Genomic DNA, 288,358 nt, shown 5'->3' with positions numbered 1-288,358 from the left:
CGACACTATGATAAAGTTATCTTTTAAAAAAAAAAAAAAAAAAAAAAACCTCTGCAATTGGGATTTGTCCTAGACCTGTCAATTTGAAATTAAAAACCATCAAAAATAATTTCTGTTTCTTGTAAGATTTATGTTGCAGTTAAAGTACAAGCAGCATCAAAATTTGAAAATAAAGTTAATCTTCTGCATCGGTTTGTATGACTCAAAATGACTCCTGAGGCAAGACACATGGGGGAACATGCCCCTTTACAAGATTTTAAAAAGTTTATAAAGACAAAGTTGTAGTCTGTCATGACTTAATAAGCCTCTCAATATATTTACTTAAGCATGCTCCTCTGGTACATATTACATTGATTTTCAAACCATATACAGACTATTTTATAAGAAAATAGACATTGTTCTTAAGGGGGGCATCTTACCCCAGGTCACCTATAGCGGAAATTAACTACCAACACCGTCTGTCAGAAGTGAAGTAAGAAGTGGAAGAAGAAGTGCATATAACAGCAATAGCCTATAATTATTTGCGTTAAATACAATTACTAGCTTTAGTACAGTACATATTCTTAGTTAATTTCCACCACAGCATAATGACCCCAGGGGTCCTTGAGAGAGCCCCAGGGTGTCACCAAAAAAAAATTAGGAATAGTTTATTTTCATGATTAAATTCACCATAGAGGTGAGTCCAGGGTGAGTTAAGGTAAAAAAGACAAAAAAAGTAACTAACCCCCCCCAGTTATCTCCTCAGTTATAAACAATAGCACTGCAACTAACAATTATTTTCATTATCCATTAATCTGCCCCTTATTGTCTTGATTAATCAATTAATCACTTGTTTAACACTCACTTAATCCAGCTCAGTTCTCTTGACTTGCTCTCCTCGTTTCCTTCCTCCTCTGAGGCCTCAGTAGAGCCCCGCTGTGTTTAACTAAAGCGCTGCTGCTCTCTGGTGGGCACCCTCGATACTGCGCCACCTGGGCGCACCAGGAGAGGTGAAGCTGCAGATGTGGGGATTGGGGTTATCCAGATGTTTCACTAAATTATTCAGAGCATTGGCGTCCATACCTTCCTTTAATCTACCCATGTTCACCGGTTTATAAGGAGCAAACTGACAGCTGCAGTCAGGGATCAAGCAGCTTTTATAAATCTTATACTGTCGTGCGGTTTTATGAATGATTGCCAAAGGGGTTATAGTGGGGTAGAAAAAAAAGGATTATATGACATTTTCTTCAACTATAAAGATTTCCGATACTATAAAATGTATTAATGATACATCTCCACACAGTTACAGATCATCAATCAATAATATAAAATCTAACTATGTATACTACAATCCTCTGGTAGCCTCGGTGTGTCCTGGAGAAAACACTGCTGTAACAGTGCGCGCACATTGTGTTCTGGCAGTTAATGCACGGGGCGCAGAAAAATCTTTTCACACTTGCAGGAAACGCATGCGCACACAGGGTACCAACTGGTTTGTGTCAAGCCGAGGCAGACGGATGTGATCGAGCCAAAAAATCACCTGTATTCTGGCATTCATGGTGACACAGTGAGTAAACGTTTATATTTGTCTTTGGGAATCATTATAAACCCTCGTGTTGACGCATCTTCGGCTGAAAAAAAAATGAGGCGGATAAATATCAGGCTCCAGTACAGCTGGAGCATCTTTATGTGGATATTCCAGCAAGCAGAAACAGTATTCATCTTCTATTCGTGCATATTGTAATCTGCACTAAAATGATAATGAAACACGTGTGAATATATGCTGCTTTGTGCCTTGAAAGAGAAATCACCAGACTGTGAATTATCAGCTTTTCTCATCAAATAATGTCATTATGTTTCTATAAATGGCTGCTTGCTTCGGGGTGATTGCTTGTCTTGGATCGACCATCATGCATGTGTGTGTGTGTGTGTGTGTGTGTGTGTGTGTGTGCGCGCGCGCGCGCGCGCGTGTGTGTGTTCCCGAGGGTGAGACTGATGGATGCGATTGCTGCGGTCCAAGAGTAACGCCTTGTCGCTATCATTACTGCTCATCCCTCACAGACGGAGGGAAAGAGACGGGAGAAGAGAGGAGGGCGGCTGTTGCTCCCCACTATTTGGTTTTGTTGCATCCAGCATGATCTAACAAACCGGTAGGACATTTAAAGCAGTTTGCATTGAGATGATTGCACCTGAACGCAACACAATCCTAGTTTCGTGATGGGGAAAATGTCAATTATTGAGGTTGCATTGCACAGAAGTTGACCCCATGCACGCCTCATGGTCGTGAAGTGCTCGCGCATTCCGCAAGACACGTTTTCCTCTATGCTGTTTCATTTGCAGATGTCATGTACAGGATCCAGGAGCATCTTTAATCTCTTGTGATGTCTTGGATCTTGTGATGATGCGTGTGTGCGTGATGCTCCAGTTTAATGCGGGGATTACATTCCAGCTAAAATATATATATATATATCAGCTCTCACTGTGGTCTCCATGTCTTCTCCTCCTCATGCAGTCCATGGGCTCAGAGCGGGAGGAGATGCGTAAGAGACAGATGCAGGTTCATCAGGAAGCAGCTGCCAGTGTCCTCCAAGCGCGCCACAGAATGGGAAACACCCCCACCAACGCCTCAAACGCCTGCTGCTTCTGCTGGTGCTGCTGCTGTAGCTGCTCCTGGTAATCACACTCCACTGCGTCCCACACAGCAGGGCTGGAGGTGGGAGATGTGGTGCAAGGCATGAGGAGGGGAATAAGGGCCCATTTGATGTATTCTGTCTTCTTAATATCTAATTTTCTCCACACACAGATTTACTGAGAGATAGCTAGACTATGATAAAATGATTATCCATCCATTATCTATACCTGCCTTTCTTCATTTGCTGTCATTACTAAACTCAATCAGTGCCGCAGAGTTCAAAACTTATTTATAGAGATCAAATACAAATGGCTCCTCTTCTGGTTTACATTATATTTTACGCAGTTGCTGTACTAGAAAGAGAGCGTAAAATAGAATCACAAAAGAAATTTAAAGCTGGAGTAGGGAGAGATCTGGGAAAGGCAAAAAAGAAAAAGAGAAGCATTTGAAATACACCCTCTTCATGCAGCTCTCCCCTCTCTGTCTTAAGCCCCGCCCACCAGACAGCTCCTATATGCACGGGCTTAATACAATAATCCAGCATTTCCCATACTTGCTGCATTTAATCTTCATTGTAGAGTTGCATGCAGCTCATTCATTCAGGCCTCCTTGCCCCTCGCTCTTCATCAGACCATAAATGAGACAAGAATTAGCTCGCTAGCCACCCAACCATCCCTCCACTTTGCTCCCCACTGCTGTGGACTGGAGGAGAGCAGGCAGCAGCTTGGTTAATGGCTGTAGCAGCTCGAATTCAGCCGGCACAAACCCCCGAGCACAGGGTGTCGCAGTGGGCAGGTGGCCAGCAGCAGTGTCAGGTCCAACCTGTGTACAGGCAGCAACAGAAAGTTTGCTAAACCAGCAGGAAGTCAGGCTGTTCGATCCCATTGAGCTGGGGTTTGCACTGGCTTGATTCAGGTTGTTGCAGCCACCGACTAGGGGTCTGTTTCTGGAGCTGCTGCCTGCTCTCCTCCCAGTGAGGTGGTCTGTAGTGGTGGGGAGTGATACGCATAGGACATGCTGTGGTTTGCTAACATTAGCTACATAAACCTGAACTTGAGGCCATAGCTGTGGGCGTTTAGCTCCTGTTAGCAGAGGGTTAAACTGTTAGTTTGTACAGTGTAGGCAGTTGCTGGCAATTCTGGAATAGCAACTTTATTTGCAGGATTCTCCGCCACTGAGTCTGGCATTCACCAAAGGGACATGCACTGGCATCTGCCTTTGTAGAACAGCCAATAGGAACGCCTTCTCTCTGCAATGATTGGCCAAAAGTCTCCCATCACAGCCCAGATTTTCTAAAGTCTGAAAACAGACCCAAGAGGAGGTGCAGAAGTCTAGTAGTCTCTTGGATTACAAAATGCTCAAGGGTTATTATGAGATTTTTGCCCAATTAAGCCAAAATTAAACTGCTTACCTCAGCTTTATGATCAGAGAAGAGCTGACACAATCCAGCCCAGTCACCAGAATAAAATGTTGGCGTTGTACGTTTCTGCAGACCATGGATACGTTACATTTTCAGGTTCATACGTGTCATTTGAACATTTCAAAAGTGAGGTAGCTCAGTTAACATGTATATGAGCTGAGTTTCTCATCAGGACCAGGGGGCAGTTGATGGCATGAGACCTAGACGAGACAGTAGTAGACCACTGGTGTTTTTCACAGCAGACATTTTGACATGTTATAGGAGGAAATAGGTGTATTTAATAACATTAATGGTGGCTGTATTCCATTTAGGGGAAGACCTGGTATTGTACATGATGGTTCACTGGAGTAGCTTACTAGCACACATAATGGAGCTGAGCCATCGTTAATCATTATCAGTTTCATCTGTGCTTTTCCCACAACGACAAGTCAAAATGTCTGCTGTGTAGAAGGCCCATGGTTTGAGACCAACAACAGAACTGGGTATTTTTAACGACATGTTGGGACATTTCCAGCCGTGTTTGTTGTGACCAAACCTGGTATTTAGAGGCAAAGCGTGATCTTTTCCTGACCATAACCAAATTGAAATATAGATTTTCAACATATCCGCTACATATAAAACTAATGTAACTTAATCTTGGTTTGCAGGAATGTACAGTGTCCACGTTTTTTTGTCGGCTGGGTCGAAATATCAGATGCTTAATCAAATAGTCAGTGAAAAGGAAATTAATCAGCAGCAATTTGATAACTGATTAATCGTTGAGCACTTTTTTTTAAGGTAGTCACCGTTACAAAATTTCATGAGAATAATTGCTAATTTTCTCTGTTTTGCATTATTGTAAATTAAATATCTTTGTGGGTTTTGGACTGTTGCTCAAACAAAACAAGACATTTACTGACATTTCAAGAAAATTAATATAATGAATGAACGAATATAATCCCTATTTGCAGCCCCAGGCCATGTTTTTTACTCTGTTCTAGACCGTCACTAACAGTCAAGTCAGTGTTTCATCAGTATACATTTTTCTATTTATAAAGGAAACAGACAACTTTTGATAGAAGTCTATAAAAACACATTATACATATTAATGTCAGCTGTGATTGGGTGTCATAAATACAAGCATATAAAATAAAAATGCATTCAATTTAACTGGTCATTACAAAGAAAATAAGCGGTTGCACAAATTTGTATTTTCACACATCTGTTTCCTGTCACAGCTGCCACACTGCTTTGCTTTTAAACTCTTTTTTTGTTTGTTTGTTTGTTTTTTTAACCATCGGGTTGTTTTTGCTATTTGCTATGCATATATAATATTCATACACACTACACTGTTACAGTTGACCATTTTCTCTTCTGCATTAGATTTCAAAGTGCATGTTTCTGGCTTCACCTGCTTCAAAAGTTAAGCTGTCACTTTATTTATTTTTACATTGTCATTCATTGTTATCCAAGTTTGATTTTCTGCAAGCATACTGTAGCTCGTCAACAAGTTTGTGAATGTGATGCAGCAGATTTTGAGTCAATTAAAGGGTGCAGAGCTCGTAATGTATCTGAAAATTGAAAATTACAGGAGTTCTTGGCAGAAATTTGGTTTTCAGACACAGATTTTCAACCACATTTAAAGGCCTGTGGAAAATCACACATTATATACTTGTGACATACTAAACATAATGCAGCGCAGCAGCAAACTGCATCGTTTCACAGTATGAGAACGTCCCGCTGGGCCTCATTTACTAGTAGCAGATCAATAGCGGACAACTTCCTTTTGCCTCCGTCCTCCCACTCATTCAACAACACCATAGCCCACACCATCGTACAAGAAAAACAGGAACACAGTGGTCCTGTGACCCACGCTGGCTCTCATTGGATGGAGGCCTCGGGGGTTTTAATCTGTTTTGAAATCATCAAGCGTTAAGTTGTGCCTCCTCTGAGGACAGCCAACCTGTTGTGTGCAGAGCACGTCCGCGTTAGTTCACTCCGCTGGGGATGAGTAACACGTTTTGTCCTTACATCTATATCAATTTCATCTGATTGTTGCACGGCTACAACGGCCACATTCCCAGATGGAGCGGCTGAACCTCACCTGGGCCAATTAGTCTACAGCCATCAGGTGTTGGGAGCATTTTAATTACACGCAGGTGATACCCAAGGGATGATGTGGACAGTTGACACACTTTACCATTTACGCAAACGTTCCTAGTAGATCATTACTGACTCTTCAGAAGGTGTTCTGTGATTTCAAATGTGAAACAGCCAACATACAGTTCCTACAGAAAATCAATGAAATGTTATGTAACAAGAGGTATATAGTGTTATACCTCTGGTCTGGGGCTGTTTTTTATGCTATGATATTTACTTCCTATAGTTTATTTGCTTTCTTGCTTTTCCTGGTTGTTGTTTTTGTATGGCTTAAACAACTTAGATATGACGTTTTAATTACTGAGCTTCACTGGTGGGTGTTTTTTGTTACCTTTAAACTGAGCAAGGCCATTTCCCCCTGTTTCCAGTCTTTATGCTAAGCTAATTCTGCTGCCTGTACCTTCATTAAAGAAATTCTTCACCCCCAAAATATAATTTGTATATGAATTCGTCACCCTGTGTTATGTTGAATTTGTAAAGAAAACTTTGCGGCTTTCATGGCATGCCTCCACAGTGAATGAAATGGAATAAATTCTTAATGAACTGCAGTAAAAGGGGGCCGCGTTGTATATCATAACATTTGTTTACTAAATCTTCCACAGTGGAATAGAAACTGTGTCACGTCCTGCTCACTGATGCTCCACCCCATGCCTAAACCAAACAGAGTACTTCCAACTCATGGGAACGCTTCTGACATGTACAGTCTCCTGGTGTGTGCTACACGTGCGAAAGGGGCAATATCCAGACCTGAAATGTCCAGACAGCATCTGGAATTCATATGAGAAAACAGCTCATGTCTCATTTATCCTGCTCAGCACTTCTCAAACACATGCAGTTTCACTTAAACCTTACTCTTTAAAACACTTCTGCGGTAACAGTCTCACGCAGGGACAAATAGCGTGCCTAATTCAATTCAGTTCAATTCAATCGGAATGCTCAAGCAGAATTCAAACACACACACACTTGCCCAGGCGCCGTACTCAGGTGTGATAAATAGTAAGGTTTTGGCAAAAATACATGTGTTCAGGAAGCAGTGAGCATAGGGCTGGATAAATGAGACTTGGATTATACTGCACGAGCTGTGTGAGAGTTTGTATACGGATGTTTTGATATAGTTTTGCTGTTGTTAAACGTCACCCCCTATGACTTCAATTCATCAAGAATTTTTCTCTGTTCACTGTGGAGGCATGTGAGAAAAAACAAATTCAGTGTAACAAGGTGTAATTGATATACAAATAGTCATTTTGTGGGCGAAGTATTCCTTCAACAGATATGAGAGTGGTCATCTCATCCAACCCTTGGCAATAGTGAAACTATTCCTTCATGGGAAATCTTACTGTTACATTTTGCCTTTGTATTTTAGACAATATTTTGCATCAAACGTCGCAGCAACAGTTTGAGTCTCCTGTTTTCTATCTGATAATCAGCGCCTGTCCAAAGTGAGATCCATTAAAAATTATTTTTGGAGTTTGGTGTTGAACAACTTTACTGGCCTGCACAGAGTCCCGACCTCAGCCCCATTCAGCATCTTTTGGATGAACTGAAAGGTAGACTCTGTGCCCAACATCACACAGGTTTCAGGTGTCGAAACCTTGAGTGGAGGCTGTCACATAGTAGGAGTTAATGTTCAGGTGTCCACACACTTTTGGCCATGTAGTGTATTTTATAGCAGGTACTGTTGTTTGGCAGGTTTCACACTGTAACCAACCACATTATTTTTAGCAAGGAAGGCTGACATTAAAGGACACCAGAGTTATTTTAAATGCTCGGCTGCAGCATCCTGCCACAAATCAAAGCTGGATGACGAGCTATTTATGATCAAAGCAGTCTCATTGTGTGTGCTCTGTTTTTTATTCTCAGTTTGACTGTCAGGAGCGAGGACGAGACAATACAGAGGTCCACTTTTGAGCGCAGAACAGAGGGAACCGCTAATTGTGAAGAAAGGTAAACACTGCTCCCCTTCCATGTGCCATTATGGACAGAATTAAATAACAGTGAACCAATGCACCCACTTTTGTTTCATCTTTAAGCCCGAAGCCTACTCTGGATGACGCTCGCTCCTGGTCGGTGTCGTTTGAAAAGGTGATGAAGAGTGCAGCAGGTCGCGGCTGCTTCAGGCAGTTCCTGAGGACAGAGTTCAGCGAGGAGAACATGATGTTCTGGCTCGCCTGCGAGGAGCTGAAAAAGGAGACCAACAAGACTGTGGTGGAGGAGAAGGTCCGCCAAATATACGAGGACTTCATCTCAATCCTTTCCCCTAAAGAGGTGAGCCACTGAGGCATGATATTTGTTACAAAGGATGTACAATGTCACAGCTACAACGATTATACTGCAGCAATTATGAGAAGAATAATGGGTAAGTTGATTGACAGAAATTAATTGAATAATCTAATTATAATTAATTAGTCATTTACATTTTCTGGTTTCAGATTCTTAAATGTGAGGACTTGCTGCTTTTCTCTGTTGTAGATCACTGTACATGGAATTTCTTTGGGTTTAGATTGGTGGTTGGACAAAATAAGCAAATTTTACAACATCTCCTCAAGCTTTAATAAATTGTGATGGCCATTTTCATGTTTTATTTAACATTTTACCGACTTGATCGAAATGATCATTTAAGGCTGCTACTAATGATTATTTTCATTTTTCTCAATTGATTCCTCATTTTGTCTCAAAAAATGTCAGCAAATGTCTTGTTTTGTCTGACCAACAGTTGGAATCCCCAAAATGTTTAATTTACAATCATGAAACATGGAGAAAATTAACAAATATTCTCATTAAAATTTTCAGCCTAAAAAAAGTGGATAACAATTAATCAACTACGAAATTGCTGCTGATTAACTTCCTGAATATCAATACATTAATTGGCTAATTTTTCACCCCAATCGGCAGAATAGATGTGTGCATTGTTACGTTTCTGCAAACTACAGATATGTTACATTTTTTTTCATTTCATATGTTAAATTTGAACATTTCAAATGTAGTGCTTATATTTAAACTTTACATTTCAATTTTATGTTGTCACAACGCACGCGTTAACGTGTGATAATGTTTAAGCAAAAAAAAGAGAAATAAAAACCATCACAAATTAATCTGTATTATATTTTCTCGATTTATCTGTGTGTGTCAATTTCAGAAATACGCAAAAGTTTCTGTTACAATTTCCCAGAACATAAGACAACATCTTCAAATTGCTTGTAAATTGTACTGACCAAAAGTCCAAAATCAGAAAACCTCCATTCAGAGCAGGGGTGTCAAACAATCTGCCCGTCAAAGGGTCCAACGTGAATGACTTTGCTAAATGTGAAAAATACATTTAAATCATTAATTCCATTTTTTTTTTTTAATAAACTGCACTGCTGTCCCTATTTGTCTCCCGGGGGTCATGCTGGAGCTGGTCCATTTAAGTTCCTATTTCTGCACAGAGGTGAATGGTAAGCCACTTGGCCTGGTGTGTTCACAGCACCTTTTAGTGCCCAAGGAATATTCAGCGCCACTATCAGAGTCTTCATGGCAAAAAGTACAAAGTTTTGCCAGGACAACTGAGAACAGAGAAGATAAGTTAATTGCAGTCTGTTTTTAGTCGTAGCCGAGAGATTAGCATTGCAGCTGTGAAAGCTAGTTACCTTATTGCTAACGATATAGCATCGAAGCCATATTTTGAGGGTGAGTTTGTGAAGACACGTATGCTGGAAAACTGAGACACATTTTTCTAACAAATCCTCAAGACCAGCAGGAGACATTTTTGCTTGAAAAATCCCTTAATTTATTATCAAAGAAGTTGCCTTTTTTTTGTTTTGACCTCGTACATACAAGCACATCAATTTTTGTTGGCTTTGATGTTAATATGAGTGGTTTTTCTAATAATACAATTATCCTATCATGTTTAAAAACTGCTTTTGCAACACTAACTGGTATCGTATGCATCGCCTCAGAGGCCAGTGAAGCCAAATTCGGTGTCCTCACTAATGTTACAGCCAAGACTCAGGTAGATTTCATTTGAGGCTCTGGAGAGGACAGTTCCTCCACCCTGTCTGTAAGAGTCAGGGAGTTGTTGCTATCCATGCTTGTTAAAAGTGACTGGTGCAATACAGGTGTCTGCCTTCTCTCCAATATAATGGAACTAGATGGCTGAGTACCATCTAGTTCCATTATTTTGGAGAGAAGGCAGACACCTCTATGACCAATAACTCCAACACTTGGCAACTCACACCAGAACAATCTAGCTTGATAAATTGTACAACAGGTATTAGGAAAAATATGTATTTTTGATTTGGGGGTGAACTGTCCCTTTAATTTTCTGTCAATCAACTGACCACTTTCATTCTGTATGTTGTGTTCACATCTGTCAGAGCTTCAATCCTTTACCTGCTCATCTTCTCTAGGTCAGTCTGGACTCACGTGTTCGAGAGGTGATAAACCGCAACATGCTGGAGCCGACCTCACACACATTCGACGACGCCCAGCAGCAGATCTACACACTGATGCAGAGAGACTCGTACCCCCGCTTCATAAACTCATCTGCGTACACAGATCTGCTGAAGAGCCTGGAGGAGCCTCCCCCCGAGCCATAGACTCTCCACTGCCACACACTTAGCTTTTCAAAATGGCGCATGCGTCCCACCCGAAGAAGTTTTGTGTTCCTGTTGGAGTTCCTGCTATTTAGAGAAAGAGAGACAGGAAAAATGAACACTACTTAAAAAAACGGTCTTTATCCAGCTGTTAACTGCTGTTTATTTACTCATGATTAGCTTACCAAAACACTTGGAGCAAACAAGAACAAATGCTAGGTCCGGCATCAGTTAACTTGTTCGAAAACATATCTATATTTTTATATACTCCCTAGCGCTTGACATTGCACTTTTCTACCTTAATGAGAGAACGCATGTATCTGTGAGCACTGCATTTGTATTTAGGTATATTGTGAGCCTTAATGCATATCCAGTTCTTGTAGAAACTAGTAGGTTTTATTTAACAGTAACTTAAGAAGAAGGAAAGTGCCTTGGAGTAAGATCTTCTACACTAGCATCTTTGATCTAAAACGAATGGTGCGACAATGACTTCATATGTTGGTGCTTTCAGCTCTTCTCAAAGACAAAGGTTTTTACAACTCACTGAGCTGATACCCACAAATAGATCTTTTTGTCTGTGTGTTTCAATACTGTGATACTAGTCATATTATATTTAATTTAAAGAAAACAGGAGGGGAAAAAACTGAACACATGACCATGACCACTGATATATTTGTGTATTTAAAAAGGAGTTTGTGTGAAATAGCTATTTAAATTCTCACAAATTAAATAAAGCACAATCGTATGTTGTTTTTGCTTGTGTGTCGTCAACATATAGTACTAAACACAGCTGCTTTCAAATACTTTTAATATCATTTTTGCATATGTGCTTTGTGGAAATGCTTTATATGAACATTTGTGGACCTTACAAAATACTTGAGAGATTAAGGCTGCAAAAAGTAATCACTTCCATTAGAATTAAAGCTGGGGTAGGCAGAAAACAAAATGGCAGAATTTGAAATACACCCTCCTCCTGCAGCTTTCCCCTCTGTCCTAAGCCCCTCCCACCAGACAACCACATTCACATGCAGGCGCTTCATCCAGTATTGAAATGTTTCCTTAACAATGATTTAACCTTATTTCACTATACAGTTGCCTGCGACACATACGCTCAGCCTATCACCACATGAGACAAGAATTGGTGAGCCATCCAGCAGTCCCTCCGCCTCACTCCCCGCCGCTGTGGACTGCTTTGCTCGGAGGAAAGCAGGCAGCAGCTCAGGAAAAAGACCTTCAGTTTGTGGCTGTAGCAGCTCGAATTCAGCCAGCGCAAACCCCCTCAGCACCACGTCTCACAGTGCCAGGTCCAACCTGTGTCACGGCAGCCACAGAAAGTTAACAGATCCAACAGCGACTCCAGAGCCAAGGTTTGCGCTGGCTGAAACTGGGTTGCTGCAGCCGCTGACCGGGGGTCCGTCTCTGGAGCTGCTTCTGACAAGGTGGTCTGTAGTGGCAAGGAGTGAAGCGGAGAACACACTGTGATTTGAGGCTCTAGCTAACATTAGCTACATACACATGAATTTGAAGCCACAGCCATGAACCTTCGGCTGCCGGTAACAGACGGCTAAATTATTAGTACCATTTTCTCTCCATCTCTAAAATACTTCGCTGATACTGACATGTTTTATTGTGTTTGCTGTCAGACTCTTTTTTTGGTAAGTCCACCTTCCTTTTTTAGGTTGCTTTGCAAAGTAGGCAGTTGTTGCCAATGCTGGAATTGCAACTTTCTCTGCAGGATTCTCTGCCATTGAATCAGGGTTTTACCAAAGAAATGTGCACACGCATCTGCATAAAACAGCCAATAAGAATGCCCTCTCTCTGAAATGACATGTTTTCTCTCAGTCCATTTGAATTACAATATGTTCAACTATTATGAAATGTTCAACCAGTGATGCCAAAATTAAACTGCCGACCCCAGCTTTAACTGTCAATGAGTTTTCCAATTCACTGTTTAATCTATGACGTCAAAAAAACTGAAAAATGTCCATCAGGTGTTACGTAAGTCTGCTTGATGTCTTTAAGTTGGTTGCTTTGTCCGACAACACGTCCAAAACCGGAAAATATATTTACAATCATTCAAACGAGAAAAATCAGCAAACACCCAAAGAAGCTAGAAGCGACAAATGCTCATTTTTGCTAGATAAATGCCTTGAATTAAATGAATTTATAGTCTAATAAATGTTTTAGCACTACTACACATCCATTAATAAAAAAGAGCATTTAACAACAGGCCATTTATTGTGAGATATTAAACCGTAAAGTATAGCCCTAGTTATTCCAATACATACGTTTCCTGCAGGAAATGGCTTGTCTCGATGGCAAATAGCTTTACAATCAAGCAACTAATGTTACTCTAACACTGAGGGTTGTGTGTGAGGTCAGGGTACAGCATTGTTTCTTGTTATGCCTCTCCTGGGTTAATACGGAGCCCCAGTCCTGTCTGGCTCTATGAGCAGCAGCGTGGTTTTATTGTCAAGTAAGTCAGTGTTTCCTGGAGTCCACGAAGTCTCACTGGAGCCCAAAGGACTTTGATGTTGCTGTGCGGCTCCTCCTGAGTTCACTCATCGCTGATGGGAGGAAGCTGCTTCTCTATGAATCGTTTGACATCCACCATTTCCTGCACAGATACAGAATAAAACTGGATATGTAACACAGAACGTAACAAGAGCTCCAGAGTGGAATGTGACTTTTCCCACACTGACCTCGGGACAGGCGCTGTGAGGTAGACCCCGATACGACTTGAAGGTGATGTTGGCTGGATTGATGAGGCTTTTCATCTTTTCTGCTGTCTGGCTGCCAAATATAAAGGGGACCAGGGGGTCGGCATCCCCGTGGCATTGTAGGACATGCATGTCCTTGTTAGCACTGTTGGCAGACGCCTGAGAATAGAAGAGATTAGGATTATTCTTATTAACTAATTATGACGGATTAAGATTTAGCTATGGGATATCCCTTTACTGTGAGTCATACTGTAATTCAATTAAAGGAATAGTTCACGATAAAATGGACATTGGGGCTTTTTACCTGTATAAGTATATGTGGCGCTATATTAAATTTCAAGTATCAAACAAGATGATGGATTTGAACTTGAACAATCCTGCCTCCTGGCTCGTTTACTGGCCAGGAGTTTTGTTGTCGCTCACCGATGCCTTTCATTTTCAGTGCAATGCATGAGCAGAATTCAAACGCACACGCATGCCCAGGTGAGCTACTTCATGTGTAAGACTGTTTACATGCAAATATTTTAAGTAGTAAGGTTTTAGCGAAAAATGTGCAGTTGTGTGTTTGGGAAGTACTGATCATATGAGTGGGTAAATGAGACTTGCACGAGTTATGTGAGAGTTCGTAATCGGATGTTTTGATGTAGTTTTGCTGTTGTTAAATGTGGACCCCTTTCACTCCAGTTCATCAAAAATTTTCTCCATTTTTGGATTCTATGATCACCGGAGGCGTGCAAAAAAAAAAAAAAGTTTTCTTAAAAAATGCGACGTAAAACAGGGTGAGTAAATAATATATAAATAATCATTTTGGGGGTTAGCGCACGTTTTAGCTAGGGCTGCACCCTGAAAGGCGGAGATTTGTATCATCAGCTGGACACCCCTCAGTCAATTAAGATTGCTTTAAGTGGAGCAGTTGCCTTTTTTTTGCCAATCAGTGTACTTTTGGGGATGTTTTGGTCCCCAGATTTTGCTGCAGAGTGAGCGCTATCCACTTTCATGCTGCTGTTTGGTACAGGCAGCTGTCCGGAGGAGAAGAGACTTTGCATTGTAAGGCTCTGAGATAACGTTATGATCTGCCTTATGCTTAGAAGAGATGAATTTACAGCTCACAGCAACTTAATATGATACAGTCTCTGACTTTTGTTTGACAACTAGTTTCAGCAAAAAATGTTGTAGATTTCCAATCTGTTAGCACAGTTAGCTTTTTTTTACTATATTATTTGAGAGTCACTGCCACACTGAATGTCCCCACTGAGCCCTGTCCAAACTTATAAGCTCTTTATGTAAAACAAGGAACAATTAGTCAAATTGACTATAGATTCGTATTGAACAGCTAAATCTGATTTGACTGACATGACTCAGAGTCGAGTACGGGCCTAGTTTTAGCAGCCCATGGCAGCTTTTTCATAATGGTTTTCGATGGGAGTGAAGCGGTTTGCTCGCTGCTTTTGCATTGCTGCGCGCCTTGTATTTTTACACTCTATGTGCCTTGCGTTTTTGCTTGGGCGCCCTGAAAGCTTCCGGTTGAAAAAACTTCAATTTACAGTGGAAAAAGCGCCTGACGTTTTATTCCATTGTCCAGTCAAATAAACTGAGAGGCGGGTTTTCCATGGTTACAATAACAACAAGGAATACCTTTACATGGTTTGTGTTGAACTAACATTAGCTTGTTCAACATCGTCCTAGGCAAGTTGCATGAAATATCTGAACCAAGTGTAGCCTCAGCTGCTTTCTAACATGTTACCAACTGTAATTACAGCTGAAGATTGACAGCAGATTGTCAAATTATCCCCACCTCATCCTAAAATAAGCCTTAAACTGACCATCATCCAGACGAAGCTCCTGGACCAGCTGGTGGTACTCCCTGTGATTTCTCCTCTTTCTGAGGGTCTTACGTACCCACACAGATCTCCGTTTCCTTGTGACCAATGCACTTTTTGGGAACAGTCTCTCACCCTCAATCAGAGCCAGAGCAAGTCCGCCTGTCCATTATTTATGCAAACCTCAAGGTACAGATCTGTGGGTTTACTTCTCAGCTACACAGGGCATAAGATAAGGACAGGTGATTCAGTGGTTGCCTAGCAACAATATTAAAAAAGCCGCAGCAAGGCACCACAACCGGCGGAGAAGTTGGAAAAATGTTTTGAAGGTTTCTGGAGAGGGACATGAGGTATCCAAATATTACAAATTGTTATTGTCCTCTGGGGAAAATTAAACTGTGGCAGCTTTGAAAAGTATTTGGGAGAGAGATCTGGGTGTATTATTTGTGGGGGATAAATGGGGTCAAATTTGTGGCAATTCTCGTACTACCTCAAGAGATTTGAAGATGTGACTGATAAAGTCTGAAATTCTACATTGCTACTATTGGACCCAGAGTAGGTTACATAAATTTGGTTTAAAGGATTCTGTGGTTTGTAGGAAATGTAGGTGTGAGGGCACACTGATACACGCACTGTGGTCATGCCCCAACATTGCATATTTGCATTAGGTCTAAAACTTTAAGATGTGGGAGACAGTGTGGTTCTGCCGGTGCTCCCTTGAGGTACAAAGAAATGGATCCAGAGACAGCAATAATGATAGGACAGCAGAATTTTCTTCGGAACTGGAAAGCACCTGGAACATATGCTTTTCAGGATTGGGTAACTGAAATGGGACACGTTGCTGTGTATGTAAATGTCAAAGGAACTGTAACAGGGCAGAAAAGTATTGGCTTATGTGGGAAAGGTATATTGCTTTCATAAGAGCACAGGAGTAAGCATCTGAGGCACAAGCACTGTCAGGTGGACTGTATGTCCTCTGTTCTTAAAAGTCCTCATTGAGAATTTATCTGTTTGTTATGTTTTTTAATGTCTTCATTTCTGATGGATGTTTACCCCCTTTGTTCTGGATGTTACACCAGGTGGGTAGGGAGGATGGGGTAGGAATTAAGTTGCATTTGTGCACTGAATTGCTGCTCTCTGATTGTTTTGCATGGTGAAAATTAAAAATTGCAAGTCAAAAAAAAAAAAAAAGACAAAGCAAGATGCAAATTAGCTCCGTCTGATCGGGGACTTAAGCCTCTGTTTAAGTATGTACTGAATTACTTCAAAATGGTGCAAGTCCTGTTTGTTCTACCTGAGGGAAGGAGTTGCGGAGAGGGAGCCAGCAGCTCAGAGCAACCACTCCAGCTAGCTTCTGCTGAGTTGTCAAAGCCGTGTAGAGAGACAATGCTCCACCCTGGAGAAAAAAACACAATGTTGGAAAACAAAATCCAAGTCAAGTATTTCTTGTGCCTGATATTAACAGAGACAGAAAGCATAAAAGAATCAGCATCATGACAGCAAAGAATGAGTTGACTGCAGGTTCCTGCAGAGCTGGACCTGCACACTGACAGCTGATTTATTGAATCACAAATCTCTCAAGTTCTAATATTGGTATTGACCTTGTGATCTATATTGAAAGGATTAGTTCGGGGGGGGGGGGGGGCAGACTATTTCTTGGCCAAGCACAGTAACTTCCTAGATCCTCTGCTGGTTGCCTGGCAACTGCACAGAGCCAAAAAACAGTCCTGCACATAACACACTGTAAAATGCAGAATTGTTGTTTTGACACTTTGCTTTTTGTACAACCGAGATATAACGTGTTAATATGTGAGCTTTAGAGGCGCTGGTGGGTGGATACTGTCACATTTGGGCAAAGCCAGGCTAACTGTTCCTCCTGTTTCCAGCTAAGCCAAACAGCTGTCGGCTATTGCATCATATTTAAAAGGCAAATATGAGAGCGGTATTAAAGCCTCTGCCAAAAAGCAAATAAATGTATTTCCCAAAGTCGAACTTTTTTCTTTTAGTCTAACACACAATTACTTACACCAAATCTTGTAATTATACTCATTAAATTGTGTTTCATTAGTGTGCTTTACCTAAAATAACTTGAGAGTTAATAAAGACTGAAATAATTGTTATTTTGCTCCAAGTGAAAGTAGTTCCTCTTTCCCTCAACCGTCTGCAATACAACAACTACTGGTTTTTGTGCTTACAATGAACTGAAAGAAAGGTCAAAATACTTTTGTAACACAAGCTACTATAATATTATTCCTCACACACCTATTTTTTATAGGTATTAGCTTCTGTAATCCCTTCAAAGTTCAATTGCTCCAGAGTTCTTGACCTCAGATTTCAATGGTAAATCTACGTTTTGGAGCATTTAATTAACCATGCAAGAAATGTTTTTCAAATGTATGCATTTGATACTCTGTCCCTTGAGAAGAGGACTTATGTGTGTGTGTGTGTGTATCTTTTGGATTTGGTTATTCAAAAACATTAAGCACATAAGCAGTGAATCACAGTAAAAACAGAGTTATGTAACACTTCATCTGCACAGAGTGCATGCCACACTTACCTGTGAAAATCCACCCAGGAGAATTCTGTGTGAAGGTATCCCGTTCTTCACTTCTTGGTCTATCAAGGCTTTAACTGTTGAGAAATTAAAAACAACACCTCAACACATGTACAAGCTCTTTCTGCAACTCAGACAAAAATAGCAGCACATTCCTGATATGAGTTGAAATGAAATTTCGGGATGTACTGTTCTCTGATGCTCTTTTAATGCCGCTCTCATCTTCATTCGCATCTGGGCTCAACCCATAGATATCAAACCTATATGAGAGACACATGTAAGGCTCACTGAGTATGTAACAACTGCTCTGTCTTTTCAAATATGTTCAAAATCACTTTGACACTTACCAAGATGGCATGGACATCCTCATGTTCAAAGACACAGGCATGGTAGGACTGTAATCAGTGGGGAAAAGTAGCATCACAAAGTGAAAGCTGCTGTTTACTTTTTTAATTTTTTTTTTTTTTTTTTTAATTTTATATACTTTATTAATCCCCAAGGGGAAATTCAATTTTTCACTCTGTTGTCAATTACACACAGGTCCGAACACACACATGCACAAACTGGACCTATACATGCACTAAGTGGAGAGATGTCAGAGTGGGCTGCCCATGACAGGCGCTCTGAGCGGTTGGGGGGTTCGGTGCCTTGCTCAGGGGCACCTCGGCAGTGCCCAGGAGGTGAACTGGCACCTCTCCAGCTACCAGTCCACGCTCCATATTTTTGGTCCGGACGGGGACTTGAACAGGCGACCCTCCGGTTCCCAACCCAAGTCCCTATGGACTGAGCTACTGCCGCCCCAACATATTCTTTTACACCCTTTAATGATAATTATAGAGGAAGACATAGTATATAAAGCCTTTAAAGTAGCTGTTCTCAACTTTTACAGCACTTGCAGACGTCCTGTGTAATGTTACAGCTGCTATGAATACTTACGCGTGTGGACAGATGTATTTCACATGTGGTATCCTGATGCCTGCGAAAGCTTCAGCCCAGCCATGTCTGTCAAATTAGACAAAATGAAACTAGTTTAAATACTGTTTGTGCTTTTTAGAAACAGGCAATAAGAATTTTGCACCAAAAGAGGACAGAAAGCTGTCTCCACCTACCCCGTATCTCCAAGGCCATGCAGAAATATCACCTGTAAAGACCAGACACACATGACTGCAGAGGCAGGCACAAGCTAATACATGTCGACATTTGGCAGCAGTTTTGTTGTTAGCTGGGTAATTACTGGAGCCCACATTTGCTTTTGGGTTAACTTTACCTAGCTAAACGTTAACTAGTGTCGCCTGGTTAACTCACCGCTGCAGTGGCTTTCCGGGCAGCAGGCACAATGGCAGGTAAAGGCGCTGACATGTTATTGCCGCACATACAGCGCTGAGGCAGCTGATGTGTAGGGACAAGTTAGCTACTGTTAGCTAATAACGATATCCCCAACTGTCAATCTGTCTCGATGTTAGTCCGACTCCAGCTGCCAAAAACCAAACTGTTTGAGGGCGAATGTCGACCGAAAATGGAGGTCGAGGTGCCGCCGCCTCGTCTTACCGCTGGCAGTCGTGAATTTCTTTTAAAAGTTGGATTTTGTTGACAATAATACACCGCCAGATCACACTACTCGCCACCTGCACTGACACACTATGTAATCCCGCCCCCTCCACTTCGTGATTGGCTAACAACAGAGGCGCTCACAGATGCAAAGCACTGATTGGTTCGATGACATGTCAATAAACGCTGCTTTAATAACGGTTAAGTCAAACTAAATTACAACAAAGCACACTTCACACCCCAGAAAAAATATATAAAATATTATAATATTACATAAAATACAAGCATTAGATTACAAAAGAAATAGATATATGCATTAGACGTGAAGCATATTGTGTCGTGACCTTTAACACGGGTTTTTAGAGCCAAAAACGGTTTTCATTTGTTCTGTTTACCGATTAATCTTTAAAAAAAGAAGTTATTTTCTACATTTGTTATACAAATGTGTAATGAGAATCATCAGAAAGTCACATCTCAACAGTGTATGTACTACATTTTGGCTGTCCCGCTTTTATTTTGAAACGTCGACGAGCTAAGAAGGAGTACTTCCGCTCACCTCGGTCATGTGACCTCCATGTCCTTGGTTTGGCTAACTTTGACATGTGAGCAGCAGAAACATGTCTTTCCCCAAAAAACCTGGTGGTAAAGCGCTAGATGTGTTAAAGACTCTGCCGCGGTTGACTCTAGCAAACTTGCGGCCTGAACCAGGAGCCAGAAAGCCGGTACGTTTTATTTGCGCAATTCTATTAAAGCTATCTTTTGCAGCTCAGTAAAGCTAGCAAAGCCTGTTAGCCTGCTCTGTTAGCCAAATGCTAGCCCTCTCTTGATCAGTGTTCGCTAGCAAGCAGAAACTCTTGCTCACCTGTCTTTATTTGCAGGAGGTACGTCGGGGCAGAGGACAGCACGGTGGCAACAGAAGCGGCCGAGGACACAAAGGACAGCGACAGAGAAGCAACCGGCCTCGGCTGGGGTTTGAAGGGGGTCAGACTCCGTTTTATCTGATCATCCCAAAATATGGCTACAATGAAGGGCACAGGTAAAAGCTTGTCACACTGTACTCCACCTTTGAAACTAACCAGGGAGCATTGGGCGAGTAAAATATTGTCTCTGCTATGACACTAATAGATCATACATGCAGGTTGTCAATAACATGCTAGCAGTAAATACTATTTATTATTTCATCCTCTTACATTAAATAGTATTCATCTCACAAGCATCCACAACTAGATGGATTTCTTAATATTGACCTACTACTTCAGTGAGTTTCAGTCTTTATATTTGGGTATTTTGTGACTGTACCTGGTGTTAAAACTAAATTTAAATCGTCAAGTCCAACACATGATGATGCACTTTTGTTGCTTTAGCAGTAGGAAGAAAGACATTTTTCACCCAAAGACCCCTAATTGTTCCCTTTCCAAAAAGAAGTGAAAATGCATTTGCATTTGCTGTTTTGTTTTTGCTAAGCTGAGCACCAGACTCTAGTGATCACACATGACTTAAACAATTTAACAACATTTGCGCGCTCCTCCTCAGTCGCCGTCCTCAGTACCAGCCTCTGTCACTGAAACGACTGCAGTACCTCATTGATCTGGGACGAGTCGACCCAGCCCAACCCATAGACCTGACCCAGCTGGTCAATGCCAGGGGAGTGATGATTCAGCCTTTGAAGAGGGACTATGGAGTCCAGCTTGTTGATGAGGTAATTGCTTGTTGATCACTGACTTTTTCACACCTTGCTTAAGAGAGATGGAAAGTTGTTCTCTCATCTGCAACGGTTAAAAAACACTTAACAGCAGCTACCTTGTATAATTAAGTCATAGAAATGCATTTAGTGTCAGTGTGAGAGAGAAGATTAGAAAACATGTCTCTGTAATTTTGGTCAAAGTAAATAAATATTTTTTGCGTAAAATCAAATTTTCTGTGGGCTTAACGTGTTACTACAAATCTGAGGGGAACAACTGATTTCGGGTGGGTGGGTGCAGAAGATGGATGGATGGATGGATGGATGGACGGATGGACGGACTAGTCATTTCCTCGTGTTCGTGTTTTTTATGTTACAGGCTTGAGAAATGATCAGCTCAATTCAATATAACTTTTTTTATCCTGAAGGTAATTCTTATACTAGAGAACGCTTCAATTTACAGTAACCACAATTTAATGTTCACTAACAGAGCAACCAGTGGGTTCCCCGGGTCAGGTTAACTCACTGGGTCCAGTTTTCAGTAGATTATTAAATATCTGCCAAAATATACAAATATTCAAGATAATGAGTGTTTTCAAGGAGCACATGCAAAACCAGTGCCTAATAGAGCAACAGTAGGAGTGAGAGAAGTACAGAAGTTACTAAAAATGAACTGAAATGCTATAAAAAGCAGACTACGCCTGATAATCAATGTTACATTGAATATGCTATAACAATAAGTAGTACTGCACATGACTGAGTAAAGGATATTGCACTGCATTGACAAGTGTTTATGATATTGAAAAGTAATATTGCACACAAAGTTGAAAAGTAGTAATGTACATCATATAAAGGAATAGTGCACCTAATGTAGGTGAATATTGCTGTCTAAAAACACGTACCACTACTACACTACACTGCTGTACCAAGTGTAGCTGCAGTAAAAAAAAAGTTAGAGCAAAATACATGGTGGTGGCACCACATGGTGGGTTTTTTTTCCCCCGTTAAAGGGTTTTTTTGGGGGAGTTTTTCCTTATCCGCTGTGAGGGTCCTAAGGACAGAGGGATGTCGTATGCTGTAAAGCCCTGTGAGGCAAACTGTGATTTGTGATATTGGGCTTTATAAATAAAATTGATTGATTGATTGACTATATTTAACAACATACTGCATTTTCTTAATAACATTGTAACTGTAATGATTTAGGTTAAATAATTTATATGTAACCACAAGGAAAAGACTGGATGCTGACAGCAAATTATAGACGTAGGGGGAGATAGGGCAACTATAATTTCAGTGTAGACACTTGGTTTTGTTTTCATTGCTCACTGGGTCATTTTATTATTATTTGGACATTCAAACAGTGCAATATAAGGTGTTCAAGGGTCCTAGTTTTTTAATTGTTAAATAATGAAGCCAGGGTTGCATTAGGAAAGTAAGAAAAAAATCTCCTTTCCTACCCACTATATAATATTTTTGTTGAGATGCTCTGTTAAAGAAAAACAAAAAATAGACATATAACAGAATGAGAATATAAGAAGCAATAAAAAATATATGCATTTGAAAAATACACATTCAAAGCAAGACTTGATTATAAGCCTAATAGAACTACTGCACAACTAAACAGCTTTTATTTTGACTTGATGGTGCTTTGGAGTTGTTCTGGCTGAAGGTTGTGGATGTGGAATATGACAAAATAGCTGATTTCCCAGAGAATTGCCATGTGGTGAGTTGCTTTAAATGTTGCTGCTGCAAGAAACTGTGGGACGGCATGACCTCCTTTCCTTTTGTCAAATATGGTCCAATGTATCCTATGCTTAAGAAGATAATAAAGGAAGCAGTGAAGCTACTTGTCTTAGTGTTGGAGAATTCAAACAGATACACTCACTTAGGAACCATCCTAAAAGACTATTTGACCACAGCCTAGGTATTTAGGATGCAGACTCTGAGGATCTTGGATCATCTTGTGCCAGTAGGTGGCACTACATAACAATGTTGTCATTCTGTCACAGATCAAGATGTTTGTGACCCCTGTTTTTTCCCACCCTGCTCTGCCTGAAGTCTCACCTTTCATGTGTTCTGTCTGTCTCAGGGTGCTGACATTTTTGCTGCAAAAATCAACATTGAGGTTCAGAGAGCTTCTGAAGGAGCTATAGCTGCTATTGAGAGGAACGGAGGGGTCATCACTACCGGTTTCTATGATCCTATAAGTCTTGGTAACTAATGAACGATCAGTCTTATGCACTCACCCATTATATATCTTGTGTATTTTAGATAATAAAACTAAAAAAAAAATCTCTTTGGTGCAGGGATTCTCATTAAGCCCGTCCCGTTCTTCTTACGTGGGCAGCCCATACCAAAGCGCATGTTACCAGGGGAGGACATGGTCCCATATTACACAGATGCCGAAAACCGGGGTTACTTGGCAGACCCGGAGAAGATCCGGCAGGCCCGGCTAGCCCTGGCTCAGAAGTATGGATATACTTTGCCAGACATTTCAAAGGATGAACTGTATCACATGCTCTCCATGAGGAAGGATGTTCGACAGATCTTTTTTGGCCTGGCTCCAGGCTGGGTCGTTAACATGCCGGAGAAGAAGATCCTGAAGCCCACTGACGAGAAACTAATGAAATATTATAGCTCATAGGCGTGAGGAGAAAAATGTTAAGTGTGTATATCTCAAAGGAAAAATGTAACATTTTTTTGGATGTTGTAAAAAAAAAAAAGTCTTGAACATGTTTCCATTTTATATTAAAAATGTGGAAAACTGAATGAAGCATTGTCATTAAACTTTATCTCATGTCATTTTTGGCATTGCACACAGAATATTTATGACTCGATTCATGAGTATGTCTTTGCGTTTGAGTGGCTGACGTCCAAGAGCCTCGTGTCCAAGCACAACCAGCCCGTGCGGCATGATGGAAGGAACGTGAACTGTAACAGGTGAGGGGGAAATAAGGAAAATAAGATAACTCAAAGAATGAAAACAGGAAACAGATGCCTGGTGATGTGTGTTACTTGTGAAATGGGTTGCCTAGGCCCTAGAAGGGGAGTTTTAAATTAGTCATAGGCAGCTGTATCCTGGTGTGGACGTTCAAAAGATCCTTCTCCATCCTCTTGGAATACAATCACAGGCAAACATACATACAACTTTGCCCCGTTATGCTTTAGAGACATAAAAACGCCACAGAGAAATGTTTACACTTCTGATATAAAAGGAAATCACTTTGATTTAATCTTGACCTTGTGTTTGTCACTTAGGGATGTCTCACACTTTCACTGAGTTCACATGTTTACAGTCATTTCTAAATGAAAGTTGTACTACAGAGTCTCATTAAGATTTTGAGATATTACAATCAACACTTTATGGCAATTTACACCCTGCCTGCACCAGACTTTACCCCTATTGGTTTTGGCTTTATAATGACTCCCTTGTGTTTGAACTCTCCATTACGCTCATGTTTATTTTTTGAAGTCGAAATGGCACACTCGCTATAAATAACTTGGTATTTTACGCAGATATTGTCTTAAGGGACGCTGCCATAGAATTTCTGCTGGTATAAAAACACTTTATCAAAGGAAGCATATGTTTGTGAGTGTGTGTGCAAGACTACAAGCATTGTGTTTCTGTACAAAGTCCCCTCTGCTATGTTAGCTACTCGCAGGCAGTTACGCAAGAATAAAAATAAAAGTGACAAGAATATGATGCAACGAACTGGGTTAAATATAATGTATTTCAGTAAGTATTTTCTTGCTTTTAATTTTTAAAAAAAAAGGCAATTTCAAGGTGAATTTCTGTCACTGTTTGTACATTTTATAATCTGTGACTATGAGAGACAAAGGTTACACTTTGATGACTTTGCTTGTGGTTCCCTGAGTGTTTTCCTGAATCTCAAGTATCCAATAAACTACACAAGTAGTGGATACATACACAGCCGGCCCTGCCAGGAAAACCAGCCCAAATCCTTACAGCATAATACTTTAAATAAATCACGCCACAGGAAAGAAACAGCACAATCATTGTTTATGGCAGAACTGCAGCGCTTATCTTCAAAGCAGCAGATCCTTTTGAATTTGTATCAGGTCTCAGACGAGCAAAAGAGAGAGAAAGAGTGAGCGCAGACAGCAGCTCTGCGAGTGTGTGGCTACAGAAAGTTTGCATAAAGAAATCTTTCCCCATCACTTACACGGACACAGTCACTTTGGCTAAAACGATTCGTTAGTCTGTTTCAGTGCAGACATTTTATCTGTGGCTTCTGCTCCATATAATCTAATGTCTGAGTCTAACCAGTTCACACTATTTAATTAAACATCCAAGCATTGCTGCTGGAGCTGAGCAGGCCAGGTTGTTTTGGTTATCTGCTGCCTTGAATGAGCCGTTTAAGACAGACACATATCATGGTGTCTCACAGGTCTCAGTCTAGTTCCAGTTAATAATTAGGGCTAATTACCGCTGGCCTCCTTTCTTCAGTCTGCTGAGGAGAGACGTGTGGCTCTGGTGTTGGATCGAGGTCAGACCTATACATGCTGTATATACTGTGGGGGGACTTTGTGTCTAAAATCATGCATGTAATAAAAGGGGCTAACATCCAAAGCTCAGCTGTCTGCACAATAAAGAACTGGAAGACTCACTGAATTCCTCAGATAAGACTCTTATCAGGAGAATACAATTCCTAATTTACAAAGAATAGTGCTGTTTTTTCTTTGCTTCATTAGTCAGTCTGCATGATAGACAGATGAAATACAATTAGAGAGCAGTGTGACGGCAATTCAAGAGCCAGACTGGTTGTTTTTTCTTGAATTAAATAAAATTCAGACCTGTATATTGTGAGTAAGTGCACATTGTTAGTTATTTATTGGGTTTTAGAATGATTGGGACTGAGACTTATTATTATTTTCATTGTCAAATTAGTCTGTCAGTTACTTTTAAGATTATTTATTCTAAAAAATGTAAGAAAATAGTAAAAAGAAATCCCATTAAAGGTTAAAACAGCCATAAATTGGATGTCTTTGCAAAAATCCTTAAATATACTAATAAATAAAAGTAATTAAAATGACTATATTTTAAGTAATATTCTTAATTCTAACTTGTTTTTAAATTTATCATGATTTTTCAAATATTTACTGACTTTTTATTCACCTTTCTTTTTAATTTAATTATTTGAATTTGATTTTTCAAATATTTACTTACTTTTTATTCACCCTCCTTTTTAATTTAATTATTTGAATTCATCATTTTTTACTACAGTCAAGTTCTCCGTTATGTCATGTTGAAAGATACAAAAAAAAAATTCAAAGTGCAAAAAGTGATGTTGGAAAATTGCTTGCTTTGTCCAACTAACAGTCCAAAATCCAAATACAGGAGTTCACAATAATCTTAAACAGAGAAAAGCAGTAAATCTTCACATTGTGAGACACCATAAATGTTGATCATTGGTAAGTCAGCTCATCCTTTCAGCCCTGAAATTATGTCATATGAATAAAAATATTTTGGCTTTGCACCCTACACATTGCAGCACCTGGGTTTGAGTCTGTGTTTGAAGTCTGGCTGAGCCGGGCCTCTTATCTCTGCTCAGAGGTGGGGGCATCATTGTGTTCTGCTAATGAGGCTACATTAAGCCTGTCTACACCAGGGGGGCATGTAATCCTCTCAGCTGGCCTGACGTGGGGCCGGGCAGGGCGCTGTTTACACGGGGAGTGTGGAGGCTAGCACTCAGGACCTCAGTCTACTGTTGAATCTGCTCAGAGATGTGATTAAGAGGTGGAGGTGGGAGCAGGGGGAGGCACACACCACTGCATAGAATGGTGTCTGAGTCTTGACACAGTGTATCTTGGTGCTGGCCTGCTGTGTCCATACAATACAACACAATGCAATACAGTCCCTCGCTGCGAAGATCACGGTCATTATATCCCCTTCACACCTTCAGGCTATGAAACAATGCGGCTCTTTATGAATGAGCCACTGTAAGGAAAGTCGGTGGGATGGCACTGAGGTGGAATACAGTGCTTCATTATCAGAGCTCTCCTGCTTCACTCTCCCGTAGTCTGTGTCTTCTTTGGATGGACGTCTGCGGGTCAGCAAATCCTCAAATATCCATTTTGAGAGAGGAGAAGAGTCTGTTGTGGCATCTTCACTGACAAAAAGCTCCAGTCCACATCTTGAAAATGTAGACTCACCTCACAGCAAATCCCTAAGTGCTCCAATCCAAAATCCAGCCGATATTCAACCCCAAACATCATCCAAGAGTTCCCAAGAATCCACAAAGGCCTTTGTAAATCCTCCTCGTGCAGGTCTTTAGCTCTACCTGTGCCAGCTGGGCCATCACTGACCCACAGTGAAGACGGAGAGGAGTGTCCCATATATGAGTTCTGTCCAATACAATGGTACATTGTGATCAGAACAATCCCTATTCAGAAAGCACTGTGCTCATTCTGCTTGTTGGCTGTGAGACAATGCAGTGATACCCTACTGTCACCTTATAGATTAGGATTCATCAGCAGGGCCTGAATAAAGGACAAATCACAGGGTTAAAAAAAATACTAGCAAAATAATGTCAGAGGGTGAAGTCAGGTAAAATAGGACAAATAAGGTTTTACATCTTGGGCTCTTTAAATATTAGCAGCTAATCGTCAAACATGTTTTGCTGCTACAAATGTGCTTTACCTGAAACAAACGCTTTGATTGATCTGAGATAACTGCAGGCAGATTAAAGAGTCAAAATCTCAAAATTTGCAAAATAAGTCATGAGTTTGATTTTCTGTTTTTGGTAATAAAATGATAAGTGTGTATCAATAAAAATGGTTTCAGGACTTTGCATTTTATTAACTGTTTGACTTGTAATCAAAATATTTTTGACAATATACCTTACTTTTCACAGGAAAGGGTTTTGAGTGAGTACTTAATGCACTAATACGCTAAAACGGGACATTTTTCTGAAATGAAACCAGCATGTTTTGAGCAGATTATGAAACAACTGGCCCCTGGGCACTGTGATACAAAGGGCCCCACCACCACATAAGAGCAGGACACACAGACATCGTAGTGGTTTTGCATCCTTTTGGGGCTTCCTGTCTCTTTGCTGTTGTTTTGCTGATGTTTTTACTCATTTTGTGTCTTTTTGATGCAACTGCGTGCCTATTTTAGTTGTTTTGGGGCTTCATATGGCTGTTTTTTGTATTTTTGTGGTCATTTGAGTCTCTTTGAAATGATCTTGTGTCTCTCTGAAGTCATTTCCTGTCTCCTTGTGGTCAATTTATGTTTCTTTTTGTAGTCATGTTGTGGTTGTTTTGCCTATATTTGTAGTTGTTATGCATCTTTTTGTGGGTCTCGTGGTTGTTTTGTGTCTCACTGAGGTAATTGTGTGTATTTTTGTTGTTGTTTTGTCTCTCTCCCCGCCTGGTCTGTACGTGTTAATTTGACATTATGCAGGTGAAGGCAAGGGGCTCCCTGACAATTTGGGCCCCTGGGCCTGTGCCTGATTGACCCATTCAGTAATCCATCCATGATTTTGATGCCACCAGGTGCCATAAAATCATGCCTTATGCTATTGGGTGTCACCATTTGTAGTATTTTTGTCACTTTAAAATATTAAAGGTGATGCAGTGAGTCCATGTCAGCCACAGTAGTCCAGAATTAGCCATCGGTGTTGCACGCAGGCAAGCACACACACACATGTCCACTGTAGGTGATATAGAACCAAGGAAAGAGACAGCAAATGAACAGGGAAGCATGGCAGAAAGGTTGAGTGAACTTTTATGATGACATAATGACTGATCTGATGAAAAAACAAACAACTTTGACTGTCCCATTTCACCTGAACGTGTCATTGGAGTGAGGTAAGGGTTCTTGGTATGTTTCAAGTTTCTAAATATTTTACTTAGCAACATATTTTCTTGATAGAAATATAGCAGAGAAGTATTACAAGTTCTAACAGTAAAAGTTAAGGTAATCTGCAGAGTGTTTTCTTAGTAATCTATCAAAAAAGTGTCCCAAAATATCTGAGCTCACCCTATAAAGGTGCTGGTAATAAATTAATAAAAAAAAGTTAATATTCAGACATTAAACACACATATGATCTCCCACGCGCTGTCTAATATTTAGCCCCGACTCAATTCACAGAAGAAGCTCAGCCGAAACTAACGTTATTGTATTCACGCTGCGTCGTTCAAGCTAATTGATTAAATCCATTAGTGCTGTTCAAAGTGTGTTGGAGCGTGCGTCCCGTTTAACACCGCCGGATGTGGATTCAACCTCTTAATTCTGACAACCCGTGAAGAAACCCCCCCCTCACTCACCCCCTCCTTCACTCCACCAAATACTAACAAACTATACACATTTAAATGAGTAATTCTGTTTAAAATACATCTTAAAGAGACTTTCCTCCCCTCAAAGCCACATGCCACTTCATCAGATTGGACTGATACGGAATGGTTTAAGTTGAGGAGCACAGTCACCTTTATCACTTATTGAATTTACCAATGTCACAGTATTGATCATTGATCTTCTGATGAACATATCAGGCTCCATTACGCCTGATTTACCGCTCCTGCAGGGTTGACACAAAGTCCAAAATGCTCCTTATTAGTCGTGATATAAAAGTGTGCACGTGTTACAAAGCCTTAAAAGTGCAGACTCTGATGTTTAGATTCTCCTTGTGTATTAAGCCTTCCTGCTCCACACTATAATACACAGTATTTACAATGTAAAGAGGCCTGCGTAAGTGACTCGTCTGCCGGGACAAAGCAGGTGCAGGATCCACTGTGGGTCCGTGTATTGCAGGTTTAACGTCGCCGCTGTCACTGTAATGGCGTCTATTGTCTGTGTAATGTTAGTGTCAAAGACAGATATTCATTGAAACCTGTAATGGCATCCTATTATATTCAAGTGGGATCACACGCCTTTAGAGTTTCTGGAGAAGTCATTAATGGTGGATACACAAAATTATCATTGTTTATTTGAGCTCTTTTGAATGACTAAAAGTCTTATAATATTATTTTCAGTGCATTTTCAGTAATGAAGTTATTGTACTTGGACTTTTGTAGTGATTTAGTTTATCTGTGTGTCTTATGTCCTATTAATAAAGTGATATAGTGCTCAGAAATGAGTTTCCATGGCATTTTTTTCTAACTTTCCGACAACAAAAACAAAAATAATTCTCCAACAAATGTGTCTATACACTCAATAGTGACTGATATCCTATTTTACCTTTATTTCTGGTAATAATAACAGTTTAGTTTATGTGTTTTTTACCTTTAAATATAATTTTGAGGCTGTATTATTTTTAAATAACGCAAAAAATTGTAATTAAAAAAAAAACCTGTCCAAATAAATAGGAATATAAATAAAAGGCTGAAAGAGAAAAGCTATATTTTCTGTGAGTCTGTTTTGTTATATTTTTCTCGTCTTTTAATTTAATCTGATAAATGTAAGTAACTAAAAACAGCTATTTCTGTGGTTTTGATGTCCTAAATGTGAGCTCATCACGCCCCTTTGTGCACACCTATCGGTTTTTGCGTCGGGCAAATATTTGCAGTAATAAACACGCCTTGATCATGTTTGTTTCAGTCCTGTAAAATGTACTTTGATAGAGACAGTGGATGGCCGATAAGAGCTGAGAGCCACAATGTAATTAGTAACCAGCCGAGCCTCCTGGACACTTTGATGTTCACCCATCAATACCTGCTGCCTACCTGCACTATTGATTAGATTCCGTTTCTCTCCGATAGGCAGAGGTGGCATTTGATTTCCCTAATATGGAGTAAATAAGTGAATCAAGGAAAGATCTTGTACTTTTTTCTCAAATTAGACAGGAACAATAAATACGCCCATTTATGAACAATCAACAGGCCTATTGGTGAGGATTAAATATGATCAGTAAATGTGGCAACTTTTGCACAAGTATACTTTTGATTTATCACTTCATATGTCACCATAAAGACACATTTTGTGACACTGGGTTCAACACTCTCTGGTGTAAAGCCTTTAAATCTGGGCATCTTTTGTTATATAAAAGCCAGATTAAGTTTTATTTCAGACTCACGTGTCTTTTCCACCTGAAGTTTCGTGAGATCGTTGATTTGTGGCGTCAGATGGACCTATCACCGACCCGAGAAAACACCTGGAATTCACACCTTAAATCCACTCCTCCCGCCCTCCCATTGGTGGAGCACCCACATATATCCGTCACTGTGCATCACCAGGAGGATGACAGCGGCCTGCAGCAGAGTCCCAAACACCGCCACACTGTGCGTAAACATGTATTTCAGCCACGACCCCGCTCCTTACCAGCTTTGCGCAAACAGAGAGCCCATGTTCGAGAGCGAGGACTCGGGCTCCGTGGACGGGGAGCAGATGACCGGGGAGCGCTCCCCGAGTTCACGGCCCTCCAGCCCGCTGTCCATGAACTCGGACTCCAGCTGCACCAGCCCCGAGGCCAAGTCTGCGTCCACGCAGCAGAGGGTGAGGAGGCCCCTGAACGCCTTCATCATCTGGACCAAAGAGGAGCGCAGGCGGCTGGCACAGCTGAACCCAGACCTGGAGAACACGGATCTGAGCAAGATACTCGGTAAGAGACTGATCAACAGCTTGTGTTATTAGTAAGTTGCTGTAGTTTGGAGATGCTCAAGTTTGCCAAAAAATGCTTCATATTTGTAGTTCTTGGCCTATAGAACATGTCTCATATGGGGGAAACAATGCACTATGATGTTGCTTTAATGTCAGTTTGCTAAACGAATGAGCATGGGTGGATTATGAGATAATGGGCCCCTGGGCACAGATATGCAAAAGGCCCCACCACCTCTCCTACACAGGAGCAAGACACACACTTTGTGGTGGTTCTGCCTCTTTTTTCTTGTTGTGTTGCATCCATTTGTGGTCTTATGCATGTTTTTGTGTCTCCTTGTGGTCACTAAGAGTCTCTTTCTGGTCAGTATATGTTAATTTGAATGACCTTTTCCATGTGAAGGCCAGGGTGACCTCTGACACTTTAGGCCCCATGGTCTGGACCAGTTCATTAATCCTTCCAGTGTGCAGATCATTAACCCTTCTGTGTTCCTGCAGGTAAAACATGGAAGGCCATGTCCCTGGTTGAGAAGCGTCCGTACATGCAGGAAGCAGAGCGTCTGAGAGTCCAGCACACCATCGACTATCCCAACTACAAGTACCGGCCCCGCAGGAGGAGGCAGCTGAAGAAGAGCTCAAAACCCCAGGGTGCAGAGGTTTCTCACCCAGGCTTCCCCGTGCCGTACAACCTCACCTACCTGCTCCAGAACCAGCAGCAAACCTACCCGAGCACGCCTGCTTTCCCAAACTCCCCGGCCAACTTCACCCCTCTGCGCAGCAGCTACTCAAACACTTCAGTTTTTCCAGACACAGCAGCAGCAGATGATTTTTCAAATAAGCCTGTGGTGTACCCAAACCCTCCTGCATACCCCGCAGAGCCTCAGGTGTATTTTGGCAGTCAGCACGGGCACATGCAGTACGGTTTCTCCAGCGCTGCAGGTCCTCATGTGGATCAGGGGGAGTCCAGCAGGGTTCAGGGGGGCCTGCTGTGCCCCGCAGGGCCCTCCCTGGAGTTTTACCTGGAGCAGGTTCAGCTGGACATGCTGTACGATCTGGACCGCAGCGAGTTTGAACAGTACCTGGGTCCAAGCTCTCACAGGCCGGAGTCAGTGGATCCCAGCAGCTACCATCAGCAGAGCAGCCACAGAGAGGGACGCTCAGTGTCATGAAACTGCTAAAAAAAAACTGTGTATTTATTTAAATTATGTTAGTGAGTCATTTGATGTGCTGAATGTGTATATTGTGCATTTTGTTTCTTGACAAGTTGTGTTCTTTTGTGACTGCTGTATTATAATAAATAATTAATTCAACTTTCAATGTTCATGTTTTTATTAACAAAATAAATGAGCAAAAATGCAAGATTTAAAATAACATTATTTTTCATAAACTGGGTGTTCAAAGGCCACTCTATGCATTGTAAAAATAAATAGCCAAAACTTTTTGGTTTCCACCAATGACATCAAACTGTGCATTGAATCTTTTCACTTTTCTATGAATCCCAAGGCTGTTGAATGATTAATACATGTTTTTTGTTTCAAAATTTGCAACACATTCTTACTATTAACCAACCTCATTCCGTAGTCATTAAATACTGGCGCTTGGGCAGTGACTTCCAGCATCAGACACCAAAGAAAAGCCTTTCACGTTGGCATGATGCTCGGCCAGTCGCTGTGTCAGGGGGGAAAACAGCTGGACGACAGCATAAGATAAGAGAGTGAAAAGACCAGGTTGGGTGGGTGGGAGTGTTGGCGGATGGGTCAAACAACCACTGACTTTCAGCCGGGAGGCCAGTGTTCACTTCCTGTTTGAATGTAAAGCCAAACCGTGTTCTTTTTTAAGAAACCTAAACCATATGCGTGTGTTTGCTAAACTGAACCCCTTGCCTTAGTCATTGAAGGTAAAAAATGTCAATAGTAGGGTTATTTTGAAAGAGACTGTATGCAAACTTTACACATCCTGTCAAAATGGAAGTGTATTTTGAAAACACACAGTGCATGTAACAGGCCGATGTTGACATGGTGTCCCAGATCATTAACAAAAACACACCCAGGGTACCTTGCACGTCACACGTCAGTGTGGAAAGTCCATGACTAAGCGTCAATATGTGACGAGGTCGGAGTGAGAATGTGTTGTCCCAACTTGTCAAATACTTGTCAGCAGCCCTCAGTGTCAGATACCAACACAAAGTTATGCTCCAGCAAACTAGGGTAGCATAAAAACTATGTAAGTCCATGTAGGGTGGGTGGAAGAAGAGGGGGATGAGTCGGACAAACTCCGGACTTTGACCCAAGAGATCACTTTTTTGTGTCCTGTGTGAAACCAAAAATCAATCAAGCTATTTACTTGATGTGATTTTACATTTTGTGAGTAACAACCCTACAGATTTTGAGCCAAACCATAATATTTTGTGAATCTAATCACATACTTTTGTTACCTAAACCGAGGGGAGTAAACCTAAAAATTGAGTTTTTGGGTGCAGTTCTCCTTTAAGAAAAGCTAATGATTCTAAATATCTATTAGATTAAACAATGTTGGAGCTATACCACCCGCCCTTTGGCAGAAGCCAAACTGTTGACACGCTGTTTTATCTCCATCCTCATGTCTTTCTCGGCCCAGAGAGGGAAGCAGGGTGGGCGCCAGGGGCATAAACTTCCCAACTTCCTGTTTCATTTTAAAACATTTCACAAAGGCTCTAAAAATATGCCCCAAAAATCGACATATCTCCAAACCTATTGGGCTTTGGCTGCCAAATGTTTACTCATTTAGGAGAATGTTTACTTCCCTGCCCTGTCTTTTCTGTGTCAGAGCCTCGAGGCTGAACTCAAAATCAAGGCACTCCAACATGTTGCATTTTATACTTCCTTTGGACATTTACAATAAATCATGAGACTCTTCCAATCAGTTCAAATGTATGCAAGTGAAAAAATTTACGCATCTCTTTTTATTGACAAGAGCAATGACTAAAACTCAATTCTATATGATAAACATTTAAAAACGATTAATAAATGTGAAATAAAAAAAGATCCCGCACATTATCCGTTAGTTGTACTTTAAGAAAATGTGTGGGCTTTTTTTGTGTTTTCCTTAGGATAAGATCAACAAATAGGAGATAAATGTATAAAGTAAAAATAAGAAAATAAACATTTTAAAGTCTGGTAATACACAGGGCAGTTTTTGTAAAACTAGATCAGACCTGCTTAATCATTTTGGGTGATTACTACTCTTTATTCCACAAATAATTGCTGACTTCAAACACCAGAAAACCAAGTATTTCCTATAGACTTCAATCTGAACACACTCTGTGATCAGAAGTTGCACCATATCCAGTCAACAGTATGAAGTATGTTATTGTGCTTAAATACGTCTTTTTATATGAACAGTCATTGTTAATATAACAAGCATCACCCTGCATTTGCTTCAGTAATGACTGTATTTCCATTGACAACAATTACATATTATCCCAAATTTATACTGATATATTAATTTCAACAAATATACAATTAAATATAATTTGTATTGACAACAGTTTATAATCAGGAACTCTGTATTCCCAACCTGGTCTCACTACGAAGTCTTCAAAAGCTGGAGCTTGGGCAGTGACTTGAGGTGTCAGACACTGACAATAAAAGCTGTCCTTTAACGCTGGCATGATGTACGGCCAGTTGCCATTATAGTTTAATGGTGCTTGGCGGCTTCAGGGGAAACATGGCGGGACAAGAACGAAAGTTAAGGCGCCGAAAATCTGAGTATGGGCGTGAGGGAGGGGTGGTGGATGGGTCCAGCAAACATGGACTTTCACCCGGGAGAGCAGTGTTTGTGTCCCGTATGATTGTAAACCCAAACCCTGTTTTATTTTTCCTAAACCGAAGTGCATTAGTTGTTGGAGGGGAAGAAAACGTCAATTCGCTATTGTGTTTATTTTATTTTTTTATTTGTTTGAAAAAGACTGTAAACGGGCAACTTCCTGTGAAAACGGAAGTGTATTTTGAAAGAAGACAATGCATGTAACAGGCAGAACTTGACACAGCGTCCACAACCAACACACCCAGGGTACCTTGCACGTCGTATTTGGACGTAGAAAGTCCATGACCAAACGTCGATACGTGACAAGGTTGCAGTGAGAATGTGTTGCAACTCCATTGAGATATTCAGCTTTTGTAAAATATTGTTAATAATACATTTACCATTGATGGACATGTTTACTGATTGGTTGGACGTGTTTTTAAAGCCATCAGAATATTTTTGGCAGCATGCATTTACATCATTATATTCAGTAAAGCCTTTGAAATCAGAGCTCCACCATGCAAAGAACGATTTTTCTGCTGGTCAACACTTGGAAGGAAGCTACCTGACAACAGCAGTGCACCCTGGGGATTTTTTTTTTGTACTAGAGGCTCTGTCGGGTTAAATTAAGTACAACTCATTTTTCAACAACATGTCCCAACTTTAAATGTGCTCCACCAAACAGTGGAGAAGACAGCCTGCAGCTGTGTTTGGAAATCTGATGTGGAGGTGTCGGGAGGAAATGGACGAGCACAGTGGCTGAGCGAAGGATGACCTTTCTGGAGGAGAGAGCAGAGGAGCTGATTAGGAAAGTGAGGACCTGATGCAATCCAACGCCACCTGAATAAGCGGAAGAAATCTGACGTCAGTTCAATTCCCATGGCATTAATACAAAACAGGCTGCAATGTGAAGTGAACAAATGTGCTGAAGTGCAACAATAATAACACGAAATACACATGATGACATTAAAACATCACTAGTTTATGTGCAGGCAGTCTTTGTTTTCCCTCTTTTAAGTAAGTTGAACTCAAAGCCGTTAGTTCATCTTGTTGTTTTTCTCAAATGTCGGCCCCTCAGCAACAATTAATGAGCAGTTGCAGGAACTTCCTGAAGGAAAAACAACGGGATGATATCAGGGTTTCAGGTGAAAATATCATCAACAATAAACAGAGATGGAAATGGCAGCTGGACAAATCAGATATCTTTGTCAAATATTTACAACATTGTGTTTTAACAGGCTTCTGGTTTATGAAATCATATAAAACTACTGAAAGTGAAGGTGGAGGAGCTTAAACTGGAATATAAATGGGCAAAAAAGGAAGGGGAGAAAACTTGTATGATTTAAGTAGGTAATGTTAAAACCTTAAAATACAAGATTTCCTCTTTGAACAGTGTTTTATTTAGCAGTACTAGTGGGTACATTTTCTGAAGATGTCATCTGTTATTAACAAACAAACCCAACTATTCTCAGGTCAAGTGCAATAAAAAATAAACTATTCTTAGATTAAATGGGTTTCTTGTGTGCATTTTTGGATCATCCACCATTTATATCATCTCCATCCTGAGTTATTTATGGACATGTATATCAGAAATCTGCTGGAGAGCTCACAGAGGCATGTCTGAACTTATCTCCAGTGAGGAATGTGAGGAATCCCAACATGTCAAACATGCTGTAATTCAGATTCCTCAGCCATAAAATACCATCCTCGTTACAGATTAAATATGTAAATATGTCAACTCTGTATGTCCAATATCAACCAGCACAAATAGTTAGAGTTTATATTAAACCTAAAAATAGGTTGGAGATCACCTACCTGTAACATTTTTGAGATTTTGTGAGCCATAATTAGGTTTGTCTTGTCTTACCTCCTGCGTGAAGGTCATCAATAGTTTCCTTTGGGTAAATTTGGGGCTGCCGTCTGCAGATAATGTTCATCCGAGTATTATCCTGCAGGGACGTCGGAGGAAACTCAAACAGGAAGAGCCCTGAAGTGAGATACTCAACAGTTTCTGCAATATATAATGAAGTAAAGAGAATTGTGTGCAACTGGAAAATGTAATTCCATAAACCAAACCTCAAGGCGTTCACATGAGCTCATAAGAACAGGAGTTTCTGGTGTCTGTGTGATCACTTCATTATGTCAGTCTGCTCCACCTCTAATCAAGCACTAATTGGGCCTGTCTGATTACTATAACCTCATCAGGAGAGCCATGCATTGGAGTTTCAGCAGCTTTTCACCGGCATGTTTCACAGGTTTGTGTCTTGTGTTACTTCAGAGAAGGACCAGACATGTGTATACTGTATCTCATGGACACCTTTAAAGGGTCAGTTAACTCAAATATGTTTACTGTAGCTATCAAACTTAATGTTCTCTTTCCTTGTGTATCCACAGAGGTAGTTTTGGTTTTCTTTGCCCAGATTTTGAGATATCTGTCTCTTAAATTTCTGCTTTAACCCCGATGAAACTGCAAGGAACTGAATGAAAAATCACTTCAAAATTTTGGTTTACATCTATTTCTCCTCTATCGGAACTACTTTCTCAAGAAGAAATAGTCCATGCGGGTACTGCTCACCTTGAAAGTCGATAATCCAGAGGAACCAGGATGTTGTTTTTGCACGTTGATGACAATTACTGTAAAATGTGTTTTATAATATGAAGAAAATTTGATTAACCTTCACTGTATTCAGCAGAAATCCAAGTGATGGATATCATATAACCCTATAAAACTATAAACTACCAAAAGTAAGTGCCAGAAAGTGTTTGGATCCTTTATTTAACTACCACAAACACCACACTGTAAAAAAAATATTCCATTGCAAGTAATTACAACTGGTGTTTTAATTGGTCGAAGAACAAACTTGTTGCAAAATGTATACCATTTTCTGCTTAAATGTAGTACAGTAACGAAGCACCTGCAAGAAGTACCTGAAAAGGTGCAGTAATGGAGTATTAGTTACATCCACCATGAACATCTCCATTGTATTATAATGGTGGGAGAAATATTTCAAAGCCTGTCCAAATAAAACCAAAATCATTTGCATGGCTGGGTGTTAATTTGGGTGAACTAGTCCTTTAATAAATATCATTTTGCACTCATATAATTAAAGCACCAAATAAGGCTGAGGTCTCCTTCTGGTGTGCAGAAAGTCATAAAGAGCAACTCCTCTGTGGTTATTATGACCTCAGCCAGTGTTTCCAGCCAAGAGACAGACAGTCGGTGACCGCCAGACAGACAGATGATTACTGTAACAGGGTCCGACAGACACGCTGAGGAGAATAGAGCAGCTGGGTGTGTCCCTGCGACCTGCTGGGCAGATACAATACTCTATCAGCAAAGACACTAACGCCTGTCAACAAACATTCAGGGGATCATTAACACAAACACAATCCTCAAACTGGCCGGAAGTGTTTGTTTGTGTCTGGGCTGCGTTTTTTTAATATTTATCTTTAAATATATTGTGATGTGTATATATTTACTGTACAGTTTTGACAAAAATAAACACTGAGGTATTTAAACCTGAATTCATTAGAATGAAATGTGGTGTGTTGTTCAGAGTCATTCCTACCAGATTATTTCGTGTGGAAATAACATCACACCTTCTTCCTCAGTGTCCTCTGGTACTTTATGACTCAGTCTGCGAGTATGTCCATGAGTGTATCTGCAGTGTGTGTGTGTGTGTGTGTGCATGTGTGATATGAGTAAGCATAATTGTTTTCGGATACTGATTAAATGATCATTCCAGATACAGAGCTGAGACGCACCTATCAGAGCTTTTCCAACTCTATTTTGATATTCTGTTGAAGTGCATTTCCTTGTTATTTGACCACTACCCCCTTTTCACTGGAATAAAACAGCAGAACTGTAACCAGGAATTAAACATTCGTATTTCCTCATTTACATTTTTTTACATGTCAGCTGACAGTTTGCTTGATGCTACGCCTGTGAAGCTTTCTGATCTCACACAGCATACAGTTTATAATGATAACAGAAGCAGATTATTGATTCAAAACACACTGAAACAATGGGTTCTTTTTAGAGAGGTAGTCAGAGGCAGCTTCTCATTTCTATCCAGTGACCTTTGACCTCACAGGCTGAAATAAAAGCTCTCGCAAGCAGATTTTATCGTTGCTAGCTTATAAAGCTAACGTTAGCCCATGAGCTGGATGAAAATGCTGTTTCCATCTGACTTTTAATGTTTTCAGCTGATTCATATTAAAATGAGAAAAATATTAAACTTATAATAAAATAAATAAGTCAGCTGACCCCGCTTAGCTTTGTTGTTACGCTAACTCTTCTCATACTGTACTAACGTTAGCTTACAGTTTACATTAACAACAGAGGCAGATTTAGGCTAGGCTACAACTCAAAATTCAAAATACATTGATACAATGGGTCCTTCAGACACAGGAAGACAAAACCTGCCTCCTATTTCTATCCAGTGAACTTTGACCTTACAGGTTGAAATAAAGATTGTCGCAAGCAGATTTTGTTATTGCTAGCTAGCTATTAAAGCAAATATTAGCCCATGAGCTGGATGAAAATGCTGTTTCCCGTCTGACTTTTTAATGTCTTTAGTTGATTTTTCATAATGAGAAAGATATTAGACATATATTGCATTTGCCGGCTAAAAATGAAAACTGTTGCAAGCAGATTTTATTAGCACTAGCTAGCTAATAAAGCTAACATTAGCTCCAAGCTAACATTAGCAATGCTGCTGTCATCTGATTTTTAATGTTTTCACCTGATTCATATTGAAATGAGAAAAAAATATTATAATCATATCGGAATGAATATGTCAGCTGAAGCTGCTTAGCTATTGTGGTTACACTTTCTGTTATCGCACAGCTAGCCCACATTTTCCAATAACAACAAGGGCCAATTGAATTACTCAAAATTTTTACTACTGTAATGAAGACCATCAATCTATAGCTAATTAAGCTAACCTTAGCCCCATGAGCTTGATGACAAATAGGCTTTTTCCTCTGACTTTTTATTATATTTTCAGCTGACTTATAGTAAAATGAGTGTGGAAATACATAACAGAATTGGTTTTTGTATTATAGTGTAGAGCTTTCATACTTTGACAAGAAAGAGGTTAGATTTATGACATTGTTCATATTTTCAAATTGTAGGCTATGTTACGTTTTAAAATTACCATAAGGTGTTATCATGACGACTAAACTATGATTTTGTCAGATAACAATAGGCCTATCTTGTGTAGTATTGGCTGGGCTATCTGAAATTATAACTTCCCCAAATCTAATAAAGAGCATGATCGACAGAGCCACTAACACTGACATGAATTCTCATAGTAGCCTAGCTATAATAATATAATTGTGCATTTATATAATTGTAAATTTATACAACAACATAATGACTTGTATGCAGCTGTTTGAAATTTACATGTAATGTGAGCATGTGCATGTTAACTTCACATAATTATCATACAGTGACAGCACCAGTGGCTCTGTGTTGAAGTTACAGTCGATCCATCACCTCAGCCTTGTCAGTGGACACCTGTTAGTTTGTGTTGACGTGGCGTCTTTAACACCTCTGCTGATTGACTTAACAAGGTAAAATCCTAACAGCTCACCAGGCCCCTCAGCAGGTAGCACACTGTGTGCATACAGCAAGCTGGTAGCACCTGAGAGCAGCACATTGTGTGCTAAGCTGCTACTGTAAAATCACTTTGGTTATAATGCTCTGATATGGTGGGAAAAAGCTTGAATTTAACATCTTGTCTTCACAGTCTGATGGCCTCCACGAGGTCTCGAGATTTATCTGAGGGGTCATGACATGGTTGGCATGTTGGGAAAGCAGATAAGAACATATTTTTCTCAGACTTACCTCTAATTTTTGCTTTTCTCTTGTGAATAACCAGAAAAATACACCATGTCAGACCTTTAAAGGCATTCAAATAAAACAAGGGAAATAAATCTGTCTTAGGTTGAACTGATCACAACCAGTAGACATATGAAAGTGGTGACGGCTGGTCACAAGCTTCCTCTAAATGTGTCACACGGTAAAAAGGATGAGAAACAGTGGAGTGATATTAAAGCTCATGTCAGAAATAAAGTTAAAATAACATCACAAAACCAGGCTTAGGTGTTTGAGATAAAGTAAAGCCAGGGGGCAAATTAGGTCTGTTTCAAGAGCAAAACTGACTAATTCACTCCAAGTCTATGCAGGTCTCTGACTTTACTCGTGGGTTAAAGATTTCTCTGCAGATATTAGGATAAGCAGGAAAAAGCTGATTCAACACCCAGAAGCTGCTGAGATCAAGATAAATCTGAGTCAAAATACATACAAGATAACATGTCAGAAAAGTGGTCTTGATTTGAGGCCCTGGCAGGTAATGCAGAGTAAACAGTATTTGGTTTGATTGGCAGGTTATTGTTGAGTCTGTGTGGGTGTTGAGGAAGGTGGGACCTTCTCTCAGGACGTAGCCTCACTTCCCTCGCTCAGAGGCTCTCAGGAGGAGAGCAGTGTGCCTTTTAACTTTTTTATACTTGTGCTGTGTTTGTTAAGGCCACATTCCCTGAGCCTGGCTGCAACTTGTGTTATTCTTCCTGTGCTGTTTGCCCCACTCGCAGCTGGAGGGACAGGAAAACCGATCTGGAAAACTACTTCATGTATGTCATCGGTGATTACAGGACGGCAGCGCCCGCCTGTGCCTCATATTGGCAGCCTCATGCCCCGGCTCGCAGGGCAGGGGCAGGCCTGAATAATGCAGTCCCATGAGGACGACGCTGCGCACCCCTCCTCACTCAAGGCCTCACTTCTGCTTCCATGCAAGTAACTTTATGCAGCCTTGTCAGCACTCTTCCTGTGGAGAAACTGAGGAGGAAGCTCCACCAGGCAGCCTGAGGTGGCCCGAAACCTCCACAACTTTCAATTTCTTTCTTTGCAGTAAAAACAAATGACTGCTGCACATAAACCATCAACAAGTGGTGGACGAATGACCCATTGTAAAAACATTCCATTACAAGCAAACAAATCTTGAATCTAGGTCTTGACAGTTTTTCCAACTCCGGCAATTATGGGATAATAATAATTGCTAACATAGCAGTAGCACAAGTGGAAAATAGTTTTAAATCAGTGAACTGAGTCAGTAATGTCGGTTATCTAGCTAAAGCTTGCTAACATAAGCTGCCAGTCACACTAAACCATGTAAAGGCACAGACAAACCAAACTGACATCAAATAACTAGTGACAATGAAGGTCTACTGTTGCATCGCCTCACAATGTCTGTGTTTCACTCAAAAAGTTGCACTTGAACACACCGCAAAGACTACAGTCAGCGGCCAACTAGCATGTATGTTCTGCGCCTGCGTGAGAGGAAATAACTCTCCATACCAGCAGGCAGAGGTAGTCTGTATTCGTCATTCAAAAAAGGAAACAGGAAGAATGACAGGATGGATTCAAGACGCTAATTATCCAGTTAGCACCTTCATAACACGACCCAATGTTAAAAGAACAAAGGATATTTACCATGTCGCAACGAACATGACCACAAACTATTACAAACCATTTCTGCTAAAGAACTCACTGGCTGAAAAATAAAATCTTATCTTATATAACAAGTTTGTTTCGATCTCGCGCCCTCTTGACTTAAGCTGCTAGTTTACTTTCAACACTTCCATTTCTCTTCTTGTGCACTAAGCTGAACTGCCAATTAGAGTGATTTCTCTCACTGACGGGCTCCACTGGCTTTGACGTTGATTCAACACACTGTAAAAGCCAGAAAGCAGGCAAAAGGGCTGACTATGGTGCCAGTTGTGTGGGACACAATACAAATACTAGGGTGACAGACACTCTCCGACTACTGTAAGACTGACCACTGGCCGATAGCTTGGTGTCGGCTTGGTGTGTCAGGGTCCTAAATCTGTGTGTCTTTCATTTCTTATGAACTCAACTTTTCATTTGAAAGAGAAATAATGCTTTATTTCTTAGTGCAAAAATTACATTTCAAAGTCTCAATTTAAGTTAAAGTATACACAGGGCGTCGTTGGCTTAGTGGTAGAGCAGGCGCCCCATGTACAAAGCTGTTGCCACAGCGGCCCGGGCTCGACTCCAGCCCGTGGCCCCTTGCTGCATGTCACTCCCTCTCTCTCTCTCTTTCCCCCCTTAACGCTTGTCTGTCCTATCCATTAAAGGCTAAAAATGCCCCAAAAAATATCTTTAAAAAAAAAAGTAAAAGTAAACATGTATTATCACCAAAATGTACGGAGGTATCCAAAGTTATAGTCCTTTTAATAAAATTGCTTCATTTATTACTTGTGAAATCATCCGTAAACACCATTTTAATGTTGTAGCTGGTCATATTATGTTTTTCACTTTAAGAAATCAGTCTTAGTGATTATCATTAATTCAATTCCTAGTAGTTGTTAATTTTTAAAATAATAGGTAAAAAATCTACCATTCACGTCAGATTGTTTCAATATTTTTCCTTTAAATATCTGTTTATGAGAATGTTAAAAGAAAATAGAATAAGAGGTGCTGTAAAATCATAGGAAAAATGACACCTTATCCTAGAAAATTCACGAGACCCATTGACCTCTATTAAAACAGGTTGAAATTATGTCACTTTTTTCATTTGTTTTAAGAAAAGAAGACTCTCTAGATCCAATAATAGTGATTTCTTTTTGTTTTGTAGTGTTGTATTCAGTATCAGAAAATTGAAATATAGTAAAATACAAGTACCTTGAAAAAGTACTTGAGTAAATGCACTCAGTTACTTTCCACCTCTGACGTCAAAATGAATACACGATCGGGATTGTTTAATAACACGTCAGTCCTCAGATTTAATTTCTGGGATGCGACACATTAACATATTCTCTCAGATGCCCTTTTCGTTTCATTGCTTCCTCCTTCCTCTGCTGCCACTTTCCCAGGCAGAGGACCTGGAGGAGCAATCTAGTGGGATCAAGAATGACAAGGCAGTCCAGCCTCCTATTGTATGTGAGCGTTTACTCAGCATGGAGGAGCAAGGACAGTGAGGCTACAAGAATACAATAGGCTCATATTTATTTACTGCTTAGTGGCAGCCAGGGAGACCCCCCTCTCCTTCAATAGCTGATAGCAGCTTTACAGTAATAGACCTCTAATAAAGACCTCAGAGGGCAAGTAGAGGCCAGACTCTCTGGCTCTGTCCCGGGTCCACTTCAAACACAACCAATGAAATGTTAAATCTGATACGAAGACATGAGTTTTCCCCCGTTTTATCATGATAATGAATTAGGCTCAAACAACACAGTCATCACATCAGATCATTTCTGCAACGTCTTCTGTTTGTACAGTAGCTCTCACCTGGTGTGATTCAATACAGTGAGAATGTTGAAAGTGCATTCAAATTATTCTTGTACATCATCATACCAGGTGAAGATGTTGTTGTCTACAAAGTGTGAACTATGCTCCACTATGTTGTATTGGGGCATTTCATTCCACATCACACAGCTTGGTGAGGCCAATTTGTGTTTATGTCTTGGAAAATGCCAAGTAGGGTTGAGCCGAATACTTGGATGAAACAAGTATCCAAGTACAAATACAGAAAATTTAGTCAAACAGATGAAGACACGGATACAGATAATGGTGAACTCGCTCATCCCTCCTGCCAAGCACAATATGCACTCCGTTCCAAATACTTTTTCTTTTTGCTTTTAGTAGGTAGTGCAGCTGCCTTTACAGATACGTACTGTCATGCACATAATTTGGACATACTACTTGTCATAACACTGTGCCTTAAACTCTGACCACCTTGTTCGTATATCCATCACAGCCTATAGTGCAAAATTTCAAGTAAAAAAAAAAAGAGAAAAAGAGGTTTACGCTATTACATGAAAATAAAATGTGTGTATACTCTAGGCAGGAGTGCAGCTTTATTCTTGCACCTAAAAGTGCTTTGTCTTATGTGTATTTTATGTCCATGTTGTCATTTTCTGCCATCAAAGTCCACGTTTTTCTGCAGAAGCCCAAACATGAAAAAGGTTCCTGTTCTTCTGATCACAGACATGATCTTTCCTGAAAGGGAACTCAATGGAGTTTACAATTAAAATGTTAGAATTAAGTTATACCAAGCTGATACTGAGACAGAGCATGTGTGCAGATTTATCCAATGCATACTGTGTCATTAGGAGCTGTGGGAATGAGCAGTAAAGCTTCCAGGTTTGTGTGTGATACCGTTGACTTCCAATGGAGGGCTCCCTCTGTTGTACTGATTCATAATCCATCTGTAAAACACAGTAAAGCAGAACTTGTGGATAAACATTTATTTTGTAATGTCAGACAGGCTGCAAATCCCTTAAATATCCACATGCAGTATGAAGAATGCTGCATATATACTCTCACTATTTTAGACTGAAGGTTAAACCTCACAGTTTCCAGCTGATCTGTTGTTTTCAGTAAAACAGCCTGACACAGGCTTGACCATCATTTACACTTGTTTCCCTCCATGTTTTAATCTGACTGAAAAATGCCTGGAAAACGACCAAACCAGTGCCGACTATCTGACCTACATGACCGAGTCCCAAGCCTCAAAAAATTAATTTTCCGAGAGGCATTATGGCAGCGTGATTTATTGGTTGCCTTGATGCCTTGTGGGTGTAATTGTGAGAGCAGGGCTGAAGTTGAGTGGCTTTGATGCCCCCGTCCGTCCCCTCCTCCAATCCCTGAGTTTCAGAGATTAACTCAGACACTGGATTAAAATCTCAAAATAGAGAAATCCTTTTTAGATGAACAGATTGATTAAAAAGGGGAAAAGATGAGTGTGTGGTGGAACTGAGCTGCTGATATTATCACCTGGGAGCTCTGCAACGGCCAAAGTCCACTTGGTGCTCAGTCAAAACTCAGAATGTGTGTTCACCTTTGATGAATTCAAACTTCAACCAAATAGTTTCAATCAATTTAAAGTTTGTTCATTGTGTTATGACAGTCTGATTTCTCTTTTCTCTGTATTTTGCATTAACTTTGTCCCTCAAGAAATCTGGTAGGAAGAATGAATGAACGGTGTACGAGAAATATTTTTTACATGCTTGCGTTTGCATCCTGTGGCCTTGTTAAGGTTTTTGTTTTAGTATTTGCACAATACATTTGTCAGCTATCATAATTTTCGGAAATATACTCATTCCCTTTCTTGCCGAGAGTTAGATGAGACAATCTTACTGTCATATAGCCCATAGATATGGAGCAACAGCTAGCTGTTAGCTGGTTATCTTAGCTTAGCATAAAGACTGGAAACAGGGGGAAACAGCTAGCCAGGCAGGTTTGCTACCCAAAGATAACATGATCCACCAACCCAGACTGTTCACATGCACTGTTTGTACGTATACTTACGAAAAGTAATGCGCCACAACATGTGATCATGAGCCAGTAATTCATGTGTGACCCATGCAATCAGGAAGGCTGCAATCACGTGACCAATGTACTGATGAGAGTAAAGAAGTAAGTAGTCCATGTAAGGAGGCAAGTTGGTGGTCACAAAACTTTCCAAAACAGGACTTTCCCCTCAGACACCATTGGTTAAAACCACGTGAAACCATGTGAACTTTCAGTTATTTTAAGATATGTTGTCACCATGTTTCTTTTCCTAAACCAAACCATGTAACTTTACTCGCCTAACTCTAACGTACATCACTTTATGTTGTGTATGTAACGTCATCTGTGGAGTGCTAATCCACTGAATATCATACAAACCGCTGTATGTGCGTTTTCTGGAGATATCATATGAACCATTGTACAAGGTTAAATTGACCAGCCAGCAGCTCTAAAGCTCAGCTAGCTGTTTTCCCTGTTTCCGGCATGGATGTATAAAGCGATGTGGACACAGCATTGGAGGCGGGGTCCTGTTCAAGAACATTGCTCAGTGGTGCATGAAGTCAAAAAAGTTTGACTTTCAAGGTTTGAAATGACCATATCATGGAGCCTGTAAAGCAAGCATGCTCCACTGGTTGAGCGGCTACCTTTTAGTGGAATGAAATGGGGATAAAATGATTTAATCACGCTGCTCATCTAGACTTTAAAAATGTTATAGGACCACATGGATCAAATCCCGATAGTCCAACGAGTCATTTTGCAGAGGGTTGTGACGCTCAAAAAAATTTATCCACTGATTCATAGACGTCTCTTTCACAATGTAAGTCTGGGAAAAAGTCTGTTTGGGCGCAAATGGCATCATGTGACAGACCCAGAAGATTTAGTTGGTTTGGCCACTATGTCACAGTGGCTCCAAAGCCTGGTTCTGCTCCTGGGGGCCTGATTTACCGTCTTTATGCTAAGCTAACTGGCTGCTACATTGTTGCCAACTTGGCAACTTTCTCGCTAGATTTAGCAACCTTTTGACCCTCTTAGCAACTTTATTTCTAAAAAGCTCCAGTCCCCATGTCGAAGTATCCTTGAGCAAGATACTGAACCCCAAATTGCTCCTGATGACTGTTCCATCAGTGTGTGAGTGTGTTAAAAACTGAGTAGCAGGTGGCACCCTGTAGGGTAGCCTCAACCACCAGTGTATGAATGTCTGTATGAATGGGTGAATGTGACTCGTAGCGTAAAAAGCGTTTTGAGTGATCGGAAGACTAGAAAGGCGCTATACAATTGTAGGTCCAAAGCAACTAGTGACAAATTAAGCGATTTCAAGAGCAAAAAGAGATCAATATATTAGATTGTAATTCGCTTCCATGCATGCTGTTCAATTATCGGCTCCTCCGCCATCATCCCAAGGTCTCTCCACCTCTCTCCTCTTACGCTGTGTGGTAGATGTGGGACAGGCCGGAAGAGAAGAGACGCCACTTGCCATGGTAGTTCAGTTGTGCAAGAAAGTGGTGCCAATAGCTCTTATTCCATTCAAATGTTGTCTTGAAGATTACTCTATGGAATCTAATTCAGCAAAGTTTTAATGCTTCCATTATGTGCAATGATGTCACCAACATGCAAAAGCATATATGAAGTAATCCTGTGATTTTAAGTGGCTTTTGGAGCTGGTGCTAGCTCCTTTCATTGAAGAGGGTTGGTAACACTGAGCTGCTGACTATTTACCATTAGTCTTCTCATCAAGTAACTGCAAGAGAGAACACACATGCTTTTTTTTCTCCCTCTTCTGATGAAAGTCTGATTCTCTCTTCCCTGTATTGTCATGATTTTTGCCCTTGAACAAAAGCAGTGCATTTTGCAAACCTGTTTTGGGTTCATGCATCCACATACTTACATTTTTCTCTTTACTATTTGCATGTGGTATTTACACGCACACACACAAAAGAAATGTGCAAGTGATAAGAGAGGACAGGAGGGCTTAATCACAGTCCCTCCCTTGATTTCAACAATTCATACAAAGACACCAAAATCATTACTGAAAGTGAAACAAGAAACAGACACAGGACAAAAAGGCAATATGTGGTGCAAACGTGCACAAAACTACACGGCTGCTGGTGCACAACTCAGAATCAGAAACCCTTTGAGCTCCACTTGTTTTTACTCTTTCATTTTGTGCAGATTTTAGTGAAGGCAGCAGATCAGCACTTTCGTCTTGGTGTACTACTCAGTCTGGTGTTAACAGACAAAAGCCTGATGCTTGGTATCGTCATCATTGTGTGGCCTGTTTGATTGCGGGAAGCAGGTGTATGTTCGTGTGGCCTTTCAGACCAAATTTAGTCATCCACTCACTTCCCCCTGGACCCCAGGTTCCCTCTGCGTTTCCCAGCAGAGCTCGGCCCCCCCTCCCCCCCCCCCCCCCCCCCCCTCCCTCCCTCCCTCCCGCCTGCATGCATGCATGCATACATAAAGCACCGTGCAGAGAGCACACACCTCAAACACCACATACAGCTGCACGTATTGAGGATTTTCTGCATTTCCGTCTATCGTGTTTGATTTCTTAAAGATTTCTTGTTTTTGCTGCTCCACTCTCTTTCACCCTCATCCTCCGTCTCCACAGCTCCCCTCTCTCCTTCCAGACCTAAGCTCTCTTCCTTCCTGCCCTCTCACAGCTTCCTGCTCCGGCTCTTATCACTCCAGAAAACGTGACACGGTCTCAGCCCAGTCAAACCAACACTAACCTCTGAAGCCCCCTTTTCCTTGGCCATCACTGCCTTAAATGGAAGTATTGTGGCCCCGCTGGGGTTTAGGTGCCTGTAGGGGGGTGAAGGGATATCACAGAGGCCATGTCACCCACCTGGGCCAAATCTGTTAATGGGCTTATTTATTATAAACAATATAGCCTCTACTTCACAGCCTACAGAGGAACAATAAATCTGAAGTGGCCAGGCGTGTTTTTATTTATGTATTTATTTATCTGAGAGGAAGCCGTGGGCACATTGGGACTTTATCAACTCATTCTCCTCCGAGGGGTTTTCCTCTGAGCTGAGGAAATAGTCTGCTTTGATTTACTCTGTAAATCTGTGCCTTATAACACAGCAAGGTGAGGAGGAGCTCGCACGAGGCTGAGGCTGTGGAGCATGGTTTGTGGTAAAAATGTGCAGAATCATGCTCGAGCTGACAGAATCTTGATTTCTTTTATTGAATATCCTTAAAGAATAAAATAATTCTTGGGTTTGGATTTCAGTATAAAGTAAAATCATACAAACACTAATTTAAAATCTTCCTCAGTTTGGTGTATTTTCTCAGTATGTCATCTCAGATTTAATGAAATGCATGTTTGCTAACATTATATGCATGGCTTGCAGGTTGTATATTTATTGTTGTTTTATGACACCGCTGCCAGATACGGGTCTGCTAAGGCATGATAGAGCCCATGTTATTGTAAGGCCACAAGGCCATCTGATAAGGCCCCATGCTCCACAGCCTGCAGCGATAACACATGTTTTGGATGGTTTTGAGCCAAAAAGCCGAACCTGCCGCTGCACAGAATGCAACAATTACTGCAAAGTTCAAAGTCCGCACCACGGGCAGTGATCAGAAAATCTGGATGCCATTTTTCAGCTGCGGATAGCGTCCTCTTGGGTCCCCATTGTTCCACACACTGCAGCATGTCAGTGTAGGTAGTAGCAGGCTTTTGTCTGGATGCAGTATGTGATGATATCAGGAGGGACTTTCCCCCCTGAGTTTCCTGACATGAGCGGTTCCCATGTTATCATATAGGAATAATCACAGGAGGGATGCTGATCAGCTGACACTGGTTGCTAAAATGTGATTGGATAGATTCTTTTTATAAATCTGTTTTGATGTAATTATGTCAATCATGCCTTTCATTCATTAAAGTATGAGTAATTACATATTCCTCACCTTCTTTAATAGAATAGTTAGACGTTTTGGGAAATGCATGATTTTGCTTTCCTGCTGAGATGACCAGATCAATATCATTCTCATTTCTCGGAGCTATAGGCTCGCACGGACCTTAGCTTAGTTTAGTAAGACTGGAAACAGCTGGTCTGACTCTGCTTAAAAGTAAAAAAAAATTCACCTATCAACATTTCATACGCTTAAGGGTACAATCACACACAAGCAAATGAACGAGTGACCATCACCTGTTGAGAAGATATTCGTGCTGAATGTGGGCAGTGCTTAATGTAACAGACCAGGAAAGCTAGCTTGCTAGCTAATATTAGCTAGTTTGCCAATAAATACATAAACACACAAATATTATGTCATTGGTCCATTTTCCATTTTCTTACATTCAATGCCTGTCTCCTGACTTACTGCCAGCTAGGAAGCATCTCTTATGTTTATATTTTCCATAGCCAATATCATACAGTACTGACTGGTTAAATACGGCAACATTCAATGTTTCCTTCACACAAACGTCTTTGCCATTGGATGAGGCTGCGATTTCAACAATCAAAGTTCACCAAAGTTGAATTCCAAGCAATGCAAAGATGCAAATTTGCTTTGCCACCGCAGGCAAATTTTTTACTCGCCTCCGTGCTAGTAATAAATGGAAGAGAACGAGAGGCCAATATTCACTCATGTGCGACTGTAGCCTAAAGCAACTGCAAGGAACTTGCATTTTGTGTTGATTCTGGTGGCTCCTGTGGACAAAAGCGGTCATTGTTCCAAGCCACTAATGTAAATTCATATATTGATGTAAACCACGGCTAGCGTACCACTCACTGTGAAACTTTGCTTGAGAAAATGTGGACATAGGCTCTTCCAGTGTGTGTGCTGTAAATCAGGGAAGCTTGCCAAGGGTGCCAAATGTGCTAGGTCCGGCATTGTATATTGAAATAGCTAATCTTCTCACTGATGGTCTTATTTACTTATGTAGGTCATATAGAGGTATCAGTATGGAGACTGTTTCATAACCAGTTAAAAACTCCATGTAGTTGCTTTTAAAATAATCGCGTTACATGTAGTTTGTTAAATAAATTTATAGGGCGTGGGGTTAATTTCAACATTAGGAGGGACTCATTTGACAGGCTGTTTTCATGCACTGTTCGTACGTACACATAGGGGAATTTTTTTTATATAACCCACATAATCATGAGCCAGTAATTCGTGTATAGCCCATGTAACCATTGACCAATGCACTGAGGGGAGTAAAGAAGGAGATAGTATTAAGACCAAAAGTCCACGTTAAGAGGCAGGTCGGGGTGGTGGATGGGTCAAACAACACAGGACTTTCCCCCAGAACTGTGTGACACCAGGTGAACTCATTTTAAAGTATGTTGTTATCATGTTTCTTTTCCTGAATCTAATCTACAAACTCTACTTGCCTAAACCAAACGTAACTTTATGTTGAGTACTTGACTTTACATTCCCTTTGTAATGTGATCATTGGAGCGGTCATTTGTTCGATATCACATGAACCATTGTATGTGCATATTTGTAATTTATCACACACAACCATTGCATGAGGATATGTTGCATATGAAATGGAGGATTTGGGGGTTATAACCCACACAATTTTGAGCATTAATTTCTTGCATTCTGATGAATTTTGCACCAATGTGTGCCTTTTCTGCATCAGTTTATGCTTGAAATGTCTTTATTTTCATCAAAATAATAGTCTTCTACTACTTCAATGTTTACATTGAGGGGAACATGTTCAAAATATTGAGGGGGGCTAGTCCTCTGCACCTATGGATGGTAGGTATATTTCTTAACTTTGATAGAGCCAGGCTAGTTTGATTCCCCCTGCCTCCAGTCTTAATGCTAAGCTAAACTAACTGACTACTGGCCTCAGCTCAATACTTGAACTGTTTCTTCATTTCAAGTTTTTTCTGCTAAGCTACGCTAACCACCCGCTGACAGTAGATTCATATTTAAGTGGTATCAATCTTCTCAGCGAACTCTTTGCAAGAAAGCAACCTCTTACTGAGAAGCATATGTACTAAAGTGTATTCCTTTAAACTGAAGCTACAGGGCTGGGTTTGGTGCAGCACAACCTCAGGAGAGGAGTGAGTATATTGATGATCCATTGTGTGTAAATGAACTGAGGAGATAATCTCCATCAGGTGAACTCAGACACTGAGAAGTTTAGTCAAACACAGGGACTCCTTGAAGTGAAAGATAGGCCAGATATGTAAGATAGTGTATTGATAAAGTGCTCTCACGGCGTACCATTCACTGTGACATGACAAACACCCATGTTTCATCTTAACAATGTGTTTTTGTGACATGTTAATATCAGCCATCACTTTGCTCTCAAATAGGAAATGTGAAAAAAAAAGGTGAAAGCTAAATTTTCACACCTGAGGTTGGTTTTGATTCCACCCCACAGTGTCGCAAACTTGACACCAATTCATCCGCCTTGTGATTTGGTAAATTTGACAGGACATTAATTTGAGCGAGAAGAAACTTTTTGACAGAAAATATGTGTGAATCTGATTAAAAGTGGTTCTTCCTATCAGTGCTGCTTGTTTCTATACAGCGTTAGTGTAAAGGGAACAACTTAGGGAGGAAGCCCTCACACACACAGTGCATTTCCTCCGTAAAACCACAGCTGTGTGAAAACAACACATTCCTCGGCCATTTCTCTCACATTAGTACAATAAAGGACAACAGGGTCTGCAGAGCACTGTAGTCTGTGAGTCGATTTAAGACTCATGTTTGCACTTTTAAAATATGTGCAGTTAAGTTTGCAATCATAGTAAGATTACATAAAAGTGTTGCAGCATCAATAGGTAGTGCCAGAGTCGATGTGGGAAAACAGTTTTAAGGAGCTATAACCGCAGTCTATTAAAGGAGAAGTTGCTGCATCTATGAGGAAGTTCCAGTGATGAGTTTTGGAGTATTTGTTCTGTAATCCCCAGAATGACAGCACATTATTCCACTGTGAGAAAAAAACTATTAAAAAGTCCCATATTATCTGTGTCTTATGATATTGTTTCCACCACAGCTCGGGATAGGTTGGAGCTGTGAGCGTCTCTCTTATCTTCTGTCTCTGCAGCTCCCTTGCTCACCTCTATTGATCCAGATTCTTGCTAGGTGCAATGCCACTGATCACACACGCTGTTATTGATCGACATTGGTCACCCTGAGCCTACATGGTGTCCTGTTAGCACCCTCGGGGGCGTCTGCGTTTTTCTTCTACACTTTAGCGCCTCAACCAGGCAAAGGCCAAACATGAAAGGATTCAGAGTGTTTGAGCGACTGAGGAATCAATTCACACCCTGATTGTCATATACAAAGGCTTCACTGTCTTTTCCCTCATTTCCAAAAAATTATAGTCTGCTGAGTTTGATCAGTAATTAACTTATCAATTTTCATTATGTAGGCATCAAATGCTGATTTTAAAGGTCCAGTGTGTGCGTTTTAGGGGGATATATTGGCAGAAATGGACTATAACATAATAAGTATGTTTTCTTTAGTGTATATTCAACTGAACATAAGATCATTGTGTTTTCAATACCTTAGATTGAGCCATTTATATCTACATAGGGAGCGGGCACTCGTCTATGGAGATTGCTCATAGATGTAAGATAATAACTAGATACTGGACGCCAATACGGCACCTATTCATTCCAATGGAGTTGCTCACCTGGTGTATACGCCAAAAAAAAACTTCTAGCTTTCGGATTTACTTTCATGCTGTGCAACCCATTGAATAAATGTCCAGTAGTTCGTCTCCCACTGGCTCCACCCGGAAGTTCTAGATTGGCTCATTGACTTTACATTGTGATGATGTCATGTATTTTTAAATCGCTTTTCTTGGCTCAAGGAAATTTTTACAAATATAAAACCTCCATGCTTCAAAACTTGACAATATAAAGATTTATAATTGACCTTGAGGTGTCCTGTCAACAGTTTTACAGACGTCTCTTTTATAATGGTCAATGGTGGTCGTCCTGGGCCACAGTGGATTTTTTTTGCTGCAATACTGCAAGTGGCCACTGGAGAAAATTGGAAGCAAGGCTAAGTGGCTTTCCTAATTCAGTGATTTCAGTCGATTCAAATCATTGGGTCCATTTGTTTTGGAGAGGAAGAGACCTCTGTGGTTAATTCAGTAAAAGAAAAAAAAACCTGAACCATGAACACTGAAGGAATTCTAACAAGGAGATTTTTTTCAGCTGGTTGCAATCGGCAATCCTCATCGCCAGATGCCACTAAACCCCCCTAGATCTTTCACACTGTACCTTTAAAGTCTAAATATTGTTCTTATTTCCATGTTCTCTGGAATGAAGGTGCAATCTCTTCAATGTGCATCATCACGCTTCTGCAAAACAGATTAGATGAATTGAGGGACTTCTTTGGGTGGAGGGGTCAAAGGCAGGTCAGGTGCTGGGGAGTAGTATTTATGTGGTTGGTGGCTGTCAGGAAAACAATAATGCCGCTTGGACGTAATCTATCATTTGTTTTCTCACCAATACTTATGAAGCAATTCCTTATTTTGCCATACAAAGCAAGTGCAGGGATTGTGTAAGAGCTGGAAATGAGAAAAAAGACTTTGGTGTTTATCTGTTTGGCTGGACAAAAGTATTGTTGGCACACAATGTATTGTCAATTTCATCCCTTTGATGGTGAAAAAATAGATAAGAGAGATAGGTGCTTTACTATATAGCTTCAGTTCATTTTCAAGTGTTTTCTAATGTTTCGTGTGCATGTTTTGTTCCTTAAAAAAAAAAGTTATTTCAGGCTCATACTCATGTGTCAAGGGCAAAAAGAAAAGAAAGACCCAAAATAGACAAGTCTTATCAGTTTGGGAATGGTCATAGCACCAGTAGGAACAATGGCGTGGCGAGATGGGAGCTGAGCTTGACCCTAATAATGCGACTGGTCCTGTCAAGGAACCCGGAGAACAGGAAGCCCACCGTACCTCTGTCTTCATGGATAAAGTCATAAAAATGATAAACACTGGTCTCGATTAGCCTCCGTCAGGACAATGTGCCGGTCAGCGGCAGGGAGGACTCGGGTCGGGCCAGTAAAAGTGAGGAGATGAAAGAGTCAGCTCTCCCGTGTGGCTGACCTCCCTGTTCGCCCCACTGAGGAAACCTGGGTTTTCCCTTTCCCCGCTTACTAATGGTGATTCATCAGTCAATCAAGACGTTCTATTAATAGACTTTGTTCTCCCTGTGGTGTTGGAATAAAGAAGTGGGAGCAGAATTACAAATGAGTGAAAGTCACCAGGAGAGTAAAGGGGCCGGCTTAGTGTAAGTTTACAGTGTTTATTACAACTTGGATCTTATTTTGAAAGGTTTGCATATTGTTTCTGTTGAATTCAATAACAAGGTACACAACAGATTAATAATGGGAGGACACTGCTGCTACAAAGTCTGATGGGACAAGGAAAACAAAATCCCCAGGTTAACTTAAAGCTGAAATAGGCAATTTTACTTTGGCACCATTGGGCAAAAATCCTATGATGAACTCTGAGCATATTGTAGTTCAAGTGGACTGAGAGAAGACTTCTGCACCTCCTCTTGGCTCTGTTTTCAGACAGCGACAGGAGACTTTAAACAATCACAGGTCATTTAAGAGAGGGGGTGTTCCTATTGGCTGTTCTACAAATGCAGATGTGGGTGCACATCTTCGGTTAAAGCTTTATTCAAAGGCAGAGAGTCCTGCAAAGAAAGATACTATTCCAACATGGGCAACAACTGCCATCACTGCAAAGCAAACCAAATATTAATTTTCGCGATTCGTGTCAGAGATGGAGAGAAATCCTTACTAACAGTTTGCCCTCTGCTAATCAGGCTAAAAAGGCTCATGGCTGTGGCTAATTCAAGTTAATGTACTTGTAGCTAGCTAGAACCTCATTCCCCACTGCTATGGATGCCCTCGCCAGGAGGAGAGCGGGCCAGCCCAAATCCCAGCTTCCTGCTGTATCAGCAAACTTTCTGTTGCTGCTGTTACACAGGTTAGACCTGGCACTGCCGCTGGTCACCAGCCCACCGGTGGTTTACTGTATGAAACACATGAATGTGCCTGTGCTCATCTGATGGGAGGGGCTTATGGCAGAGAGGGAGGGGCTGCAGGAGAAGGATGTATTTTAAAATTCTGTTGTTTACTTCTGCCTTGTCTAAAACACTATGAACACTAATATAAAAGAGAAAATAAAAGTGTATAGTGATATTATTATAACTTTCCATTTTGAATTTCCATCACTGATTACAGACTGACTCACTGATTGACCTTTGACTTACTCTACATCATATATGTTTAATATATATAAAAATAAAGTGATATTGATATAAAGCTAATAGTTGTCACAGAGTCAATATTTGACATTATGGGAAATACATTTTCTTGATGTTTGATACCACTCTCATGCTTGTGATCTATGAGGATACAGCCTTTAGACAATTAGCTTAGCTTATAAAGACTGGAAACAAGGGGAAACAGCTAGCCTGGCTTTCCTTTAACACAACTGCCAGAATAAATGTTGGCATTGTACATTTTTGCACATGTTAAAGTTTCGTTAGTTTTAGTCAGAAAAATCACTGGGTTATTCATAGGGGGGAAAAATCATATTTTGGCTTGAAATGGCCGGAAATGATTCGAACTTGCAATGAAAAAGTATCTGTTTTTTATTTTGGTCTCAAACACTGGTCTGCTGCTGTTTGCTGCTACTTTAAAAAATTTCACAAGTGTGTATATTCATTTTCTCCAAGATGGTGCATTTGGAAAGGCCTCTTCCCACATTTAATGCCACTAATTTAAAGATATCCTTGACATTATGATTTTGTGCTGCTGTGTCCTCTCAGTCGTCCTGAGTGAAACTACAGCCCTATGGATGTTCTCAGGAAAGAGACTTTGATTATTTTACTTGTTGCTTCCGTTTTATTGTTGGCTGACCCCTGGCAGCGCACAAACCCTGAGGTCACCACAACTTGCCGTGAAAATGTTTCCAAACATCCTCATGTTAGCATGACTAAAGGCATATTTAAGATTTGTCTTGGAACCGAGGCTTGAGTTTAGTCAAACAGACAGAGAATGAGGGCAAGACGAGGAGATAAGACGGATGTGCTCATCTCCAAACTGAGCGCCAGAGACAAACAAGAAATAGTTTTATCATCAGAGCATCTTTATGAGGCGGGGGCCGGATGGTGCTGCAGAGGGGTACAGGGTGAAGATATCAAAATGTATTCTTTGCTCAACGTGGAATGAGCTGGCCAATAAACACGCCAGGGCAGAGTAGATTCCCACCTGATTCCCAGCAGATTCCCGACAGATTAACGCCTCCAGAACAATGAGACGAGAGTGGAGACGGCTTCCTCTGTGTCCCTGCTCGTCTGAGGCAGACAACATCCCAGCAGTGCGACCCTTTCTGCAGGGTTCGGGTGTGTGCTCTCGGGCAAGGACACTTTCCCAGCAATCTCCTGAGGGAGGGGGAAGCCTGGACCACCATAAAAACATCTGTGTGAAACATGTATGTGTGCATGTGAGTGAAAGCCAAAGCTGTCGGCAGCGTGATCAGTTTCTGTCTTGTTTCTTGCTAGAATTTCAAGTCCCCAATTTCTGTGACCAAAGACGGGCCCAGGGAAAAAACGTGATCAAACACAGACTTTCACATCCTTTTTGTGAGCATAATTTAACCACCTTAACCTGTAAATGATCTCTCATATCTGCAATCCCCTGCATGGGATGATTTTCAACTTACTACAGATCAACCACCAACAAAAAGCCAAGCCTTTAAAGAAAGGCCGTAAACTTTTCCATGACATATATTCCCATTACGGGTCCTCTGTGGAGTTTGATAGACAGCTGACAGCAGAACAGAAACTCATTTTAAATTCCAGAGTGACAATATCAGTGTTGAAGCTGTGGGGAAAAAAAGGTGTGATTTCTATTCACAGAATCGATCTCAGACGAGATGTTTCACTCCTCCTTTCTCTCCTGCACACCTGTCATGTTGCTCCCCTCTTTAACCTCCTCATTATTCTCTCCTCATGACGCTGCCGCTTCCCCCATCGTGAAACACCTCCTGCTCTCCAGAGCAGGTGTTGGAGGAAGTCAGTCTAATCAGATAATCTAAACAATCACTGTCTCACCACTGATAATCACAAAGGTCTACACACTGACACTTTAGCTTCATTTTCCAACAATACACACGACAGAAGAACTCTAAAAACAGCTGTTTTCAGGAAAACCTCTGATAAACTCACTGAACACTACCAGCCCAGCACCAAATGGTGGAGACCAAAAATAGAGCTAAAGAGAGTGAATATTGGACTGAAACACAACTTATTTTAATGAGTATGTAAAAAAGCAATATGTTGGCCACATCACCCTTATAAGGTGATAATTTGTCAATGTTGTGGTTGCAGCTTGTTGTGCAGCTCCTAGGTGGCCATAAAGTCAGGTTTAAAGGGTAACTTTGGTATTTTAAAAACCTGGACTCTATTTTCCCAAGTTTTTGTGTCTAAGTGACTTATGGGAACAACAATGTTTGAAACTGGTCCAATATTGAATGAGAAAGCTGCAGCAAGCAGCAGCAAAACAGGCTGCAGTGTAACCCTGTGGGGCATTTGTGCACCCTGAATGTGTGTCCACTAAAGTGTTTGTTTTTGCCACTGACAGGCTCAGATTTATACTATAAGTGTCTGACAAAAGTATGGAAAGGATCCCTACAGAGACAAACATTTTTATTAAAGAGTAAGATCCTTTTTGTGTGACCAGAAACACCTCCAAAATCACCATCACCAAATCCACCAGACACCATTTAAATAAACAGTCATTTTAGCATGTGTAGAGCCAGCATATTTTCACATCTAACTGGGTGAAATAAGAGTTTATTACAACCAAACCAGAGACAGTGATTATTGAAACAGTAAGAAGATGAACTAATGTGGCATTTTTTAGTTTTATTTTCTTTCTGTTGGGTTTGAATGAAGTGTGATTTACAATGATAAAATTGTTGTTTATTTAAATGGAGTCTGGTGGGTTTGGTGGTAGTGCTTTTGGGGCTGTTTCTGGTTAGACAAGAAGAATCTTACTCTTCAACCAAAAGGTCTATCTCAATAGGGATTCTTTCCATAATTTTGTAAGAGACTTGGAATGATTGGAACCTGTCAGTGGCAAAAACAAGCACTTTCAAGGGGGCATAAATTGACGGTGCATTGAAGGAAGCATGAAAAATGGTTAATGAATTAATTGTTTAGTGTATAAAATGTCATCAATTTATGAAAAATGCTCACAAATTGGCTTTGGGCTCTGGGAAATATTAATTTTGACATCTTCAAGTTGCTTGTTTTGTCCGACCAACAGTCACAAAAAAGAAACATAGAAGACAAAGGGCAAATCTTCTAATAATTGACACTGGTACAAGCAAATATTTGGCATTTTTTCATGAATTGCTTGATGAACTGATGATCAAAATGATTTCAAATTAATCATCTGTTGATTGCGAATTAAAAATGTTTGAGGTGTAAGCTTTTAAGAATAGAATACCCAAACATTAGCAGAGTATTGTTTTAACTCAGAGCACTTTTCCCCTCTGTGGCAGCTTAGGCCTTCACAGCTCAAGTGGCTCAGGGGATCAGTGCAGAGTGCTAACATATATATACCTTCCGTCCCTGTGATTTAAACTAACACCACTGCCTCGCAGCTCGGCACAAAGGAGCCAGCAAACACATTGTGCAATTCCCAAGAAAGCCACCCGCAGACATTTATACAGCGAGACTGGCGACCAGCAGCTCAACTGCGTTTCAGAACTCACTTGGAAGGCGGACAGTTTGTGCTGCTACGCCAAGGACAGGAAGTGCTTGCAGAGGGACAGGAAGTGCTCACCGCTGCAGTAGCCGAGGCTGGAACTGAGATAATGCCATTGTGTAAGCAAGCCAAGTGACCTCTCCCTGAGCGCAGAGTCCAGAGGCTGGCGTCGAGAGCCCTGGCCCCCACCCAGCCCCAGACTCCCCAGGCACGGGGTGGGGGACTTGGTAGAGGGACAGGGGGAGGAATGGAGGGAGGAGGTGGAGGGGGGGTGTGAGGCGTGTCACACACCACCACCACCACCACCACCTCCCCTCCAATCCTTGGGCTGACTCTGAACCTCACCTTGTAGAGGAAATGTGGCTACGACTCCAGACTTTATGACTTCTCCCATCAAAAGCCAGGATTTTTCACTCCCACACAGCGAGGGAGAGAGAGGTGGCCGGGGCACACTCATACCCACGCCCATGTCGACACACGCATACACACACACACACAGTCTCTCTTTCTCCGCTCTCTTCGGATCATAGGGGGGAAACCTTATCAGGTCATCAGCGGTAAAATAGACGATGACAGTATTATAGTCCAGATCCTGTCCCATGCAGTGCTTGGCTGGACCTTCCATCCAAAACACCCTCCCACCAAGCCCTAGAGGGTCACCCGGCGTGCTCTGGAGTCCCCGCTGGTGTCTGCACAGGGGGCACGAAAAGGTTGCATAAGCATCTCTCATATTTCTGTCAGCCGCTTTTGCCGTGTCACAGCGGCCGTAAACCCACAACAAGATGGGAACAGTCCAAGAGAGGACGGAGATGACAGAGTAAGGTCTGTCGGCTCTGATAAGACCCAGCATCAGCCTGTCTGGGTTCGACAGTGGCTTCATTCTGCGCTACATAAACACCCAAAGTCTGGATATTTGAGGTGCAACAGGTTTCTTTAACCTTTCACCCCCTCTGTATCACCGTCCTGGTCCGGCACAGCTGCTTCAAAAACAAGGAAACACATTCTCACACATTTCTGTAGCGTGCACGTGTGTCAGAGAGTTAATGGAGTTTATATTTGACTACCGGCTGATGTCATCTACACATATTTCATTTAGTATGAATGCTGAAAGGAAGCAGTCCAAAAGTTTCACCTCAAATTCAGAGTGAAACTGCATGTTGTTGAGTCTCAGGGAGGGCGAATATATTCTTTGTATGCTGAAATGTAGGCATAGATTTCAGGGGGGATGCAGGGGATACACCCCCTCAATATTAAGAACATGCTGCCCCCCCCACTCATAAAAACATGAAAATAGACTTTTATTTTGACAAGATTAAAGACATTTGCACCATAGCTGATGTAGAAGATGCACAAATTGGTGCATAAAAGTCACCAGAACATAGGAAAATAAGCGTTTGATGTTCAAGGTTTTCTGGTGGAGGACCCCCAGCCCCCCCTTTCATGCGTCCCTCTCAATGCAGAAATAAAACCTACGCCCCTGCTTAGAACTTTTTAAACTCAAAGGTTTTAAAACAATAAAGTGAATGAGCATCTAATGAGGGAAAAATAATTTGATTGAAACACAATAGTTCTGATATTTTAGATTAAAAGCACCTTAAAGCTTTGTTGAAAGAGGAACAATAGATGACTTCACATAAATAATAAAATACTTTCTGGTTCTTACACATGTGCTGTTTTATTTTTAGTCATCGCAGACTTGGCACTGCTCCCACTGTACCCCTGTATGATGTAATCCTGGTAAAAAAAAATTTGGGCTTTTTCCCCAGACATTATGTGTGTTCTCCTCATAAATGTGATACCATATAATGTGTTTTACGCCCTCAGCTTAATCAGTCAGCTGTTTGTTTTGCTCATTAACATCCCAGACCGATGTCTAGTCGGGTAAAGACAGCACATCTACAATTGTTTTGACATTTGAGCGTCACAGCCGGAGACAAAAGCGCACCAGTATCACAACATTTTACAGTTTTTGTTTTTCCAGAGGCCTCCTCACCTCACAGGTAATGTCATGGGTGTTTATTTAAGCTTTCTCCGCTCTTATTGATTTCACTTTAAATCCTCAATTAACGCCCTTTTGTCCAGCGCGTCTCATTAGGCTGCAATCAAAGACAGTCGAGATGACCGTGCGTAAAAGTTGCGAATGAGTGAGCCATTAACTCCACGCGTAAACCTGATATTCAAGATTTTAACACAGTTAACCCCCCAATACACAGACTGACCATCAAGTGTATTGATGTCTGAGCATCAATGTCAGTCTGAATTAAAACTGGAGCAAATAAACGTCATTGTGGATTTAAGAGTTCATTAGTTTCACCCTTTTTTTCGCGCGTAAAGTAGATAAAATTACGCACATTGCCAGTTTTTACAATGCTGCACTAATGCATGGATTTATATCTCAGTGTGTAATCTCGCTATAAATTAAATGTGCACATGAGCATTTATTTTTATCATGTACAGCTTGCATCTACTCGAAATGTCACAGCGTCTCTCCTTAAGAGGGTCTCAGCTCTTCAAACAAGGGTCGGAGGCGGGCTACTCCAACTTTTTTACACCTTTGTAGTAGTGGGCACTCCCACCACTTGGTGATTGGCTGCCTGTGAGTTTATAGCGCACCAGCCTTCACATCCAGAGCTGAGTAGTCGGTACAGTTCAGTCCATGCGACTCCTGGAAGTGGCTTATGGATGTGACAAATAATTTTCCAACTTAAAAGCAAGAAACATTTCTAAGTTCTTTAGATCTGTCTGTTGGTTCTCGGCTGTGGTGTGTTGCTGCCCGGTGGCTCTCCAAAACCTCCCAGCTGGACAGAGATGAGTAGTCCCGATGCGGGTTACGCCAGCGACGATCAGACCCAGGCAAGGTGTACGATGTCAGTCATGATGCCTGGAATGGGACACTGCCAGTGGGCCGACCCCCTCAGTCCTCTCGGGGACACCAAAGTGAAGAACGAGCCGTGCGCCTCCAACTCCGGCAGCAGCCAGAATCGTGGGAAGACGGAACCGCGGATCCGACGGCCCATGAACGCGTTTATGGTGTGGGCGAAGGATGAGCGCAAGAGACTGGCGCAGCAAAACCCGGACCTGCACAACGCGGAGCTGAGCAAAATGTTGGGTAAGTAATTTCATACTTTATTTTAAACAAATCATGTTGGTCCCCTATTTTCCAGATTATTATTCCTGTGATTTTAATTTTAGGTGCTTGTTAATTTTATAGGCTACTTTAGTTTCATGTTTTATGTCAAATAGATTTTTTAAAATATTTTTTATTTTATATTTTATTCTCTAACAACAATTAATAGTTATTTCTCAGTCAGTGCAGGTGATGTTACCCTGTTATTGAAAGTTACTGTGTCTCAGTTAAGCTTCACATGTAACCTCAAAAACCTGTCCCTGCCCCCTAAAATGGCAACAAGCTATTTTTGTGTGCATCACCCGGCTGCATACAGTATCTGCTGACATATCATTGATGTGCACTCTCCTCTTGACCTGCAGGGAAATCATGGAAAGCCCTTCCTGTCACAGAAAAGCAGCCTTTTGTGGAGGAGGCCGAGCGGCTCCGGGTTCAGCACATGCAGGATCACCCAAACTACAAGTACCGGCCCCGGCGGCGGAAGCAGGTGAAGAGGATTAAGAGGCTGGACTCTGGCTTTCTAGTCCATGGCGTGTCCGATCACCAGGGTCCGTCGATGCCTGGCGATGGCAGAGTGTGTGTGGAGAGTCTGGGCCTGGGCTACCACGAGCACGGCTTCCAGCTTCCTCCACAGCCGCTCAGCCACTACAGAGATGCTCAGGCTCTTGGGGGCCCCTCTTATGAGGCCTACAGCCTCCCTACGCCTGACACGTCTCCCCTGGACGCTGTAGAGTCAGACTCCATGTTCTTCCCTCCACATTCACAGGAGGACTGCCACATGATGCCTGCATACGCTTACCACTCCCAGGCCTCAGAGTACCAGCCCCAGGACCCCCTCTCCAACCACCACAGCAACCCCATCCTGCACCGACTCCCTGCCTCAGCTCCAGAGCAGCCCCCTCAGCCTGCAACCCTTCCCCCTTCCTACATGGGATGCCCCAACCCTTTGGCCATGTATTACACCCAGCACTGCAGTCCCAGCCACCCCAAACGGCATCCCGGTGGGGCAGGACAGCTCTCCCCTCCGCCTGACTCCCACCCTCACTCAGCAGACAGCGTGGAGCAGATGCACCACTCTGAGCTGCTGGCCGAGGTTGACCGCAGCGAGTTTGAGCAGTATTTGAGCTCTTCGTCGGCGCGTGCAGACATGACAGGCTTGCCATACGGGCCACACGAGGCTGGCATGCAAGGACCTGAAAGCCTCATATCATCGGTGCTGTCAGACGCCAGCACAGCTGTGTATTACTGTAGCTACAACAACTCCTAACCTCCTGCCTGGCCTGTTAACCCTGCTGCAAGGACACATGATCTGACCTCAAATCTCTGTAGCTAAATTTGAACAAAAATGTCTTTTATTTTTTTAAATTTTATTCTTCACTACCAGCCTACACTGCTAGGCTCATGAGATTTTAAAATGGAGCTTTGGAGAAGACTGTTGTACTGTATCTGTCTGAGAAAAAGCCATAGAATATTTCAAACACTGGTTTTAACTTTTTTTTTCTTCCTTTGTTGCAGGGATATGAATTCATTTTGTGATAATAAATATTGTACAGTCACTATTTTAAAGTTTATGTATATACTGAAGGTGTTTTTTTTATACTTTTTGCACTTTTGAGAAATAAATTTTGCAAATATGCTCATATTGTCTTGTTTCTATTATTTCACTTTCTTTTAAATTTCAGAAAACGCTGAATGAATTCTTCTACATTTATTTACTTAAGGGTATTTTTTACTTCTTAAATCAAAAGCTTTATCACATAAAAAGCAGACCTGACTGATTGGTTAGTGAATTTACTAGGAAAAAATGTAAGAACAGATCCACTTTTTAGATGTTTTCCACAACATTGCCGTTTACATAGTGTTGGCTCTGTATTACATGGCACGATCTCTGTTGGTTTTTCCCCACTCCCACAAATGGGCTCCCAGCAGCACCAGTCGCTCACCTGGAAGCAGGGCAGCGGAGGGCTGCGACCCAGCTTCCTGGCCCGGGCAGAGTGGAGGTAATCTCAGTGTCTGCGTTACACATGGCGCCTTGTTTTCGCAGCATGGAAGCGCAGTTTATGCTCCGGACATCCTGTCTGTGAATGATTTAGTCTCTTCTGATTAATGGAAGGGGCCATTAAAATTCACAGTGGTCCACTACACCTCTTTTAAACAATGGTGACACTCTATTTTTTGTGTTTTTACAGCTGAACATGAGGTATAATTCAATAACCACCCTCCAGCTAATAACATAGCAATGACATCAGGTTTTATTTCTGAAAGGGTATGATATATTTATCTGCTTACTCTAGGCTGTTGCCTCATGTCACATTTATCAGGTAAAAGTCTTTAAGAGATCAGGTCAAACCTTGAGGATGATTTGCAGTATTTATAGCTGAGAAAGAGTCCCGTTTTATAAATAAAGATTTTCCCTATTCTAAAAGGAAGAGGTTCTTCTCTGCGGGGTCAATCACCATGACCTCACGATCCATTTTTAGCACTTCAGAGGAAACATGTTCCAGAGGTGTATATATTCATGCGCTTTGTTCATGCTGAATGTTTTGAAATATTCTCTTATGTAGGAGTAGTGGTTGGGCCACAAGGTAAATATCTGTTTCTTCCCACGGTCGTAATAATGATCCAGGCTTTTGTTAAAATCAAATAAGTTTTTGGTCTTATTCACGTCTAAACAGTTCTTTTAACATCAACATGTTGTTTTCACTCCAAACTGTTGATCTGATAGGTGTTATGTCTTCTTACTTCCCTCACACACAAACTGACTTATTTCCCTTCAGGCCGTGCAGAGCAATCCACTGTAATTGGTGTGAATGTGTTTAAATTCAGTCTGCAGCTGAGTGGCAGGTTTATCCTCTCTGTTGTTACAGCTAATGGGTGCATAACAACAGGCTCAGGCCACGATCCCTGAGGCTTCAGCAGAGTGGGTGGTGGTCACCTGCGCAGACTTAGGGAGAGGCAGACCCCCCATGTCAGCCATGATATTATCTCCTCAGACTAACTGATCAGGGCTAATTGACGAGGAAGAGCTCACTATTTTATCTTAAGACACAGGAAGGTGTTGGGTAACAATATATAGTGTTTCCACCCCAACTCCAAAAATGAATGGGGACCTATTATGCTTTTCCGTGTTACAATGGAGAATGTTCATTTTAAATATCGCCAAAGTTTCAAAAACATGAGGTAAACAAAGGTAGAAGTAGACCCTGGGAGCAAAAACCTCAGGTTTCTACATTCTAAATAATCTGGGTGCGCTCTGTAAATCCAACCAATACATTAAAATAAGAGGCCCGCTGTTCAAAGAAACAGAGCGTTCTGTTTCTACATGAATTAACAAACAGTTAAGTTAATCACACATTTACTCCGCTTGGCTTCTCCCCAGACGGAGTGCCCAACATGCTCTGTTGCTCCGAGAATGTGGTGCTCTGAATAACCGAATGGTACATTTCAACAGTGCTCTGAATTTATGACCGTTCCAGATTGTGCCAGAATGCGCTCCGGCACTCAAAGTAAGAATTTCTGAACAAACCCTCTGTTTCCAACATCTCTGGTATTTTTCCTACTATGACATAATAGTGTGCAGGATTTCAGATGAAGCTACATGCTAACATCAGGGAACCATGTAAATTCCGTTGCCTACTTATTCATTTGTCCCTGCTTTTGAATCTTATTCCTGCTGGAATGACTGGCTGTTCTCCGTTGCAAGTACGCTGCTAACGAACATGTAGCTACATGCTAACGTCAGGGAAACAATGTTTTGGTTGGCGATGTTGTTAATTTCTCCACGATTTTGGATCATAATCCAGCTGGAACATGTCTAGTTATGTTTGGATGCTTTTATTGGTGATTTTTCATGGTAAAAGTACCGCTATTCTCCGATATAGTCACGGTTACATCGAGAGACGTCGAGATACAGGCAAGCTGATAAACACTGACCACTCAGAGCAGTATAAAATAAAGTTTTCTTTGAACATAAACATGTTCTTGAAGAAAGTCAAAATACAAGTATGAACCTGAAAATGAGCATAATCAGTCCTCTTTAATATGAGACTTTGACTGGTTTTGTCTTTGTTCTGTTAAATAAGGGTACGTTTGATTTGTCATATACACAAACAATAGTGAAATGTAGTAAGGTTACTCCTAAGACCAGTGTCACAAATAAGATTTATAAAAAAGAATCATGATACTTTCATATGACATATACAGTACAATATATATTTTGCATCTAACAGTTTAGTCATATATATATTTTGTTTGCAATGTGTTTACCAAATGTTTTATATACGAATTTCATATAAATACAAATCAAACAGGCACAGACACCTTGCACATCTATAACACATTATTAGTATAAGGAGCACAAACACAAATGCATGCAAATATTGTAGGTTTATAGGCCTGTATAAAATATACAGTATATATTCCCGACAATACAATTAAGATTTTTTTAAACATAAGTCCACGCTGATATTTGTAGTGTTTACATTTGCGTTACGTGAGCAGTAGCACCAAGACGTTTCCAGGTAAGAGCAAGAAATCCAGTCAGAGCAGCTCAAAGCTCAGGAAATGTGGGCTTTCATGGTGTTCCCATCGCTGCTGTAGTGTGTGTGTGTGTGTGTGTGTGTGTGTGTGTGTGTGTGTGTGTGTGTGTGTGTGTCCCGGGGCCTAGCTGCCAGCGGTCTGCAGAGAGCCACTCAGAGATTACAGCAGGACGGCCGGCTACATTAACACAGCAGCACTTAATCATGGCACTGCCCTAATCTCATCTCAGGTAGCTGCCTTTCACAAACACAGCTTCATTTACCCACAAAGCAAGCAGCAATTTATTTCATTCAGCCTCCAATAAACCATCAATATCAGCTTTATTTGACCAGCTCGGATGCAAACACAGTGATGTTCGGTTAGAGGGTTAATAAGTCATTATACAGTTAGCGTGGTTGAATGTGCTGTACATCCTGAGCAAACACTGACTGTAAAGACAATTTACCACCTCGTCATGAGCTGAATCCAGGTGCAAGCAATTATGCTTAATTGGTTTCTCTGTCTCTTAAATTACCACCATTCAGAAACAAGGAGAGCAAATAAACAGCCAGTTTCAAGCAATGATTTTTAATTGTGCGTGCAGTGGATATGTGGGTTCTGTAAAAATAGACAAATAGACTGATAACAAGACTCGTGTTGTAACAATTAGCCTACTTAATTAAGCCTTTAATCAAATGAAAGGAAATCAATTTACAGTCATGCTGATAACCTTTTAATAAGACTCCCTTTTTAAGAGTATTACCGTTATTAACAGTTAATATAAGCTGCTATGTGTCATTAGTAGGAGCAAATTTTGGGCCGCCAGGCTGTAAAAACTTCCTTTGACTGCTTGGAACACTGCTGGAAAAGGACTGCGGAGGATCTGGACTACTTATTAACAACTTAATAAATATCTGTTAAGCACTGACCAACATTAAATGCTACATTATTTCCAAAAAAACAAAATCAATTAGCCAAAGGGCTTTTCCGCAACCCCAAATCTGCTTCCAATGATGGCTTATAACTCAACCTCGATAATTAAACTATTCATAAATCATTAATAAATCCATTAGTTACAACTTCTAAATCTTTTATAAATGGTGCCTTATTAGAAAGTGGTGGCCGATTAATCCTAAATCTTATTTTATCAAGGAAAAACATTCCCATCAGCTTCTTATATGTGAGGATATACTGCTTTTTTTGTTTCGTATTATTGTAAATTAAAAATCTTTTCGGTTTGGACAGCTGGCTGAACAAAACAATGAATCTGAAGACATCTCATCAGGTTCTGGGAATGTATGAAGTACATGTTTAACAATTTTCTGGTATTTTACTGGCTAAATTATTAATTCATCAATTGTTAAAAGGTTCATCGATTGTAAAAAATAAGGTTAGCTGCAGCTCAAACCCCAAATTGCGAGCACTTTCAGCAAATAAGGCACAAGTCTGATTATTCATGCATTCTTTGTGTTAATGTCAACAAAGCCTCGTCTCAAGTTACTATGACAACAAAGCACATGTGCGCATAACACAAAATCTGCATCTGTGTTTGAAATGTGTTTGTTTTAATCACAAATGGCCCCAACACATAAATTAAAAAATGCTCTCTGCAAACTGGTGGAGGTGAAGATTCCTTTGTCCAGTTTCAGAGACAGACACAGAGAGGCTGTGAGGGCCCAAACTGATTAAGTCATTGATAGTAGATTGCAAATACAGCATGTGAGACAGCTGCAGGAGAGGGTGTGTCCCTTGTCTAAAGCAGGGCTGGTTGCTCATAATCCCAGGCATATGCTGTCCCTCTCTGGCCTGATCGCTTTTATGGTCTCTGCCAGTCACACCACCGTCCAGTTGTGCTCCCACTATATATAGTGGATCCAGTCAATCTCCACTCAACGCTGTGACTCAATAGTTTATTTCTCTTCTGATTCCAGCTCCACTTTTGTCACACGTTCGGTTATAAATAGTTGTCTCGTGAGATGAAAGATTGAACAGGTACCCCCACTTTTTGTGCCAACATGTCAGCTGCTGTGTCAAAATTCACAGGGATTATTCACAAATGGTTTTTTGGAGTGTTTTTATTGCACGGCTGCAACGGTTCGTTCACATAAGGTGCAACACAGGTTAACAGCTTTGCATCAGTCCTTATTTTTAAATTCTGACAATGAATTGAGGCTTGAATTTCTTTTAAATTGTGGTCAATATCAGCATGGTCGTAAGTTATTTTATCTACTGTGTGCGTGCACATACAAGTGCCCAGCCTACATGGACATGAAACCGTACACTGCAAACAAAGAACTTTGTTTTCTCTCCCAGGATTTACAAATAAAATTTACCCTGCCACTAGAAAAGGTTCCTTTTCTGAAGCACAACTCAGATTTTCATCATCTAACCAGAAGAACTTATCAGAAATCCGGGACATTTTACTGAAAGATCTACCTCAAAATCCTTATAAAATTAGCAATTAGGTGAAAAGCAAAACACATAAAGCATTTTTTTGTCTTTTGAGAAACCATTAAACCTATATTTACTTATATTTTATTTTTCGGTAGCTAAAGAAATGCACATAAACGTGACAGGTAACGTATAGAAACCATTGGTTAGACATCTTTCTGCTTCATAGTCTTGAATTTAGATACCAAACATCGACAGACTTTCAGTATAATTAGTATGTCTTATGAAATACAAGGAAAGTTGTGTAAAACTGTGCATTAGACATTAATAGTTCTGTCTTGAATGTAATGTTAAGTTATAAAAATCACTAATGAGTTCATTCATTCATTTTAATATTTCACACAATAGGCCCAAGTGTGTGATATACAGTCAAACATTTAGTATAACGTTGCTTTTTAAGGGGAAATATAAAGATGATAAATAGGAACAATACAGGACTTAATTCAACAAATAACAGACTTTGTGGTGAATAAAAGTGTAAAATACATGGAGATATAACAAACAGGTGTGATACAAATGAGAGCAATAAAACAAAGAGAAGCTAGGACTGATTATAAAATGGTCGTCTGGTGCCAGAGAACATTTTTCAAGCTGGCTGGCACATTTGTTTCACAGTCAGGAATTGACTCAGGGAGCTGAATCAACTCCAGGCCTCTCCTGATCAGCTCAGCGCTCTCCGTTCTTTTGTTTGAATCCCCTTGTGGCATTCAGGACAATTTTTAGCTCGTGTCTAGGCGGGTAGTGAGTATAAGATGACTACATCAGCAGTCAGTTTCCTCTCCACTGTGTTTTTCTTTGGGAGGCTAAAAGGTGTAGGCAGAGTACAGCCACACATTGCTGTCTTTACATCTCGTGTCCTCCCGGTACAGGACTCCCTCTTGGCTGTGGACCTTCCCTTCTGAGGAAACATGAAAGAAAAGTGAGCAACACTGTTTAGTACCAAGGACACGGTGTGCTGTGACTAACTAAACATCATTGATGACTAATTTAAGTTTATTACCAAGGAAAGAGGAAAGTAACATTAGTCTCTAAAATGTGAATTAAAAGCACAGGTGTATCCTATAATTACAGATAATGTATTTTCTGTGCATATGTAGAAAGGTGGCGAAATACCTCAACTCATTAAAAATATATAGAGAAATCCCAATTTGATTACAAAAATATATCCAGTTAGCTAATAGACAATGGTATAACATTTGTAGCAGCTATATTTTATGGGTAAACAGCTGAAATAGGTAAAAGTATATCAGACATGCATTTGGAAAAAGCTTAGGAACTGATAAATAGTTCAAAGTAGCTAACAGGTAAACTGTTTTACCATTAGCCAATGTTTGAAGCTTGCTTAAAGTAATTGGTAGGTTATGAAATACTTAAATGTAGCTAATGGGTAAACTGTTGAAACTGTTAGCCAGTGTTTGAAACAAAGTAATTGGTTGGTTATGATATAGTTCAAAGTAGCTAATGTTAACAGGTAAACTGTTTTACTGTTAGCCAATGTTTGAAGCTTGTTAAGTAATTGGTTGGTTATGAGATAGTTTAAAGTAGCTAACAGGTAAACTGCTTTACCGTTAGCCAATGTTTGAAGCTAGCTAAAAGTAATTGGTAAGTTATAAAATAGTTCAAAGTAGCTAACGTGTAAACTGTTGAAACTGTTAGCCAGTGATTAAAGCTTGCTAAAGTAATTGGTAGGTTATGAAATAGTTCAAAGTAGCTAACGTGTAAACTAAAACAGCCAATGTTTGAAGCTAGCTAAAATAATTACCTGGAAATGTGTTAGCATTTTACTAACGTTACTCGCAGTTCCCTTGTCTCAAAGTCAATGGGTTTTTTGACCAGGTTATTGGTGAGGGCCATCCCTATGTTTCCAGGGTTCTATGTTTCCCAGGTTCTATGTTCCCCACTTAAGCCTGCAATAAAGCTTCTATGTTCCCTGCTTACACAAAAAGGGTTCTATTTTTCCTGGTTGGTTGAGCGGGCAACATAGAACCCGGGAAACATAGAACCTTTTTTGTGTAAGCGGGGAACATATAACCTTTTTTGCAGGGTTAAGTGGGCAACATAGAACCCGGGAAACATAGAACCCTGGAAACATAGATACGCTCCCATGAGACTACAGAACGTCATCACGCCAAGCCACGCAGTCTTGTTGTGGTGGTGACGTTTGGTTACATGACTGTTGGGTAGTTTGTTTATAGCCTAACGTTAGCTTTTTACTTCTGGGGATTGTATTTAGGCTTCAATAATCATGAAAATGGTGTTCATTGTGAAGGTTATCTTGCTGAGCAAAATGTGTAAATCTCTGTCATCAATGCTTGTTTGCCACAGAGCTTATTTTCGGCAATAATCCAAAATCCAACAGAAAAAATCCCATAGGCTTTTTGATTAGGGAACTAGTGCAAAACTAACTCCCACATCAGCCTACAGAAAAAGGGTAGCTAGCTAACAGTTACTGATAAATTGCTCAATAGCTAAAAGTAAGAGTTAATGTCCGACTGACTTAACCGTTTGTTAATTCATGTTGACATAGAAAGCTCAGTTTCTTTGAACAACAAAGCTCTCATTTTAGTGTAGAGCCTCATTTTGGATTAACAAACGCACCCATAGACAGCTAACGTATGGTGAAATAGTTAAGACATTTGGAATCATAGAAAGGCTGTGTCCGAACTCCCTCACTACTCTCTATAGAGTGCACTATGTAGAGCTTCCTATAAAGTGAGTATGGAATAGTGAATGAGTGAATGATTTCGGAAAAAGCCAATGACTCATTCTGTTTCAATGGTTGGAATATTTAGCTGAAACCTAAAAGTAGCCTAATGGAAAAATAGTTAGCTAATGGATAAATGGTTGGAATAGATGCTTATAGATGGTGAAAAAGCAAAAATAATGGATAAAATGTTGAAACTGTAGTTGAACAAATGGTGGTGTGAAATAATCAAGGTACATCTGACAAAATGGTTGGAAATCACTAATTTATTTGATGAAAGACTGGGTGAAACTGAATGAACTCAGTGACAGTAAAAGTAGGCTACTCCGACGCTCAACTGAGGTGCAGTTCACAAGATAAATGTGGACCATTGTCTGTTGGTGAGGGTTTTTTTTCTTTCTTTCAGTGGATCTTTGAATCTTCCACAGAGCACCTGTCTCCACTTCCTCGTTCCAATGACTTCTGTTTGCTCCATCCATGAAAGATTGGCTGGGAACATCCTCTATCCGAGAGGAAACCACGCTCTGTGAAATTCACACCACTCGCACCATTTTGGGAATCACCGGTAGGACTTCCTTAAAAATAAAAATACATAAAAATATAGTCTAAATAAAGCAGGTAGGGGGCAGAGTGTCATGACCCGGGTCAACTACCCTTTGTTGTCCCATTGTATGTGTGTGTGTGTGTGTGTGTGTGTGTGTGTGTGTGTGTGTGTGTGTGAATGAGTCTGTATGTGCATGTGTTTTATATGTGAGCAGCTGACACATTGTTTTTTCTTCTCCTCTACATCCAATAAAAACACTGTATTTACTGTTCATGTGCATAGTAGAAATGAACATTTCACCACATTTGTGTAAACATGTGTTTGGCATTATTTAGAGTTATACTGAACTTGAAAATGTTTAATTTTTCTAAATATTTTTCCACCTTCAACATTGTTTGATAACGGATCATGGGGTGTTTGTGAGACTAATACACTGATATTTATTAATATTTTTGACTAACTAAACAAGCAATTCTGTGGCTATTTCATCCTTTTAAATACAAAAACCAGAAGTCTACCATCCTCAATTTACTCGACAATTTTCAGACTCCCAAATGTCTGTTTTTGGGACTTAAAATGGGGTCAAAAAATGTGTATAAACCAGGTTGCGTATCACATTTTTATATGTTTAAATTGAGTGAACCTACAGTCAGGACACATAGTCTAGACACTGTTTGGTATTTTTCTTTTGCAATAACACAAGCAGTCTGAAAGCTGTCTCTTACACAGGAAGTGTATTTGTGCTCTTGTTATTGGATTATGAGCTTCAAACAAATATCAAACACATTTCCACTGAAATAGCAAACAGTCCACTTCCAGTTCCCCAAAAGCTGACAGTGTGTTCCTCCCTCCACAGGGCCTGTCTCCTCTCTGTGGTCTTGTCAGGTCTGTACAATCTGTAACACAGCCATACCTACAGGAAGTTTTCTAAAAGTGAAATACTGATTTAATATTTTCTTAATTGAGCGTTGCTGATGTGGTTGGGTTTTCCAGATGCTGTAAAGACGACGGTTGTACTGTCAGTTGTTGCCACCAGGGGTCAGCTGTGCACAGGACTACATGAAGCTCACTGTGAGATTAAACCTATACCAGGTGTGGGTCTGTTTGTACATAATAATGTAATAATGAACAGTTAATGTGATAGCTTTGAGAATTATGATGTAAAAAATGTGTAGTCAGTCAAACGTGTAAACTATAACATTTAATGTGAGCATCTAAAATCCCAGAAAATGTGTATAATTATTTATTATTGATTGATTTGCACCTATAATTCTATCACAGGTGTAAAACTTTTAAGCCTGATGATAGATAAAATCTATAATGGCTTTAACCTGTAAACTATGATTTCTTTAATGTTGACTTATTGAAGGAAATATTCAATTATAGTCGGCCACAATTGTTTTATATTTTGGCTAATTATTACATAACCAGTGATTATGCATTATGTCCCTTTTTTGGAATTTACTATTGACCTCTCACGGGAATCATAAACGGACCTTAAGCAACCTTTTCTCAGTAAAATCCCTGCTTACTTAACCTTAAATAACCTTCAGTTCAACCTGAGTTGCAGTTATAATTAAATGTGTTTAAAAAAAAAAACAAGACAGCAGGTTTTATCACATTTACAAAAGAGTCCAGACTCCTTGTGAAAATGTAAGAGAGTGTGGGAAGGTTAGAGCACGTGAGCCTGCTGAGAGTCCCATATGGATCCAGGTGAGGTGGCGTGGCCCAGTAATCCCTGACAGAAGTCCTGCTGTGGTCACGCACAGGGAGATATTTCAAGCTCCAGCTCTGCTGTCATTATTGCCGTTACCTGTGGCGTAACATGTAGCTAAAACAGCTTGTTATGTTACGCTGTAAGGCATCATAAACACATGACAACTATTATCCTAATTACATAATAGGTGCACTATAAAATAATCATAATTTACATTTAAAGTTTGAGGAAAATGTAAGATTTCTTTCGTAAAACTAAATTTAATTTCAGGAATATTTATAAGATTGATATTACTACAGCTTCAGATATATGGTGAACAAAGAGAAGCACCATGCTTATAAACATGAATCATTTAAAACAGCCTTACAGCTATTTATTTATTATAATACACATGATGTAATTATCTACTTAAAGTCCAGTGTGTATAATGCTCACTGTGTTTGTTATCGTTTTATCTAATAGTCTCTTGTAACACTGTTTTTTTTATTTATCTGTGAATTTTTAATTACTTTACATGTGTAACACTATTATATTTCTATGCAGTTTAAATGCTGCAGTATTTGTGAGGCTCATACGAAAACCAAATGAGTCATTATCCCGTCACAGACTGTAATGCCTTTCTTTTATTCCTACAGAGGTCCTCTACAGAGTCACTACTTTATTAATATAATATTCAGATACGTGTGTATGTGTGCCTGTGTCACTGGGCGGGTGTGCACTCAGGCTGCTTCTGAATATTGTCCGATGACACTTTTATGGCTCGATCTACGGTGAGGACGGTAGGCAACACTGTGTGCTGATAAAAGAATGTTTTGGTTGGGTTTTCTTATCATATTAGATATATCACATAGTTAATTTAGCTATATGAGTAGAACTGTTGATAGAAATGTGGAGTAAAGTCGTCTGAATATTTTCCTAAATTTGTCACATCTGACATCATGAAGCATGTTTCCAGGTTTTGTGTTCTGTTTTCCTGAATGCTGTAAAAATCAGAGGGAGGTTGCAGCCCTGCAATTCATGGACAGATTGTTATACTGTGTATTGTTACATCTTTAATCTGTACTGATGATCTTTACCATTTAACATTTCCCTTAACGGCTGTGACTCTATTTCTGTCCATTTGTTTTATGAAAATCTCCCTGTCTGCTTCTCCCAGTACCGTTGATGATCTATGATTACTCCAAATATTTACCATGCAAATTATTGCATCCTCAGATTTAGTAAATTCTGCAATAACAAATTATTCAAACAATTTTTAAAGAGCCCCTTCATCTGTGATATGGAATTAGGTTTCATGCAAGTATCACAAACCTAGATGCAAACCATTCCCTTATTATTTTAATGTAAATTCTGAGTACACCAACAATATTGTAAGCATATTTTCCTTCATCACATAATTCAACAGCTGAACTGGAAAGAGAAGTTGAATTTCTTGCTCAAGCAGAAGTATGAATTAAGTTTTAGTTAAGTGGAAAGAAAATTCTGAGCAACTCCTTTGTCACTGTGACAGTGCCATTGTGGCTCAGACTGCACATGGGAAGACAGCAACAATAAGTCCAACAAAGGAAACTAAAGAAAAAGAAAGCAACACAGGACATCACAGGGTGCAGGGGGTGGTAAAGGACGGACAAACTGAGGTAATGCATGAAACAGCAGCTGTGATTCTGACACATTGTGTCATTAAGACAGGCTGAAAGTGTGAGGTATTTAAATATGTGAGGTGTGGCAGATGCAACAAAAACAGGGATCAAAATAATTAACGGGACCAACAGATGTTTTCATATTGTAAGAGACTGTGAGCGTAATATGACATAAACTTACCAACATAGTAGGTTTCCCCACGACTAAAAGGAGGCTCAAACCAAACCTGAATATAATATCTTCCTGATCTGAGCAAATTGGAGTTAAGTACAGTATTTTCTACAAGTACTCATCCAAGAATTTACTTCATGTCAGTCAACACAAGTGCAAACATATATTTATGTTTTTAATTTACTGGTCAGTTTTGAGATTTTCAAGTGGACAAGTAGAAAGAAAACGCAGAAGTACACATTTAGTTTATTTTAGTTCATAATTCTGTTCTGGAAATGAACGCAAATCAGTGCATATTTAAATCAAATCAAATCCCAGTTGACCAAAGTGCTGTACAAATTAAAAGAGTGACACACAAAAATGTAGCAAGATTATAAAATACTACAATATTAAAACTACTACGAGCAATTACAGGCCATTGAAAACGTGTACGTCTGAAGATTTGTCTTATACGTGTCAATGGAGGGGGAGCATTTAATTGGTAGTGGAAGGTTATTCCAAAGCTTTAGAGCAGCTACCGCAAAGGCACGATCACCCCCTACCCACCATCCTTGATCGTGGGACAGTTAAAAGACATTGATCTGAAGATCTAAGAGGTTTAGATTTGAAGTAGGGGCAGAGAAGATCAGCAATATACTGAACTTTATTAATATAACACCTAATTTGCATATTTAAACAATAAATTTAAAAAAAACTTTTAACACAAAAAATAATTGTCTTAATGTAAGTAATAACTTGGGGATGTTTCATGGTGATATTTATTAGATAAAAGTTTTACCCATTTTCACATGTATTGTGTTTCTATGGAATTTTACATACATATGTGTTATTTGCCTTATGCTGTAGTCATGGAAGTTGTATTCACAAATTGTCATAGTACGATACTTAGAAGTATATTTAAAAGATAAAACATATGATGCTGCGTACACTAAACATATTGGAAATGGTGTTGATTGCAATAAGAATATCTGCAAGTTGTTTTGCGAATTTTCTGAGAATAACTGTGTGCTTTGGGCCATAAAATCCATCTGATCTGTTGCTACTAGGAGTTTGCAACTGCTGCTCCAGCAAAAGGGATCTTTTAATGGCACTTTCCTGAGGGATATTTTGGCATCAGTAACCTCCAGACTTCGTGGAATATGTACAGAAATGCAGGAAAAAAAGACGTTTACAATGTTTTGTCTTGTGTTACAGGACTTATATGCACCTAACTTTTCAGTTTTATTCCTTTCTATATTCCGGATTTATGGAACATTTAATTCCCAAAAACATGGCAAAAAATGATTTTTCTTATGACTATCTTATGTCAGTATTTTCTGACTTACCAAGTGATATCCAAAATGTCCCTCTAACCTTTGACTCTAATATGTCAACAAAATAAGGTTTTGAACCTGGCTTTATCCAATGTTCAGATTTCTGTTCAGGAAATGTGTGCATATCAGTGCATATGTATTTAGATAATGCCTCATTTGCATATTTAAACATAACATTTCAGAAAACTTGTAATACCACAAATAATTGTCTTAATGTAAGTAATCAGCTGGGGAGGTTTCATGGTAATATGTATATGTTAAAAATGTTATCACCATGTGTCTCTCCTTAAAAACAATAATGCCATGGGTACTTCTCACCCTGCAGAATTCCCTCACAATGTATGCATACAATAGGCACCACTGCTGCTGAAGTTGATGAGGGTGGTAACCTGTTTGTGACCCCTGAACAGCAGGAACACTGGTCTTTAACAGCCCACAGAGACAAGTCAAACAGTGGGCGACTCAGATTCACCACATCCTTTTGTTGTTGGGTTGAGCGAGTGTCAAGGCCAGCTCAATAAGTCTTTATCTTGGCTCTGGTGTGCGTGTAAGTCAGCCAGTGGATATGAATAAAAGAGAGAGGAGAAATAATGACTACGTGCACATTCCTGTGTAAATGCCCATTGGTTAATGTGTGTGTTCATTGTAGGCACACGGTACGCTACATGTGCTGTTCGCAGCGTCTGGAAAGTCCATTTGTGTGGCGGTCAGGATGCCAGTGTCTCACACAGGGAGGCTGCCTGTCTCGCCCCTCTCCACTCCACTCAGCTCTGTCGCTCAGTGACTGACCCTTAATCAGAGGAAGGTTGTCTGATGCGAGCACAGACGGATAAATCACTCCTCACCCGGGGCTGCTATCTGGGTCGCGCGTAGCCAGGTTGTCCCGTCAGCGGACTGGCCCTCCGCCCGGGCTCTCCAAAGCTAACAGCCATGTGGTATTGAGCCCTTTGGTGTGGAGGACCCCGCTTGCCACTGCCCTCTGGAGAATAATAGTCCACATTCTGTGCATATCAGTATTTATATTGCTGCTGAGAGGCTTTGTTATTGATATACTGTATCCTCACAATCTGCAGACGTTCAGAAGACACATCAATTTTTAATCTGCCATTGTGTTTTGTCTTTGTTCCCCTCGTGTAATTATTTTGTCAGTCCACATTGTCTCACTTCTTTAGCCTTTATGATTTTAAAAATACACTGTGTTTTTATAGTGTGTGTGTCCGTGTCCGTGTCCGTGTGTCCGTGTCCGTGTGTGTGTGTGCGCTTATTGTCTTATTCTGTGCTGCCATTTCGGCAAAGACTTGTCAAAAAAGAGATAAGAGAGGGCTGAAAGGTAAAAAAAGAAAAATATGAGACTGTTTATGTGTCTATCAATAGCCAGTTTACTCAAAGTAGCAATACCACTATCTAAAAATACTCCATTAGACATAACATGTAGCTTAAGTTAAAGTAGCAGCAGCGTTGTGTACTTGAAGTATCAAAACAAATGTGTGTGTGATAAAATAATGGCCTCATTAACTGTGTTAAATTATATATTGATTGATTGTTATGACTGATGCATTAACAAGTAAGCAGCATTTTAATTCAAACTATTTAACTGTTCAATCTTATCTACAAAACGGCATCATTTTATATGAACTAGTCTGATGAAAATGTTAATTTAAAAAGGCAGAACTATAGAGAATGTGAAGGTACGGCATGCCGTGTGGGACACGGGTGCCACCTTGTGATGTACGTGCTCTGTTATTACTATTTCCAAAGTGTATGTACTCCTGGTATGTGAGTGGTCTGGGGTCTGTAATTCAGCCTGGGGCTGCCAAGTCATATAGATCTATGTTGTTTATCGTGACTTGTTTGTCCAGATAGCCACCTGTTGCTTGACAACCGTTGCAGGCACAAGCAACAAGAGTGCGAGCCCCACATGAGGACACCCCTGTCCCAACATTCTCTGTAGCTGTTGAATAACTGTCATAGAGCAAAAGGTACAATATATATCCCTCTGAGATGTAGATGTACATTAGATAAAAATATTAAGTAATAATAATAATAATAATAATAATAATAATAATAATAATAATAATACGAAGTAAAAATTAAAAACACATGTGCATGAGTCAAAATATGCATGTCAGTAAGGCTAACCGTTAGCTAGTCAGTTAGTTAGCGCCACAGGCAGCAAAGAATTTCAACCTCCCTAAAGTGGGTCACCAAGCAGCACACGGTGAGTACAGTGGTCTGCCTTCTCTGCATTTTTTACAACTCACTCCGACCTCGTCACATAGCGACATTTTGGTCATGGTCTTTCAACGTCCACATACGACGTGCAAGGTACCCTGGGTGCGTTGGTTGTTGACGTTCTGGGACACCGTGTCAAGTTCTGCCTGTCACATGCATTGTCTTCTTTCAAAATACACTTCTATTTTCACAGGAAATTTACCGTTTACATACAGTCTCTTTCAAAATAAACACACTACATTGTACAACACTGCGAACTGATGTTTTTTTCCTCCAACAACTAACACACATGGTTGGGTTTAGGCAACAAAAGCATGTAGTCTGGCTTTATTATCTTATGAGACACAAACACCGCTCTCTCGGGCTAAGCTGGTCTGTGTTTGTTTGACCCATCCACCACCACTCCCACCTGCCCCAGACAGACTTTTGCCACCTTAACTTTCGCCCTCTTCCCATTGCGTTTCCCTCTGACGCTGCCGGCCGCTGCTAAACTATAACGGCAACAGGCCTTGTATCATGCTGACATTAAAGGACGCACTTAAAGGACACACTTTTAGAAGTCACTGCCCAAGCTCCATATTTTGATGTCGAAGTGCAAAAAAATCAGTTTGAATACCTTATTTTTAAATGGTTGGTGGACCACCGCTTTTTTAAAGACATTTAAAGGCTTCAAAATTCAGGAGTGGGGTATTTAATGACGTACTTCATTTCACAGAACAAAATGTTTAAGTCTCTTGAGCTTGTGTTTACCACAGACCTTATTTCAGGGGTCTAAACAAAGAAACATTGACTCTGAGAGGAGGGAACTGTGAGTGCTAAAATGCTAACTCATTTCTGGGTTTTGTAACTTATTCCTGCACCGCTATAGGCCTATAACCTAAACATGTTGTGTAAACAAAGACTTAGATAGTCAGGAGTTGACAAGCTGTAACTTTTTAGTAAATAAATGTAGTTTTGGAGTAAACACTTTTTTCTTTGTGTCATATCACTGCATTCTTGTTTCTTAAATTGCAGAGGACTTTTACTTTAATAAGGCATGCCCCAAACACTAACCTACAACACTTCAGAATGTGTTACTGTCTTTCCTGGCAGTGACATTGTTTTGTTTGCCGTTTAACAAAGAAAGCAGATGATGTTAAGGGAAGAAAGAGATTAAGAAAATATGTGAAAACAATCACCAAGCCTCTGATTGTAATTACTAAGAATTGTGGTCAGTTTGAGCGCAGCCTAATTGAATAATGGTCATATCAGTGAACGAGTGGGAGTGCGGAGTGATTTACCGCACAGAGAAGCGTGCTTATCTTTCCCTCTGTCCCATGCAGGAAACACTGGGATGTCACCAGGCAGATTAAAAGCTTGGCACAGCTGATATGGAGGGCTCAAAATGGACGGGGTGGGGACCTCTTGACTGCTGTGCGAGGGGTTTTGGAGGGGAGGGGACGGGCGGTGGTGTGACCTTACAGTGTGAGTCCTGTTTGGCAGGGATTCATTCAAAATCTGGGAATTCCACTGGAAGTTAACAGGGGAAAAGAGATATGGCATGTCACTTGAATGGAATTTTGAATAGTAAGCATATTTTTGGCTCAACGCCTGCCAAGTTTTTCTTTTTTTTTTTTTTTTGCTCACATTAAACAGCCCTCAAAGGAAAAATGGAATTTATCAACATTATTGTATCAGTAATTATTAAAGAATTGAGATTCTGGGTGCAAGAAAAGTTTCAAAGAGATCATTTTTTGCAGGATCAGCTGCTTTGCTTTTAATTAAAGTGAATGTTTTAAACTGCTGTTGGTCAAAGTGCAGCTGTATCACTTATAATTGAATTCCTGACAGCTGCAATGCTTGGAATTTTAACCAGTTCTTACAAGGGCGACAAAATGAGCCGGGCATTTTATTTCAAATGACAGTAAAGAGGCTAAACGTGGCGCCACATCAGAGCAAACTGCCGTTATTTTCTATGTAGCCTCCACTGTGTTTTCTGCCCTTTAAGCAGCAGCACTCTTTGCCCCTCGAATTGAGGTAATATATGCAGACTGAAGAGAGGTGTTTGATGGGAACACAGGCAGACAGATCTGGAGGAGCAGCTGCATAGAGGACGCTGGGCCAAATATAGAAAGGGGACAAGGGCCAAAACATATCACACATTTTTTCCCATTAACAGCATAGGTTTGAATCTAACTTGGCGCCAATTAGTTGCAGTATAGGCGCAAGGACTTAAAAATAGCGTATGGCAGGGGTAGCAATACACCCGGAACGCAGAGACAGATATCTCTGTCATGGCGGCGTGTGATTTCACGTGTAATCATGTGAAGGGAAAATAACAGTATTCATATCACCAGCTGGTTCGTTATAACTCTGTGACGTGGAAGGTTATGTGACAAATGGAGCTTCAGACATTTGTTGCTATTACCTGCCATGCTGCTTTGAGTGCAGAGCTTCAGCACAGGCCTATTTTCAGACTGATTCGAGTATGTTTGGCAGGATCTGTGCTGCTGTATCAGTGCGGCCAGCCATTTTTACCCGCTTTGGTTTCAACATTTGCTTGTCTCTTATCTCTGGAGCGGAGGGCTGGAATGAGGGGCATGCAGGCTTCAGGCCTACCTGTTTACTCTGAGGGCTTCCTCCATTGTCCCCCACCCCCCCAGCTTCCTTTGAAGGATTTTTCACATTTTTGTGCTCGTTGTTGTTTTGGGAACAGGTCATGGGCTCGGCACATGGGAGCCTCCTGTGGCATTCCTGAATCTACGTCTGGTCAGGCTCAGCTGGAATTCTTTCCTACAGCACATATCGTCCCTTTCAAACACACCTGGGATATTTTTACAGCAGTAAACTAAACAGTACACGAGTGTCATCACTTTATCCTTTTATACTGAGCTGAAACCTGATAACTTTTGTATATTCCTTTGATTCCTTGACTTCAGCCCCAGGTTTACTGTGGCATGAAGTCATCCCTTGTCAGCTAATCCCTTTCACTACAGGAATAGACTCACTTCAGTCCAGTTTTGGTAACTGTTATGCAACTCGAGATAGTTCACAGTTAAGCATATACATGACCGGCTAATGCCCTCAGTAATACGGTTCAACCTAATCTCCTGGACTCCACTACCCTGCTAAACTTAATTGTATTTCTAGAACATGCACTCTTTTGTTAGATGTATATTTCTGTGAGGACTATAAACGTCTCCACTTGTGTTTGCTATTAACCCGTGGAAGCCCTCAGCTGTGAGACTGCAACATTTGAAACTGTCTGATAGTGGGCCCACCTATTCCTGACCTAATGTAGACAAACGCTACATATCCCAACACCCTATACTCTAAACTTTATATTAACAGCATTGTTGGCAGGAAAATTGTTAAACTGTAAGACATAAGACAGACCACATTTAAAGTTCAAACAACATAGCCGTCTCCAACTGACCCCACTCTGCAAAACCTTTAATGAGAACTTCTGTGGATTAATTGTTTTGCACTTAATTTGTAACAGGATATTTTACTTTTGTTTGTTCGACAGCCAGTCTGAAGGTATCTGGTAGTAATAACTGTAACTGTGATCTGTAAAATCATTTGTTTTGTTTTTTTTGGTGAACTTTTAGTCACATCACTATATTGAAGGTGTTTGATTGTAATAATTTTGGAAAAACATGTAAAATAACAGTGTTTCTATGCAAAACCTTCCATGAAAAATTCTGTAAATTTATTGTTTTTGCACTTTATTTGAATTAGGATATTTCACTTTAATTTTGCATTGTTTTTTATTCATTTTTTTTACTTTTTTGTTGTTGTTTTTATTTTTTTCCTTTTTTATTTTATTTATTTATTTATTTTTTTTACAGTGAACAGCTTTCTCGGTTTTTTTTTTTTATTTGTTTTTTTTTAACCAGTTTCAACAATTTAATTTATGAGTAAGTATCTGACCTGTAATATTTTTTGATAGAAAACTTAGATAATTTTAAAAAACAGTATAACATATAATTTGAAAGAACTGGCGTCAATGTTGCAAAAAAGCAACACTGGACTTCAATGACCATCACTTATTCACACAAAAGGCCTCATCATTGAGTCATGATATCACTCAAACTGAATTTTCTCCTCTCCTCTCTTGTGGAGTAGTCAGGGAAAAGGTATAATGCAGCAGTGGGGGACTGCACATGAGAACAAAAGAGATTCAGACCAGTCTGGATTTTCAAACACCTCCTTTTACATCTTTAGGCTACAGACAGTGGAAAATATGTGCAGAAGTGGAAACGTTTCAGTCTATGTTGGACTTTCCTCAGTGCAAAATGAGGCATGCATGATGAGTCACCCTTTATGTGGGTTACTCTGCAGGTGCACCTTGTCAGTCATCAAGGCCTGATTGAACACACATGGAGCCAATTGCCAGCAGCTCAGGTTATTATCAGGTTATATTCTGATATATACAGAGACAAATGTTAGCTTGTATGCTGTGATTGGGACTCACTAAAATCAAGTCTTTGGGTTCAGAGGGTTAAAGGAACGTCCATGTTATTTTTAAATGTCTTATCTTATACTAAAATGCACTGTATGTGTTCAGATCATACAGGGTCAAATACAAACCTTATTAATAATCTTATTTCTCATTATTAAGAGGCATTAAAGTGAATGTTCTTTTCATTCAAAGCAAGTGCGCTTCTCTGAGGGTCCTGCAATGGAGAGCTCCTTAATCCTTATTATCTAAAGAGGTCCTCAATGAGATTACAACCGCGCACGAATATTACAACCGGACACCAATTTACCATCTGCTGTCACTGGTGGAGAAAACCCTGCTCTTCTTCTAGTTCCCATAACCCTCTGCAGGTGCAGCCTTGTGCTCTTAGGCCTTTACATCTCAAATAAGAGCAAAAACACAAATATGAAAACATTAAAATATTCTCTGTTGTGATGTAATGTAACTGGTCTAAATCACTGTCAAACTTGTAAGAGTGAATTTGTGGGATTATTTTTTGTTTTAAAATAGTTTTGTTTAAGCAAAATAATCCCAACTGACAATACAGAAATGTGTTTCAGGCCTGTTTAACATTATAATGAATCAATCTCAGGCTCTTAGTCCACCTCATCAGCCTGCCATGAAAGCTCTACGTGCATCTGTGTGACACACCTTTCTGAAGAGGATTTCCAAGCAATGCACTTGCTGCGGAGATTAACTTTGTGCAAAGATTAAGCAAATTAACCGGGATGGTGTCTCCAGAAATAAACTGTTGTTGTGCAGTCAGTTGAACAGCAGTCATCATGTAGAGCACGGAATAACATTTCATGGATCGCTTGGGAATTTCATGATGCTGACGTAGGTGAGTTTGCTTTAAAATCCTGTTATTTTTGTGTATTTATTTGTTTGTTCGCTGCCTCCAGTTACAATCTGTTCTTACATGTTACACTTGCAGCAGCAGAAACGTCATGACCATGCACTTTAACCAGATCTTGTTTTGATTTTGTTTCCAACAACTGCTGCAAGTATTTCTTCCTGAAAATGAAAAAATAATCTTGTGTTGGTCTAATAAGAAAAACTTCTACTACTAAAACTATACTGACCACTAATACTAATAAATCTAAAATACCTTTCAGCAACTTTTAAAATGTATTATCACACATGCTTTTAATACAGTTGATAAAAAATGTAAATGTAATGTTAATTTATCATATAAAATGTACAAGATTTTAGTAATTCAATATTCAAAAACTTTTGGTTACTTGATTTGAGGAGTTATGAGACATTAGTGAGTTATGTGATACAAGATAGGGGTTCTGGACATGATAAATGATAACATATTTTTGGATTATTTCTATATTAAAAACATAATACTGCAATGTGGTGTAATATTATTGTCATAACCTATTAATTATGGTAAAAGAAATGCTGGTAAAAGAGAAAGATCTGTCAAACACTTCTGTATCACTTGCTAAGTGCTCCACTGTGCTGTTAAAACCCAGTAATCAAATAATGGAAGAATCCATTCACATGGCAGGCTTCCAAGAAGTCAGGTCACTTACCTGATGGCCACAAGTAAACAACATATGTTTGCAAGACGTCATTCAGCTGTTTACATGCACATCAGATGTTTAACACATCATGAATCATTAAAGCTATGTTTGTTGACCCAGTTGCAGAAGTCTGTGTGCAGATGTTTCTTTTGACAATTTTATGCTAAGAAACTTGAAAAACAATGTTTTATTTTTCTCGTGATATTTTGCTACTGCATCACTAGAAACTGAAGAAAACAAATGGATGATATATATGTGTGAAAATCATTGTTTACTGTAAAAATGTGTAATGCTTTATGTGTAGAAACAACTTTTTGGAGTTTCTCATTATTGATTCTGAGGAGAAAGCTTTTCTACCAACCCGGTCTCACTCCCAACTTGTCAAAACTGATGCTTGGTCAGGGGCCCTTAGCGTCAGATACCGACCAGCACCAAGGCACATTTGAGAGCAGTGATATGACACATAACGGGCGGTATAATTTTTTTTCTGTAGTATAAAGAGTAAGAAAATCGCTCATAGGGCAGGCTGGTCAAACAAACTTGGACTTTCACCTGGGAGCCTGCTGTTCTTGTCCCGTGTGAAACAAAAAAGTTGCGAGTCATTTAATAATGTAGTGTGCTTGTTTGTGTAGAATAATACTCTAGTGACGTGTCAGGTACTGTATGTGACATATGCCACATTACGTTACATAAAGTGAGTAACAAACATACTAATTTTAGCCAAACCATAATTTTTTTTCTAAACCTAACCAAGTACTTTACCTAAACCCAAGGAAGTAAACAATAAGCAGAAGTTTTTTTCCATACATTCTTAGTGTATTTTGAAACAACAAAATGCAGGTAACAAGTGTCAGCATGAATTGAAACGCTGTCCCTGAGCCTCCAAAACTGACGCTAGAGGGGTACCTGCGTCGTAATTCAAGTGTCGGTACTTAACGAGTTGGGAGTGAGAATGTGTTAATTCTGCCATCAGAAATCAGAATCAATATTTTCTCAACTGAGAAGTGAAAAAAGTGGGAAACCCTTATGCTTCTACTAAATTAATGTTTTTTACTTCTCTTCTTCCAGCTAATCACCAATGATGAATGAGACAGGGTTTCGGAGGGTCCTCCCTGTCCAGTCATCAGGGAGTGGGCACACCATTGGCACCCTACGCCACCCAAGCATCATCGACCCTATTCTATCAAAGAGAGTCTGCTTTTACAAAAGTGGAGATCCTCAGTTCAATGGCCTGCGCATGGTCATCAACAACCGCACCTTTAAAACATTTGATGCACTCTTGGACAGTCTCTCTAAGAAAGTTCCCCTGCCGTTTGGGGTGAGAAACATCACCACTCCGCGGGGGGTTCATGCAGTCTACACTTTGGATGAACTGGAGGATGGCAAATCCTACATCTGCTCTGACAGCCGTAAAGTAAAACCGATCAATCTGGCACTGGCCAGGAAGAAGCTGCCGCCCTGGTACCACGCCAGGCCTGTTAGTTCCCGTCGTCGGACTGTGCAGCAGGCCAGGTTTTTCCCTGGCAGGAACATTCACAAGCAGGAGCCTGTGCTTGTGCGCACTCCAAAGAAGCTGCTGGTTTTTCGCAATGGTGACCCCAGTGTAAAACACACTGTGGTGCTTAACAAGAGGACTACGCCAACGTTTGCGTCCATCCTGGAATATATATCAGAGCTGGTCCAGTTTCATGTTGTGAAATTACACACAGCTGATGGTAGACGTGTGAGTGTCCTCCTCATGACACATACACAACTATCTCTTTCTAAGAAATAGGACTTTGCAAGCACTATACACTGACAACCTACTACAAAAAAACATCATAACACATTCTATAAATTTTACCTTCCAATGCCAAGGAATCAAAGAAAACTGAAAGCCTTTTGTACAGATTAACAAACAGAATGACAAAGTTATTCAGGTGTAGTCTTAAATCTAAGAGCAAACTCAAGTGTAGTCTCATCTTGTAAGACCATGATCATGACTATTACATAATAATTTTATATCTCAAGAGTATATTTGAACAGATTCAAAGACTGCAAAATATTTGGTTGAATTTAGGTTGTGAAGCCAGGTGATCAAAATTCAGTGTAACAGTCAGAACGTTTACATGCACAGTTAAGTTGAGCTACGGTTATAGCATGACTGGGCCATTTAATTGGACCACTGTCCTTGTCCCAGTGTACAAACACAGGAGGGGAATTGATTTATTGACTGAAGTATGCCTGACCCCACTACAATAGGTGGTGATATGCCTCCTTTCAGCTTATTAGTATTGGACCTGTTTCCAGTATTACATCACTGACCAAACAATCGACAAACAAGTTATCTATGGTTAGCTAGTCGCAAACTGGCGCTGACACAGCATTAACTGTCTCCTCATCCATCCAAAAATATACAGCTCTGGATATAGATTTCGCCATGTTGTTACGGGCTTCTTCTTCTTCTGTTACGCATTTAATGCTATTTGACTTCTGGGTCAAAGCCCAGGGCAGAAACTGTGTAGCATGCATAGAAGGCCTCGGCTGGTTTGGGTCCATTTGACTGTGTACATGCAGGAATAATTTGACTTCCAGTCACATGATCTGGGTGTGTTAGTCCAACTTTGAAAATTTCAATGTGTTTTTTTTTACATGTATTTTAACATCCTGGTTTAAGTCGGATTAACACAATAAACTGATTTTCTCTTATGTCCTGTCAACATACTGACTGTCAGGACAATGTCTAGTGCCAGCATCAACTTAACATAGAATACTGACAACGGATTATGTTAATTTTTGTTGGCTTTAAGTTGTGTTAAATTACCAAAATCCAGCGTCTTCAGGGCGTCTCATCTACATGTAGAATAATAACATTATTCGTAAGGTATGGAGAACAAAATCCAAAGTCTGCAAAACATCATGATGTTAACATCTACACAATGTGAAATGCTAATGTGAGTAGACATTTAAAATATCATCAACCCGATTTTCATTCCAACTAAAAATTTGCCAGCCAGGTACATTACCCCCAAATTATTATATTATTATTGGGGGCGGCAGTAGATCAGTCTGTGGGGACCTGGCTAGGGAACCAGTGTGTCACCAGTTCAAGTCCCTGGATGTACCAAGTATGGAGTGTGCACCGTCAGTTCACCTCCAGAGCACTACCAAGGTGACCTTGAGCAAGACACCAACCCCCCAAACTGCTCCAGGAGCACTGTACCATTGGCTGATTCTGCGCTAGCCCTTAATTGCATGTGTGTGCTGTGTGTATAATAGGGATACGCAATAGATACAGTTCAACTGCCAATTACCTTGTAAATTGTGTGAACTAAGAAATACTAAAGAAATTAGACTGTTAGAAATTAAATTATTTAAAAAAAAATAGTCTGTTGAAATATAACTCAAATATGTATGTTTTAGGTTTTGGCATCACCATTCTTGTCCCATAGAGGACTGGCTTGAACCTGGCCTGTAAATAACCATCACATGAGGAGAGAAAGTTTTAATCCTCTTTACCAACTCACCCTAATACGCAGAAAGGCATTCTGGGATACTGCCCTGAAAGGCTTTAGGTCAAGGATCTGTTGTAAATTCAAAGCCTGCTGGTATTGGCAAGGTGACATTTCAACAAACAATTCATTTAATTTATAGGTATACTGTGCATGATTGTGGGTTACTGTTTGTAAACACACTCACAAGCGAAAGTGGAAGTAAAAGCCAACCCTAGATTCTCTCTCAGTTGGCATGTCGCCTCGTTATATTTTCTTCTTTTTGGTGCTGGGTCTCTTGGATTGCGTGTTATTTACAGTCTGGCACCTGGCTGCTACTTTTTATAAATCTCTGACCTCAGCTGCACCCTGTTGGGTTACACACCCATATATGTCCTGGACACATAAAATAAGGAGAAAATACAGGTAGAGGGAGGAGTCTCTGCTCAAAAGTACATAAACACACACTTCTCGTTGGTCAAAACTGATGATCTAGAGGGATTAAATTTGTATGAGTCTATACGTTGATTTATTTTTTGAAAGTCCTGCATAGTATACCTTTAAACCTTTAAACATATACTCTGCAATTACACACATACATATATCTAGACTCAAGTTTTTTCTATTCTACCTATTGTACCTAATGCTAACTTGGACAAATGCCATTAGAGTGACAAATGTTTCTGTCTGCTGCAGGTGGACAGTCTTCCAGGCCTGATACTGTGCTCTGGGACTGTAGTGGCTGCAGGCAGGGAGCCATTCAGGCATGCAAACTACAATGCACAGAAATCACCAGCTCCAACAATGCTGCCTACCAAAGGAATGGTTCACAGGAGATTAAAACGTAAGTTTACATAAAAATCTGTTGTTTTGGGGGGCGATCTGTATGCAGTCATTTTGTTTAATTTAGTATGACATTTATTCTCATTGATGGACACATAGAGGTGTGAGCAGTAATCTACCTGCTCTCATGGGATGAAGATTGGGAAAGTGCTGAGGCAATGATATTATGCGTAATACTGTGGATGACCTACATACGCTGTCTACATAGCTGCCGGCTATTGTTCTTCATGAGCTGTGAATAGTTCTACTATGTTTCTAACTTTTCTTTTCTCTCTTTATTCTCCTTTCATGCTTCTTGGGTTTCCTCTTCAAACCCCCTGCCTTTCCTCTTCAATCCTTGCCTGGAATCTTTGGACATTTCTGCTTCATTTTTCAACACAAATCTTTTTTGCACCCGTTTGGCTTTTTTTGATTAACCTAAAAAGGTAAAAAGAAGCCACTATTATACACGTCAAAGTCAAGAAATTTCTCCCCCTCATCAGAGATGTACATCGTGAATCGGATCCATGACTCCATCGCAGAAAGTTCATGTGACCTACCCAGTCACTCCGTCGAGCTGGAGTCGGGTCGTATGCTGGAGTCAGTACCAGAAACACCTGACACCTGCCTTGGTGTTGGATCTGAAGGACAGGGAAGCTTGCTGCCCACAGATGACGACATTGAAAAGTCCTTTCGAGTGAACCAAGATGGCAGCATGACAGTGGAGATGAAGGTGCGGCTGACAATCAAGGAAGAGGAAACCATCCACTGGACGACCACTCTGTCACGCTCAAGTGTTGCCAATCAGCTAAATGCAGCCAGTTTACCAGAGCCTGAGGCAGAGCAGGAGATCAGCTCACTAAAATCAAATTCACTGGATTTACAAAGTCCTGCCTCCTCTATTGACACCATCAACCGGGACAAAACTCAGGATAATAATGATGAGGATCCACCATCGCTGAGCAATGGCGCTTTCAGTGAAAGTGGTAATGAGGGCGATGATATCAAAGAACAGACGGAAGTGATTACCCCTCGGAGAGCTCCTACACCAGGGCACAAACAAATTAGAAAAAAGCAAGCCTCTGTGGAAAGCATAAAATCAGTGACGGCAAATGGGATTCAGGAGGGTATGATCGGTTCTTACTCCTACAGGGAGCAGACAGGAAATGGAGCCATGACTGAGCAGTACTGCATGGTCAAACAGAGCAGACCAGTGCCCAAACCTAGAAGACTTGGCTCTGTGGATGCAAGCAATATTAACAGTAGAAATGTATCCACGTTCAAATCAGCAGGGATGACTGAATTCCTACAGACTGATTCCAGCGGAGAGGAGGCCACTGAAACTGTCTTCCACATATATGAACAGCAGACCTGCCAGGAGAATTTCTTTGCAAATGTTTGTGCACAGGCTGCTGCTGGGATTCCTTTCTGCAGGCCAGCTACTTCAGAAACTGGACAGCTCTCCTCTAATAATGAGTTTGAACCTCAGCTCTGGAGACCATCGACAGCTTCAGAGTCAATTAGCATCTGGAGAGCTGAGAGCATGTCAGTAACATCTGATTTAACCTTGCCTTCACTGAGGACTCAAGCAACAAATGCTCGGCAACCATACCAAAAGCCAACTAAAGGCAAAGGTAAGCCTCAACAAAGAGAGGTCAATAAAGATAGGAAGGTGTCCTCAAAACCCAAAGTGATCAACAAACGTGTTCGCCGTCTAATGTCACCAGGGAAGAGACAAAAAGAAAATTCTGCAGCTGCAACAGAGAAAAGTAAGAAAGCGAAAACTTTCTCCAGTGCTGGCTTCATTAGGAAAATTTATGGGAATAAATCAAAATCAGCAAAAAGCATGATGAAGCTTAAAAAGGGACCAATGCAAAAAGGAGACGGGGGCGTTGCAACAAAGAGCTCACAAGACTCAGATGACAAAATAAAATGTATTCTCACAGATCCAAACATGCCATCAGCATCGACAGAGGCCACGAATGAGACAGTTTCTTTTGAAAAAAGCAGCCTGAACGTTGCTCCCAATGAAGTAAGCCAGCCACGGGGAATACTGACACGGCAGACATCAGTGCATCAGGAGAAAAAGAACGAAAACGGGTCCTATGATGTCAGCGAAAGCATGTCACTGCCTGCTTTTAACTCTGCCAGCTCTGTTACTAATGAATATGTGGAGAACTGGCTGGAGAAAGCCCATCTTAACCCCACAGCCTACCCAGATCAGGAAAGTAAAATATTAGAAGTACTTGAACAAACAGAAAACAGGTGCGGGGAGTCTGAAAAGAAGAATGGTTTAACTGTGGCAGATGAGGTAAAGCATTTGGAGGAGACATCAGAAATACAAACTCTCAAAACTGATCGACTGCCTGAGCATGTGCGAGGAGCTTCTGTCAAGCAAAGAATCAAGTCCTTTGAAAATAAATCATCAAGTCCATCAGTGGCAAAAACCACAGTCAGTCAGCAAACAGAAAACTACGACAGTTTGGCTCAGAAAAATATTAAAGAAATTAAGCCTCTCTCGGATCATAACAGCTCTGAAATAATTCCACCAACTAATGAGATGTCAACAGAAATGCCACCAGACAGTGAAGTGGAAAGTCCAGTCAAAATCGCATTTAAAAAAACAACACCTTCCAATACGCTTTCCATGGAGCTACCACCACCACCCCCTGCTGAAAATACTGAGCTATCAGGTGCTGAATATGGTGAGATGTATGCATCCTCAGTGGCCAGCAGCCCACTATACAGGCTCTCATCAGTGAGCAGTCAACTGTCAGATAATCATCCATTATCCATCAGTCCTGCATCTGACAAGGCCGTATCACCAACCGACCACACAATGCAAACAACAACATCAATTCAGACTGACGTTCCTCCCACGCAGAGAGAAGCACCATTACAAAGAACTCCATCCATTAAAAGGGCCCCTTTGGTTAGTAATACATCTCTTGACAGGAAAATGTCTCTCAGAAAGGCTTGTATGGATAAATATACTTTATGTAGCGATGCCACTTCAGAGACATCATCTACGCCCATCAACATAGTGGGTGATAATGTGCTGCCAAATGGCGTCTGCTCCACGGGGATACAACGGCCAAGTGAAACCTCACCAGAAGAGACACACCAATCAAACAGCATGTTAGATTTGAAAAGTAGTCCGTCATGTTCTGTATCTCCGGCTAGTTTAACAACTGAAGAGAGGATGTCACCAGCCAGTACTTCATCAAGTGAGGCTCCAGCACTGAGTGATCTTCCATTTAAAGAAACAAAAACACAATTTTTAACACAAAAAGACACATCATCACCGAAACCCTTGGTGAAAAAACCTTTTAGCAGTCCATCTATGGAGAGAAAATCCCAAACCAAAAAATTCTCTTCTGAGCTTCCTCAAAACTCTCCAAAAGCATTACATAACCACCCTCCAGATAAAACTAGGTCACCAAATATAGGAATACGAAGACAGCCAACACCAATTGCTAGCCCCTCCACTGAGAGAAAGCTTTATAAATCTAGAATGCAAAAGAGGCCATCTCCATATTCTCAGTCTCTGGACATGGTGTCACCACCCATCAGACATAAGTCAAGTGGAAAGCTGCTCTCCAGAAATCTCTCCTCAGACAATGCAAAGGAACAAATACAAAGGAAATCATCCCTAAAGAAGCATCACCAAATACCACAGTCAACAAAACCAACATCTGAACTGGACAAAACACCAATTTCCAACCCTCTCATGCCATTAGAAGTTGATCAGAGTGATGACAATACGGGGACAGATGACCTTTTAAGAGCAGATCAAGAGAAATCTATAACTCAAATAATTCCACAGCCATTAAACACCTCAAATCAGCCAAACATGAAACTTGTCCTTGATAAGATTTGCTACTCAATAAAGTCAATCAGACAAATCACCCAGAACAAACGACCGTCATGTCTGGAAAAGTCCAACAGCCTGCCGGACTTCTCCTCTCATGTGGCCTCTACGTTCGGCTCATCATCTAAAGCTCTGCTTGCTTTCTTGTCTGTCATGACCCTAAAGGAAGACATGACTAGCTTGAACATGGATGAGCTGAATGCAAACAATGTCAGCTGTGCCGAGGCTTTAAGAATGATTGACTCTCTAAGAGAAATTGCCAGCATGGAGGATTCCCAGAAGTTGAAGGCTAGTTTGTCCAATTTGCAGCAGTCTGCTTCGAAGCAGCTCCTGCAAAGTTGGAGGGGTTTTCAGGAACTTGGTGACAAATGCAAGAGTCGCAGCTCAACACCAAATGGTTCAGAGCAAGAAGTCGAGACTGAGGGTGGTCCTGAAAAAGACTGTAGCATTGATGAAAATGTCATTGATGAGCTCATGGATAGTCTTGACATACCTGAGGAGCTCAAGGAGGAATTGGCCTCTCTTTCAGTGGGTGTCGTATGTGATAGTGATGATGAAGAAGAGACGCCTGCAAGGACAATCAAAAAAGTGGAAGCAAAAGATAACAGTAATGCGAAGGAATCCACTTTCTCCACAGAAGATGCTGTTAATGTCAGGGGTGTTACTCAAGATGAAGAAGCTAATGTTGACGTGAGCTCCATCATTAAAAAATTCACAGACATTGCCCAACCAAAACAATCCAGCACAGGTAGTATAACTAGAGACACTAAAGACAAGGATAGCCTATATGGGCAGAAAGATTCGGCCAATTGTCCATCAGATGAACTTGATAGACAGATACCTGGAGAAAGGCAGCCTGACAGTACAGTGTTGTTTGTAAAAGACAACGGGCAGCAAAGCCACGATGAAGTCAAAACAAGCCATGAAAAGGCTACCATGAATGAAGCAGTCAGCTGCACGAAAAGTCTTGAACAAGACAATTGTACCTCGGAGGTAGAGGAGGAAGACATGGAAGGTAATCGGCTTCCCATGCATGGTGAGGAGAGCATCCCTGAGAATGAGCTTACCCTTGGTGATGATTCAGGTTCAGATGAGGAAGGGCAGAACATGTCAAGTGCCACTAAAGATTTAGAGCAGAATGTGACCTGTGAGCAAAGGGTATCCAGCTCAGAGTCAGGTGAGCGACATAGTTCAGAGGAGGAACCAGAAGCTGAATGGGAGGAGGTACAAAAGGAGAGCAGGGGAAGTGACAACTTGTCCAACCGTGAAAGTAACTCTGAGGAAGAAGAGGAAAAGCTACAAAGCTCTGATTACTATGTAGAACTGAATGCAAAGGAAAGAATATCCAGCCCAGATAGCCAAAACAACTCTTTGTCAGAGGAAGAGCAGCAAGAGGTTGAATGTGAGGTAGGCTCTATGGGACCGAATGTCAGTATTGATGAAAGCACGTGTAACTCAGATGTGGATGATCCATCTTCAGGGGAAGAGCAGCCTGAGGTTGAATGTAAGGGACTAAATGTTATAATTGAGGAAAGTTCATCTGGCTTGGAGGAAGAGGAGGAGGAACACCTTGGCAATCCTCTGGATCACAGGGAACAAATACCAAAATGTAGAGAGTTAAAGGCTTTGATAGAAGAGACAGAGGAAGAGAAGGTCAGCTCAGATGATGAGGACTACCATGTTGACGAAACACAAATTTGTGATAAGACAAAAAGTCCTGTAGAAGGGGATCTAAGCAATTTGATCGAGAATCAGGATTCATATTCCAAAAAGTCTGACAGTTTAATGAATACAGAAGAGGATAGTGGGAATGACCACAGCAGCTGTGACGAGCATGTAGAGCTAGAGATACCAATGGTCAAAGATGAACAGATCAGCAGCTCAAACGAAGAAGAATTAAGCTATGATGAAAAGGAGTTCAGCTCAGAGGAGGAACATGCCAATATGGGGAGATATATAGAAGAGAGTGGTGCAGAATACCAGGAAGCTCCTGCACTAGCAGCACAGTCTGAAGATGCAAAATATGAAAAGGCTGTGGAAAAACTCAAGCATAACTTTGAAGAAATAATATCCCAATCTGTGGCAGAGAGAGTAATTCTTCTGGAAAAACAAGCTGCTGATGCCCAGAAGACAACAGAAAGTTCTGCCATCAGACGATCCTCACAAAGAAATGCCCCTCTTGAGTCAGATGTCGAAGATTCACCCTCTGAATCACCCACATCTCAGTCGGCTCCCTGCGCTCGTTCGCCTCCTCAGTCGTCCTTATCTTTCAGCTATGATTCCAGCGGGGTTATAACCACAGAGCCTGAAGGCAGCAGGGTCAGAAACATCAGGGAAATGTTCCTGGCAAAGAGTGCCACAGATATTCAGCATGGGCATGGACGTTTCCAGAGCCCGAAAAGATCAGAGTTAAGAGCACAGACCTCAGCTAGTGGTGGGTATCAGTCTCAAACATCAAGTGAACTGTCCAGCGGCGAGGATGATTCAGCACGGAAATCCATCACTAAAGGCTTCGTGAGAAGAACGATTGAAAGACTTTATGGCAAAAGAGATCCCGATGAGGAAGTGAGTGAAAGGCCGCCATCTGCACCAAAACAGAAAAAGAAAGAGCCATCAAGCATTTTCTCTCCCTTCCACATAGCCGGGTCCAAAGCAATGTCTGAGTTGTCTTACTTTAATTCCACCAATGCAATGGACACCTTAAGTGAAGCAGCACATTGCATTGCTTTTAATGCACAAGTTGGGCCTGGAGACGGCGTCCCTATTGATCATGAACAGTGGCTCCATAGAGACAACACACTGATCAGAAAGTCTGCTTCAGACCCAGTTGGTATCAACAAAACCTTCACAAGCTCTTCTCAAGGAATGTGTGAGGACACAGAGGAGGACACCCCATATTCCCTTTTCAGCACAAAGTCTGAAGTGGAAGACAAGAAGTCGTCACTTTCCAGGAAGTGCACCTACTTTTCGTTGCCCAATTCTAGAGGTGACTCAGACACATGTCAGGACGAGGTGAGCACGGTTAGCAAGAGCAGTGCGAATGGTGACAGTGTCATGGATACAAAGGACATTTCAGAGGACACCAAAACGTGGGCAGAGAGGAACGGCACGCTGCCCGGAGTTGGTGTTAGTGACTTTAAGATGATGGATAACAAAGTGCACCCGCTGGTAGAGCCTCCACCTGATGGCAAGGCTGTAGTTGTACAGCCCAGGAAAGGTCAGGGTGTCATGAGCAGGAGGATTCAGGAACCTGATATGTTGGACATACTGTATGATTTTTGTGGGCAGAATTGTCCCATCCTGTGAGGACATTTTAGCTTTTTAACACACAATCAAGACAAGGACTTTTTTCATCTAAATAAGTGTACATTGCTTGTTGTTGGTGCCTACACTTTGATGTTGCCATAACCTTGGCATGATACACAATCATATGTCAACTCATTTGAGCCAACTACCGAATGTGTTACAAGCCAATGGATTCAACCTTCATATTTTACCATGAATGTCAAGAGCTTGTGATCACTTTGTCAGATTTTATGTTCCTTGTTTAATGTGAAGTTTGTGAATGTTTTTTCGTAACATCGTGATTGTGTATTTGCCATGCACACTCCAGAGCAGCTCTTATCTTCTTATAGGTTGCCTGTCAACAGATCAAGTACCCAGAGCATTACTGTAATCTTATTTTAAAACTCTTAAAACAGATCAAGTCCCCACAGATGTCAGGCAACAAGGCCAATCCGCACTGCACTGAGTGAACGGGTCAGTTTGTTGTTGCAGCTCAGGTTTGGGATGAAGTTCAGGTCAAAAACGTGCTGAAAAAAGAAACCTGAATGACAGGCTGTGTGCAGATTGTAGGAATTGATTTAATGGTGTTTTGTATGGTGGTTCTCTAAAGTGTAAATAAGACATTAATGATTTTCACTAACCATAGCTTAACATATTTAAAATAACCTGAACTTTATAATTAGGATAAATGGTTTTTTGGTTTCAATGTGGCAGCTGTGACATTTTTGTCTCTTTAAATTGATGTGTCAGAATAAAATTGTGTGTTTACAAATGCTGCGTTTCCTCTTCTATTTTGTGATGACCTTTTTTTCCAAACTAAATCATGATGGATTTACAAAAATATTACAGTTTTGTATTTTTTATTAGTTTTTGATTGTGTTTTTAATTTTTTGTTTTCAATTAAATTTAGTTTTAGTTAATTTCCAGAGTGAGTTTGCTCATTATAGTTTAGTTTTTATTAGTTTCAGTGTCGGTTTTACTTTTTTAAAATTACATTATGGGGGTATTTGTCAGGCGCAAAATTTAAGAAGTTCAGAACAGGTATTACAGTACAAACACAGCACTTAGTGAATTGACCATCGACTCACATAATGCACCAATGCTTCCTCATGCTTGTTGTATTGACAAGTTTGACCTAATTAACAGACCAAAACTTAAGACATTTAGTTAGTTTTGTAAGTACACAATATCTTTTTAGTTTTTACCTATAAAGTCATTTTCATTTTTATTTCAGTGAACGAAAATGTTTCCTACTTTCAGTTTTCAGTTTTCAGTTTTAATACCGTTGATAATCAGATGGTAGAGATGATCCTAGTGTCAGTGAAAGTCAGCAGGCCAAGGTGACCGTGGTGTTAAAGATACCTTAGGAAGCTCAGCTCGGGTTGTTTTCCCCTGCTGATCAGTATCAGATCTTCGAGGAGGAGCGGAGACCTCTGTTTTCTTACTCTGGGCCTGAGGAAGTATCCATGTTGTTCTAAGGTTGTTTTGTTTCTCAGAAGTTGCCATCGAGCTGGCCCGTGTTGTGACAGGAGTGTCGAGGAATGCACTAAGAGGGGAGTGTTTACATCTGCATCTACAGAGAGAAAACATGACAGCCATTTGACACGTATCTCAAATGTGTGTATATGTGGCATAAAAAACAGCAAATTATGTTGTCATTCTGGTGATAATGAACGATTTAACATAAAAATGATGCTTAGTTAAATCTTTTAATTATTGTATTTACAATTTTTCTGAAGTGCTATGTCTAAATATGCAAATGAGCAAGTGCGTAGGTTTTGTTTCAACATTTGGGGGGACACATATAAAGGGAGGTCTGGGGGTCCTCCACTAGAAAATTTTGAGTTTCAGATACTTAATTTCCTGTAATCTGCCTGAATTTTTACGTACCAGTTGCTTCTTTCTCCTTTTCTGCATCAGTTGATGTAAGTGTCTTCAGTTTAATCAAAATAAAAGTCCTCCGCTACTTTCATGGTTTTACTGGGGGTAAGGGAGAGGGATGTGTAGCCTCTGCCCCCCTAGTTGAATATGCACTGATTTGCATATGCTCCCAGATCAGAAATCTGAACATTGGATAAAGGCTAAAAATCCTTATTTCATCTTGTTGACACATTAAAGTCAAAGGTCTTTACAGGGAGGATTTTGTTCATCTCTTCTTATCACTCCACACAAAAGAAAACAGCCATGAAAAAAATTAAATTTTCACCATGTTTTTAGGAATAAAATGTTCTATAAATCAGGCTATGAATGAATGAATGATGTATGAGCAAACCCTTCTGTAAAAAAAAAAGCATCAAAATATACACTGAACAAAAATCTAAATGCAACACTTTCGGATTTGCTCTCACTTCACACAGGTTTAAGTTAAAGATCTAAGACTTTATATGCAATGAATAGCGAAATGTCTTAAATTTCGATCACAAATTTTAAAATTCTGTGTTAGTGAGCACTTCTCCATTTCCAATATAATCCATCCACCTGACAGGTGCAGCATATCAGCATGCTGATTAAAAAGCATCAGTACTACACAGGTGTGCCTTTGGGTGGTCACGATAAAAGGACACTAAAATGTGCGGATCTTTATTTTTAAAAAATGACACCAAAATAAATACATACCTAGAGAGCAAAAAAAAGTCTTTGATGTTTTAAACATCTGAAAAATGGTGGCAAAAACAAAAGTGCTGTATTTTAATTATTTTTTTTAGTGTAGATAGGAATAAAACTGGACAGTTCGGTGTATGTAAGTGCGAGTGAGGTGGAGATTTTTGGCTCAGGGTGTGAGAAAAAACTTGTTCTCAGGAAATGGACTTTAAATATGTGTATCAGAAAAATTCCATACATTAAAAAAATAATTAAAAAAATACATAAGACACTACAGCTAAACAGGATAAAATGTTCATAGATATCACCATGACACTTCCCTAGCTGATTACTTACATTAAGACCATTATTTTCTGTATCTCAAGTTTTCTGGAAGTGTTATGGAAGCAAGATAGTGCAAAATCTCAAAACTGATGTAGTGCATAAAAAAACAGTGTTATCATCTGGGGTGGCTCACCTTAAATATCACTGACACAGAAATGTTTGCAGCAACGTCCACTAGATGGCATTAGTGACCAGCACAACACTATGAGACTGAAGCGGGTCAACAGGAGTTGAGGGGTCAGATGTAATTTACCTGAAAGCTCAGAGACCACAAAATCCCACGCTTACCTGCAGAAGAAAACCGAGCAAGCCAAACTGTTTTAAATCGTTTATTATTTAAATAAATATTTACATAACGGCTTCGTATAAATCAAATTTATTTTTCTTACACGACACATCTTTCTAAAAGCAACTGCTTTACCAAGAGGGAAGGAGAAAATAAGGGATGTAGTATGATGATACTGTAAATCTGTGTTGAGAGAGGCAGAGGTTCGTCTCAACCCCTCATGCTGATCACTGAGCAAATATTCCTGTTTGAACCTGGATGACATTTACCATCACTCAAATACCATTTAATACCTGAGCCTTAAGACCTTGCTCATCATTATAAATGTTGTTATAGTATGCATAACTCTACATGATAATTTGATATACATTTTAATTTGTTGTTACTAAGGAATAGGAGGATGATACTCTACACTAACTCAATAAAAAGCCATAAAAAACAAAACAAATCAACATCTTAAGTCACACGGAGTTCATTCAGGCACAAACAAAGCAATAGACAGCCTCTGTGAAATTAAAAGACATCACTCATACAGTAAAGGCTACAATGCCCTGCTAAACGGTGAACAGTTTATGGCTCAGCTTGGAAAACTAAACGTTTCAGACAGGGCGATCTCAGAAAATCAGAGCATGCGATTAATGCCCGAGCTACAGTTCTAACCCACACCTCTTCAACGCCATCGTTGAAATGAGTCCCTCCGGTTACATCCTCTAGTTTGGATGATCAGTTTGAAATGTTACAATAAAACATGACAGTGAAGTCAGGGGGACCGATGCGGAAATATTCAACCGCCCAGTAGAAACTGTGACCTTTAAGCGTCATCAATGCTGCTTAAAAGACAACTCGAGAAACGGCAGCATCACTTTAACTGTTAAGAGGTGAACATGTAAAACCCCTCAGTGTACATATCCTTCACTACACTGTGTGAGTAAAAAACACTTAAACAGAATGAGGACAAAACTCTAAAATAATTTTATTCAATGCAGCCGGCCGACTTTAAAACCCAATGAAATGCTCGTTTCCTATTGCTGTCAGGTCATGCATGTAAACTCTATACTTCTAATAAAACCAATTGTTTACTTAAAAATGTATAAAGAAAATACTTTTTTTTTCAAAATACTATTCAGGGAAGGATTAAAGGGTGAATTAATAACATTTTTCAACAACACCTTGTTGTTTTCATCCTGAGATTTAAAACCAATGTGTGTCCTCTCCAAGGAGTAATTTACAGTTTGTTTTTTTAAATCGTTATGCAAACACGGATTCTGCAAGACCATTAAGTGATGGTGCGTCCCGTTGGCCAGTGAGTGTCTCAGTTATATCCACTGTTGTCTTTCCCGAAGACTGTCATACTGCGTCAGTTTTTGGCGGGGACGAGCGTGTTCCACTCACAAAGTTATAAACCAAAAACTGAGAAGTGCCAAAGTAATGTGTGGCAAAGAGTTTTCCATCAGGAGTGGGGTCGGAGAAAGCGATCTCGTCTTTGCTCAGGTATGAACCGTATATGAAGTTGTTCCTGTGCAAGGAAAACAAAAACTTAGAGTTATGTCCATTTGTTTTAAGGGGATGTGACATGAAAGCTTGGCAGGTTTGAAGATGAACTGACCTGAGGCATTCGAGCATACGTGAGGCGATGCCCTGGCGTCTCATCATGTTGACCACCCAGATGCGGCTGATGCCACAGATGGCTGGCTCCGGTGTTGTGGAGCAGCACCAAGCTCTCTGGCGTTCAAACATCACCTTCTCTCCCTCTGAACCCTCTGGCACCGGCTCCTCAATCACCCTGTAGCCCTGTGAGCATTCACAAGCCTCAGCTTACTCAAACTAATACAGTCTGTTCACGTTTGTACATAATAAACGTACATCAAAGTGTGTTAAACACTTCCTGAAGACTGCAGTCTCTTACCTCTTGTATGTGCTCTGCGATAAGGCATCCACCCACTTTCTTGTCATTGGTGATGAAGAGGAAGGTCTTGGTCTGAGAGGGACACTTGGTCTCCACCTGCTGGAAGCCGAGGTCGTTGTCCACCATCTCCCTGATCTCCTCCACCTGAGACACAAACAGATACTGTGTGGTGAAGAAATGTGTGGATGCAGCATATGAGGAACAAAGAAACAATAATCTTGTGTTTTTTTGGGTCTTTCTACTTTAGGTTAGTCCCTGTGAATATACCGTACCTTCTTCAGAGCATATTTGGGATCATCTGGCAGGACAAGAATGATCTTGCCGTCAGGATACTCTCCCAGAATCCTCTCTTTTTTCCATCCCTGGAAAAACAAAGGTGCATTTATAAACGGGAACTCTTAAGAAATCTTTTTATTGTCCTGCTGAAGCACTCATGTTCTTCATTTGATAAATACAGTAACTTCCTTTGTGCTAGAAATAATGCAAATATGCATACTTTACTATACTTAATACTGTAAATGTTCTTTCTTAAATTTCTTAGCTCCTACTTTTATTTACTTCATCTGGTCATATAATCTGGTTCAGTGCTGATATTGTCAGTTATATTGTTTGCTCCGTCATTTCACAGCTCCATCCTTTAGCGAGCTGCTGCAGTGACACTGTTTTCTTAGCTGGATGAATAAATGATATCTAAATAAAGGTGACTGTGAAGTGTACTGAGCAGTGAGAGTATCAGCTATCAGAATACTGAGTGGCTCTTTTTGAGAGAGTAATGTTTGAGGGCCTTTCAACACCTGAATGTTCAAACCAAGGTTCCCATTTTTGAAAAAAAAAATTTCCAAGTAGCTCTCTATGAAGTCGTCTCCTCCTCTCCCCACGTGTTACTGTGCCTCATTTTGTTATGATGTGTTCATGGACAAACTGAAACCTACGCAGTACATTTAAGACTGCTTAACAACTTCACTGGTAATTTCTCCTCTGCTGCGAACGCCAACACCTGTTTACTCTGAGCAAAGCCACCGTCACTGTCTGTTGCTAAAGCACACACACACCCTCCGCACTGAGGCACTACACTACTCTTAACACCTGACAACAGGCTGCCAAAACCTCCTGTAACTAGTCCCAAATCCGAGTCATCCAAAAGAAATCTCACACTAGAAACAACCAAATCATGGTTCAGTTTGATCATAAGTGAGACCACCTCTTCATCAGACCAAAGTTCAGCTGTTTGGTTCGGGGGAGGTTTCATACCTATAATTTTGGTTCACATCAGACTGAAAAGTCCAAAAGTCCGGAGCTAACAAGGTAGGTGTGAAAGTATGCCATGACATTTATGAATCATTTTTATACACAAAGTGCTATTCACTTTAATGGTGCTGAGATTCAGGACAAATGTGTGAGAAAATGCTCTCCGTAGCCAATACAGAGGAGGCATCTCCCTCACACTCACACCTGCAGTATGTGCCACACACTTACAGTTGTTTCCTGTAATTGGTTCAGACTACCGTCTAACTATTTGTGATTTATTTGGTAAATTCAACTACACAATGAGTCCCTGATGAGTCAATACTGTGAGACAGAAGGCAAGACAAATAATACGACATGTACTTTATGGAAACGTCCTCTCACCACATATTTGACAGCGCTGATGAACTGGTTGTGGAAGAGTAAATGTTGAGATTCATCTTCAGGGTTGGCAGCAGAGTACAGCATGCCACACACGTTGCAGGCCACTGCCCCAAAGTGCTTCTGTCCTGCATCCTAAGAGACAAAGAAAACAACAGATCACTTCGTACATCTAAATACATCCTGCAAGTATATACAAGAAATTCAATTTTTTTTTACTGTAAAAATTGTTTTTTTGAATTTAATTAGCTCTCTATTTTAGATACATTTATGATCTTTATTTATTTTATTCTTTTACTTATTCTACTTATTTGTTAATAATAATTATTAGAATAATAATAATTATTACTATTATTGCTGTTATTATTATTAGTTTATTTTATTGTGTTTTTTTTCTTTTAGACCTAATTTTATCATCACTTTTACTATCTCTATCTCTTTACCTATAGAGGTATTTACCTACATATATTTATTTTATATTCTTTGTTATGCACCAATACACCAAGCAAAATTCCGTGTATGTGAAAACCTACTTGGCAATAAAACCGATTCTGATTTTTTGTCCAGAAATGGACACTGAAACTTGGAAATTGAACCACTGATTCATGTATGCCCTGAAATTTTCACTGTAATTAACTGTGGCAAAAAGAAATAAAAAAAAACCATTTCTTATATAAATATCCTTGGTGATGCGGAATAGCCCACAAGGTAATGTCTACTTAAAAGTTTCCTGGCTGCACACTGCATAATAATAACAAACAGATGCTCACAATAATAGTTTGGGTGCCATCTTTGTCAGCCTCCTTTAGTTTCTTGACTTCTTTTTGCAGACAAGCCTCAGACAGAGGAGTCCTGCCATCCTGTGGCTTCTCTTCTCCGCTGTGATACAAACACACATCACATTACTTCAGATTCCTGTTGCTATGAGGAAAAACATGTCAAATTACTTGAAAGAAACTTCTTACTCTTCAGGTTTTTCCGACGTCTTGTCGGCTGTCTTGACTGTTACGGGCTTATCCACCGGAGACGGATCAGCATCAGTGACTATGAGAAAAGGTAAAAGGCTTATACACTGGTGTCATTTTCTAAATCAAGAACACAGAGTCTTTGAGCTCTACCTTGTCATATAATAATTAGCAACTGTTAACACATTATCAAATCAACAGTCTCCTTGATAATTAATATCATAATATAACTTTTTTCACCTAGACTGTATTAAGTAATGTGACAACAACACGGCAGATGTTTGAATAAATAATGCCAACTGCAGATAAATGCATACCTGCAGGCTTTTCTTCACACTTCTGTTTGTCATCAGACGCTTTGGAGCTGTCTTCAGACTGAAGGGAGGAGGTGGGATCAGCTCTTTCCTATGTAAGAAAGAGACAGAAAATGAGTAACATCTTTATTCAAAAACACTGTTTGTGACACACATGGCACAATTTTTTTTTTTTTGAGTTACCTTTAATTTGCTGTCATCCGATGATGGTGGTTTTGGGGTTTTCTGAGGCACTGAACCATCAGCCTTCACAGCAGCAGGCTTTGTCTCAGATGTGGTTGAAGCAGCAGTCTCAGACGCTGTTGACGGCTTGATCTGAGCTGTACTTCCACTACCAGTGGGCTTCAACTGAGGTGAGGCAGGAGCAACAGGCTTGGACTGATTTGGAGCTGAGACAGCTTTTGACTGAGGCGTCGTCGAAACTGGGGACTTTAATTGAGCTTTAACTAAAGGAGCAGCTTTGGAAGAGGCTGTGACAGTAGCTGTGGCCTTTGACTGGGGTGTTGTGGAAGCAGCAGGCTTTAACTGAGAAGCGGTGGGACCAGCAGGCTTTGACTGAGCTGCAGCTGCAACAGTGGGCTTCGACTGACCTGAGATCTGTCCAGCAGGTGTGGTCTGAGCTCTGAGCTTTGCCTGGTTGGCGAGATGTGATGGAACTGTGGGTTTAGATTGAGCTGCGGGGTTTGGCTGAATGATAGGTCGTGTTGGCTGTGTGGGCGCTGATTGAGGGCCAGGCTTTGCTGGAGCTACTGGTAACGGGTCATCATCTAGTTCAAAGTCTGCAAAGGTATACTTGGGCCTGGGTCTGTATGGCTTGTACTCAACAGGCTTCGGTTTTTGAGCGTTAAGCCCGTTGGGCATAGGCGGGGGTACTGCGGGGAGCGTCCTCTTGGCTGATCTGGTCACTTTCGGTGCGGGCCCTGGAGCCGGGGTTTCTTTAGAAGCTTGAGCCTTAGTTTGCCTTGTAGATTTACGGGTTCCAGCATTAGGAGTCCCGGTTTTGGAGGCTTCATCTTTAGTAGGTTCCGGTTTAGAGGCTTCAGTTTTGGAAGTTTCCGTTTTAGGGGGTTCTTTCTTACTGGGTTCAGCTTTAGGAGTATCGACCTTAGGGGCTTCTGCCTTGGGTGTTGCAGGCTTGCTTGCTGAGGAGGGACTCGGGAGAGGGGTTTTTGATGGACTGCCTGCAGGTGGAGGAGCCGTGGACACAGGACTCATTGAGAATAGAGGGGACGCAGTCATGGGTACTTGCCAATCTAAGTCTGAAAACATTTGATTTGCCTGGTCAGATTTAAGTTTCTTCACACGTGCCCAAGACATTTTCTCTCTCTGCAGTTCAACCTGTCTTAGTCTTTGATACCTAGTAAGTTTCTTCTTCTCATGGGCTTTCAGTGGCACTGCAATCTGTGTGACAAAGAAACGCCTCTTTGGAGGCTCTGCAGCAGGCTTAGCCTCAGCTGAATCATCTGTCGAGGGCTGAGCTGTACACTCCTCCTCAGCAGGGGTCTCCGAAGCAGAGCTCCCTTCTGGCCCAGCAGGAGTGGCAACATCATCAGCGTCTGCCTCCTGCGTGTTAACAGGTGGACTCTCCTTCTTACTGGCTTCACTCTTGGCTGCTGCTGCTGCTGCTGCTGCTGCTGCTGCCGCTGCTGCCGCCGCTGCTTGTTTTTCCTCTTCTATCCTCTTCAACAGCATGCTGTCTGTAGCAATGTCCTCTGCAATCTCCTGACACAAAGCTAAGAGGTTCAGCTGCTGTCTGTTTGCTGTTCTCTTAGACGCTGCAGCCTTTTGCTCAGCCAGAGCTGCCAGCCGGGCTTTGGTTCTGGCCTGAGTGTTCATCTCTTGTTTCTTGGGTTTTTCTGCCTCCTGTCCTTTTTTCTCATCCTTAGTCTTTTCAGCTGTGCTGTTTTGCTTTAAGCTGGTCCCACAAGTGTCGTCTTTAGTTTTCTCATCAACTTTTTGCTCAGGCTTTTTAGGAGGGACTGCCTCAGGTGTTTCCTGGGGTTTTTCTACTATCATAATGTCACTATCTTCATCGTTCTCTTCCTCTGCTACTACGATCTCGCGACCGATTTCTATATCCTCCAGAATCTGCACTTCTTGTAGGTCCAAATTAGCCTCAGTGTTCTCTTTCACCAGTGCATTACAGTCTTCATTAGAGACGTGAGTGTGAGAGTTTGCCATCTCAATTTCTGAGGTATTGACCTCCATCATGTCAGAGGATGGTTGCTGGCTGTGGTCAGAATTTTGAATAACTTCAACCCCTTCCTCAGGTGTGATTTCCATCCCAACCCCTGTCTCCTGATCTAATGTCTCACTTGAACTTATCACTTTGATCTCATCAGTTGTTTGACATTGCTGTACTTCTGCCTCAGGGAAGACGGTTTGTTGGGAGCCATTTAAAATTCTTTGATTTTCCTCTGCATCTATCAAAGCACTGTCGTGATTCACCTGCTCTGTAAGCGAGGCTGACAAACCCGATTCAGCCGCCGCTTGAGTGACAATATCAAAGTGAATTTCACTTTGCGGGACTGGTTCTAAGATCACAAACTCCTCAGATGTACTGTCTGGTATTTCCACTATAGTTGTGGCTGTAGTTGTTGTCACTGTGACATCTGCAACCTCCTGAACTCCTGCACCCTCCTGCACCTGTTCAGCAAACTCTGTAGCACTGACGCAGTCTGGATACCCATTAGTTTCACTTTTTTCTGTTTCAACTTCTGACTGTCCATCTGGCGTGCTGATGTCATCGCTGGAGCTGATCACTGCAACTTGCTTCACATCCACATTCATGTTCATGTTACCCTGCTCCAACTGTGCAGGGACACAACTCTCCGGCACTCTGACGGCTTCCATTTCAACTTCTTGGCTGACTGAGATGCAGATTTGTTTTACAGTTTCCTCTTTTTCCAGTTGTTGGTTACAACTGTTTTCTTCATTAGTGGATGAATCTCCTTCCATCTGCTGTGCATTCTGTATGTCCAGTAAAGACATGCTATCGTGGTTCTCTGATGCTGTAGGAATCTCTCGATCATCGTTACTCTCTGGACTACTAATTGGTTCATACACTATCTGGTTTTCATGAATCTCCACTTCTGGCTGATTAATCGTCTTAATCTGTTCTTCTGATGCCTGAATTACAATATCAACGTCATCTGTTTGGCCACAAACAAAAACTATTACTTCATTGCTTCCAGTTTCTTCTTCTTGTCCTTCAATATTACTGACTGTTTTGTCAGACTTATCAGAGGAAATGATTGTGGCCTCTTCTTTGACCTCATTAATCTCTTGCCTCTCTGTTTCCTCTTCTAAAGCAGAATCTACTCTTCCTATTGATCCACTTATTACATTCATATCCCCTCGGATCTCCTCAGCACTGGGCTCTGTCTGCATGTTTTCATTATCCTTACTTTCCGCCATAGGAAGAGGTTTATGAGTTTCATTTGATAAGGCCGTAGCAGGTTCATCGACTTCCCCCATCCCCTGTTTTGCTGTATAAGAAATCTCCTCTGGCATTGTAGTAGTTTCCATATTTATTCGAGCCTCTGGAACAGCAACACATTCAGCAGCAACCTTGTCTTTATTTTCCTTACTCTCACAACTTGCAGTCACTAGACCTTTCTGAACTTCTGCGTTGAGTGCACTGGCCCCCTGGCTTTTTATTTCCACTGTAGATGGTGGATCAGAAATCTCCTCTGGTGTTTGCGCATCCATTTCTATTTGATTCTCAGTAGCATCCACACATTCTGCGATAACCTCGTCCTTGTTTTCTCCACTCTCAGTATCGGCAACAATAAAATCTTTTAGTACTTCAGCGTCTGTAGTGAATTCACTGACCTCCTTACCTTGCTGGTTTTGTGTTTCTACTGTAGTTGCCGGATCAGAAGTCTCCTCTGGTGTTGTCTGTAAATCCATTTCTCTTTGACTCTCAGTTGCACTGACACATTCGTTGATAACCTTGCTGTCATTTCCATTACTCTCAGGAGTCTGAATCATTAGACCTTCTTGAACTTTCTCAGATATGCCTGCTGCTGGTTCAATGACTTCTTGGCTCCTCTGACCCTCTGTTTCTACTGTGGGTGCCATGTTCGGAATCTCCACTGATGTCGTTGTGGTCTCTATAGTCACTTCACTTAGACTTTTCTGAGTTTGTATTTCCACTGTGGGTGCTGTGTTAGATATCTCCTCTGATGCTGTAGTTTGCATGTCCATTTCTGTTTGGCTTTTCTGTGTTTCCACTGAAGCAGCTGGATTTAAAACCTCTGACACTGACGTAGTCTGCATTTCCATTTCGATTTGACTCTCTGGTACAGTCACAGATTCAAAGTCCACCTTGTTTTCATTTTCCATACGTTCACCCTTATGGTCCACGTGAAGTTCAGTAGATATGTCTGTGGTAGGCTCACTGACTTCCTGGCTTTGTATTTCCACTGTAGGTGTGACGTCAGATATCTCTGATATCGTTGTAGTCTGCATGTCCACTTGTATTTGATTCTCAGCAGCAGTAGCGCATACAGCAATGCTGCCTTCATCTTCTGTGCTCTGACAATTTGCAACTGGACGTTCATATGCTTCAACCAACATGTCTGTGGTGTGTTCACTGTCTCCCAGAATGTCCTGGCTTTGTACTTCCACTGTAGATGCAGGATAAGAAATCTCTGATGCCGTTGTGGTCTGTCTCTCAGGGCCACTGGTACCTTCGAAGTCATTTTCCACTGTTACAGAATTTAACACATGATCCTTATTAAATTCTGTAGATATGTCTGTGGCACGTTCACTGACTTCCTGGCTCTTTTGGCTTTGTAATTCCACTTGATAAGAAATCTCCTGCCCTGGTGTTGCAGTGGCACAGTCAGAGTTCATCTCTTTTTCTCTACTTGTCATTGCATCTTCTTTGACGTCAACAGGTAACTCTGTATTGTGGTCATCACCTTTGTGCTCCTCATGGTTTTGTTTAACCTCTTCAGGTGCTGAGTCAGACTTCTCCTCTGATGTTATTTTAGTCTCCACATCTGTCTGACCCTCTGAGACTGTGACACAATCGGAGAGCATGTTGCATCGCTTTTGCTCAGGAACAGCCTCACAATCGGGTGTCAGTATTTCAGCACAGCTGTCAGTCATCTTGTCCATCACCTCCTGGTTTAGCTGTAGCTCAGCATTAGGCCGAGGACCAGCAACAGTCTGCGTCGACAGGAACTCCACTCCTTTCCTTTCACTTTCTTCAAGCTTTTCCTCAGTCTTTCTGACTATTTTGTTCACACCCTCACAGGAGTTGGTAATGGTTACTGGCACTTCATGGCTCACTCGACCCTCAGATTTTGACTCCTCTTTGAAAGTGACTTGAATTTTAACACTTAGGTCTGTTTGAGTCTCTGGATTGCCAACAGACTCTGTCATTGTTCGATTTTCTTCAGTCTCTGGATTACTACCTCCTACCAGGATCTCTTCTGGTGCAGAGTTTGTTTCATTTGACAATATTTTATCTTCTACATCACTGTGGTCTGCAGAGACACAGGCTGCTTCAATCACTCCCTGCACTTTATGCTCTCCCTCCTTACTGTTATATGTTATATCCAGCTTTATCTCCTCAGAAACAGACTCTGTGGTCTCCTTTGTTTCAGTTCCACTGCTCACACCTGTCTGATTTCTACAAACTCTCCTTTCATCTACCTGCACTTCACCTTCACAGCCCGGATTTGCCTCTTCAGTACTTGAATATAATGTTTGCACTGATGTCTCAACTGTTTCAGTATCTACACCCTCTTGGCTTTTGATGGCAACATCCTTCTTTTTATTTTCCCCTGCCTCAGATATGAAGCAAGGCGACCTTGCGGCTGTTGCAGTGAGAGAATCTAATTTTTCTCTACATGATGCTAATGCTTCATTATCTATGAGCTTTTGAATTTCTACATTTTTAAATTCCTCGTGTTTAGCTGCACACTCAGACTCAATGCTAGCTTTTGAACTCCCTATCACAGAGACTAAAGCTTCTTTTGACTCTGCTTGTGTTGCATTAACTGAAATTTCCGGTCTCTCTCCTTCAGCGACAGACTGCGCAGATTCTTTTCTCTCCTCCTGATCGGCCTCTCCCGTACTTGAATCTGAAAACCTGCCATAATTGTGGTCCATCTGAACAGGGTCTCCGGGTGCAGCTGGTGACCCCTGGCTTGTCTCCTGTGGGTCCGACGTTGACTCTTCAGCCTTACGCTTAGCTTTGACTCGATTGGAATATTTTCTGATGCAGCGGGCCTTGTCGCCGTCACCCCTCTCTCTGAAGAGGTCAGTCTTACTACCATCACTACTCAACTCGTCCTCAGAGTCTGTGGAGGCTGTTCGCTTCAGGGAAGCTTTGGAGTTAGCTTTCTGCGAGGGAGCTTCTCCGCAGGAGGCACTTGTGGCTTTCAGGAGCTTGGCTTTTTTGACAGGTGGGTCAGAAATGGTTTTGCTGGAATCCTTTGGAGGGGAACTCTGTTTGGATGACTTGGCTGGTTTATTCCCCCCTTCTGCTGAAGACGACAATTTTTTCTTAGTCCGTGGGGCTGCTGTGTTATCTTGCGTATTTCCTGTTTTAAGGGACTTATTATTAGTAGCTGGTGTGGTTTTGGATGGCAGAGCCTCCCCATCCTCATCTAACTTCCTCATCTTGGGCTGAGAATCATGAGGAGATGATCCTCTCTTTGGAGCTGGCATTCTGTCAAAAATAAGAGACGAAAATAGCGTTATTATAAATAAGCATAATGAAGCTAAGACAACAGAGCAGATGTAACTTAACCCTAATATTACAATTTAATAGAATAAGCTAGAATTAGCACATTTTTCCAGGCATCCTGCAGTTTCTCTCCCTTTTAGGGTAGGGTAGGTTAGGAGACAAAAAAATATCTGTGCCCAAACTCAGTAAATAAATTCAGCACTAGTGTTATACTAATATGAACTATAACCCTTTCTCAAATGCATTAACTATTACCTGGTCTTCCTAACAAACACCAAGGCTAACGCTGGACATAAACAGTGATAAATCGCAGTTAAACTAGGTGGCGAGCGAGTCACACAATGTACGATCTACATTTACTCACTTACGCACCATCTACGCAAATTATCTTACTGATTGCCTGACAGTCGACAGAGATTGTTGTCACCAGGAGTTGTGCAGACAGTCAGAAACGGTGAGTTAGCTAGCTAGCGGTGGCTAGTGTTGCTAACTGGAAGTCCACAGTGATGGGAGCTAACGCTAGCAGCAGCAGCCAACTCGCAACAAATGAGCGAAACAAGACTCGCTGATCGAGTCAGTAAAAACAGCAGGCAGACACGCAGAGGACAAAGTGGACAGACTAGTCATCACTGCACTAATGTCTGCAACAAGATAAAGCCAAGACATCCGTCAATGAAACTCACTTTGATGTTTTCTTCTTCAACAACAGCTGTTTTTTTCCCTGTGAATAAAAATTAACTGTACTTCCGGAGGGAAACGGCGGATGTGACGTAGCGGGCTTCCCGGCACGCTTAAGACTAAGATCGAAGTTTTGGAAAATTGGGTTTTACTTTTTTTTTATTTATCACAGACTATCAGAAACAAATAATCAGTGGTGGAAGACATAATCATATATTTTTCTTAAATATAAATAAAAGTCCTGCTATCATAATTGTACTCAAGTAAACGGGCAGGAAAAAAGTAAGGAAAATAAAAGTACTCATATCAGACCAATGCATATTATATTACTGGCTTACTTTTAATAACTTCACATAAATAGTGCTGACTTATAATAATACATCATAATTTATTAGTTGTTTTATATGTAGTAATAATAAAAGGAGTCTGCAAAGTAGCGTAAATAGTGGCTAATGTAGTGGTAAATAAATACAGTGGAGTTAAAAGTACATTATTTGCCTCCAAAATGTAGTGGAGCAGATGTATCAAGTAGCATAAGATGGGAATACTCAAGTTAAGTACCTCAAACCTGTACTTGAGCGAATGTACTTAATTACATTTCACAACTGCATACAAACAAGACACACTACTGGACATTGTTGTGATGTACATGAGCCAAATTTAGACTAAAGATATCTTTGCGTAGTTTGGTGTTAAAAGTTAATAACAAACATTATACAGGCAACAAGGTAGAGATGGATGTATGTAAGATATATTTGTAAAAAAAAAAAAATCACATGCCACCATATAGAAGATATATATATATGTGTGTGTGTGTGTGTGTGTGTGTGTGTGTACTTATACTTCCACTCCAACTCTACCTTTTACTCAACTATTTATTTGATATGATTACTACACAGATTCTGATCATTTGTATAAAATAGAAACTAATAAATGATGATCTATTATTAAAGGTTAAGCTGCCCAGCAGTATATAAAGTAATTTAAATTAACTCCACCTTTACCAGCTGCAACATTAAAGTGATGAACACATTAATGCATCAATAATTTTAATCCAGTAATATAATGAAATGGCTTACTCTGCAGAGTCAACTTTTACTTTTGGCACTTTAAGTATATTTTGATGCTTATAATTGTGTATTTTACTCAAGCATTTCAATGCAGGACTTTTACTTGTAACTGAGTATTTATGTATTTTATGTTTTTTTATTGTGTTGTGTGGCTGTAACTTTTATGTATGCTGCTGTCTTGGCCATATGGGTTAAATAAAATAATATAAAATAAATAAAATAATACACAGTAGTATTGCTACTTCCACATGATTAAAAAATCTGAATACTTCCACCTCTGCATGTCAGGTTTCAAAAAGTCAGCTCGATGTCGATGTTTGTGTATGTGAACTTTAATTATTACCCGCTCTAGTGTACATAGTTTTGATTTTTTTCCAAGTGTTTGTGCATATGAAAGGAGCAAAACCATTAAATATTTTAAAATCTAGTAGATCCTCGTTAAATTCCTTGAATGAGTCATCCTTTTGGTGTCTTTGTACACCCTCTCACCAGGTTTGAAGGTGGTTATTTGTCTGCGTGCACCAATTCAAGCTGTAATACCAGCAATTTCAGGGAGAAGTCTGACAGAATCAAATATTAAGTCACTCCAACTCGATTTTGCTGCATTTACAACCTTCTTGACATGTTTTTCAGGGAGTATTTTGTGCAATTGTGACGAACATATTTACAGTATACTGCTGCAAATGTGTTCTCAACTACAGATGCCACAGTGAAAAGAACAAAAAAGCTCTAACACTGAAAAGCAAATGAATTTTCTCTCTCCTCAGAATTGACTGACGTGCCTAATTATCAGACACAAACCACAAACAGTTTTTATGTGATTTTATTTTTCAGAAGTTGCAGACATTTCATCAACAAATCACATTAGTGGCAAGCCGAACAAGTTCTTTATAGTTGTTAGATGTGATTATACAGCGACAATCCAATATAAATGGTTTGCATTTTTGCAAGCGCACAGTTCAGTGGGTGATGGAAAGTGATATGCATTGATCAACGCACTGACAGTAAAGGGAAAGCAACGGGGGTGGGGTGGGGGGGTGGGGTGGTAAAAGCATCAGTAATAACATTGTGGGTGCGTAAATCCGTGTTTACTTCTTCATTTCCAGGATTCCACTTCCTGGCCCACGCTTCTTCGCACTGCAGATGTTACAAAACTGCACCACAGGAATCTGAGACAGGAAAGAGAAAAGAGGTTCAGGAGGAGCCAAGTCATGTTTGACATCCTCAGATAAAATAGAATAATGCCTAAAACTAAACACCAAATGAAAGACATAATGTGATATGTTGTGTAAAGAGTGACACAGATTACTTACTGTTCCTGAGGATGGTAAACATTCCTTGTGAAACATGTGCCTGCAGTGAAACACCACCACGTTGAAGGGTTTGGCCATGTCTGAAACACAGGTGTGAAGCAAAAAAGACAGCGATGAATTGCTGTCAAATGCAACACAGCGGTAAAATACTTGGATACAGCAACATTGCAAACGCACCTGACGGTAATATTGTAGCATGACACGATTCACAAATGTTCTCCTCTGAAAAGAAAACAAACCCACATGTGAGTGCAGTTTAACAATGACTTCATCTCCCCCGATTCTGAATGAAGGCAAAGATTGTTCACTCACCGTCGACCCTGACTCCTCTCATCTGGGTTCGGTGCATCTTCTGGAGCAGAGAGAGGGAGTCTGCCACCAGGATCTTCTTACATCCCTCCCTCAGAAGAATCTGAGAAACAAGAAAAGGAAAACTGGTTAACAAGCAAAACAACAATAGGTTAATCATTCTTAAAATGTCATGTTATTTCCCCCTCTAAAATCACCCTAATTATTGCTTGAGTGAAACCTTATTACCTTCGCAAAGTATACTGTGTTTTTGATTACAGAAAAACTACGGGGCCCATTCTCTCAAGACTCGGTGGAAGGCTGTAACATGAATCAATGCTGCATTCACATGGAATCACAGAGACGGCAGACTGCATATCATTTTAGTGGACTAGAGCAGTGCGGTAAAATTAGGTGATGCTGGCAGAAAATATCTGTTGTAACAAAATGTGCTCCCCCCCGTTAATGCGAACATTCCTCCTAGATAGTTTGGGTTAGAGCTAAGGGGTTCGTTTAGGTTTATGTATGGGGAAATACATATTGAATAGTCTTTGACATAGCACCTGAAATGTTAATGGTAGACTGGAGGTAGCTCCTCCACACAAGACAAAAACATGAGTGATCTCAACAATTACTGGACATTACTAAAAAAATCAAACAAAAATAATAAACATTTATTTAATTTAATATGTGTTATTATAATACAGCATCACCATCGCAACATATTGTCATGCATGTTTCGTTTTACTGCACTGCCACTCAGTTAAACTGTCTGTTCATTTTTTTGTCTGCTGTCTACTCTCTGCCTGATTCTATGTGAATGAAGCATAACCCATTAAATTTTGGACACAGAATATTTTTCACTTTTGCTAACACTGTGAAGTAGGGCATTTAGCTTTTGTTGAATAAAGGTCATACATCCTAAAATCCAGTAGATGGGAGTAAAGTTCAACAGTGACAACACATAGCCAACTGTAGAAACATGGTGACTCTAAACCACAATTCATATTCTCAGGTACCAGTAATCCTCTGGGGTAGCCTCAACACAAGGGCGCAGGTTTCCTTTCAACACTGGGGGACACATATATGAAATAAGTTGGTGGTGCTATGGCAGAAAATTTGGAGCATCAAACACTAAATTTCCTGCATTCTGGTGAATTTTTTAGGCAGCAATTTGTGTCTTTGTTGCATCAATTTATGGTGTAAATGTCTTTAATTTTCTCAAAATAAAAGTCTTCTGCTGCTTTCATGTCTGTACTGGGGGCAACAAACTCACATGTCTCTAAATATTAAGGGGGGGCCTATGCCTACACATGTACTTGCTCAAACTTCATACAGAGAGCAGTCATTATGAAGCATTCTGGGACCGTGGTTTCATGGGAGAACTGGTTCAACTGTAACACTGGAAACATAAATAGACACATAATATGCAACTAATTCTAGTCTCTCACATCCAAATGGGAATTAAACCCGAACGGAGACCCTAATTTAACTTTGACTAAAGTGTTTTTGATATGAAGCTGCCATGTTCATGATGTTATTTCAGTCCAAGTGTTTGATATTTGTACATATCTGCTTTTAACAAATGTATGTAAAGGTATTTCCAATTTAGGATCACACAATAAACACACAGCTGAGATGATAAGGCTTCAGCTAAGCAACTATATTTTGATGTCATTTTAATAGTTCTGGAAACATATCCCGATATATATAGTGGTTGATCTTGCTGATTTGCATATCAAAAAGGTCTGGGCTATTGGCCTTGGTGGAAGTCTACACTGTCTGAGTGCCCTTCTAGGTACTAGATGGAGCTAATGAGGTTATATGATTCACATAAATAGTCATTTTCCCCTGGGACAGCCCCTGCGTACGTACTGAGATGGGCATACTTTGCCAGTGACTGTTTATCTCATGTGTCCTTGAAGGTACCACAGGAATGCGGTTGCCTAATTCAGAGCACCTGGACAGAGCGCTACCAGGGAATAAAGCCCAACTCCAGCTTTGCTCTGTCTCTCTGCACACAGACTCATCCGATCCAGCATCAGCACGCTTTGGTTTTTGTTTTGCTTTTGCTTCACAAATACACTTCACTATGTTCACCTGTTGACATGGACATTACTGATGATACTGACTGACCACAATCCATACTCAGTTTTTTCTTTAGTTGTTTATTTCATGGCCCAGGAGCCAAGTTATGACACTCTCAAATATAATTTTCCCCTACTAATTATCCGTGTGTATAAACACAGTAAGACATAGTTTGCAAAAAAAGTATTTAAATATTTTGTTCCACTTAGACTGAACATGCAGCAGGATATAAAACAGAATCACTTCATTTCTTTTTCTTGATTTTTGAGCATTAATGCAACCCCCAACTGACTATACTGGTGTATGATGGTAAATTTAAGCAAGTGTGGATATTTTACTTACTTTTAGTTTCACCAATACTTGTGCATTAAATTATTTATTGCTGCTTTGATATCTGTCTTTATCTCTTGATCCTTTTTATCCTTTATTTCAGCTGAACACAAGCTGGACTAATAGTTCAGAACAGTGTTTATAGCTGTACTGATAATCTGTTACCTGTTAAAACTGATTTCTCAATTATGAAGAGCCCAAGCGAAAAACAAAGTAAGATATCAAACCTGTAGATTGTAGTCTTGGAGGATTTTCACTAGAGAATCTCTGAGGTTTGGGATCTCCATGCCCTCCTTGATGCGATGGATGAGCAGGATCGGATCCACGTGAGTACCGATGTTATTAAGGAGTCCAGTGATGAATGCTGAGGAGACAGAAGCAGCAAAGAATTATTATCAAAGTGAGAAAATGACTACAAAAACAGAATCAAACTAACTACAGGATCAGTGGGAGACTGTATCGTACGTGGTTTGTCAATAGAGTAAGAGATGAGATCCTCCCAGAGCTCTGCATCGTCCTGTTCTTTGGCAAACTCTATGGCCTTGTCCACGTCCTCCAGCTCCTCCATGATCATCTGCAGAGCCCGCCTGCAGTTCCCCATCCTGCCTGGGAGCCAACATGTCGGGTTAGTTAACTTTTAATCATTCAAACACACTTAAAAATAGGAAAACAGACTTTAACTTTGACTTACTGAGCAGGAAGACAGTCTCCTCTACAAAGTTCCTCTGCTGACAAACCTCCAGAGCCTGAGAGAAAAAGAGACGACACAAGTCATGTCTTGTAGCTTTTGGATACTTGAATGTGCATCAGGGTGACGTGTAAGTACCTTTTCAAGCGGACAGTGCGTGCTATCTCTCAGGAAAGGTAAGAGATTGGGCCGGTCATATTCAGCGTACAGGCCAATCTGTCTCTCGTGGTATTTTTGGCCTTTGTGGTGGTCCCGCTTGAACAGTTTATGGAGGTACTGTGGGGAGAAGATGAGTCACATCAGTTCTGAATTAAACTTTAAGAGTAAATATGATTACATTTAAAGTTATTTCAACTCACCACATGTAGAAGCTCCGGCCTGTCTGATAGTTCTTCCACCACCCTGTCTGTCTATTAGAGAAGAGAAGCAGGATCAGTGGGCAGCACACATCCTTAATAAAAGAGTGAGAGAAGGAGAGGGAGGGTACACTCACCGAAATTTTGTCTTCATTGTCGAGAAGCATGTCAACAGCTTTCTGTGAATTTAGAGAATTTATTACTCAAACATCTCTCTCATGAAATGAAAAGTAATAATTAAATATGCGAACTACCATGTTGTCAGGTTTTACCTCTTTGTCAAAGTCCATGAGGAGGACGATCCTGTCCTCGATGGAGGAGAACAGGTTGTGTTTGTGGATCAGCTGGTAAACATCTTTGTGCCTCAGTCGCAGGTAGATTTCTAAGGCTCTGTCATACCGCTGGTCGTACGTGTACCTGCACCAGCACCAAGGACAACAAGTTACTTTATAAAATGGGAGCCTGTGTCAGCTGTCATTTTTAAGTGCAAAAAAAGCCCTACTTTGTCAACCCTACAGGCCCTTCAGACAAATATTGTGCAACCTAGCATATAAATACACATAAATTGATTTCAAACACTCAGAGTTGTTTGAGTTTCTAATAAGTTCCTAATAAGTGACACTAACTTCCTTGCAAATGCGTATAAAAGTATGCATAAGATATAAACTTTTTCCATTTTGTTGCTATATTAAAAACCAGTATTTGATTATTGCACTTAATATTTCTTGAGTTGTTAAAGGATTGCACATGTTAAAGGGACAGTTCACGCCCAAATCAAAAATACACATTTTTCCTCTTACCTGCAGTGCTATTTATCAGTCTAGATATTTTTTGGTGTGAGTTGCCGAGTGTTGGAGATATCGGCCGTATAGATGTCTGACCTCTCTCCAATATAATGGAACTAGATGCCACTCAGCTTGAGCACCAAAAAATACATTTAAAAAACTCAACATCAATGTCTCTTTATGGAAATCATGTCCCAGTTACTCAAGATAATCCACAGACCTTGTTGTGAGCAGTTTCATGTGGGAACTATTGGCTTTCTACTGAACTAACACCAGCCAACCATATCACTGTGCAGAAGGAAGCGTGCATCTACTGCTAGCTCACCTGGAATCACTCGACTACTCACACCAAAACAGTCTAGACTGATAAATAGCACTACAGGTAAGGGGAAAACATGTCATTTATTTTGAGGTGAACTGTTCCTTTACAATCACTTACAGTTCAGCCAGTGTGGTGAGCAGGGTTCTGTTGGTGGGGTCCTTTTTCAGGTGATCAGTGACTGCTTGAACGATGGCCATGTTGTTATAAAGCTCTCCAGGCCACTCCCGGATCAGTGTGGCAAAACCCTTTTGTGGACAGCAGCACAGGAAGTGGGACAAACCAATAAGATGATGTTCAACCAGTGGATTAACTCTTGAATTTGTACCAGGAAGTCAAGACGAGTAATAGACAAAGTACCTCATAGTCAGTTTTGAGGAATTCGTGCAAGATCATTTCATAGATGGCCGGTCTGAGACGCAGATCTCCTCTGGGCAGATACTGACTGATGGCCTGAACATGGAGAGAGGTGGAGTAACACTGATAAGAGACTGATACTGGGGGGAGAGAAGACACAAACCTTCCTGAAGAAAAAGCATCATTATTTCATTGTCAATTCACTACCATAATCACTTTGATAATTAAGTTCTCTTACCTTCAACTGTCCAATGGTCTTGAACCTGTAAACTTCATTTTCCCATAGTTCCATGTTTTTTCCAAGAACCTTTTGACACTTCCTGAATTAGAAAACCCCCCATTAATCATTCAAATTAAACGAAGACTGATTTTTGACTTTGTTATCAATGGACCTGCTTGTGGCTGGAGAGTCACATTAATTAATAAGGTGTGTTATTCATGACATTAAAGGGTAAGTTTGGTATTTTTCAACCTTGTCCCTGTTCTAACGTGTTTTTCTGTCATATTGACTAATGGGAACAACAATTTTGGTAATTGCTCCAGTATTGAATGAGAAGGCAGCTGCAGATGGTAGCAGCAAAACAGGTTGCAATGTAACCATTAGGGGCATGTTTGCACCATCAGTTTATGTTGACTAAAAGTTTTTGTTTTTGCCACTGACAGGCTCAGATTGTTATTCGAAGAGTCTGACAACATTACGGAAAGGATCCCTACAGAAACTAGGGATGCACTGATCCGATATCTGACTGACGGTGTGAACATACCACCAATGGTTACATTGTAGCTTTTGATTGATTTTGTGATTTGGACCCCGCAGATGAGAAAAGGAAAGATTATAAATACCTCACACACATTCACAGTACAACTCACCAGATGGACTGACTGACTGAACATATGCCGAAGTTAAACCCACCTGGCAGCAGTGTCATAGTCTCCTTTCTCCACTAAGTGATTGATGTACGCCATCCCAATTTTCTGGACGTCGTGTCTCTTGATGTTCTTGAAGCTGATCTCTGCAGCCATCAGCGCCTCCTGTCACAGTTAAACCACAGTAACAGGACACACAGTTAAACTATATAATTGTAAACCGTAACCTTTTGCAACATACGTAAAATCAAAAACACAAACCTCATATTTCTTCTTCTCAAGCAGCCAATCGATATGGTCGTCCTGGTCCCGCTCCTTGGCCACGACGATGTCTTTGGGACTGATGATGTAGAAGAGCGACTCTCCCTCAGAATGCTCTGTTAATGAAAATACATTTATGCCTCTGCGTACTGCGCATTACAGCTGACATTTGACGGTCGATGCATAATGAAATCAGAGTGCAGCAAAAGGCCGCGTGACATTTCTCTGAGGGCTGTTTTTATAGTCTCACCGAGGCGGTAGTCTCGGCACTCGTTGTCTTGGAAGTTGCGCACGGTCAGTGCGTCTGAGGAGATCTCCTCGCAGCTCTCAGGGAGAGGCTGGATGATGTCGAGGCGAGGCCGCGCACGAAACTCCTCATCCTGCACACACAGATACACACAATGAATACAAACTCTTTGCCCCTTTAAAATACATATGTGAAGGAAGTATTTTTAAAACAAAAAAATGTCTGTTTTATTTGGAATGGTGATTGCAAAGAAGTGTGGAAGAGGGACTATGTTCCTACATATGATTTATGGTAAAATGAAATGGCAAACACATTACATCTGGAGAGACTGATTGTATAGTGAGCATAGAGGTTTTGTCTTTGCTAAGATTTGGGACCCTGTACTGAAATTCTTTTGGAGTGATGGCTGATGTAATGATATTTTTTAGATGAAGCACCTTGTTGTGCATATTTTGACTACTACTTCTCACTACTAATACAGTACTAATCACTCTGACTGTGGCCACTGTTACATATGATGTGCTTTGCCTGTTGGTTTTGTTTGTCCCATGTTTTTTTTTAATGCTCTAAAAGAGCAAATAACATATATTTAAAAAAAAAAAAAAAGTATTGTTACCATGTGGTCAGAGTTCTCCTTCACGAAATACAGGGTGACGAGCTGATCTGCCAGAGGTGCCAGCCCACTGATGAAGAACTCGGTCTCAAATGCAGACACTGTTTGAAAAGAGAAACCAAACAAAGGCTCAAAGAAGTATCAATCAATCACTTATTTCTCACATGGAATCATAACTTCTTAACTTGCACGTTGTACTTTGGTCCTTTCTTGTCTCTTCTTACATTGATGGCTGCTGCTTTATATTTGTTCATGTTTCTGGATGGACTTCTAAGTTGTGAGTAAGAGCATCACAGTACAAGTATGCTATATTGTCACTGCATCTTCAGCTGTTTAAGAACTAAGAAGCCATTTGTTTTTAGCCTCACGAACACATTAACAACCCAACCAGAATGTGAGGTCTACTGTATCGACTTCTGCTGCTCTCCTTGATGTTAGTATGTCCCTGCATCGTTATCACTGACAGTAATTCCTGTTTTAAGCCTCTCATCTAGTTTTATTATTGCTATTCATGAGTCCTCATGTTAAATGTCCCTTTATTGTCCACAGACATTCACAGTGAAGCTGCATCAATGTCTTCTGAAATAAAAACAGTCCATTTCTCCCATTTTCCGAGAAATATTGCTCCTCTTGACCTCAGAGAAAAAGGCTTTTTTCCATTTTTTTTTTTTTTTTAAAAAGATATGTTTTTGGGCATTTCAGCCTTTAATTGACAGGACAGACAAGTGTGAAAGGGGGAGAGAGAGAGGGAGTGACATGCAGCAAAGGGCCACAGGCTGGAGTCGAACCCGGGCCGCTGCGGCAACAGCCTTGTACATGGGGCGCCTGCTCTATCCACTAAGCCACCAACGCCCCGCTTTTTTCCATTTTAAAGATCTCCTTGATTATGTCCATCCATTGTTTAAGGCTCAGAGGCTCAGATTTGTACCAGTTCTTTGTAATCGCTTTCCTGCTGGTAACAAACAGTATTTTACATAGATACCAATCTTTTTTATTAATCACATCTTCCCTTATTGCACCAAAATACAGGACTTTGACATCAATATGTGCTCGGTTGCCTGATCTGACTTTATGTCAGTGGATCTTTTCAATATTGTACTCCCTTTGAAGTGTTTTTTCATAAAACACTTTTGGTAGGAAAATAATGCCTTTATAAATAGGTGCAATACAGCTCTGCACCATCAGTGGCTGATCTAATAAACAACAACCTTGAAAAACATTTAAATTTTTAAATGATGATGAATCCATCAGTAAATTCATGGCAAATCCATTTTATGTCATTGTGTGAGAAAATCAAGCTGTAGTTGCACTGAACTGCATCTTTCTGATAAGTTGAACTTGCAATTTAGTGTTGTTATCATTTAAGGAATTATGCATTACTGATATTTTTTGTAAATAAGTAGTAAGTAAGTACCCAATGTAGTTATCTAAAGTACCCCTAGGGATACACGTACCCCCATTTGAGAAAGACTGGCTATAAAGCAATTTGTTACCTTGGTTTAGAGACGTGCTCTATAAAAGATTTATTATCATATAATTTATTATAATGCGCAGCGGTGTATTTTATACCTATTTCCACGTAGCGGCTGGGCAGATCTCTCATCTCAGTAGGGTTTCTCTCTTTCACAACACAGATCTGGTGAGAAATAAGTAAATTACAGAGAGTCCGAAACACTGCAACAGCTTGTCTGTGATGAATTTAAATCAAAAAGTAGCAAACCTTGATGGAAGTACCCCAGCCGACAATGAGAGTGCTGTTGTCCTTCCAACACAGGCTGCAGGGGTACATGTCAGGCCTCAGACTGACGTTATCCCGCAGCACGTTTGTGATCCGCTGTTTTGTACTGATATCATAGATTTTAACTCCCTGAAAGAAACCAAAACTTCAGCGTTTTACACATTCAGTATTGTACTTGTTTTTATGGTACAAGTGACTGATCACTCACCACATTGTTGGCCCAGGCGATGAGGTTAGCTCTCCACTGGATGTTTGTGATTGAGCCCTCGCCTTCATGCAGAACAGACGTCTTCCAGCGACTCAACCAGTTTCTTTCATACAGGAGAAGCTGAGAAAGAAAACAGTAAACCATTTAACACTACACAGTGTGCAGTTGTGCAGCCTGGCCTACAGAGGGCAGTAGATGAACAGCACATTGCACAGTCAGGCGCTGTGTCTGATAGAAGGGTAAAATAGCCTTATAGATTAAACTTAAACTGTAGGGAACTTTCTCATTCATATTGCAAATGATGAAGTGAAACCAGATTTTAGTCCTTATTTAAAGATCTTAACTCCACTTCAAAGCATTTAGGCACAAAGACCATGAAGACAGATTGTTCATTAGACTCCATCTAAGTGAAAAGAGCTTCGCATTAGCTTCAAGTGATTTTACAGTCTCACATGGTTGACATCATTTTCAAGCAGGAGATGGTGTGAGAACCATAAAGAAAGAGCTGAAAAACTTGACGCATTACAGGCATGATTTCATAAATCTGTCTAACTCTCGTCCTAATGACTTCTTTAGGATACACGCCATTTATTTTAGTTACTGTGGGAAGTGTAAAGTATAGACACAAAGTATTTCAACACAAACTCATATGTCCTTATGCATATTTAATTTCTTCAGAGGTGTGGAAGCTCAGCCAGGGTGTTGTGTTTTTAACCACAATGCAATTTGGTATCAAGGCGGCCGCTGGACTACTTCATCAACCGCAGTTTAATGTTCAGGCCTTGTATTGTACACACTGTGGAGGACAAAGCCTGTTATTCACATTCCCTGCATTGTTACTGTCCTTACTATATAAACTGATACAAAATGTGCATAATATTACCAAGGATGCCGGGAGAAGGTTGTATAGGCTCTTTAATTCAGCGGTTGGGCGATGTTAATAAACAGTTTGCTCTACAAAGAGATGATATGACAAAAGAACTGTGGAGACAAAATTGAATTTCCTTTGACAGGATGTGGCTCCCGTTGAGGCTTATTGATTTTCATCACAGGCACATTGTGGAGGCCTTCACAACTTGGAACTGAGAGGAATCAGCGCCAATTGAAAGAAAATGGCAAAGTAACACTAACAATGGGGTTTCATAAAAAAGTTGTTTTTCCTCACCCCTGTTGTATAAATGTCAGTATACTTTATTTATGGCTGGTTTTACAATGACGCTACTTCCTCGCAGTTTATAGCTGTGTGTACAGAAATTGGCGTGTGGTAATATGTAGGCGGTTTTACTTTCTGAAAAACAAAATGACTAATGTCTAAGATGGTTTTCACCTCCCCTCAATAGAGACATACCTACCAGAGATCGCTGTATGCGCCCGGAAATCCTAAGACTATGTACCCTCTTGATAATGACATCTACTTGCCGTGCTTGTGAAGCATTGCCTTTCAAACACTGTTGAGCGAACAGCACTTTGTGAAAGTGGGCAGCTCTCCCGAGAGCACTCCAGCAAAGAGACAGAAAACTAAGAGCCTTTCACGCCAGACAAAGGCCTGTGCATCGCCGGCACCAGCCGAGCTAAAGTGAGAAGGTGTGCAGGATTCGGTTTCACCCGGACGCAATCAGGACAAATTATTGTGGCAGGGAATTGCAAAAACTGTACATAATGACTGCACCAGTAAAAAAGTACAACTCACACCTACCTTGTTGCCCCCAGTGACAAACTGTTTGTAGTTTGATCTGGTGAACTGAGGGTGTAATGCCACCACCTGCAAAACAATCCATGAGGGGCAGGTTAGACTACACTGTCAAAACCTTATGTTATATGCAGGTTATACTAGGGCTGGGTATCATTTAAAAAGTTAAGATGTCAGTATTAATACCAGAACCCTTAAGTCTCATTTCCACCAAGCAGTCCGGTTCAGTTTAGTTCAGTTTGTTACACATTAAAGTTATTTTCTGTTCCATCAGAAAAAGTTGCACATAGCTCACTGATCAAATACTAAAAGGTGGCGCTAGAAACACTGCAGTCTGCTGATTGGTCAAGAGAGAATTGTTACTCTTACTCGACAGGGACTCAATGCACAAACTCGACTCCAAACACTTCAGCTTAAATGTTTAGCATAAGATTTTAATCATGCGGTAACAACCCCGCCTACATTAAGGAGTCCTGTGAGCTGTAGAAACACAAAACAGGCGATACAACAGGCGTGTAGTATAGCCGTACTTTTGAACGTTTTAGTGGCATCTCAGGACGCTGACCTGTCAACTCTGTCAATTACACCATGCTCGACTTCAACACATCACAGACTGTGTGGGTTGTAGCTGCTGCAATAGTGGGACAATCACATGTTGCATTAAAAGTACAGTTTGTAACTTTTATAAAATCTGTTTGTAATATTTGCTGACATTGTCACAATATCCACACAGTAGTACATTAGACCGATAATCTGTAGAAAATTCATGTTCCTCTGCCTCCTCGTAGTGCTTCTAATGGCATTTGCTAGAACCTAGAGCTGAATGAAAATAACCAATCAGAGATGAGGAGTCTGAAACGCAGCTGTCAATAATGTCAATCTCTGCGGTCATACGGTCAAACTAGGCCGCGCTGATCAAATATTAATCAAGATTCGGTCACTGCATTGCATATTTCTGGCCTCAAGTGTTTTCAAGAGCGTATTTTAGTGTACTGTTTAGCTGTAGAAAGAGAACGTTTGCTCAGGCTGATGGGCAGCGCTTTGTTTGAAGCTGAACAGTTTCAAACATGGCAGCCTGGTAACAAACATTCTCATTTTACAGCTAAACATTACACTAATCTATGTTTCTGAAAATGTTAGAGGCAAAAAATAGGCAATGCAGTTAGTGAATCTTGATTTGTATTTGAACAGGGCTGCTGAGCGCTGTGCCTTTGATTGGCTGTTTTTGTTCATGTGTGGTAAGGCCTTCGGGAGCAATTTGAAGGGGCAGAGGAACATGATTTTTTTCAGTTTATCTATCTTATGTAATGCTGTCAGCATGTAGTGACAGTTTCAGCAAATATGACAAAAATTATGTTTACAGAAGTGTAGCCTCACATAGAATAGAACACTTGCTGTGATTGGTTTCAAGCAAAACCATACAGTACAAATAGTAATTTTCTTTAGATATTGGTACAAAAAGGGTTGAGTGCAGGTTTCGTGTGATTGGTGAAGTTTCAATACTACTTGTGGTTATTTCAGATGAGACCTTAAATGTATCAAGTATCGATACCCAGACCTGAGTAATGCTGTAGTTACAGACGCATGCTGAGGAACTTAAGTTTTCAGAAAATCTGATTTCAACTTACTTTGATGGGACAGTCAAAGTTCTCATGGAAGCCCTCTCTTGTATAGAGACCAAACACTTGAACCTGAAGCAAAGATGAGACGGCAGAACAACAAGCAAAAGGTGAATAACTCAAAATTTCTTCTTTAATTGCTGCCTCTGCAACTATCCGAGGCCAGCGGGGGGAATTGTGGTCAGAAAATACTTTGATTGGCTCCCTACTTCTCCGCTGGGTCACCAATTAGTGGACAAGTTGATTCTTCGAACCCCGCAGGGTTTAGAAACAGGAGTCCTCATCTTGGACTCGACCACAGCCTCCGTTGGCTACAACAAACCCTAATGTACCATTAGAGTACATGACACCCAGTTCCTCTCCATCTGAGGCCCTAAAAAAGAAGACTTTTTTTTTTTTTTTAAAGTAGAGGAATAATATAAAACTCTGATGTAATCTCCTTTTTCGAAGCGCACCAGCGATTAAGGATTAAGTTAGATTTTCAAAGGATTAACAGCCAACTGAATTGGTTGAGGGCAAACAATTGCTGTAGCATTGATTTTAATTGTCTGCTCCACTTTTTTTGTGCGACAAGATCTTGTTTTTGCCACCAGAGTGCTAGAAGTAGGGGGAGGGTGATATCAGAGAGCATATCTTGACTGCAAAATCCATGAAGGATGGTGGTAATGATGAGAAGAGACAAGATAACAGCAAGGTGGAGAACATGGAGAGGGTATCCATAGACGGCTGATGGCTGACTGACAGCTCAACGGATCTGAGTGCAATCCTTTCCCCTACTATTCAAAATAGGTACAAGCTTTTTATAAATTCACGCATCATGAAAAAAATATGTGTAGATATGGTGAAGATAAAACTTCAACTTAATGCTCTGACTGTGGAAGAACTGCCTTCTAAAAATTCACTGCCAAACACCTCAAGTTCCACTTCATTAGCATAAAGTTTAACACTGATAAGATGAGTTTTATATGAATCTGAGGATGAATTATGGAAGATGAAAAACAGTGATTTTTTTCCACTGCAGGCCCAAGGATCAGTAACCAGCGGTGATGAGCAGAGAGATCTCACCTTCCCATCCTCGGAGCAGATGCCCACATGCTCTCCACTTTCATCCAGACTGATCTGGTTGATCTTCACTGAACTCTGCGGAGACACAATATCATGGCATCTTTTTTTAGAGGCGGCAGAATATCTTTGCGGCCGGCCAAATGCTGCTGGCTGACATTTTACCCCATTAAGTGAAATGCCAGAAAAAGCGAACGGCAAAAAAATTTGAGTAGGTAATGGATGCACAGTCCCATATGTGTCAATGTATAGAGCGTGGCATTAATACTGTGAAGGTTAGGGGGTCCCATATCACTGCTGATGCTTTTAAATTTTACACATTCATGACACTATAGGGCTCTTTACATAAAAGAATCGAGCATATGGCATGAATTATAGCAAATGTTGCTTAAAAACCATCCTTAAAGGAATATTTCACCCACAGAATGATCATTTGTATATCAATAACTCACCTCGTGTCACATTGGATTTGTAAAGAAAACTTTGTTATTCTCGCATCCTTCCATGGTGAACGAAGAATCCAAAAAGTAAAGTGGACTTGGAGTAAAAGGGGGCCGTCTTTAACAAGAGAAAAACTAAATCAAAACATCTTTTTACAAACTCCCACACAATTTGTGAAGTGTAATCCAAATGCTATTCCTCCAGTCATGCGCTCATTATTTCCCATACACATGCATTTTTGCTAAAGCTTTACTATCTAAAACACCAGATAAACTGCCTTATGTACGGACAAGTAGCGCGTCTGGGCAAGCGTCAACCTCTGGGACTGAGAAAGGAGGCCGATGCCTAAGAACCAAAAACTGCAGTTCCCCTAATGGCCACTTGAGGCTGGCACCAGAAGCCAGTCAATCCCCATAGACTCCCATGTTAAAATGCCCAACTGTACAGCGCAAATAAACATGTTTACAACCTGGTACGAAACAGTTTTTGTTTCTATAGCTAATTTCACCCTTCATGACAACTGTGCAGGGGGTGAATTTTTATATTTGGCATCTATTTTCATTTTATTAAGGTTTAAAGATACACATAGTTAAGGGTGGGGCCAAATATGGTCACTTCTGGTTCTAAAAAACCAAGGTGGCAACCTAAAATGCTGAATTGAGGCTTCAAAATGACAGTCCACAAACCAATTGGTGACTTCACGGTGGCCACATTCATTATTTTTACATTCATCATCATTCAATCATTAGTTTATGGGGCAAATGACTGCATTTGAACTCTGGTTACTGGAATGCACAAGCAGAGTTCAAATGCATGCGCTTGGCCAGGAGTGTTACTAGTATGCAGAAGCGTTTTAAATATTGTGCTTTTAGCAAAAATGCATGTGTTTGGGATGTACTGAGCACAACTCGATAAATAAGAATTGGATTATACTGCATGAGTTGTGTGAGAGTTTGTAAACAGCTATTTTGATATGGTTTTGCTGTTGTTAAATGCAGCTCCTTTTTTCTCCACTTCATCAAGAATTTTGCCTGTTTTTGAATTCTTCATTCGTTTCTTCAATAATTCAGTGCAACACGAGGTGAGTAACTGATGAAGTATTCCTTTAAAGGTCTGACTGTGTAGACCAAAGGAGAAAACGTTTTTTGTTTATCATATATTTACAGTTTCTCCAGTGCTTTACAGTCACTAGGCATTTGGTATACATTATCACAGAAAATCCTATTCTGCCTTTCACTGAATTCTGACCGGTTCATTTTGAAACTACGTCACAAATCCATAGGCCAGAACTCAGCAGTGTTTCTTCTGTTCAGTGAAATAGCTTCCTTGTTTCTTTCAGGCAATGACTGATAACTGGCAGTAAGTTCCTTAGGTGAGTAGCACTTGAATCAATGCACTCAGCAGGGACACTGCAGTTAGAAGCACAAGTGCAGGTACATTAATTTCAAAAAGCCCCGTTGTGCCGGCCAAATCAGCCTTGATTACTGACTTTTTTTGACTTGCAAATTAAGTTACAGTTCAGAAGTCATTCCTTCCAAAACAGGTGAGCAGAAATGTATAGGGAAAGCAAAATAAAGGGTCTATGTCAAGATCGCTGCTGGTTATAAATCCAACACACGCCAAACGTCTTCTCATGCATCCCCACTGGAGCTAATGTTAGAGGGGACCTAGTATGCTCATTTTCAGGTTCATACTTGTATTTAGGGTTTCTATTAGAACGTGTTTACATGCTTTAATGCTCAAAAAACATTTTATTTTCCTTATAGAGTCTGTGCTGGAACACCTGTATTCACCCTCTGTCTTAAACGCTCCGTTCTGGCACCCGTCTCTTTGAGCCCCCTTCCTAAAAAAAAGCCCAGTCTGCTGTGATTGGTCAGCGTTTCGGGGTCTTCCGTGTCTTGGCGTCTCTGCACTGTCACTGCAGCCTGACCGACTATAATGGATAATAGCAGCACTTTCTACTGAGAAAAATAATCAATAAAAGCTTGATATAAAACACAACCAGACATGTTCCATCAGGAATCTGATCAAAAATTGGGGAGAAATTAATAACATCAGCAACCAAAAGATACATTTTCCTGACGTCAGCATGCAGCTACACAAGGGGCCGTACACATGCCGGATTTTTGACGCACTAAAATCTATTATTTTCAATGAGTTCAACATTTCGAAAGCAGAAGCGTGCACCGCATGTCATGTGACAAAGACCAACCAATCACAGCTGGCAGATATCTTTCCCTTCTTCTGTAAATGTCTGTCCCTGGTAAATATGGAGGAGAAATTAATCAGAGCTTTACGTCTGTCCCACAGACAATATTTGTGGCCTTATACACACTTCCAAAACAACACCTAGAAGAAGATCAGCTCTGCACTAGGGATTTCTGTTAAGTAGGCGATGATACGGTACTGGTTATGGTCGCTTAGCAGCCACTAGTCTCGCTCACCAGACCTTTCTCAAGAAAAGAAAAGTCTGGCTGGGCCGACTCTCACTTTAAGACTGGATTGGGTATTTCTTTCAACCAATCACAATCATTCTGGGCGGTGCCACAGCAACGGTGCGCTTGCAAAAATATTGCCGGGGGGAAACAGGTTTTGGTGTAACACGCCCACAAAAATATCGCCTACAGGACGCGAACCATGGCAGAAAAATGGCTACATCCCCGCAAGACCAAACACTGCAAAAGTTAGTAAAGGACGTGTTGAAAACGGTTGAAAACTGCTACACAACCGGAGGTGGCAGGGTGGGACTTCAGCGGGTGGCTCGTTCCGCCCAATGAGAGGCTGATCTATGCAGCAAACTTCCGCCCACTCAGACTAAGCAGCCACAGACGCAACCTGCCTCCACACCCTTGAAAATGGACACAGAGTAGCACCCAGCACCCGACCTCGTGTTTTCCAGGTGGTTAAAGACTCGGTATTTGTACAGCTCCTAGTGTAAACATCATGTACATCAACATGTAATCCACTGGAAACAGAGTTTTCAGATTGGTCTGAAACCTGAGTTTTTTCTCACAGGGATTAATTTTACATATGTTTACCTCATTATTTAAAATAGGCTACGTTTATATGACAGCAAATAAGGAAAGCATAATAGGTCCCCATTAATGTCCCTGCATTAAATTGTATATCTAAATGGCATGTGTTTTGGGGAAAAAATGACTTGAGGACTGAATATTTCAACATTTTGGGGAAATATTCTCATTTGCTTTGTTGCAAAGAGTCAGATAAGAAGACCAATATCTCACATCTGTCTGTTAATTATTAGGCTATGGCCAGCAGTTGATTGGCTTCACCTAATGGGTATAATGTTGACCATGTTTACCATCATAATTGAGTGTTTGAGCATGCTAACATTTCATCATGCAGCTGAGGCTGAAGAGAATGTCATTAGTTTTGCAGGTATTTGGTCAAAATTATTCAAGAAGTCAAAATTTTGACCTGATGATGGCGCTACATGAAAAGTAAGTATAATCATGAAAAGTGATTATAATTTATCCTGAGTGGAACATTAATGTCTGTACCAAATTTAATGGAATTCCATCCAATAATTGTCAAGACATTTAATTAAAGAACACAAATATCAACCTGCTGGTGATGCTAGAGGAAAAATCAGAAAAGTCCTTAGCATTACCTAGTGTTAATATTATTAATAATATATATCATATAATTACTTATATTAGCATTAGTCTTTGGCGTGGCTAAAAAGTTAATCACAGTAGGCTTAAGGAATTTCATCACCATGATCTAAAGGAATTTAATGTACTTACAATTTCAAACTTCTGCGTTACATTTCCTTGGATGTCCAACAGGAAGACTTTTCCAAAATGGGTACCTAAAGCAAGAAACTGAAAAGGGACACATGTAATGTAAATTAAACCATAAGACATGTAAAACAAATTCAAGATTTAAAAAAAATAAAAATAAATCTTGTGCTGATGACGGCTGTGGTAGAGGATAAAAAAAAAAAAAAAAACACTTCCTGAAGCTGGAGCGACATGGGCAGAGTGGGGATTGGGTGGGCTCGGAGGCAAAACTGTGAAATTGCAGGGGGTGGAAAAGCCCTATTTATTAAAGCATACAGTGTGAAATGGCATTTTTTTTCTCAAATTAAAATGCTTAAGCATAATAAATGCACTGTACATCTGACTTCTTCCCATGCTCCCCATGCAACCCAATCACCTCCCTGCCCAGCACAGAGCTATTATTTCTCCCGAGCAGCAACTGGTTTCTGTGTTTTGTGCTTCAGCAGAAGTGCATGTGTGCATATGTGTGTGTACGTGAGTCCACTGGGACAAAAAAATTATAGAAACTGGGGGCTTTTGGCATTAGATTAAGTGTGTGTTCTTCCACCCCGGCCCCTGCTCCATGCCCTCCCTCTAATCCCCCTCCCTTCTCGACCAGCATGTGGATGTGCGGTGAGCCCACCATGCTTCAGTGCAGTCTATAATGAAATGCTTATATTTACAGGCACAGCTGAGCATGTCAGACAGAGCCCCTGCAATCTCCCCAAATAAAATAACCAAAAATAAATAAATAAAGGGTTCAACCTTGTGAGGCGGAGCGACTTTTAAAGGGATTTATCAGAATGGAATTGTTCAAATGAAATTCCGATTCAGACACTTAAAATATGAGGCAACATAGGGCAATATGTGCCGTTGGTGGCTTTAAGGTTGTGGGAGTGGAGGGGGGCTGGTGTGACCACACAGGTAGCTGCATTGGCAGAAGGTACACAAGCACAGAAATCCCAGGAAGAAAGACAGTCAGATCAAATTTAGAATTTCAGCAAAGCAACGTCTCTCACTGTGGCACCGTTACTATTTTGAGGTTTAAAAAAAAGGGACCAAATCCTCAAAGTAAAAATAAATAAATGAAAATCAATAGCGGTTAATAAAACATCAGGTGAGGAGACATAACTGGGTATGACTTTTGCTCTGCTCAGGCGTGCATGTGTGCTGCTGGTGCCACAACGATTAACCATCTCACCTAGAGTGGCGCTCTTAAAAATATCAACATTGGACCAACGGAGGAGAGGAGCGAAAAATATGTAAGGGTGGGAATAAAAAGAGGGAAGACAATGGCGTCTGGTGTCTTCTAATGTAGCTCCCTGAGAGGGAAAGCAGAGGAAGGTGAGAAAAGAATGGGCTGCCATCTCTCGAATGTGCACATAAACTATGTGAACTCTGTACTTGAGATGGGTGGACTCAAGACTGAAATGCCCTTGTAGATGGTGGATTATAACCTCTACCTTGTCATGGACGGTCATACAGCTGGCTGCATCCTTCTGGAGGATTTCTGTCACCCCATTGGAGAGCCTCTCATACTTCAGCTTGGGCTCCTCCTCGCTGTCCTCCTCCTGGTTGAGAAAGTAGACAAGTAAGATGGGCTCTCACTGTAACATTGTCTTAAAAGGTATTCATTACAACAGCACAGTGTCCTCTCACAAACGCTATAATTCACAGTGTTCTTTGAAAGCCAATGACAAAACTCCAAATATACAAAGTGTCCACTTCAAGACATTTAAATCCTGTAAATCCGATCTGAAGGGGGCGACATGACTTCATGACTTCAGATCTCTACTTAAAGGTGCCCTGCAGAGTTTTTCACCACTAGTGGCACTATGGAGCAATAATTTTATGTTCAAGGCCCCACACATTCTGCCTTTGGTTTCCCACTATTCCACTGGATGACAGGTGGTGGAGGTAAAGCACCACAAAACGTAGCAATATGCCAACACAGGCAGTGAAGAAGAAGACTGCTTGGAAGAGGTGAAGGACTCAAATCACTTGACTTGACACGAGTCATACATATAGTCACAAATTTGGGGCTATTTGACCTAGACTTGAGACAGATGACTCAAAAGGACTTTACTTTTTTAAATCAAATATTAGCATTTTTTGTTTTTGAAGCACGATTGGGTGATTTCTTGCACTGCACGCAAACCAGGCAACCTACTAGAACATGGCGGACCAGGAGAGACCAATGCACGAGGTGGCTATCCTGAAAGGGGGGTTTGTCCAAAAATAATAAAATTTGGATTCAACTACCATGTTGTAGATGACAGTAGTAAGAATAGAACAGCGGTTTGCAACGCCTGCAGGTCAAAAATAAGCAAAATGACCGCCGCAACACCAAACTACAAAATTCACAAAGAAAGGTGCGTCAACATGTTTTTTTAGCTAACTTGTTAGCCTATTGGCTGATCAAACGCTAGCGTTTAATTATCAGAATTTCACTTGACTTGTGACTTGCTTGACCTGATCAACGATTTGACTTGTCATGCTTGACTTATAGCAGGGACTCGACTTGACTTGCTTGATTTTCACCACAGTAATTTGGGACTTGCTTAATGTCATGTTCACACCAAACACAATGCAAATTTTTGCATCACGGTACTCGCGCGAGTTTAAACGCTAGAATATTTTGTTGATGCCAGAATAACTCGTGCCATACAGGCATGAAATCACTGAATAAACTTCCAACAGTACATCGTCAGCGTCATATGTCCCTGGAGGATCTCAATGCTGATTGGCTATCGCGGCATAAGTTGGTTGCCGAAGTTTAGATTTTCAATTCTCACGAATAAGCATATGATGCAAACTCACACTACTCGCTTAATTCATGTATTTCACATGTGATCACAGATGCCCTCAAGAATTTGCATCTAATTGCGTCTTAGTGTTGACTTTACTTGTAATCACTTGCATTAATTGTTTTATTTGCGCCTGGTGTGAACACAACATAACTCTTAAGGGTTAAATTTGAGACTTGCACATGCGTGACTTACTCTCCCCTCTGCTGCTAGGTAATAAACATGGATGTCATTCATTCATAATTCTAAATACTTAAAAAAAAAATCAGCAGTGCAAAAACAAAGAAATGCATTCAACGCACCTTTAGTCATCAAAGATAAACAGAAAAACTTTTTGTATGTTAAAAAAACAAACTCCACAGGGCACCTTTAAGTCTATCACTCATGAAATAAGCTTAAAACAATGATAAGGCTGGTGAAATGGTTAAAAATACATATAAGACCATTAATAATATCAATGCATGCACAATCACATAAGATGACCTAAACTGACTTGATGTTTAACACAAATAATGTGTTCCTCTGTTCATCATGTATAACTAAAAATGTAAAGCCCCTTGAGTAAAATCTGTGATTGACTTGGCATGTTGTTGGTTTTTATCTACATTTAGCTGAGAATTATACTTCTAACCTATCATCACAATGCAATAAAGCCACAGCTGGTGAACACGTCATTACCCAGCCCTCCATGGTGATATGTTTTAGGGTTTTGTTGCTTACATTGAGGTGAAATCACATGAGCCAATTTAGGCACACACAAGGCAGAATATACAATTTACCTTCACTTTACTTGAACATGAAGAAAAAACATCAATTTAGGGCTGCACCTAACAGTTCTTTTCATAACTGATTAATCTGCTCATTATTTTCTGGATTAATAATTTTGTCCAAATATATTTTATTAAATATCATAAATGACAAGCATGAAATCCTCATATTTAAGAACATATTTGTGCTTGAAAAATGACTTAAGTGATTAACCAATTATCAGCGTAGTTGCTGAATCACCTTTTGATATCAAATGATTTTTTTCAGTTCTACTTCTATTTACAGATATACAAACATAATACTAGAGAATAAACACAGTGTCACTAAGCAAGACACTGAACCTAGCAGGACCACACTCATGCCCGTTCCTACATGTATTCTGGCCTCTTCAAAGAAATTCATATGTCTCACATGTGTGTGTCGGGAGATGTATGCACAAAGACAAATTTCCATTACCTTGCGTGAAATGCAGCATAAAGTAATCTTTATTTTTTCATGCGACAGTTCATCCCCAGTGACATACATGAATTTAGTCATTTCATAAAGCAAACTTAAGGTATTCTACTGTGTTACACTTTCCAGCGTGAGCCAACATTTGCGGCCAGTCACAGCCTGAATATTACTCATAATTCAGTTTATAACCAATGCTGCACAGTCTGTGGCTGCCCAGAGGGTGCATCAACTCAAAACATTGTCTGCCATTATGTGCTACTGGGTTGGAGGTGGGGGACAATAGCGTGGAAAAATGTTATTTTCAAAAACAATCCTTTCCCACTCAACAACGCCATATCTAGGCTATTTCCTGTGTATTCTGGTTGTGAGATTTCTGATGCGGGGGCATTTGTCATGGGTTTCAAAGGTGTATCAAAAAACAAAGGCAAACTTCATCCCCAGGGAGAAACTACCCATTTCCAAACTTTGGCATCTCTTCTAAGTTGCCTTTTGTTTTTGTCAACTACTGAGATGGCCTTTGTGCTGTTACCATTTTGGCCATATTCTTTGCCAATTGCCAGTTAAGATACAACAGCCTGGACTGAGCCTTCTGTGAAGAAGGCAGTAGTCACAAACTTATTATCTGGATGGGAAAGAAGGACATGTCCTCTTCAATATTGACAAAATAATGAATCATCCTGCCACCCAAACCTCTCTTTCTTTTCATCTAAAATACAATGTACAGATGGGGGATGGATAATGAGAAAAAAACAGAATAAATGAGTCAAGAAACTTGATGAATGCGATAAATGTAGAACAATGTGCATTCTGAGCTACGGCCTTTACAATGGGAGACATGTTAGACAATGCTCTCCTTGAAGCTGTTCTGGAGGTTTGTGGTGGCTCATCTCTTGTTTAAGACACTTTTTGTTTTGTTTTTCTTTCATTTTCCCACTTATCTGTTATGCTTTTTAGGGCCACAGTTATTAGATTAAAGCACATTTTGTGACTAAACCTCTGCAAACCTCCTCTGTGTTTTGTCAACTACTGAGCTGACTTTTGTGTTACAACCGTTTCTGCCTATTAGCATTTGAAATACAACAGGCTGACCCACAATATTATTCAAATACTCAAGGAAGAATACACTTGTTACAAATAATTTGAGGGAGTAAGAATAGAGGGTGCCGATTGGTGTACAGATTGTGCCCACATCAGCATGTTTGTCAGACTCAAACTCTTCAACTATTTGTGTTTTTTGGTACCGTAGCTGTCATATCATGGCAAATAATATGACAAAACATGGATTAAATCTTAGACATTAAATTAGACTTAGACTTTAAATTACGTTAGGACTGAGCAAACATTTTGTACACAAAAAAATCATCAGATTAGGACCCAAGTGATTGGTCAGATACTTCCTGACTGATTCTCCTGACTCTCTATGTATGAATTTGTCAAGTAAGTCTGATGATTATGTTCCAGTGCTAAAGTAAAGAAGATGTGGAATTAGTCTGTTACACTCTTAGAAATAAAGTGCTAACTAGAACCATGTAGGTACCCTTTTAGTTTCCTAAACCTTTTATAAAGGTTTCACCTGGGACCATTTCAGAGGATTCTACCTAAAACCCAACATAAAGGGATATACCTTGATCCACCCATGACAGGTCCTACTCAGAACCCTCTATGAGACGTTCTATAGAGAGCCCTTCTGTGGTGTAATGGGTCCACCCAGAACCCTCCCTGGGGGTATGATCCAGAACCTTTCCACCTTCTTCCTCCAACACTTCATCCAACTTGTCATAGAATGGGCAAGTTAAAGAGCATTAGCACACTGTCGCCCAAACAACCAACACATCCTACACTGATAACGTCCTTGTCGGGGGACACATCAGGATGCATTAGGGTTTATGATACAAAAATGTGATAAAATGCATGTCAGACCACCTCGGCAAGGGGTTTAAGTGATCAGATCATAATGCGTTTTGGTGGTTGTTTACACTTAGTGCTGTCGACTTGTGACTAGATCACCTAAGATGCATTTTAATATAAGAGTGCTAACAAGGATCCACCGAAGGGTGCCTACCAAAAACCCTTTTATATTCCAAGGTATGGTCGCAGAGATATACTGCTTTCAAGGTTTACTGTGATAGTTGACGGTTATCATACGGTGTACATTTGCTTATCTATGATATTTTTAAAAAAAAATGCAACTGGAAGGGCAATCTCCCCTTTATTTTAGTTATCTTCAAAGGGGAGAACTTTTTAAACATAATTCCATTAACTAAATGGTTTCATGTTTCAGTTGTAGTAATACAATGTTGTTCATCCAAAAACAAACCTTCCATTTTCATTCCTTTAAGGCTCATTCTGACTGATAATAATAAAAATTCTATAAAACCTTGATACCGTGTAACTGCAATATGGCTATCGTACAGTGAAAATGTCATACTGTTGCAACCCTGTTTCAAAGGTTTCATCTAGAACCCACCCAGAGGGCTTCAAAAATAGTAGTTGACTACATCATCCATGATCCCTCTCCCATTAACCATGGTTTTGGTTTAACAGGTTAGCCTGGGGGCAAGGGAACCACGTGCAGCTGCTTGGGCTTCATGAGGCTCCTAAAGGTCTGGGGCTTGCCCCCAGTGCGACTAACAAAACTCATGGTCACTATCCCGTTTTTATGGGATGGAGATTTTGTGAAATACTACAATAATTGGGGGTTATTTCCTATTTGAATTATGCAGTAGGGTTAGGAGCTAAAATTTGGTTTCAAATTAGAACCTAATACATCGCACCAGATCCCCGAAAAAAACAAAATCTGCAGACCATGTGGTATTGTATGGAATGAATTGATGGAAAAGATTATCAACTATGGCAGAACACAACTAACTAAAATAATTAAGGGGATTCCTGGTACATGTACATTTAAAAATACCATCTGAAACATGCGGTTGAAAATTAGCCAGCTGGCTAACACTGGCACATTTACAGGAATGTTGATTAATGTGTGTTATACTTACAAATAAAATAAAATAAATGAAATGGGTAAACATTTTAATATTTGAGGGTGAGGATATCTTAACACCCATGCCAAGTCAGTTTTCTTAGTCTTGTAAGTCACCCTTGGAGAACCCTTTCTTTAAAAAGGTTTCGTCAGAAGAAAGTGGTTCTGGGTGGAACCTCAGCCCTTCAGGAAGAACCCTTATTTCTAAGGATGTGCTGTAGCAGTATTATGTGTCATCTGTTCCAAAAAGGGTTGTCACCACCGTACTCCAAAGTTAAAATGGAAACCTATTTTCTTGACTATGTGAGGCATCAAAACAAGACCAATCATAAAACACTTACAACCAGCTCTACTGCTGTATTTCAGTCACAACAAATCAGACTAGTTTGGCCAGATTACAAATGTGGTGAAGAGCATGCCTCTTACTTCCAAGATCAAATTGTTATCCTGCTCATTTCCTCTGTGAGTTGCAGTGTAGAGCACACAGGCCCTCACTTCCTTTATCCAGTGAGTCTGCTGTCAACGAGGTAACAACAGCAGCAGCTACATTACTCTGCAGTATTCTTAGTAAATAATCAGCTGCTTGCAGCCACTTGAAGGAGAGACACAATCCCACAGTCCTTAGTGCTTGTTTCCCTGTGAGTGTTCATGTCCTGCAGTACTGAACACACTGTGCACAGACAGAAAACAGGATGTAGGAGCTCTTTCTATAGCAAGCCAGGAACTTTCCCCTTTTTCTATCGCTCACTCGTAACTGTTTTCTTCTGAGAGCCGTTCTCTGATATTTCATTCAATTCTCTGCTTCCTATAAAGACACTCCCCTTCCTGCCAAACTGATGTATAAAGCTATATTTTATTTAGCCTACTTGTGATTCTCAGAAGCACAAGTGTACTGTAACATGCTGAAGCTCAGTCATGATATTGATGGATCTCGAAAGCCATCTGTAATTCATGAGTGTTTGACACCTCTCAAGACCTGACAAAGATCCTTCCGGGATCAAGCCGGGTTGATAAAGGCTGGCTATGTATTAAAGTCCTTTCAGTAGGCAGTGAGTTTTACTTGAGTTCAAAAATCACCCATGCTTGACAGAACTATGCACACCGCTGTCATTGACAATATGCTGCTGTTGATGCATTTCAGTATGGACAGACTGGTGCAACTGCATGACACTTTCAGATGTAATTCTTTCCCCCCTTTTACCTCCATATAAACTTCCTCTCACTATTTGTCTGTTTGTTGGAGAAAGTATTGGCAGCACAATGTGATGTTTCTTACCTCAGACTCATCTGTGAATTCCTCACTTTGTTTTCTGCCCTGAATGAAGAGACATTTATAATGGGTTTCAGCAGTCTGTCATTAAATGCCTTACTATAGTCAAGCATCACAGCACACAGGAGTAGCATATTTAAAGCATGTGTGGATTAGGATATAATTTAAATCAAACATAGACTGTAGAGATTAGGCACTGCAGCTACAATGTTTTACATACAAAAGGCAACACATCAAATCAATACAAAGCGATGACATCACAAATTTAAGCTTTCACTACAACTGAAAACATGAGATAACAAGCTAAACCAAAACAAAAGGCCACTGACAGCATTCACCGATCACAGTTCATATTAATTTTCATGCATACACGTATGAAACATCAACATTAGCCAGCTAACGTTAGCATGCTGTGTTTACCTGCTCCTCCACTTCCGCCATCGTTATTAGCTGTATCCGAGTAAAACAGTTAAACTATCTCAATACGTTTTCAGAGAATACATGATAAAGGTCCACAATATCGCAGCTAGGTTTGCTTCATGTCAAGAATATCCACAAAATTGTGTTTGTTGTCGAAGCCTACTCCTTCTGTCATAAGGACATCACATGACAGAAACAAAGCCGTGAAGCATTATGGGTATTGAAGTCATTCTGGCAGAGAAACGATAACCGTCGAGAGTTGACAAGGTGACAATAATTAACGACAGGTGAGAGCTTAAATGTGTTTTTAACGAGGTATTCATATTTAACGACATTATTGTCGCCATTGTAACTCGGTTTTGCTCGGTTTAAACTTTGTTTTTGTTACTTCTGTTTATATTTGAGACAGATAATTAACTAAGCTAGCAAATTTCTGGCAGAGTGGCCGTTAGCTTATTTCGTGGGATAACGTAAAGTAAAGGTCCTTCGAAGTCCTGAAGTGCGACAAGACAGGTAGATACTCTCTAAACCAGAAATAATATCTTCAAATAAGTTGTATTACTCCAATTTAAACAATTTTAACAAGTGCCAAATTCAGTAAATTAATGTTAGCTATTAAACATTAATTCTCCAGACTTTACCTTAGTCGATACAATAGCTGGTAGCTAACATTACTGTGACAGAAAACTAACTTAACTTCATAAATATAAGTTACTCAACTACAGTAGTGTTTGAAGTACTATCGTGGTACTTTAACGTACGTGAATATTTTCATTTTATGGTATTTTATACTTATACTTTACTATATTTTACTGAGCTATAAAATAGTTTTTACTCCACTAACTATAACGTTACATTTATCTGACAGCTAACCAGTGGTGGAAAGTAACTTGGTAGGCTACATTTACTCAGGTACTGTACTTGGTTACAAATTTGAAGTACTTTTACTTTACTTCAGTACTCCACTACACTTCAGAGGGAAATATTGTATTTTTTTCAACCACAATTATTTAATAACTTTAATACTAACGTTACTTACTCTACAAATTAAGATTTTTTTGCACAGAATTTATTAGAAAATATAAAAGTGCAGGTGTAACTATTGTGTGTAACTAACTTTTAGTTGTTTTTAATTGTCTTGATTTATTAAATTGATTTAAAATGTTCTGCATGAGTACTTTTACTTTTAATACTTAAATACTGACTGTATTCTGATCCTCATTGTGCGTACACACTTTTGCTCATGTACTATTTCTAATGCAGGACTTTTACTAGTAACACAGTATTTTTACAGTGTGGTATTAATACTTTTCCTTGAGTTTATGTTAGTGTTCATTTTATTTTGAAAGGGGGCAGTGCACATTAATGAACATGATCACTTAAGTCACGTAAATGTGCCAGATTTAGCCATACAGGCTAATTTTCGTCTGCAGTCCCTGGCAGGTTGTTGATGATGTAAGTGTATATAAGAAAAGGCACAGAAACACATAAGCACAGATAAAAATGGATTGATGGCATGTCCATAGAAGGGCACATGAGCACAGAGCAAGCTTTTAACCATAGACAAAAGAACATAACAAGGCACATAGGCAAAAACAAGACATATGCACTATTAATAAAACAATGACAAAACCATATAACCTAAAACACTAAGAACGTACTACACAGAGGTACAGCATACAACACAACATAGACCAAAGCACATAGCCGCAAACAAACACACTAGCGAAGCACATAAGCAAAGACAACAGCACACAAGCACAATTTGCAAGATAGTGACATAACTATGAAACCAAAGCACATTGAGGAAAACGTACTATACAAAAGCACATAAGCCCCAACATACAGGAATGAAATGAGGACATAACCACTAATTCAGATCATGACAACATGTTTGATTGTCCAGTATCACAATATATTTGTGTGACAATATTGTAGTGTTGTTGTTTTTTTTATTAAATAAATTATTAGTGTGACAAATGCAACTTTAGGTAGCCTACTAGAATAATATAATCAATTGCTTTTTTTAACCAACAGGATAGCCTACATTTTGCTGCTACATAAAAATGGCTGAAGTGAGATAAACAGACTGAAAACTATATCTCATAGACAAAACAGACGATGAAAAGTTTTCCTTTGGGGACATAATTTACAGTTGAAAACAGGTCATAAATCACAATATATTTTATCGCAATACTCAGCACACTGCAACATATTTAAAATCACAATAATATTGTATCATGACTTAAGATCGTACCGAGGATCCTCTGGTGATTCCCAGCCCTACACAGCAGCAGGCTTACAGAAAGTAGTTTAAAACAGCACCATCCCAGCCAGCAACATCATTGCAGTACTACTTAAGACATGAAACACCCTCAGTTGTATTTCTAATGCATAATGAGTACATTTACTTTTACTGGTAATGCTTTTATAAAGGAGTTTGAGTGCAGGACTTCTGTGTGTAATGGAGTACTTTTTACATTAAGGAAACAATCTGAATACTTCTTTCACCACTGAGTAGCTACAAATGGCAGTACAACAATATTAAAATATTTAATTGCAAGTAAAAGCCCTGCATAATTAGAAGTATTATTAGCAAAATATACTAAACGTAAAAGTACTTGCCTCCTTTCAGAGTGCTGTGTTGTTACTGTATGTTTGGTCAAGGTTGAGCTCTTTTTAACAATGCAACGTGTTGTTTTTTTGTAGAGCTCATATGGTTTTGTATGTAAACTCTGATTCTGAAAGAACAATATTTCCCTCTACAAAGTAGACAGATGAATAGACAAATAAGGATGTGTTAAATGCAACTTTACTTCAACATTATACAGTACAGCAGTTTTAACCACTGGATGGCTGCTGTAGATATTTTTGGACTTGTCACCTGTGCATTCTGTGATGAACAAATCTCTACAGTGCCTGCTTAAAAAAAAAAAGAAAAGAATGGTTTTAATGTCACAATAATCAATATTAAAACAATGTAGAAGACAGCGTTCATGCATGTTCTAAAGGCAGCCTATTTGCTCATTTGCTTTGTATATTTCCAGACATTCCTGGAGTCGATGGCCAAATGAATCCCTCAGATATAAGTCAACTCTCTTGGTCCTTCCTCACCCAGCTGACAGCTGCTTGCCAGAGTCCAGATGAATGCCAAAGGTATGATTTGCCTCTTCTTTATTGAGATTGTCTCACACCCCCATCTTGCCTCATCCATCCTCAGGAGAATCCTAATGCACTGATACCAAGGGGGAATAATTTTTTTTTTCTTTACAATCTACTTAGCAATGATTTATTGATTGCGGCTTCCACCCTCGCAGAGAATTACCGATCCTTTTTGGGAAATCTGATTTTCACACCTTTCATGAGTGTGTATGTGGCGCAGGTCTCCAGAGACAGTGTGAGGGGAAACTGACTTTGAGGAGCAGCGGTGTGTGAATCTCTGTGGTGTCACTCCTCTTCTGCCAGTGCTATGCCCCATGGATGGCCCTGTGATTCTCTGCTGCTCTCCCCATCTCTCTCTCTATAGTTTTGCATTATTTATCGGTTGATAAATACAGTGTCCGAGCTTGATTTCAATATGTTTTCATTCCCTTTCAAACCTTTAAAACACATGGTTCGCCCACTCTCATATCATAAGCATGCAGGAGCCCCTCTGAGGTATAAGCATTTCATAGAGAGGGGAAAAAAAGGAAAATAATAAAAACAACCCTTGCCCTCATAGGAGGAGTCAGATTAGTGTGCTGAAAGCTTTGATGCTCCAGAATGTCAGCTCCGTGGATCGATCTAGCAAAAAACACACACACACCTGACCAATCAGAGGCGTCTATCTGTTGTGGACCTGCTGGGCACTGTGGTTTACAAGCTTCAAAGAGCTCCTTTTAATACACTGCTTTGATAGCCCTCAGCCTTCACTGACCCACCGACCATCCACTGGGGAGCATTTTAGCTTTGGAGTAGAGAGGAATAACTGCTGATCATATTAATGAATGTGGAAAAAAAATATTTTCAAATCTTGACTACTTAAAACACTGGCCTTCTGGTCCAAAAGAATATGTACAGAGGAAGTATATTAGCTAGTAATGTAACAGATAAAATAATAGGAACCTTCTACTTTTTTTTACGAGTAAATCACAAGTTAATTAATAGCACTTATAGATGTCTGCATGCGTAAAGGGGCTTTGGTGAAACTACACACAGATCCATTTGCCATGGGAGTGGGGAACAGTTTGGTTAATAACCCTAAGGGGGAGACAAATCATCATCTACCATACCACATTAGACATTTAGGTCTTGGGATATTTGCCCAATGCAATGGGATCAAACAACAGAACAGTTACTCAAAATAGGCGTTTCAGAATTATTGTTGGCCTTTGACTGATACATTAACACATACATGTAATGTTCAGTTTGTAGTTCTTGAAATAAAGTCGCAGTTTTGTTAGTTTTTAAAAATTTTGTATTAAAGGTAGTCCATTTAACGCTATACATTTCAGAAAAGAGGTTTTTCTTTAAAAGACTGGAATGTTTGTCTTCTTTATTAGATTTAGTCTTACATGTTTACAGTCATTTGTGTAAAACATTCCTTAAATTCATACATACATTATTAAAGCCCAATGAGCCATTCAAATTCAAAGTTATTCCTGGAAAAGTAAATTAAAGAGTGACTGGAAAAAGTGACAGATTTAACTAATTTCACTGCAGCAATGAAAACTAATTTCTTGTGGCTGATATTGGATATTAATTTTGGCAGTATCTGTGTCCGTTCATTACGCAGGTCATTATGATTGCATTACAAGGAACACTAACTCATTAGGTTTCAGCAGAAAAAAACTAATCAGCTAATGACAGTATGAATTTATTTGCTTTTTAGCCAGTAGGCCACTTAGAACAGTGATAATGAGTTTAATGAGACAATAGATGATTTGTGTAGTGTTTTGAATGCATGCAGACAAGCGAGGCAAACACATGATTTGACAACAGTAATGTTTATAAGAACAGTCTGACACATGATGGGGTGTATTTTGGGAAGATTTTACACCTCATTCTTTAATGATTTTTTTCACACCGGCTTATTGAGTCTAGGGTCACAGGTGTGCTGAGCCCTATCCCAGCATGCATTGGGCACAAAACAGGAAAATGGGCAGGTCACCAGTGCATTATGGAGATTATAAAACTGACAAGCTGTGTCCCAATTCCATATTACATGCCAATGCGGAGAAGGATTTTCCTAGGGAAGCAAGACAATTAAGTATACACATTAACACACACATTTACATAAGTAAGTATGCATATTGAAAGAGGCTGATATTTGCATGTACTATTGTTGTGCACCATTTGTGCTCTGTGAATCAATTAATCTGCCTGTTATCTTGTCTATAAATTCTTTGGAAATATTAAAAAGCGACCGTATCCCACAGCCCAAGGTGATGTATTCACTTTGCTAGTTTCATTTTACCATCAGCCCAAAACCCAAAGATATTCAGACAATATTTTACCCAAAATTAGCAAAAGTTTCTGTTTTTGCTATTTAAAAAAATGTTGATTATCGTTATCAATAGTTAATTAATTTTCTGTCAGCTAAACAGTTAGATAAGTAATTGTTGCAGCTCTACTGGTATGCAACTTTACTGTCTTCAAGTACTCCTGTGGCCTATGACTACATCACCAAGACCAGACTTCTATTTTTCCATATTAATATCGCACTATTGATAATTATTGAGTGCACTGAACCATTTCCTGTTGACACAAACCAGTGAAGTACATACATTTTTTGTAACTGCTAACTTAGTATGTATGAACACAGCTACAGATACTCAGTTGTACTGTTCCAGCTGTTTGGGCAGTCCATGCTGAACACTGGCATACATATTAGAGGTCACTGTGAATAAGGTAAAATGATATTATGACAATTATAATGATAATTAATGTGTTTTTCTCTTTGATAACCAAAGGAGCCTAGAGTGTTGGAGTGGAGCATGTCAGTCACGGGCTGAAACCCCTCACACAGTGTCCCTCACACTGCTACAGCACCGGTAAGACCACTAGCTATTAGCATGGGTATCTGATGACGCGCTGGACTCTCCGCTTACCACTGATTATTTGGCCACTGGGGGAGTTTGGTGAGCGGGAGGCAAAGGGGGGGATCAAGTGCTTTTTCTTGTTCCTGCAACCTGTTCCTGAGCTGTGGCCAGACTGAGTGAACAGAAAAAAAACTCCCTCATGTCTGCTCCCGCCACCCCTCTTACACACACACACACACACACACACACACATGAACAAACTCACATGAACAAACTCACATTATTGCTTTAATCAGAGGTCTGAGGGTTACTTTAAAAAATGAAGCTAATCCGTTACACATCCACTGCTTAGAATCAGTAATGTAATTTCTTATGGTAATTTTTAAACATCCCTTTTTATTACGGATTTTTACAATAAGATTACAGTTATCCCATTATGTGTAATTACATTACTCACTGAGCTTAAATTGATAAACACGACCAATCTGGTGGCATGATTGCAAATAGGTAAAGCAAACCGTTTTGAAATGAGGTAATTAACAGCTGCGTAAGATGGTGAGAGATGTGTTGCCCCCTTATCCTCGAGCCTCGGAGGCCAGGGGAAGATTAGAGCTCTGATCTCATTCCCAGCACTTGTTTGGAGTCTGTCAGGAAGAGAAATGCCAGCATTAGAGAGGTACCGCCACACTCCTGATATGATGAAATAAGGAGAAAAGGGGAAAGGGAAAAAGATGGAGGGATGGACAGAAAGGACCCTGCCCTTCTCTGAAGTGTCAGTAGCTTGTTTATTCTATTTTTCATCGTAGCTGCTGGGGCAAAGATTCCCATTTTTCCTTTATTTTTTCCCCTCACCTCCCAACAAAAACCACTGCTCTCATTTTTTATAGGTCTTGCAAACTCTCATGCCCCAGTGAAAATTACATTGTGAAACGGTAGAAATTTCAGGGCTGCCTGTGCTCTCCCCTGTCCCTCTGAGCTTTCAAACAGTCAACAGACTGTGAAGAATAAATAATAAAAAACTATTGATTATTTTGATGACTGCAAGATTCAATTAGGTATTAATTTTGCCCTCCAGTGGACCTATCAAGCAACTCAAAGGAGAGGAGGTAGGAGGTGGGGGTGGACCCAAATGCATGCAGAGTGTGGCCAGGCTCAGACAGAGGGGAAAATGTGTTTACCTCGGCGGGCAGAGAGGTGCATTGATGCGCAGTGTCCCACATTTAAGTGCTCCACAAATGAAGCCCTGATGACTAGTGACATTGTTACCAGGGATATGAGTATTGACCAGCCGGCTCACATTTTTAACGACAGCTTAAACTATTTCTATTGATTAACATTTTCATAGATTATCATGTGTCATATCAGAGGGGGCTGATTCCCGTGATGAGCACATTAAAAAGGCCCCTCTGGGCAGGAACTCATCGACCACCCTGATAGAAGTGGGGACGAGGGGGGAGTTGATGGGTAAGATAAGACTCCTTTTTCCTTTTTGTGCCTATATGTGCTGGTCACCTGTCCTTTGCTCAGATATATTTAGGTTGGACTTTATTCATAAATAAGGAAGGGGGCCGTAGTCCTGCTGCTCTGTGTCTGTGTCTCAGAGCCTGAGGTGGGGTGAACACTGTCTGAGGAGCTCTCCAGTCAGAGGACACAAGGGGGAAGAGACAGGGGGGAGTAAAGGCAGGAGGGAGTGTGTGTTTGTGTGTGTTAGGCAGGGAGAGAGAGAGAGAGAGAGAGAGAGAGAGGGAGGAGGTGACATCTCCAGTGCCTGTCTTAGGAAGCAACCTCAGGCTTGAACCTGTGGTGGCCATTCAGATACACGAAGGTTGAGGAGGCTGCTTCTGGTTCAGTAGAAACATGTACTAGCTGGTCTCTGCGCTGTGGTGGCATGTTTTAGCTGCTGTTTCACTGACTTTAACATTTGGACTTCCTGAAAACTCTTTTTTTACCCGTTTCTTCTGGAGCTTTGTTTAGGTAAGAGCAACAGCTTTTAAAAAACTTTACTTTGATATTTGTTTAAGTCAAAAAATATCCATAGAGTGGATTCTATTGATTGTGTTGCATCTACCTCGGATAAAATGTACGGATGGAAGCTTTTGAATTTCTGATACATTCATAAAATGCTCTTAAAGTGCTTTCTTTTTGTATTTTTAAACCAGTTTATTTCAAAGTTCTTGATTCTTCACTTCACTGAATTTATTCTCTTCCAAGCTGCTCAGGCAGATAGTGCTCTAATCATGTCATGTTGATGCTCTTCATTTTTGTTTCTAAGTGCTGACAAAAAATTAAAATAATTTGGACAAAAATTTGGGAGCATCACTGCCTTCATCTCTTGTCTAAATCAGGCCTTAAGTTCATGTCGCCTTACACTGTGCGGCGAGATGTCACCTTTGATCACATTTTGTGTCCCCAGCTATGTGAAAATTGGTGTAATCACTGGTGTGTATTTTCACTCATATCTTCTTTCTAGATGTAGAATTATATTTATTTATCAGCGCACAGCCCATGGACCTCTTTGTAGACTGCTGTCAGCTTAGTGTTTGCTGAAGATGAGGCACATGTCAGGTAGTAATGAGCCCTTGGAGATGGATGTATCACCGTTTTAGGACTGCAGGGTATAATGGTAACGCCACGCGATCCGTAACAGTTCTTCACCAGGCAGCAGCCGGCAGTATCAGCGGGGTAGCACCAGCCTCAGATAAAAGAGAGAGCTGGAGAGGGAGGGAGCAGGAGAGAGAGGGAGAGTGATGAGTGAGCGATAGAAAGGAGAAGCTGGGTGAGGAGAGAGTGAGTAGAGACATAGAGAAGGAGCCGGTGAGGGTGAGACGCTGAAGCACATCTAACCAGGGGTGTTTTCTCTTTTTTTTCTCCTCTGTTTCCCACCTGGGCTCCCAGCTCCCTCCAGGATCCGATGATTACAGGGCAGCTGAGCAAGCCGCTGCTCTCCCTGCGCAGCGACATGAGCGCGGCAGAACTCCGGGCGGACGACAAAGCGGCCACCCCAGACAGCGATCTGAACGACGAGCCCCTGCTCCTGCCCTCCGAGGCCACGGACAGAGAGGGCACTCCCAACAAGCTGTACGGTAAGTCGGCTCACGCCTCCCGTTTGTCCCTTCTCCTTCATAAAGGTGCTGGCTGAGGTCTGGTTGAGGCAGCGGTGAGGTGAGAGCAGAGAGCTTCCAGTGCTGGGACAGGTGTCAGCAGTGTCAGGCAGCAAACTAAGTTTAAGTGCAAAGACAAAGTCAATGTTTGGCTCTTTAACGCTTGGATACCTTTAGGGGGAGATTCTATTTTATGTCAGTGTTGTGCGTTAAGATGTTTCATAAACTTTCAAACTCGGAGTTTCTTATAAAACCAGTTCATTTTTTTAGGGAACAGTCTAGTTAGTTGAAAGTGCATTGACAATACAACAGGCAGAAATGTTCCTTTTGAAGAGGTAGTACATTTTTGTTGTATTGTCTGTCTTAAATACTTAATAAAAGCAACAGTGGATAAGTTTAATACTTAATTACTGCTGTATATTTTATAGCAGCATTGTTGCATGACTCTCCTTAATATAAAATATATTGAAAAGTTTTATTGACTCTTAAAAATCAGATTTTCCCTGTCAAGATATTTTGCTTCAATCCCAACTTCACAATCTTGCTGGTGTCTAGTAGTAATATGTACTTTTTTTCTGAATTCAGACGGTGAAAATGTTATATTTATCTCAATGTTAGAATAAATGGCAACTTATGTGGATAAATAATAACTAAGTAATATAAAAAACTTAATGTCAAAAATAATATTTCTCACCAGCACATCAGATATTATAGTATTGTTTCTAGTTTATTGCAGAGACGTTTCTTCTTATATTTATTTATTTATTTTCAGTTTATTAAGTCATTTTTAGTCTTTTTGCATCTTTAGTTGCAAATTACCTTCAAAATAAGCCAATTTCTATATCAGCATGCCTCATTATTTTTGCAGTTATCTCATTAATTGAGTGTTCATACTCTATTTCAGATCACTGTGTGAGTTTTTTAGTATGATAAGTTTCAATCGTGTGGACTAATTCAATCATTGGGCCTCATTATGACTCAATAAGCATAATGATATAAATTACCATTTTAGCAAACTTTCAAAATATTTGTTGTAATGAGAAAGGCGATGTAGCTATGAAGTTCTTTAGCTCAGAGCTGCTTTCATTAAAGAGATTTTATAATGATTGGAATTAGAAATAATTACAAACTGAGTTTTTGTATATACATTAAACTGCAGTGTCTATTAACTGTAGATTTAACAGATTTGTCCTTGTGGAAAATGCTACAGAATTGACACTTTAATTTATATATTTAATTTCAAGTAAATAATGTGCTCTCATCCTTGATATTTATTAAATGTATTCATATGTTCTATACAAATGATTTCCAAGACTTTTTTTTTAATTTGCTTAATTTCAGCAATAAGCTTCTTTGAAGATACCATTTTTAATATTGTGCAAAACAAATTTGAAGGTCTTCACATGAAGAGCTTATTTGCTGAATATATCATCATCATTTAGGCTTTAATATTGCTATTATTATTATTATAGTATTTAATTTTTTTATATGGATGCAAGGTGACAAAAATCCCTCTCTAATGGCTTTAGATGTTGGTTTCTGTTTTGTATATTTATACAGACTATCTTGTCTCTTTTGCTTGTGTTTATTTATTTTGTACGTGCATGTCTAAGTGTGTATGTGTGTGAGATGTTGGCATATTTGTTTTATTGCTGGTTATAAATTTATACTGTGGTAAACAGTGCATATTTTTTGTTGCTCAAGATTTTAATGAGAGCTGTTAATAGAATATGACTATGTCTGGATGTCTGGGTGTGTTTGTGTGTGTGTGTGTGTGTGTGTGTGTGTGTGTGTGTGTGTGTGTGTGTGTGTGTGTGTTTCCTGGGAAGTGGCAGTGAGCTTAGTATATTGCCTATATAATGAGCTTGCCAAACATTTGTGAACAAAATAAAATAAGAATTTGTAGGAGGGATAGCCAAATATTACGCTCAAACCTAATCAGTGAGAGTTCAGCTGTCTTTTAAATCCTTTTTTCAAGAATAACCCGAGGCGAGAGTCTTCTAAACAAGGACTGTGTACTGCAGGATTTGTCTCAGAAGTGTTGCAATTTGGTTTAATAAGCATCAAGTCTCTCCCTCTTTCTTCGTTTCTGATCAGTCTCTCTCTGAGTCCTCTCCTGCTGCTCAGTTGCTACTTTCTGCTTCTCTTTTTCTCACGTGCACAATCACTTAAATCTTGTTATAAGCTTTACTATTTGTCTATATTGTAAGATATTTTAGTTTTACATTACTGACGTGCCTTCATCAGTGAGAAATTACTCAGGAAAAAAACAGATTGTTTTGTTGTATTTCTTGAACCATAAATTAAGATTTTGTGTGTGTGTTTTGTGCTTGGTGTTTGCTGATGGCTGGTCGGAGCCTCCCAGTGAGAATTTTTTTGGGGATGGTTTCTCGCTGCCCGGTGGCGGAGCCCTGGGCTGTGCCAGCGGCAGGCTTGGTTTGGGTACCACTGCCCACATGACCTGTCAAAGGGAAAGGCACGGACCGTGGCGGAGACGTGGAGTTGTGTTACTGCTGGGGAAGAGAGGAGGGAAGAAAAAGAGAGAGCTGAAGAAGACAAACTCAGCATCTTTTTATACATTTTTCTAAATGCTACCAGACAGTAGGGAAATGTTTGATTTGTCACTCACATTTTTTTTTCTCAGCCTAAAATTAGGATGGAAGTGTCCTTGTTTTCTTTGGTGTTAAGTTGAAGTTTGAGTAAGCATTTTGGAAACTTTGTTTTACCTGCAGATGATGGATTATATGAGCTGCTATGTGTTGAGTCGGGTCCATGAAACCTCTCTTAAAGCAGTTGAGCGTAATACATGAGGCCATAAAGGTAAAAGCTATCCTGTTTATCTTAATTCCTGACAAGTTGACATTTTGGAGATGCACCATTTCCACACAGTGAGAGGCATCTGAAGGTGTATTGACCCTTTGAGTGGCTGAACTATTTCATAACAGCAAACAGTTTAAACAATTAGGATTTCTAGATTTTGTGCATGTGGTTGCAACGGTATGAGATTTTCACGATATGATTATCCTCTGAGAAAATATCACGGAATGCATATTACACAATTACTGTTATTATAATCAATTAAAATTACCCTTAAAGGAATGATGTAGTTGAAACTTGAAACCATCTTTTTAAATGAAAGTGTGTGTAAAAGGGGGAAAAGGAGCTGTGTGATGTGCAGGTGGAGTTTTTCATCTGGTTGCATTTTTTCAGCACTGTACCTTAGCAAATGTACATGGTAGGTTGTCAATTCCTTAGTACCGGTTCACGGTATATCGCCGCAGCCCTATTGGTACATCAGTTGGATTTTATGTTGCCGTTATTTGAGCCACATTTGCTTGTGTACGTGTTTGCATTGAACTCTTGTGGTTGCAGGGAGATTGTATTAAGTTTGCAATTCTCACTGTTGTATTATCAACAAGAAGCCACTGATATGAAAACAACCCTGAATTGAGCCTTAAAACCAGGCCTTACATTATTCAGAGGTTTTCTTTATGTGGTTCAGAATGGTGCAGAAGCCACAACATTAAGATTCTTCTCCCTGACTTGCATTGTGGTAAAGAAGCAAGAATACTTTGGATTCCTCAGTTTCAGAGTATAGAAAAAGTTTTACGGCCATGATTTTGCATAATCTCTCTGATACAGTGCTCCAATTTCATGAGTGACATTTTCACACAAACCAACACGCTTATCCCATGCACAGAGTAAGAGCACACACTTAACAGTTTCAAGGAAATGCAAATCATGTTAAGACGTAGTTTGCTCTTCTAGAATTCAAGTAGTATTGTATCTAACGTGTAGATAGAAAAAATATCGTAAATGCATTGAAACTGAGCACATCTTTACTAAGTTTAGTATGTTTTTTTTTACATGCATACACAGTTTATGAGCCTGCAAGTCATCTCTTGTCGCTGAGGCTTTTTGTTACAGAAGTTGTGATAAACTTGCCACCTTGAACCCCACTGTTTGGCAACGTACATTCATGTACACGTTATTATATTGATATTGAGCAGTTTTGAAATATCACTGAACGCTGATATGGCTGCATGTCTACTTTGTGCTGCGATTACATGTGCCATATATGTATTTTCATATTTGTAGAGCTTGCCATAAACTTTTCTTTCCTGCAGAGTTGATGTATGACTTTAGTGCCTTAATACTATGTATAAGAGTTTGGGCCAGTATGAGAACGAGAAGTCAGTTGGAGACAATGACAGTAGCGGTCATGTTTGTCTACAGTAAATTGTCCACCTTCTACACCCACCACATGCTTACTGCAGTGGTGAAAGGGTCGTTCTCCTCCTAAAAGCTTGCCTGTGCAAATAGTCTTCCACTTCAGCTAACAGGGGCTACGAGGCACCACAAACATCCTGCCGCCTTGTATTTATTCCAAGTAGAAGTGGACATTAGGTGGGAAAGCTGTGGTTAGTAGGGCAAGCAATTTTTTTTTCAAAGGACGGGATGGTGTTGGATGCGTACAGTTTCTGTCTTCTCTTCTCAAGCAAATCTCCCCCTTTCAGACATCAACAGACAAGATAATAAGACACTCAGAGCACAATTCCGTATTATATTCAGCAACCAAAGGCTCATCTCTTGTCAGTTTGCATTTACTCTCCCAAGGATGTGACGCTTCTATCATCATGCTGTCAAAGAGAGCCAGGCTGGAACGACAGGAGCACTCATTTCATACACTTACTGTCTACATGAAATGGTCTGCACTTATTCGGATTCTGCCAAAATGGTGGAACATTTTCACAAAGGTCACCTAGAGACCCCCCTCCCCAAAAGAGCAAAATGAATCTTTCATTGATTCCTGGTATTGGAGGTCATTCAGAACAAAAAGTCCACACCGAATGCAACATCTGCCGTAATGCTGCTTCTCTCTTTTATGTATTTCCAGGTTTATTTGACTTCATTACAATGAGATTGTGTCCTGGATTGGTGAAATTAATTTTATCTGGACAGTCTATGCTATTCATGTCCCGGTCACTTACACAAGACTTTTTGGGGAGTACATAGAGTTGCCTTATTAGTTAAGTTGCAGTACTTCTTAAACTGAGCTTTAAACATGGTTTCCACAGATCCTTTAAAAGTCTTAAAAGGCATTGTATTCATTCAATTAAAAATAAGTCCCTAATTGGTTTTAAAACGTCTTAAATCAATCTTCCAAAAGTCTTAAAATGCGAATACATGGGAAGCAGGACTTTAGTAATTGTTTTTTTTCTTTCTGACCTTGCATTGTAAAATCTCAAAATAATTGGTAACATGTCTTTAAAAAAAAAAAAAAAAATACATAATGTGTTTTGCATTGATGTCATGCAGATCAGGATAGAGGAACAATCAACACTCATATTTTGTTTACGACCAGAATGCTAAGCAATGGATCCACTGTCTGCTAGCTAGCTGTCACTGAACCCAAGACAGCATGGGGAAGTGCAAATTGTACGAAAACTGGCTTTCAAAACAAGATTTTGCGACAACTGGCACAAGGCAATGCACACGTATTTTACAAACTTGGCACGATTGAAATCAAGACAGTGGAATCCCACGTGCTGAGTGAGGAACACAAAATCGCCAAGAAATCTAAATGACAGGTATTTCCCAGTTCAGTTCTACCCTCGTCTCTGCCAGGAGACAAAAAAAGTCTTGTTTTAATGATTCAATATACATTTGGTCGAAATCTTGTCTAACTATAGTAACTGATGTCTGCTCTTTTTTTTCCCACTTTTTCCCACAACCATTTGGGTTGTAAAATTGGCCTTGAATTTAATTCGGGAGGCATTACAAAGCCTTAAAAAAGTCTTAGATCTAATTTGCCTCAAGCTGTAGAAACCCTGTTTAAATCAATTTTACAATACAAAGTTTCATCAACCCTTTTTTTTTTTTTTTTACTTAGTGGGTGTATCACAGATTTTGAGTTTGACCATGCTTTGTCCGAAATTCCACCTTTTTAATCTAATATTCATGTAAAAGTGACCAAATTCAACTTACTGAAAGTGAAAAATGTCAGTTTTTGCACTAAATTTGCTTTTAATATTTGAGTGTACTATTGTTGGACATTGTTGTTTCATAATGTGGTAGACATAGGAAAAGATGGAGCTACTCAAAGATAGAATTAATCCAAACTGACAGTGGTGAGACAGCTTCAAGAATACCTTTAAAACACAGAAAAAGTATTGAATCATTGCACAGTTTTCTTTGTCTTTGTTCAGTTCTAAATTCTACATTTGCAGTAACCATCAAAAGTCTCAGTTTGACTTTGATTGACTTGATTTGATTTCGTACCATTTTGTATAATTTCTAACAACTGAATACTCTAATTTTGTATATTAACAAATTTAGTGCATGCCTCACAGTGTTACCATGTAGTGTAGCTGTGGAACAATTCTACTGTCTTTCGTGCAAATTCATACACACGTATACACTCAAAGAGACATGCACATACACACACTGCTGGAGGCACGAGTTCTTATTATTTTTGTGTAATCAGCTTAGTGAGCAGGATGCATGGTGGGATAGGCTGCTTGCTGATGCAAAGAGCCTCGTAATGTTGTGTGGTGAGGTTAAGTAATAAAGTGGTGCAAACCAGTGCTGAATGGGCCATGCTGAGTAAATAAGAGTGGATAAAGGAGACCGAGGGAGAACAAGTCTCTCCCCAGGAGGTGGATCTCATTATGGGGATTTCAGCTGTCTGCGCAAACTTGAAAACAGGCTTAATGCATGCCTATAAAGCAGGTGTTATACATTTGCTAATGTGCCCGCAGTGCCCATGGCTACAGCAACACAATCACTGCATGGCATGGAGGACAGGGAGGATGAGCACAAGGCGGACTTCTTGTTTTCAATGCAAACAGCAGTAAAGGTCATCAGGTTTCACGGATGCTTGGTTATGCAGAAATGACTTTGAGCAAAACAAAGAACTTCAAAAAATAACTGACAATATAATTCTCCCTGTTGTTTTGTATATTTAAAGTCAAGAAGATTATTGTTGCCTTGACAAGAAAGTATTCCAAAACAAAAGCACATCACAAGTTCTGTAGGTGGATGGCTGTGGAGAAAATAAATTGAATTTCAATATGCATTTATTTTAGTTATACACTGTCTTTAAGTTGGGAAATCATTTTCGACAAAACTTATATGTTGTGTAGCATGCACTCCATAACCAATATCAATAAGGCTTTCATGTAGAGCTAACAAAGAGGCATCACATCTCCTGGCACGGACACGGTTGGTGTTGTTGAGATGTAATTGAAGCTGCAAGGGTCACATTTTCGGAATAGAAATTACAGTCTTGTCTTTGACTTGTGTGGCGTGAACCAGAGATGCATCCCACAGCCCTTGTGTCCTTCACAAGCCTTTATTATTTATAACACTCGCTCTTTGAGCAATGACCAGTACTAATGCATAACCTTCTGTCCTTCTGGCTGATTCGTTTCCTTTGAAACCAAAGATTGAGGCAGGAGAAGTGGGTGTATGGTGGATGAGGCAGGGGTGTGGGCGGGCGGAGGGGGGGGAGCTAGTATAGAGCAGTGGAGATCCAGGCTATCGAGAAGTTATTATGTTTTTTCCCTTTATATCTGAGGATGTGGAATAACACTGTGATGATTCTTTTCTCCAGAATAGAGTTATGGGCTTCAAAGCAATACTATTTCCAGACGTCCCTCCTTCCACTATTTGTCTGCACCACCAGAATAATGTGCTGGGAGGGGTGGGGTGTGATGGGGTGGGCTGGGTGTCTTTTAGCTACATGATTATTTGCTTGTTTCCACCTTTACCCACTCAGCTCTGTAAATATCACTACAACACGGGAATACAGTAACAACTAATACAGGACTTTTTCCAGATAAACTCATTTCTAGATAAACTCCGTTTAGCTCAGGTTCAGTGGAGGTAAGATATAGTCTTGTGCGGCTTGTATCACCTGATGTTATCCTATAGTGATTGAGCCTGTGCTGCAGCGCTGGTGTGATCCATTGTTATTATACCTCTATGACAGAAGGGACGGGTGAGGAGGGGGGAGGAGAGGAGGCTTTGGGGGGCAAGGGGTAGAAAGTGGGACATAGGCAGCATTAGTGCCGGATAGCCTGGGGGGCCCAGGCTGATGTGTCAGGCATGACATGTGGGTGTCTAGCCCCCCACGAACACACGCACAAACACACACACTCCGCCCCGGACTGTCCTCGCACCCCACTGGCTACTTCTAAATGTCCTGCAGCTGACCAGACACAACGCAGGATGAACAACAATCCAAAAGATGCTGTTTTTAACATGATTGTACTTTGAAGATCAGCTGTAATAAATTATTATTTTTTTAAAATCAATTAATCAGGTAATTAAATATAATTTACACTTTCCAGACATAAAAACAGTACAAAACTAAAAGATATATAATTTGCAGTAAGAGCTGGACTATGTATCGATACAACATTGATACCGTGATTAAGGATGCATGCGATTAGTCGACTAGTCAATTAAACATTTCTACCGCCAGCAGTTGGCACCAAAATAGTATGTCAGGTAACTTTTTAGTAAAATGATTATTATTTTATGGGATTACATTTACCCGGTGAAAATGTCATTGTAATAACTGGGCGTGTTAATTTCCTTAAGAATATTGTTTTCAATAACTGTTGCTTGTTAATTTTTATTTAGTGAGTTGTTGTCGTGTTTTGTAGGGCAATGTGCAAAGTGTCACACATTTCAACTGCATGTAAATACGATTTGGTTATTGAAAAATGTGAATAACAACTTCAAATGGCTCTAATACACAATATATTTTTGGACAATGTTAAACCTTATTGATGAATTTATGCTCAATATTGACGGTTTTCTCTGTTTTATTGTGTTTTATTGTGTTGTGTATAGTTTTTTCTCACATTTAGACTAGTTGACCAATCTTAGTTTAAACTTTTGCTAAACATCAGGGAAATAAGTTGTTAGAAACATTCCTAATCATAATATGAGACTAGATATCATCTTAGATTTTGGATATTGTAATATCATAAGTGTTGCTTTACCTGGTTTTAGAGGCTGCATTATAGACAGACTGTTATATCCACTTTAGTCATGATTATTTATCAAAAATATCATTGTGTAAATATTTTTTGAAAGCATCATCAATCATAGTCATTGCAATATTGATATCAAGGTATGTGGTAAAAAAAAATAATGTGATTTTATATTTTATTTTCTCTATATCACCCAGCCCTATTTGCAGTGATTTAAACAGAAAAAAAATCACCAAATAATTTTTGCCTAATTACAACTTCAAATGGTTATTCAACTGTAAATATTGTTTTTGATTAATTATCTGTTGATTGATGTAACATTTCAAAATTATTGATAAGAAATTTTCACTTTCACATAATTTTTTAACTTTGGTGCTCTGGCAATTAGATTTTGTTACTCTTTATTTTCTTGAAATCCCAAGTTGGGCTGCAGTCATTTATTATTTTCATTATTGTTAAATCTTCCAATTATTTTCTCAGTTAATCATTTAAACATTATAAATGCAAAAAAGAAAATAGTGAACGTTTTCAAATCCTCAAGATGATGTCTTCAGCAGGGTTGCAATGCTATGAGATTTTCACAGTACGATAAGTGTCTCAAAAAATATCACGGTTTCACTGTTTACGGTATTACACAATTATTGTTATTATTATTATCATTATTATTATTATTATTATTATCATCAGTCACAATGACGCTTAAAGGAATGAAAACAAGGTTGAACAAATTATTTATAATAATGGACACTTGAAACATTTCTTTAAATGGAAGTATGTGTTAAAAGTCTGACAGGCAGTTGAGGAGGAAAAGAGATTTGAATGCGCAAGTGAGTTCACCGTCAGCAAATGTACATGGTATGTTAACTGTCAATTTTCATACCATGGTTTACAGTTTACTGCTGCAACTCTAGTCTTCAGAAGTCTTGTTTTGTCCAACCAACAGTCCAAAACCCAAATATATTTACCTTACATGATATAAAACAGAGAAAAGCAGCATATGCTCATATCAGAGAAGCATGAATCAAAACATTTTGGGAATTTTTCCAGAAAAATGAACTTATTTTTAAAAATAGATACATTTTCTATTGATTAATTAACTGATTGGTAATCATTTCAACTTTAGTCGTAAGAACCCCGGGTTTCTACACAAAGTAAGGACAAAGATTTATGACACAGAGTGAGAGGAAGGCCTTTATTCAGCACAGGGTTGCAGGCTGGCAGCAGCAGAATCCTATTTACAGCAAATATCATTTAAGTAATTTAGGAGGAGGAGCAATAGTGAAGCAGGCATCTCCTAAAAGGCTTACAGCTCTCTAAAGCTTGTCTTCATCTCAGCATACCCTCCTTTGCTGATGCCTGTAAAAGGATGAAGAATAATTTGGATTGTTATTTGCCTCTTTCAACCCTGAGCTAATCAGGTTGACATTGCTTTGGGAATGAGGAGGATGCTCCATAACAGATGATGCTCATGTGCAAAGTGTCCCAAGTCCCCCTGTGAAGATGCAACACAAAAGCCCTCTTCTCCCCTCCCCTTTCCTCTCCCCTTCTCCATCCTCCTCTCTCCATCACACCATCTCTCCTTCTTGACCTTTGAAATGGGCATTGCCTCTTCTCACCAATTTACCTCCCTCTGGTCCCTCTTGTGCCTGTGCTGCTTCCATCTCCACTCCAGCATCAAGGGAGAGACAGGTAAGAGCTGGAGCAGAGCACTCTCATACCAGAGAGCCTTTCGGTGAAGACCTGCGGCCACGAGTGAGAGCCTAAGTGTTGGAGCACAGGGTCCTTACTGCTTTAAGCATCGTTTGCATGCAGATTCTCCACCCATTCACCAGGGGCTTACTTCTACAACCTGAAGTGTGTATTTTCTGGTGTTTACATTCAAAACCTCCAGCCAGCGGAGACATCTATTACACCATCGCATCCATTTCGTCTTCTTCTGTCTGTCCTCTGAGTCTTCCCTCTGTTGCTCGTGGCTTAACAATCACGTCAGAAATAGTCACAACTGCTGAGGTGTAAAATCCTTTCTGTTCGGCACACTCCACGGCACCACCTCCTATGTAATTCCTTAACTCCATAATTCCACTTTATGCCAGAATAATGAATGAGATAGATTTTTTTTCTCCCCTGTAAGGTCTCCACCCTTGCACGATGAGGAATCAGGCTTTAATGTTAGAGGCCCGGAGAGAGTGCCGTGGCCTCTTCTCCCTCTTGCCCTGCGCTGGGCTCTTAATTAAGGAAATGACAGCTCTCCTAGCTGCAGCAGTAGCCATAATGTAGCTAATAGTGTTACAGGCAGCCACTCAAAAGTCCGTCTCTGGTGATTTTCTATCCCCAGAAACACTATTGACCTATCCTTAGCAGCTTCTCCACCCCAGCCTCTAAACAGAGTATTACTTCCCTGCCGGTCCAGAGGGAGCCATCTGACTAAGAGCACCTGGAGTTATTGGCAGTAGATTATGCCCTGTGTTATTGTTGAGGGCTTTGGTGGGAGTAATGAAACACTGAGCTAAATCACTGGTGATTTTGGCTCTCATGCATTCTACAAGGAGTTAAGTAAATCACTATAAAGCCAGCACTGCATATTGTAGGCTGTTCTCTTTCATACAGCACCATGCCTTGTACAGTGTGTGAGTGTTACTTTTAAAACGTATTCCACTACAGATTACTGAATACAAGCTCCAAAATGTAATTTGTAAAGTATTCCAGTAGATTACTCAAACTAAGTAAAGTATTCTAAATCCTTTGGATTACTTTTGAAGTACTTGAGGATTGTCTTGCTGAGCTCATTTTTCTGGGGGTTATATTTCCATGCCAGAAATACGCAACAGTGTCCTGGCTTTGCTTCTCCTCTGCAGACGTCATGTGGCATGTGCACAGTACACCCCCTTTTTTTCTTGTTTAAAAAAATTTGTTTTTGGGAAATGCATTCCTCATTTGAATTTTACACCATGTCAACAGCAAGCGAGCATTGTTTTCTGTCCACCATAAATCCATGAAATATGCACATAGGCTACTTAGCTGCTGTGCGCTTCCTTGGAGACATAGCCACTTAAAAGATGTGCAAGTAACTCCGATCTTGCTACGCTGACGTTTTAAATAGAAAACACGTTTTATATTGTGATATTTACTGAAAGTGACATACAATATAGCAAGCCTGTGTCCTGGAAACTAAGTTTGTATGTTGCTAAATTGATGTCTTAATTACATTTTTGTGGCAACGTAATCACTGTCTAGGTTGTATTCAGAGAGCGTTTCTTTCAGGTAACAATAGACTACATTCATGTGCAGCGTGGGCTTCATAAGGAGGTGGTTGGGGAGAATGGCGAGTGTACAAACTGCAGGACATTGACACCCAAATTTCAGGTTGGCGTCCAGACTCCAGTCTAAGGTTTAGGCAACACAAGCACTTTGGTTAAGGTTAGGGAAAGACCATGATTTTGGTTAATTGTTAATTAAAAAAGGTAATACAAAAAAAAATAGCGTAGTCACTGCAAGTGGATAGTGTATTACAGATTGCGTATTTCTGGGGAAAACAACTGAAATACATTGTCATTGAACATTTCGCTGGTATCAACATTTTTTGCGACTTGCCAGGTATGTTAATTTCCTTGGTATTGTGTCTCCTTTAAAATGTATTTCCATTTTCAAATTAGTAGAATGTAATTTCCACGAGACAGGGCTAATATAGCCAATAGGTTTTTATTAGTGATGGTTATTTACCGGAAACTTTAAGCTCCTTGGCTATCTCCCTCCAGCCAGCTGCCTCCTTATTTAGGTTTTTGTAGTGAAATGAGAAGATGCTCTGTAGATACCACTCATTTCAACCTAACAAATCAGCTGTTCCTTGTTTATTGTGCATCTTACAAAGCAAGCAGCAGAGATGAATAATGAATAAATAAAGAAACAGGGCGTCTGACAAAAGTTCAGCTGAAAACAATGTTGCTTGCAGCCACTTGAATCATTCCAGCAGAAAACAATGCAATCGCACTGATGTTTGCTTACGTGGCATTCAGCTAGGACACTGAGCAAATAAGTTTTCAAAAGCCTTCAAGTAATCTAATTTAAAGACAGCAACTGTATTCACAATACCACTAATTGTAACTGTAACGGAAATAGAGTCACTCATATTTTGTATTTTAAATACGTAATGCCATTACTTATATTTGGTTACACCCCAACCCGCAGACAAGGCCTTTGTATGTAACATTACTTTGTGGACTTTGTGCCAGGCTGCTTTAGATAGAAAAAGGAAAGTGAAATGAGTTGTCGCTCCACATTTGTTTCTCTCTCAGCTCTCTCCGCAACGCCACATCAACTTTCCAAGCGGTATTAACAAAATCAATGGTCAGACAATCTGGGACAATTGGGTGTGTATTGATGGAATTAAAGCTTGTGTATGATGTGGTTTGTTGTTTATCTGGGCCCATCCTTTACGCTCCAACAGCTCACAGATCGCTGTCCAACAAACGCTCTCAATCAACAGCACAACACAGTCGATGATGATCATCATCATCATATTGCTATTTTGCATGTTTTTATGCTATGATTATCTCTACTTCAATAATTCAATTTATCATAACAATTAAGAAAGTAATTATTCCTTAATCTTCAGTCTTTTTAAATGTGTTCACATGTGAAATTATTTTCCATGGATTAGATTTCAGTGGCAAAATGATTGACACCATCTTAATAGCAAACACATGCACTCAGCCAGACATTTTCAAAAGGACCATTATAAAAATGGGGGTTGGCTGTTCGTTCTGAATAGCCTGAATCGTTACCCGGCCTCTCTCGTACATTTGACAACTTACATAATGCATTTCCACTAAAATAGCTTAAGTGTTAAAGCTTCTTTTATGGGCAAAAATTGATTCATGAATGCTTTGAGGCGAAAGCTAACATGAACACAAAGCTTTCAATAACACCCATTTTATTCAGACTGTCAATGTATGAAGCGGTTGCATTAGACAAGGTGGCATGCTGATTGCTTTATGAAATCCAGGCTAATTGTTTTGTGGTGTAGTCCTTGGGGCACCCTGCATTAAGACAGGCCGAACGAAGTCAAATAAATATGATTCTATGCCCCCACCCCTGCTCAACCACCCAACACACGCACACACATAGAGACCTTCTGCGTTGTGTGGTATTGAAAGTCGCTCTCCAGTGGCCACTTTGGTGATCAATAATACAGAATTTATATAGTGGTGGATATTGGCAATATTTCCATGACATAAGTCACATCAAATTGCACTCTGTGCCCTGTAATAAATAAAATTATTTCACTTTTTACTAAAAATATCATGTCACTGTCAGTATGAGTTTGGAATTAAAAAGACTTGATTCATGTAATTAAATTCGTCCTCTTCGTTTTGGTCAAGGCTGTGAAAAACTTACATAACGGTACATTTGAGGACTAAAGAGTTTTGATTTAAGGGCACTTGTACTGTTACATCGGCAGTTAAACTGCTCACAAAGATGAAGCCTGAATGTCCCAGATAAATGTAAAGCTATGTTGAATGTGCATCGCCTGTTCTTTCATCCATTTGGCCTTTTCTTTCATCTCTCCTCACATCAATACATCCATTCATTCCATTTTACCCATTGTGTAACCTGTGTATAATCACGGCATCAAAGGACTTTCTTTTTTAGTAACGGTTTCATAGATATATTTCTGCCCCCCCCCATAGGATAAGTAGATTTTTCTGAAAAAGAAAAGAAAAGCAAAACATGTACAAAGATTTTGGTAATAAAAAAGAATTGAAGACTGACTCCCTTGGCATTTCTCCTGTCAGCTATTTAATTTAGTTAAAGAAATTACACAAATCCTTTGGGGAAAGATGTGCATGTGTATTTATTTATTATCGATCTTTTCCCCTGCGATAAACGTGTTAACGTTACAAATATTTGCAAGGGGATGAAGCTTTCTAAGTTATTGTGAAATGAAGGCATCAAGGAATCGTTATTCAGTAAGTCTCCCACACTGTTTATCAGATAGAATACATTATTCACAACCAATATCTTAACTACTGTCATGAGCCAAACAGTTTGGAGCTTACTGATGATGCTATAAAGTCTCATTCCTTCATTATGGCTGAATATCTTCATTTAGCTAATTGGCTTTGCTATGATGTGACTAGATATTTCACAGGTGTAAAAGTTGTAAAGTAGCTCTGCTGGGTTTATTATGGAATAAACCCACTGAACATACACTATCACAGTGTGGCAGCTGCATTTAGAGAATTGCCTTCGAGATGGGTGTGAAGTTTGAGTTGCTGTAAATGAAAATCACACTGGAAGGCTTTAATTTGATCACATCCAAAGTGAGTAGAGACAATACCGCTAATGAAATCCAGTAAAAACATCACAGCCTCATAATATCCACCCTCCAAAATAAATGTGAAATTATACGGCAGATTATGATGATATTTTACTTTGTCTGTCGCTTTATATCGACTCTAATACAGCCACAAAGTCTCTCCTGTATGTTCAGATTGATCTTAATTCTGGATACTGAGTGCACAGGGTGGGGCTGTGCACAGCGTGATCCATAATGGGTGAAATAATTGGTGAAAAGAGACTGGCTTGTCAAAATATCCACTACGTTGCGAGGTTGATAAGCGAGAGGATGTGGACCTTCATCGAGGAGCAGGGCCAGCCAGCCAGCCAGAGGTAGAAACCAGCTAGAAAAGCAGGCTCCCCCTTGGGCTTTTACATCCACCATCAAATGCTTGAGGTTTGTTAGGTCATGCCACTCACCAATTATTTGGATTTTATGTAAAGATGAAATGATTTTAGTTGGCGGAGGGGAGTTTAAAATGTAATGCATAAATATACTTGACAGGCAATGAGATCTTTCTGGCAAGGCTATTCAATAGTGCGCTTTGTATGAAGCTTTTATACAAGGACTAGAAACCACTGCATGCACTGTATGTTTAACAAGAAAAAGCCTATTCATCCTGTTCATGAAAAAAAATGACACGATACATCAGGGCTTTATTCTTTATTGAAAAGCTGCAATATTCCATATAAGAAAATCAATCTAACAGTGGAATTGTGATTGCATTTCACTTTCTATGAAGGTCATGTGTGCAATCTGTTATAAGCACATTCATGAGACATTATAATGATTAGATATAAGGCATTATGAAACTGTTAATGGTTATTATCATGCATGACAACTTAAACAAGGTTTAAAGTATATATAGACATTTATTATACTGTATTAGAATAAACTCCTTGAGATGCACCATCTTGTTTTGAGGTCCCAGACAAACATTCACAAATCAAATGGAAAACAGAACAGTACAAGAAGACACAGTGTTATATGACACAATAATGACAAAACAAATTAACAGAAGGAAGACAAAAGAGTACAACCTTAGACTACACACAATCAAGAAAACAATGATCAGTCTCTGAATAGAGAGGTACAGTGATGGCATTACTGAAACATTTGCCATTTATCCAAAGTTGAGAAAACAGATAATTTTAAATAAGTGAAAGGACAGCAGAGGACAGATATTAAATGGTAACTTTTTCAACCAGAAGAAGCTCGAATCATAAAGGCTTTTTAACCAATCTCTTTACAAACAGAGGGGACTATAGAGAGAATCTGATCAGAGTGTCATAGTGAATAATTTAGCATATAAGAAACAAAAAGGTTTCAGACAATAAAGATAGTTAAGGTTGATAATGGATTTGAAAATAAATTGACACCAGTGAAATTGTCTCATATCTAGAATTATGACAGAGTGACCACAGTGTTTGAAAGAAGTCCTGGTTTACCCAGCTCTTTAAAACTACTGTAACTCTTTGATTATCAAGGCTGATTCATTTGGAATACTGGCAGGGCACGAGTCACAGATCCCATGTTATTGGTAAGGGGTGCACAATATCAGGAAAATATTCGATGATGTTGAATATTGGGATAACAACATAACTTACAATAAAAAAAAAAACGATACTAAAGTGTACTCAGTTTTCTGCTGCTTTCAGTATTGTGCTAAAATAAAGCAAATTGCTTGTTGAATTAATTAGAAAATTGAAAAAAATGATTACTTCCAACTTTCTTGAACAAATTGAACTCAAAAGCAAGGGCGTAGGTTTGATTTTCACATTGGTAGGGACATAAAAGTGCTCCATGGCGGCGACCTGTACGTTGATGATTTTTTAATGCAATTTCACGTCATGTGAAACTGATCACTGCTTTATAATGCATATTTAGATATCTACACTAAATACAAGAATGTCTTAGTTAATGTATTCTCTAATGTTATCAGTTACATAAATATGCACTGATAACTTCACCACATCTGCCCGTATGTGCTTCCCAGGGTAAACTATAATAATAACAATAACAGTATACTCCGAAGGGGCTTAACTTCAGTACCAGCCTGCGGTCTACAGTTGGGTTGGTAACAGTGATCCGAATTGATATTGATATTGGGTAAAAACATATATTATGCATGAATCAATATTTTTACTTACCTGTAGTCACAATGCTGAATCTCACTATCAACATATATCCTTCACGATTCAATCTCACCTGTGAGGCTCCTGTCTCTCCTCTATCTCCTCCTGTCTCTCTTCTATTTCCTTCTGTCTCTCTTCCTGCCTCTCCTACTCCATCTCCTCCAGTCTCTTTACTACTTGTCATCTGACAAAAAATATATTGATGCAAGACATGTGAACAGTGGGACAATTTGAGATGCAACAGTCATAGATTTTGATTGTTGTAGCCTGAGGAAAACATACTGTATGTTTTACAATTGTGTAACTCATTAAACAACATCTGAATGTGTATAGGCTAAAGAACAGCCATAATGTCAACACAAGTTAGTCAGCTTCATCATGATAAACATAAATAAAATAAATCAACAAAAATGTAAATGCTCCAAAATCATTATAATACAACTGTGTGCAAAATGTTGAACTTACACCCAATATCTGTTACATAACTGTGACTCAGTGTTGGTGTTTTTACTGGGAGCAGTGGATCTCTATTCTCCTCAGTCTCTCCTTCACACACCATGGATGCTGAAGACTGTCACTGAAGGAGCTATTATTTATAGTGTTTGCACTTTATTTATTCAGACTGTTTATATCATGTCATCTTACTACAAACATTAATCTGAACTGTGTCATCACTACATGACATCTATGATTGCCGATGGAGCATGTGAAGTGGAATTTCATTGTTCTCTGGCATATAATATTGATCTAATAGTTGCCAAACTTAGCACAGCTAGTATTAGCTCGTTAGCATCTCATTATCTAGCAAAGAGTTGCCAAGGAACGCCATTCAGTTAGCCTAACATCAACAGGTGTTTTTTTTTTAGCTTATTTACTGAACCAACCGACTCACCGTTCACACTCGGCGGTCCACTGTGGAGCGCTAACGGTGACGCGCGTGTATGTGTTGTTCCCTCACGAACTGCCGTGAGCTGTACGGTGACGCGCACCCACAAAGTCAGTGGAGAGAGCGGCGCTGGGGAGGACCAATCACACATTACCAAAATAACGGTAGAGCCAATCGATGAGCAATATGAGGTTAGAGGCGGGACGTATGGTAGACACCAACGATTGTTAACCCTTTGTGTACCATATTGAGCGGTCGCTGACAGCCGGTGTTTATATTGGTAGGGACAATACAGAAGGGGCTGAATATTGGTAGGGACGTGTCCCTACTGTCCCTACCCAATCCTACGCCTATGCTCAAAAGGCACCAGTAAAAAAGAATTCTCTGATAATGTCTCAGCTTATTCAAAAAATCTCTGAATGCAATAACACAGTCTTGCGTGATGTGTTTATCCTACAGTGGACATTACAATGACAGCTAAAAAACAATATACTGTATTGTGTGGCCCTGTTGTCAGTTTAATGATGTTAGGTTATGTGCTGTTCTGAATTGTTAAAAGCGAGGTACCTATTTGCAACCTTTCTGCAACGGGGAATAAAAGCCTTAAAGCGGGATTCTGGTATTTTCATTTTAACGTGCCCACTTACAGCAACACCATGCTTCACTCTCTGTTGCATGTTCACACCTGTCCTGTGTCCACTACCACCCCAGTCTTGTACCATTACTACTACTAGTAGGAGTACTACTACTGTTAATAGTACTATTATTCTTTCTACCGCCAACCATAGGAAGGAAGCGTGCATCTACTCATGATGAGAGGCATGTGCTTGTGACATCTAAAGATGTAAACATTAATGGCGTCCTTCTTGGCTGAGTTGTAATGTTAGCTAGCTCAGTGATGCTCGGTGAGCTACCAGTAGATGCACACTTTCTTCTATGTAGTTCCGTAGAACGAAAATAGTTCCTACATTAAACTGCTCACAATAAGATCTGTAGATTTTCTTGGGTCATGGTTTCTAGACAGAGACATCGCTGGTTTAAAAAGAAAGTAAAAAATGTATTTCATTGTATTCATTTATCTATTTATTTTGAGCGCCACAAGCTGGGAATGCACCCGATTTATCAGCAGAGCTATTGGCCGTTATTCGCCTATTGCCTACCATCAGCCTATCAGCGAATAGGATGACATTCGCTGATGGCAGTGGCCAATGTCTGTCTTTCTGTTGTGTCACATAAATTTTGCACAGGCTAAAGCAGAGCTTGAGACTGACGGCCTCAAAGTTAAATTAATGAGCAGGTACAAGAGGAATACAATGACTGTTGGGCTCTGTGATCTTTCTGTTGTGTTACAACATGGCAAGTAGCCAGAAACTTGAATAGATACAGCTGTTTGAAGGATAAATTTGTTTATGTTTTCACAGGGAATTATAATATATTATCCATAGTAAAAAGTTTTTTTAAAGATATTTTAAAGGTTGTTTTTTGTGTGATTGAATTTGTGCTCATTCAAAGAGTGCTCTTTGTTTTCCTGGCAAAAAGGGTGGAATAAATAATAACAAAAACAAAATAAACAACAATATAAGAACATCAGTTATTTGCCAAATTGTTACTTTAAACATTGGAATTTGACCAGACTTTCAAAATCAGTGCATCCCTACTTTGAAGCTCAGTGTCATGCTATAATGTATTTTTGATGTTTCTAAAACACGATTCCATTTCAGAGACTTATATATAAACTTATATATATATAACTTATAATCTGTTATGATATGAGGGAGCAGTTGTCTATGGCCCTGTCCAAATACCCGCACTTGCGCCCTTGTGCCCTTGTGCCCCTTAATTGCGTGCTCCCGCTAAGGGTTGCAAGTGTGTAGGGTGTCCCAATTGTCTTCTGTTGTTGTCAAGGGGTGCAAACCTGCGCCCTTAATGCACCCCTTCCGAAAGTGCGCATCAGACCTCACTTCACTGAAGGATTTTACCCAGAATCCTCAGTGTGTCGTGTCGTGACGCCTAACACTGCACAGCTGGCCGGTAAAACTCACCATCTTCAAACAATCGTCCGCAAGCCGTTAACTCCGACTGACAACAACCGTTAGAGGAACATAACGTCAAACAACACGCTGTGTGGACTTAATAATACATGACAGGGCGTTAATAATGAAATAATATACAGTTTACAGTTGACTGGAAGTTTGTATGACAGTCCATGTCACTTTACAGTTTTGATTGTGTCTTTAATTATTGTTATTTTTATTACCGTATTTCTTTATAGTTTATTTTATATCACAATTTACCACAATTTATCCAAACAAAAAAACATTTTAATAGGAATAACGGTAATCTAGGCTACGTTAACGGTAGAGTAAAAAAAGACGTTACAGCTAATATACACATTATTAACAGGTAAATTCAAGAGTAAAATTTAATTTAATTTATCTGTTGGTTGGGCGTCAGCATCAATACTTGGATCTGATGTAGATGCCGCCTTCTCCTGCGGCTCCTAATCCTCCTCATCATTCGCTGATTGTATCTTTTTATCATTTGCAGCATGAGTGCTGCGAACAACATTATTTCTTCTAACGCCATGTTTCTTCTCCTAGGAGACGGACCAGCTGGACCCAAACGGAAGTGACGTGTACACAACTGTCCCAACTGTCCCAATTCTCCTTTTTAAACAGCGTCGGTCCCTTGCACACTTACACCCCTAACTGCACTTTTGGCAAGTGCACTTTGCAAGTGCGGGTATTTGGACAGGGCCTATGTGTCTGTATAACTGGCTAAAGTTATGGTAGTTATGATGTGCTGTGTAACCCAGGATTCTTCTTTCAAACAGTGTGGTCACATTGTCATGGCGATATAAAGCATTATGAATGCTGAACTTCTAATACATAATGTCCAGCACTTATAATTCTTTATCAACCTTGTTGTAAGTTGTGATTTGTGATTATAAACATTTATAGAGTTTATATAGAGCCCTATAAATGCATTATAGTATCACATGTATGTGCTTATAATGCATTATAGACATTACCTTCATAGAAAGTGTCACCCGTTGTTTAATTCAGTGCCAGCATTGTGTGGTTTAATGATGTTATATAGTTAGCTTGACTTCATCTACAAAATCCACCTTATTGAAGAGAATAGCTGTTGTATGAAGGAGAGGTTACATTTAAAAAGATATTTTACGAACTTTTTGTGAGGGCTTTTGTTTCATACATTTAAAACAGAGCCATGCTCATCGAGTTAGAGATGGCACATGACCTTTCTGTGAGATGCTCATATTGGTGTTCTTAAAAAAAAAAAAAACATAAGACCAGATTTTATTGTGTTTGTAAATTTACTTAAAAACTAACTGGTAGAGGTTGCAGGCATTTATCTGTATGTAATAAAGCCCTTAAATTTGAAATATCAACCAAAGAGGAGAAGTTCAATCGTGTTTTTTGAGAGAATTGAATAAAATTGCTTTATTCACTTTTTGTGCACTTCATTAATAACTCTACAAACTTCCAGTATATTACTGAAATGTATGTTTTTTGAAAATGAACATGTCTCAAATCTGTGTTTCACTCTGGAACAGCAAGATTTATGCTAGTATTAATGAAATAATTGGATTTTTAAAGCCACTGAAAACTTATTTTTTGAACCCTATTATTAAATGAGCAGCAAATAAAGTTCTGATATTTATCGCAGGAATTCCACTGAAAAACTTACCTTGCAACACAAGCAAAAACCCACCTGCAATCACCAAATTTTAATGCAGATGTTGCTGAATCATGATTGGTGCATTAAGCAGTGTTGTAATCAGTACCACCTAAACTGCGACCAAGTCCTGACCACAACCAGAGTGTATCGAGACTGAGATAAGACCAAGGCCAGACCAGTACGAGCCCCATACTGCATGATACACTTAGATATAGAACATTTCAATCATAGGCATCTGAAAGATCTACATTCCCATAAAAACACCCACAGAAAACAAATGTAATAAAATAAATAAATGATTGCCATTTATATATTTGTGTGTATGTATAAGTGAACTATGAGAAATGTGATGATAAAATAATTAAAAGCCATTACAGAGGTGAATTTTATAAGTGGGAGTTTCCTTTGTTTTCTATGAGCAAACAAATATAAACACGAAGGAGCTGAAATCAGCTCAACCATCTTTACTCAACTCTCCCTTTTTGCACAGGAAGTTTAGTGATATCCCCCCAGTTGTGGGTTTGACCGGTCTTAAAATCCTGAGTCCTCTGTCTGAGACCAAGATGAGGCTCAGTAAACATGTGGTCGAATTTGAGACGAGACTGAAACCTTCAAATAGTGGTCTTGACACTGGTCTCGAGACCAAGACCAATCTCGAGTACTACAACATTACATACAGTAGAAGGATATGACATCACGTTTTTCCAACTGAGCCCCGCCCACTACTAACCAGTGAGAGCACAGACAAAACAATGAAACAAAAACAGAATTACCTCAAGTTAAAGAAGAAAAAACGTTGTAACTGTGGCAGAAAATATTGAGTTTATGTAGGACCCCATCACTCGTAATAAGAGGCCAATTGAGAAAATAGGTTTTTGGGGCCTTTAAACTAATTTTGTGAGGTGTTTCAGAAAAAAAAAATCAATGTTTTCAGTAGACAAAAAAGTGTGCATTTTAAACTCAAAACTCAGAGTAGAAAATCTATGGACGAAGATGTACTAGTGACATTTTCTCCATAATAAGCAAAAAAAAAGTGCACAGAAAAGAAAACTTAATCCAGATTCTCCAAAGAAAAGGCTTAAATACTTTGGATAACGGCTTGAAGGTCGATCAAGGACAGCATGTTCACACAGGTTAAGGGTAATGTTAGAATCCTGAAGTTGCCACTGGTGCAGCTGAATGAGATGAATCAGTGAGATGTCGGTAAAGGAACAGAGGTCCTTGTTTATAATGGGACATAGTTTCACCACATGTGGTTTCCATGGCACTGCACCTTCACCTTCACCTCTTTATTTAAAGACATTCATCTTCTGTACCAACATCTTCTCAAATCTCTGAAAAAAAGTTCTATTATGAAATCACAAAAATCCCTTTTATTGTTGGAAAATCTACCTGAATGTTACCGTACTGTCTTTTCTTTTTCAACACCAGTATTAGATATTTTTCCATGTTCACAAGGCTTTTGTTTTGTTCAAGTTTTTGGCCCATTCTTGCTTTAGTAAAATTGAAGTGCCCTTCACATTCTTCCAGCTTTTAGTTTTCAGTTCTTTTAAACGAATAGTCCCAGAAATTTTAACAAAGTAATTTTTAGTCAGGTGGTTTTCTTTTTTTTTTCTTCTGGACAGTCGGTTTGGTGAAAGACATCTAAGAGACATTTAATCTTTCTGACAGTTCTTTCTGCAAGATTTACTCGTCTTTGCACTCAGCAAGCCTTTGTGTCAACAGTGAGGCATCATGTGATCTTGATATCATCGAGGTCAAAGGGTGAGGGTCAAAGCAGCCTTCCTGACCTTTCAGAGCCATCCACACTCTGTGCACTGCTGAGAGATTCTGTGAGATGGGGATTGCTATGATATCCAATCGTCGGTGTCCTTTGTTTTCCCTGCAGCCATCAGCAAGCTTATTATCATGTCCCTGTCTGCTCCACTCCACTCTGCCCTCATAGCAAACAGGTCTAATTGTGTCTCGTAGCTGCAGGCTCAGAGCGGAGGGGGGAGTGGGTTTAGATGAGTGATACTCGGCGATGTAAATGGCTGAATAATATGGCCCCGGCGTTTGTGGTGGAGCTCTATCTCTCAGCGGTAATCTAGGCCATCGGGGACCCGCCAGTATGCATCATCCCCCATCAATGAGCCTCTCTACTGGTTGGTAATTTATTCAGCGCTACAGCGGTTATTGATAAAGCACTTAAATACAAATTCCCCTCCTTTCCCAACTGCCCTCCTCTGCGCCGTACGATACTCTGTGTTGTAATATCACAAAGCAGTCTGTGTTGTGTGTTTATCTACTTACAGTGTCTGTGTTGATCTAAGGTGGATTCTGTTGTCTCTTTTTCTTTCCCAGGAGCTCGTGACGGTTCGGTCCAGTCTGACACCAGCAGCAGTCCTTCTGAGCAGAGTCAACTGGGCCAGTCCCACCCAGGATACCCAATGGGTCCACAGGTGAGTGAGGAGATCTGAAACACTGTCTGTTTAGTCAGTGATAATATGAACACTTTGAGTAAGATAATATCTTGATGGAGGCATAATGGAAGTTTGAAAAATGCTGAAATGCCCTACATAACTCAGATTTACATAAGCTGTGACACCTATAGTCAACTAAAAACATTAAGTTAGCCTCCTTCTTGTCAAGCGCCAAGAGGCCTGGGGGGATTTCATTAAAAGAAAACTGGCATAAAAGTGTAACAAAAAGTGTTAAAGGGTTTGGACTCTTGAACCCAGTCTTTTCAAGCAGCAGTCAGGTATGCTGAAGAAGTTGAAGATGCTATTTAGGACCAAAAAGAATCAATTCATCCCCTGATTTGTTTGTCCAATTATTCATACTGCATTTTTATTGATTTTAACTATTTTGATAGCCCACTTTGTCTCCACCTTATTCTTACTTAAGAACTGTAAAAATTACTGTGAAAAATTGATATGACTGAGGCAGAGAGCTGTCAGCCTCATTAGGTTTCAGCCACCTGTTCTTCACCCAGAGGATTGAATAAGGAAGGGGACACAGGTGACACCAGACATTAGATTACAATACTTATATCAAGTCCAGTGAGGATTTTGACAAAACATTTTATGCCTAGAAGGTAAAAATACAGCTGTTAAGTCATAATGCCTCCCTTTCCTGTCCTTATCCCCCCTCAAATGACCTCTGATTTCAAAGTTATGTTGGTTAATACAGGAACAGTGTGGAAGGTATACAAAATATTCAGCACTTTCTATTCCTATTATGGGCTTTAAACAACATCCACTGTTTGGTTTGGCTGTAGCAGTGTCATACTGTATCCACCAGTGACACTGTAATGATGATAAATGATTAGACAAATTGGGAGAAGTCAGTCATGGGAGGGCTGCGTTCTTTGACTGCCTTAAGTATCCTTCTTTTTGATGATGAGCGCTCTGACTAGAATTGCAGGGGTATGAGATTTTCATGGTACGATCTCAGAGAATATCATAGTTTCATGGTATAAGGTATGACACAATCATTATTATCATTATTATTATTATTATCATCAGTCACAATGATGCTTAAAGGAGTAAAAACAGAGGGTTTTGTGGTTATGCAAACACTATCAAAATTGAATCTTGAAACCATTTTTTAGTGGACGTATACATATACATATACAGTATGACAGGCAGTCAAGGTGGAGAGGAGATGCACACATGCAGGTGAGATTCTCCATCTGGTTGCATTTTATTTGTTTTCAGTATCATAGAAAAGCAAATGTACACAGTTTAATTGTCATTTTTCATACCACAGTTTCACAGTATATCACTGAAACCCCAGCTCCAACATAGTCCACAGTCTCCGTGTTGTGCTTAGTGTGAGGTCCTTCATCGTATATTTTTCTGCCTCTACACGTGGAGTGATTCAAAGGAGCCAAACTAAGTTAAGTACACTAAGAGCAATTTGAAAAATTGGCGATTAAAGGCCTTTGCACACCAAGTCTGTATTTTTCGTCTGAAATTATTATCATTATTATTATTATTAACATTTTTAATATATAAATGCAAACTCACATTGTGTCAATCACGTTTATGTCCTGACGTTAGATATGTGTAAAGACATGGCTGGAGCCTTCTGTCTGTACTCTCTATTTTTGCACGTTTTCTAAAAGCTTCACAGATACAGACGAAATGGAGCAATACCAACGGAGATCGTATGGGCAGTATAGCGTAGTTCAAGCGAGATACAACCGTAGGAGACGATGAAGACATTTAAAAAATGGTGGAACAGAACAAATTGGTAATATAGTATATAGTTGTCATGAATTTAAAGACCTCACAGAGGACCTCAGGTTCAGGTCTTCAGGATCAGTGGGATTGTGGAAATTGGTGAACGGCTTGAATTTGTGATTCCAACATTGCTAGCAGCGTAGCAAGGTGAACCACTGACATCCTGAAACAGACCAGGAAACGATTGGGATAATTTGGCAGCTCTTTTATAGGCAGGTAAATTCTCATTGCTCTGGACGCTTCCTCAGGGTTGGATGGCAGTCATCGTTACTACTTGAAAACTCAATTTTGTCTTATAAATTTTTGCAACGAATAGAGCAGTAAAACGCATCGTACTCAGTGTGTAAGGTTTCTGTGCATAACTATTTTTATCGGATGAAAGTTTGAATAAAAGCGCGTACAAAAAATACAGACTTAGTCTGCAAGGGCCTAAACTCAGCTCTGTTAATTAAGCTACATATACTCTGATCACAGCCATAATGAGAGTAAGAATAAGGTGTTTGCATGACAGTTTCAGTGTTCTTTCAGAGCATGTGGTGAATGGAACAAAAACTTGAAACACCCTCACTAAATGCTGCAGCGTGAATCATTTTCAGCTAAAATGTGAAAAGTATTTTGTCACCACACATCAAATGTAATCAAGCTGCAGCACTAATGAGCTCACAATACAGGCCTTGTCAAAACAAGCAGGGGAGCAAAGAGCCCAAGCCTGCAGCCCTGTTAATAGCTCAATCAGGCATTGTCCTATCTGATTGGATTTATTGGCCTGGTGGCTCTGGGATGTTTAATGAACATCTATCTCATTAGTGTTGCTCAATGTCACCGCTCAACACGCACACGCACACACACACACACACACGCATGCACACAGCGTCAGGTTTCCTCCACCCTCTTTAATAAGGCCATTCTCCCTGCACTCAGTGTTACTCAATGACAGTCAATCCTCATCAGGATAAACACAAGAGGAAACATGAGAGGAGGAAAGTCATTCAGTTTTGTTGGGCAGGTTTGTAGGGTGAGAAATCCCCAGTGAAAGAGTCAATCTGCTGTAAGTGGAGATGAAGAATGAGCTAATTAAAAGCACTTTTCTGATTACAGACACCCTGGCTGGTCAGAGCCACTGTTTTTGTAATAGATAAGAAATAAACACAAAAGGAAAGCATCTCGAGCAGGCAGCAGTTACAGTCTGAGCCTCAGCAGGCGGCTCTCAACAGTCACCATCTAATATATTAATGCTGTCAGTACAGTCTCTGTGAAGCTAACACTTTTCAGAAACAAAGGCGCTCCGCATGCCATACCCAATTCTCTTGTTCCAGGATCAATATGTTTTGATAGATTCTCGCTCCAGAGCCGGATATTGTTCGAACAACCATTATCCGATGGTAGTTTACCCAACATGAATCCACCTTCCTTCTGTTTCCCACTCGCAGTTAGGATGACAAAAGTCTGCTATCTGGGTGATTATGGGCAATTTCTCAGTGCCAGAGCTGCCAAGCAGATAGAAGGGCCTATTCTCCCCTGATGGGCAGAGAGGCTGGGTACCACATCCAGTCCTGAGTGGGGCTGCTTCCCCATCCAGAGCCCAACACACACCCAGTCTGTGCATCTGTGTGGCCCCTAGGAGACCACTTCTCCACACTCAGCTGTCAGGCCTGCCAAGCACTGTACAACAGCTTTCCAACCGCACCTACTGTATGGAGAGGTTGCCTGATATCAGACAGAATTGTCAACTCGTTACACTCCGTTTCCATCTTCAGTCTGACATTGCCTCCACTTTAACCGATCTCCGTGGGGGAGGGTGATTTGATTTTTCCTAACCAATCGCCACAGACCAACGTATCCACCTGAATCTAATGTAATTTCAAGTCCACACTGATGCGTAGCCATGCCAACATATTGATTTTGCCAAGGTTTTACCAGTGTTTCCCAAAAATGCGTACAGCATCCAGCTACGTAAAAATAGTTGCCAGCTGAGGAACGGGGGGGTGTGGCAGGGGGCAGAGATCTTGTTAAACATTAAATAAAGCAGTTTTATGTTAATAATCAACATCTCACCAATGCTCTTTGGCTGACACAGGACGTCCAGTGGGGACTACGAGTTCAGCTGCCGCTAATGTTTACTCAGCTTGTTTGTCTGATAACATAAGATCTATACGTCCCATATCTATTTTATATTTATCTGGTTAAAAGTTATAGTTAAAAACGAGCAATATCTGAAAAAATTGATGTTGACGTAACTTGAAACAGTGAGAAAGTAGTCAGCTGGAAACGTTTGAATGTCTGTGAAATGGTTAAATGAATCTGGCAGCGCTTATTGAAAACTTTTCGGAGTGGAGGGGAGCAAAGTTAAACAAACTACGATGTTGGGTGTCATTATAAAGGCATGTAGATTTAGAACAGCCTAGACAGCAGCATCTGTCTTGTCTGTAGTGCACTCTAGGGCTGTGATCAACCAGTGGGTGAAATAAATCTGCATGGGTTATCTCTTGATTAACTAAATCGCCGCACTCCCTGGTAGTGTTGTGTGTTTGACATTAACACTTGACCAGGACAAGTTAACTCTCTTCTAAGGCAAGTGGAAAGCCCTTAGTGGAATTTAAATGTGATTTACAGTATAATAATAATAATAATCTGCACACATTTAACACTTTTTCACGAGTTGCTTGCGCCAGTCTGTCCTACCACTAAACGCTGAACAGGGCTGATGACAAAAATCTGACTTAGTGGACACTATGAAGGGTAACTCTGGAGATGAAGATGTCATATACAACTTATTGTTATCACGTTAAATATCTCTGTAATGCTACATGCGAGAGAGAGAGACTTATCATTTTTAGCCCAGAAAGCTAACGTAAGCCATTCCACCACTTCAACAATCTATAGTGATAAATCTGACAATAAATGTCTTCTGTGGTTATTTATACATTTTTAGATCAAAAATCATAGTTGAAAAATGTTTAACTTTGGGTAAAACGCTGCGCTCGTCACTGTCACCAGCTGTCCAATTACAGTGAAGAAGGGGTGGGACAAACACAGCGTAGAACAGCTGTCACAGAGAACAAATACAAGTGGTATACAACAGATGATGTTTTTCAGCTATGTAAAGAAAGGCTTTGGTGGACACATGCCCTTATTAAATTAACCCCAGCGATTGTCCGACCAATGAGAATTTGGTCGGACAAGAGCTTAACGACCATACAGTTGACTGACTGACCAGAAGTTCACAGCCCTAGTGCAGTCCATTGTTTTTATTCCTGATGGACTAATTGTTAGCAGCAGCACTCATTGGATCGGTATTTATTTTGAATGAAAAACCTCTCTTTTATGTCATGATGCCAGACAAATCAGTTGACTTGGTGGAATGGGCGGATTCAAAGGATTCTGGCCTCGGGCAAATGGAGAGAGTATCAGGTGAAAAGGCAGAAGGTGAACTGCTTGTAAATCTAGATGAGTGATGCTGGGGATTCTAGTAGTAAAAGCTTGTTGAGTGGCCGCAGAGTTGAGCTAATTATGTTCACTAGTGCAGTACTCATTCAGAACGTGCCTGATTGGAATGGACCGATTGTTCATCCTCTAGCATTGCCACTTGCAACTTTCTCAAGAATGACTCATCCAAACAACTTTACACTCCACACTGTGTTTCCTTGGGTCCTGAGCGATACACTTCCCATGACACAGTTGCGTCCCCTAGCAAATATTTGGGTGCGAAAGCTCACACAAACATTTTGTGGCATTAATTAAGTCAAAGCCTAGCTACTTATGGGAACTGGTCTCTTTTTCTTCATCTGTTTGAATGTACTTTAGTGAGCAACGTAGATCAAGCTGCACCATGCATGCCATTTGGAGTGTAACAGTTAATAGGGGTGCCCTCTCAATACCGTACAGTGTTTACATAACGCACTACTAATGATTATGTCTGGCAGATCTCAAGAACTTGCATTCAACACTGCACTTCCGTGTGTCCTTGGCAATACACCCACCAAGTGTGAGGTTGATTGGATGAACAGTTGTGTAGAAAAGGACAGCCATACAGACAGACAATCAGACAGAGACTTCTCGCATTTTAGTTAAGATGCTACATTTTCTCTTATCTCTGATTTTGACATGTGCATATACAGTGTTCTCACCTCAGATGAAGATCATAATCAGTCGTGAACTGGCACAACAAACAACCTAAAGACCAAGAGCTCTTAGATGCTTTAAACAAATCTCCTCTCCTTTCTCTCTGCAGCTGCCTATGTGCCTATAACAGCTGCCTGTTTCTCCAAAGCTGCCTGTAATGATAAATAAATCAGGGCTACATCTGATAATTGCAGAATTGTCTTTTAATGTTATTCCCTTCTATGTGAGGCTGTCTTTGCTGTCAAGCCTGGCAGTCTCATTTTGTTTGACTCAGAGATGAAATGTTCAAAGAGCGTCTTTGATTATATGCCGCTTCGATTTGAAATTAAATTTAGTTTAAAACGCGAGATTAAACATATGTCACTTGAAGCTAACAAACGGGTTGCCTTTGTTATTGTCCTTTGAGGATTCTTTGAGCTCCCGAATTATTAATTCATTTTTTAAAGTTAATGGCAAATGTCATTTTGGATGCTCTCAGAAGCATCAGATATTGTCATTTGTTATGCGCTGCTGTTGTGTATCAAAGCAAATGTTGAGGAAGAGAAATCCTATATAGTGTGTGTGATTACTCCTGCCAGCAACAATCACCTATCTGTGCTTTTTTATCCTTTTAACAGCTTAGAAACACAAACAGGTATTCATTTTGTCTCTCAGTGCCAATATTTCGCCCTGAGATCTCTCTGTGTGTTGTGGCTTTAAACCCACATGACCTCGTACCTCTTAAACTGTGATCGCATGTATGTCGGAGTGGGTGCAGGCGTTCTGCACCATGCAGGGTTATCACAGTGACACGCCTGTCACCTACGAGCACCAGGTTTGGGAGTATGGTGGGGTCTTCGCACCAGTCAGCCCGCTCTGCATCCTGTGCAAGCTGCAGACACACCATGCAAAACAGAAGCAGATAGCTGACAATTGGAGTTAAAGGCTTGTGAACTTAAGTCACAGTGGAGGAGTCAACACAGTGCAGCCAGACTTACCTAGAAACGTCGAAAGGCTGCTTTACTGTGGACACAACACAAGCTGACAGTGTACTCTTATTATTTTATTCCAAACAATTCAATTCAATGCTTAAACAGTAATTTTGTTGGATTTTGCAGCATCCTCAGTATCTCCTGTCTCCAACCTCCTGTGTAAATTCAGTTTGACGTGCTCAAACGCTGACATAATTTGAAAAAGGTTTTATCTGAATGAATGAAATTTAAGATGTCATTCCCTGTGTATTCATGGAGATTTCAGCCACGGTACAAACATTCCCACTTCGGGCTCAAAGCTCTCGATGAAAAATGTGTTGGTGTATTTCCGAACCCACTTCCTCGGAAAATACATTTGAAGAGATCTTCTACTGTGCAAAATATCTCAGAGCGATACTTCTGATAACATATCTTTTCCTCTATGGGTATGACTGCACCGAATCCACTTGAACTAATGTGAATGAATGGATACATGAAGAGTTGAGAGTGATGTGTTATATCCCTCATCAAAAGAGTAAAGTACTGCTACTTTTTTTTTTTTTTTTTTTTCGAAAAGCACTGTGTATTTCAGGCACATTTCCGTGGTACCAGGGATTTGTTCAGTGGGATGAAACATAAATCACTCTGCATCTCTGTGAAAGAAAAATTCTCAGCCCTTTCACAAAGATTGGATTTGATCTCTGTCAGTACCAACGTCAGTGTGTTTTGACTGTTAGTCTGTGACACAGCAAAGCAAAGAATTCATCTGCAAAACAACTGCATTCATCAATACACACTGATTAGTCATACAGTCACTCTGGTGACACCTGCTTTCCTGCTTTTCTGAATTAAGCATCACAGGATATAAAATAATGTATAGTAGACACCGTGTTTATCTTCTTTGAAACAGGTATTCTGCACTGCACACAAGAAGTGTCGTTATAATTCAGTGTTATTATTTATTAGCTACAGATGAATCTTATGTTATTGTTACAAAAATAGGGAATTATTGATTTTGATTAAAACTGTAACTTAAAACCAACAAAATTATCTATGTAAGCAATCATTGTACACATATGAAGAGTTTAGTCTAATGTAATACACAACTGTTTGATTATTTCAAATGATTTTTCATTTATTTGCCATTCTGTGATTGATTTTTATTGCGGTAATGATTTCAACCATATTGTCCAGCATTACATTAGAGTTTGGTTTGGTAATGGGATATTTATCATTAATGGTATTAATTGTGCCTTCAAAAAAAAATAAATAAATAAAAAAAGATTACTGAATTCCACTACTTCACCTAAAAATTAGGGGACTTAAATCAAAGCCCTAACAAGTGATTTGATCACTACAAGATGGGCATTGTTTAGAGAAAACGGCAATGCAGTACAAACAAATTAGACCTCAAACACATTCTTTGTTTTCATGGGATTACCAGCAAACACACACCTCCTATCATATTTCTCTGCTAGCTACCCAGACTAGCTGATAGTCAAGTATGTTGCTAGTTGCCCCAACTGTTATTTGATTAGTTAAATTTATGTAACAGCGCCCAAGTTTAAGATGAGATTGAAAGTATCAATGCATCAAAAGTAATTTTATCTTTTAGAGGAAGAGAAAAGAGAGGCATTTTGATATAAAAATATTAAAAATTAGATTTTTGTAGTATGTGCCAAGATATTTGCGAACAATTACACAGGAAAAGAGGATTATAACTTGGGATGGGCATTTTAAGCAATTTCCATGTTAGTGTACTCACATTAAATTATTGTAGAGTACAGTAAAGTACTAGCCTGGTTCCAGACCATAGACCCCGCCCACTCAACTGAGTAGGCTTTCATCTCTGGTCTGGCATACTGCAATGAATTTGCGATTTACCTCGTCCAAACGATGGACGGACCAATGAACGCCGGGGGTGGGGGCGGATCTAGCGATTAGCCAATCAGCGCCATGCTGATGTCAAGCTGCTGTACGCCGGTGGGTAACTGGTGAGGATACCAACAATGGCGACCACTACAGATCCTACAGACCACATTAACGATGCTATCGAGGTATTTCGCCACTACTCGCATTAATAGAGGACCAAATTAAGGAAGCTGCTAAACTCTCGCATTAATAGAGGACCAAATTAAGGAAGCTGCTAAACTGGATTTAACGGCGATGCAGCTGGGCATGCACAATGACGGAGACATTTTAAACGGGCAATGCTCGCTTGTTTTCGGCACCCCCGAAGCATGGCTACTAATGACGTCAGATTCTGGGTGAGTCGTTTATCTCTACTGATTGGTTAGGGAAAAATCAAATTCCCTCCCCCTTGTAAATCGCCTTCAATGGAGGCCATGTCAGACTGAAGGTTATGGGAGCTTCAGTCTGACACTCAGGCTAGTAAAGTACCTGAGAATAGGAATGTTAATTGACCAACAGCCGAAAACAAGTGCAATTTGATCAACCAGGCTTCAATTAGCATATTAACCCATAAATTTAAAGTTAACATTAGAAAAATCAGCACACTTTTTTTGCTGTCATTACATAGGTTACATGCAGTGCTGAAAGATCGTCTTCAAGCCGCTCTCCCGGTCAGTTCAACATCTGCCCAGTTAGCATGAGCTAACACAGCAGCAGCAACTAACATCCAACACAGAGCCATTAAATGGTCCCAACAAACTCATACCGCAACATCTCAACTCTGTCATTATGACCTGTGGTAAATTTCCCTCCAACTAACCAGTGCCTAGATATCCTTCTTCCCCCTCAGCAAAACTCCACTGGATGCCGTAAATGATGTAAACCGTGTCATTCAGCTGTGTTTTACTAGACTCACAAGTCAGACGCTTTGCTTAACTAAAGACTGATGACTTTCTCCATGATTTTGTGTTTAGATGGGCGGATACAATTTCAGAGTTTAAAAAAAACTCCCTACGTTGCAGAACCAATAGTAAATCTGCAGGGCGGTCCTTCGGTGGCTCGCTGAACTCTTGTGCTTGTAAACATAGTCCCACTAGAAACGTGTGTAGTGGTACAAAATGGCTCAGCCGCGCTCGCAGAAAACTCCGTCAAAGTTCAGTGGATGTTTGTCGCATTTGCGGCGACACATTCTCGCCAACTAAAAGAAACAAACATAATCTTTTACAAGGCCATGACTCATCCGTCCAGCCGGACTATAACGTTAGAGGGAATCGCCTTGTTGTTTACAAATACTAACGGGTAGAAAACCAGCAGAGCTTTTCGCTATATATATAGCCTATGTATCACATTTTTCACATCACTGTATCACCGTTTGGACTAATCCGATGTTTGTAAAGTCTATAAACACAATGATTGAACAAACATTACTATTTCTGTGTGCACGTTTAGCTGGGCTAACCGTTAGCTGTGGGAACTGCCCATTAGTTCGACAGCCCATTGGTTCGACATCCCATTGTTCTGACCATATTAAAGTCATTGTTCCGAAGTCCGTTCCGAAATCATCATGATGCCCTGTGGTTAAGGTCTGGTTAGGTTTAGGCACAAAAACCACTTGGTTAGGGTCAGGAAAAGATCATGGTGTGGGTTAAAATGAAAAAGAAAGTGACAAACACATAAGCCGTGAGCCTGCTCCGCCTCAAGCCGGTCGTGGCGCACCACACGCCCGCCGCGAGCCGTTCAGCACCACGGACAGTCGGACTAATGGGATGTCGAACCAATGGGCTGTCGAACCAATGACATGGACCCTTAGCTGTTAGCCCTGTTAGCCATTAGCAGTGTCTGTAATAGGTAATAATAGGCTGACCAAACGTCCTCTTTTGCCCGGACATGTCCACTTTTCACGTCCCGTCCGGGGGGTTTTTATAAACTGATGATAATGTCCGGTTTTCCGTGTGTTTGTGTGTGTGTGTTAGAATGCTGCACGGGCAGCATATTTCTGTCCGAACTCGAACCGAGCCCGACATTATTTAATGACCAAAGCACTGAGTTTGTGTCACACAGTTGTTACAGGCTATTTAACAGGCCGGGCGTGCGCCGTGGGTGCTCAGCTGCGGAGAGGGAGACCTCTGTGTTTGAGACGGGAGTGGGAGGCCGGAGGTCCGAAGCTTCTAGCGAGAGGAGAGGGAGAAATAAAACAAAATAAGATAAAATAGGAAAAAACTGTCTCCCTCTTTTATTTTATTTTCAGCGTTTAATCAAGGCGGAGGCGGGCGGCTGGAGGTCCGAGACTTCCAGAGAGGGGAGAGGTAGAAACAAACAGCCAATGTTTGTCTGTGTGTTATGTTCAGGTGTTGTCACGTAAATAACAGTGCCCAAGCAATAAACAGGACAGACAATAGGATTTTATTTATTTTTACATTACATTTTCACTGAAAGCTGACCAAATCCGATCGCCACACTCTAGTGTGTGTATGTGTCCCCTATTGGGGCCTATCTGAATTTCTGTCTTTGAGAGATAGCCTATTATTTTGTAATATAACTGAATTTTCTATATACATTTTAAATATATTAAAATTATAAGGCATCTTTAAGTAAACTGCGAGTATCATTTAAGTAGGCTATGTCGTGGCTGGCCGAGTGTCCTCTTTTTTGGAAATCAAAATATGGTCACCCTAGGTAATAAGTCATTAAACGGTCTGTGAAAAAAATCTCTTTTCCAGCGGATATCTTAGTTACAACATGATTGAGCTAGCAAAGCAGTTTTGTGTTGCTATGTGTGGTATTTATTCAGTTTTGGGAAATCACGATGTCTAGAAAGCATCAGTGGCTGCAGCTGACAGGGACAGCTAACAGCAGCAGCAAAGGTAACAGGACGTCATCTGTTAAAAGCTTCCCGTTGTCGGATACGACATGAAACTACTCCAGTTAGCTCAATCATGTTGTAACTAAGACATCCGCTGGAAAAAATATTTTCTTCACGGATGAGCACACGTTTGATAAAACGGAGTTAAATCTCTCGGCCTTCATTTTCAAGCTCTCTGTGTGTTTGTTTCCTTGCGGACGAGAAAAGGAGGAGCGCACATTTCCGAGAAGGCGTGTCCTTTTCAAAAATGCAAGAGGCATTGCTTTGTTGCCGGCCGTTTTCGCCGGTGTGTTAAACACACTTTAGAAAGGAGTGTCCCCAGACTATCAGAAGGCGGAGATCTCTGATTGTCTGGTGGCGAGACTAGTGTTTCACTGGCTCTCCCAGGCTGTTGTTGAATTATAGGTTGTACTTCCACATTTTTGCTTTGTCCGCCACCCATACTGTCATTACAGTCACAAACAGTATAGAAGCAGATCAAGGGCAGACTTGCCTCTCTCCCTATCTCTCAAACTTGGACTGAAATCTGATCAAACGGTAAAACCAGGCAGTGTCGATCGATATAAAATCAAGATTATGTTACTGCAATGTCTGATTCTTGTGTAAAGTGTCTTCAGAATATATTTTAGTGCACTGTTTGGCTGTAATAGCAAGAGTTTGTGAACAGGAAGTGGGCGCTATACTGTTTCCTAAACAGTGAAAATTGAGTCAGAAAAAACGATATCAAACAGTAAAACTAAGCAGCGCTGATCGAATATGAACCAAGATTCTGTCACTGTGTTGCCTAAAATATTTTCACAAACATGTCTTTCCTTACAGTTTAACTGTAATACGAGATTGTTTGTTGCCAGTCAGCCTTCATTGTGTTAAATGAACAAGTGTGCATGACGTCATCCACCAGCAGGAGTGTTTATTGGTCCAGTGTGGTGCAGTGCATTCTGGTAGTTGTAGGTTTTCTATCTTTTGAAAAACAGCGAACGCCGCAGTCCTTTTTCTCTGTTTTTACTGGTCATGTAGCACCAATGTCAAAAGTATTTGTGTCTCTCTGCTGCATCGACATCCCAGTTTTATGAAAAGACCATCTTTGCAGCAGTGAAATACTTATTTAATAACGGTTGGGTAGTGTTAGCCATGTGATGCTTACAGTTAGCCTTGTCACTGTGCGCCTGTGTGTGCGAGCAGACTCTCACCACTGTAGCCATAATCTAATGATAAACAGCGAGAAACAAACAGCGGGGCAAGGACGTGCTGAGTGAGACAATACACTCTATGTAGCTCTACAATGAAATAAGATTTTACTAATTTTAAACAGTAAAAAAAAAATAGGAAAAGTCATGTTCACATGATGGAGAATTGGCATCCATGATTCTATACTATGAACAAAGGCTAAGACTTCTTTCTGTCTAACATTATTGATTATGTTTTGTCATCTAATACACATTAAAAAAGTAAAACTTCCCATCTGTGATTATATAACCGATGAAACTGATTATGCATGTTATGTGTATCTGCCACAGTCTCTCTTGGTGGCCCAGCAATTGGCCAACGCAGTAGGCGGCGTGATGTCCGGGGCGGCACCAGGCATGAACCAGCCCATCCTCATCCCCTTCAACGCAGGCGGACACCTGGGCGGGCAACAGGGTCTCGTTCTCTCTCTGCCCACTGCCAACATCCAGAGCCTGGTGGCTGCTGCTGCTGCAGGGGGCATCATGACGCTCCCCCTCCAGAACCTGCAAGGTAAGAAAGAGGGCAGTGAAAACTAATTTCTATGACAAAACAGGGTCAACATGATTTCCCGGGAAGAGAGAAAATAATTCAGATACTCCAGGAGGCTGATGCATGTTCTGTCTAATGCTCATGTACAATAATGAAGGTTTTTCAGTATTATAAGATAAAAAGATTCATAAAACATGAGACACCAGGAACTATTAGTGATAAATGCAACAAATATCGATCCCAACAAGAGTTTGTTGTACGTCCTTTGTATGACAAAAAACAGTTTTTGTTTTTTCTTTAATAGAAATGCTTTACAGAGCTTTTGACCAGGTAAGAATCCTTCAGGGGTTTGTATCCCAAAAAGCCGCTATCCTCAACTTGCCCGGAGAAACAACCATATTAATTACAGGTCAACGTTTTGCAGTGCAGCGCAAAAGCACTTTATGCCTCTTTCCTGTGCATAAGAGTGCACTGTACTTCACTTTTTTATCTCTTTTCCACCTCATCTGTCCATCCACATGGCTGTACTTATCCTTGCCTTTTAAACTTTAATGCCCAAGTGTTCTCTTTTGATCATAGTTGTAAATGGTTTTCATTTTAATGTTTAAAACATTGTCTCTTTTATACCATTAGATTGAGGGATGGATGGGGAAACCATCAGTCATAAATCTTGGATGAGAGAGCTGCACTAATGTAAAAAGATGCCAGGCTACATGTAAAGCAGTGTGTTTTTAGGATGGAGATTACAATAATGCCAGTGCAGCACAAAGTGCAGGGAAGGCTCCCCTCATGTGGGGAAATGGATGGACAGATGCCCTGAGTGAGGAAATGTGGAGGTAGAAGCCTAATGGACACAAACATGCATAAATAACAGCAGCCATCACTGTGGGCAGAGCTTTTAATAAACCCGCATCTATCCAGCGAGCCCTTCAATGTATCCATCAGTGGTGGACGATAATGGGCCCAGCAGCCCCGTCTGACTCACACTTCAACAGATCTTCCTCCTGGTGTGTGAGGAACAACCCAGAGGCTTCAGTGATCTGATGAACTGATCGACAAACACATTGTCAGGGTGTCAGAACGCCAAAACAAACACCTCTCAGTCATCCTTATTGTCCACTGACAAACAAACCAATAGACAGTCAGGAATCCAGTGTCCTGATAAAATTCCCCATCCATGAGAGATAGCAAAAAAAAAACTGTTGTGGAGAAATGCCTCTGTGGCAGATCTTTTTTTAAGCGTGTGGACTGACAGACTGCCTGTTCGCACGTCCTCTTATCTGAAGGGGATGCATTGAAGGGACCTCCATGGAGAGAAAGTGACACAAGTCACGAGTGAAGCTAAATGTCTTGACTGTGTCCGGGCCCCTCTGGCCACGCGACGCTCCTCCACTCTCCCCTGTCTGAGTTCATCACAGCTCCGCTGAATGAGGCCTGCTGGCACAGCACCTCTGTCAGACAACTGCAGCTCTGGCCTCTGCCCCCGCGTCCCCCTCACATCCCCTCCCCACCCCTCCGGGTCTCCAGGCCTGATTAATCACACATATAATACAGCGGCGCACTGTCGCCGGGGAGCACTCAGCTCATTTCACGACCTCAGGAGCAAGTGTGCTTTACAGCACTCACGCTGCTAGCTAATTAGCGTCAGATCAGACACAAGACAACTGTGAGGCACAGTAATGAGACTCCAGGAGGAGCCCAGCCAATGGCTGTATTTAAATGTAATGAGGCGGCTAATGACCAACTAATAAGGCTGTTTGTCTTGGGAAATGGGCAGTGGGACCTACAGGATTGTATTCTTTACATGAGAGCCAGCATGCTTATAGTCTCATCGTCATAGTCTTTTAAAGAATGCAATATTTAATAAGTTATATAAGATCAAAATTTTTTCTTCAGTCCAGATTGTATTGCATCTTGTACATTTTCATATTCTGTTTTAATGAGGGGATTTAAATTGAAAGATAAAATTAGAACAAACAGTAACAACAGCATCTTTGATCACACGTTTTGATCATACTAATCAAAGCTGGCTCTGTGAGAGTGAATGTTGACAGAGGGGAACTGGCTGAACTGCTGTGAGCCTTAGGAGGGCAGCTCTCTCCGACTGTGATGAATAACTATCACTGTAATGGGGTTGTGCTATAAATTTGGAGCGGTTGCTTAAATAAAACTGAGCAGCATCTTGTGGCAGACTCAGTAAACACAGGCACCAGTGTAACTGGTTATTTGTCAGAATGATTTATGCCTGCAAACATGCAGTAAAAACAAATTCCCAATGAAACTAAACAAGGGAGAAAGTTATCTTTTGTGACAGAGTGCACAAAATTCTAGCTGACTTCACAGAGGCAAAAACTAGGTTGGGTCATGCTAGAGGTCTGTAAATATGACGGCTCATATGAATAAAAAAAAATCATATGTGATTTTCACAATTTCAAATGTAAGTGTGCAAGACTGATGCAGACAAAACATCTGCAGAATTGTTTGTTGTTAGATATGATGCTAACTTTCTGATGCATTTTTAATAGGTTTTCATTTCACATGATTTTATAACAAGCAAAGCATGATTACCATACTTGTAAAACTAGTTGTATCAAAGCACTGTACATGTAATGCCCAATGGGAGGAAGCAGAACAAAGTCTCATCTGTCTACTCCTCTTCTCTAAGACTCACTCAAAGGTAATGCAAGAAGCTAGTTTACTGGAGCTCTTTCATATTAATAAGCACATCCCATCTTATTTGCTCTCAGCAGAAAGCCAGGCAGCGCATCACATCAGAGAGCTGAGTTCTAATGGTGAGGTGAGAGCATTGTTCCTCTGTACTCGTCCGCAGGAAACACAAAACAGCACTCAGGCTTCCTGATAAAGGTCGGCATCCCACTCACCTGCAGTAATGAGACCCGTTGTCAGTGCCAATCAAAGGCATGTCTGCCGTTTTGATGAAAACGCTCAGCGGTGTCGTTCGCAGGTTGCGGGTGTTGGTGCGATACAAATTAGGGAAATCACTCTGCTCATTACACCACCAAAGGGTGGGCTCCTAGGGGAAGAGCCAAATGTTTCCACACTAGTAAGACATGTCAGACTGCATCTCTTCTGCCTCAGCTGACTGCTGCTCCTTTAAGAGGTTAGATCACCGGGCCGGGCCACTGACTTAACCTCTGTCTGCTGTGGGAATGCCTCTGTGTCCCTTTACCCATTACATTATCGGAGCTAGAGAATCAAGCATCCTTTTTGGGCTTGTTACAGCCACACTAGTTGATCATTGCAGGCTGCTTTTTCTCCTGTGTGTATTTGTTGAATCATTTTGGGATAAGAAAAGAAATAAGCCATTGTTCGTGTGCACATTCAGCCGGTAGAGGAGTGCATTAAGAGGACCCAGTGCAAGCGGTCCACATTTCCTCACATCAACATCTGCCATCTTAACACAATAGAGGCCAAACCCATCCCTTCTCCCTTATCGCTGTTTAATTTGAAGTGTTCTCAAGCAGTATGTATTCCACGTCGTCCTTTAATGATTTAACTTTGCTGTGGTTGTAAGATGACTCGCAGGGGAGAGAGCTGCATTAAATAAATAACAGTGATAAAATGTAGACCTCATACATTTCAAAGCTAATGCAACTAGCGGTGCAATAGGAGCAGCTGCACACAGTCCTGGAGCGGTAATTTGATTGATTTGTTGTGACAGCAGCCAAATAATTGAGAGTGAGAGGTGCTGCTGGAGATGAAGCGCAGGCAGAGGCAGGTTCGCCAGGCAGTCCCAGCAGATATGGCACCCGGGTTCTCATCTCTGCCATTGATATCTGCCAGTGGTTTATTGTTTGTCTTCAATAAGCAGCTTGGAAACGTGTGGGGTTACTGCCTTTGTGACAGTTTGGCGACGGAAAAAGAAGAAAAAAAATCACCAATCAAAACATACAGAGGAGCGATGAGAGGGTTGGAATCAAACACACAAATTTACACTCAAGCTGAAGCGCAGATTTACTGTACCTGCACATATGAACACACAGACACTCCCATGAGACTCATGATTTATACTCTGATGTCTTTTTTGAAGCTGAGATGTAAGTAAATTTTACCCCCTGGTGTTTCACTTGTTGCAGACATGCTAATGATTTGTTCCGAATTCAAGTTACATATATTCATAATTGCACAAAAATAACAGTACAAATGATGCACAGCGTGTTTGAATACGCAGTGATATTTTTAAAAGTATGTATCCCTGGATATTTTTATGTTTTCTGTCGGGTAAAACGCAGCCGTGCTGTTTGTCTTAACCTTCTGGCTCTTGACTCGTGTTTTGTTTCTGTGGATGGTGGCGGTGTCACTCCGGCTCAGCCATGCCACAGGACAGCACGCTGCCAGAGCCTGAAATAGAAAGAAAGAAAAGAAAAAGAAGGGTGGGGGGGTGAGTCTTTATGGCGGTGTGGAGGAGGACAATAATATTGTTAATCAGATGTGGCTGTGTCTGCTCCTCCACAGCAAACCCTGACATCTGCCCTCACTGGTAAACACTGAGGAAGGCTTTTTGCAAACCTCCTGCCATAAATACACAATCTAAAACACAGTCTCTCTACATTACACAGTGTGTCTGTCTGCACTGTGTATGCACAGAGTGTAATGCATTTATTTAAATGCATTTTGTAGTAGAAGTGTTGTAGGAGAGGATGGGTTTTCGAATCAGAACGCCAACATGACAAATTTTCAAATTAGCTTCCAATTAAATGAATAATTGGGAACATGCGGAATTATTCCATTTTAATCCAGCTGTTTTCTATTCCCTTAGCTCCTGAGCTATAACAGATAACCTTCTCCCTGGTGTAATTAAGTTTTTAAATGTGAAACATGCGTGCTGTTGTCACCGTTCAACCAAATTAACAGTTTACCATAGAAAAATATTACAAGTTATGTGGATATTTCTTTAATCTCAATTACCTTTCTAAAATCCTCTTCATGATGATATCCTTAATATTAGGTATTTAAGATTGCTGCATATATTGAATAGATGTCCCAAACAATTATGCCCAATCAATAGTGTTCATCTTTTCATCATATTAATAATCAGTCTTTTGTTCCTGTTGAGCAGACCAGTCGATCACACGTGTGAAGCTTCAGTAACTGGGGGGGGAGAACTGGATCTAATACAAATTACAATACGTATTAGTGTATTGTTTTTATGATATTTCAACACTTGTAAAATGCTTCCAGTAAATGCCTTGACCACTTGGCCCCGGAGTTGTTTTGTAGAAATTACATCTCACTATTTTCCCCCTCTTTTCCGGCCAGACTGTTTCCGAAAGATTTGCTAAAGGTCTGCCATATTGCTGAGGCGCAATTCAGAGGCTTTCAGCAACAATCTGTAGTCAAGCATTTTAAATGAAAATTGATTTGTGATTTACATGGTCAGTGAGGGGAAAATGAACTTATGAAATGTTGTAAATGAAATATTAGACAAGGTGCAGTGGGAGAGAGCAGACAGAGATGGTAATCTTGTGGAACTGGAATTCCCGCCTGGCAGAACTGGGTGACATTTTACATTTATCTGTGTTCTGCATGAGTTGTAATGTTAATGGTAATTTTATGGGACTGAACCGGAATGAAAATGGTGTTATCACCGATTGCTTCAAATGTGGAATTGTGTAAAGTAGCACAGCTGCATCCTTTATTTCCCATTCCCCAGTAATGTGAGTTATTGCATGATCTGTTCTTTAAGGTTGAATGTGAGTATTCAGCGTGTTTTTATCAGTGTTTCTACTCGGAGCGCCTTAAATCACACACCTCTGCCACAGGATGAAATACACACACTGCTGTATTTTCATATTAGTATAAATGCCAAATTTGTTTGAGAAGGTTTCTCACATTTATTCAGTAGGGTCTTTGCATTTGTTAATGCTTTCCTGTGAATTTGTGTATCACAGGTGCTTTAAAGAAAGATTTAAAAGGAAGTTAATGGCTGTTTCCTCACATTGAGTTGTTGGTATTCAATTTTTATGTCTAGAGGAATGTACTGGTATAAATAATGCACTTACACTACAATAAAAATATAGTGACTCAGAAAACCTGCTTAAGACTATTATGTACAGCATAATTTTGATACATCCGAACTTTCAATAGAACATTATAATGTAACACATTATCAATATGGATCTATCATGGACTTAACAATACAAGCAAATCAATGTAGCATTACGCTCTAATCAATACTACTTACACTCAGCCCAGATGTTCTAATTTTGATCGATACCTTGTGCAGTGAATGTTTCCTATTCCCACTCTGGCCGTGCACAGTATGTATAGATTTTCATAGACCTCGCTCCTGCGTGTTTGAAAGAGGAAAGAACCAAAGAAGTGAGAAGAATAAACGAAGTGATCGTGCAGCAGCAGCACAGAGGCTGTGGGAGTCTGGGAGCCAGTCTGGATCACACAGAGGTCATTTTTAAACACGGCTCTCCAGTTCCCCGTCTGTGAAACCAAAGAGTCCATGGTGACATTTGTCAGCAGATGGTATGGAACCAAACCCCTCACCAGTGGGGATGTCTTAGCCGCTGCTAAAAGCTATCTGTGGTTACTAATTGCTGACCAGGGCCTAATTACCTTAATTAATGGCTGAGGTATCTGGGGGCCAGATTTGTGGGGGCTTTTATCAGTATCAGTGCAGCTTAAGAGGTCCCGTAGGAGGCCTGAGGAGTGTGTTAACTCCCGTGGGTGCTATTTCTGGACTAACTGCAGACACATCACAGATGGATCCTGTGGCATCAGTACAGGACGGCATGTTTGGGGAGAGAGATATCTGTTACTTACAGATCATAAGTAAACCTCACTAAGTACATCTCGGGCCAGAGAGGAAAAAGGCTTTTCTTGCCTTTATTTCTGAACATATTTTTCTCTCTCTTACACTCGTGCCCCGTTTCCTGAATTACACTGCCGTAATTCACAATGACAAAGTAGACTTAGCACCTTTTTGCACAGACCGTGGGGGGTTTTGTTCAGTGAGCTCTCACTGTGAAATTAGCCCTGGTACTTTCATTTTCCAGCTGCAGTGAAATGGTTAAAAGACACAGATCAGCCAGTATGAAAATAGAACTGATTCAACAAAATCTGCTGCTTCCCCTTGCTTGCTCCTCACCCATCCAGAAAAAAACCCTCCTCCCCTATTCTCCTATCCCCCCACACACACACCCTTTTTTTTCCCTACTATCCCATCCTCACCCCCTCCCCCAACCCCGTCAGGCACCTTGTCCGCATCTGAAGAAGGCTTGTAAGTTTCAGGTGCATACATTTCTTTTGATGATATATTGTCCCGGTGCGGAATTTCATTTACTGCCGCTGCCCTTTGCTGAACCTGTTGCTAGTCAGTGAGCACGATAAGCGTATAAGTAGCATGCTACTTCATTCATCATACATCGTTCTGGGCTCTCAAATATCTCATATGCGATTCAGGAAGAAACTACTAAACCGGCACAAAGGATCCCACCAGGATCAGCTGAGGTTCCATTAAACGCTGTGTACAAAATAGAGCACAGTTGGTACTTGTTATCAAATACACATTTTCAGTGTTGCATCTACAGAACATTAGCCTTCATTTCATGGTGTACACATTGTTTATGTAGCAGGGGGAAAATGTATCTCAAGTGCAGTGCTCGTGTTGTACATAATTCCATTCACATTGCATTTTGAATGCATGCATTTTGAAATCTGTTTTTTCCCTCAATCATAGTGGCTGCCCTGTGTTGTATTAAACAGCATTAATAATCACAAGAGGCTCAGTGTCACTCAGAAGTCTCCACATCACTAAGGCAGACAGTGTTGTGCTGCTGGGCATGTTGTGCTGTGTGAAAGTGCTTACACGCTCCCTCAGACAACCAAAGGGAATAATTAAAGACAGAAGATGGAGGCAGAAGAATGGAAAGCAAATCCCATTGTTTGGGGTTATTTCATCCCACTGAATTTCTTTTTCTCACTTTCTTTCGCTCTCTTCTCACATTCCTCCCCAAATGCACTGTGGGTATGTGGCACACTATCAAAAGCATATGTAAGCGAAGCAGCACAGAACAAAATCCCTATGATGTCCTCCTCATACCCACATTGTCTTTTGATTATTCTACAATCATTTTATGTCTGTGTAAGTTGGAAAGGAAGGGAAGGCGTAATAACCCCATAATATACAATACTGTAGCTGCTCAGAAACCACAATGCAAGATGTGTTTTAGACAATTTGAAAACAAGCTTGCTCATTGTTCATTTGTTCTCTCTGTCTAATGGCGTAATTTCTTCAAGCCCTCAATATCCAAGTTGTTACCAAAATAATCCACAATGAAATTCAAATTTAAGGTGAACTAGACTATTAGAGCAACTCTACTCCACTCCATTTCTAGAGCAGTAAATGTAGCCCCTCAATCTCTCTCAGCTTTTACTGTCAGTCAGAGAGCACTCAGTCATCTCCGTGCATCAGGCCCGCAATATTGATTTTTCCACCCACTGAAACAGCCGCATGAACATAAATTTTGCATGAGGCTTTTACTCGCGGCCTCCGCTTTGGTCTGACGACACATGATGGGACCATGAACACGCTGTAATAACCCAGTCGGTCCTGCCAGGCAGACAGGCTCTTTTTTTCCAAAGAAGGGAAGGGCGGGGGGGTCCCGCACCTTCTGGGCTCTGAAGGACAAAAGTGAGGGACCCCTTGCTGGGCACCACAGTATTGCATGCTGCCCACATAGTATTTGAAATGAGAGTGAAACTCCTCGTTGTCCAAAAACAGGGGGAGATCTAGTTTGTGTGTTCATTAATTTGATTTAAGCAATTGTTTTGAGGCGTCATATTTAGCCGTATAGTTTATATTTAACACTTTCCCTTTGGGAGATTTTTTGAACATTCATAAAACACTGAAACTTATTGAAAATGCATAAAAACTAAGATTCATCACCCTACATAATGAGGTTTCTAATTATAAATCGTTCCTAGAATGAAAATTTACCAAACGGCATCATGTGATTGAATGTTTTGTCTTAATGGGAGGAGATTTTTAATTTAAGACCTAAATAGAAAACAGTACAGCAGCCTTGTTCCATGGAGAGCCAAGAGTCTGACTTTTTTTTTAATATCAGACAGTGAACAAACTAATTTTACTGTTTAACTAGCAGAGAGAGTTCAACTCATTTGTAAAATTAAAGGGATAGTTCAATTTTTTTTTTAGGTGGGGTTGTATGAGGTACTTAATCACAGTCAGTGTATTATCTACAGTAGATGTCAGTAGGCACACCCCCAGTTTGGAGATGCAGGCAGGAGTACCGCCATGGAAGCTAAGCTGCTGCTGTGGGTGGGGACAGCAGCAAAATATATTTAACAGTATAAAAACCAATATGAGTTTAAGTGTACGCTATATTTAGAATATATTTACCTCTTTACCTTGCCATCAGACAGCCTTTCTCAACAGGGAACTGAGGCCATTCAAATCTACCAGACTCTATTGACAAAAACAGTAATTTTACCTCGCAGAACATGGGAGTTCTTGGTCTACTGTTGCCTTAACCAGTTTGTTTGTGTTATTGTGTGACTTTAGCTTTTGAAAGGGTTAGTTCGAATTCAATAAATCCACACAATAAAACAAACTAACCGATCAAGGCAGTGGTAGAGCAACTCCACGTGTTCTGTGAGGTAAAATGCAAATGCTTTTGTCAAATGAGTCAGGGGGCTTTAAAGAGAGCATTGGTCCTATGTTGGAAATCACTGTCTCACAGCAAGGTAAAGGTGAAAATAAAAAAAAAAATTTTTTTGTAAGTGACTATCATAAGTTTGCTGCTGCCCCCGTCCACAGAAGTACATTGCTTAGCTTCTGTGGCAGTACTTCTGCCTGCTTCTCCAAACTGGGAGTGTGCCAACTGACATCTACTGTAGGTAATACACTGATTATAGATAAGTACCTCATAGAATCCAACTTTTAAAAAAATCTGAACTATGTCTTTAATTTATATAGTCTTTATTTGGAAAGAACATGTTTACTTCCAGCCTCATTAGCTCAAAGTTTGATAGCACAGGTCAGTATTAAAGGGGAGAAAAAGCTACAATCTTCTTTATATATTTTATCCCAGGAAGGAAATCATTAAATTAAACCAGACATTACTTTGCTTGGGACCCCCTGGAACTCTCTCAAGGTCCCCCAGAGGTCCCTAGACCACACTTTGGAAATCAATAACCCTGCGTAAGCAACACACAAAAGGGCAACATTATTGAGCACACAGGGATTTTCTTGTATGTGTAACATCTCCATGGAGAGGATTTGATTCTTTGAAATGCTTCCCCCAGAGTGAGAATTCTACAACACAGCTTGATATTGCCTTGCATCACAAAGTGAAAGCATTATCTCTGGATCCCTACAAGCGATGTGGTTTACTCTCTAAAATCCTGTGGCTCTGCGACTCCACTCAAATCTTAACTGCCTATATTTTTTTTTTTTGTAGTCGCTGACTTCCCCCTGCAGCAGGACTGAAACAGTGATATTGCCTGCTGTGGCTCTGAGTAATGTTTTTATTCAGTAGTTCACTAGTTCCTTTAACGTTTCATTTTCTCCATGTTTATTCTAGCCGTCGCCAAGGCAGGAATTTATTTTCCATTCCTTTAACATGATAACAAAGTGCATGGACTTGCTGGTAAAAGGAATTTAACACAAATTTCTGTTACAGGTTGTGTAAAGAAACAATTTTGTTCCGTACTTGTTTTTAATTTCTACTTTGTACATATTTTAACAGTCAAGGAACTAATGCACTCTGGCTCTCTCTACCAGTGTCTTCCTCTCCCCTCTCACACACACACACACACCTCACCTCATGACGTCTTCTATTGAGGTCAAGGAAGGGTGTTTAGGAAATTGACTCTGCAACTGCAGCCTAGATGTTTTGAAAAGCCACTAAACATGGTTGGAACTGTGTCATATGAGAATACGTTATTTGTGAGAGGTATGATTGGTGGTGTTGATATACTGATCCATATATCCTGCCTGATCAGTACTGCACACGTGTAACTCAACAGAGATGAGAAGAAAGTGAGATGACTTGCTCATTAGCTACCTCCAGACACTATGTAGTTTCCATTTTTTGAATCATGATACTTCTACTTTAAATACTTTAAGTACATTATGCTAATAATACTTTTGAGTCACTTTTGAGTCTAGTTACTTGAAAAAGTTTATAGGCTCAACAATTATTGTGAAAAACGAAAACATAATTGATGGATTGATTATTAAAGGTGACCTAGTATGTTCAATTTCAGGTTTTATACATGTATTGTGGGTATCTACAGTAACATGTTTACATGTTTTAATGTTCAAAAAACACTTAATTTCCTCATACTGTCTGTGCTGGAACACCTGTATTCACCCTCAGCCTGACAAAGACCATTTTGCTTTGATTGGTCAGAGTTTCCGGGGTCTTCCGTATGTTGGTGTCTCTGCATCATTATTGCAGCCAGGGGAATGATTGTGATAGAGTATAGTGAGAATTTCTACCGTAAAAAAAACACCAGTTAAAGCTTTGAAACACAACCGGACATGTTCCAGCAGGAATATGATCTGAATCAGGGAGAAATGAACAACATCATCAACCAAGTTTACATATTTCCTTGATGTGTTAGCATATAGCTACATTTAGCAACAGTGTATGTAATATAAATACTTGCAGTAGCGTGCCTGGAGCAAATGACCATGTAAAGAAGTCTGTCACGAGCTGATGTCAGCTTGTCTCAAAAGTAGAAAAAAGGTGGTTCAGAGTATTCAGAACAGTCTGAAGTCTGAGGTTTTTGCTCACAGGGAATACTTTTAAATACACTTACTTACTTTGGCCACATTAAATGTGAACATTCAACATTGTAACATGATACATATATATGACCAAAAAGGAAAAGCATAATAGGTCCCCTGTAATCAGTTATCAAAGTGACACAAAGTGACCAGCAGTGATAAAAGTTAACAGTGAGCTAAAGAAATGAGTGCAGAAACAGTAATGTTATCCACTTCATCAGTGTGTGAGTGCTCCGATCTAATCCGCAGAGTAAAAATGACCTTCCTTTGACCACCTTTGTAATTACCAGATCTCATAGAGGCTAAATCTCCTTACCTCCAGTGGAGTAATTATCAGTGTGACTCTCTGAAAAGGCAATTGAGACAGTGGTTTATGGACTCCCATAGTGGAACGTGAGGCAGAGCAGTAATGGGGAGCTTGTTTGTCCCCTCTCACCTCTCATGTTAGAGAATGACAGCTGTGTTTAGACTAGAGAAGTCCCTAAAAAATACAGGGTGGGTCACATTGGACAGTTTCATTAACTCCTGACAGGCTTCTCTGCAGCTTCTGATTAGCTCTAAATTTACAGCACGCCTAAATGATGCCAAAGATTTTCAGATGCTACAACAGCAGTTAGCGATGATTTTCTGTTCCCAGTTTAATTATGTATCAGTGCTGAGTAGAGGAGCCAATGCACATATTCCAATAGACTTTCAGAAAAGCATGCAGTGCACACATACTGATCTTACATAAAAACTACGGTAGATTTTATTCATACTTGTGAACTCAATACAGTCTCCTCAAGGTTTGTACGCTATGTTTTCCTTTTTGATGCCCAGAAAACCTGAATTCCTTCGTCGTCCGCCTTCTTCTGACTGTACATTATTCTGTGTGCAGCACACACAGTTTGATCAAGTGAAAGATAGTCAGAGTCCTTTTGTGTAGATGTGATGACTGTAGTCACTCTTCATGTTGGCCTTGGCTGGGCCTTTTCTGAGAGATATAATATGATGGACACTTATTTGTATAGGCTATCTAGAAAGCCAAAATGCATCAATAGATATTTCTTTCAACAGTTTTCAGTGTCAGTTGGTTTGACATAAAACAGTTATGCAGTATTTCGCTTTAGTGCAGCTGCAAAAAATGTGGCCGAAACACAAATTTTCATACATGCACATCACACATATTGCGCATTTGTGGTAGTTTTTCAGCATTAATGCCCTGCATGTTCCAGTTCAGCTCTGTCTTCTGCGCTTCTCTTCTCTGTCTTCATCACTTATGATTTCTTAGAAGTGTGTGGTGGTGTACACTATTTATCTGCAGAGACTCTTCCCTCTGCCTGACGTTTATGATTGTGTACCCCCAAGTGGTCAGGTGAGGTCGGGGCTTTATAAAAAAGGTACCGACCAGGGGCCAGATCGTGAGCAGGCATCGAAGAGATACAGTCCCGAAAAAACACAAATATAGTGAGTCAAAATGCTATACAAGAGTGTATTTCCTGTCTAGCCTCTGTTTTTTTTTATCACTTTTAACATGCTGCCTAATGAAATTATTTGAACAGCACATGGTCATTGTAGGGTTTGCGGTTTTGGGTCAGGCTTCAGATCTTTTGTCTGCAGGTGGGTTTGGGTTCAGAACTAATTGGTCATATGTGCAGGAGGCAGGAACATTTCTTGAAAATGAGACCCATGCAGGACTCCTGTACACAGTTTAGCTCCTGCCGTGATTCTGCCTCTACACAAACATGCACACACCCAAACGATATATAAGATAACTGGTAGGGAATAGTTGTAAACGTAGGTGTTGAGAGGAAAACAAGGAGTCGAGCCTGAATCAGCCCCAGAGAGAAAAGTGCTGTAATAGGGGGGTTGACAGGGACTACTGAGATAGCGCTGGTAATGAGAGAGCGGTCTGCTTCCCCCCACCTTCACTCTTCAACCGCACAGGAAACAAAAATAGCATTTTGTCTGACGAATGAGCCGTCTTTGACCTAGCCTTTCGACCTCTGACAATCAGTCTCGCTTCGTCCTCCAGTACTTCAGAAGCCGGGGCTGGGACAGTCAGAGATAACAGTTGATTTCTGCTGTGGCACTAAAGCAGAAAAGAAAGAGAGATGGCAGACAGTTTCTCAAAGCACTGAGGTTGGAGGCCGTAGACTCCTCAGTGCTTGTGTTTCATGGTCCCAAATGATCGTTGTTAAATGGTTAAATGGAGCACAAAATGCCACAGTGCAGCTTGTATCTGATCATTTAGCTGCATGACTTTCCTCTATGATCATTCCTCATTATAAACATTAACATAGGCGAGTTGTGACAACAGTGAAAGTGGGACCCCTTGCTCTTACACCCCCCTCGAGCGTGATGATCAAGTGGGAGCGCCGCTTGCATCGCAGGCGGAGAACGAGTGAATATGAAACACAACAAAGAGACAGTGGGAGATATAATGAGCACTATAGGATCCTGGCACCCTTTTGCCCTCTCTCCATCATAAGTGAAGCTCCCACTCTCGTCCTCGGCCCCGTGTCTGCTGGAGGAAGGAGCACAAACAATTAGCTGAGACAAGCCGTTTGGATTATGTGCTCAACCAAAGCAATCAGACAGCTGTGGTTAAAAGAATGAGCTTCAAAATGCCAGTTGCCCAGTTAGAGGGGAAGGGAGGGTCAGTGGTCTTGACAGTCTTAACAAGATGACAGAATTTATAAAGCACTGCTGTTAAAGAATATAGTACCTGCGGTGTAGCCCTTATAATAAGGCCACATGGGGCTTCTTCCATATTCCCTCTGTATTTGTTTTCTTTTGCCTCATATTTTTTGTTGTACCTCTTGTTCCTCGGCGTAATGGTTGGCGCTGCAGGAAATTCTCCAGTCGTCTTTGATCTTCGCCTGGTTTCGATAATTTTTTGACAGAAATCTCATTTTACCCCCCTTTTGTTTTCTCCGTCTTTGTTCCCTTTTATTCCATCTTTAAATAGGGCTCAACATTTTTGTCGTTGTGAAGTTGCAAAGGAAAAGAGCCGGTCCTGTCAGGGGCTCGGCGCTCGCTAGACAACTTGCCCCAAACATTTCAAGTGAGAATTGGACTCTTGCCGTTTGCACAGGTGATATATAATTCATGATGGGGGTGTGAGAGAGGTGTCAATGTGTCAGGAGGTAGAAGAAATGTAAAAGTGTGCTGTTTACTGGCCAAGAAACGCTGGCTTTCTTTTGCTGTGCTGCTGCCGAGCGCGGAAAGAGGAGGATGATCTGATCTTCATCAAATGTTCATATGTGCCTGTCCTGCAGTCGTAGTGGCCACACTAATCAAAGACTTGTCTGCCCTGATGTTTTATTCATCTTTTATGAGGCAACTATACTTAAATTATTTAAGTGCATTGATTCTGTATGTATACAAGCTTGTCTACGCCTGCGTTCACGATTGCTCACCTGCATTATCAATAGATGTTCACAAACACTCTTTTGTTATTCAGTCCTTTGTGTTTCAAGTCATTTTAGTTTATTGTGGAAGTGCTTTTTCATAATTCTGTAGATCTTAGTCAGAGGTCTTTTCAATGTACATATATTTATTACATGCAATGTATCATATTAAACTACATCTGTAATGAGGGAATTTATGGTAGTTTATTTTGTGCAATTTAATCTGTTCTAATTTTAAACTGGACATTTGGTTTATTTTATTTACCAGTTTGACAATTCTTATCAAACTGGCTATTAGATAATGCATAAATAATATATTTTCAGTAAGGACGTTTGATTAATTTATAGAGGTGTTCCGATACCAGTTTTTCCTTCCCAATACCAATTCTGACACTTGCATATTGGCCGATACTGAGAACCATTCCGATATATAAATATATATATATATATATATATATATATACATATGTAAAAATAATAATAAACAAAAAGCTGTATAACCCTAACCCTGTGTGGTTGTGAAATGATTATAAGCATTGTGATATGACATGGCTCAAATGAAACGCTAAAGTGGTGGGACCTCCCAGTATATTGCCAAATTGCTGACATTTTATCAACAGCTAACTAAAACAGTAGTTGCTAGTGGCTGCACAGTGCAACTCTTTGTGTAGAACTGTTAATAAAAACAAACGCTGTTTTATCTGTGTGTGAAACTACTTTAAAGTTTATAAATTACGTAGTATCGGATCAATGCGTAGACTTGCTTGCTGGGTGCTCCAGCATTTTAGGCAGTATCAGAGGCATTTCCGATACTGGTATCGATATCAGAACAATTGTATTAATTTAGTTACCTTCAGACAGTACATATAGAGTATGCTTTACTGTTTATCTATCTTACTTCTTAGTCATTTACTTTTTTGACTCAATACAATGTACTAAAATGTTCTCAGGCCCACAGGCAGCATTTTGCAATCAATCTGCAGTTTATTTACTTTTATTTTGTTTTATTTTATTTATTTCACAGTAGTTAGTAGTTTCTCACTGAAATGTTCAGGCAAAGGGTGCTTGCTGTAGCTCTGGTTGAGGGTGAGAGGCTGTTTGCAAATATTTTGTTGGGCACAGGGAAACAGAGATCTGTGTGGCGTATGAGACCCTAAAAAAGAGGCTGGGCCATGGAGGGTACCACCAGTTGGTCCAGGAGCTTCACCTCCATGATGACCCTTTCCAAGCATATTTTAGGACGACTCATGAGGAGTTTGACAACACTGCTGTCTATCACAGAAATTGATACTGACCACAGGGAGTCCATTGGTCCTCCCAAGCAACTGAGCACCACCAATTTCTCCTCTTTCAGTTACCAACTGTAAACTTGTTGTCGTGACCACCACAGAAGGCTCGTCTCTCAGATCATCTGATTGAACAATGGGGAGAAAAAGCAGAGATGACGTGGGTGCACTTTTCTGCTTTGAGTTAAAAAAAATTCACCTTCAGAAGTTCAGAGCACTCCGGCAAAAAGGCCAGGTGCCAAGCGCAAAAATACAAGGCGAGTAGCAGCACAAAAAGCAAGCAAAAAGCTTAATTCTCATTAAGAAGAATTACAAAAAGCCGCCTCCAGCTGCTAAAAAACTTTCTGTGTGATCAGGGCCTTATTCATTATCGTAACCTCGTCTGGCCTCAGTTTAAGAAAAATCTGTTAAACTCCAGTACGCTTGCTTTCTTCAGTGAGGCCCAGTCTTTGACGTTCAGTCAGATATCAACATACAGATCAGGTCTGGTCCCCTCCAAGCTTGTATTAACTTTTAATCCACAGAAAATCATGTTGAATCCTGTCATGGTCATCTCTTGTATTCATCCTCCAAAGCTGTTACATCACAGAGTCAGAGGCAACAGATTAACTCTCTGTTGGTCATTGTACTGTGGGGAAAAAATATTCTAAAGTTTAAAGTCATTGATGTTTATTTATTTATGTTATGCCCCTGCATTTAACGTGATCTGCAACTAAACTGTTGGTGTCACTGTATACATCAGACAGTTTTTCTATGTAGGATATAGTTTCCTTTAAGGATTTTTCTGCTGCGTTTGAAAAGTAGCTGTCAAGAGTTTTCTGAATGTGAGCACAGATATAAAAACACTTTTTTTCCTCCTTTTTTCTATTTAAAGAGCTGTGAAGGTCAGTTTAGATGTTGTTTTTTAGCCCAATTCTCCACATATAGTATTACAGTTCATACCTTTAGTAAACAAAATAATGTCTACTAAAGGTATGAACTGTAATACTATATGTGGAGAATAATATGTGGAGAATATGTGGTATGGATTTATGTGTGAACTGACAGAAGATCAAACACATTCTGTATTCAGATGTTTTTGAGTGAACTGCCATGGACAATTACCATGAAGTTGAGATGCACCAATGTTGGGCAGAGTACTGAAAATCTCTGGCCTGTCTCCTAAAAATTAAGGTTATATACGACTACTTTGACACAGCAAATATATTTTGAGGGAAATGTAATGCCAGGCAAATTATGATTTTGCTCATTTGATGAGGAAATGTTGCTAATAAACGTACCCAGTATGTTGCAAAAACAGGCAATCTTGCATTACAGTATCCACTTGTGGTGATAAAGGCATTATTTTTTATTACATTTAACAGAAATAACAATATTTCCCTAACCATTACCAAAGGGCTTTTGTTGCCTAAACCCAAGACAGGAGTCTGGACACAAACCCAAGGTTCTGGTGTCAAGCTCCTGCAGTTTATACACACACCACCTTCCCCAACCACCTCCTTTCGAAGGCTACATGATACTTGAATGCAGCACTTCGTTACCTGAAAGATAGTTGTTGTTTTTGAGGAGGTAAAGCCAGTTCTTTATCATGGAACTGATGTCTTTTTTTAGATTTTGATATAAAAAGTGTAGCCAGATGTGATCAGGGATTGTCACTGGGAGCTGCATCTTGTTTTGGGTGTTGCTCCGTCATCACTACATCATGGTCAAAAGATAGGGGGTGCTTCTTTTTCTTCCAGGCAGGTGGAAACTTGGCATCTGCAGTGGAGGTAAATGCAAATTTCCCTGCATTTACAGGAGAGTATCTGTAACAACGATGGCAAATGTAGTAAAATTATTGTCTCAGTATACTTGAGCATGGAAGGAACATAAAAGAAATAAAAAGGAACATAAAAAGTACAAGTTTGTTATTTGTAATGCGTTACTACCCACCCCTGGATGCACAACATATTTGTCTAATTATTTCATATTAAATTTGAGGTGGACATTCTGGATCCATGGGAGTATTTGCATGCTGGTGTGGCTGCAGACTGGCTCGGCTTAAGTGTTAACCATTTTTTTTTAAACAGCATAAAAATTTATAAGCATTTAAATGTAGAAATTAGGTTCTAATGGCATGCCATTATTGGATCCAATTAGTTAATGGATTTATTTCTGAAGTCTTTCAGTGAAGATGGATGTCTCTTTCCTATGAGATTTTAAGCCATTAAACCAAAGATTCTGACATTCTCCAAGTGACAATGAAGACTTTTGGCTCCAGAGAGAGCAATTATATCAGTCAGGCTTGATAGCTTTGTCCTCCAACTAGCTAAATTAAATTCACAGACTCTATCATGCAGGCTAAAAACCCTGGAGGACCTTGTTGTGGCTCCATGCAATTTACATCTGTCTCTCACCGTTCACCCTATGCATCCCACACCTCCATGTGCATCTAAGGTGTCAGCACTTTCCTTAAATAATGAGAGCTTCCTGTTAATGTGCTAAAACACAAGGTGTCATGTTGTCAGTCCAAACTCATTTGTGTTTGTTGGAGTTCAGTTCTCCAGCACAAAGCAGAATCAAACAAGTTGCTGTTCTTCCATCAACAGCTACCTCATCACTGAACTCCCAGCTCCAACACCTGCAGCAGCTCCAACAGATGCAGCAGCACCACCAGCAGCAACAGCAGCAGCAACAACAGCAGCAGCATCAGCAGCAACAGCAGCAACATCATCACCAACAGACCCTTTCCCACACCCAGAACCAGCTGTCATCCCAGCATCACATGACCCCACCCAGCCAGCAGCAGACCTCCGTTCCATCTCCAGGCTCCACCTGCTCCTCCACCTCTGGACAACCGCAGCACTCCCCACCGCATCGGCCCAACCAGTCACCGGCCCGCAGCCTTCCTTCACCCGTCACCCCACCCATGCCTTTGTCGGTGAGTCTATGAACTGCACCAAACTAACTCTTTGTGATATGTAAACTCTGAGAATCAGTCTCATATTGATGTGGCACTGACTCTCTTTGTTTTGTTATGTTTTGTTATATAATTTAAAATTCACTGTATGCAACAGTAGTTGTTGTTATTTACTTTTTATTAGCTTTTCTTTAAAGAACACAGAAAACAAAGTGATACATATGTGTCAACCGGACACAAAACACACTTAAAAACAAGGGGAGCACTACATTTCACCCTTTAGCTGTAATTTGAGGTGTTCGTACACCACTGAGTTTATTTTCTGGAAGATTTATTAATTGTGTTTTCAAAATTTTATATCAAAAAAACACCAAAAAAAAAAGGTGTTTAATGTGGATTGGTTATTTCTGTCTAACGCCTGATTACATTAATCCAATATGTTGGTTAGTATCAATAGCAATCGAATGGTGAAGGCATGAGTCAATCCTGGTTGTTAACAAGTGGCTAGATTAGACTACAGAGTGTCATCATTCCTAACCGCACTGAACGCTGCTTTATAAACTAGTTGCAGTGGTAATGATGACGTCATGTGACCATGGTGTAGTTTGTTTCTAGCCTAAGGTAACTTTTTACTTCTGGTGATTGCATTTACGCTTCAAAAACCATAAAAGTGGTGTTAATTTGTGAAGATTATTATGAACAAAATGTGTTCATAACATTTGTTTGCCACAGAGCTTATTTTCTGTAATAATCCAAAATCCAATGTAAAAATCCTGTTGGCTTTTTGTTAAGGGAACCAGAGTGACGCTAGCTTCTGTGTTGGCCTACAAATAAATGACATCCCTCCAGCACTCTATACCTCTGATATTATATATCAGAGTGGTGCTTCACTTCTTTTGCATATTCACTTTTTATTTGTCTCAATGCCCGCCGTTGTACACAGATACAAGGCTCTCAGCTTCCTTTAGCCCATTCAAAACATTTTTCATGGACACACTGAAGTGCATCACAAGAACCATAAATATTACCAGCTAATTAGTTAAATTAGATTTGTAATTTCTGTAGTTTTCCACTTAAAGAGCTGAAGTGTTTAAGCAATACACACAATGCCTGATTCTCTGTCGGCACTTGATCTTAATCAAGTGGCAGCCTTTGAATGGATGCTGGCAGCTCTTCTGTCTATGTGGAGCTGTTAGAATATGCATCTAGCTGCTGAAGCTTTGATGCACTTGAGCACATCCAACCTCACAACCGGACAAGAAGCACGACTCAGATCCTCCTACGGCAGACTCAGGAGGGATTCTGAGGTTATCTAACCTTGAGCTCTCCAGCTGTAATCAGTCCCTTAATCTTTGCTGCTCTTCCTACTCAACCTCCTTTTTAGTCACTTTGTCCGTCCATCCATCTCTGCCCTTCTGTCCGTCTGGCTGTCACTGTGTGACGATAATAACCTATTTTATATCCCTGTGGTTTCATTTCTGGTGGAGACTGGCCAGGGTCGCCTTTCTGTCCCTGGTCACATTCATCAGCGTCAGACCCTTATTGGGTTGTGGTGCAACCTTCTTTATGGCCAGGATGAGTTGGGCTATTTGTTTCCCCCCTTGCAGCCCTCTCCGGCCCTGTCACGGCCTAGTGAGACTCAGCAGGAAAAACAGCCTCTGGATTTAATGGGCTCCAAAGGCTAGCCGCTACATCGCACCAAACACACTGTCCAGTCTCACTGTGGATACAAGCGCTACTGACCAACATACAGATTCGCACATTAAGCTTGCATCAGGCGACGTACAGAGACCTTGGATAACCAGTACAATACAATCAGACTATCCTGCTCATAAGCCTCCGATTTACTTGGAAACTGCTCCTTAGAAAACTATTCATAGATTCTAGGAAATTCAACAAAGGCAGCAGCTCCTTTAGATAAAGCACACTGCATAAGACTTTTAGCTTTATACACATTGTCTTCTTCTAAAAGAAGCAGCGAGGCTGATTATGATGACTGAGGACAGACCTCCCTTGAGGGGGGCCAAAGGGGCCACATCAGGTATCATTAAGATATTGCCTCATCAAATAGGATTATGGACCTTGTGTGTGTGTGTGTGTGTGTGTGTGTGTGTGTGAGAGAAGCAGAATGGCCGTAAAAGGTTTAGTTTCTCTGGGTCAGTGCTGGTGTTGTCAAAGAGTGTGTCACCCAGCGAGGGGCTCGCCCAAGGACAGGTCGCAGCCTCAGCACCCACTCAAGGCTGCAATAGGATTTAAACAGCAGCTCCCCTCCCTTTCCACCACCTGGGTCAGTGATTGGATTTTTAGTCCCAGAATTACCGAGCGACTCGCTGGTTGATTCACAGAAGTTTTTAATTTGGAGGGGGAGGGATTCCTTGAGCAAAGACTTTCTCACAAACACACGTGAATTGTCTCTGTGATCTTCCTTTTGTATATTTAATTGAAGACACAGAAGGGCATTTCTGGTGTTTCCATGCTTCACCCAGAGGAACTGGTCTGTGCAGTAAAGTCGAGTCATAATTACCATAATACAATCAGCATTACACAGATAACACCCCTATTTCCTGGCGTCATTATTCAGACGTGCAGAATCACCCAGCCATTCAACTATTTGCTGAAAATACAGCACAGAGAGACAAACACTCATTATGTTCCAATTAATGTCCCATTGTAATTCTCTTCTCGTGGGAGGTGTGTGATCTTCGTCTAAACCCATAGTGAGGAAATCCTGAGCATTCATTACATCCCTGGTGTTTTTAGAGTTTGGTGTTTTTAATTTGAGAAACAGAATTCATTAATTGGCTCATTAATATCCCGATTAGAATACAAATCACACCACAACAGACTGTGTCCCCTTGAGTCAATGGCCTGAACTCAGATTACTGCAGCTAATTTGGTTAAACGGAGTAAGAATTTACCTTTCTACCCCGCCCACTGCCTCTCTGCTCCCCAACATGCGGAGTACAGTGAGATGCAGCTCGTGGCTGCCTGAAATAGCCACCACAGTGATGACAAATAGACGGGGGGAGATTATGAAATTTGCTTAAGTGTGTTAATGGGCTGATTGCGGGAGCCCGCTGGATTTTGCTGGAAGTTGATTGATTAGAGCTGCGGGTTTTCTCCACGCCCGGAGAGCTCAGGGATTTGACGGGGTAAAGGCGCTCGCCAAGTCTGTTACACCGGAATTGATCTTAATTAGATCTGAAAGACCTGCCACAGCAGAATGGTCGCGGCGATTAAAATGAAAAACAGGAGAAATTACTGATCAAATTAATCATAATGTCGGGCTACAGCTGTAGGTCTGGTGTAATTTGCCACTCCAGTGAGTTACATCAGCCCAGGCAGGGAGAGGAGAGGTAGTACATACTGATCCGTGGCAGCGAGGAAGCTTAGGCCAGCCTATCAACTCTCTCATTCCAGTTGGTATGCCCCAGACCCTCCTGACCCTGCTGCGCCATCCAGTGGTGCCCCAACATCTCTCTCTCAGTGGCTCTAATCTAATTATCCGTCTTTTAATGCCTTTTTTTTTTTTTTGCCAAATCCTTCTACATTATGTCTTTCTCCATCCAGGAGCAGCATCTTCAACACTGCTGAGCTGTCTCTCTGCTGCTCCTGTCATGGCTGTCTTGTCACCGGCATGTTGTGTGTTAGCTAATAGCCTCTGACCTTGGTCCAGTGTCTGGCTGGCTGGTTTTCGGGGGGCCTGGCGGAGATGGAGGTGTCCTGTCTTCCTTCTTCGTCAGACTCCTGCCGTCTGTCTGTGTGTCTGTCTCTACTCCCCTTTCGCAGTCGTCTCCTTGATCGCTGTCAGAGCCCCACACTGGGCCTGTCCACTCTCCATCCGCACACTCATAGGGGTAATTACAGCCTAGGGGCCTGCCTCCCATCCCTGTGCTCCACAATTTACCACCAAAGCGTCCACAGACATCTCTCTTCTTCCCTACTGCACCCCGACATCACAGGACCGCAGGGCCTCAGACCCACAAGTGCTGCAATTACCTGAGCCTCTCCTCTATCCTTTTCTCTCTCTCCTTCTCTCTCTCTCTCCTCCCCCCTCCCCCCTGCTCCCCTCTCTACCCCTTGGCTCCCTCACTATTCCCTGGCAATCAGCCTTCATTAGAAGCCTCTGGTGAAAACCCATCGTCACCAAGGTCAGCGGCTGCCAACCACAACGGCCTTTCAGAGGCCTGGCTGTCTGCACTCTCCATCTCTCCTCACCTCCTTGCCATTCTCCCCTCCTCCCCCTCCTCCTCCCCCCATTCGCTCCACCATCCTCCTCAAGTCTTGGGCCCATCTCTGCTGCTTTTGTCTCCAGCTGAGGCCCCTTCAGACACTCATGTCACTGTTTTCCGCTGCAGTGCACTTTTACTTATGTCAACCGCTGTTAAAATCACTACTGTCCAATTTGCTCCAAATGTGTCTTTTTTTATGGGCGGTGGGTGTCTCTCCCATTATATTAACATGTGTATTAAATGAGCCTTGCACATCGATTAATTGATTTTCCAGATCAGCTCCACGTCTATTCAATTTAGCAAAACGGGCCGCCATCATTCCACGGGGTATTAAATCAAAATTAAAATGACATGCTCAAATGTAGACCCAATGGCTCATACTGTGGCTTGTCGATGAAACTGGCAACGCTTAAGTTGAGGAAAGAGTCCATTATCTATTGAATGTCTCATAACTCAGCTGTGATGTCTGTGGTTTGGACAAAGATCATAGAGTTTAATATAGAAATGTGATTTTGCAGATGTTTTTTAATTGATTTCTTGCCACAAAATTCATTGTGCAACTTAAAAATACATTTTGAGTGCTTGTGAAAGCAAATTCATGTAGGTCCGTTTTTCATTTTGTAAAGGCACAAAATTATGTTCAAGGTTCAGTTTACAAGGTTGTTCAGTCAGAGAACTGTAGGAGTAAAGCACTCAACAATACCTAATAATGAGGGCACTTAACTCATGTGCTGCTTATTCTGATATTTTTTTAGACAATCATTTTGACTGTTTTGGGGGCAAAAAATGCACATTAAATAAATGTCTTTAGTTTTCCCTCAAGGCTTAAAGAAAACATCCAGACTGTCATGTTGGGAGATTAATTGTCAGAAAACACAATAAATCAGGTAAATAAAGGCGAGTAAATAAATAAAAAGTAAAGCCAAAAGTGGAGAATGTCTTAAGGGGTTGGGGTGGTGCTTTGGGAATCTGGATTTACGATCTCAGTATTTCTTAAAATCCTGGCTGCAGCTCTGGTAAAGTTGTATTCCTGCAATTAACATTAATCTTCAAGTGAAGGTACAAAAAAATCTGTGTTCCCTTAAGCTGTAAGACTTCTCACATCTGACCATTATCCACGATAACACCTGTTTTAAAAATCACAATTTCCTACTGAAACTTTTAAATATGTATAAATGGTATGTGGTGCCAGCCTGTGTGCTGCTAGTTTTTGGCTGTGTGGTTTAGAGCATGAACAGGCCCTCAGCTCTCCAGCAGCTCAGCCTAGCCTCTTATTAATGCACAGGAGATCCGGCTCTTAAGAAGGCAGAAAATTGCCTTACATAACAAGCGCTCCACAATTTAGAAATACAAATGTGCACTGTTGACTGAAGCAGAAAATAAGACTGTTGCCCATCAACAGAACCACATTTCATATGAATAATTATAAAGCATGGGAGCTAGATGAGGAAAACAACCTGACCATGACAGCTCTACTACTTTTATTTACTTCAAATGAGGGATTAGGCAGGAAGAAAATCTACAGACTTAAGGACCAACGATGAGCCCTGAATTTATAAACAGAGAGAAACTTAAATTTATCATATTTCAGAAGGATCATGTGGAAAATTGTGAAGGCTTTTTCACTTTTAAAATTACACCTGCAAGCTGCCTTTGCACTTACTTTTTGGCTTTTCTGGTTTTCTTGGGTTGTCAGACGTCACCTCAGTTGATATTTTCTTCGCTTTTTGAGGTCTGCGATTCTTCTAAACGTGGCCCCGCTACTCCCGCGGTGGTCAGAGGGCTCCCAGCTTCGACACCCAGCAGAAAGGCGCAGATCCCTGATCAGCCCACATGCACATTGGGGGCAACACGCATTAGACGCCCACAGGGGAGCCCTCAGATGGAGCACCAAGCTAGGGCTCACCTAACAGTGGATAAGGAATAGGGTTTCTTTAATTATGAGGCAGGGCTGTGACATTGAGTTCCCCCCTTCCTCCTCCAGCAGGCTCCCAGACACTGTCTAAGTGCTCCGCTCCGCTGAGAAGGCCAGTCCCCCCGCGGGGCGCGATTCCACTGCCTGTAATTTCTGATGCCCATTAGTGACCGCAAACAGAGCACCGGTTCACACAAGGAATACAGCCGCGCAGCACTGCCACGCTGTAAAAAGACCCTTCTAATGCAATGTTATTGCATTATGCCCTCCTCATAGACCAAGTCAAAAGTCCCATTTGTGGTCCCTGCAGAATATTATCAGAAATTCTTCTCCACAGTGTTTTCAGTTGTGGTTAGTGGACACTAGATTTGGTATATATTTTGCAACGTATAGGGTGCTGCTGTGTAAATTGAAATTCCTCTAAACTGTGCCCTGCTGCCCTGAACTCTATGAGGAGCATTTTGCATTTTTATATTTTTCCTTGAGGGTGATTTCATGCCCTCTTTTATTATGGGACTGTGCAATTGATGGTTTTGTAAATGGACTCAACTAGAATGTAAGAACAGTGCATTTTCTTAAGTCAACTCCTCAAAGAGGAGAGCCTCAGAAGTCAAAACTTGAGTAATCAATACAAAATACGGCTGTAAATGTCATCAATTCATCTCTCCACTTATGCTGATTTAGCTCGTGCCAACGATTGTGTATATTTTGGAGAAAAAGAGAGAGAGACAGTGAAGCAGAGACACATAGAGGGAAGGGAGGGAGGCGGATTTATCGATCAAGGGTGACCACATCTTAGCCACAGAGCCCCTCTCTCGTGATTAATCTTAAGGCTTAGAGTTGGCCAATGACACATGACAGGCCTCCCCCTCAAACTCCTCCATTTCTCTTCATTACTGGCCGTATTTTTGGACACCACAGTGGAGAGTAATCATTTACCTTTATTGTGTTTATAAAGCTGCGGCATGGATGACCCTTCCTATATTGAATTGAGGACATCAAAAGATCACTGGACATTGATTAGAAGGATATTAAAGTCATTCAAATGCTATATTTATATGTCAAACAACAGCAGAGTGAAAAGAGAAGCCATTTCCAACTAAATGAAAACGAATGAGAAGTAGTTGCTGCAATGGAACTCCTAAAATCAAGACATATGTTTTATTACGTATTGAATAATTGAGGTAATTTTGTAATCCAAAGGCTGCAGAGATTCTTGGATAATACACTAAAATAATAGTCTTCATAATTTCTTTATAGTTTGATCCCCAGACTTTAATGATTTTATTTTTCATTTTCTCACAGCAACCACAAAACGTAGCCAGGTATCCACTTTAAAGTCATAGCCCGAGCAGCAGTAGATTTACTGCAACACCGGTTTAACGCTGCTATGATTTCCAACCCAACACTAGTATGGTACAGAAATAACTGCACCAAATATGTCACATCATGAGCTGAAATGGTCAGCACTTTCCTGTAGATACTTAATCACCAAGTAGTTTCAAATTTAATACATCTGGAAACAGCTAAATATTATAGATCATTCCTCAGCAAGAGAAATAGTGTAAGAGGAATGTAGTATAACTTATATTTTTACTCGCAGAGTGTCCCCTAACCAGAGGAAATACACTGCTGCCGTGATTGATGACAAAGAACCCACTCTGAACCTCTGTGCCTCACAATTATCAACAAATGGGCTGGAGCAGATTTTATGTAATGATTAAAGCTGCTGTTAATTTCACATGAGGGTAATGAGTGGGGAGATTGACGGCCACTGTCCGACACTCCATCATCCCTTTATAGTTAGTTTAAACGTTTTCACGACTCTTTTCCTCCTTCATTTGCATTTTGCCTCATTAGATATGGCCATTTCTGAGGCTGCCTGCGATATCCATTTCCTGGAGTTAATGCATTTTATTTGATCAGCCAAACCTCCTCAGTTAACTAGCTGTCATTCTGGCGTTTCATATGACATCACTCCATTAGCACCCCGCCATGCCACCTCAGCCACCTCCACATCCACACCCGCTGCCACCACCATCCCTCCACTGCCTTAAGCAATTACAATGTCCGACTGTCTCCGGATGCAGCGTTATTGTATTTTGCCGGGTGTTATCTGCCCCAGTTGTTCTATCTGTCTTTCACTTCCCAATATTTTTCCTCAAGAATGGCTCTTTTTGGGGTTTATTTTTCACAACGGCCGGAGCAGAGGCCCAGTGGTGAGCAATAGTCGGGGCTCGGAGGACTCAGAGTGCACGACCGCAGTGCGAGGCCCCGCTAACCAAGGGACCAGAGGTGTTTTGGAGGGCCTAATGGCATTTTGATGTTCATAAGCACAGCGGATGTGAGGGAGGGGAGACAGGGAGGTGGTGGGGGAGGCCGTTTTTCGGGGAGGAGGAGGAGGAGAGTCAGCAGAGGACTGTCAGCAGAAGACTAGCAGAGTCCTGACAGACAGAGAACGTGTTTTCTCATGTCACAGCTGATTACATTCACTCCGAAGTGGGAAAAGAGCAGGGAGGATGTGGGGCCAGGATGAACTAGGGAAACTTCCATGTTGCTCCACAGATAAAGGACATTTTCCTCAGAAACAGTAGTGCTATTGACTGTTAATCTGGCCCACTTTGATGCTTTTTGGTTGAGTGGTAGCGAGTAAAACATGAAGACTTTGGCACATCTCACATTTTCAAAAACATACTTACTTCCACCTGTAATCAATCTGAGAGACTTTTTGAAAAGGAAGAGATTTTAGTTTACATATAGCTGCTACTAATTTGCTAAATCATTCCCTGTGGTCTCATATTCTCTTTCAGTTTTCTCTGATATATTAGATAAATGTTTGATTCTGTTGTTGAATCATAGATGAGCTGAAAATAAGTTTTACACACCGCTGAAGCCTGAGCGTAGACGAATCTGCCTGCCTGCTGGTGTCTGCAACACTTTGTCCATTTATCTTTGCTCTTTTTTGTCCTGTGCAGGCCCCTGAAAAAAAAAAAAAGCAATTAAGTTTAAAACGGCCACATGAAAAGAGCAAACCCAGAATAAACTCCAGTTAGTTTGTGTCAGACAATTTTGGTTTCCAGGGGACTCTCCACGGTTTGCGGGGACGCTATTTTTCCCTCTATTCCTGAGATTACACGGGTTGCTGCACCAGGTGACCCTCATGGTCAAACAGGCGACGGAGAGCCTGGTGGAGTTTAGATTCCCTCCTCTTCATACCGTCCAGAGAAAAGATGTATTTTTAACAATTTGCAGGCTTTTTTTGTCCTCTCAGAGACACTTATTTTATATTTGCTGATCCCTATGTAGCCCTTTTATATTTGGCTATATTAAACTGTGATAGCGCAGAGAGTGATAGCAGTTGTGGTGACTTAAAGGTGACAAGATGATGTCACCTGATATGATGGAGGCTTGAGCAGTGCTTAGGTTTGCTGCTACACATGAGAATGAGAAACAAAACTGACATGTCATATTTCTACATTTCTGACTTAAATGTAACTTAACATTTCTTTAACAAATGACTTCAGTTTATTGTTGTTATCTCAACACTGACCAGAGCAGTCTGCACTGCTGAAAATCCTCATGACGCCCCTTTTCATGGGGAATGAAAAGAATGAAACACAATGGTTAACATGCAGGCTCTGCAAACTGGAAGATCACTGTTTATCTCCTCCAACACATGCAATCAGTACAAATGCTAGGCCAGGTCTGTCATTTTGTGCCTCCCGCCGAGGTGTTGAGAGGAGTCACCGTGGCGGAAAATCACCTGTTTAGGTGTTGAACACAGCCTCGCCTCTCCTTATTCCTGGCTCTCCTTCCAACTGCTATCCATATTACCCAGTGCCAGGAAGATGCAGCAGCAATAAAGCCTGCTCTCTTTTCACCTAGATTTACCAGAATAACATAGCACCTGAAAGGGCTATCATCGAATGAAACACAATGATAATATTTCAAATAAATCTGAAAGCTTCTCCAACAACCCATCACTCACACAATGACACCAAGCACAGCAGATTTTCAGGGAGACTCTGGGTGTGCTCGCCCAAGCAGATCACATTATCTGTGTGTTGATCTGTAGCCTCCTTTTAACTCTGTTTAACTGGCCGTGTTGGCTTTTCTCTGTGTCCCCATTCACCATCACAACATCCATAATACTCGTTTTTTTACCAACCTGGCTCAAAGACCTCCCCTTTATCAACACTTAAGAATGTATTTTATATTCACAAAACTACCAGAGCAGCTGGTCAAGGTTTTATTTCACCCTCTCAACTACTACTTCTCCAGTCATAAGTGAAGGGGGAATTATCTGCTGAGAACCAGTTCAGCACTTTCTGTCTAAAGAAAAGTCCGTCACTTTAAAGATTTTGAAGATACATGTGTTAATGTGCATTATATTTCCTTTGATATGTCTTTGCTAAATTTATCCTGATATATAATTGTGATACCTGAAAATTTGAAACTCTCGCTGTTTAAATCATATTTTAAAATGTCAATGTGCACTGCAAGATGTGTCAGCTTTGTTGTGTTGCTGCCTTTTTCTGCTGCTCTTTTTAAAAACATTTTCAGCTGATTGTAAAGGCTTTTCAAAAACAAAAGTATCACTTCACATTTGTATTGAGTGGAGAAAAAGTCAGAGAGGATTGTTTCTTTCTCTGTCTCTTACAACACAATTTTAGTTTTGCTGTTTTTGACCATAATTAATCTGTATTTATCACTACAGTGTGTGCACATTTTGGCAATTGTGATGATGATGATGATAATAATGACAAAAATGTATAAAATAACGATTTGTACATTTATCAAAATATAAGTTATGGGGTGACATGGTTAAAATATGTTCACATATTATTTAAAAAATATATATGTATATATAAAATGTTTGCAAAACCACAGGTAAATTACGTGCTAAATAGTGAAAATGACATTTTACTTTGCATCATGGTCACTGCATCAAACCAAACCAATTGCTTTATTAACCAGACTGAATAACGGTTATTGTTTCATCCATGTATATTGTAGTCAGATTAATCAGATCTCTAAACAAATCAAAATTGTGCTATTTAGCAAAGCATACTGGGTAAAGGAAAGTTTGTTAAAGATGCATCTTTAGGAGAATCTGCAGCAGAGTGTTTTACAAGATACAATAGTAAACTCACTGATGTGGATCAAACATCATTAAATATTATTCAATCACATATTTTGGAATAAATCCTGTGCCATATCATGAATTAAAATCTTACAGTTCATGAAGACCAGCTCCATTTTTTCCAGACAGAAACCCTGTATTACTTGGCTAATAGTTTTAGCTCTAAACATCACCATGCATCTTCTACTGTTGATCTCTGAATTTAATTGACATATATAGCAGTTTACCTTGTGTGTTGGAGCACCTAAATTATTTTCCATATCCCGTAGTACATAAAGGTTAGGGAACTGACTATCAAATGTTGCAGATTGACTGACGTTCTGTAATCTTGTTACTTTTGCATATAAAGTCAGACTCAGGATTGTACTTCTCTAACATTTGAGACGTCCAGATTTCCGAAGGACAACCGCTGGACACATAAAAGACAATCTTGCGATTATCGAGGAAAAACTGGATGACTTTCAGACGAGGGGAGGCAATATCAATCACGGCCAATTTGAGGCCACCTACATGAAATATGATTTCATAAGACAAATGCAGTGTCATTCTTAATGTGCTTAACCTTTACTGTCAATGAAAAAGTATTGATCGCTCTGTGGCATTTTTTCATCATTTGATTTCAGAAAGTGTAATAATATATGGTGGTGGGATAAGATAAAAGATGAACGGCAACCGAATGATTTCAGATGAACAACGCTGAATTCCCCGCAGAGCACAGAGTGTGGAAACATTGATGCTTTAGGAAAAGATTTCTTTACAGTACATGAACGTAATAGTGTATAAAACATGCAATGCTTTATTTGAAACCTTTTCTTTAAACTGTACTTTCAATTTTTAGCAGTTTTGTTTGAATATGTTTCCAACCAGTATTAGCAGCAGGGAGGAGGCAGCCTGCTTCTTAGCAGTGTTTCTATTATTTCTCTATTCTGTTGAGTAATTGGGAGGTCTCCTATCTCTTCTTGGTCTTTGATCTACTTACTCAACCTAATAAGACTTTGCTCTGCTGCACTACAACCAAATCAGCAGTGCATTTTCAGCCCCCTAATAAGTGGTTAGCTTGATTTATATGGGTAATCTCTGCGATGTGGCGGGGCTCTACAACCTGTCCCCGATGCAAGGAGCCTCTTTTCACAACCACAGGCCAGACCAGATGAGTCCATTACAGCGGGGGTAAAGATGGTCATTCTAACCCTCCTCTCCTTCAAAAGTAACAGTGTGCTAGTGCATTATGACGCAGGAGGAATTCTTAGTCGAAGTGTATTGAAGGGGTTGGCGATACAGTGATGCATGGCCACACTGCTCGGCTCTATTGTGAAAGGCCGTTGCTGCGGGTGGAGAGACTCGGCTCAGCCTGTAGGGAGCCCCGGGGGCCAGAGGAAGCACTTAGAGTGGTAAAATGGCCACTTATTCACAACCACCCTCCCGTTCTCACTGCTCCTCCCTACCCTCGAGCCTCCCACTGGGTCCAGGAGCAAAGACCTCTGGGAACTGTATGATGGACTGCATAGCCCAGTCTGCTGGACTATATAGGCCCCTCTGCAGCTAGCCTATTCTGGCCTCTGTAACAATGAAGCCCCCCACACCAAGCTCTCCTAACCCTGTTTTTTTAGGAACTTTAATTACGCTTATAAACATTAGCAGGAGTGATGATGCAGTTTTGACAAATGATTTCTCACCATGTCCTCACCAGCTGAATCCATTGGCCAGCCAGGCGGCGGTAGCAGCGGCAGCAGCCATGGGATCCATTGCCGGTTCTCAGGTGTTCAGCAACGCCCTGTCAAACCTGCAAGGAGCCACTGGACAGCTGGTCACCAATGCACAAGGACAAGTGAGTACTGTGGGCGCCAACACACAAAAAAAACCCCACTTTTCTGAATGATGTATTACACATACAGCTAATTAAATACTACAGTTTCCTTGGTAGCAGATCTGTAAGAGATGTTGCCGGACCATCTATCATGTACAAATGTGCAGCTTCAAATAAAACATTCGTATAGTATTTCTGATCTTTCCTCATAGATTTCTATTGGTGGGTCTGTGTGTTCACTTGAAGCCACACTCTAGTAACCAGCCCACCATATATTAAGCTTTTTGGGAATAAACAAAGCCCTTCTTTCTCTTATCCGCATGCGCCTGTCGCAGTAAAACGCTGACCTTGTCATATTTACAGGGTGGCTGCAGAATTGTTCCATCAGTAGCCAGAGGCTTGAACGATGATGCTTGTCATTGTGGGACCTTATCTAATGAATCATCTTATCGCAGGTGCACACAGCACATATTAAAGGAAAATTGTATGGACAATGTGCCCTTTCATGCCACTCTTGTGTTATTTACCTTAACCCCTGTTTCATCTTTTAACACTTGCACTGTCCTTAGTGTAGACTTAACATAAACATGGTGAAAGGGAAGCGGGGGGTGACATGTCTTAGCACTAAGAAAAACAGTTGTTTGTATTTGTTAAACTTGACATTTAGCCTGCTGAAATTAGGTTTCAGTTCCACCAGCGTGACCATGCCTCACTGTTAAATGAGTCAGTCAGTAAAGTGTTGTCCATGTGCGAGCGCTTGATGCTAAACGTCGCTAATGAGACAGTATGGACTTCCCTGGCTCACAAGGTGCCTGGAGCACTGGGGACAGATCACTGTGGATATGGACTTGATGGGATGCTCTGTGCTTTTGTAGTGTCTTGGCGGCTGACAGTCCCTGACATAATCAGGTCACAGAGACGGTCAAAGCCGTGGGCTACAGCCTTTGCTCCCCACCTCATTATTCCACAGCATTATTCAGACAGAGGGCTCTGAAACATGCACTACCATATCAGAAGGTCCTGCCCCTCCTTCTCCCCCTGCACTGAGGAGATTATACAGGCTAATACATACCTCAAACAAGGCTGGAGGTCCACCAAACACACTCTGAGAACTTACGTCAGCATGGAAAAGCTACAAGCAGGAGGCAGCTTTTATTCAGTTATGATGTGTATTTACAAAAGAACTGCTTTTATCCGTTAGTGTAGTGTTTCATTGGAATTTAGTGAATAATCTTTATCATCACTGGGCTCCATGAGTAAAAGTCACCATTTCTTGAATTTAAAACACGATATACTGTCTTTGACCTCTTAATTTCCTCTACAACTCTGTCAAAAGACCTTTTCATAAGCGAGAGCTCTGGGGACCTTGAAAAGTGCCGGGTTTGATAGACGTTTGGAGTTCAATATGTTTTTAAACCTTAATTATATTGGCCCCAGTCTTTTTATTCTCCAAGGAGAATCAATGAGGCTCTTTTATCCTCACCGCCTCTACAACAGTGATTAAGGCTGTGGATAAAAGCCAGAATATTGTTAAGTCACTCTCACTCCTGATTTTTTTTTTCCCCTTTGTGAATCTGTGGCATTTTTGTGAACATCTTCTATTCAGTGCAAATTCTCACTTTGCCTGCAGCTTCAATATGGCAGTAAAACGGTGTTGGGAAATGAGGACATTAAGGGCTGTTTCTTGGAGAGCACCGTGCGTCTTAGCAGGTTTAGACACACTGAAATGGTCTGTGTGTGTGGCAAACCCCAGTTTGGTAAACCCAGTTGCCTTAGCTCTGCGTATGGAAACCCTCTCCTCCTTGAATTTGGGTGGTCAGGCTATCCACCCCTCTTACTCTCAGCATTGCTAGTCTTTGGTGAGAGTTTGGCCCTTAGGGTGGATGCTGTTGGCGCTAATACAGAGAACAACAGGTAAAGAACACATGCACGGTTAACCTGCAAAGCAAGTGTGCCCTTTGTATTGATGGAAGCTTCCAGCCCTTAGATCAAGTGTAACCACAGTGTAAACTGCTGTTGCCCTTGTAATTGTAAATCTACTGTGAGGCTGCAGCTATTGATTATTTTCAGTATTAATTATTCTGTCGATGCTCTACAAGTTCCCAGATTGCTTGTTTTGTCCGACCAACACTCCAAAAACCAAAGATACTACATTTCTAATGATTTAAAACAAAGAAAGGCAGCACATTCTTGTGTTTTAGATGCTGCAGCCAGCTAATGTTTGACATTTTGTTGGATAAATAAACTAATCACTGTAATCTACTTTACTGTATCTGCATCTTGTATATTTGAGAAAATAAAACAAAGGCTGTTGAATGGATAGGAAATACCTGCCACCCTACCCAGGAAATATCTTCTGTCCAGTGCACCATTATGAGTCTGCTGTTTTAGCCTTTGATTTGCTCTGAATGTTAGCTTTTTTGGACTTGTGTGTTGACACGAGTCCAAACTTCCCAAACATTTTCCCTCTCGGGTCTCAATTCACCGCATGAACAGTGGAGGAGAGAAAATGGGCAGAGATATTGCCTGGCGACCATGGCTAAAGACACAGATTGCCCTGGCTGGAGAGATGAGATGACATTTCTGTGGAAACAAGAGCAGCATAATCTTAATGAGTTCTGCTGGGTGGAGAGAGGCACGTTACTCACATGCCATACGAAGTAGAGCGGGAAGCAAACACAGGAAGCCAAATAAAGGAGAACAAACTGAAAGATAACTGAGGAGAGCAGTGAATTAGAGGAGGTCCTAAAAGCTGCTTATTTATGAAACAGCGGCACGATGAAATTGCACCTTAAGAAGTGGAAATGATTGCATGTCACCATCAAACTTGGACTTTTTGTCCAGAGAGTGCTGGTTGATTTGGAGTACTACAGGTTTGAAAGCACACATTTACCAAATTTTAGCTGTGCAGCCTTCTTAAGAGTAATGCCACCGGTGTACATAACCTGAGGGATTTAGAGCCAGGCCAGATGTGTTTCAGCTTTAAGAAGAACAAAACCAGTAACTTGGCAATCGCTGCCATTAGTCACTGTTGTCTCACAGAAGTAAGTTGAGATTTAAATATTAGAGAAGTGTTGCATAAGTTTGTACTTCTTTTAAAAAGCTGCCTAGAAGCATTTTTATTCACAAACATACAAACCTACACATCAGCCCCCTGATGAAAATGCTAGCTATGAAGTGTAAGGGTAAAATTAAGGTGGCTAAGGTTAGGGTAAGGGTTGGGGTTACATCTCATTACTTATGGTTCATGTCTTCATGCATAATTAATTATAAGGTGGATTATTGCTGTGTTTGGCCCCATTTATCCTACTATTAAATGGAGAAACCTCTGTCCCTCCCTCCGTCCGTCCATCCTTCCATCCGTCCGTCATCATCCGTTTTCCTCCTCACTGCTTTGACCTACTTCTCTGAACTTGCACATAGGCTTTCATCTTGGTCATGTGCAGACAGCCACAATGCCGTTTTTGCATTTTTCCCACATTTCTACTGTTTATATTCACGTTTTTGTCCACTACCCATTCATGCTGTGAGCACCATCAGCGGCGCGAGCTGCGCATGCGCGCTGGGACCACAGTTTGGCTGGGAAGCCTTTATCTCCAACACTTGCAGATCGAAACCTGTATGTGTGTACCTGTGTGCCCGCGCACAGCCCCTTGCACATGCGTGCCTCTGTGCCGTCAGCCAAAACTATGCTCCATGTATTTTGCCATAAAGCATGTTTCTAAATACAGTGTGCATTGTTTGTCTTACATTAATATTTATTACACAGTGCATTTACAGTGCTCTGATTTTGCATCTTCTCTAATATACTGTTTTTGATGTCTTATTCCTCTATACATAACACATCCCCAAGTATGGACTAGTTAACTAATATGTTGCATTGTAGCAGGGTTCAAATAACCTTCACATTGGTGGGTTTGTCTTGTGTGGTTGTGGGTGTTGTTTGTAGGGGTGTCATGTACGCCTAAACGAAATGTGGCTGCAGCTATACATGTCTCAATAGTTCAGGGGTTCCAGTGTAGACAGCAGATATGTGGGCCCAGACTTCCTTTTCGGTGCACTGATCATATCTGCATATGAATACAGATATATTTTTAAAAAGTAATAAAAAGCTAAATTGTCATCAGACGATAGCCGGTAGGTTTCAAGATCGAGTGCTTTCCACTTCTTTTGCTCTTTACACAGGCTGTTTACCTGCAGCTCTAACGTGATTGGTCAAAACTGCTCAGACTAAAAACAGAAACCAGAACGTTTCCTGTACCAAAACCTTTCTTTATGCACATATATGCAGATATCTGTTGATAGGAATTAGGAGAATATAAACATGTTTTCAAACTGACAAATACATCAGTGTTAAATGATGAACTTAATGAATGCCAAAATGAAATATAAGCTAAAGTTTAAAGACATGTCTTGACTTAGATCTGAAAATTCCTATTAAAAGAATTCCTAAAGTTGAAATAATTTCAATAATAAACCCTTTTTGATGTTGCAGACACGCTGTAGTATTCAAAGAGTACTGAGGTTTGATACCCAGCCTACACTTTCATAAATGATGGCCCTGCTCTGTAAACCTTAGCATTAATGAAGTCAATACTTCCCATTAGAAAAGTGAATAATAAAGTCCCTTCTGTCTATAAATTAGCGCTCCAACAGTTGACTACACCAAGAACTCGTCCAGCCTGAGCAGAGCTGTGAGACACTGCCATGAAACATCTGCCCGAGATAGTCAGATGGAGAGGCGATGCATGGTGGGACAGGGATGAGAGCTAAGCTGTCAGTTGCCTGCTCTTTTATTATGCTTATAGAACAACCACTTAGTCCAATGACGATGAATAATTGAGCGGAACAAGTTCCCTGCCACAGTGGCATGCAAAGCGGGATCAGTGGGACTCCGGAGACAAGAGCGTCAGGCAGGGCAATAAAATATGCTAAGTGGCAGGAGAGCATTACAGCGAATTTGTAAAGCCGGCGCGGAGAGAGAGATAAATTATCTCTCCCCTAATGCGAAGCAACGTAAGCAAATGAGCCGTGGCAGGGATGAATTACAGATTGTCGGCCCACCTTTCTCTCGCTGATCCCTCCCTATTATGTCAAAGAGATGGGGGGAGAGAGGAGGGGGAGGAGGACCACGCACTGAAACACATCAGTGGTGACGATAGGGACTAGGGAGGCAGACGAGGCTCAGCTAATGCTATGTAGAAGCTGTTTGTAGTTTTGTGTTGAGGTTTAGAATCTTGCACTAAAATGTAAAGTTAAAGAAGAGAGTTGCAATTTTTGCAAAAGCAGCTCTTTGCCCAGATGCCAAATAACAGAATTTGGAATGATGGGCGTCTCATCCGTGTTGAGCTGCTCTCCGGTGTAATGAGGCTTGGTGGAGGAGCGATGTCAGCGGGGGGACGGGGCGACGGCTGCTCAGAACCAGTCCCCAGATGACATTAACCTTCATCATAGTGAAGAGGCGCTAAGTCCCCCCTAAAGCGCCACTCTTGGCCACACTCTGGCAGCTCTGAGAGCTAAAACGCTGCAGTGACACTCTGCCGCCCCCTTTGATCTGCCCTTCCTGATTACAGCCACAGAGGAGAGGAAAGCATGGGCTGGAGGGGGGGTGGAGGAGGGGTGAAGTACCCCTGGGACCCTGAGAGTTGAATTAGAAACACAGGGTCCTGTCTCACTCTCTGATGCTCCTCTTTTCTCCCTCTTATTGTTTCTTTTCTTGCTCTTTCTTTCCACTTCATCCTCTCTGCCTCTGTGTGTGTGTGTGTGTGTGTGTGTGTGTGTGTGTGTGTGTGTGTGTGTGTGTGTGTGTGTGTGTGTGTGTGTGTGTTTGTGTGTGTAAGAGAGAGAGGGTGAAATGGGGGTTTGTGTCTCTCAGCAGCCTCACTCCTTCTCACCAGAGACAGACAAAGACACTTAGGCACAAACACACTTAGACACACACAGTCACACATACGCACACTCATCCCGGTCTTGGCCTGGTGATGGATAATACAGTCAGTGGTGTGCACCATCACACACACAGGTATTCAGCGCTGACCTTTGCAGTGCGCTCCCAGCAGTCTGCTTTGGCTTCACTCGCTCAAGCCTGTAAAACCACCTCAGTGACAGATGATCAGTGGACACTTGTGCATGTTTGTCTCTCAAAAATACACACAGACCGACTCTAACACTCTGATTAACCTCATTACACAAATGGCCAGCTTGTGCTTTGTTTCATGCAAAAAGCCACAAAAAGACTCGCAGCCAGCAGAGATCATTAAGACTGATACCTCCAGTAGCGTTTACCCTCACTGCTCCATCTTCCTTTTAAAACTGCCCAGCTGATTTCGTCTCCTCTCTACCCCCTTTGTAGATAATTGGAACAATCCCACTGATGCCCAACTCTGCAGGGCCCTCCAGCCAATCAGGGGGTGGCAACCCAGCACTGCAGGTACAGCCAATTACACCTCAGCTTCTGACCAACGCTCAAGGCCAGATCATCGCCACGGTGATCGGCAATCAGATCCTGCCTGTCATCAACACCCAGGGAATCACGCTGTCACCAATCAAGCCTGGACAGCAGGTAACAAACACTCTGATGCACAAACACACACAAAAGAAGATATCTTGTAGAGCAGCTTATTATGTACTGATATTTCAACAATGATCAAGAGCTGACTTTAAAACTGTTGAATGAGCAACACCTAGTGGAGTCACACCAGAGCTCTGTTTATTCATGAAAGCAATACTCCAGCTCCACTAGTCAGGTCTGCTTTATGCTAAACACCCCCTTTTTTCTCCTGCTTCAACACTCATAACGCTCATTTGCATCATCCCACTTGGAAAATTGTAGCTTTTGGTAAAATTATTCACAATATATGTGTGTTTCCATGTTTCAGTGTGTGTCTGTGCATGTTTGGGAGGCACTTGTCACCCAACCTTTCAGACTCTCTCAGGGAGCCTGCTGCGCCCCTGCAGAGCCCAAACCAAAAAAAAACAAAGACACACTTTTCATCACCCCACTTAAAACTCAAACACTCATGCTTCTGTTCTCCACCTCTCCTTCCTCAATCACACTCTCCAGCCTTATGATTTGTCCTCTCTGACCTGAACAACAAGTATTTTGTTTTGATATAGGGGAGGCTGCATAAAACACAAAAGTTTTTTCTCTTCTATACACTACATTTGAGTTTAAACTGCGAGAAACTCTCGAACATTTTCTCCACCTAATTCAAAGATCTATACAGTATTCAGTTGTGGAGTCAGATGCATGCACACAACAATGAAAATGTTATTGACTTGATAATGACGATGTCAGCGCAGAATTACAGGGTAAAAGTTCACATTGAAGGCCCGTACAGTGCGGAATGGATGAACTCTCAGTAGATGGACACCTAATTGCGGCTCCCTGAAACACCAGATCATACTCTTGAATGAATTAATGCATTTGTAATAATGTTTATGCTTTTGTCTCCACTTCAAAGCCTGCATGTACACATTGTTCCACAGGCATAATTTACGGTTGTCAGAGCCTGCAGTCTAGAATATTTCCAGTGAAGCTAGATAATTCTCCGAGCCTGTCAACAGTCCTGACAGTGTGTGCATCGCTGTTGACACCCCCCACCATCCAAACAAACACATGCCACAGAGAAAATAATTAATAGCAAAGAAGGAGAGGAGAAGCCGGCCTAGCTCATGGCGGAGACAGCTTTTCGCTTTAAAAGCGAAGACGTACCATCTTGATCTTGTAAAAGCAATTCAAATGTGCATAAAACATGAAAATACATCGTTTTTTCGCCATCAGAGCACGTAGCTTGTGGATCATGAATTATGTTTGATATGGGGACTGCTGTGTCCACATGTTTATATTTCAGATTCAGGCTGCCATTATTAGCATCTTCACAGGTCTGATGACGAGGGAGAAGGCTCTAATTGTCATGAGTAGTTTTCCTTTTTTCTAGTTGATTTCTGCAGAGAAGCGTGTGTAAAGCTGAGGAGTACCTGAGTTGACTCTCACTGTCTCCTGCAATGGTAAACCTCTGCTGTAGTCTATTGAGCAGACTATTGACACTCTGCTCTGTCAGTTTAAATACTGCAGGCAGTAATTAACATTTATTCATCAAGTACCAGGTAAATTACATTATAGTCAGCTTCTAAGTGGCTAATTTAATAGCTGTTGATTGGTTGATGAGATTTAATATTATCGCCCAATCACCATAATGACATGATTACTGTAAATGATGATTATTGTGATGATGTGAGGGAGGGAATAATGGATATTTTTCTGTACTACATGCTGTCAATATACTGCATCAGCTGTGTGTGTGTGTGTGTGTGTGTGTGTGTGTGTGTGTGTGTGTCTAGCTGCCTCAGGCTCAGCAGGGTCAGACAGGCCCCGCATCGTCTCAGCCCAACCTGCTCCACATGCCCCACAGACAGAGTCCTCTCCACCAGGCCTCTTCCTCCTCCTCCACCTCCTCCTCTTCCTCGGCTCTCAGCGTGGGGCAGCTGGTCAGCAGTAAGTGTCCGACACAGCTCACAAAAACACAACATGCCCTCAAATACACGGAAGAAAGAACCGTAACCCTCCTCTGTTTATACAAGTCCACTGACTCTTGTATCATGATCATATGACAGCGAATGTGCAATGAAATTTTATTTATTTTTATTTAACCTTTATTTATCCAAGAGAGTCCCCTTGAGAAAAATAATCTCTTTTTCAGTGGAGACCTGGCCAAGATGGGCAGCAGCATAAATAAAAACACGTAGTTAAAGACAGAAAAAACATGAAAAGAGGGTTAGGTCGCCCATTTTCTCACTTACCTCTCATGATTTCCAGCCATGCAGCCCCAAACTAATTTGTTTCTAGTGAAGAGGTAAATACAAAAAGGGTCACAAATACGTACCTTCATTTTTAAAGAAGGCTAAATAATTTCCCTAAAACCACTGTAGCTTTTAGCTTTTATCTAGACAAGAGGAAATAGTGGATTTGTTAGGAACTAACAGCGGATTAATAATGATGCTCTGGCTAATAATGTACAGCAGCAGGAGTACGCATGTGGTATTGGTATTTACTCACAATAAATGGTAGTCGTAATAATGGAGCTCTATGGAACAGAGGAATAAGACATATCAAGACATGGCTACATTGGCCATAAGATAGGGATGAGCGAGTACACCACTATCTATATATTGTTTGTATATATCTGTTTAGCCAACTAAATTATCTGTATCCAAACTTGGAATAGGCAGAGTTTAATCCAAAGTGGGAGGGGTTTAAATAAAAAATGGGTGGGGCCAAACCAGACATTTATATTTCAACCTGACATTGATATGGGTTGATCAGAAGTTGCTTTATTTATTAGAAAACTATTTACAGAACAATTTCAGAATTAAGCTTCTGATATATTTTTTTATTTAATGGTAAGAGATTGGACACAGTATACAATATAATGACGTCCAAAATCTAAGGCGATATTTAGTCTCACATCGAGATATCGGTGTAATGCCTAGTCCTAGCTCCACTGTTTTGAGTTGGAGGCTAAAGTGTCAGAGACTGATATCTCAAAATAAAACCAAAACCATCTGTGTGGCTCGATACCACCAGACGTAAGAGAATAAAAATGTCTTTTTCTAATTTCAGTGAACTGTCCCTTAAAAAATCCAACATGGCGGACACCCAGTATCTCCATTACTCTCAGTGTGGACAGCTTTTGACTGATCCCCGCCTCCTACGATTGTTTTATTTTTTCCTGACTGTCAGTTCTTTGGTTTATTAGACGATCCAAAGTGGCGTGTGTTATGTTTAATGAACATAAGTTTCATTCTCCCAAGGCGTGGGCCTTTGGCAGAGCCTTATAAATCACTGGGCCACAGCCTGTCAGCATGCAGCTATTGCCTTTAAAAACTCTGTTTTATTCAGATAAATTTCATTTGTCAGAGTCGATTCCCCTAAACTCCATGTAAACTCATTTCAAAGGCAGCTACAATGCCACTGAATTTAATAAAAAAACAAGTCGCCATTGATCAACTTGTTGTAGACACCGTGTTTAGTTTGTGTTTACTCGTAGCTCGGAAAATATCTTATAAACCATTTTTGAGTCTGCACAAAATCATCGTGGCTCTGTTCTGCAGTAAATAGAATTAATGCTTTATGCTGAGTACGAGCCATATCACTTCCTCTCAATATCACTTACAGCATACATACACAAAGGAAAATCCCATGACAGAATCAGAGTCGTCTGCCGAGCAGAGAAGATGAAATGTCATTGCATTCGCTGGCCACAAACAAAAGTGCCAGAAACAGATTAAAAAGCTGAGAATGTCTGTTACTGTTATTTAAAAATAATCAGATGGGGAAAATGTCAATGAGAAAGAGGAATGTCAGCAGTGTTTTTCTTTGGCTTTGTTTTTATTTTAACTTTTATTTATCCAGAGAAATGCAACTAAACATTTACAGTGATATCTGATCTCATGTGATTAGAGTTAACATAACAAGGATGCACATTAATACCCAGTTTAAATTAAACAAAACCTTGAATCTGATGTCCACATCCAGATAACGGATACAGATACAGATCGTATGTTAATACCAGGTTTAAATTATGCCTTAAACAGCACAGCAGAGGGACAGGAGATGATAAATACGTTGCATATGTACATTTCATACATATATATATACATACATATATCACTAGGGCTGCACAGTTTCAGAAAAGCATGTGATATGTGATAACTTTGAATATTGGGATGACGATATGACTTGTGATAAATATTGAATGATACAGCTTTGATGTCTTTCTGCTTTAGGTTCGCGCTGCCAACATAGACAACAGACAATGAATAGCTAATGTATGCAAGCTGAATAAAAAAAAGAAAGAAATGCAATGATGTTGATGGTGTTGGACCCACAGGTGGTCGTTTGAGTGAATGTCTCCAATAACATTTGTGTTTTTTAACCGAGTTTAGAGAGCACCAACATCATCCACCCACTATAAGGTCAATCAGATGTGATATATATTGTAATATGTGATAATCAATTAAAATTTAAAAAAAAAAAAAAGTTATTTAATAAATTTAATAGTTCAACATTTTCAGAGATATGCTTAAACTCTTTCATTCTGAGAAGATTTTTTTGTTTTCTTTTCACTTATTAAAGCTATGAACAAAACAGGAAACAACAACAAAACTGGTCTCGTGTGACATCTATGATATATATGGTAAGAAAATGGCAGCTGCCGGTGAAAATATTCTTTTTCTGTTGGCAGTTAAACATCATCAGACATGAGTCAGGACAGCATCGATCAGTAACACAATCACATTGTCACAATGAAGCATTATCAGGGGGAAAACACGTGGCGCATCCCCTGGATGGTAAAACACCATCCTAGATGTAAGATAACAGGACTGTCTGTGGTAATATTCTACATATTTGTGAATTTAGATGTATTTTATGAACCTTAAAATACAAGGTTATTGTCTACCAGCGATACCAGGAAACTGTGGCGCACTGAGCTTCAGAGAGCCAGGGATGAGAGCAGGTGAGCGGACGGACAGGTGTCAGATTTGTAATATGTATGTATGTTAATAACATCCAAAACACTATATACTATATACTGTAAATATACTATATTGCCGTTCAAGCCATCTTTGTGATACCTATATCGTGTATCTTAATATCGCGACGAAGGTAAATTTTCAATATTTTGTGCAGCCCTACATATCACTGTGTTTAAAGTGACCTAGTGTTTGAGCTGACTTTGTCATCAAGAGGTGCGATTCCAGCAGGTGTTAATGTTGATGTTTTATAAATTTCCAGCGGGGATAGCACCACGTAAAGCATTTGTTTTTTACTGAGACATTACCACATTTCCAGCGGGGATAGCACCACGAACAGCGGTTGTTTTTTACAAACATCACTGTATTTCCAGCAGGGATAGTACCACAAAAAGTGGTTGTTTTTTTTATTGATTGATTTTTAGCCACCAAAAAAAAAAAAGGGTTTGGTGCTGCGTTTCCAGCGAGGATTGTATTTATTGAAACATTGCAGCTTTCCAGATGGGGTAGGGCCACAAAAAGTGGTTGTTTTTTGCCAAGACATCGCTGCATTTCCAGCAGATTTTTAGACATCAAACATGGGTGTTTTTTACAGGGACATCACTGTGTCTCCTGATGGAATAGTGCCACGAAAAGCGGTTGTTGTTTAGTTAGACATTGCTGCATTTCCAGCGGGGATAGTATCACAAAAAGCGGTTGTTTTTTTTACAGATATCGCTATGTTTCCAGCCAGGTAGTCTCGCCACCAGACAATCAGAGATCTCCGCCTTCTGATAGTCTGGGGACACTCCTTTCTAAAGTGTGTTTAACACACCGGAGAAAACGGCCGGCAACAAAGCAACGCCTCTTGCATTTTTGAAAAGGACACGCCCTCCCGGAAATATGCGCTGCCCCTTTTCTCGTCCGCAAGGAAACAAACACACAGAGAGCTTGAAAATGGATGCCGAGAGATTTAACTCCGTTTTATCAAACGTGTGCTCAATCCACAAGATTGTGGAAATGAAGGACTTACAGCGACTTTGTTTAAAACTTTTAACGCAGTCAGACTATGTTTACGAGCACAAGAGTTCAGCGAGCCACTGAAGGACCGCCCTGCAGATTTACTATTGGTTCTGCAACGTGAGGAGTTTTTTAAACCGCCCATCTAAACACAAAATCAGGGAGAAAGACATCAGTCTTTAGTTAAGCAAAGCGTCTAAAGACTGACTTGTGAGTCTACCAGCCAGGATAGTACCACGGACAGCGGCCGTTTTTATTGAAACATTGCAGCTTTTCCAGACAGGGTAGTGCCACAAAAAGTGGTGTGTTTTTTACCAAGACATCGCTGCATTTCCAGCAGATCTTTAGCCACCAAAATGGGTGTTTTTTACAGAGACATTACTGCGTCTCCTGACAGAATAGTGCCACGAAAATCAGTTGTTTTTTAGTTTGACATTGCTGTATTTCCAGCGGGGATAGCACCACGTAAAGTATTTGTTTTTTACTGAGACATTACCACATTTCCAGCGGGGATAGCACCACGAACAGCGGTTGTTTTTTACAGACATCGCTGTATTTCCAGCAGGGATAGTACCACAAAAAGTGGTTGTTTTTTTACCAACATATCCACTACATTATAATGCACAAAGGTTACTGTGTTTTGCAGAAATGTGCAATGCCAACATTTATTCCACTGATTGGGTTGAGATTTCTAACTTCTAGAATAGTTGGTCACAACTTCAAACTTCATTTAGTCTAGTTCAGGTTGATTATGAACATTTCAACAAAAGAAAACAAAAAGACAAAAGCTTGACTTCATTGTGGGACTCGCATTTAATAACATGAGTTTTGCCCGTAATTTATGTCAGTGTTCTCTCTCATATTCCTTTTCAGCAGATAAATTGAGTGTTTAACTTGCTATTGTCCTGTTGTAATTATTAGGCTTGTTAGCGTATTATTGCTGTGAAGAAAAGTAGCTTTTGGAGGTGGAGATATTGATTTATCTCCATTGTTTCAGTTGTTTTTTAATTTGGCTTTTCAAACATTTTATTTACGTCTCTGTTTGTTTTGTCAGGCTTTACTCCGCCGTTCATTATTCCAAAATAGATTAGAAGGGTTTAAATGTTAAATCATGTTTGGGTTGTGACTTCATGTCTAAAGACAAATATGGATCCAGAGGTTAGACCAGTTGCTGGAGAGTGCCATTAGTCTTTCAAACCACTGAGTAAATAGACTCTGTTGGGAATGATGAAGAGATGCTCATCAATGTGGAGATGATGGGACCCGAAGCTGTGAGTGCTCATCCCTCCCATTTAGTCGTCTCCAGTCCCTCATCTTCCAAGTGTTCACACGTCTGGAGCACGCCGCATACGCTACACGTCACTTATGAGGCACAACGAGATGGCAGCCCCATAGATTTTTGCTTAAATACGCTTGGAGGATTCCTTTAATAATTCATTGATAATGACCAAGATGAATAATTCAGAGGCACAAACTTTGCTTTAGTAAGCAGGATGCCAGGGCACCTGACATTGATGTACAATGTGAAATCACTTTTTATTAGCAGGGAAATTCTTCAAAATGCTTCACTGAAGTTTTTTCAGATCTGCTCAAATGGGGAGATTCACAAACAGCATTTCTTTGTATAAAGAGTTTTCTCCGTTGGGCTGGAGCCGGGTATCATTTGTGTTTGAGGCTCGCTGGAGGTTTGAAGGCATGAACTGTCTTTACATAGGGTCAGATGGATGAAGTAATGTCTTTATATATTCTTTAATGTTTATTTCGGAGCGCCAGCTTTAGAATATATGTGTATTCATACAGATGAGATACAAGAAACAGACACACAGTATCTATCTGCTCAACATCGATCCATCTATTGAATCAACAAGCTCTGTGTCATGTGGTCTTGTCCATATGCTTTTGTATGTGAGATTAAAGATTTACACTTGCAAGTCAGAGCCATGACACGCCTGCATTCACACCTCAGATGGATTTAGTCTTCCAAACATCTCTTAGATACATGTAGTGTACAGCAGAGGGGCAGAGGGAAATAATAAATCCTGACCCCGAGCTGGACTATTTTTTTTTTAAGTTGTTTAGAGACGATCATGATCACATATGTCTGGATGTTTGCTTCATTCACTCTGGAAAATGAGGTAAGCGACAGAGGAGCAGAGGGCTAATAAAATGAGATGTGTGTGTTGTATTATAGACCCGCAGACCGCCCCCAGCGAGGTGGACGGGGTCAACCTGGAGGAGATTCGTGAATTCGCCAAAGCATTCAAGATCCGCCGGCTGTCCCTGGGCCTGACACAGACTCAGGTGGGCCAGGCGCTCAGTGCCGCCGAGGGGCCGGCATACAGCCAGTCTGCCATCTGCAGGTAAGAGCAAACAAAGAGGGGAAAAACTCTAACAATAAATGGCTCATTATTTCTGATCAACATGTCCTAAATCTGTCAGATGAAAGCAGATAAAGTCATGCAGCCTCACTGAGCTGTCTGGTGCCATCTCTTTTTCTTTTTCGTGTTTTAACAGACATTATTAAGATATTAAAATACATAATTGACTATTACCACCCTGACAAACAAAGCTCTCATGTCTGTACTTACGCTTCTGCCTCTCCCATCTCTTTCACTCGCTGACATGACAGCCGCGCGTTACTTATGCAAAATACATACACAAGTATTACACGAAGCACTTAAAGCATTTAATTATTACTAAGGCCCGACGCCGCCTACTCCGCCTGAACATGAGAGAGCTTGACGGCAATGATCTGTTAATAAGATTGCCATGTTTTACAGCTGCCACCAGGACAGTTTAGTCATAAATGGTGCATTATATATTCATGAGACAATCAGACAATCAGTGTTTCATCCCTCCTGTTTTTCCACTTGACTTACGTTTTGCATGAAAACGCCAAATGAGCCACGTTTCCCTTTCAAGTCAGAATAATTGGGCTACATCATGTCCAAATATAATTTTTAAAGAGAACCAAATAGTAAAATAAATTATTCTACAATGCTAAAAACAATTTAAAGTCTAATGTTAATTACTAAGTTGACAACTGGAAGTTAATGTTAAATATCTTGTAAAATCTAACCGTGGCCTGTTTTGCATCAATCTTTATTCGTTTCTGTTTTCAGTTCTCAGTATTGTATTAATTTTAATGTCCCTCTACATGTGCGTTGCTGATGACCTGTACTGTTTATGTGACACGGCGCTGCCACGCACTTTTAAAAATTTCATCACATCAACATCAAACAGCCGATAAAATGTGAAACAGTACAGGAGCCGGGGTTCTTATGAGGCCCAGCCATCTCTGACTAATGTTTAAAGTCTTGAAATCACACATGAAATATTTACGGCGAGGCATAATTCAAATATTTATAACATACATTAAAAGCCATTAGCTTCAAAAATAAACACTCTGTGGGCTGTTATTCATGCCGTTAAGACAATTTTTTTGTTTGTATGACATTGGACATGACATCCTGATGTTTTAAGTAGAGGGGCAAACTTCACATGCTTTAGTTTAGTTAACATCAACACGGACATGAAGTTTGAGGAGAAGCGGGACGTCACGTTAGCTCTGGGGCTCCAGCTCTGAACCCAGACAGTGAACAGACACTGACAGATGCTTCCATCTTGTCTGCTTTCATTGCTCAGTATGTTCCCAGGCACTTTATTAGTTTATCTTAACAGGCACGGGCATTACAAGAGGGCATCATCAAACCAATGATGTGCCAGTGTGTCCTCTCCTGGCTCAAATCTGGCTCAGTTTAGCTAATATGAATATAAAAAATGTAAAAACTGTCACACATTTCTCATTTTAATTACACAATTGAAAATGAAATATGTTAATAACTCACCTTAATTAGTGTTTTCTCACTGCCAGGATTCAGTGCACCATTATAAAGATGTTATAAATGTCCACATCAGGTAACTCTTGAACAGACATATTTGACCCAGCATAAATAAACATGACCAGCCTATAAAAACATAATATTATATATTTTATCAGCAGCTCTAAGTTGAGCTAGACAATAAACACACTGATGTTATGAATGTTTTACAGATTCAAATGTTTATATCAAACAAACGGGTTAATATTCAGAATTTGTCAATATTGCACTAAAACAACACAATCTAAAAATGCTTTTCTACAAAGTCCCTTTTCTATTAAACAAAAAGAAGCCAAACAGAGGCCTTACAAGAACTTTGCCTGATAAAATACAGTCTAAAATTATCAAAATTAATACCTAAATCAGGTATCAAGTAACATGAGTATGTGACTGTCTGATTAAGTGATATGGATAAAATATTACAGTATATGTTATTTTATGTCATTAAATATAATTTAATATCAATGACTTTCAACATTTCCCACAATAGTCTATACAACTGGTTCCCAAACTGGGGGCCAAGGATTCTCGGGGGGTCACAAGGCCTTTTTGACTTTAAAAGGTGTAAGAAAACTTATTAAAAAAAATACACAGTAGGCCTATGTCTCAGCATTTCATTCAAGTATGTGAAGAAAACTAAATTAGTTATTTTTTAAAGTTTAGATCATTACTCAAGATGTAGACCTAAACTTAGAAACAATCTCTCAGTCTCAGTCTTCACTGTCTGCTTAACAGCCTCGTCCTGTAGTTAAAACAACCAAAGAGCCAATAGGACAATGACCAAGTGTCAGGGAGAAGAAAACACTGAATTTGTCGAAAAGAGGCCTATGAAATGTATATGATTGTTACAAATAAAACCTAAAAATACAGAGAATTGTTTACAATGTTCATAAATCTATCAAAAAGCTCATCTCTGATGTGACATTCAGTGGAAATAATCTGCTTGTTTTACACAAACATCCTGCAGTTCACTGTTGGATTAATTTTACAGTTTATCAGTTGATCTGTACTGTTGTTGTTAAGCATTGAATATAATACAAAATATCTATAAAATATGTCAGTCAGGGGCCCTTAAGGAAAAAGGTTAGGGACCGTAAGTCTTTACTGTAACAACCAGAGATACTAAGAGGACAGACACCACAATTTCAACAGTGTGGCAAAATCTCTTACAGCTAAAAAGATATATTTCTCTCTTTATTGTGTTTTATATCAGGTATTCCTTCCTGACAGGTTTAAATAAATGTCTATAAACAGACAGTAGCTACATGAACCAGTGACTTTTTACCAATCAGCAGTACAAACATATCAGAAGTGAACCAACATTAGAAAAGAGACACGTGCAGGTGTGTAAAGAATAATTTATTTTTATTGTTATTTAGCTAAATCTGATAATTACACTGTAGATTTTAAGGGATGCGTATCATCCAGCCCTGATTTTAAGCACGTACCTCTTAAAGTCTCTGGTTCACCGCTGCAGACCTTCAGGCAAACTGTAACTCAGGCCTAAACACACAGCATGTCTAAGCAGGCTCCTGAGGTACTTTTAAGAAGAGAGGCTGGAGGTGCATTCAGGGCCATTTCTCCCACGCGCTGATGCACTAGAGGAGGGAGTGCATACCCCAGCTGAGCAGCTCTCAACTCATTTTAGTATCTGCGGTTCCTGTTGATCCATGAAATGTCCTGTCTCTGGTGACTCCTCATATTTACTAATGTATTCCCCGCAGTATGGAGCCCTCCTCTTTCCACTGTTTAGGAGGAGGTTATAAATAATACCGCCTGTCGACAAGGAGGAATGCACCAAACGAGGTGTAGAAGCAGAGGAAGTTTGTGCACGCATTGGTCATCTCTCCCTCACGGTTGTTGTCTGCAGCAGCTCACCTCGCCATTAAAAACGTCTCGTGTGCATTGTTTGTTCCACAGAGAGCAGAGTAGATCTCTGCTGTCTCTCCGTCAGGGCTGCTGTCAGCTCAGGAGTTGTTTTACTAAAAGCATTCACATACTCACGTTTGTCCCAGAAACACTTTCAGCTAACTCATGTGCACTTATTTATTTAATATTATATGACAAGTAGATCCAAACAGGTAATCTGACTGGTCAACGCAACATTTAGATAGCGATCACAATTACTCCATTTCACTGGCAACATCAACACTCCCAGAGCTGAATGAAAAACCAGGAGCTATGATATTAACACAACTCTTTTTTTATTATTATTAAATCAACTTTCTTTAATGAATATGATTTATGTTGCTGTTAGACCGCCCTGTTAATACAGGCGTGTGTCTCCCTCGTGTGCAGCAAGCCGGAGAGCAAACAGTTTTGTGACCGCAGTGAAAATGTTGTCTTTGAAAGCCTATACGCCAACAAATATGGATTTAAGTAGAATATTTCATTAGATAAAAACATGTTATGAATTTTCGAGAATGTTTTCATCCGTCTTTTTTCAATTCATTTTGACTTTGGAGCTTTACAGTGCTCTGGAGTTAACTTGTATTGGAAATGTTTGATCACATCCACTGTGCTGGTGAATCAGTGACAAGGCGCTGTCTTAAAAATAGCCCATGTGAAGTTAAAGTAGCTAAATCTGTCATAGAGAAAAAAATCAGCAAATATCTTTGTTACAACAATATCGAGTTCGCAAGGCAGTTTTATATTTATATGTCTATTCAGTTTGGGAAATTCCACCATCTCTACACAGCATTAACGTTAGCTCAAGCTGTCGGACTCTACAGTGACTAGAAATCGTCTCTGTTTGGTCGTTAGGGTCGGGCTACTTGCTGGAGGAATAAACTAGGTTCATTACATCTACTGACATTGTCAGACAGACCCCATGGATTACCATGGAAATGGAGATTATACTGGCATAAAGTTTATTTAGAGAGCGAATCACCTCTCACTATTAATGCACTTTGATTATATCTTTTATATTGTTGGTAACCGTTGTATTATTGCAATATTAAAATTGCTTAAATGTTTGGAAATCAGAGCTTAGAAGCAGCTATTGTAAGAAATCTTCCTCTGTTAACTGACGTAATGTTTAATGAAGATTTTAACTTAAATTTAATTGCTATTTATTCTGGACGTCTCTGTTAGATCAAGATTTGCAAACGAGACCTGAGGGTGGGTCCTCATGACCTAGGCATCTTAGATGCTGACAGTATAGTCACATTGTCCCTGGGTGCAGTCCACCTTTGTTCTGTCATCACTCTTTTCTCTCCCTTCATATTATGCTGCCTCTGTATTATTTGCTATCAAATAAGAGAAAACATTCCTGACAAAGTACATAGAGAGAAACTACAGAATGAACTGCAAATATACAAGATGACCAAGGTCACAGCAAGACGACTTAGTCTCACAAACAAGAATCTCACACAGAGACACCCATTAAAAAGCAGTCCTTTCATTAAAAAAGTTGAAGTACTCAGCGTGTGTTGAAGCTTCATCACATATCATCCTGAATCTTTCTTCCCATGTTTGTTGTCAGCTTGTCAAATAGCATTGTCACGATAGTCGAATTGCCAACGTCTATACAATACTTTGGAAAAATAACAAAATTCAATACTATTTTCTCTACCATGTGAAAAAATTTGAGGACGTACGATTTAAAATTGTTATTAAAAGGAAAATAAAATGAGGCTATAACATGACAACGATGAAAGACTTTTCTTGGTTAGTAGCATCATAGAATGACTGTAGTAAACGCTAACGATAAGAGAGAGTCAGAAAGTGCAGCTGGTAATGGTGTATTTATACTTTAAATAGAATATACACAATCTATGTGTTCAGTGTCAAAATGGCCAAACAACAAGCAAAAAAAACCCAAATCAAGACTAAAATCTATTCAGTCGGATTGGGTTGCATCACTTCAACTTTTAAAGACATTATTGGTGAATATTAACTGTCAGGGTCGTGTTCATAAAGTCCATTAATTAGTCATGTAACTTGTAAATCACCAGAAATACAAAGCAGCATTGAAATATTTACAAAAAAACATTTACTTATTAAAGCCTGAACCTTGGTGTGTTTGCATTGTCAAAGTTATAATCATTAATCAAATGTAATGGATCCTTATCAAAAATGTGTGCTGATATTATCACTGTAAAAAACAAAACAAAAAACAGTAAAATAACAAACTGGAAGTTAAGGTCAAATATCCTAATTTAAATGAAATGCAAAAACAATAAACAAGGTTTTGCAGAGATACATATTTTAAAAGATTTTTCCTAAATAAATTATTCAGTAAAGTGATGGCACTAAAAGTTTCACGGAGTACACGTGATTGATAAACACATATCTGCTTCTATATGTATATATCATTAGCAGATTTTTTTTTAAACTCTCAATTATCAATGTTGGTGTTGATTTCAAAAATCCACTTTTGGTGAGGTCAGTTCAGTAACAGTAAATTAAATCAATAAACTGAACCAAAGTTTTAGTCATTTTCAACACACGAGGATTAATCTTAGTATCAGTTGTCATAAAAACATCTGAACAAAATAAAGATAAAGTGGCAGTGCATCAGGACAGCCCGCCAAAAACCACAAACGTAACAGACATGAGAGGAATCTTTTTACTGTCAAATATAGAACAATCATCTCCGTCATATCTGATTCTAATAGCATCCACAGTATCTGTTCCTATCACAGACCAAAGCACCTGACAGAGTCATTGAGCCGCCAGCCAGCAGTGTTTTTATAAAAAGCTTCATTCTCCATTCTTACTGTGACTTGCTAAAAAGCGTAGAGTACATGTGAAGTCAGAATTACGTGTCACGTAAAGTTGCAGGAACTTTCAGGATTAGAGTGTGTAAATGTATTCTTATTAAATATAAAATGAGGCGTTGTTAGAAGATGAAAGAAAGTTTGAAAAATGTATTAAATGTACATTTTGATTAATAATTCAAGCTCTTTTTGTAAATAAATGATGGCGCCATATTTAACTGCATGCATTAGTGGATTTTTGTTTTTTATCACCTGAGGGAAAGCAATGGGATGTTTGGAAGTAATTCCTGTTGTGTTATTTATTTATTTTTTTTGATTTATGAGAATTTTGAAGTGCAGTATTTAGTTAGATGTTTGGTATGTTTTTGGTTCAGCTGGACCTGATTTTAGTCTTTGGCAATATCTCCTTGCTCCACTATTGCCAATTTGGGACAGAGGCACAGCTTCCTGCAGAAAATTAACACACCACTGGCAACCGTCACCTCCAGCTGCTGCAGCTGAGGTGTTTCCAGGTGCAGAATTCAGGAGTTTGGCTCGGATGTGTACCTGGACGTTAGTCTCAGTCCCTGTGGCATTCTGGTTGAGGAGACTAAAAGGCAGGCAGCTTATCCCTTGTTCTGGCAGGGCACCTAAGTAAGATTCTTTTTTCTCAATTCTCCCCAGACACACCATCCTGAGAAGCCACTTTTTCCTACCACAGGAAGCCCAAGAGAACACTATAGGTAGCAGTCTGACAGGCAAACTGAACCCTGGCCTTTTATATCCTGCCAGGTTTGAGAAGTTGGACATCACCCCTAAAAGCGCCCAGAAGATTAAGCCCGTTCTGGAGCGCTGGATGGCCGAGGCTGAGGCCCGCCACCGATCCGGCATGCAGAACCTGACTGAGTTTATCGGCAGCGAGCCCTCCAAAAAACGCAAGCGGAGGACCTCTTTCACCCCACAGGCGCTTGAGATCCTCAACAGCCACTTTGAGAAGAACACACACCCCTCCGGACAGGAAATGACGGAAATCGCAGAGAAACTGAACTATGACAGGGAGGTGGTGCGTGTCTGGTTCTGCAACAAGAGGCAAGCCTTGAAAAACACAATAAAGCGTTTGAAACAGCCAGACCTTGGCCCGGCTGCACCAATGGACCCTCTCACTGATTCTCTAGAGGAGCTCCCGAAATGAACGAGCTCTCGGGCCAAACAGTGGAGTGGAAAAGTGGCAGCCATTAAAAACAACAAAGGTGGATGAACTCATCTTGAAATGAAAAATGTTCCCAAGTCACCTGGATGGACAGTCATGAGTTTGCAAACAAAAACTATGTGTTGTCAGTGTGATTACCACAGCTATGTAAATGACCTTGGCGAAACCAAAAACATGAAAAAAGAGATTAATATCTGAGAATTATGTAAAAACATACGGTGTGCTGTTTCAAAGAGTTTTAGATTCTGGCCTTACAGACCAGACTATCGCCCAAATTTTGGTTCCCACAAGGAGGGATTTAGTAAAGAGATCATACCAAATCAAAACACTATTTACCAAAGTCTGTTGCATCTGAGTACTAAGAATAATTTTGTAATGTAAATGTGCTCTAAATTTTTACATTTGTACTGGCAAATCTAAGCTATATGTGTGAGGTTGAGTATACATTTTATCTTTGTCTCGCTTACTTTTTTCTTCATTGTTTGTATGTAAATATCTAAAAAAAAAAAAATGCTGTCTTCGAATTGAAATCACACTGATAAAGTTTCTCTTTTGGACAAAAAAAATGAACCTTTGCTGTTAAACAATTGCATAATAATGTTGTTTGCCTCTGATTTGTGTTTCATCTGCAAATATTTTCAGTCACGGTGTAACTTTGTACAACTTTTACAGGTATTTATTAATAATCTCATGAGATTGTTTCAGAGGACGGACGGACGGATGGACAGAGCAAGAGTAAACTAAGGACATTCACATGATGATGATGATGATGATGATGAGGGGTTTCAGTGTCTGTCAAGTCGACTGCAGCTTTGTTTTGAGCTACTGTGTCATTCTGTTGCCAAAGCCTGATAGCCAAAGAACACATAAATTTCAGCTCAAGGACTGGTGAAGATTTTACCTTTTTATTTACACGTTCACACGGCTTTCTCCCCCCCTTTTTCTAAAGTGTTTTACTCTGTGGGTCAACTTTGACAAAAAAGAAAAAAAAACACGACCATGTCAAACAGCTGCGACGGTGTCTGCTGTAACTTATCACGGCAATATAGAAAATGTGTTGAATTTTCTATTAAGCAAATTTTTCTCTGCATGCTTCAACTCAAACCACATGTAGGATCATTTACAGCCAATTTCACCAGGCAACCCGAAATTTAACTGAAAGAAAACACATGATTTTACACGATAAACCCTTTAATTAAGCCCTGAAATTAAGTGAACGTGTGGTTAAAGCCTGTTTGTTGCCACTGACCAAACTACTGAGCTCATTCCAGTTTAGCTGTTTTTATATTTCACCTTGCTTTTCTGCCAAGATAAATGTTGTTTCCTTTATATTCGTCATTCTTTTCAACCAAGTGAAGGTTTACAGATGTTACAATCAGCCACTTTAATGGAAATATTTTCTTTTCTGCACCCATGAATTGCTTTCTACTGCAGTAAAATGCTTTAAAATGTTTATTTCAGCAGATTATTACCAAGATTTCATGTATTTGTGGTTATTTTGGGGGTAGAAATTACTTGACTCTCCATCACTGTGTACTAAACTCTTCATTTTATATGGTTGTGAAGAATTGTCAATATTCCATGCAAGAACGTCCCTACATATATTTGGCTCAAAAACCCTCACAGGAAAAGACAAAAAAAAAAAGAGGTGAATTTTGAGAATAAGTGTCACATGTCAGAACGAGTGAACTTAATTTGAAGTGAGGCGAAATTTGATGCAATTTATTCAGAATCATGTGTCTGCTCGATATCTGTCCTTCCATGTCACATTGGTTATCTCAGTCTTTCATTCCCCTGTGCACCGCTGTGTTCTTCTTCACTGCCTGGAAAACACGCACACAACACACACTCGGTAAATGTTAGAAAAAAAACACATGAGCAAGCTTTACATGTCTGTGTTTTTAAAGAAATAAGTGAGGTTTGCAGGAAATGTAACTATAGACTCTCCTTTACTTTGGTTTAAAGAGATGTTTAATATAATTTTGATTATATATTTAAGTGTTTAAATTTTCGTCCACAGCAACAGCTACTTCACAATTATGTTTTTATTGTATTTTCACATTAAGTTGCTTCCGCTGCTTCATTCAGGCAAATCTTTGGCCAAGAAACTACATGTCTGCACCCACCCACCAGACAAACATGAGAAAGCAGCAGGCTCCTGCAGGTAGATTATGGATCTGTTCTGAGGCTTATCAATAAAGCTGTAACCAAAACCAAATAAGAAATAAATAAAAAAGAAGACACAGAAAGGAGTTACGCCTTTGCTCAACTTTTCAATGCTGGACCAAAGCTCTATAGTTATGCACATTGTACAGAGAAATAGATTCATGATGTTGACAATCTTTAAAAACTGAGATAAAATAATTGAAGAGTAGAAATGTACAGTAGTTCATCCAAGGTTTACCTCAGTACTGTTCTTGTGAGAATCATACAAACGCCATACAAGCAGCAGCAGGTCAGTAGAGAAAAAAACAGATGGTTACTCTGCACTGTGTGTGTCGATGTTCACCTTCAATGTGGAGGGAGAGGCTTGTGTTTTATTTATTATTATGTGACACATGATTGTTTTATTTTTGTGAAGTGGTTGCCCGAGCCACGTGTGACTCTCTGGTCATCAGTTTTTTATTATCGTTGCATTATTTCTCATTCGTTGTGATGTTCACCTCTCAGTTTTCACAGACCCGTAGACCCGAGTAGAGGAAAAGGAGATTACAGTAATGTTGCTCTTAACCCAATTTGGATGATTTGTTAATCACCTTTAAATGTTTTTGTGAAATTTTACTAACACAAACAAACTGGTTTGACGTTTTGTTAATAGTCGAAAGAACTCGAAACCAAAGCTGAAGAGCCTGCAGAGGTTGGTTTTCATTTTTTTATAGACTGAAAACTGTACTTAATCTATAGAGCAATATCTGTTTGGTCAGTTAAGCAGCACTTTGTGTATTTCCAAAAAAAAAAAAAAAAGCTTCAAGTCTGTCACATTGATTTGTACCATAATTAGTAATAAACAATTGTTTGACATGAACTTTGTGTCCTGTTATCAGTGAAATTACTTTTTAAAGATTCAGCCCCATTAAGCCAAAATACGTGTTGGCATCTGTTTTACCATATAAAAAATTATTAGGCCTACGACATAGAAATGTATAATTTACAATATGTAGAACAGGCAAGAGACAGACAACTAGCTTGGGAGATAGCCACTGCTAGCCGTAAGCTAGAAATAAGCCATGTGGCTCACCAATTTTTCCCTTGCTGTAATCTGCAATTAAAAAATATGAACAATCTTAGTATTTAGTTTATTATTCCATATCATAAATGAGGCAGTAACAAAAGATGATGTGATGATGGAACAAACGCAGCTAAACTCCTGCTAAAGCTAACCAGCGTAGCAGAGAAGCAGCATATGAACTGCCATTTCACTCAAGCAGACCTCATGGGATTTTAAGTGATTAAAAATGTCTTTAAATTACATTTTGTGAATATATTATGTTTGAAATAAATTGTTATTCCACATAACTAAATAAGACAATTGCTAAATTCAATAATGATGGAGATAACTTAGCTTAACTACTGCTAAAGCTAACTAGTGTAGAGTAGCAGCAGTAGGCTAACTACCATCTTCTAACTGTAGGCCAACATCAAATATTTAAATGTATTTAATTGTAGTTTGAATTATTATTGATTACAATGTTGGTCATTCAATTTGTTATTTAGTATAACTAAAAGAGACTAGCTAAATTTAATCATGTACAGACAAAAAAAGCAAGCGAAACTCCTAACGGTAACTATCTTAGCAGAGCAGCAGTAACTGACTGCTAAATCCAACTTGCTAGGTTAATGTGAACTGCCATTTGACTAAAGTGGAATTCTTAGCATTTTGAGTGATTAAACTGCATTAAATTCATATATTTGAGCCTTTTATTTTGTAAAGTAATTGTTACATAAGTAAATGAAGCAGTAGATAATTCAATAATGATGGAAATAAACATAACTACTGCTAAGGCTAACTAGTTTAGCAGAGTAGCAGCAGTAACTACCAACTTAGTTTTAGCTGTCGGCCCACATCAAATATCTAAATGTATTAAATTGTATTTTAAGGTTTTTTTTATTAGAATTTTAGTCACTCAGTTTATTTGCTATAACTAAATGCAATAGCAGCTAAATTCAATTATCATAAAATTATCTTTTATGATAAAAAAAAACAACTCCTGCTAATGGTAACTAGCTTAGCAATGTAGCAATGACTGATGTTGCTAAAGCTAACCAGCTTAGCAGAGTAGCAGTAGGCTAACGTGAACTGCCCTTTGACTCAAGTGGAATTCATAGGATTTGGAGTGATTAAGCTGCCTTTAAATCACATATTTATATTGTACATAAATTGTTATTCCACATAACTAAATGAGGCAGCTGTCTTATTAAATAATTATTGGTGGGGGGGATGTGCTGCTAAATCTAACTAGTTTAGCAGAGTAGCAGCAGTACCATCTTAGAGTGCATTCGGAAATACTCACTCTGAGTGGTGGAGCCCACTCTGGCACATACTGGACTGTTTGTAAATTCAAAGCACTGCTGGAATGTATTGTCCAGTTATTCAAGACATTACACTCTTCGAGCAGCAGAGCGTACTCTGGGAATGCTGTCTGGGCAGGCAGAGCAGAGCACCAAGCAAAGTCAATGTGTTATTAACTAAATAGATAATAAGATAATCTTCTTCACAAATGAACACCACTTTCATGATTATTGAAGCCTAAATGCAATTGCCAGAAGTTTATAGCTAACATAACGAACCACACAATGGTTGCATGATGAACGTCAACACCAAAACAAGACCGTAATGCTGTGTTCAACGCGGCTCGACATGATGACATTCTATCGTCTCATTTCGCCACTTGTAGCAACCACCTTTTTTAAGATGCATAGAAGCTTTAAAGTTTACAAGCGGGGTATTTACTGGCATATTTTATGTTGTAGAACAAAACCGTGAGTGGTAAAATGCTAACTCATCTCCAGTTTCTCATCTGACTCATCCCTGGGGCAAATGTTGGTCCGCATAATTACAAAAGAAGCTAAATGAAATCATGCACGAGAAAGAAAAAAAGCTAAACTCATGCTAACGGCTTAGTAGAGTAGCAGTAACAGCCATCTCAGCTTTTGACTGTAGTGAAAATTATGTTATGTGGTTTGGTTAAGTCACATAAAATGCATCAAATTGTAGATAAATTTAATATTGGAAATCCAGTTTGTCCACATAGGCAAACTAAAAAATGCAGTAGCCTACTGTACCTAAATTCAATCATGATTAAAAACCTGGTCTCACTCCGAAGTCGTCAAAATCCGGCACCTGGGCAGTGACTTGCAGCGTCAGACACAGACGATAACATCGGCGTGATACGCGGCCGGTCGCAGTTATACGTTAGAGGGAAACACGGCGGGACAAGAACTAAAGATAAAGCGGCAAAAGTTCAAGTGGGGTGGGTCCAACAAACACCGACTTTGACCTGTGAGAGCGGTGTTTGCATCCCGTAAGATTATAAAGCCAAACCCTTGTCTCTTTTTCTAAACCCAAACACATGCATTAGTTGTTAAAGGAAAAAAACAACCTCAATTGGAGTGTTGTACCGACGTAGTGCGTTTATTTTAAAAAAGAGACTGTATGTAAACGGTAAAATTTTCTTTGAAAATGGAAGTGTATCTTGAAAGAAGATAATGCATGTAACAGGCAGAACTTGATACGGTGTCCCAGGGTGCCTTTGACGTTTTATGTGAATGTGAAAAATCTATGACCAAACGCTGATATGTGACGAGGTCGGAGTGAGAATGTGTTGGAGTGATCATCTTTCAAAATGAAATGTATGCAATTTGGTATGGGTAACCTATAAATGACATTTAAATGTGTTAAATTATAAATTCATTTATCATTGATTTTAATCTAAGCCTCCTAATCATAGATAGATAGATAGATAGATAGATAGATAGATATTTGATTGAGATATAATCAAGATTTGAGTTTATATTTTGTATTTGGTTTAAAAACTGTAAGTTACACAGGTAGTGTTTGCTGTGGAGTTCAAAGGTTTCAGTAACACAAATATTCTTCAAACATCGCTGACTTCTCTTTTCATCTTTCTCAACTAAACACATAAACACAGTGATTGAAAAACGTCAGATAAAATCAAACTTGTCCTGACTTTCACTCTCTGCGAGGTCATGGTCAAGTGTATCTTAAATCATCCTGTACACACCTTCGAATTTAAGGTGTTATTCGACATTTAACCTACTGATGGCAAATAGATGAACTGACTATTTGATGTGTTTAATGAGAGAGGAGGCTACAAAAAGCGCCTTACATACAATATTTAGCTATTTATTTAGATTTCCTTGGGGTCAGTCGAGAAGAATACATGTCAGGTTTGCTTCTCATCAAAGCTTCATGTGTTTGCCTCACCAAATAACAACAAGACAAGTGTAAAGAAGAAGAAATATATAAATAAACGCGGAGAAAGCCTTTTGAAACTAAACTCAAAAGTTTGATACGGCTTCCCTGTCCATGATGCCTTTGAAAAACGGGCAGGCTGCTGAAAAGAAAGTAGTAAATAAATAAATAATAATAATAAAAAGCACAGACAACATAAATTATTAACATTAGACTGAAAACTGATGTTCAAGATGCTTTTTCGTCTTCCTTTCAGCTCTCTACCCCCCCTTCATTTCAAAACACTGGATGTATTTTTGAGTGGTGATGGCTGAGGTGTACACAGCTCCAGTCAGTTATTTGATGTTCTTTTGTTTTCCAGCTGCGCCATCTTCATTGTCTTCCCCATTAACAATGTAATTGTGCAGATGCAGCGCCTGACCCATATCTGTTTTCTCAAACTGTTTGTATTCTGCAGCTGATAAAAGTTTACTTTCTATTCTCTCTGTCTGCAGCAGCATGGCAGGTTTAACAGCACAGTTAAAAAGGAATCCTGGTGCAGAATTATAGAGTAAATGTCAGGGTTTGAGCTTTTTATCAATCATTCTTGGATGTGAGTCTGATAAGATGCTAAAAAAGTTCCTCTTTGTGCACAAGTTTTTAAGTTTTATAGTATCCAAGATTTAACGGCTTAAATCCCCAGAAAGATTGTAATACAAGAAAGTCGTAGCCTATTCCAAAAACCGTCCTTGTCATAATTTAACCTGCAGAAATGTAAAGAAATTTCAATCAGTGGGCCCATAGGTTCAAGGCACCCGATTCATTTGCAGTTAGTTTGTGGTAATGTAAATGATTATAGAATTTCTGAGTCACCTCATACCAAATTAATGTAGGACCATTAGCTAAATATAAAGTAAAATAAAGCCATTAAAATTAGATTTTTCTTTCATAGGGGTGGCCAGATGGGGCCACTGAAAATCTTGGGGTGGCACACCAAAACTAAAATCCCTAACTGAATTTCCGAAATTTGATTATGCTGTTAAGGTATAAGCTAGTTTAAAACTTTGTCAGCATGAGAGTTAAGAAATCGCATACTGACATACTTTGGTTTCTTATTTTACAGTTAAATGACCAATTGTCTGATGTGCACACACTAATACCGGTACAGTTAACACTCACTTCAACTTTGTCACATATCGATGTCATGGACCTTCTACATCCAGATACGACGTGCAAGGCACCCTGGGTGCGTTGGTTGTTGACGTTCTGGGACACCGTGTCAAGTTCTGCCTGTTACATGCATTGTCTTCTTTCAAAATACACTTCTGTTTTTCAGGAAATTTTCCATTTACATACAGTCTCTTTCAAAATAAAGGCACTATTGTCAGTACAACACCAATTGAGTACATGGTTGGGTTTAGGAAAAAAGAACAGGGTTTGGCACTAGAGTCTTGAGTTGGTGATAACTTCCCCCAAGCCCAAAGATTTAGTAGCATGTTATTTAAAAAGTGGAACACTGAGCATTTCTTTTCCCGAATTAAATGACAATTAACGCTATTCATTCCTACCAAGCTAACACTTAATTCCTCAGATCCACCAATTCGACAACGTCCAGTCAAGCTACACGTGAGAACCATGAACGATACGTTACTGAATCCCAGTTTAAAAAAAATGATACCAAAGATAATTTCATTTGCATACAAAAACTACAAGTGGATAACAGAAAACAGATTGCAATTTGCAACACATGGGGGTCAAACATTACAGACGGACACACAATAATATCCAACATTGTTTGACATTTAAAGAATAGTCAGTCAAGGCTAATGTTTAAATAGTTAGCAAGCCAATGTTAAGCTAATGTTAGCTTAACAGCTCACTAACTTTTTACTTAAATTTTAAACTTAGATTTTTAAAATCATAAATGAAAATATTTTTTTAATATATAACTTTTAATTTATATATTATTAGTCTTTAAACTGGCATTAAACTTGGCAAAGAGCCCATTATGACTTCATTAGGACTCGAAACTCAGTTTAGGACTTGGGACTTGTCAGTCTTGACTTGGGACTTGAGTGCAAAGACTTGAGACTTATTTGTGACTTGCAAAACAGTGATTTGATGTGTGTTCAAGTGTTCAGTTTTCTTCTAAGTTTGATTTTAATTAGTTATTTGATGCTACGAAAAGGGGTTCTGACATCATGATTGACAGCTGTGTGCCAATCGTCTTGCAGTCAATGGCGCTGCTTGCAATTGGACTGACAGGTATATGGGCAGGAACTTGAAACCCCAGAGATCGCTACTCAGTAGACTCTGGCTCCAAATGATTTTACCAGTGCAAGATGGCAGAGATCGTATCCGGGATATTTGGCTTTAGTTTGTGTAGTGGGAATAAGTGGAGATGTGTTGTCCATCTTTATGCACATTCTATGGTTGGTACCAATGGATGCCCTAGGTTGTCTAGTTTCACAAGATACCACCATCTTAACGCTATCTTAAAAAAATCAGTGTGCCACAGCCTCTTAAAGACCAGCACATTCTCACTCCGACCTCGTCACATATCAACATTTGGTCATGGACTTTCCACGTCCAGATACAATGTGTAAGGTACCCTGGGTGCATTGATTGTTGACGTTCTGGGATGCTGTGTCAAATTCTGCCTTTTACATGCATTGTCTTGTTACAAAATACACTTCACAGGAAATTTATCATTGACATACAGTCTCTTTCAAAATAAATGCACTACGTGGGTACAACACCACAAATTGACACGTTGAACTAACACTCGTGGTTGGGTTTAGAAAAAAAGAACAGGGTTTGGTTTTATAATCTTACAGGATGTGTTCTTGTCCTGCTGCCTTTCACTCACTGGATTTCACTGTTCAACCATAATGGCGACCAGCTGCGTATCATGTCAACATTAAAGGATGGCTTTTTTCGTCTATGTCTGATGCCGCAAGTCACTGCACAAGCGCTGGATTTCGACGACTTCGGAGTGAGACCGGGTTGTAAAGACACTAATATCCTCCTCCAATTATTTTTGCCAGGGGGACAAGCAATTGTAGACTTCCAGGGTGGCCATGGCCCCCTGGTCCCCACTTCGGGATGGCACTGAAAATTACATCAGCTCACGTTGTGCTAGGTTAATTTACCATTATCAAATCATTTAACGGACTTCGTATTATAAACTAGATTAAGCTATAAATGCTACGATGTGTGGCATCAATCCAAACTATGCACTTGTACTCAAAAAACATTAAATTCTGTAAACAAATAAATAAACATAGTAAACCCTCTACCTTTAGACCCCTGATTTGGAAAAGAAAAACCTTAAAAAAAATCTTGAGGATATCTCAGTAGAAGGAGCAACAGAGGAAGGATGGAGGAGAGGACCCACAGAAAGTAAGTATAACTTTATTTATGTTAACACCTGTCAACACTATCGGGACAAATTGCTTCACACACAAGGACAAATAAAAGAAAGCAGGAGAACAATCAAATGAAGTATCATGTTCACTAAAGTATGATAGTAAGTAAAGATGAAGTGTAATAAGTGAAAGTTAAAGTGTTCAAAGTGCTTTACAAGGGACAAACATATTTTTGAAGAAAGTTCTTGCTTTCTTCTAAGCAGAGTGGACAAGATACATTTTCTTCTTCTTTTGTTAACTTGGCAGAGAGCAGTACAGTAGTTAGAGGATTTACACGCGAGCCCTTGTGGTGTGATGTTTCTAGTAATCCGGTAAAGAAGCGTTTTGACCTCTGAATCTTGTGGTTTATGATCATTTTCTGACCCCACAGGAGCAGCTGAAGTCTCTTTAGGGAGGATTTAAAGTGAACTATAAGTCCTGTTCTCTATATATACAGAATATCTTCTTCCATAGAGAATCAAAGTGAAGACGCCAGTTTGACTTGCTGCGATGTAACATTCCTGTTCAACCTGCAGCCACCTGAAATTGTCCTGAATGGGGGAGAGGCAGGCCGGATAGAAATATTATGACATGTCGGCGCTCCAAATGGATTATGTTTCAATATCAGTCAGGACACAGAAACAGAGAGGTGGAGGGAGAGAGTGCATGTGTTGGATGCAGATGGTTTTAAATTGCTGCCTTTGTTTTCCATCAGGCATGAAGCATTCACTTTCCTTATCTTTCAGACAATGCGCGGTGGGCTGATGTTCTGGGTAAATGAACTGTCGGTGTATCCCTCACCCTCCCGCTCCTCCGCCTTCTTGTTTTCACTTCCTCCTCAAGGTTGAGATGTTGGTACACTGACTGTGAAGCCCGAGCTGCTCAGGCGTCTCCCACTTTGCTGCTCTGCACACCCAGATGCCTCTGGGGGTGCAATTACCAATCCTCACATGCAATCGAGGTTGGCCATGCATATGATCCCTTTTGCTTTCACCGTTGTTCCTGTGTGTTTTTTCTTTTTTCTTTTTTTTCCCAGCGTTATTAGCAATGACACACTGTGAGGTATTTGCAGGTAGAGGAGTTAATAGCCCGGGTCTTTACAGAGACACCTGTCTGACTTGAGCAGCTGATTGCATCGGCTCATAGTCCATTTAACTTTCTAGCAGCCCAGTTTTTGAATGCATGTCTTTAGGCTGTGATGTCTCTGTTTTCAAGCAGCCTCAAACTCTGCCTCTTGTTGCTGCGGGGGAATCTTTCCCAAAAGTCTTGCAAACACACAGGTGAGACTGGTAGAGCACACCTGCTCTCCACCTGCACATACAGTCAATACCAGGGGTGGGGAAAGTACATTTATCTAAGCACTTAAGTGCAGTTTTGAGGCACTTATACTTGACTTGAGTACTTCCATTCTCACCTACATTTTAAGGGCAAATATTATACTTTTTACTATTTACTACATTTATTTGACAGCTGTAGTTACTTTGCAGATTCAGATTGTTAATACGAAACATAATCAATTATTATAATTAATGGGGTGTCTCATTAGCTCACCAGGTAGAGCATGTGCCCCATGCAAACTGAGTCCTTAGCAGCCTCCTGATTTTGTTTCCAACCTGTGGTCCTTTGTTGTGTGTCACTGTCTCTCTCTTCCCCCTTTCCTATCCATCTGTTCTATCAAAAAAGTCAGAAACATATTCCAAAAAAGAAAAATAGTCATTGAATTAATTATGTTATTATTGGAGTATACTGCTAGTATATGCAACAGTAAAGTTGTCCTTGGACCTGGATGCATCATTAATTATAATCAAATAATATAATAGGCTATATATTATTCTGAAATAGCCCATTCTGCATAATCTCCAAAAGTATATGTTGGTTCTAATACTTTTGTACTTAAAGGGATACTATGTAGGATTTTCCTAAAAAACATTGTACAGACTCATACAGAAGTAATCTCCCACAGTCATCACTTATGACTCACTAGAGGTGTGTGTCTGTGCATTTTTCTGCAGAGACTTTTCTTGTTTACTTCTTATTTTCTTTGCACAGGATGTTTATGAGCATGTACCCGCACAGCGATGAGGTCAAGACACAGACACAGCACAATATGCAGATAAAGTGAGTCCAAATGTCAAATGAGAGTAAATCTGGGTTCGTTTTTACTTTACCGTTTGTTGGCAAGTGGGTTTACAGTAACTGACAATCCTGCGTAGTGTACCTTTAAGTAAATAATTGTACACAGGACTTTTACTGGTAACAGAGTATTTCTACACTGTATTGCTACTTTTACTTCAGAAAAAGAGATCGTTGCCTACTTTTTCCACCACTGCCTAACCAACAGCTTAGTAGAGGTAAATTTTCATTTTACAGATTTCTAGGAATTTTCTAGAAATATTTATGTAATTGAAAACAAATACAGGGAAGTATAGGAAATGTCCTGAGACAGTTAATTGTGTTGAATGAAATTTAAGAGGTATTGATCTTGAGCAAATTCCTTATAGAAACAACTGAAATCATAATGGTATTTTTTATAAATGTTATTATTATTATTATATAACTAATCAATTAATTACGACAAATAAAACATTGTGTCCACATACAGTTTATCAGATTCTTTCTGGGAAATTACATAAAGTGTTAACCTATTTAGATCTCAACCAGCTACAACAGTGAAATACACATTTCTGCATCAGCAGTTATAATCTAATTCTGTATTTAATGTTTGTCTCATTTGGTCAGTTGTTCTGTGTTAAGTATATTTTGTTGATGATACTTTAACTTAAATAAGATGACATCATATGCAGGATTATTATGTGAATTGAGTTATACTATGTGATTATTATGTAAATTGAGTATTTTTACTGTGTGCTATTGCAGATCTTACTTGTGTAAAGCATATAAACACCTCTTCCACAGCTCCTTTATTCTCTATATTGTTGAAGATAAAAGCAACGAATGAATAACACTTTATTTAAGAGTTCACATCCTTGTCCTACACATACTGAAAGTGTTTCTTATTAACACACAGTGAACATACAGACAGGAGCACAAGGACGGGACCGACACAATCATAACATTCAAATCTTTGTCAGTAAATAGTTTCATAGTTTCATTATTTATTTAATGGTTAGAGTCCACAGCAGAGTGCGTGTTAAATCAATAGCTATGCTGCTATGAAAATTATGACTCTCTTTGTGTTGACCTTGAACATCAAATCCATTATTTTCATATGTCTTTATCCGACTCATTACATTATGTCCTCAGGTTCATTTTAAAGTGTATTCATCTGGTTTTCACCTGATATTCATCAGGTCTGGAAAAAAAGAAACTTTTTATTATAAATTAACCTTATAAGATAAATCCTGACTTAACCAATAACTCTTTTTAACTAATCTTTCACTGCAGCAGTTTACTGTATATACAAGAGTGGGTGTTTTGAGCCTCTGGGTTTTCTATTTAGGAACTGTATGAAAGTTATTATTGGGAGAGCAGGAGGTCAGACAAAGGAGGCGAGGACCAAAGAAAATATTTTTTACAATATATAAACACTAATAAAGGTAGGGATGTGGTTGCTTTTTTATAAAGTGAAACACCACCCCAATCATTTTATACAATCCCTGAATATGCAGGGTGTAGTCAGGACTTTATGTTTGTTTTCATATTTAATTGATTCAGTTAATTATTAATTTTTCATCTGTAAATTTTAATGCTGCTTTAAAAGCCGCACTAATGGATGGATTAACCTGCTAGTGGGAGTCCGTGTTAAAAAAACAACAAAACAAAACAAAAAACCTGCTGTTGGCCCCAGTTGACCCCTTTTTTTCTGATTTAACACATATGGTATGTTAATTTTGACACAAGTCCCAAGACACATAATAATGTAGGACACACCTTAACACACTTATTGTTTCAGTTGATGACATGCATTATTGGTACTTATTCTTTAAGGAACTTTACTGTGGCTTAAGTACACACTGTGCTATTGTGTTAGGGAATAAATGACAAAATTCAGTAAAAATAAATACCGGACTTTGTATCAGCAGATACTCACCATTTAAGGATTGTAATTAAAAAGAAAAGAATGAATGAAAACTTAACATCCCCTCTTTTAACAAGTCTCAGTCACTTCAAACAGAGGCTCTTGCTCAGGGGCCCCCGACCCTTTGGGCCCCTGTAGTAGGCCTATATAGTGAGAACACTGAGGTCATGTTCTCAAGATTTTTCTGTGAATCTGAGGGTTGTATCAACCTGCAGGATGTCACCTTCTATAATGTAGGCCCTACATTATAGAAGGTGACAGGAATCAGCCCATAATATACCCTACATTGTAGGGTATATTATGGGCTGATTCCAGACTCACTATATTTAAATGTGACTTCTTTCAGCACAAATTGATGAATTAATTCAGTATTTTCCCACCAGACTGTTAGTGGTTGGATTACCAACTGGACCCTAAAGAGCATCGTGCATCACTGGGGTTGTAGTAATTCAATTAACTATTAATTTGTTAAGCAATCTGAACATGCTCGACGGGTAAATAAAAACACATTTTGTTCATAGGTACAGATTGTCCGAAGGCAGTGTCTTCATTTTTATGTCTTCTGCCAAAAACGCATAAAGCAGGGAAGAAATTTATTGTAACAAGTCAACATGTCACAGGAGTCACACAGGACTGTTTAGCGATTTACTGCAGGTGTTCTCTGGCTGTAATTTGTTGCTGAAAATTACTTGATAACCAACTTTTAGTTTGGCCGCACTTCACTGCAGAATCAAATGGCAGCAGCTTTCTACAGACATTGCATGGCAGCTTGCTGCAGGCTGCACTTCGCTGCTGCTCGGTTTCCTGTGTTATGTTGGCTTAAATAGGCCTAAAATGAAGGCATTGCAGCTTTTCTGTCTTTTACGCCGTTTTCTCTCAACGCCACAGCTCCTGTATTTTCTCTGCCTGTGTAGAGCAGCCAAGAAGACATTTTCAGGCATTAAGCAACAAAGGTTGGGAGTCACTGTTTTATATTATTTTATGTGTTGTGGCGAGAAGCCATTTTCTCATTTGCAACCAGCAACAGAGTTTTGGGGCTGTGGTAAACCATAGAATAATGAACGTAGCCACCGTTATGTCAGCCATTAGCTGTGGACTCCTGTTTTGAAGCCTTGAGTTTGGCATGATCGCCGTTACCAACTTCAATTTTTTGAGCCAGAAGTGATCATTTTTGAATGAGAGGGTGGAGCTAACGGGTCCATGTCATTGGTTCGACAGCCCATTGGTTCGACATCCCATTAGTCCGACTGTCCGCGGTGCTGAACGGCTTGTGGCGGGCGTATGGTGCGCCGCGATCGGCTTGAGGCAGAGGAGGCTCAAGGCTTATGTGTTTGTCACTTTCTTTTTCATTTTAACCCACACCATGATCTTTTCCTGACCCTAACCAAGTGGTTTTTGTGCCTAAACCTAACCAGACCTTAACCACAGGGCATCATGATGATTTCGGAACGGACTTCGGAACAATGACTTTAATATGGTCGGAACAATGGGATGTCGAACCAATGGGCTGTCGAACCAATGGGCAGTTCCCGGAGCTAACCCTAGCTAGCTGCTAGCTTAGGTAGCATGGTGCATTTACAGTAGCCTATCGTTAACTGTCATAATTGTAATACTAACACAAATTTTTGCCAGCAAATTACATGTATTAAAACAAAATATACTCACCAGAAAAACTGTATTCACACTATGAGCGACAACGCAACAGCGTTACCAGCTACATTATCACCGAGTCGCCATTTAAGTGTTGCTGAAACGCTTGTTCACTTACTTCAAACCAGGCTAGCTTGTGTCTGCTCCTTGCCACAAACCACCTCTGCTAAATGTCCTCTTTAAGTTTCTATTTGGTCAAAAAACATTTATTCTTTTGTTAAATGTCACAATTCACCACCCCAGTTCATAACTGTGTATGCCGCAATACACAGAAAGCTAGCATAGCATTAGCTAACCAACCTAAATAACATGGTAGCACAGCTAGAAACAAGAACATGTGATCGGTTGGAGCTTCACTGCATCACTGGAGTGCTGAAGAAAAGTCGAGACCACCTAAACTTTGATTAATAGCGCATTACGCCCATTCACAGCGACAAGTGTAGGATGTCAGTTTGTAGCATTATGTCACCGTTTTCCACTGAAAATGACCTGTAGCCTGTTTCTCTGTCGCTCTGTGGTGTGAACGCAGCATTAAAAGGTCTTTTTGTGTAACCAAGTGCACAAGACTTTTTTAAATGACCAAAACATTACCATTAAAAATGAACTGACTGGGGTTACACCATGATTCCATCACCAAACCAACTTTGTCGCTGTGGTAGCAACTTGTCAACAGACGGCATCCACCTGCCATTCAAAGTGTTTGTGCCCTTAATTATGTATAACTTAAGTAGAGTTATACAAACATTCATGCCCATACAGTTGTCATGAAGGGGACAATTGGTTCAAGATATTTTTTTATTTTTGTACCAGGCTCTAAACATGTTTATTCCTGCTGTAAAGCTGGGCATTTTAAAATGGGGGTCTATGAGGACTGACTTTGTTTTGGAGCCAGCCTTAAGCGGCCATTAGAGGAACTGCAGTTTTGGCACTTGCTGCATTGGCTTCATTTTTCAGCCCCCAAGGTTACTGCTTGCGGTTAACCTACAAAAATATCACAGAAAAAGATGCAGAACGACCAGGTCTGATGCAGGGGGCGGGTGATGGTGGTTGCAGGGTTTATGTGTCTGTCCTCAGAGGTCCGCCCTCTCTGAAGCTCTCCTTGGTTACGGCGCTGCTGATGTGTAATAATGTGCTACATGACCAAATAGAAACTTCACACCACCATTCTGCCTGAAATGGACGATTATGAGTTAAAAGCAGCAGATGAAAAGTGAAATTGTTTCCCCTCCTGTCAGGTAGTTTGTAAGCAGCACATGGAAAACCCTTTGGCAAAGTGCAACTCTCCTGCTCATGGGTCATCGCAGCTTTAAGAGCTCGAGGAAAATAACTGGGCCTGCCCTCCATCATCCTCTCATCCTGCTGACCTCTATACGTACGGTATAGTATACTTACAGCACACAGAGAAAAGAGACAGAGGAGGGGGGCCAGGAAAGAGAATGATTGCATATCTGAAGGCATCGAGAGAGCAGATATGGATGGGAGAGGAGTGACATGGTCGGACACATCTTTGCTTTATTAGTGGGGGTCTGTGCAGACACTTTGGGCCCTTTTTATGGGGGCCATGATGAAACCCCTCTTCGTGCATCTGCGGAAAATGGCCAGGGGAAATCACAGATGAGAATCACTCAAAGACAGGGAGATGTCAACAGGCACATAATGATAGCTGATGGCCCCAGAACACTCTCCCCTTTTCCCTCTCAGCCTTACCTGCCCAAGTTGCACTATACTAGAAAACATAATTAGAGGTAAAACAGTGAGACGGAAGCTTTATCTCTGTGTTTTCTGTAAGCAATGCTCTTTGTTTTATACATCAGGGAGTCCCTTTTTTCTCTCCTTCTCAATCTCTCTTTCACTTCATGGAGAGGAGGAGGAGGAGGAGGAGAGCTCCCTCTGTGAGATGCCAAGGTGCTCCCAGTCCATTGTGCTGCTGGCTGTCAGGTTAAATTAGGGAGTACAGGCTCCGTGAGTGTAAAAAAATCAATACTTGATGGAAGATTGCTCCCCGGAAAATCTGTTTTGATTCCAGGATTAATTCTTGACCAAAGGCTCCAGCAAAATGACATGCCATTAGCCTGAAAATGAACACATTCTGCAGTGGAAATTGGATGGAAATGTGTCAGGTGATTGCCCCGGTTTGTTGTTTCGACTCTTTGAGCAGGGGGGACTGAAGGTGTGGCTGCCGTGAATGAGGCCTCCATTTCCAGAGCAGGAGACAACTCCACCATGGCCTCCTAGTATTCTCAAGGCCATTGTTGTCCGGCGGCTGCAAATGTCTTCCACCAAAGCTGAGAGGCACGTGTCCACGCTCTCTCCTGTGTTTTCCATAAAGCATTAAGAAAATCTGAAAATAAAACAACTCTTTACTCAACAGTGAGGAGAGAAAAGAGGAAGGTGAGATGCATTATTGATGAGTGAATAATGTGCTTGTCATGACGGATGACATTTTCTTGTTTGAAAACTTAAACAGGAAGCTGTAAAGATGCAGTGGACAGTGATTTGAACAGCCGGAGCGTTCAGGCTGCACTAAGTGTTTCATGGAAGAAGAAAACAACAACAACAGCAGACATGATTTCTCGACATGTGACACCTCGACAACATGTTTCTGACCAAAACATCAAACTTGCATTTGTTTGTCAGTTTTGTTAAATTGCATGTTTTGCTTATCAGCTGGATGTATATAAAATATGACCTTCTGTGCATCATTTTCCTCATGTGGAACTTATCAATTTTGATTCATTGTTTAAAACCACAGATATGTCTTCATAATATAAATACAAAACTGTGTCCTTTTTATTTTGTTTTATTTCACAGACACATTTAAATTAAGTAATTTGTGATTTGATTTTAACTGTCTTAATGCTGCTGTTTTGAGATGCAAATTGTCAATAATGAAATGAGAAACAAATAAAACAGCACTGTAAAAGCTTTGAGACGATGCATTATTTTATTTTAGATATTTAATTTCAGGCATTTTTTGGAGCCCAAGTTAAATCTTTCAATTTATCTGATAGCCTAATAAATAAATAAATAAATAAATAAATATACAGTTACATTATTGTTAAACAACAATGACACATTTTCCATCTTTTACCTGACACCTGTTTTGACTTTTTTTTGATGGGGAACACAATTAAAATAAACGTTTACAGTGTATGCACAGTTAAAATGAAAATAATGTCTTCTGTGTGTTTTACTGTATTAATTGTTTGTGCCTTTATTTGATTAAAGACAACACAAACAATGTCAAACAGTCACAGTGTTGTTGGGATGATAAATATGAACTCTAAGAGAAAAATAAAAGATGCTAGGAGACAAAATCAGGGTGTTGAGTAAGTGCAGAAAAGAATTAGATAAACAGGAAGATGATGATGATGATGAGCTGTAAATGTTCAGGTGGTTAAATTGTTCTCCCATCCTCTGTATATACAGCTGATGCCTGAGGATGTTTGATGTTTAGAAGTCCTCTCGGCTGTCTGTATAGCCACACTCAATTTTACAGTGAGGCAGTAGCGCCCCCTGCAGGATTTATCATGATTTTAATTATCTGATGTGTAACGACGCTAGATGTCAGTGTGCACCACGACTTCACAGTGTGGCCATAAACACCACAGAAGAAGGGTGCACCCTAAATGCAAAACTTTTATTTTTGCAAGCTTCAATAATTCTAGTGAAAAAACATGAAACAAGACTAAAAAAGCGTAAACATAAAACACATTAAAATTAAATTAAACAAACAAACATATAATTTACATATTTAAATTGTGTCATTCAGTGGACACTTGCAAAATAGCAACTTATGGAAAAGGCAATTAATTTATTTTTTATTTATGTGTCTTTAACTGACATTTCTCAGGGATTTTGAAAATGCTGATAAAATGCATTTTTAAAAAGAAAGAAAGAAAGAAAGAAAAAAGAAACATGAAAACCCTCCTATTTGCAGCAATGGATGTGCTATTTATCCACAATTAAAGTCAGATCAGTTGAATTGGCTTTGTGTTGTTGGATATCATTCAAATTCATGTTATCAAGCAAGAGATCCATTTGTGAGTTTCAAATCAAAACATTTTGATATGGGAGCAAAAAACAAACAAACAAACAAACAAACAAAAAACTCAGTCAGATTTGTTGGCAAACAGATTTTCATATTCAGGTAATTTACCTTGGTGCCTAACAATAAACATAATATATTTTTTCCAGTTGAGTTTATATGGAAAGGATATTTTGTGTATTTTGTGATTTTGTGTTCTTTATTTAATTGTAAATGAAAATAAACTACTTTAAAACAGAGTAGGAGAGGATAGAAAGACAATGCAAAAGTCAAGAAACACAAACATAGCCTACAATGGAAATAAATAAATAAATAATACTACATTAAAAATTAAAATTAAAAGAACTATTATGGTGAAGTTTCCACTCAAGTTTAAGAAAATTAATTAGCTGTAACGTTTTTTATCATGTACCATCGAAAAATTCTGTTTTATGGTGGATTTCCTGTTTCGGGCGCGGGATGATGACGTAGTTTAGCTAGAAGCTGCTACTGAGGCAACAAAGTTGGCCGCTGCATGTCAGTGTTGTTCAGATATCAACAGTGTTTTTGGACATAGGATTAATTTTAAACTCACCATGTCTTGGGTCAAAGCTGTGTCGGGTAGCGTAGATGTGTTTGACGAGGATGGGGACGAACTCAGTCTGCAAAGTAGAGAGTGGACCTTCAACATGAAGAAGCGAATCAGGGTAAAGCTAATGTAGCGTTAGCATAACGTACGTCCATAACTAACCTTTAAATGTGATGTATTCGCTCTCTTTTATTACGAATATTTATCTGTGTGTTTATATTGTCGTAGTAACTTTCAGTCTGCTGCCTCATGTTTGTATTCCAGTAACTAGTTGTGTGTAACTGAGCTATTACGTTGAGTTTAGCATGTTAATGTGAGTCTTCTCTTCTCACTGATGTTACGGACAGGACGGGTATGTGGACGGAGTTGATACCGGGGAGGAGGCCTCGCTGCAGGCCGGGTTTAACCTCGGGTTCAGGGAAGGAGCGGCTCAGACTGTAGCTGTGGGCCGACTCAAAGGGATTGTAAGGTAAAGCATTACATCATGTATCCCATATGTAATATTTCTTCATAATAAAGTTGAGTTTAGGACAGTGGATGAAACCATGGAGTCCCAGTTTGATTGAAGATATAAGAAATTGTACATTTTACACAAAAATCATGTTAAGTTTCTCTATTTGTTTTTCTTGTAAAACACTGGATATCTGCATTTGATTGTCCCTTATAAACCGTCCTTAACATGAGTCAGTCAGTGTTTGGTGAAGCTGCTCCATGGTCTTTAAAAAGAGGTCACAGAAATACACTGCTTCATTTCAAAGTGGTCATGAGCCAAACATGTTGGGAACCACTGGTTTAAGTAACCTCCATCTGAGCAGATAGACTGTATTATATTAACCATTTTTGAACAGTAAAGTGATATATGTTGTTGCCATGGAGTGATTATTGTCGATCTTAATTTTGGGTGAAAAGTCAAGTCTCACTGGCAGTATTTTCTGTATGGCCAAGTGCTTTTGATTCCAATTAAACTAGGGCTGAGTGATGAGATCACCAAGGTTTTAAATAAGATCGTAAATCACTGATAATAAAATATTTTCTCATTATGTGTGCCAGGTATAACTTGATAGTTTTTGATACTAGTGTTATAATACCTAAGTTTCTGTCTACACCACAATTAAACTTTCTTCAGTGTACTACTTTAAAGATTACAGACATGTTTTTGTACAAATACCCTTCTCCACTTTAGAAAATGAGCTTAACATCTTTGAAGTTAAATGTCAGATTAAAACAAATTTAATGAATAATGAATAAGTTAAAAAAAAGAGGATGAATTTGAACAAACATTTAATCTCAATAAAGGGTGGTGGACAGCGTTTAATCCTCTGTGCTTTGGACACTTTCCATAATGCATTCGCTTGAGAAAAAAATCTGTTGGCTCTGTTTTTCTGAATTAACAAGATTATTATCTCAGAAATCTGAGAAAAGTTTTAACAAGAAAAAAATCTGATCTTGTTTATCTGAACTCGAGATAATAATCTTGTTCATTCAGAGAAACATGACTGCATTACGCTTCTGTACTTTTCACTTAGTGCCATGTATAAAAACACTGAGGTTTGAAACACAGTCCCATTCAGCTAGAAAGGTGTAGTGAGTTCAGGAAATTTTATTTAGGCAATGTCACAATATTTCAATAAGTAAAGTCCCAAATATTATCTCACAATATAATATTAATATGGTTTCATGTCTGCTGATTCAAAAAAAAATGTTTGACTCCTGCTTCTAACAATAGGGACAGAAATGATGGTTGATGTACTTGCATTGAATATATGATTCATGGCAGGTGTTAGCACCCCTCTGTAAAGCCTTTTATAATGGATGAGGAGAGAAATTGAAAACTGTGTAGTAGGGCTGAGCAGTTCAGTGTATTGTTTGATGTGTTTGTGTCACTTTTTAAATATTAAAAATTATGCTACAGGATTTTGTTGTTGTGATTGTCCAGTTAGTAAACATCAATCACAGCATATTGTGATTTTGCTCATAATCATATATATTGTAAAAGAGCATTATCTCTTTTTCCCTGCCTCTCAATTTTTATTCACTTCTTTAAAAAAAACACTCTTTTAAAAAACTCTTTCAGTCTCTTTTTTTGCACAGAAACATCATGAGCCTCTTTTGTTCTGCTCATTATTGGAGACTCTTTTCTGTCCAGCTGATTCCTGTCCCAGTCACTTCTCTGTGCCATTGTTTCTGACACTGTTGCCTCTTTGTGTCTCGCGTCACAGTGCTATATTGTGCTGGTGCCAGATCCAACATCCGGGAAGCCCCCTCCCAGCCTCGCTGACTGACCTCCTGCAGCGGGTTTCACAGCATGAGGACACAATCAAAGAGGGCATCAAGAGGGCTTTGGAGAATCCTCCTCCCAGTGTGAGCAGCGTGTCTGAGAGCATGGAGGAGCTGCAGGTGGAGCAGGCGGGTTCAGACTGCTGTGGAGGAGAGGGGTGTAAAGAAACAGACTGCTGCAGGAAAGGAGAAAATATGGACATGGACGTTCCTCACCAGCAACAAAAGCTCCACTCTGGTTCCACTGACTGCTCCTCCAACTCAAACATCAACGACCTTGTGCAGCACTGCATGGATCTAGTGTCAGAGCTCAGACTGCCGCAGGAGCTGATCAGTCATATACAGGAGCTGAAGAATTTGTAGTGACTGAAAATTAGCATTGCAGTGGTGCTGGACAATACCTGGACAGGCACATGAACTATGGATTAAAACAGGTTTTACTGTAAATTCCTTACAGGGAAATGAAGTGCTTTTGATGTAAATAATGTAAAATATAATTTTGCTGTTATGATTTGTATAAAATGGTTCAAGAGTGTTTGAAAATAAAAATGGATTTGCTATTTTCACTGCATTTCTGTTCTCACACCCATTTTGTTTCCCCATGAAAAGAGAGAAGAATATTTTTGTCACCCCTTATTTTTTATCGGCCATTTTTTTTGCAATAGAAATTCCCATTAATTTGTTTTAACACACATATTTATATTGCCCCTTTGCAAAACATACATCCTTCTTTAAAGGCATATGAAAGTATTGCCAGTGCCAGAGAAAACCACAAGGTAGATTTGCATTGGAGCTGAGCAACCATGCTGCACCAAAACAATTACCACCAACTATGTTGAGTAGCAGTAATAATAAAATATCTAAATTAATTATTTTCCTATGATCAGATTTGCAAAGTTTAACATGAAAACTCATTGAGAGGGTTAAGCTTCAGATACCTTATGAAGTCACAATTTATACTAGTGACAATTCAAATATGAGAAACCTGAAGTTACTGCCAAATTTTACAAAACCTACCACAACACAGCATCAATAAGTAATTTATTAACATGATACTTGGATTTCTGAACAGTTTAGCAAAAAACATTTAAACTAATATCCTAATTTTTCAGACAGCTTAAGTTAGTTTATTTATTTACTTGTTTCTTTTCCCACAACTGGAGAATATGGCCAACTTTATTCCCTCACTAATAATTCCTCAGATATTAAATGAGTCTTATATTGTTTGTTTGATTTAATGTTTTCTATTATTGCATTTCAACTGTTTGTTATTGCACTATATGTGTGTACCTCGTCTTGTATCTTGTTCTGTTTTTGCTCTTATGTTTATTTTATTTTGCACCAGGGACCAGGGAAACACAATTTTGTTCCACTATCTGCAGATGGATGAAAATAAAGTCTCTCTAATCTCTTATTATTGTCTCATATATGTTGTCATTTAATCATGATGATGTAGACACTGTGCAAAATATACTGTAAGACATAGCATTTTCTTAACAAATAAATGACAACTTTAAACCACAAAACAGGACTAAAAATCCCCCAAAACTTTCTAGCCAACAATGTACTATATTCACATCTTGTAGGGCTTCAACTGACTATTTCTATTATCAATTAATTGTTTACTAATTAATATTTACATTTTAAATTAACTAATTAATCAGTTAACTTAGTTTTCACTTGAGCTGGGGAATTTACATTTATTTATGATATTGTCCTGTATGTAGTTTTGTGTCTTGATGCCTGCTGTAGAGCAAAATTACTTCGGGATAATAATAAAGTTGAAGTTATTGTTCAGTTTTTAACAGGTAACGGTGTAATTCTCAGAGCCAGGGGAACAGGTGATGCCTTCATGTTCCTGGTTTTGTCTGACAAACGTTCCCATGCCCAAAGATATTTAACACAAAGGCCATACAAAGTAAAGCAAAGCAGCGTCGTCACATTTGCCAAGCTGTAAACTGTGCCTCTTGATTTAGTTTGCATAACTGAATAATTTTAAATGATCTTTTCGAAAACCTGATCAACCCACCTTATTAATTTTCTTTCTATACGTCAAAAAAAAGCAGGATGTGAAGTTACGAGTTTCTGAGGAGCACCTGAACGCAGCAAAACTCGGCGCACATGAGTATGACGTCATGCGTTCGGACCGAGCCGTGACCTGCTGCTCCGGCTATGCTAGGGGTCCGTACCAACAGATGTTCCGCATAAAACCCAGCAAATACCCGTTATTTATGAAGTGTAACGCGCTGAACGGTAACGGTGTAGTGAGTATAGAAGGTAACCAGCGTGGCGGCAGTGACTCACATGAGCGGCGGTCCGTATTTAGTAGCGCGTGTTTATATTTTAAGTTTACCTCAGCTAGCTTGCTAGCTAACTTAAGCTTGTTTTCCAGCTAACCAAAAGTGAAACAGGATTCGGAGCTACATGGTCTCGAGCCTGCGGAGTGTTTCTCTAGCTGAACTCGACCGAGGTATGTTTCTGTGTCGTTACTAATATGGGAGTGACAGCTGAATGTACGTTGTGGTGTGTGCTGTCATTGTCGGTATTTCCCTCTATTGTATTTAAATTAACAATGGGGTGTAGCAGGGATTTGAGCCATTTTGACACTAAATGTATGACGTTACTGTAAAAACATGGCAGCAGGTGTCACACCAAATACTGTGACCCGGTTTATAAATTCAGTTATAATGTCACTGCAAACGTGCTTTAGTACTATAACCACATACTGTATGTCGACAGGTGTTACCATGAATTGTGTCCCCTTAGTGTTTAGCATTTATAGTGGTTAAAAACTCAAACGCAACACTTTAATTTTTGCTCCTATTTTCACAGGTTAAAGCAAAAGACCTATAACTCTTTTAATGCACTCAATAGATATATTTCTCTTAAATTTTCGGGCTCAAATTTGTTGGTATCTGTTTTAGTGAGCACCTCCATGCTCAAAGGTAATACATGCATCTGGCAGGTGTGACATAACAGGATACAGTTAAAACAGTAACATTAATACATAGCTGGGAGTTGGAATGGTCACATTAAAAGAGGGCTCACATAGGGTACGGACAACTAACACAGAAGCTTTTTGCAGTAAAATGTTCCCTGTCAGTGTTCTAGTATTATAGATAATGGTTTTTTATTAATATTGCTGCTGCGTCAATGTGTATGTTGCATTTTACTGCTCCACATGTGTAAGGTTCTGCAAATATTAACTCCTTTATATATGTGCGAGTAGTTTAATTTACAGCAATGCATCGTATTCTATAGGATCCTCATGTGTTTGTAGCGTGACTGTCCTGTGAGAACCATGCCTCTTTAAAAAATCTGCTGTTCATGGTGTCAGAAAAACAGACACCTTTTCAGCTTTGTGACGGTGCATTTTCCAGCTGATCCAAGAGGGTTTTTAAAGAGTTTACTTAGCTTAAGAAGTAGGATGATTTTCTTAACCCTTAAAGGAACACAAGTATTTGCCTCTGAGATGTAGTGGAGTAGCATAAAATAGAAATACTGAAGTAAAGTACAAGTACCTCAAATTTGTACTTAAGTACAGTGCTTGACTAAATGTACTTAGTTACATTCCACCACTACCTGTTGTGTCACACAGTGAGGAGTGTTTTCATTCATTCATTCATTCATGTGGTGATGTTGCACATTGTGCTTCTAGGTATCAACCCAGTAACAAGACATAAACATGGTTGCTTCCTGGCTTTAGCAGCAGCTTGACCCTCATCATCATGGACTCCTGAAGTCTTCGGGCTTCAGCGACTCGTCTGGTCGCTTGCGTTTGTTTTGGAGCAGAGGTTGCCATTCAGCCTACAACCCGTCTGACCTCCCAAGCAGAGGGAGCGAGCAGATGGGGAACAGTTGCTGTCGCGCTGAGAGTCCCTGTGGCAGTGCGGAGGAAAGAAGTGGTTTGCTGAAAGATGACTCGAAGGCCACGGTGCCCACTGGTGAGACAGCTGTGGTGGGCACCTGCGGTCCTGATGGAGATGACGAGATCAGGTGAGAATACTACTGCAGTAACAAATTTTTTTGGGGGGAGTTTGGAGACCTCCAGCATCATTTTTATTCATTGCAGGTGACATAGTGTTTCCTTATGCAAACTTCAGGGGAAAATAAACAAAGTCAGTTACATCCTCAAAGGTATTTATGTGATCCCACAGACGTAGAGTAGAAAGTAGAGTAAACCTTCAATGTTTCAGAAGGTCGATTTGGTTAAAAGACAGCAGCCAAATACAAAAATATACACCAGTGAATAAAGACAATGGATACAAAAAATACACACTGTCACTGGTGGCACTGTCACTTCTTGCACTTTTAGAATGAGGCTACAAAAAGAAGCCAGAAACCAGGAGGACACTGCAGCATTCATAGCTGCTAACAGGCCACATCACATTTTGTTTAAAAAACCAGTAGCCAATGAAATAACATACCTCATGTATCGGTTAATGCCACTTTTCAATTCAATTTTGAAACAACTAACTTGTCCCCAGGCAGCACATAGGCACGTCGAGTAGGTAATAAAATATAGAAAAATAAAACAAAAAACATATAAGAGCGAGGAAAGCTCAAAATAAGCTGCACAAATAATGATAAATGATAATATTGTGCAATATTAGCTTTGCGTGGCTCTAACATGATGCAAATGGTAAAAGATAATTTGAATTTACATCATTGACTGCTTGGTAGATATTTGCAGTTTTTATGACGTAGACCATAAATTTGTAAATCCAAGTATAGCAAAGACATTAATTGCCCTATTCTCCCAATGATTGGCCAGTACATGTTGCCTTTGTTGGTTGGATTGGTTAGGTTTAGGCAAGAGGAGTGGGATTTGTTGGGTTAGGATGTGAATGTCAGGGTGGGCCACTCCTTCGCTATCCAAGGAAACACACATTTGCCTCCAGGCCAGTGATAGCCGTCGCTAAAGGCATTGTGTTTTCGGGTTTTCCGTCCCTCCCACTCTTGTGGACATGTTATCTCAACACCTAAAGGGAATTTCTTCAAATTAAGCACAAACATCCACTATGACTCAAGAATGAATTGATTAGATTTTAATGATCAAAGGTCACTGTGACCTCACAATACATGTTTTGGGCCGTAAGTCAAGAATTCATACTTTAATTATGACAAAATTTCACATAAATATCTAACAGGATAAAATGATGAAGTGATGACATTTTACACCCAAAAGGTCAAAGGTCAGCTTTGCTGTGACATCATAATGGTCTGCAGGGACACTTTTCTTTCCATGACTCAATGTCATACCTCAGGAACAGAAGGGTAGACAGTTGGTCAGATACTGAATTGGTGACTCTTTTCTCAGATGTCCACTTTGACATTGTGTATAGAGCTTCTGTGCTGCGGGGTTGAAGATGAGTGTGAAGCTTCCACGTTTTAGAATTTGTAGCTTCTTTGTAGCAACATCTGTATTTGAAGCATTGTTAACTGTCATGGCTACATTTGAGTCTGGACAGACATGTATGTACTCTGCAACTTGACTGGTTGGCGGGGGCACACAGCTGCAAGGCGGTTCTAGTCTAATCTCAGACTTGGATTATTGTGGGAGTTAGAATTTACTCAGTAACAGATGTATGGAACATTTTCTAAAGACTTTTCAACACCAAACTAACTTTTTAAGGAAGTTTAGAAGTGTGTGTGTATGCTGTCTATATTTAAACGCTGGTTTTGACTCAGACAAATGTGAGGTCATAAAATTTCCTTTAAAGATGTGGCACACTGCTGGATAGGAGGTATAAAAAATAACATTTTGGTTTTTCCCCCCAAAGCTTTGCGTAGGGTGTGTTATTATGTGACCAAATCAAAGAGTACATAAGGACAGGGTGAGGGGACTTCCCCGATGTCATACCGGGTTTTTTTGTCATTTCATGCACTAGTGGTTAGTGCAGAGAAACTACATAAAAGATGACTGTTTTGATTATAGATGTGCCACTTCCTTGAAACCTCTTGCAGCAAAATCTTATCTGTGATCACAAAGTATCTCCTCGGGTTTCCTGTTCGTAAAAAATGCTGTTACTCAAGATACCAGTGCAGCTGAGTTGGGATTTAAATGATGATTTTGTTGTATGGTGTGACATTGCTCATCCTCTCTGTGTTAAATCACTCAGGAAAATGCCTGATGAGGCCAATATAAAGGTGGAGGAGGTTGTGCAGGTGAAGCAGATCCCTGAGGTCGCAGAGATGGAGCCCAACACCACTCAGGAGAATGGACCCTTGCAGAAGGAGGTCATACAAACAGCATCGCCTTCTCCCAGCAAACGGTCCAAACTCATGGAAAACTCCACCAGAGCACAAGATGAAGACACGAAGGACCGTCCTGCCGACAGTGGACAAGCCGAACTTGTGCACTGCACTTTAAACTCCCTGCAGAAACACGCTACAGCTGACTGGGAAGTTTTTACTGCAACAAATGCGGTGCCAGAAGAAGAAAATCCAGCCTTGGTGCAGGACAGAATCCCTGACAGCAGCTCACTAACAGCCGAGGCAGTTTGCCCTGAAAACCACACTGAGGCGAACACAACGAGAGAGCACATTACACTGGACACTGCTCATGGTGTTGATGAAGAAGCAGGCTCCACAGTCAGTATTGAAAACGCCACCGTGGAGCCATCGGGGGAGTTTTGTCAAAACAATGAAGTGTTATCTGTGCCAAACATTCAGCTCACTGCAGCAGCTTGTCAGGTGTCGTCCATTTCTGTGGTCAGGCAGGAGAACGACAAACAGTCTGGGAGCTGGTGAGTCACTTAACAAGACATACTGTAAAGTTTCTGCCTCTGCTGCTGCTGTGGATGTGAGTTTTAAAAAGCATGTCATGAGGTTGAAATGGAATATGTGTCATTAGGGCTGAGCTATTTTCATCTCATATCATTCAGTTTGCATTATCATATTTTTAATTATGTCTAAATAAACAATATACTGTAAATCTGACAGCTATAGAACAGTGGTTCCAAATATGATGGTCTGCTAGCAGGTTAAATATAAGGTGTTGGATGGTTGATTAAAAGGAAAAGAAAGAAAAAGCATTTCAACTACACAACAAGTTTGTGGGAGTATTTTTTCAGACTTTCCTTTGTTTTTTTTACTGTTGAATTATTTCATATTCCGACCTCTTTAGTTCACTTAGATAAGCTTTATGAGATATTCAGAGTGAGTCGCCTGACCGTCGTTCTTAAGATGGAGTTGGCAGTATGGTACTGTCTCTATAGATAGCACCTGCAACAGCAACAGGAGGAAACCAGGGGGTGTACGTTACACTTCTGTGTTAACTTCAGCATGATATCAACAATAACTGCTGTGTGAGTGCAGCACAGAGCAGTGGTGATTAGCTATCTAGTGGGATACACACACAGGGACTCACATGCACTAACATGCATGCGCAGCTGCACCACCTATCACAGCAAATGACAGAGAAGTTGGGATTACAACACACACACAGAGGGAGCGTGACTTATTCTCTTATTACTCCACTATATCTTTTCATAGCAGATAGTGGTTTGCTGCTATATTAAAGATTTGTGTCTAACTGACTAATGGGAACAACATTTTTTTAAATCAGCCCAGTGTTGAGAGAGAATGCTGCAGCTGGCGGCGGTGAAACAGGCTGCAATGTGACCAGTCGGGGCATGATTGCACCATTAATTTACGTTTTTGCCACTGACAGGCTCAGATTGTTATGATGAGCGTCTGCCATCTCTGCTACTGGGGATAGAAACTGCAAAGACCTTAGACAGATACTCTTTGATAACAGGGAATAGCTTCTGCCGGGGTAAACAAAAGCATTATCCACTTCCTGTTTTGGTTTTGCAATGGCTGACGCACTTCCTTTGGGCTGTAAATCAAAGCATAGATTTTCCCAGGAGAAAGTACCCAGTGGCAGACAGGATTGTGTAGTGAAAGGGAGGCTTATAGGGAACCAATCTAAACGGCGCTGATGTCATTATTGCCAATGTGATGAAGTACCTTGATTTGTTGAGCATAAATATACAAGGGGAAAAACAAAATTCCACTCTGATTAGTTCCATATTATCAACACAGTGATGTTACAAAAATAAAAGATTCATATCACACAACCTCTCTTCTGTACGATCAGAGGTGTGCATCAGCAGACTGATCCTGTTTTATAAATGATTAATACCTCTCTCCTGTTGTCCTGTGTCTAGTGCTGCGGCAGAGGATTCAGAGAATGGGAGTTTGTCATTGTGCAAGGAGCCTGGTCCTGAAGTCGTAAAAAGCCATGATGTCTGTGAGTCTTCTCCTGGTTCAGAGCCTGAGGGACTCAACCACAGTGGTGAGGAACGAGACTCCGCCAACTCTGTCAGGGAGCCAGAGACCACAACTCAGGCAGACGCCAGCGAGAGGTCAGTGGGTTCAGAGTTAGTGATATCAAAACAAGACGCCTGTTTACATAAACTGAGAACCTGTGTGTTTGTGAGCCTCCCTGTGACCACTAGGGGGCGTGTAGACACTACAACTTGTTGATTTAGCAAAATGATTGTCAGACTCCGCTCTTGTTTGCACTGCATGCCACTATCCTTTTGTTCTTTGTACCTTCTTATATCCTTTTACAACTGTTTTATGATATAACATGTCATCTAAGTAGCACATTTAAGGCATAAGCGGTAAACTTTAGATTTATATATAAGTCAGGGAAAGTATCAAAGATGTATTTTCTCTCTGCAGCTCAAAGTCCGATCAGGATGCACAGCCAGATCGTGAGTGTACAACTACGAGCTGGAAAGAGGTCACTTCCTTGGAGAGCATCAAACAGGATGTTGGGGAGGAAATTATGCCGAAAGGACAGGACAAAGATGGTGATGTTCCCAAAGCGAAGGAGGACGATGAGAGGAAGGAGGAGGTGGAGAGCGCTCCCGCTGAGGCCGAGACTCAGGCTGGAAAAGATGTTGAAGTTCAGGAGGTTACTGGGGAAGAGGAGCAGCCAGCAGGGAGCACATCTACTGATGTAAAGGCCGAAGAGATACCAGTCACAGAGAAGGAAGACTCTGCTGCTGAAGATGGCCTAGGGAACAGGTTTGTAATGATCCTTTTGTAGTTGCTTTATAAAGTTAACATCAAGTCATGTCATGTCATATCATGACTATAGACACAGAAATGATTGCGGGTGTCAGTATTATCATGGTGTTGTTAAAATGTGGTGAAAGCTTTGGATCCTGCTGTCATCAGCTCAGAAACATTTCAAAGATTAGACCATTTCTTTTCCACCAAAAATCTGGAAAGTGTTATCCACACCTTCGATTAGACTACTGTAACTTCTTGCTCTCTGGCATCAGTAAAAAAATCCTTCTCCCGCCTTCAGCTCATCCAAAACTCTGCTGCCAGGATTTTGACTCAAACCAGGAAACATGACCACATTTCACCAAACCTGGCTTCCTTACAGTGGCTACATATTGCTTTTACAATAGATTTTAATATGAAGCCCTGAGAGGCCTTGCTCCAGGTTACTTATGTGATCTGTTATTGCCAGATGTCCCCTCTCGCACCCTGAGATCTTCAGATCTGGCGCTACTTGTCAGCTCCAGCTCTTAGTTCATTCATTCAAAGGTGATATATAATTAAAGATTATTATTATTATTATAAAATGTCCACTTAGCACTAAAACACACACTGAAATCATTTTACCAAGTTCTGTTTTGAAAGTCATACATCAAATCAGCCGCACTTTTTGTTTGCCTAAACCTAAAAGAAATAGCAAAGCCACAAAATAAACATATGAAATCAAATTAAAATGTGCATTAACACTGAAGATAGCCTGTCTTTGAAATGCTTGCTGAAGTGCTACTGCTAATGTGCACAATGGACCAGTAGCATCACTGGGTTTCCCTGTTGCTCGCCCACTCTGTAAACAAGGGAACAGCAAAACAAACGTTGCATGCTGCGCCTGCAGCTGGGAGACCGTTACTGACTTTGTTTGATGCTGGACAGTATTAAACTTTTTCAAAGCATGGGATATCAGTGGTTTTACTGTTAGTAAATTAACCACCAAGAATATGTTGACCAGTTACGCATGTCGGACTCAAGTTATGTTGTAACTCTTCAGTTTACTGCACTGTGCACCACCAGGGTCTGGTGGAAGCTAGTGGCACAGCTCATTTGGCAATTAACACGGCAAACCCCTTCAGCTTTGGTTACTACTGTAGCTCTGATAGAGCCATTTGCAGTGTCAGCACAGTTAGTGGTGCTAACATAGTTAACATTGCGAAAGGGGTTTTGCAGCTCAAAATGAAGCTGCTTGCTCAGCGAGGCTACATGGGGGGGACAAGAGGGTGAACACTATTTTTACATAGCAATGCTGTCCCACCACTGGTGGTAATTACTGAATGAATGGCGCTACTAACTAGCTTCCACCTTTTGCATTGTATAAGTTAGTCTAATGGCTAGTGGAGATTTCCTCTACTCATATGAAGCCAGGGACAACAGCAACATCTACAAAGGTAACGTTACAAAATTCGACTCCATTATAACTCACAATGTTCACCGACAAAACAACTGTCTTATACTGAATGGGTTTTCCAAACAAATACAACATGCTAACGTTGTTAGCACAAGTCTATGGCATTTTACATGGTGTTAATTAGCCTTGCATCTAGTCTAGATTTCCTCTGCTCATATGAAGCCAGGCTAAATCACACACAAGACTTAAAATGTTTTCTTGTGGAGGCTTTATTGTCTTTACAATTTATTTTCTTATGTGTGAAATAAAAGTAAATAAGAGCTTTGTTTCCACTGAGGGAAATGGTTTCAGCTTACAAAAATAGACCGGAGGTCTGCGTCACTGTGACGTGTAGTTACATTTCTGGGGAGGTGCACGTCAGGCTATGGCGTAGGGTATGTTGTCGGCTCTACGTTGACGCAGAACTTATACAGTAGGTACGGTGTCAATTCAATGCAGAAGTATAAATCCCACTTCAAATGGGTGGTGTGCAGTGCAGAGCAGTCAAGGCTAGCTTTTGCTAACCAGTGGAGACTGGAGGGCGTGCAGTGGGCACTGGGTTTCCACATGTTAATGCGGCTAGCCGGCTGTCTGTCAGCAGAGCTAATAGCAAATGAAAAAAAAAGGCAAGACGTCACAAAATGTCCTAATTTCACCACCTCTTACTGGATAGCGTTTTGAAATGTGTTGCTTAAACTCACTGTGTCAGTGCAGCACCACACTAAAAGGAAAGGCGTCTTGTATTTCAAATCTTTTTCTTTCTTTTTTTTTCTGATACAATGATAAAATGTAACAGTTAACATTTCTGGTTGTCGGGTGTCGGACTGTCAAAAGCGAAATTAATCGAGACTGAGATCCCCATGCGGTTATCAAACACTGTTTAAAAGATCATACTACCAACCATCTGGAGTTATACAGCGGTTTATTGAGAAACTGGTCACCCTTTCATCCCTTGTCAGAATGTAATAATGCCTCTGTTATTCTGAGACAGGATGTTGAAGTGGGACATAAGACAGGAAGAGACTGTTCAAAACTGTGTGGCAACATAGACTCAGTACCATGTGTTCAATCCTCAGCTCTCACATCATCACGTTGTTACAGAGTAGATGTGACAGTGGTTGTAATTTGTAATTAGAAAATACTAAGTTATGTAGATATTTTGGTGTTTACTGTCATGGTTTTGGAAGATTAACAAATTTAAAAATAGTTTTATGTTTATTTTGAGCTTAGGGGAACATGTTTGTGTTTTTCTCCATATGTTTTTTATTGTCAACAAATTCCATAAAAACACCAAAGCCTGTCTCTCCACACTGCCTGTCTTCCCTGTTCTGTCAGTGGTTTCCCATAACTCTTTGAACATGGGTTACAAACATGCAGCACATTTTCACTTTTTTAAAACAGTCCAAGTTATTTCCTAAAATAGCCTGGCACTGTGTTTGTGAGGAAGCATTACATAAACAGGAGTAAATAGTGCATTCTTTGGAGACTATTTACAGCTGTGGATTAATACCAATTTGGTACACTAATGAGTATTTGCAGCAGCAGGATGGTGTGTGTGGGATTAACTCAAAATAAACTACACTGCCCATGTTCATTGAATTGAAGGAATGCATCACCCAGTGCAGCTTTGCAGTTTTGGAACAAAAATGGAGCTCTATGGCACAGAGGAGTAAGATATATCTGTCTTTCTGCACACAAAGACACTTGTTAGTCAGATCAGTTCATTGATGGTTTTGGTCTTTTAATAAGAGGTGTTGACAATAAGAAAAATATAAATCATTGCCAGTCTTATGGGTTAAGTTTTGTACTTGCAGAATAAATGTTGTTGTTTTTTCCTTTCAGTGAAGAAGATCTGTACAGAGGAGCGGAGGAGCTGTCTGCATCACAGAAAAATAAAGCAGAAACTACACGTTAGTACATCTAAATCACACATCCATGTTGTGAAATTGCACCACAGTTTTCAAACAACACTACTTTTGTTTTGTCATTTAAAACGCAGACAATAGTCCTTTTTGTTTTGCCCCTCATTTCCTCTCACTCTCTTCTCTCTGTCTCAGTTTTAAAGGAGGACAGATGCAGTTTGGCCCCGGCGGTGGATATTCTGTTTTATAGTGAGAGAGAGTGGAAAGGAAATACTGCCAAAAGTGCTCTCATTAGAAAGGTCGGTGTCTGTGGCTCCTGGGAAGAAGTGTTTCAGATTAAAGATGGTTGTTGTGTTGTTGTTTTTTTCACGTTAATGGTGTTGTGGTGTGCTGCTGCTGCAGGGTTATAAAGAGATGTCCCAGAGGTTTGGCAGCTTGAGGAGAGTGAGGGGAGACAACTACTGCGCCCTCAGAGCCACACTGTTCCAGGTGCTCTCCCACAGCACCCAACTGCCCACATGGCTGCAGGACGAGGACATTAATATGGTAAATACTCACTTAATGGGATGGTATCAGTTGACCATTGCCCCATGGCCCTTGGTTACTGTTGCTATGCATGTCAGGCATTCCATTCTCGTTGATAAACGTGAAGATATACCATCGAATTTGTTAGTAATTTTTTAACAAATGCATCATTGATTTCAGACAATGACTGAAAAGTCCAACTGTTGCTACCAGATTTGATTAGCTGTAACTGGCTTATTAGTCAAGTTAAGGGTCTCCATAAACAGTGCTGAACAGTGTGTTAACGGGTGGTGGTGGAACCAGAGGGGCGGGCGCTAAACTTTCACTTAGAAGCCGTCCTGTTATCAGCAGTAACCACCATATGAACGCAGTGCGAAGCCATGGCGATAAATTAACCAGTGGAATACACACATGCACTAACATGAACATACGGCCAGGCTGGCTTACCACAGCAAACCATTCTCTGCTCAGGATGCCATTACCCCACTATATCTTTAAGTAGCAAACAGTTGCTGCTATATTAAAATGTTGCATATTGAATATTTAAAGCTATAGTGCGTAACTTCTACAGGTCCGTAAATGTCCGTTTCATCCAAGCCACTACTAGAGGAGATGACACAATGCTGATTAAGCCGATCGGCTCCTCTAACATCTCGCGGTATTTTTCAATATATATCATTTTTAGTATGCGTGTCGACCGGCGACATTCCTGCGCTGGCGCACAGGAAATGCATCCTCACAACAAGAAGGGAGGGGGAGGAAGAGCGGAGAGTGTCATATAGAGGTAGAGCGCAGGTAGAAAGAGAAAGCAACATGGCGGCCGAGACACGGTTCAGAAGTGGATCCTACCACAAAGGCAAGTGTTACTCTGTGTACGGTGTGTGGCGACTGGCGAGTGTTACTCTGTGTACGGTGTGTGGCGACTGGCGAGTGTTACTCTGTGTACATGGAAGTGCCACCGGCTTATTAGTTGTAATAACGCATTATCCGCTGGGAGGCGACAGAAGTTATGCACTATAGCTTTAAGCTGTCTGATTTTAATACCCTGTCTGTCGTTGACTTTTTACTGTGTTTAGTTAGGTGACTTTAAAATAAGAGTGCTGTAAAAGGGATTTGTATACAAGGGCTGCAACTAATGATGATGTTTGTTACTGGTAATCTGTAGATTATTTTCTCAACTAATCATTTGGTCTACAAAACATAAGAAAACACTTACATACTAGGGCCTTAATTGAGTTCAGCAGGTATCTTGTTTTGTCCAACCAACATTTCCAAACCCCAAAATATTAAATTTACTGTAAGTAGGTATGAAACAGTTACTGGTTTCACAGTTTACTCTTTCAAATTTTTTATTATCTTTAAAAGTGTTTTTGATTTCCGTGCTTTGAAAAACTCACTGTAATTACTGTCCAGCATTAACCAAAGTTAGCAGCCGTCTCCCAGCTGCAGCTGCAGCATGTTTGTTTTGCTCTTCCCTTGTTTACAGAGTGGGTGTGCAGCAGGCAAACCCAGTGATGCTAATGGTCTATTGTCTTCATGTACAGTGATACAGACACTCGAGCACGCATTTCAGAGACAGGCTGTATTTAATGTTAATGCATGTTTGATATGGTTTTATATACGTTAACATAAGGTGTTGGTTATGCTTGTATTTAAATGTTTATGCAGTCAAAAAGTGCTGCTGAATTATTTTTTTGTGGTTTGAATATAGAACATGGTATAATTATTTCAGTTTGTGTGTCAGCATTTTTCAGCACATTTTAACAATACAATCACATTACCAGTAACTATGACAATTTTAGTCACTGTAATCGTGATATGAGAATTATTATGCCTTATATGGTGGACTCGAAGTATCCCACAATGCATTGTGAAAAGTAGTCCAGTGTACAACTGATGGTCACTAACCAAGCACTATACAGTGGCATGCAGGAGTTTAAAGATGAAACATTTCTTCAATATTTTAAGCAAGATAACTTTTTAATTTCAATCTTTTACAGTTTCAAGCTAACAAGAGGAAGGAAAAGGGCCTGAAGCAAAAGTTAGTCCAACCATGTCTGCAGTAGTAGCGCCTCCTTAGCAAGCATCACAGCTCCTTAACACTTTTTGTAGCCGGTTTAGGCAGCTGTTTAGAGGAGCCCATGGCTGCTGATTGTTGGGACAATGCTTCAGGAGTCTGAGTTTTTATCACCTGGCCTTTCCTAACGTTGATTATGAACAAGTCATAGCCCTAACAAGCTAATTAAGGTCTGAGACCCTGGGAAACGTTGTCTGAGAACTCAGATGTCTTAGGGTGCTCAAACTTTTGCATAGTGCTCCTTTCCTTTTTTTTCACTCTAACAAAACAAAAATAAGACACTAATCTTGCTTAAAATGTTGAAAAGTATGTTTCATCCTTAACTTAAGTCCATCTTCTACTTACTTAACTATTCACAGTACATGAAACTTTGACCTGGGGTGCCCAAACCAGCAACGGGATTGCAGCCTGTTGTAGCTGTTGTTGTTTTATACGGAGTATTAGGAGCATAGTTTGTGTTGCCTTATCACGACAGGCATAATCCAAATCCCTGAGTTGTGGTGCAATAAATAATGTTTAATGTGAGCAAAGCAGCGTATCGCAACAAAGTACGTAGTTATTCACATGCATGTTGGTATTTATTATGGATGGTCCACGAGCAGATGTTGATATAGCATATTTTTACCATGCACCAGCAATGACGTAATCAACAGTGTCGAGAATTACCAGAATAGTGTCCAAAAGTGCTTTTTCATCTGCTGATGAGCTCACCATATAGTCCTCTGCATAGATAGTGAGTAGGGAGTAGTGAATGAGTGAATGAATTCATACACAGTCTATGCATTAATGATGCCACTGCTTCAGCTCATTTGAACACACTTTAAATCTCATCATTTTAATTACAGCTCCCGAAGCAACTGGAGGCCCAGGAAGGTCTGATAAGCCAGTGGACATTTCCTGGAGAGTGCCTGCAGGGAGACGGGACAGGAGATGCCACCCTGCAGCTAAAAGGCTACATGGAGCTTCTCCGTAATAAGGTACTGGCTGCAGATCTGCTCACACACATGCATACAGTGAGAAAGTATTTAAAGACACACAGCGAGTAAACCACAGGACTATTTTTTGCTGTCCGTAGACACTGAGGGTATTGATAGTCTTCCACAGAGCTTTCAGTTGTGATTGCTTCCATATGTTAAAGGGAGGTGGTCTTCTAAATGCTGCGCTGCTCTGCCTCTGTGTCATTAGCACACCGCCTAGTCGTGCTCTAAAGGATTTGGAGGGATAGATGCACCCTCAGCCTCAAAGAAACCGATTCAACTGTAAAAACCACAGTGCCTCTTTACTGTAACAGTATGAGGCCCTGAGCTGAATTTATAGTCGCTCACTGCTGCTGCTAGCTTGTGAGGAATTCTTGTGTTTACAGCACACATGTTTTTTAAAAGTCTGACCTCTTCTGCTTTATGAGAGGTTGCTGTGTGCTGGATTTGTGCCCGACATTATGGATTCCATACAGTTGCACTCAGAATAAACTCTGTGCTGTTATTCAGGTCCGAGCTGGTTGCACATAAATCACTTTTTATGTGCACTAATGTTTATGTAGGGAATGGGGAAATGGGAGAAAAACACATCTGACACTTCCAATAGCTCATCAGTAAATTTCAGTTTAGTCAAACAAAATATTTTTGTGAGTTGTGTCTTATTTTGTCTAGTCTGACTCAGTGGATGTAGACTGTGGCTACAAGCCTGCTATTTGCAGCTATCAGGCTGGCATTTTACCACCTTCAGTTATCTGTATGTTACTGTTTTCAAAATTCCCTTGGCTACAGGAAACAGCAACCTCTAAGATAACAGCCTAATCCCTAAAAATGGCTAGTTTTGCTGAAGATTTGGATTGTGCAATAAGACATGCTTTCTCCTCTCTGTGAATTGCTGTAAAGATCTACAATGACTAAAACAACTTGTCAGCATGCCTCAGAAAAGCCTAAACTCCATCTCGCAGGAAGATATTGCTCCGTCATTTTGATTTGGCCAGCCAGAGATAATTTGCCACATCATATTACTCTGGTATTGCAATGTGCCAGTGACATTGACTTTACCAATACAAGTATTTTTTCCACTTAACAAGAGCTTTTGTGAATTCATCGTAATAGTGCTGCCCCCTAATGGTCAACCAATTGTTAGTCGACCAGAAAGGTCATTAGTCGGCAAGATTTAATTGGTCACTTAGACCCAGGAAGAAAAACAAACAAAAGACTATCATAGGCTATGATTTGGTGCTTGTTAAGGTTGCTTAGCAACCTCAGACGCAACCTGCCACCATGCACTTGAAAGCTGGCACAGAAAAGGCACAAGAGTAGCACCCAGTGCCTGACCTTGCACTGTGAGGTGGTTAAAGACGTAACGTGTGTACGGCCCCTAATTTCCAGGGCTAGTTAATAACGTGTTGGGCAGGAAATCCAAAGTGTGGGATCATTTTGAGAAGGTGAAGGACGAACCCAAGGTGATATGTAAACTCATCTTCATTGGTCGACTACAAACATGACGTATCATCTGAAACATGGAAGTAGCTACATGCCCATTAGCCCACAGCGTCATTAACAGGCGGCTCGCTCAGTGTGTGACGTGCACTTGTAGATAAAATATAGGCCTATATTAATGAAGGTTCATTAGTACGGTTTTGTATTTCTCTGTAATGTAGCACAGTGTTAACAATGTTACTGATACTATTCTTTCTCACACCTTCAACTCAAACCATTGTGTTGCCCCGCCCAAAATATATCATTTAATAATGAAATTGATATCGTAAACATGCGGGCGACTAGTCGACTCATGACCTTAAATGACAACTACTGGTCAACTAGGAAAATTCTTAGTCGGGGGCATTGTAATAATGTTCATCAAGAGCCTCATTCAGCCAGCATATTGTCCGCGGTTTTAACTGGTCCAGTGAGCTCACACCGTATATTCAGGCTTCACCTGTAGGGCACCAATAATTAAATAATCTTTTTTATTAGCAAAAGTTGAATCACACAGTTGACACATGTCTATTACTGTTTTTTTGTGCTGTTTTCTTTTGTGGAGAATTAGTCATTTTAACGACGGTGCTCGCCTCCATGTGCAAATGTGCAACAAAAACAAGTTCCCGACACTATTTTGCAAGGGCACAGTCGCTGGATCCGGTGCTTGGCGCCACCAAAGATGACTGTAATTGCTTTAAAGAAAGACAAACAAGCCAGAGCGTTATTTTCCCCTATAGCAGAATGTGTGCTTTCAGACCTTTCTCTAGCGCTGACACAGCACATGGAGGTGGTTCTGGCTATGCAAGACTAGATTTTCTCTGACAGCAACAGTCTAAAGTGAAAGTGAAGAGAAAACTGCAGCAAATCCTCACATTTGTAAAGCTATAACCAGCAAAATGTTTCACGTGTACATGTCAAATGACTCCAATGATTAGATGCTTAAAAAATTAAGTATAGATTGATTTCATTGATTTGTTTCCAGTGGCAGGCAGCAGTGGACTGCTCCTCTGCTGTGGAGCGGCAGCAGCTGTGCGAGCGAGTGTTTCAGGGAGGAGAAGAGGAGCTGGGGCTGCTTGAGGCGCTGAAGCTGCTGATGCTGGGCAGAGCGGTGGAGCTGCACGGCTGCATGCAGGCCGGCGGAGACGTCCCGCTCTTCTGCTGGCTGCTGTTTGCTCGGGACTCATCAGACTGCCCGCGCTCCTTCCTCGACAACCACCTCAGCCACGTGGGCCTCAGCGCCGGGCTGGAGCAGGTAGGAGAAACCCAGTGCTTCTTTTTATTTGTGGCCCAGCCGACCGCAGACTCGCTTTAACAGGCATATAAAGACATTTTATAGGCTACATACAGTAGTTTCCTGGCAGGTAAGGAGCATTTACATGAACCTTTTTATGGTAAACAACACTTACAACAAACTAGCTGCAGGGATTGTCTTGTGCTTTTAAATCCAGAGATGCATTTCTGCTGAATAATCTGGTGGCACGCTTGGTAACTAACAAAACAACCGCTAATGTTAGATGTCATGAGATCGGGGTGAATAACATTCTTTTTATCTGAGATCTGAACTATAAAATATGCTGGCGCTCGTTCTGTTTTTTTTTTGTTTTCGAGCCACAGCGTCTCCACTTCATCGCCCTCAGGGGTGAGGAGACTTCAGGAAGGACGAGCTGCTGAGTGATTTAATTGTTATTTTCACTCCTTTGATTAAAGCTTTTACAGGCACGGTCTCTGTAAAGAATCCCCGCCTGTAAATATGTGCTTGAGTGGGTTATTTAACACCGTGCATTTTAATCTCAGCTCTTGTGTAACTGTGCTATTATCTCACCGCTCTTCTGCAGGTGGAGATGTTCCTGTTGGGCTACGCCTTGCAGTGCACCATTCAAGTTTACAGACTGTACAAGGCCGACACAGAGGAGTTTGTCACGTACTACCCAGACGACCATAAAGATGACTGGCCATCCGTGTGCCTCGTCACAGAGGATGATCGCCACTACAATGTGCCAGTTGTAGAAGCTGCAGAACTGCATAAGCAGCTCGACTCAAGCTGATTGCCACTGCAGAGAAATCTCCTGCCATAGAAACAAAACACTCCTCAGGTCGATCAAGATGAACAGATTTACGCCACTTAGAGGAATAGTTCAGCATTTTGGGACTTTTGCTTTCTTGCCGAGAGTTAGATGAGAAGATTGCTACCACTCATGTCTGTCCAGTAAATGTTGTTATATCTTGTTTTATCTGAACAAAAACTTAAAGGTTCCTTATGTTACTTTTAACAAGTATTCATCCTTTTTGTTGCCAACAAGTGAACAGGTTGTAACGTAACTTAAAAACTGAGACTTTCTCAGTCTCCTCCAGCAGCCTGTGTACTGATTTCAGTGGAAGGGACTCAGAGCGAATTTTCCAGGAAAAGCCAAAAGATGTGACTTGCAGCAGAAATGACCACAGGGTACACTGGATAAAGGCTTATTTATGCTCAATGTTAGATACGAAGACACATTTGGACAGAGCCTTCTGTCTGCACTCTGAGTTCATTTCGTCTGTATCTGTGCACATTTTCGGAAAGCTTACGGATACAAATGAAACTGAGCCACTGGAGATCATGGAGGCAGTGTAGCGTATTTCACGTCAGATGCAACTGAAGGAAATTGACGAAATGAAGAAATTTAAGTATTGGCAAAATGGAACAAATGGTGGAAAGAATTCTCCATCCATGTATGTGGATGTATATCATTGCTGCACAGACCACCGCAGTTTACAGCGCAGTCTATTTAAAGGTACAATGTTAGGATCCCCTCTACCGTCGCCATGTTTGTTGGTGTCAGAAACTTTTGACTCTCTAGTGCCATCTATTATCTACGCTATCATAAAAAAAGCATGAACATATGAGGGCAGTGACGTTTACAACATGCGAAATGAACCCATCTGTTGTTGTACGTAAAGGGAGCATAAATGAGCCTTAATTCTTGTCTCATTTGTCGTCTGATAAACAGTAAATTCGTCAAATTCAGTGATGAAAAGCATCGAAGAGGAAACACTTTTGTGAAATATATTGTGGGTTTGGTAGCTAACGTGAGATAAATTTAGCTTGCTAACGCAGATGAATTGCTAGTTAGCTAATGTAGCACATACGTTATTGAGTGGATAATGTCAGCTGATGCATTCAGACTCCTGGGACTGGTTTGCAAGTTACTTTATCAGCTCAGATCAACCAACACTAGATCAATAGCTAAGTTACAGCTAGCTTATGGGCTGCCAACGAGCTAACCATAACCAAAGCTAAATTTAGCTAACTAGCTTCAAACCTAATCTGCATGGATCTGCTGTTGCTTGCTTTGCAACGTGAGCTGATAAAGTAATTTGCAAATGGCAAGCAAGCTAGTATCATGAAGCCAATGGTCTAAATGCAATATGGGAACATACAGATAGTAACATTAATCTAAATACGATTGTAATTTAGTTTCCAGCAATCGATCAAAAAGATGTCGGACAGTCACAGTCAGTCTTTGTTTGTCACTGTTGTGACTGATGCCCAGGTGCTCCCTCATGCCTATCAACAGGATGTTGACCACAGTTAACTTAACGGGCTCAGAGAGAGGGGTCACCACTAACAAGGATTTTCCAAAAGTTACATACAGAACCTTTAAGTATAAAAATTCAACATTACTTTACACAGTATTTCTTGGCAGTCACTTCCCGGAGTCTTGTCGTCACTGTGAGCCTTTACAAGACATAATGTGTTAATTAATGAGCTTCATAAGTACTGGTAGGCAGATTTTATTAGCTTTTGACAAAGCCGGGCTCGCTGTTTCACTATTACCAGTCTACGTGCTAAGCTAAGCTAACCAGCTGCTAATAGTAGCTTCAGAGCACAGACTTCAGAGTGGTATAGATCTTTGTTATCTAAAGCTGAGTTCACATGGAATCAGGGAGACGGTAGATGGCAAACTGGATAGAGAGCAGGACGGTAAAGGGAGTAGAGGGCAGCAAAAAATACTGGTAACAGTAATGTTAGATGGCATTGCCATTCAATCTACTGTCTTCCTGATTCCATGTGAACGCAGCAGAACTTAAGTCAAGAAAGCAAAAAGGCGTAGCTCCCAGAATGTCGCTCTATTTGTTTAAAAACAAAAAAAACATATGCTGATTTGAGACCCTGTACAAGATGTGGTTTACACACTTCTGTACACACTGTACTGTATACAGAGTTTTTCTATTTGGGTATGTGTACATATTTGTGCATCCGATATTGCGGGATCATCTCAGTTAAGTCCCAATTAGTTTGCA

General features: G+C 40.2%; 10 protein-coding genes and 1 long non-coding RNA gene across 19 annotated transcripts in view; 7 read left to right on the top strand and 4 right to left on the bottom strand.

Moving 5' to 3' along the window:
* Positions 1-1,452: 1,452 nt before the first annotated feature.
* On the top strand, positions 1,453-11,486 carry LOC126397743 (regulator of G-protein signaling 20). 4 transcript variants are annotated; one of them, XM_050056695.1, is made up of 6 exons: positions 1,459-1,546; positions 2,041-2,129; positions 2,492-2,652; positions 8,031-8,114; positions 8,201-8,435; positions 10,556-11,486. In XM_050056695.1, the coding sequence occupies exons 3-6, from the start codon at positions 2,495-2,497 to the stop codon at positions 10,742-10,744; spliced, it is 666 nt and encodes a 221-aa protein (XP_049912652.1). In that variant the 5' UTR covers positions 1,459-1,546; positions 2,041-2,129; positions 2,492-2,494; the 3' UTR covers positions 10,745-11,486. The 4 variants fall into 4 exon arrangements, with proteins under 4 accessions (XP_049912651.1, XP_049912652.1, XP_049912653.1 ...); XM_050056694.1 differs by lacking the exon at positions 2,041-2,129 and having other exon boundaries at positions 1,453-1,546; XM_050056693.1 differs by lacking the exon at positions 1,459-1,546 and having other exon boundaries at positions 1,561-2,129.
* A 46-nt stretch (positions 11,487-11,532) lies between these two features.
* lypla1 (lysophospholipase 1) lies at positions 11,533-19,483 on the bottom strand. The gene is made up of 9 exons (XM_050056692.1): positions 19,141-19,483; positions 18,945-18,976; positions 18,772-18,837; positions 18,183-18,230; positions 18,025-18,095; positions 17,839-17,912; positions 16,576-16,677; positions 13,444-13,620; positions 11,533-13,358 (listed from the first exon to the last, which is right to left on the bottom strand). Exons 1-9 carry the CDS (start codon positions 19,207-19,209, stop codon positions 13,299-13,301), a joined length of 699 nt encoding a protein of 232 aa, XP_049912649.1. The 5' UTR covers positions 19,210-19,483; the 3' UTR covers positions 11,533-13,298.
* A 459-nt stretch (positions 19,484-19,942) lies between these two features.
* mrpl15 (mitochondrial ribosomal protein L15) lies at positions 19,943-23,833 on the top strand. The gene is made up of 5 exons (XM_050057215.1): positions 19,943-20,105; positions 20,262-20,419; positions 20,917-21,082; positions 23,154-23,277; positions 23,371-23,833. The coding sequence occupies exons 1-5, from the start codon at positions 20,001-20,003 to the stop codon at positions 23,706-23,708; spliced, it is 891 nt and encodes a 296-aa protein (XP_049913172.1). The 5' UTR covers positions 19,943-20,000; the 3' UTR covers positions 23,709-23,833.
* A 7,361-nt stretch (positions 23,834-31,194) lies between these two features.
* On the top strand, positions 31,195-33,027 carry sox32 (SRY-box transcription factor 32). The gene is made up of 2 exons (XM_050056850.1): positions 31,195-31,626; positions 32,121-33,027. The coding sequence occupies exons 1-2, from the start codon at positions 31,266-31,268 to the stop codon at positions 32,789-32,791; spliced, it is 1,032 nt and encodes a 343-aa protein (XP_049912807.1). The 5' UTR covers positions 31,195-31,265; the 3' UTR covers positions 32,792-33,027.
* A 30,053-nt stretch (positions 33,028-63,080) lies between these two features.
* On the top strand, positions 63,081-65,197 carry sox17 (SRY-box transcription factor 17). Its single transcript, XM_050056670.1, has 2 exons — positions 63,081-63,550; positions 63,931-65,197. Exons 1-2 carry the CDS (start codon positions 63,250-63,252, stop codon positions 64,833-64,835), a joined length of 1,206 nt encoding a protein of 401 aa, XP_049912627.1. The 5' UTR covers positions 63,081-63,249; the 3' UTR covers positions 64,836-65,197.
* A 36,354-nt stretch (positions 65,198-101,551) lies between these two features.
* On the bottom strand, positions 101,552-113,772 carry LOC126397659 (microtubule-associated protein futsch-like). Its single transcript, XM_050056575.1, has 10 exons — positions 113,713-113,772; positions 106,507-113,011; positions 106,327-106,414; positions 106,010-106,088; positions 105,815-105,923; positions 105,048-105,179; positions 103,691-103,780; positions 103,419-103,562; positions 103,119-103,303; positions 101,552-103,028 (listed from the first exon to the last, which is right to left on the bottom strand). Exons 2-10 carry the CDS (start codon positions 113,008-113,010, stop codon positions 102,860-102,862), a joined length of 7,500 nt encoding a protein of 2,499 aa, XP_049912532.1. The 5' UTR covers position 113,011; positions 113,713-113,772; the 3' UTR covers positions 101,552-102,859.
* A 1,812-nt stretch (positions 113,773-115,584) lies between these two features.
* On the bottom strand, positions 115,585-142,733 carry vps41 (VPS41 subunit of HOPS complex). The gene is made up of 28 exons (XM_050057051.1): positions 142,531-142,733; positions 142,117-142,155; positions 135,293-135,400; positions 133,815-133,892; positions 129,610-129,684; positions 128,554-128,616; positions 126,932-126,997; positions 125,236-125,355; positions 125,010-125,156; positions 124,859-124,925; positions 123,293-123,390; positions 122,680-122,809; positions 122,430-122,545; positions 122,215-122,333; positions 121,540-121,621; positions 121,305-121,397; positions 121,065-121,192; positions 120,113-120,257; positions 119,978-120,019; positions 119,844-119,894; positions 119,623-119,760; positions 119,488-119,542; positions 119,262-119,402; positions 119,024-119,160; positions 116,403-116,502; positions 116,268-116,312; positions 116,091-116,170; positions 115,585-115,946 (listed from the first exon to the last, which is right to left on the bottom strand). Exons 1-28 carry the CDS (start codon positions 142,549-142,551, stop codon positions 115,866-115,868), a joined length of 2,565 nt encoding a protein of 854 aa, XP_049913008.1. The 5' UTR covers positions 142,552-142,733; the 3' UTR covers positions 115,585-115,865.
* A 37-nt stretch (positions 142,734-142,770) lies between these two features.
* On the top strand, positions 142,771-247,227 carry pou6f2 (POU class 6 homeobox 2). 3 transcript variants are annotated; one of them, XM_050057271.1, is made up of 12 exons: positions 142,771-142,817; positions 145,578-145,686; positions 148,482-148,562; positions 151,446-151,633; positions 176,060-176,157; positions 189,306-189,525; positions 208,559-208,890; positions 221,850-221,987; positions 228,319-228,528; positions 230,310-230,463; positions 236,692-236,860; positions 243,766-247,227. In XM_050057271.1, the coding sequence occupies exons 2-12, from the start codon at positions 145,601-145,603 to the stop codon at positions 244,271-244,273; spliced, it is 2,184 nt and encodes a 727-aa protein (XP_049913228.1). In that variant the 5' UTR covers positions 142,771-142,817; positions 145,578-145,600; the 3' UTR covers positions 244,274-247,227. The 3 variants fall into 3 exon arrangements, with proteins under 3 accessions (XP_049913228.1, XP_049913230.1, XP_049913229.1); XM_050057273.1 differs by lacking the exons at positions 142,771-142,817; positions 145,578-145,686; positions 148,482-148,562 and adding an exon at positions 149,940-150,014; XM_050057272.1 differs by lacking the exons at positions 142,771-142,817; positions 145,578-145,686; positions 148,482-148,562 and adding an exon at positions 150,268-150,524.
* Positions 189,384-195,912, bottom strand: LOC126398078 (uncharacterized). 2 transcript variants are annotated; one of them, XR_007570734.1, is made up of 3 exons: positions 195,710-195,912; positions 193,777-193,866; positions 189,384-189,518 (listed from the first exon to the last, which is right to left on the bottom strand). It is a non-coding gene; the product is annotated as an uncharacterized LOC126398078 (long non-coding RNA). The 2 variants fall into 2 exon arrangements; XR_007570735.1 differs by having other exon boundaries at positions 195,743-195,912.
* Positions 247,228-264,317: 17,090 nt separating the features above from the next.
* Positions 264,318-267,263, top strand: otulina (OTU deubiquitinase with linear linkage specificity a). Its single transcript, XM_050056574.1, has 3 exons — positions 264,318-264,533; positions 264,763-264,884; positions 266,635-267,263. Exons 1-3 carry the CDS (start codon positions 264,423-264,425, stop codon positions 267,053-267,055), a joined length of 654 nt encoding a protein of 217 aa, XP_049912531.1. The 5' UTR covers positions 264,318-264,422; the 3' UTR covers positions 267,056-267,263.
* Positions 267,264-268,838: 1,575 nt separating this feature from the next.
* LOC126397875 (probable serine/threonine-protein kinase kinX) overlaps positions 268,839-288,358 on the top strand; it is a 20,439-nt gene continuing 919 nt past the window's right edge. The window contains exons 1-11 of one of the 3 annotated variants that reach the window (XM_050056911.1): positions 268,839-269,162; positions 270,402-270,688; positions 272,815-273,441; positions 274,867-275,064; positions 275,387-275,734; positions 278,997-279,064; positions 279,212-279,315; positions 279,419-279,562; positions 282,464-282,595; positions 285,060-285,329; positions 285,913-288,358. The exon at positions 285,913-288,358 is cut by the window's right edge and continues 919 nt beyond it. In XM_050056911.1, the coding sequence (XP_049912868.1) occupies positions 270,540-270,688; positions 272,815-273,441; positions 274,867-275,064; positions 275,387-275,734; positions 278,997-279,064; positions 279,212-279,315; positions 279,419-279,562; positions 282,464-282,595; positions 285,060-285,329; positions 285,913-286,122 (2,250 nt within the window). In that variant the 5' untranslated portion in view covers positions 268,839-269,162; positions 270,402-270,539 and the 3' untranslated portion in view covers positions 286,123-288,358. Of the gene's footprint in view, positions 269,163-270,350; positions 270,689-272,814; positions 273,442-274,866; positions 275,065-275,386; positions 275,735-278,996; positions 279,065-279,211; positions 279,316-279,418; positions 279,563-282,463; positions 282,596-285,059; positions 285,330-285,912 lie in introns of all 3 variants that reach the window. The other 2 variants (XM_050056910.1, XM_050056909.1) reach the window with 2 other exon arrangements.

Source organism: Epinephelus moara, chromosome 11, assembly GCF_006386435.1.
Source record: "Epinephelus moara isolate mb chromosome 11, YSFRI_EMoa_1.0, whole genome shotgun sequence".
Lineage (NCBI taxonomy): Eukaryota > Metazoa > Chordata > Actinopteri > Perciformes > Serranidae > Epinephelus > Epinephelus moara.
This window is presented reverse-complemented; position numbering and strand designations above follow the sequence as displayed.

Excerpts from the sequence above, each read along its gene's own strand:
- LOC126397743 (XM_050056694.1), top strand. The coding sequence starts at position 2,495 with ATGGGCTCAGAGCGGGAGGAGATGCGTAAGAGACAGATGCAGGTTCAT. Across the intron at positions 2,653-8,030 it reads TGCTGCTGTAGCTGCTCCTG|TTTGACTGTCAGGAGCGAGG; the intron begins GTAATCACACTC and ends TTTTATTCTCAG. Across the intron at positions 8,436-10,555 it reads CAATCCTTTCCCCTAAAGAG|GTCAGTCTGGACTCACGTGT; the intron begins GTGAGCCACTGA and ends CATCTTCTCTAG.
- lypla1 (XM_050056692.1), bottom strand. The coding sequence starts at position 19,209 with ATGTGCGGCAATAACATGTCAGCGCCTTTACCTGCCATTGTGCCTGCT. Across the intron at positions 18,231-18,771 it reads AAATACATCTGTCCACACGC|TCCTACCATGCCTGTGTCTT; the intron begins GTAAGTATTCAT and ends CACTGATTACAG. Across the intron at positions 13,621-16,575 it reads TCCGCAACTCCTTCCCTCAG|GCGTCTGCCAACAGTGCTAA; the intron begins GTAGAACAAACA and ends TTCTATTCTCAG.
- mrpl15 (XM_050057215.1), top strand. The coding sequence starts at position 20,001 with ATGTCTTTCCCCAAAAAACCTGGTGGTAAAGCGCTAGATGTGTTAAAG. Across the intron at positions 20,106-20,261 it reads AACCAGGAGCCAGAAAGCCG|GAGGTACGTCGGGGCAGAGG; the intron begins GTACGTTTTATT and ends CTTTATTTGCAG. Across the intron at positions 21,083-23,153 it reads GAGTCCAGCTTGTTGATGAG|GGTGCTGACATTTTTGCTGC; the intron begins GTAATTGCTTGT and ends TGTCTGTCTCAG.
- sox32 (XM_050056850.1), top strand. The coding sequence starts at position 31,266 with ATGACAGCGGCCTGCAGCAGAGTCCCAAACACCGCCACACTGTGCGTA. Across the intron at positions 31,627-32,120 it reads GGATCTGAGCAAGATACTCG|GTAAAACATGGAAGGCCATG; the intron begins GTAAGAGACTGA and ends GTGTTCCTGCAG.
- sox17 (XM_050056670.1), top strand. The coding sequence starts at position 63,250 with ATGAGTAGTCCCGATGCGGGTTACGCCAGCGACGATCAGACCCAGGCA. Across the intron at positions 63,551-63,930 it reads GGAGCTGAGCAAAATGTTGG|GGAAATCATGGAAAGCCCTT; the intron begins GTAAGTAATTTC and ends CTTGACCTGCAG.
- LOC126397659 (XM_050056575.1), bottom strand. The coding sequence starts at position 113,010 with ATGCCAGCTCCAAAGAGAGGATCATCTCCTCATGATTCTCAGCCCAAG. Across the intron at positions 106,415-106,506 it reads CGGATGACAGCAAATTAAAG|GAAAGAGCTGATCCCACCTC; the intron begins GTAACTCAAAAA and ends TTTCTTACATAG. Across the intron at positions 106,089-106,326 it reads GTGTGAAGAAAAGCCTGCAG|TCACTGATGCTGATCCGTCT; the intron begins GTATGCATTTAT and ends CTTTTCTCATAG.
- vps41 (XM_050057051.1), bottom strand. The coding sequence starts at position 142,551 with ATGGCGGAAGTGGAGGAGCAG. Across the intron at positions 128,617-129,609 it reads TCTGCTCCGAGGATGGGAAG|GTTCAAGTGTTTGGTCTCTA; the intron begins GTGAGATCTCTC and ends TCTTTGCTTCAG. Across the intron at positions 119,161-119,261 it reads TTACTCTATTGACAAACCAC|CATTCATCACTGGACTCCTT; the intron begins GTACGATACAGT and ends CTGTCTCCTCAG.
- pou6f2 (XM_050057271.1), top strand. The coding sequence starts at position 145,601 with ATGAATCCCTCAGATATAAGTCAACTCTCTTGGTCCTTCCTCACCCAG. Across the intron at positions 145,687-148,481 it reads AGTCCAGATGAATGCCAAAG|GAGCCTAGAGTGTTGGAGTG; the intron begins GTATGATTTGCC and ends TGATAACCAAAG. Across the intron at positions 148,563-151,445 it reads CTCACACTGCTACAGCACCG|CTCCCTCCAGGATCCGATGA; the intron begins GTAAGACCACTA and ends CTGGGCTCCCAG.
- otulina (XM_050056574.1), top strand. The coding sequence starts at position 264,423 with ATGTCTTGGGTCAAAGCTGTGTCGGGTAGCGTAGATGTGTTTGACGAG. Across the intron at positions 264,534-264,762 it reads ACATGAAGAAGCGAATCAGG|GACGGGTATGTGGACGGAGT; the intron begins GTAAAGCTAATG and ends TGTTACGGACAG. Across the intron at positions 264,885-266,634 it reads CGACTCAAAGGGATTGTAAG|TGCTATATTGTGCTGGTGCC; the intron begins GTAAAGCATTAC and ends CTCGCGTCACAG.